Source organism: Chiloscyllium plagiosum, unplaced genomic scaffold (genome assembly GCF_037043375.1).
Source record: "Chiloscyllium plagiosum isolate Xiang-an unplaced genomic scaffold, Cpla_swu_hap1 HiC_scaffold_5, whole genome shotgun sequence".
Classification (NCBI taxonomy): domain Eukaryota; kingdom Metazoa; phylum Chordata; class Chondrichthyes; order Orectolobiformes; family Hemiscylliidae; genus Chiloscyllium; species Chiloscyllium plagiosum.
The window spans coordinates 75,889,098-76,177,455 of record NW_028270143.1 but is presented as its reverse complement, the minus strand read 5'-3'; the positions used below and the strand labels follow the sequence as shown (position 1 = coordinate 76,177,455).

Here is a 288,358-nt window from a genome sequence, read left to right as displayed (position 1 = left end):
GATCCTTTCTCACTGACTCCTTGATGTGGACAGGAGTAGCCCAGCTTTGGTAGCATTTACTGAGATAGTTAATCCAATTTCTACATCAGTAACCCAACCATGAGTAAGTCCATTCAGAGTTGGTCCTCATTCTTTGTCAAATCAGTAACTACACAGCATTAGAACATATGAATTTGGAGTAGTAATTCAATAAGATTGTGGTTGATCTTATTACTCCACATACCCCCAGGCTTATCAAGAATCTATCCGCTTCTTCCTTAAAAGTATTCAGACTGTTTCCACCACCTTTTGAGGAGAAAGTTCCAAAGACTCAAAACCCTTTGTGAAAAAAAATCCTCTTCATCTCTCTCGTTAATGGTTCTAACGCCTAATTTTAAACAGTAACCCCTAACCAATGGCTACTCATACTCTCCAATAGAACGTCTTTCCTCATCCAACATCCATTGTGATGTTTCACTCGACCAGAAGAACTGGATTCTTCCCCTTCCACGACATGTTTTCTCTCCAGCCCAGGGCAGATGTCCTGAATAGTCAGACACTGGACTGAACTGAGAGCCATCTCCTGGCTATAATCTCTCCTAGTACCATTCCATTCCTATTAACTCCACCCACTTGAATGGCTTCCAGTTTCATGGTTCCATGGTCAATTTCCTCATCTGAGCTGCAGTCTCAGTTTTTAAAAGCATGGGCCACAAGATCTTTGAACCGAACAATACTTAGAGAACTCAGCACTTCTCCAATTTCAGCTTCTTGTGGATCCCTGGTTTTAATCACCTCACAAACGAAGGTTCTCTCTGGATTCTGACAGGAGCCTCCTGAATAAACAGGGTCTTGTGATTTCTAAGCAGGTACGAACTAAAATCATTCCCATCACGGCTACCCATCTAAATAAAACTGTTGGGAAGCCAACCAGTCACAACAGAACAAAGTTCAAACATTTCTTCAGTGGATTTTAAAAGGAGCAGACCTAAGCAGGATAGTCTGAGCCTCTATATTCAAACTCTGCCACATCCCTGCTCCTTCCACACTGAAGCATTGAGACCCTCTCAGTTGGTCATGTCTTCCCTTCCTAAAGGCAACTGTCTCTCAGTGCTAGCAAACTGCTTTCAGCTTGGCTAATTGGCATCCCTGCCCACAAGGGAGTTGTTGCTTTTTCATTGCTGCTTCCTGTCTGACATGGGAGTAGCAGACCAGCAATTGCCAAAAGAGGGTCAATTGTGAAAACTTGTCAGTCTTTCAATTCAAACCCGTAAAAGCCAAGGTACCAAAGATATCAATTACCCAGAATGTTTGCTTATATAGATAATGTTGACAATTAAGCTTTGAGAAATATGAGAGAAATGTTAAATCAAAAACATGTAACTGTGAGCAACACGTATTTGGCAATGGTGCGTCAAAGCTTGAGATGAACCTGCAATAGTAAACAATTTTATGCTTCAGTATGTCAGGATGATATATTTTGCCATGCTGACTAATACAGGAAGAAAAAATTAGAATTTACATGATTAAAACAATCTCTTTGCAGTAAACTTGATACATGAAACATTAGGAATGGCAAACATTTGATATTGGATAAATGTATCAAGTGGTAAAGTTTCCATATAAACCACAAATCAAACAGGAGTCATCGTTTCTTGTTGGAGCACTGTGGTTACAAAAAGTGAAAATATTTTCACATGACCAACCTTTTTGTAGTTAAGGAGTGAGCAAGGAATTTCAGATAAAGGAACATCACAATGGGAAAGTTTACACTGAGAGAAACTGAGAGCTGAACAAACTTCCAAACAAAATAAAAGTTAACTTCATTTTGTAATTGTCTGTTTAGGGCTCATTGTAACTAAATCAAGAATGAGATTTCTGTAAACAGTTTTGGTTTCCTGATAGAGAAAAAATGAAGTTAATGTTTTCTCTTTGCACAATTTCATTGAGGCATACTTGATCCAATTCTGTTTCCCTTTGACAGTAATGAGACATGAACTTGTAATCACAGTCAGACCTTTGTTTAGCTTTCAGCACAGCCAGGAACATTGTGTGCAACCAGATACACTCAGATTACAAATAAGTAAAATGCTGGAAATTGGAAGCAAGAACAGGAAATGCTGGAGATATTCAGCAGGTCGCTCAAGAGCTATGGCGAGCTCTGTTTAAATGTTGAGAGGAAAATAGCCATAGATGTGTGAAATCTTAACTTGCCTGTTCTCTCCATGCATGTTGACTAGCCTGCAGTGTGTTTCAGGTACTTTCTTGTTATTATCCCAGAGCTGCTGTTAAGAGCTATTTGCACAATAGTAGGTATCCATTTCGGTTGACCTTTCTCATGACCACTGCTTAGCCAGAGATAGGCTGATGTGCATTTTCACTGGGCTGACAATCACATTTAATCCTGAAAACGAGAAGATTGTCAGATATTTTTAAAAAGCTTCGCTTCTGCCATGTCTCAGCCCATTCAGGCAAGATATTGGCCCAGTAACAATTGGAAATCATTCCACCAGTCAATGTCATGGCAAATGCTCACATGAAAAGAAAATTGGATACTCTACTTAGTGCCGAGAGAAATGTTTAATTTATTCCTGGAAAATATTAACTGTGATTCACATACATACAGACATACTGAATATTTGAACATTCATTAGAAAACAGAAAAAAATCAATTTGAAACAATAATTTATATTACATAAAAATTGGAGGAAGGTTGTCATTTAGACAAAGGATAAAAGACAGAAGAATTTAAATTTTGAGACAGTAATATTAAGCAACAGTGATGGAGATGATGCTTTTGTAACATTAGTGGCTTTATGTTTGGTAATAGAAGAAATTGCTGCTCCCAACTTCATAGGACTAACAGCAGGAAAGGCCTTTCATATGCAATAGAAACAGTAAAACTAATAAATATATAAGGGGCATACAGCTTGTTTCATATAATGCAAAGAGGAAATTTCTCAATATCTCCTCTAGTACCATGCACAGCAGGATGTTGACTATTTGTAATATATGATTTTTTTAATAAGTGAACCTACTTTGCTGGTGTGGTAATTAGCTGTTCCTGCTTACAAAGGGGTAACTTCCCAATCCAGAGCTCAGAATAAGAAACATTTTCTACTGTCAGTATATCTTGACAAAATCCATGATTTTCTGAGGAAAACTCCCTGTGATGCTTTTACCTATTGAAGGTGCCTGATAATTAAGTCGCTCTTTCTTGAAAGCTCAAAACAAGGAGATTTTTTCACATTTTATGAATGTGTTTTTACACAGTTGTAACTTACAATAAAGTGAAAATCTGTTTCTATCTGATGAAGACAAAAATAAGCCCCACAGATACATAAAACTTATCGACATTGAACCATATCAGCCATTCCTTTGACAAGCATTTTCTGTATTTTGCCAGAATTACAGAATCCCTATAGTGCAGAGAGATGCCATTCGGCCCATCAAGTGTGCATTGACCCTCAGAAAAATATCCCACCCTATTCCTGTAACTCCACATTTACCACAGTTAACCCATATAGCTGGACATGCCTGGACACTACAGGGCAATTGGGAAAGTGAGGACTGCAGATGTTGGAGGTCAGAGTCGAGAGTGGTGCTGTAAAAGCTCAGCAGGTCAGGCAGCATCTGAGAAGCAGGAGAATCAACATTTCGGACATAAGCCCTTCATCAGGAATTTAACATTGCCAATTCACCTAACCTGCACATCATTGGATTGTGAGAGGGAACTAGAGCACCCAAAGGATGGTCATGCAGACATGGAGAGAATGTGCAAACTCCACACAGGCAGTCGTGCAAAGGTGGAATGAAACCCGGATCCCTGGCACTGTGAGGCAGCAGTGCTAACCACTGTGTTGCCTCAAACATTGAGAGAAAAGACTACTATTCATTGAGATAAAATTGTTCATTTTTGATTGTCACAGCACCTGAATAATAGCAGTAAACTTCCTATTTGACGTGTTAGCATTTTGTTTGTTAGATTTAAGAAAAATCAGACCAGAATATTGGACATTAGGAGCTCAGTTAATGTTTCTGTTCCAAAGAAGTCACTGAAGTCACCATTGTTCTCTCGAATCTGCCATCTGTCTTTTTTTTACTGTCTTTATTCATATTTTGTTTGTATTTGTATTGAATGACAAAAACTCCCTCATGGAAAACAATCTGTCAAGAATGAATTGTACAGCTAGCACTGTACATTTTTAACAGGAAAGAACTGATGTTCTAATAGCATGGTTTCATTTTGTTATTCTGCTCTGTTCCAACTAGTAGCTATGTTATTATAATGATTAGCACAGCCTCGATGGAAACAGCTGCACTAACTGTGTTGCAAACATTTTCCTGAAAGACAGAAACTTCATGATTAAGCAACTTGTACAATAAATTGATTGTGTAACTGAAAAACTTCTGCTACGTACTGGCACATGTATCAAACTTGTGTAATCTGGGCATTCACTGAGTAGAAAAGGGAACTGCAATGTAAGCAAAAATTATTATTGTCCTTTAGAAGTAGCTTCTTAGCCCTGGTCAAATCAAGGTTAGCCCTAAATTTCTCTTTCAATTACAAATTGCACAGATCCAGAAACAATTTTCCCTTCAGATATTAATGATGCCCAATCATATTATGGTCTGCCTAGGAGAACCAAGGGCTGAACTTCATGGTAAGACAGAAGCTCCCAGTTGTGGTACCAGACGTCTATGCCATTCCTCCTTGGTTGCTTAGTGGCTGGTCATACACACTCTTGCCATAGCTGGATGATAACTCACTCAAAGTGTGGTGCTGTCTGATCCAGGATCCAAGGTAAGAACCCAGGCAGTGATGTCAGCATCAATTGATGAGACAGCAGGTGCTGGTGCCAACTTGCCCCATATTTACTGCCAACTGTACAGAGAGATCCTTCCTATTCCTGAGGATTCAACCCGCCTGCTGCTTCTTGACTGCTGCCTCCAAACAACTAAAGTGCTGTCCAGAAGACAACACTGACAACGGCTAAAAGAAAACCCAAGGTGTCCCAAGTGATGCCCTCCTCCTTACCGACAAAGCCAAGGAGTCAGCACTCTTTCCAAGATACAGGAGGATGAGAGGGCCCTGTCTGACTGTGCAGCCCTTGACAGAGGTTAGAGATGAAGTCAGCAGCCATAGGGCCACCTCACAGTTGGGTATGAGTGTAGTGGGAACTTCAACAACCTCCAACCCTCAGGCAAGGTAACTACTCCATATACCTTTTCCATTTAGCCCTTGTGTGAGATCACATGTTTGAATTATTAAAACTTTGGTATTCAATACACTCTCTTGAAAAAAAAATGTCTTTCTCAGCAAAAGAGTTCAAATATTCCTATATCCCTAAGTATAGATATGAATTTAATCATATCATTTGAGGAATAAGGAGTTATTCTTCATCTCTTTATGTCTCATCTACTTACTCACTTCTTCACTCACAGGAGTGTCTGCCTCCGTCTGTCAGTTGCAGATAAGGTACAATTTCCTGCCTTTCCCCAAAACACAGAGACAGGGCGTAAAAAGACAATTTCAACTTTACGAGGGAGCACTAGTGAGGCTGAACACTTTTGAGTTTACCAGCCTGGGTTTGAGCATGGTCTGACAGTCACAGTCAAAGAACTACCTTTTGTTGCCCACGTCTTGCAGGTAAAGACTGCCTTTTCTCTGACTTCTGTAAACCAGTTAAAAAGATAACAAGACAAAAAAAGGACTCTCACCATGAATGCTGGAATTAAATCACTGTGGAAGGCATCAGAAATATAGAATCTCACCCAGCCTGCAAAATTAGAGATTGTGAAGCCCATTACCAATATCAACATCTTCGTATCCTCCACTGCAATGTGACCAATTGATCTGATTCATAGATCTAGACTCACCATTTATTTTGAATCTGTGTGCATGTAGGTTACTTTAGAATGTTTTCCTACATGTAGTCATTCATAAACTTCTTGTTAGTTCAAGAAAGAGTGGTTAAATTGGATGCTTTTAAAACATAAGTTTGTTAGAGTTTGGGGGAAAGATATCTCCGAGAGAGGGCTCCTTTCAAATCCAACATTTTGCGATTTGCCAAGTGAGTGGGTAAATAAAGAAAGGAAACCAGTTCATCCCTTCTTCCCCAGAAGTTTAACAGTGTGGGGTATCCAATCCGGGACAGCAATGAATAGGGTATCTCTCTCTGGACCTGGTTGTACCAACTGCATCCAGCTCCTCAGTACATCACTCCAGGTGTTGGTCTGCACGTAGTCACTTCCATTTACTTCTCAGAGTTTTTTCAGAGGAACTCGTTTCCTCCTGGCCTCCTATGTACAATGGACTGTTTACCTCTGTTAATGGCTTCCAATGTTATATGGAGCTGTTTACTGCCATGTTGCATTATTCCTGTTATTTTTCCATGTTCTCATCCCCTTTGCAATGACTTTCATCAACTGCTCAAGTCAAAATGCACTTCATCTCAAGGAGATCCAAGCTTATTTGCCTCTGAGAGTTTTGTAGCCCTCTGTTCAGGCATGTAGCCACCCAACAGCACAGGCTGCACATTGCAATTGTTACACTGAGCAAGCAGCACAGAGTTTGTATGCTACTGCATTGCAAATAATTGGGGTGGATTAATTGCTTATTGCAATCATTGGGCACGTCCTTGGGTCTTATTCAATTCTTCTGAATCACATACCTCATGTGGCTGAAGAAATCCTTCCAGAGATAAAATGTGGCTTTCGACCTTCTGGAGGAGCTGATGACATGGTTTTTCTTACAGATCATAGAGTCATACAATATGGAAACAGGCCCTTCGGTCCAACAAACAATGGGTATCCCAGCACTGCTCCCTGCGGAAACCCACTTGTCACAGATTTCCAGTCAGAAAAACATTCTTCTACTGCTAGTCTGTCTTCTACAACCAAGCCATTCTGTATCCATCTTACCAGCTTACTGTGAATCCACGTGACTTCACCTTATGTATCAGTCTGCCATGAGGGACCTTGTCTAAGGTGTTGTTAAAGTCCATATACAACATCTACCGCTCTTACCTCATTAACCATCTTTGTCACTTTCTCAAAAAACTCAATCAAGCTTGTGACATGACCTTGTGGTCACAGAACCAAGCTGCCTATCACTAATCCAAACTTTTCCAAATGTGAGTAAATCCTGTCCCTAAGAACCTTCTCCAATAATGTCTCTACCACTGACATAAGGCTCACTGGTCTGCAATTTCCTGAATTATCCCTGTCACCCTTCTTAAACAAAGGATCAACATTGGCTATTCTCAACTCCTCTGAGGCTTCTCGTTTGACTAAAGAGGATACAAAGATTTCATACAAGGTCCCAGCAATTTCCCCATCCACCTCTCTCACTATTCTGGGATAGATCCCATCAGGTCCTGGGGATTTGTCAACCTTAATGCCTTTCAAAACACCCAGCACCTCATTTTACATCATAATACTGTAGAATACCAATTTACCCCTCCCAAAGCTCACCATCCACCATGTCCTTCTCCCTTGTGAATACTGATGCAAAGTATTCATTAAGGACCTCACCCATATCCTCCGGCTCCATACATACATTTGTGTCCTTGAGTAAACATACCCTTTCCCTAGCTACCCTCTTGCCCCTTATATACATATAAAATGTCTTGGGATTTTCAGGGACATTTCATGGCCCCATTTAGCCCTCCTAACTCCTTGTTTAAGTTCATTCCCACTTTCTTTCAATTATTCAAGGGATCGATCATTTTTCAATTTCTGAAAACTTATATATGCCTCCTTTTTCTTTTTAACTAACCTCCAATATCTCTTGTAACCTAAGATTCCATTCTTATACTTAATTTTCACAGAAACATGCTGGTCCTGAAATCTAATCAACTGACCTTTACAAGATTCCCACATGCCCGGTGTGGATTTACTCTCAAACTGCGGCCCCCCAATCTACATTCCTCAGTTTCTGCCTAATATTGTCATGGTTAGCCTTCACCCCATTTAGTAATTTCACTCAAGCGCTACTCTTATCTTTATCCATGAGTAACTTAAAACTTATGGTCCCTGTTCCAGAAATGCTCACCCACTGAAACTTTGATCACTTGGTTGGGCTCATTCCCCAATACCTCCCATTGTTGATCTATTTCCTTATTGCTTCAAGAAATCCTCCTGGATGCACCTAACAGATGCCTCCCTATTCAAGCCTCTGGCACTCAGGGGGTCCTAGTCATTATAGGGGAAGTTAAAATTACTGAAGAAGGGCTTATGCCCGAAACATTGATTCTCCTGCTCCTTAGATGCTGCCTGACCTGCTGCGCTTTTCCAGCAACACATTTTTCAGCTCTGATCTCCAGCATCTGCAGTCCTCACTTTCTCCAAGTTAAAATTACCCACTACAACCCTGTTGTTTTGCATTTTTCCATAATCTTTCACACATCTGTTCCTCTATCTCTTTCTGGCTGTTGGGAGGCCTGTAGTACAACCCCATCATAGTGATTGCACCTTTCTTATTCCTGAGCTCTACCCATATTGCTTTGCTGGATGAGCCCTCCAAGTGTCCTCACTCAGTATATCTGTGATATTCTGCCATATAGAGTCACAGGCAGATAGTCATATAGCATGGGAGCATCAGTCTAACCAGTCCATGCTGAACATAATCCCAAACTAAACTAGTCCTAACTGCCTGCTCTTGGCCCATATCCCTCCAAACCTTTCCTATTCACGTACTTATCCAAATGTCTTTTAAACTTTGCAATTGTACCGACATCCAGCACTTCCTCAGGAAGTTCATTCCTCCCTCTGTGAACCACCCTCTGTATAAATAAATTTGCCCCTCATGTCTTTTTAAAGTCTTTCTCCTCTCGCTTTAAGAATGTGCTCCATAGTCTTCAAACACCCCACTCTAGGGAAAAAACAACTACCATAAACTCTATCTGTACTCTCATTATTTTATAAACTGCCATAACCTCCTACGCTCCAGTGGAATAAAATCCCAGTCTATCCAGCCTTTCTTTATATCACAAATCTTCCAAACCCAGCAACATCCTGGTAAATCTCTTCTGAACCCTCCCCAGCTTAATAATATCCTTCCTATAACTGGGCGACCAGAACTGGACACAGTATTCTAGAAGAGGCCTCAGCATCATTTCTGAACTCCGATACTCAAAGCACTGAGCAACGAAGGCAAGCTTGCCAAACACCTTTCTAACCATCCTGTCTATATGTGACATAAACTTCCAAGAATTATGTACCTGCGCCTATGGGCGGCACGGTGGCACAGTGGTTAGCACTGCTGCCTCGCAGCGCCAGAGACCCGGGTTCAATTCCCGACTCAGGCGACTGACTGTGTGGAGTTTGCACGTTCTCCCCGTGTCTGCGTGGGTTTCCTCCGGGGGCTCCGGTTTCCTCCCACAGTCCAAAGATGTGCAAGTCAGGTGAATTGGCCATGCTAAATTGCCCGTAGTGTTAGGTAAAGGGGTAAATGTAGGGGTAGGGGTATGGGTGGGTTACGCTTCGGCGGGTCGGTGTGGACTTGTTGGGCCGAAGGGCCTGTTTCCACACTGAAATTAATCTAATCTAATCTAGTCCCTCTGTTCTACAACGTTACCCAAGGCTTGACCATTAATTCCTAATGAAGGGCTTTTGCCTGAAACGGCAATTCTCCTGCTCCTCAGATGCTGCCTGACCTGTTGCACTTTTCCAGCACCACACTCTCAACATTAATTGTATAAGCCCTATCCTTAGTTATTGTACCAAAATGCACTGCCTCACATTTATACAGATTGAGCTCCATCTACCTTTCTTCAGCCCATTGACCCATTTGATGAAGATCCCTTTGTAATCTTAGAAAACCTTCTTCACTGTCTACTGTGTCACCAATTTTGGTGTCATCCGCAAAAGTACTAACTGTGCCTTCTATATTCTTGTCCAAATCATTTATATAAATGACAAACAGAAGAAGAGCCAGAACCAAACCCCGTGAAACACCTCTGGTGTCAGGCCTCCAGCCCAGAAAGCAATCCTCCACCATTGCTCACTGTCTCCTGCTGTTAAGCCAATTATTTATCCAACTGGCAAGCTCACTCTGAATCCCACGTGACCTAACTTATCTAATTAGCCTACCATGTGGAACCTTGGCAAAGACTTTACTATAATCCAAGTAAACAAAATCTAGTGCTCTGCCATCATCAATCTTTTTGGTAACTTCCTCAAAAAACTCTATCAAATTTATGAGACACGATTTTCCTCACACAAATCTATGCTGACTATTCCTAACCAACGTTTGCCTCTCTAAATTACCATAAGTTCTATCTTTTGTAATCACATCCATCAATTTACCCACAAAAGAAGTCAGACTCATAGGTCTATTGTTCCTCAGTTTAGCCTTACAACCTTTCTTAAACAAATGTACAACATTAGCCACCCTCCAGTTATCAGGCACCTCACTCATTGTAATAGGTGATACAAATATTTCTGCAACATGTTAGGAGATCTCAGATATATATAAACATAACAAGGTTTTAATAATGGGGTTTTTAATTTTCCAAACATTGACTGGGGTACCATAGTATTAAAGGTTGGATTGTGAAGGATGTGTTAAATGTTCAAGAAAAGTTTCTTTATCAATATGTGGATGTTCCTACTAGAGAAGGAGCAAAACTAGACCTTCTTCTGGGCAATAAGGCAGGGCAAGTGACTTAGTAAAAGTGGGGGAACACTTTGGATCTAGCGTTCATAATTTTATTACTTCCAAAATGGTTATGGAAAAGGATAAACCTTACATAAATTTCAAAGTTTTAATTGGTGTAAGGCAAATTTTAATGAGACAAGAACTGGAGCAGACTGTAAGCAGGTAAACGGACAAGTGGGAGACTTTCAAGAGTCTGATGATGAGAGTTCAGAGACATTATGCTCCTGTTAGAGTGAAGGGAAAGGCTGGGAAGATTAAGGAACAATGGATGAATAAAGATATTGAGGCTCTAGTTAAAAATATTATGGAATCTTATTTTGGATAGAAACAACTTGGTTCAATTGAATCTCTTAATCAAAATAAAGAGTGTCGGGGCATTCTTAAGAAAGAAATTAGGAAGGCAAAGAGGGGATATAAGATAGCATTGGCAGATAATGTTAAGGATAATTCAAAGATATTCTACAAATATATTAAAAGCGAGAGGGTAACTAGAGAGAGGGTAGGGTCTCTTAAAGACCAAGGATGTCATCTTTGTGTTGAGCCCCAGGAGATGGGAAAAATATGAAATGAATATTTCACATCAGTCTTTGTGGTGGAGAAAGAAGTGGAGCCTAGAGAATGCAGAGAAATAAATGTTGATGTTTCAGAACACAGCATTACAGTCAAGGAAGTTCAGCAGGTCTTACACAATATAAAGGTGAATAAATCTCTGTGACCTGATCTAATGTATCCCAGAACATTGTGGGAAAGAAGGGAAGAAATTGCGAGACCTCTTATCAGTAATGCAAACTTCCCCACCACTTTTACATCCCTCTCTATCATGCCTGAAACATCTAAATCCTGGAACATTAAGCTGCAAATCTTGTCTCTTCAAACAAGTCTGTGTGCCATATAGAACATCATTGTTATAAGTATTAATCCAAGCTCTAAATTCAAGCCCTACCTGTCATACTCCTTGTGTTAAAACAAATACATCTCAGACTGCCAGTCCTGCCACGTTTAGTAACCTGTTGCTGTCTGTTCCTTTTCTTAGTCTTACTGACCTTAGTCTGTAATTCTTCCATGGTCAGTTTACTTTGCTGTCCCTACTCATGATACTCTATACGCTGTCTCTATCTCTACAATCTTCAAAGGCGCACCAAGGCCACAATGACTCTAATAACTGCATTCTCTAAGTGAATTTTGTCAGCAGATAATCCATGGGGAGTTTCAGAAAGGTAACACAAGGCACTCCTCAACTCTCCCATCCAGAGCAATAAAGCCTCAAGTTACACCTTTACAAACTGGTGCATAGAGTCGCCCCAAGAAGGTTACTGCCACGTCTCCATTAGAAGCTCTGAAGTATGTCATCTTATCCAAATATATGCTGCTCAACCAAAATTTTCATGCTACACAGTAAATAGAATTAAGCCATAAGCCATGATCACTCCACCACATTTCCACCGCACCCCCCCCCCCAACCGTCTTCCTCCAACCTCCTTTCTTGCCACCCCACACTCCCCCATGCACACACACGTGTACCTAGCTAAAAAGCTCCTTTCCATATCACAGACCATCTCGTTGCATACTTATGAATCTCGTGGCTATGAAGCATTATCTTCTGTTACAGGCCCTTGTTATAGAATGTGGTTAGCAAATCAGAACTGTTTTTAAATTCCTTAACTTGAGTTGAGTAGGACTATGTGCCTGTCTGACTGTGGCCCACCTCTATGGTGTATTTGTACGAGTCCCTGCATTGATTTTGACAGTGCCTCCTGAATGACTGCAGTCTCCCTGCTCCCTTTGACTTATACATGGCTATTTGCTTGAAGCATGTGCAGTGCTTTTGCTACGCAATTTGCTGGCACATGCTGCACCTATAAGATGGATGTAACATGGTGCCATACAGTGACAAATGCACCCTGTATCTAACAGATTAACTGTTCAGTGCTCCACACTGCCACTGTCTCTCCCTCGGTGTTAAAAAAATCAAGCTAAATCAGAGGCTGGCATAGCAATCATTAATTGAGCACTGAAGATCTTTTTACTTCTAAGAAAGCACTGAGACTCACACAAACGCTGGCAGCCTCAATGACAAAGTCAGTATAAACTAACAAAGCATATAAGCCAGACAGAGGCTGGTGATCTGAAGTGAGAGAATGCTAGAAAAGTAAGCTAACAACCAGTAGTTGCCAGTGCCAATTTCAGAATGAATACATCCTGTGTAGATGTAGGGCTGTCTCTGCTTACAATGTGGCCAAGCAGAAGCATACAAATTTGTAACTATCCGTCAGCTCCAAAATGAAGTGCTGAAGCTCTGATATACTCTGACAGCAGGAGAAAGTGAGGACTGCAGATGCTCTGACAGCAGGTACATTGACATGGTGAGACTTGTGGTTTGCCAACGCACAGTTGAGTGGATGAAAAGTCAAGAAGGATGGTGGCTTTGGAACGTGCAGAAATGTCAGGGGCACATTAATGCAGTTTATTGAGTCAAACAGAACAGATACCACAGAAACTAGGTTCTTCTTCAGAGAGATCCCTTGAAAGTTATTAACATGAATAATTAGTACCATTAAGACGCCTCAGACTTTTACAATAGGGTGGAATCTCCCAAGGTCCTGAATGACATGGGTTAGCATGAGAAATTGGGAAAATCAGAGGAGATGTTCAACAATGCCCTTCTCAGTGTTACGACCAAAAACTCACATTGGCCAACCAGATCCTAGGCATCAAGACAAGATTTGTGCTAGTGAGTGGCAACAGGTCAATATCATGGACTTGCTCCTTATGATCCTCACTGTTACTCAGTCAATCCTTATTAATATACATTTCTCATTCTAAAACCTGCTAGATAAAAACTAGCCACCGAGAATTCCTGAGCTAAAGGTTGGAGCAGAGATCTCGTGACTCCAGCTCACAACTCAGCACAACTATGACTTAATTAATGATGGAATTTCGCTATGATTCCAACCAACAGCGTCTGTCTCTGGAAGTGTCCAGGGTTCAATCCTTGTACAGAGTTGTTCTGCAAAGTTCTGCTGCTGAATTGTTCTGGTGTTGGATTCTTATACAGGTCTGTGATGTGATATTATTGATGATTCTTTGGATTCTTGCATCCAAAATATTGCAAGTAAGCAGCTTGCCTTCTTATCAGAAGTAACTTATTTGTTCATTGCTACATTTGGCATTGACTGTTTGAAAACACATCTTTCCTGTGATTAACTCAGTAAATTCTTCTGCAAGGCAATCAGTTATTGTGCCATAAAGCAGGCAGTTAATGAGCGGATGTCAAAATAGTTTTGTTCATGTAACTTCGACTTCCTCTTCACAGACATGGCTAATTGCTTTCAATCCCTATATACGTTTGGCCTTGTCCATTAACAGTTTATTTTCGGACAGAGTTATTACTGCTACTTTCTCTATGTAACCGTTTGACTTTGCTGATTCTTTCAATTTATTAACCGTTACAATAATTCTGAAGTTTATAATATTACATCATAAAGGAGTAGGCAGCCATTCTCTTCAAGAGATTGGCTTCTTCCAAGGAGACACTGGGAAGCTGTGTGGGATTTCTTAATCATCTCCCCACAAATATATAATTCTTCTTCTTAGAACACAGAACGTTTGTGGCATTTGTTTAATTTTTGCATTTAATTCCTGCGGTTTTTGTCATTGAAAAACATACGGATGAGGCTGGAGATGTTCATAAACAAATTATAAATTTCTCATGCAAAAATAAGAAAAAAAGAACAAAACTACATATATGGAGACCAGTTAGATCCTAACATAAACATCAAAACAATGTCACAACCTACTTCTCAACAAAATTTGCGACAGATTCTCAGTTCCAAAGAAACATCACTCCAATCTCAGATTTTAAACTTTACTTAACTGATGCTTTCCAATATTTTTCCCTTGGACTTGGTAAGACTTTGCTGTAATGATCCCTTCTAAACTCCACTAACACGAACCTCTCAGAATTCTGATGGTCTGAACTTTCCGAGTCCATTACCTCCAACCTACCTTGTCACTAGTAGAATATAAATGATAGGACTTGAGGGTCACCCTTAATTGTGCTAGGAGCAGCGTAAGGTTTAGAGTTCACTCTGTCTTAATTGTAAGGCATAGGTCCAATACAATTATAGACTGAATAAAGTTTTGGGAGAGGATATCTAAAAGATATTTCAGTCCTGATTAGTCACATGACCATTTCAGGTACGAATATAATTAAATTAATTTTACAAAATTTGTTATCATGATAAGTACAAAAGATTGATGCAGTGTTTCTGCAATCCATTTGGTGACACCTGCACATGACTTCTGGCTGACTAGGTATACATCTCTTGTTCTGTTCTATTGACTGAAGTCCTCCATCTTTTCTCCTCATTGTAGGCGTAACCGTAGTGATTGTTAACGAAGTCGGGTAGGGGACTTCATAGAATATGGGACATAGAGTCATAGAGATGTACAACATGGAAACAGACCCTTCAGTCCAACCCGTCCATGCCGACCAGATATCCCAACCCAATCTAGTCTCACCTGCCAGCAACCGGCCCATATCCCTCCAAACCCTTCCTATTCATATACCCATCCAAATGCCTCTTAAATGTTGCAATTGATCCAGCCTCCACCACTTCCTCTGGCAGCTCATTCCATACACGTACCACCCTCTGTGTGAAAAACTTGCCCCTTAGGTCTATTTTATATCTTTCCCCTCTCACCCTAAACCTATGCCCTCTAGTTCTGGGCTCCCCCAACCCAGGGAAAAGACTTTGTCTATTTATCCTGTCCATGCCCCTCATAATTTTGTAAACCTCTATAAGGTCACCCCTCAGCCTCTGACGCTCCAGGGAAAACAGCCCCAGCCTGTTCAGCCTCTCCCTTTAGCTCAGATCCTCCAACCCTGGCAACATCCTTGTCAATCTTTTCTGAAGCCTTTCAAGTTTCACAACATCTTTCCAATAGGAAGGAGACCAGAATTGCATGCAATATTCCAACAGTGGCTGAACCAATGTCCTGTACAGCCGCAACATGACCTCCCAACGCCTGTACTCAATACTCTGATCAATAGACAACAGCATACCAAATGCTTTCTTCACTATCCAATCTACCTGCAACTCCACTTTCAAGGAGCTATGAACCTGCACTCTCAGGTCTCTTTGTTCAGCAACACATCCTGGGACCTTACCATTAAGTGTTAAGGTCCTGCTCAGATTTGCTTTCTCAAAATGCAGCACCTCACATTCATCTAAATTAAACTCCACCTGGCACTTCTCAGCCCATTGGCCCATCTGGTCAAGATCCTGTTGTAATCTGAGGTAACCCTCTTCGCTGTCCACTACACCTCCAATTTTGGTGTCATCTGCAAACTTACTAACTGTACCTCCTATGCTCATCATTTATGTAAATGACAAATGCCTTGTCATTGTCGAACGCCTTAGTGAAGTCCATATAGATCACACCAACCACTCTACCCTCATCAATCCTCTTTGTTACTTCCCCAAAAAACTCAATCAAGTTTGTGAAACATGATTTCCCACACACAAAACCATGTTGACTATCTCTAATCAGTCCTTGCCTTTCCAAATACATGTATATCCTGTCCCTCAGGATTCCCTCCAACAATGTGCCCACCACCGACATCAGGCTCACTGGTCTACAGTTCCCTGGCTTCTCCTTACTACCCTTCTTAAACAGTGGCACCACGTTAGCCAACCTCCAGTCTTCCGGCACCTCACCTGTGACTATCGATGATACAAATATCTCAGCAAGTGGCCCAGCAATCACTTCTCTAGCTTCCCACAGAGTTCTAAGGTACACCTGATCAGGTCCTGGGAATTTATCTACCTTTATGTGTTTCAAGACATCTAGCACGTCCTCCTCTGTAAAATATGGACATTTTGCAAGGTGTCACCATCTATTTCCCTACAGTCTATATCTCCCATATCCTTTTCCACAGTAAATACTGATGCAAAATTCTCGTTTGGTATTGCCCCCATTTTCTGTGGCTCCACACAAAGACCACCTTGTTGATCTTTGACTGGGTCTATTCTCTCCCTAGTTACCCTTTTGTCCTTAATATATTTGTAAAAGCCCTTTGGATTCTCCTTAACTCTATTTGCCAAAGCTATCTCATGTCCCTTTTTGCCCTCCTGATTTCCCTCTTAAGTATACTCCTACTGCCTTTATACTCTTCTAAGGATTCACTCCTGTCTATACCTGACATATGCTTCCTTCCTTTTCTTAACCAAACTCTCAATTTCTTTAGTTATCTAGCATTCCCTATACCTACCAGCCTTTCCTTTCACCCTGACAGGAACATACTTTCTCTGGATTCTCGTTATCTCATTTCTGAAGGCTTCCCATTTTCTAGTCGTACCTTTACCTGTGAACATCTGCCCCCAATCAGCTTTCAAAAGTTCTTGCCTAATACTGTATAAATTGTCCTTTCTCCAATTTAGAACTTCAACTTTTAGATCTGGTCTATCCTTTTCCATCACTATTTTAAATCTAATAGAATTATGGTCGCCGGTCCCAAAGTGCTCCCCCACTGACACATCAGTCACCTGCCCTGCATTATTTCCCAAGAGAAGATCAAGTTTTGCACCTTCTCTAGTAGGTACATCCACATACCCTGTTTGGGGAGGTTAATCTGGACCGGTTAGGGAGCCCTGGCTGACAGATATGAACAGGATTGTCAGATGTCCTCACACAATGACAGCTAGCTCTGAGGGAGCTGGATCAGTATCAAGGACTTACCACATGTAAATAAAGGGTCATTCCTGAAGAAGGGCTTATGCCCGAAACGTCGATTCTCCTGTTCCCTGGATGCTGCCTGACCTGCTGCGCTTTTCCAGCAACACATTTTCAGCAGTAAATAAAGGGTGACTTGGTAATGATATACCAGCCTCTGTGGAGTTATTTCACTAACCATGAAGGATTATGGCGTGATCAACAATTGCTAGTCAGTACCGTTGTGTATCCAGAGGCACCATGAACTCTGATTGGCTTTCCAATGCATGAATTGATTGGTTAGGTGGCATGTACCCAACTTTCATTTGGTGTGTGAAGAGTAATTATCATTTTACTGATATTACTTCCTAGTTTTTTCTGACTTTACAAGGATATTGCCAGGGTTGGAGGATTTGAGCTATGGTGACAGGTTGAATAAGCTGGGGCTGTTTTCCCTGGAGCATTGGAGGCTGAGCAGTGGCCTTATAGAGGTTTATAAAATAAAATTGGGGTGGCACGGTGGCTCAGTGGCTAGTACTGCTGCCTCACAGCGCCAGGGACCCAGATTCGATTCCAGACTTGGGTGACTGTCGGTGTGGACAGTCTCCTTGTGTCTGCGTGAGTTTCCTCCAGGTGCTCTGGTGTCCTCCCGCAGTCCAAGATGTGCAGGTTAGGTGAATTGGCCATGCTAAGTTGCCCATAATGTTAGGTGCATTAGTTGGGGTAAATACAGATTAGGGGAATAGGTCTGGGTGGGTTTCTCTTCAGAGGGTCAGTGTGGAGATGTTGGGCCGAAGGGCCTGTTTCCATACTGCAGGGAATCTAATCATGAGGGGCGTGGATAGGATAAATTAACAAAGTCTCTTCTCTGGGGTGGGAGAGTCCAGAACTAGAAGACATAGGTTTAGGGTGAGAGGGGAAAGATATAAAGGAGACCTAAGGGGCAACATTTTCAAGGAGAAGGTGGTAAGTTTAAGGAATGAGCTGCCAGAGGAAGTGGTGGAGTATACAAGGGCTTGGAGGGATAAGGGCCAGGTGCTGGCAAGTGGAGCCAGATTGGGTTGGGATATCTGGTCAGCATGGTCGGGTTGGGCTGAAGGGCCTGTTTCCATGCTGTATATCTCTATGACTCTATGACTGCTTCCTTTCGCAGACCATTTTTTAAAATAAAAACATATTTTCAAGAATCTTTCCTTTGCTCACAATGGAGATTTGAGATATGGGTCACATACAAGCTACATCAGGTTATCAAACTTCCTAAACTATGTGGAAAAAATATTCTCCATTAATGCATAAACATCGAATAGCCAGAAAAACTATTTACAGAACCTCATTGCAAAGTGATAGATAAGACAGTTACATGCTTTAAGTTATAAAGCAAGACCAATCTAGGACAAAGGAGAAAGTGGGGATTGCAGATGCTGGAGATCAGAGCTGAAAAAAGTGTTGCTGGAAAAGCACAGCAGGTCAGGCAGCATCCAAGGAGCAGAATTGACGTTTCGGGCATGAGCCCTTCTTCAGGAATGAGGAAGGTGTGCCAAGCAGGCTAAGATAAAAGGTAGGGAGGAGGGACTTGGGGGAGGGGCATTGGGAATGCGATAGGTGCAAGGAGGTTAAGGTGTCCGTGTTGCCATGGACACCTGGAGGAAGAGCGCCTCATCTTCCACCTAGGAACCCTCCAACCACAAGGGATGAATGCAGATTTCTCCAGCTTCCTCATTTCCTCTCCCCCCACCTTATCTCAGTCCCAACCCTCGGACTCAGCACCGCCTTCTTGACCTGCAATCTTCTTCCCACCCCCTCTCCGGCCTATCACCCTCACCTTAACCTCCTTCCACCTATTGTATTCCCAATGCCCCTCCCCCAAGTCCCTCCACCCTACCTTTTATCTTAACCTGCTTGGCACACCTTCCCCATTCCTGAAGAAGGGCTTATGCCCGAAACGTCAATTCTCCTGCTCCTTGGATGCTGCCTGACCTGCTGCGCTTTTCCAGCAAGACATTTTTCAATCTAGGACAAAGCTTTGCCTTTGAAACCTAAAGTTTTTTTCAAGTCAAAGTGATTTAAACATTGTCTTATGATAACAAAGCCAGAAAAGTAGATTTCTTCCGATTGTTGTTTATTATAACTTATGGTTATAGTTCGCCTTTCACTTAATACACAACCATAAAACACAGTTAATAGCCAAATATTATGACAGTGCAGTATTTTCCTGACCACAACTGAACAAAATACATTTGGTTCCTCACTTGTTTGTCTAATACACATTACCAAACAATGACTACTTTTTGAAAAATAAGCTCAATCGCTCAGCAGCAAAGCCAAGCTGGACTTTGCCTATCATTGATTTAAGGAAAGTTGGAAAGTTCTCCAAAATGCACCTTCTATGCAAATATATGTCATACCATGTCTCCAAGCTTGCTGTGATCTTAAGAGCATTAAATTCCACCCTCAGAGCTTAAACTAGGAAATATAAATCAGGTTTAAGTCATGTGCAGAAAGCAAAATAAAAATTAGAAAAGAATGAGGGGAGTAAGAGGGAGAAGTAAAACAGACAGATCAAAAATAATATTTCATTACTTCTTAAATTTGCATCACTGACTAAATAGTGTAAGATTCTGATTCTACATTTATGAAATTAAATATTGTGAGCCAGAGTTTCCTTGGCAGTGAGCTTCAATTATCATGCTATTAAAAGTACATTGTTCCTGAGTGCACCATACACAATTTCTTGTGCCATCTTCAGTGGAAAGCTAGTGGACAAGTGCACAAGGTTCAAGATGTTGCATACCTTTCAATGCCAAGCCTACCATATCTGACTAAGTTATTAGAGTTCTTTGAGGAAGTTACAACCAGAGTGGATAGAGGGGGCCCAGTAGATGTGTTTTATTTGAACTTCCTGAAGGTATTCAACAAGGTACCTCACAAATGATTAATCTATAAAATAAGGGTCCATTCTGTTGTCGACAGTAAAAGAGTGAGTAGGGGTAAGGGATTCTTTTTCAGGCTAGCAACCTGTAACCAGTGGGGTTCCACAGGGATCAGTGCTGGGACCGCAACTGTTGACAATATCTATTAGTGACTTGGAAGAAGGAAGCAAATCTACGGTTGCAAAGTTTGCAGATGAGTCCAAAATAGAAAGAAAACCAAGTTGCGAGAAGGATATAAATAGTTAAAACAGAGATATTGATAAGTTAAATAAGTGAGCAAAAGCTAGGAAATTGAGAATAATGCGGGAAAATGTAAAGTTGTTCATTTTGAAAGGGAGAACAAAAGAACAGGGTATTATTTAAATGGAGAAATACTGTAGAAAGATGCAACACAAGGGACTTAGTGCAGTGGTAGACACAGAAAGCTAGCATACAGGTGCAGCAGGTAATCAGGAAGGCTGATGGAATGGTGGCCCTTATATCAAGGAGACTGGACTTTAAGAGTAGGGAAGACTTACTGTAAATGTACAAGATGCTGGTGAGATCACATCTGGAGGACAGAGAAAGTGAGGACTGCAGATGCTGGAGATCAGATCAAAACATGTGGCACTGGAAGAGCACAGCCGGTCAGGCAGCATCCTAGGTGCAGGACAGTCAACTTTTCAAGCATAAGCTCTTCATCAGGAAGGTGGGGGGGGTGGGGTGGAGGAGGAGTGCAAGGGGGCTGAGAGACAAATGGGAGGGAGGTGGGGCTGAGGGGAAGGTAGCTAGGTGTGCAATTGGCAGATGAAGGTGGTGGGTGATGTTGATAGATCAGAGAGGGGCTGGAGTTGATAGATGGGAAGAAGATGGACAGGCAGGACAGTTCAAGAGGGTGGTGCTGAGTTGGAGGGTTGGATCTGGGATACAGTGGGGGGAGGGGAGATGAGGAAACTTTGTAACACAGGCTAAACAATCCCACTGCCCTGTGGCCGAACATTCCAACTCCCCCTCTCACTCACCAGGGACATGCAAGTCCTGAGCCTCCTCCACTGCCAAATCCTACCCACCCGACAATTGGAGGAAGAATGCCTTATCTTTCAGCTTGGGACCCTCCAAACATAAAGGATCAATGTCGATTTCACCAGTTTCCTCATCTCCCCTCTCCCCACCTTGTCCCAGATCCAACCGTCCAACTCAGCACCCCCCTCTTGAACTGTCCTACCTGTCCATCTTCCTTGCCACCTATCCACTCCACCCTTCACTCCAACCTGTCACCATCACCCCTTACCTTCATTACCTATGACATTCCTAGCTACCTTCCCCCCAGCCCCACCCCCAAGGCATTTATCTCTTAGCCCCCTTACCACCCCGACCCCTACATTCCTGATGAAGAGCTTATGCTTGAAATGTCGACTCTCTTGGTCCTCAGATGCTGCCTGACCAGCTGTGTTTTTCCAGCACCACACCTTTTGACTAATATCTGGAGTACTGTGAGTAGTTTCGGTCCCCTTATTTAAGGAAAGGTATCATTTCATGGGGAGCAATTCAGAGAAGATTCACTAGGATGATCCTTGGCAGGGAGGGATTGTCTTATGAGCTAAGGCTAATCAGTCAGTGGGGTTTAGAAGAATTAGAGATGATCTCATTGAAACATATTGGATTCTTAAAGGGATTGACAGAGTAAATGCTAGGAGCATGTTTCCCATGGGAGAGGCTAGGACCAGACAGCATAGTCTCAAAATAGAGGGGCACTGATTTAAGATTGAGATGGGGAAGAATTTCTTCTGCCAGCGGCTTAAAACTGCACCACAGAGAGATGTGGGTGGCCGAATCCTTGTGTATACTTGCAGTTGAGATAGATAGAGCCTTGATCAGTAGAGGAATCAAAGGTTCTGGGAAAAGGACAGGGAAGTGGACATGAGGTATGTCAGATCAGCCATGATCCATTGAATGGCGAAGCAGGCTCAAGGGTCTACATGGCCTTCTCCTGTTCCTATTTCTCTGATCTTCAGGTGTGAGAGTGGTTACAGTACACTTCGTTGAAGAATGAAGTATTACTGACAGCAGCTTTTGGGTTTCAATGTTAAGGCACATGTATGTGGATCCCAAAATTTCTGTCCAGTTTTCAACATAATAATGATCAGCACCGATAGTTCTTCTCCATGGAACATCCAATCCAATACATTTCATAACAGTGCATCCAACCTATTAGTTGACACGCCAGTTCCAACTGCACCTAAACATGACATTTTGCCATCCAAAAAGAAGTGCTGCACCCCCATTTCTGTTGCTCCATGACATCAGGGCAGCATGATGTCTCAGTGGTTAGCACAGCTGCCTCACAGCTCCAGAGATCCGGGTTTGATTCCATCTTAGGTGACCGTCAGGGAGTTTGCACATTCTCCCTGCGTCTGCGCGGGTTTCCTCTGGGTGCTCCACAGTCCAAACATGTGCAGGTTAGATGTTTATGGGAAATTGCCTAGTGTCCAAGGATGTGCAGGCTAGGTGGGTTAACCATGGGAAGTGCAGAATTACAAAGGTGGTGTGGTTTTGGGTGGTATGCTGTTCGGAGGTTTGGTGTGGACTTGATGGGCTGAATGGTCTGCTATTCTATGATTATGACAGCCTTTGATTCTTTGTGCATCTTTTCGGCAACTCATTCATTACAAACTCATGGAAAGAAGGTAGCTAACACTAGATGGAATTCGAGGTTACTTCCAACTTTGACTGGGGATGAGATTAAAGAAGTATTGATTAAATTAAATTGAATAAAATATTGGTGTTTAACAAGATGCTACCCAGGAGATTGCTAAATAAGAGAAGAACCCATGGTCTTGGAGTAAGATACTAGATGAGAGAGGTTTGGTTGATTGGCAGAAAGCAGAGTGGATATAAAGGCGTCTTTTTCAGGTTGGCAGTTGGTAACTAGTGGAGTTCTGCAGAGGACAGTATTGGGACCACAACTATTCACATTCACAATCTGGACAAAGGCATCGTTGCTGTGTTTGCAAATGACACAAAGGTAGGTGGAGGAACAAGTTGTGTTGAGGAAGTGAGGAGATTGTAAAAGGACTTGTACAGGCTAAAAGAGTGGGAGAAGAAGTGGCAGATGACATACAATGTGTGAAAGTGTAAGGTTATGCACCTTGGTCGGTAAAGTACAGATATAGACTATTTTCTAAATGCGAAAATTCGGAAATCTGAAGCATAAACGGATTTAGGAGTACTAGTTCAGGATTCACATTAGGTTAACATGCAGGTTCGTTGGCAGGTAGGAAGGCAAATGCAATGTTAGCATTTGTTTTGAGAGGGTTAGAACACAAAAGCAGAGATGTACTGCTGAGGCTATATAAGGCTCTGGTCAGACTAGATTCGGAATATTATGAGCAGTTTTGGACCCTGTATCGAAGGAAGGATGTGTTGGCATTGGAGGGAGTCCAAAGGAGGTTTGCAAGAATGATCCCGGGGATAAAGGGCTTGTAATTTGAGAAGTGCTTGTGAACTCTGCATCTTACTGAATGGAGTCGAGAAGAATAAAGGGGGGGAATCGCATTGAAACTAACAAAATACTGAGAGGCTGAGATACAGTGGATATGGAGAAGATGTTTCCACTAGTAGGAGAGACTGCCTGAGAGTGAAGGGATGACCCTTTTGAACTGAGATGAGGAGGATTTTCTTCAGCCAGAAGGTGGGGAATCTGTGGAACGCATTGCTGCAGAAGGCTGTGGAGGTCAAGTGATTGAGTATATTTAAGACAGAGATAGGTTCTTGATGAGTGAGGGGATCACAGGTTATGGGGAGAAAGCAGGAGAATGGGTTGAGAAACTATCAGCCATGATCGAGTGGCTAAGCAGACTCAATAGGCCAAATAGCCTAATTATGAAAATTACCTTCAATAATCTAACTGCATTTGAATAGGTGATAACTCAGACTTTCACAGAATTTGAGGACCAAACTTATCCTAACATGGTTAAAGAACAACTGTTCCTAGTTTGTAAAAGTTACTACAAGCTCTCTACATCAAACCACAGTATTTATATTCAACTAATATCCTGTTTACAAGAATTCATCAGATTAGCAGTTTAAGAGGGTTATGCTCTTAAAACATTTCAGGGTCTTTGCAACCTTCAAGGAGCCAACAAGACATGTAACATAAATAAATGGGTCATTAATTTGTTAGTGTTGCAGTAAAGATTTTTAAGCTAATTAAAGTCAACTCATTGCCTTAACACTCCAGAGTCTGAAGCAGTTTAATGGGCAAAGAATGTGCGTTTTATTGGACCGAACATGTGGTTGGGATTTGCTTCCACTGAGCCACTGACATGAAAACATTCTGGCCTGCATTTTCCGATGGCCAGATCATCGTTTCTGAGGCTAGATAGGAGTTGTGTATCGGGACTGTGTGGAATCCTGATCATAACAGTATCCCAAAGGAATTGCCCAAGAAGTTAGATATTCCACTCCTGAATTCCCCTCTGCCTGGAACACTTGGAAATCATCCTCTTATCTTGGAGAATTCAGAGGGTTCTGCTGGAGCTAAGTAAATAGTTACTCAGGAAACTTTAGGCTATCTAATACCTAGAGCAACTCCTGAGTAAGTAGTCAGCTGGCAGCAATGTTCCTGACACAATGCCAACTACTCAAAATGCCAGGACACAGTAGGTGATGGACCAAGTGCAGTTTAATGGGATTAATGTAGTTTGGTGTTTGTTGGTTAGCATAGACATGGTGAGCTGAAGGGCTGTTTCTATGCTGTATGACTCCATGACTCTATAACTGCACCATCCAGGGTAGAATAGCTCAATTGGCTGGACAGCTGAAAAGTGATGATGAAGGGCTTTTGCCCGAAATATCGATTTTTCTTGCTCCTCTGATGCTGCCTGACCTGCTGTGCTTTTCCAGCACCACTCTAATCTTGACTCTAATCTCCAGCATCTGCAGTACCCACTCTGCCTAGCTGCAAAGTAATGCCAACAGCAGGGGTTCAAATCCTGCATCAGCTGAGGCTACCATGAAGGACTCTCCTTCTCAGCCTCTCCCTTCGCTTGAGATGTGATGAGACTCAGACTAAACCACCACTAATTGTCTCCCTCTAATGAGACTATGGTGACATTTTACCTCCCAGACATGACACTGCCTCCCCACTGAGACCCAACCCCTTGCCCCAGGGCTAGATGTCACTCTTACTGCTGAGACTGATCCAGCACTGACTTTCCTTGCTCCCCAAGATCGCCTGGGTCACAATTCCCACCCCTCACCCCAGAAATAACCCCCCTGCTGTCACTCTGCATCCCACCTCAAACCCTGCAACACAACTGGATTAAACAGTTGCACCTCCCCATATCCCCCCATTCCCCCACTCTGGAATCAACCCTGACTTATCAGCTTTGAATCTAACACCCAATTCCCCCATTCTGGATCCAAAAACCTCCTCCTCCCCACTCCAGAACTGACATCCCTTGCCACGCTTCCAGACAGACACCCTATTTCCCATCCTGTGGATCCAACATTCCTCCATGCCACTGGACCTGACATCAACTGCTGCACATCTGATAAATATCCCCCGCTCCCCTTAAGGATCTGACCTGACTCTCCCCACTGCTGGCCTCAATATTTCTATACCACCCTGACCTACCCTAAATACTTTCTCACTTTTTTTGCTGTCTTGCTACCTTGCACTCTGGCACCCTAACCACCTAATATCCAATGCTGTACCCACTTGGTCCCTTACTTACCTGGCAGCCGACCCTCTTGGCACCCTGCTTTGCCAACAACAAAATCTCTCACTTACCATGTGTACTTGCACTTTGAGAGTAGCTACTAAAGTGGCTGTCTAGAGATGCTGGGTTTTTTACATTTCATAATACTGCAGCAGACACTGTAAGAAAGAGGATGTGGTTTCTCTCCCTAACTGTTCTACATTATGCAAGTCTGTCAGAATAGAAGCTCAGCTCTGAATTCCTCTGTGAGCTCTGCTCAAACCTCTCATCATAGGTACGGAGCTATCATTGCAAGGCGGGAGCAGAATGGAAATCTGCGTGAGATTGTCATTCCTAGAAAATCTGATCCTTTATTTTAAACTATAAAAAGAAACTTACTATGATTAATGCAGTTTATTTAGAGAATGCATGTCAACCATTTGGCTGCCATTATACTGTCATTTTTGTTAGTGCAAAAACAATGTTGTTGTGAATGTATTGCTGAGAATTGGGTGCAATGATTAAGATTAGATTAAATTAGTTGTGATGATCCTTCCAGGGTGCTGCTAGATGTATTAATAAAACTTCAATCCCAGAAGCTGGTATCTTGGGATGAATCTTTGACCTCAAGACTGAGCCTAATGACTTCCCATCACTTTTGGTGTGGGAAGCCTTCAAGAAACAATTATTTAGGATAAAATTAGTTGTCACATGGTAAAAGTTGGGTTGATTAGGAAGAGCCAGGAAGGATTTCTAAAAGGAAATCATTTTTAAGTGGCTTGCTCAAGTTTTTTAAGAGGTCACAGAAAAGGTCTTGATAAGAACAATGCTGTCAGTATAGCATACATGGATTTCCACTAGGGATATGAAATAATGCAAAACAAGAAACGCGAGAAAATTTATAGGCCATGTTATAACAGAAACAACTGCAACATGGATACAAAATTCGCTGAATGAAAATTCTTACAATGTTCCTGCTTTCCAAATTGCTGGCATTTTTTTTCTGTTTAACTATAAATTATATTAAATGAAGGTGCTTTATAAACATAAGGACAACATTACAGCCTTTAAATTATGGACAATAATATGTCATGGAGCCCTTGCCAACTATTTCCCAACGTCACTTCACCTGAGGCCTACAGTTGGTCTTGACCTCTCACGTACAACCTGTTGAAAGATCAGCTTTTTTTGTGTAGTCTCATACTATCTGACAACATGATTGGATTGAACACTCTTTTCAGGAACAGAATGTACAATAAAATCCAGACACAAAGTTTGGTACAAATAATAACTAAATTTCCAACGTGTATTAAAAATCAAACAAAAATATTAATTTATTTAAATAAAACATCTATTACGTATATTGGCATTGATCATGGACTTCCTCTGCTTTCTATTAAGCTTTTTTTTTATCATATATGCTCTTTCAATAGCATTCTTGTGAGACCTCAGTTTTCCAATTTATTACACTGATATATGAGTCACTGCTCATTTAATCCCCTTTTCTGAATATCCAAGTTAAGGAGTAGTAATCTGCTGCTGATGTTTCATTATGATTGGCTGTAGTTAAGTATTAAAGCACTCCAATGATGGTTAGAGAGTCAGAGTCACACAGCACAGAAACAGGCCTTTCGTTCCAACTTGTCAATGTTGACCAGGTTTCCAAAGCTGAACTAGTTCCATTTGCCTGCATTTGGCCCATATCCCTTTAAACCTTTCCTAACCATGTACCTGTCCAAACATCTTTTAAATATTCTAACTGTACCTGCCTCTACCACTTCCTCTGGCAGCTTGTTCCATACACACACCACCCTCTAAATGAAAATGTTGTCCCTCATTCCTTTTAAATCTTCCTGTCTTACTTTAAGTCTATGCCCTTGAGTTTTGGACTCCCCAACACTGGGAAAAAGGCCTTGACAAATGACCTTATTTATGTCCCTCATGATTTTATAAACTACTTTATGATCTCCCTTCAAATTCCTTCACTCCAGAGGAAAGAGTCTCAGCCTATCCAACCTCTTCTTATAACTCAAACCTCCTTGTAAATATTTTTGTACCCTTTCCAGTTTAATAACATCCTTCGTGTGGCAGATTGACCAGAATGGTACACAGTACTCCAAATGTGGCCTTACGAATGTCTTGTACAGCCATAAAATAACATAGCTACTCCATAACTCAATGTTCTGGCTGTTGATGAAAAGCATGCCAAATACCTTCTTCTCCCTCCTGTGATGCCACTTCCTAAGAACTATGTACTTGCACCTCTAGGACTCTCTGTTCGACAACAATTCCCATGGCCTACCATTAGCTGTTATGTTCCCCTGGTTTGTCTTAACAAAACACAATACCTCATGTTTATCGGAATTAAACCCCATCTGCCATTCTTTGGTCCAGTTATAGAGTCATAGAGTCATGGAGATATACAGCATGCAAACAGACCCTTTGATCCAACTTGTCCATGTTGACCAGATATCCCAACCTAATCTAGTCGCATTTGCCAGCACTTGGCCCATATCCCTCCAAACCCTTCCTCTTCATACACCCATCCAGATTCCTTTTAAATGTTATATCTATACCAGCGTCCACCAATTCCTCTGGCAGCTCATACCATACACTCACCACCCTCTGCATGAAAAGATTGCCCATCAGGTCTCTTTTAAATATTTCCCCTCTCTTCTTAAACCTATGCCCTCTAGTTTTGACCTTCCCCACCCCAGAGAAAAGATCTTGTCTATTTACCCTATCCATGCCCCTCATGATTTTATAAACCTCTATAAGTTCTCCCCTCAACTTCCAATCCTCCAGGGAAAATAGCCACAGTCTATTCAGCCTCTCTCTATAGCTCAAATCCTCCACCCGTGGCAACATTCTTGTAAAGTTTTTCTGAACTCTTTCAAGTTTCACAACATCTTTCCTGTAGCTGGTAGACCAGAATTGAATACAATCTTCCAAAAGTAGTCTAACCAATGTCCAATACAACTGCAACATGACCTCCCAACTCTTATACTCAATGCATTGACAACTAAAGACAAGCATACCAAATGGTTTAATCACTATCCAATCCACCTGCAACTCCACCTTCAAGGAACTATGAACAAAGATCTCTTTATTCAGTAACACTCCCCAGGACCTTATCATTAAGTGTATAAGTCCTGAGTTGAAAAATGTGGTGCTGGAAAAACACAGCAGACCAGGCAGCATCCGAGGAGCAAGAGAATCGACGTTTCGGGCATAAGCCCTTCTTTAGGCCCTCACTCCGTCAAAACTAGAGGAGAACTTTTTTCAACTCTGGTACTCCAGCAGCTGCAGTCCTCACTTTCTCCTAGTTTATAAGTCCTGCCCTGATTTGCCTTTCCAAAATGCAGCACTTCACATTTATCTAAATTAAACTCCATCTGCCACTCTTCAGCCTATTGGTCTCCATCTGATCAAGATCCCATTGTAATCTGAGTTAACCTTCTGCGCTGTCCACTACACCACTAATTTTGCTGTCATTTGCAAACTTGCTAACTACATCTCCTATATTCACATCCAAATCATTTATATAAATGACATAAAATGGTGGACCCAGCACCAATCCTTGTAGCACAGTGCTGGTCACAGGCCTCCAGTCTGAACAATAACCCTGTTACCACCACCTTCTGCCTCCTACAGTGAAGGCAATTTTGTATCCAATTCGCTAGCTATCCCCAGATCCCATGTGATCTAACTTTACTAACCAGCCCACAATATGGAACCTTGTCCAAGGCCTTGCTGAAGTCTTTGAACTACAGTGTGAGAGACTGACCAGTGAGAGACAGAATCCACATGCACTTGGAAAGGCACTTAGGGATAGTCAGCATGGGTTTGTGCTTGGGAAATCTTGTCTCAAAAATTTGATTGAGTTCTTTGAAGAGATGACAAGAAGATGAAGTCAGAGCAATAGTCTTCAGGCTTCCAATTTTCTTGGCACCACCTGTCTCTCCTTTCCTTTGTGGGCGGCACGGTGGTCAGAAAAACTTTACAAGAATGTTGCCACGGGTGGAGGATTTGAGCTATAGAGAGAGGCTGAATAGACTGTGGCTATTTTCCCTGGAGGATTGGAAGTTGAGGGGAGAACTTATAGAGGTTTATAAAATCATGAGGGGCATGGATAGGGTAAATAGACAAGATCTTTTCTCTGGGGTGGGGAAGGTCAAAACTAGAGGGCATAGGTTTAAGAAGAGAGGGGAAATATTTAAAAGAGACCTGATGGGCAATCTTTTCATGCAGAGGGTGGTGAGTGTATGGTATGAGCTGCCAGAGGAATTGGTCGACGCTGGTTAGCACTGTTGCCTCACAGCGCCAGAGACCCGGGTTCAATTCCCGCCTCAGGCGACTGACTGTGTGGAGTTTGCACATTCTCCCTGTGTCTGCATGGGTTTCCTCCCACAGTCCAAAAAAGGTGCAGGTCTGGTGAATTGGCCATGCTAAATTACCCGTAGTGTTAGGTGTAGGGGAATGGGTCTGGGTGGGTTGCACTTCGGCAAGTCGGTGTGGACTTGTTGGGCCGAAGGGCCTGTTTCCACACTGTAAGTAATCTAATCCTCTCCGCACCTTCCATTACTTCCTCAATGCTTTATCGATACCATCAATGCAGCTACCACTGCCACTTGCCCGTCATTGTCATTTATAAAATGACACCAAACCATCCTAGCAGACCCTCCAATGATATTCAGTTAAGAAAGTCATTGCAGAACCAAGGTCATCACTGCAAATTTTACAAAGAGCTGAATTTTACCAGAGATTCGCTAAGTGTCATTTTCTTCATCTTTCACAGAGGGTGTCTCTCTGTGAAGCCTACCAGGTTGTTGTGCACAATCATCCTAAACATGGATTATTAATGACCTACTGTACCTGTCTTCTCCCATGCTCGCCCAAATCTCCCACTTGTTGGAAATACTCGCAACTGCCAACATATCCCAGGCATACCATCAGCCCAGGCATCAGTGCCAGGTTTAAATGTTCGTTGAACAGCTGGCCATGCTTTGGCACTCTTGAGATGCCTGCATTGCTCATGCCTTTTGCCTCAAACATGGCACACAAGGGGAATTTGGCAGCCCACCTTGCAGACAGAGATCCTGCTGGATGGATTGGACAACGACAGACTTCTTCTTCCCAGGACTAGCAGAGAGGAGAAGACATCACACCTTGCTAGCCTGCTCTGAGCTTTCTACCTGGCTCAATGCAGTGTCTAAGGTCTGGGAAAGTCAATGACCTTCTCTGCTCCACCAGGGTAAGTATGACCATCCTCTCTTTGCTACCTCACACTCACTATCTCTGTTACTGCACCCACTTCCCTCCCTCCGACCACTTTCTATATTGCATGTAATGTTGTGCCTCATTTGTTTTCACCCCTCCTAAATCCACCACACACCCCCACTAACCCTGCAGGCTCTCTGCACTGCCTGGGACACCTCACAACTTTGCCTCCACCTGCAGAATCATGAACATCTAAGCCAGGCATTTTCACCTCTCTTAATCTCCCCCATCTCTCATTACAGGAGAGAACAGCCCATAACTGGACTGAATGAACCATGTCAGACAGTGGTGAGGGCTGGATATTCATTCTCTACAAGGAGTGGATCTTAGCCATGCTATGTCTCTGCAGCTTGGCAAGGAAGGAAATCCCAGGTCACTGGTACTCAGAGACCAGCTGGAGACCAGGCACTTGCTCAGCTCCAAGCAGGAGAACACCTCATATCAAACTAGGTACGGAGCAGCAGTCAGGTTTGTCAGGGGCACTGGACACATTGACACTGAGGCAGTAGGAAAATCAACATTTTGGGCAAAAGCCCTTCATCAGGAATGCCCAAAATGTTGATTTTCCTGCTCTTCGGATGCAGCCTGACCTGCTGTGATTTTCCAGCACCACTCTAATCCTGATTGTAATCTCCAGCATCTGCAATACGCACTTTCGCCTCAGGCAGTAGGACTCCAGCAATGCTATTGAGTTCCTATTTTCTCAGGCGTACAAGATCCAGCTGTCTGCAGGGACAGGTTTGGCAGCTGCCATGGAGATCCCGGTCCAGCCCTCAGAGTCTGTGAGATATACACATAGTCTTCCACTCTATTGTTCTAGTCCTTGGTGCTCAGCACTAATAGCAAGGGGACCTTGAGCTCATCCGAATGCTCCTTCCTCACAAGGAGGCAGGGCAGTGGCAGTAGGCACCCAGCAAGAGGAGGATCCACAATACAGGTCTTCCAGAATCCCCTCTCAGGGTACTCATGTGTGACCAGGCCTTCCACTTCCACCCTGCCTGCTACTGTCAGCCTGTAGGAGTTCAAGCCAAGGAGGGTATACATGTCTCTGGACAGGATACACTAAGCTTGTCTGCACCCTCTAGAAAATCATCCCCTGGGGTCACCTGATCAAACCACCAAGGCCAATGGGCTTCAATGTAGGATAGTTTCCTCCCCCCCTCCATCCCAGCTGCAGGTCCCAGAACTGCACCGAGATATCATGGGAGGGAAAAAGAGAAATCTGTCTGAGTGCACAGTGTTGGCATGGCTGACACTTCATCACCGATAGGTTTTCACATTTGTTAATATATGTTCCTTTTCACCAGCAGCTGAACATGCAAGCACTTGTCTAGCTGCAGCTACAATATTAAAATACAGAGGCTGGCCGTTCTTAGTACTACAATGTTTGGTGGTTCAAGGTGTGAAGTGAGCAGCTCCTGCAGCATGTGCAGGCTATGGGGAAATGACAATGAAATGATATTTTGGGAAGAAGGGTGACTAAACCTCACTGGCTTTGAGCTTCCCCAAGTCCCCACCGAACCCAGCTGCCCGAGTCTTCATCTGCCTTCTTTACACCCCCAACTCTCAGGCATAGCTAATAAACATGCCAGATTTAGTAGCACACTGTCTCCCTAAGACAAGGAACTGTTGATGATAATCCCTGCTTGTATTACCCTTTCCCTTCATCTTTCCCATTATATATTGAGTTTCCCCCTTCAGTATTGCAATCCCTTGTGCATTCCAGTATTCTCACTTCAATTTCAACTATTCAGTTCCCCAGCCTCCCTCTCACCTCAGTGACCTCAGATAACCCTCCCTGAACTTTAGTGGAGAGACCCCTAGATCTGTTAGTGACCCACAAACCTGAGAGTATTAGCTGAACAATCTCGAACGATGAGTGACCAGAGCCCTGATTGATATACAAACAGCTCCCCAATTGGGTTTAGGTGACTCGTCAGACTGGTTGCACAGAACACACTCAGCTGACCATGAGTCACTCCCCAGACTGCAGGGAGGGACCCCATGACTGTAACCACACTGAGCAGTTGACTAACCCCTGGACTGATATGGAAGGCTGCCTTTAATCACTGTGCTGGGACCTTCTGTCTGGAGGGGATCTCCCTGGATTTTACTGAGGACGGCTTCCTATCGACTTTAGGATATAACCATTTGCTTGAAGTAAATGCAGAGTGTAGATGGTACAGGTGCAACCCTGACATCCCACAGAGCTGTTTAGTAACATGTCCACCCCATTGACTGATGCCCACTGACAATTATGACATGCAGCCTGGTTTTGTGACTATGATAAACAGCAAAACAACACAGAAGTACTGTCGGCCTTTAAGGTCTAGCTGAGGGCATAACATTTTCCTGTTCCCTCACAATGGTTCTTGGCTGTTTGGATTTAATAAAGAACAAAATCACACAGGGCTTGGCTCAGCTACAAAGCTGTTTATTAAAATAAACCTCCTGATTCCCTGATACAAAACATCTAAGCTGGTCAAGAAAACCTTGGTCAGTCCGATTTAAATCCTTCCACGATTGATCTTTGGCTCCCTACCAAAATACACAAAGTCAACGCAACTTATGAGGTCAAAAAAAAAAGACTTTACTGTAAAGCCAGATGCAAAGCTGCACGTTTCTGCACAACCTCACTGAGTTCAGACCTAAACCCCCTGGATTTGTTTATTACCCTTTAGTTGCTGTAATCTCTCATCCCAAGGACCACTCAGATTGGCTGATCATTTACAATCCTCCATGCTGTTATTCCCTCAGGTGAGAATTGTTGGGGCATGAGTCAATTCAACTGCTCCTGATCCTCCTTAATGACTGAAGACCCTTCCAGAACAAGATTACTACAATTTGGCCAGAACACGTACAATACCCAACATGCCTGGTCCATCCATTCATTGGAGACCTGAGTCAAGCAATCAACCCTGTACCTTCTTGTATCTGCCGAAAAGTTCTTTCAGTTTTGGAACCTTTTATAATGATGCATAACAAACAACTATATCTGACATTTTCTTGTTGGTCAGAATGCCTGAAAGCTAATCCTCCTCAAGGTAGTTCACATTCACAATCCAACTGAGTATGATCTGTGAAACAATGCCATATTTTTCCATGGAAAAACCAGCTCAGACATCTCGGTCAGTTCAAAATAGTTCTAACCATCTCTGCTACTGTTTGGAGTTGACACGGCAACAGCCCCCAACATCCAGCTGGACAAAGATTTGAATTATTAGTTTCTGTCCTCAATGGAAACTCAACATATTTATCATTGGAGGCAATGCCTAGTGGTATTATTGCTGAATTGTTAAGCCAGAAACCCAGGTAACATTCTGGGGACTCAAGTTTGAATCCTGCTATGGCAGATGATGATATCTGAATTCAACGAAAATCTCCAATTATGAGTCTAGTGATGACCATGAACCTGTTGTCAACTGTTAGGGAAAAGCCCACTTGGTTTACTAATGTCCTTTAGGGAAGGAAACTGCCATCCGCACCTAGTCCAGCCTAAATATGACCCAACAGCAATGTGGTTAACTCGTAACTGCCCCCTGGGCAATGAGGGATGGGCAATAAATACTGGCCTAGCTAATGACACTCTCTTCCTGTGAATGAATTTTTAAAAAGATGGATTCCAATACCATTGTGTGAGGTGATTGCATCAACCAATAGCAGGGACTTGCACTTCCTTGCCCCATTATCCATGCCAGCAGTCAGACAGTGTTGAATTCCTTATGCTGAGCTATTGCTTTTTTTTTCACTTAATGTCTGCATTTAATTCTTGCGTATTTGTGCTGAGGGTTGGCTTTTTCACAGCACTGAGTATCTGCATGTTAAGGGTTTTTTTCATATTTCATAAAGGCCAATTAGAGAGAAACTTCAACCAGGCCCTTTCTTGACTCGACAGCTGTCAGGAGGTCTTTGCTGTGGCTGTTCATTGACAAGTTCAGTGTTCAGCTTTATTCCCAGCTCCTGCCCTGGTGAAGGAGCACGTTCCAGCTTACAAGAAGGCTTGGAGAGCTTCCAGACTCAGGCTCACATGACTCAATAATGGCTCGCTCTTGTATTCTGCTTTTATAGAGCACAATAAAATGATATGAACCATTGTAAACCAAAGAACAATGTGTGAGGAAGGATGGCAAAAAGTTTTATCAGAGTTGAATTTTAAGCAGCTCTTAAATGAGAAGGTGAGTTGAAGAAGCAGAATCAATCAAAGCAGACACGGGGGGTGGGTGGGTGGGGCTGTAATTTTCAGAACAGGAGGCCTTGGTATATAAAGATTGAACACCTGATCAGACAGCTGCCAGGCTTGGGATGAGAAAAGGAGTGATGCACAATAGAGCAGAACTGAGGCAATGAGGTCTGTTTCCATCAATGCGGGATGGAATAGTGATTTTTTAAAAAAAATATTTGCTTTCTCCACTGTTTGCGCTAAAGCATTCTGTTTCCAAATAAATTTCTGTGCCAAACGAAATTTCCATTTGCCATTTTTGCAGTTCCCAACTTGACCACAAGAAAGAGTTCATGAATTCGAACATTTTCAAAGTGGTAATAAAATTTGGCTTGTTCATTTGAATGTAATATCTGGCCTCATTGTGGACTGACATGGTTGTATAAAGAAAGAAACACTGACTTAAAAGGGCAGCAATCATCTGATCACATGGATTAACTGAAATTACCATTTTATCTAAAAACTTTGGGTGGAATCTTGCAAGGGTCTGAGGAATATGGATTATGATGAGATCTGTGATAGAATCAGAGAAATCCATCAAGGCCTATCTGGGCATTATGAGCATCTCACTCCATCTTTTATATATTTCACAAATTGTAAGGCGAGTTTCTCAATAGGCAATGGCCACTTGCCATTTAAGGAGGTTTATTTTCTGTTGAATGCCTCATTAATATTCAACTTCCTATCTTATCACACCAAATTGGCTAGACATCGAAAAATGTTGACATGAAAATTAGAGCAAACTCAACTTTCTGCTTGTTCTGAAGGACCTCTAACATGGATGTTGGAGCAACGGCAACTGAAGGCATTCTCCATGGGCACCAGCCACATGCACCTATGGCTACAGACAAGGGCATCCAATATGTGCCAAACTCCAAGAACCCTGATTCCAGTAGTTAGCACAGGGCAGAGATGTTGCACTTTGGGGGTACAATAATCCGTTACAAGCTGTTTCCAACAGAGATTGCTGACTGCACTGGTTTTTGGCAACATCTGCCTGCTGCTTCTGATCTCAAACTCCCAGCTTATTATCTTCTGCTATACTGTTGTTTTGTTTACATTCGCAATGAATCCTTCTAGATTCTGCAAGATATAGGAGAATATTACATGTTGAGTATTCGTTGTCAACCTAAAGGTTGACCAATGCATAACCATTTTGAACTCAAAAAAATGACCATTTACTTGTAAAAGATCACAGGCATTTGAAGGAAAAAGGGTTAACAAAAGGTTAATTTCCTTATCTTCATGAACTAACATGAGAAAAAGTAATCAAGTCTCTATCATTGGCTGGGTAGTTTTTCCCATAAATGCATTACATAAAAGCGTAATTTATAAGAAACTTGGAAGATAAACAAAACTGTCACTGCTACCATGCAGCTTTTACATTTAATTAGATCGCTGTGATTATGAAACAATGTTCCTCTCATATTGAGTAATGGATAGCATTAATCTGTCTCCTGAAATGGTAGCTATGTGTTTACCAGCACATAACATTGTAGCAATTGTACTGAATGTTACGCCTACTCTCTTCTTTCGGCTGAACAAAACTTTTAACACTTGTTCCGTGCAATTTTCTTCTTTTAAAAATACTTGGCTTTGTTAGTAAGGTTGCAAACCAATGATGAAGAAGAAATTTACTTATTTATTGGCAGGATTGCACTGGAAAGCAGTACTTATTGCCCACATTTTATTGTTCTAGAGGTATGAACTATTGCAGGAGTCACAGGGACAAGGTTAGGCAGGGGAATTTGAGTGTTTTTCCTGGGGAACATTCCAAAAGAATCTCCTATTAGTATGAAGCCATTCACATAAGAAAAGTGCACAGGAGGATACTCAAATAAACATTGACATTGAATCAGGGAGGGAGATTTTAGGATGCTTGGCCATAAAGATGGTTTTTAGATTATCTTAAAAGAGGAAAAATGAAGAAGCAGACAAGCAAGACTTTGGGCAAAAATAGCTGAAGAAAAGCCACCATTAGTAGGATGAATAAAATGGGAATGCATGAGAACCCAGAACTAGAGTAACACAGAGCTCTTGTAGGTTTGGAGAATGCACCATAGATTAAGTGAGCCAAAGATGTGTCAAGCTTTACACAAGGATGGGGATTTTAAAATCAAGGGGGCCTGGTTGACAATGTAGGTTTGCCAGGTTCAGGAATGAGAAATGAATGGGGCTGAATGTAGATCAGGACAGCAGAACCAATCAATGTGAGGTCAGTTTTATGAATTGTAGAAGGTGGAAAGCCAATCAGGAGTGATTTGAATAGTTAAGCCTGCAGGTAACAAAGGCTTGGATGAAAACTGCAGGAACAAATAACTTGAGACTGGACCAAAGACAGGCACAATTATAGACATGGAAATTGGCAGTCTTGGTGATAGAGAGGCTCTATGCAGTCGGGAGCCCAGATCAAGGTCAATTTTTTAAAACTCATTCATGGGATGTGATTATCACTGATGAGACCAGCACTATTGCACAGTCATAATTACCCTTGCGAAGTTGTGGTACTAGGTAGTTCTCCTATAATGCGGTATTGGTGTCCCTGTTTTATAGAAAACCACGCAACATTAGTAATGTGGCCGATGGAAAAAATAAGGTTAGGGACAAACCACCAAAAATACCAGGAAAAATCGAAATTAAAATTGTAATTAGCCTAACACAAATGATAGCACACTCTAAGTAAATCTTTAAATCATATAGTTGAATGAAACGGTACAGTAAATGTAACACTTTAACACTACAGTCACTGACTATAGCACTGTAGCTCTTTCACGAAGCTCTTCACCAGAAACGCGCGGGCTGACTGATCATGTGATGCTGATGCGGAAGACCAGTCCTTCTCGGGATTCTTCCCCAGTTTGAAATAAGCTTCCTTCTAAATGTAAACCACAATTCCCAGCTTCAAGCTAAGTTTCAAGGCTTACAGAGCTGATTAAATCCCCGTTTTAGCTGAACACACTGAATTTGCATTTTGCAGACAGAGCATCCTGAGGCTGGGTTTTGCTGTTCAGCTAGAGATGGAATCGCATAACAGCAAATGGGAGTTTGCTTTATTTAAAAAAGGTCTACGATTCACAAATCACGTTACAACCAAATCACATTTAATAAATGCACATTATCAGAGAACTATCTGTATTAATATTGATTTCTATTACAGCGCATCCTAGGTACCATTGCACGAACTTTGTTTACTTTGTTCATTTAAAAAATAACAGAACTTGATGATAAGCTGCCTTCTTGAACTGCTGCAGTCCATGTAACACAGGTAATCCCAGAGTGGTGCTAGGGAGGGAGTTCCAGGATTTTGGCACAGCGGCAGTGAAGAAATCACAAAACAGATCAAATCAGGAAGGTGTACTCATGGAGGGAAACTCAGAGATATAGAACATCGAACATTTCAGTGCAGTACAGGCCCTTCGGCCCTCGATGTTGCGCCGCCCTGACATACTAATTTGAAGCCCATCTAACCTACACTATTCCATGTACGTCCATTTGCCTGTCCAATGACAACTTAAATGCACTTAAACTTGGCGAATCTACTACCGTTGCAGGCAAAGCATTCCATACCCTTACTACTCTCTGAGTAAAGAAACTACCTCTGACATCTATCTTATACGTATCTCCCCTCACTTTAAAGTTGTGTCTCTTCGTGTTTGCCGTCCCCATATTTGGAAAAAGGCTCTCCCTGTCCACCCTATCTAACCCTCTGATTATCTTATATGTCTCTATTAAGTCACGTCTCAAACTTCTTCTCTCTAACGAGAACAGCCTCAAGGCCCTCAGCCTTTCCCCATAAGACATTCCTTCCACACCAGGCAACATCCTAGTAAATCTCCTCTGCACCCTTTCCAAAGCTACCACATCCTTCTTATAATGCGGTGACCAGAACTGTACACAATACTCCAAGTGTGGCCGTACCAGAGCTTTGTACAGCTGCAGCATAACCTCCTGGTTCTGGAACTCAATCCCTCTATTAATAAAGGCCAAAACACTGTATGCCTTCTTAACAACCCTGTCAATCTGGGTGGCAACTTTCAGGGATCTGTGTACATGGACACCGAGATCTCTCTGCTCAGCTGCACTCCCAAGAATCTTACCATTAGCCCAGTACTTTGCATTCCGATTACTCCGTCCAAAGTGTATCACCTCACAGTTGTCCACATTAAACTCCATTTGTCACCTCTCAGCCCAGCTCTGCATCCTATCTATGTCTCTCTGCAACCTACTACATCCTTCGTCACTATCCACAACTCCACCGACCTTAGTGTTGTCCACAAATTTACTAACCCACCCTTCTACACCCTCATCCAGGTCATTTATAAAATTGACGAACAGCAGTGGACCCAATACCGACCCTTGCGGTACGCCGCTAGTAACTGGACACCAAGATGAACATGTTCCATCAACTACAACCCTCTGTTTTCTTTCAGTAAGCCAATTACTGATCCAAACTGCTATGTCTCCCACAATCCCATTCCTCTACATTTTGTATAATAGCCTACTGTGGGGAACCTTATCGAATGCCTTGCTGAAATCCATATACACCATATCAACCTGTTTACTCTCATCTACCTGTTTGGTCACTTTGTCAAAAAAGTCAATAAGATTTGTTAGGCACGACCTACCCTTCACAAAACCGTGCTGACTGTCCCTGATCAGATTAGGTTATAAATCCTATCTTTTATAACCTTTCCCAACACTTTACCAACAACTGAAGTGAGACTCACTGGTCTGTAATTACCAGGGTTGTCTCTACTACTCTTTTTGAATAAGGGAACTACATTTGCTATCCTCCGGTCCTCAGGCACTATTCCTGTAGACAATGATGATTTGAAGATCAATGCCAAAGGCTCGGCAATCTCTTCCCTTGTTTCCCAGAGGATCCTAGGATAGATCCCCTGCAGTTTCCTTTCCCATTCTACACTTGCTAAATGTTTCCTAATTGCATCGTAATTTCCCTTCCCCCAGCTGTAACTCTTGCTCGGTGGAGTACACCTATCCCTTTCCATCACTAAAGTAAACCTAACAGAATTGTGATCGCTGTCTCCAAAGTGCTCACCTACTTCCAAATCTAACACCTGGCCAGGCTCGCTACCCAGTACTAAATCTAAAGAGACTTCGCTCCTTATAGGCCTGTCTACATACTGTGTCAGGAAGCCCTCCTGCACACACTGGACAAAAACTGACCCTTCTTTAGTACTCGTACTGTAGTGATCCCAGTCAATATTTGGATAGTTGAAGTCCCCCATGACAACTACCCTACCTCTCTCACTCCTATCGAGAATCATCTCTGCTATCCTTTCCACTACATTAATGGGACTATTCCGAGGTCTATAGAAAACTCCCAGCATGGTGACCTCTCCTTTCCTGTTTCTAACCTCAACCCATACTACCTCAGTTAACGAGTCCCCAAACACCCTTTCTACAATGATTGTTTCCCATGCATTTGTTGCCTTTTCCATCAAGTGGTGAAGATTGTGGGTTTGGAAAGTGTTGGCAAAGTGTCCGTCTTATAGAACTGGGGTCCATAGATGTGGATTGTAACAATGGCTACCACAGAGCTTCAGCAAGAGTTTAACAACTGTGAGGCACCTTTAAATCCTTGTGTTTCTTTTCATAATCATAGTCTAACTGGTCAATCTTAAAGGCCTGACTACCACTCTCCACCTCTTCCTCCGCTACCACTCCCCACCCTCCGCTACATTGATGACTGCATTGGCGCCACCTCGTGCTCCCGCAAGGAGGTTGAGCAATTCATCAACTTCACCAACACATTCTGCCCTGACCTTAAATTTACCTGGACCATCTCTGATACCTCCCTCCCCTTCCTGGACCTCTCCATCTCCATTAATGACGACCAACTTGACACTGACATTTTTTATAAACCCACTGACTCCCACAGCTACCTGGATTACACCTCTTCCCACCCTACCTCTTGCAAAAATACCATCCCGTATTCCCAATCCCACCACTTCCACCATATCTGCTCCCAGGAGGACCAGTTCCACCACAGAACACACCAGATGGCCTCCTTCTTTAGATACCGCAATTTCCCTTCCCACGTGGTTAAAGATGCTCTCCAACGCATCTCGTCCACATCCCGCACCTCCGCCCTCAGACTCCACCCCTCCAACCGTAACAAGGACAGAATGCCCCTGGTGCTCACCTTCCACCCTACCAACCTTCGCATAAACCAAATCATCCGCTGACATTTCCGCCACCTCCAAACAGACCCTACCACCAGGGATATATTTCCCTCCCCACCCCTCTCCGCCTTCCGCAAAGCCCGTTCCCTCCGTGACTACCTGGTCAAGTCTACTCCCCCTACAACCCACCCTCCCATCCTGGCACCTTCCCCTGCCACCGCAGGAACTGCAAAACCTGCACCCACACCTCCTCCCTCACCTCCATCCAAGGTCCTGGTCCTTTTAACCAGCTAGACTAAAACAACAGGTTTTCAACACCCACCACTTAACCAGCCAACTGTATTATAGATATTTTCTAAACAGGGACGTTATTACATACCTCTGGAGCAGATGGGACTGGAACCCAAGCCTCCTAGTTCAGACGTAGCAACACTACCATTACATCACAAAAAAACATCCAACTGTGTTATGACAGTATGCAAATTAATTGGCTTGTTGACAAATTCAATTGCCCATTGAATTTTTCTTAACAATGGTAAGTGGGCTGCTAATTTTGATACCTGTCCTCCTAATGTTTTACATAGACCATGTCACAGATGGACAGAAAACCAGTTGGTTAGTCACCCAACCTATTTAACATAGTCTCCACCCAATGAATGAATGTGTTGGTATGGAGGGAGAGTGGGCTTTTTCAGGTATGATAAAGATGAGTGACAGGTCATGATGGTAGTTGTGAAGTAGAAGGACCCTCTCCTAAAGCTTTGATATACCCAGTAAAGAGGTTGGAAAGGGATCAGTAGTTCAATGAGAAATAGATCAAAGAAGCAGATGTTGGATTACATGGAGAAAATGCGTACACAAATGGCATTAGGGATAAAGGTAGCTCAGCTAGAGAAGAATACAGTTTTGGATCTACCTAAGGTTAACACCTCAGAGAAAGGATGGCTTGACTTGAGAAATAAATAAGAAGAAGCAAGAAGAACAGTAGAAACAACTGAATGAATGAGCTCAATTTTCCCAACCCTGGGCCAAATGCTTTAGATTCAAATCCCTTGCCAGGAATTTCTGGCCACAAATCATGTTTGTAACAAGAAATGTTGATTATTTACTCTGACCTAAAGGAAATATGTAAAATCTTTAGTAAAGAACAACAAGTATGAATTTATAGCCAAAATTCATTCTCTCCCATGTAATTCTTACCTCAGCTGGGTCAACATTGACAGTTAGGTTCACTTGAGGATACATGATCTGCTCTTATGTACAACCATAGAATGAATCACAAAATGTCATTGGCAGAGACCTGGGAACAGCTCATAAGAACATTACAGTCTTTTGTTAAGTTTATTGTTTTTTCGATTCATTCATGTGATCTAGGCATTGCTGGCAAGGTCAACATTCATTATCTATTCCGAGCTGACTTACAAAGGGAATAGTGAGTCATCTTTTTGAAAAGCTGCAGTCAATGTCGGTGTTAGATGCTGTTAGATGAGGAGATCTAGGACTTTGACCCAGCAAAGGAATGGCGACATATTTCTGAACCAGGATGGGTGTGTCACGGACATTAGTGTAAGATCCAAGTGCACTTTGAATCTTTGAATTTGGTGCTCCCAAATGCCAGATACCCACATCTTCTGGATTCTGCTTAAGTTTAAAGGTTTGAGAATTGCAATTGAAGAGTCCTTGGAGAGCTTGTACATTGCTCCATGAGATGGTGCACATCACAGCTAAGGTGCACCAGGAAGTGAATGCTTAAGGTGGCAGATGAATTGGCAGATGAATTTGACCTCAATGATATCGATCTTCCTGAGTGTTGTTAGAGTAATTATCATTCAGATAAGTGGAGAATATTCAATAGCACTCCTGATTGTAACTTGCAACTGCAGGAATGGCTCTGTGGAGTCAGGAGCTTTAATAGCTGCTGCAAAGTTTACAGGCTCACACTTGAGCTTGTGGACATAAAATTGATGTGACTACAGCATTTAGGTTTTTGATCAATTATAACATATTGAAGATAATTGCGCATGATTGAATCAAGGTAGTGCCATTGAATGTTAACTAGAACATAAAACATAGAACAGTACAGCAGAGTACAGGCCCTTTTATCCTCTTCTAAGATCAAACTAACCTAAGTATTGTTCATTTTACTATCATCTATGTGCATGTCCAAGAGTCGCTTAAATGTCCCTAATGTATCTGACTCCACTTCCACCACTGGTAGTGCATTCCACGCACCCACCACTCTCTGTGTAAAGAACCTACCTCTGACATCGCCCCTAAACCTTCTTCCAATTATATTAATATTATGCCCCCTTGTGATAGACATTTCTGCCATGGGAAAATGTCTCTGGCTATCCACTCTATCTATGCCTCTCATCATCTTGTACACCTCTATCAAGTCACCTCTCATCCTTCTTTGCTCCAATGAGAAAAGGCCTCGCTCCTTAAACCTTTCTTCATAAGGCGTGCCCTCCAGTCCAGGTAGCATCCTGGTAAATCTCCTCTGCACCCTATCTAAAGCTTCCACATCCTTGCTATAATGAGGTGACTAGAACTGAACACAATATTCCAAGTGTGGTCTAACCAGGACTCTATCGAGCTGCAACATAACCTCATAGTTCTTAAATTCAATCCCCCTCTAATGAAAGACAGCACACCATATGCCTTCTTAACAACCTTATAAACTTGGCTGGCAACTTTGAGGGATCTGTGGACATGGACCCCAAGATCCCTCTGTTCCTCCATATTCCCAAGAATCCTGCCTTTAACCCTGTATTCTCCATGCAAATTCAATCTTCCAAAATGAAGCACTTCACACTTTTCCAGGCTGAACTCCACTGCCACTTCTCAGCCAGTTCTGCATCTTGTCCCATTGCAACTTACAACAGCCATCCACACTACCCACAATGCCACCAACCTTCATGTCATCAGCATACTTACTAACCCACCCTTCCACTTCCTCACCCAAGTCATTTAGAAAAATCACAAAGAGCAGAGGTCCCAGAACAGATCCCTGAGGAACACCACTGGTCACCGAGCTCCAGGCCAATGTTTAAGGGGAGGTGTAAGACAATCCCTTATTGGAAATGGTTCATTGGTAGATACTGTTCTTTGTGCATATCTCGAACATCTCCTCAGTGAAAGAGAAGAGGGTTTAGGATGACCGTTATTGTCATCTACGTTGATACTAATGACATTGGTAGAACAAGAAGGAGGTTCTGCTGAAAGATTTTGAACAGTTGGTAGTTAAATTATAAAGGACAACCACAAAGGTAGTAATCTCTGGATTAGCACTCATACCACAAGCACACTGGCATAGGGTAACTAAATTCAAGGAATTCAATGCATGGTTTAACGAATGATGTGCGAGGAATGGGTTTCTGTTCATGGGCCATTAGATAGATGAGAAGTATGCCAGTTGGACAGGCTTCATTGGAACTGTGCTGGGATCAGTTTCCTTAGCAGTCAAATAATTAGAGATAACTTAAATATAAATAAAGGGAGGAGTGCTTATGTAGGCTTACAAAGTAAAGCAATATGGCAACACTATGGGGCAACTATTTGGATAATGTTACCCAGAGTGGTACAGAAAGGAACAGAATGTACAAATACAGGAAAACAGCAGCATATAGGGTCAAAGGGGGAGAAAAAGTGATAAAAAGTCAAAATATTTATTTGCACATAGTATTCAGATCAAAGTAAATGGATTCTTGGCACAAATAGAGGTTAATAGATATGATCCAGGGTGGAGGGGTCAATTACTAGGGGACACAGGTTCAAAGTGCGAGGGGGGAATTTTAAAAGAAATAAGTGAGGCAATTTTTTCGCACACACGGTGATGAGTGCATGGAGCACATTACCAGAGGAGGCGGTGGAAGCAGACACAATAGCAGCATTCAGGAAGCACCTGGACGAATACATGAATAGGAAGGGAATATAGAGATATGTGTCCTACAGGCGAAGACAGCATTAGTATGGAAAGGCAAAATGTGTCAGCATAGGCTGAGGGTGCCAAAGGGCTTGTTCTTGTGCTGTATTGTCCTATGTTCTATTATCTTAGTTATTAAAAAGACGCGATTAAACAAAGATAAAACTGGGGACTAAATAATCAGGACATGTGCCTTTTGAAAGAACTGGCAGGCAGGTAAGGTTGATAGGGTTTCTTTTTTAGTACAAGATGAAATGCATATGACAGCAAAAACTGAACTTGAATTGGAATTGTAGAATTCATATGGTGAAAGTATGAAACAACAATGGAAAGAAGACACTGGTGGTGTATTCTATATTCTCCCTAAGAGTAGCTATATTGGAGGATGCAAAATAAATTGAGAGATAATGAGGGTGTGTAAAAAAGGCAGTATTTTTGATTTTGCCAGCCAGCTCAGAGTCAGTCACCTGCACTGAGGGGATTCCAACTCTCCTGTTTATATATTTTTTTAACTTTCCTGGTTATATCCTTTTCTCTTCTTTTTTTTGTTAAACCCTTCTTTTTTCCCAATCTCCACACTACTGTCAAACATTGGTAGTGCTTATTTATTTCCCATGTGTGTACGGGTGCAGGACACAGTGAAGAACAACCAGTGCAGAAATCATTAAGGTAGTACTTTAATTGTAGGTATCTTTAATCTTTATATTGATTGAGAAAATCAATTGGCTGAAGTCGCCATGAAGGAAGAATTTGTTTTTAAATGAACAGACAAACCTCGATTATCCAAAAGACACAGGCGGGGAGTATTTTGTTCAGATAATTGAATGTACGGATATTCAAATGTTTGGATAACACAGTTTACCTAAGCATTGGGACCTTGAGATCTTGTTCGGATAATCTGAAATTCGGATAATCGATGTTCAGATAATTGAGGTTGCCCTGTATTTGTCATAATTTCTTTGAACAATATGTAATGTATCCAATTAGGGACCAGAGGCAAGTTTAATAAATGATCTGAGAGTAACATATCCCTGAGGAAACAGTGACCATGACATGATAGAATTTAGCCTTTAGTTTGAGAGTGAGAACGCCCGTGAGAAATAACTGTACTGAACATAAATAAGGAATGAGTTAGCAGAGTTGGCTGAAGTCAAATGGAAAAGGAGTTTGACAGAAAAGGCAGTTGATGAGCAATGGAAGATGTTTAAGAAAATAGTTCAGGACTTGCAACAATGATATATACTGAGGAAGAAGTATCCAATGGATGTGGGAAATCCACCTTGGTTAACCAAGGATGTTAAGGATAATATCAAATTAAAAGAAAAAACTTGCAATGTGGCAAAAATTAGTGGTAAGCTAGAGGATTGGGAAAGATTTAAAAGCCTTCAAAAGGAGAGAGATAAATTAATTATAATATTCGTTAACAAATAGAAGGTTAACTAGCAAGTATAATCAAAATGGATAGTAAGAGCTTCTTTAACTATATAAAAAGGAAATGAGAGGCCAAAGTGAACATAGGTCCCTCCGAGAAAGGCTGGGAAATTATAATGGTGAACCCAGGAAGTGACAGAAAAATTGAATAAGTACTTTGCATCAGGCATCATAAAAGAAGAAACTAAAAGTATTTTAAAATAAATAATCAAGAGAGAAAGAGAGAGAGGAAATAAATAGAATAACTATCATAAAGGAAGTATTACTATGAAAACTAATGGGGCTAAAGACCAATAGGTCCCCTGAACTAGCTGTGTTACATCCTTGGATATTAAAGGAAGCACCCACAGAGATAAGAAATGTTATGACAGTAATCTTCCAAGGATCGCTCAATTCTGGAAAAGTTCTGGAGAATTGGAAAACTGCCAATGTAACACCCATATTCAAAAAGGAGAAGGGAAAGCAAAATAGTTAACTGTACGCAAGTTAGTTTAAAATCTATCATTAGAAATACGTTAGACTCTATTACAAAGGTTGTAATAGTAGACTATTTAAAAATACATAAAATAATCAAACAGAGTCAACATGCTAAATAAAGGGTCAATCATTCCTGGCAAATCTGTTAGAATTGTTTGACAGGGTGAAAAAGAACAATGGATAAAGAGGAACCAACAGATTCAAAGTATTTGGATGACCAGATAAGTTTTGATAAAACATCAAATATTAGGCTGTTTAAAATATAAAAGCCCATAGTTGGCATGGATAGAGGATTGGCTATTTAATAAAAAATAATGAGTTGGAATAAGGAGGACATTTTCAGAGAGGTAATCTGTAACATGTGGAATGTCAGAGGTTTAGTGCCTGGGCCACAATTATTTACAGCATGTATTAATGACTTTTGCAAGGGAAGTTGGCAGATGACATAAAAATAGGAGGGATGTCAAGTGGAGAGGATGACACAAAAAGTCAACAGAAGGAAATAAGCATGTTGAGAGAATAGACAAAGGTTTAGCAGATGGAATATAATGTGACAAAATATTAAGTTATTCACTTTAACAGGAAGAACAGCATTCCTAGAATCCCTACAGTGTGGAAACAGGCCATTCCGAGAAACAGGCCATTCCAGACCCTGTAAACTTGCATTCTCATGACTAATCTAACTAACCGACACATCCCTAGACACTATGGCTAATTTAACATGTTGATCCACCTAACCTGCACATCTTCGGACTGCGGAAGGAAACCTACCTAGGAGGGAGAATGTGCAAACTCCACACAACAGTCGCCTGAGGCTGGAATCGAAACCGGGTCCCTGATAAGGCAGCAGTACTAATCATTGATCTACCATGCAACCCCCAGTGGAGGAACTGAATGTTAGTTAAATGGCAAAAAGACTCAGAAAACAGCAACATAGACGGTATCCAGCCTCCACATGCATGAATCTCAAATACTTCAGCAAGTAATAGGAAAGGCAAATGGAATGTTGGAGAAAGTGAGAACTGCAGGTTCTGGAGATCAGTGTCGAGAGTGTGGTGCTGGAAAAGCACAGCAGGTCAAGCAGGAGAATTGATGTTTCAGGAATAAGCCCTTCATTAGGAGAGTTTATGCCTGAAACGTCGATTCTCCTTCTCCTCGGATGCTGCCTGACTGCTGTGCTTTTCCAGCATCACACTCTCAAATACAATGTTGACCTTTATACCAAAGGTAACAGAATATAAAAATAGGGAAGTCATTGTAAAACTATACTAGGAGCGATGCAGACCACAGCTAGAATACTCTGAAGAGTTTTTGGGGTGCTTATCTAAGGAAATATGTATTGGCATTGGAGAAAGTGCAGAAAATAATCACTGGATCATGAGGAATGTTTGAGTAGATTGGGCCTGTACTCATTTGAGTTTAGAAGAATGAGAAGCGACCTTGTTGGAATATTTTTGACGTTTTGGGACTCAACGGTGTAGATGCTGAGAGATTATTTCCCCTAGTGGGACAGTTTAGGATCCGAGGGCATAATCTTAGAGTTATGGAATCACCCAGTTAAGACTGGGCTGAGAAGGAATTTCTTCTCTCAGAGGGTAGAGAATCTGTGGATTTATTTACAATAAAGGCTTTTGAGGCTGGGTCATCAAGTATATGCAAGGCTGAGATGGACAGCCTTCTAATCTATAAGGAAGTCAAGGACTATGGGAAGAAAACAAGAATATGGAGTTGAGAGCTATCACCTCAGACATGATCTTATTGAATGGAGAACAGGCTTGATTCGCCAAATGGCCTACTATGACTACCAAATTCTATGGTCTTTTGGTCTTACGGTTATTCCCTGTCAATTTGATCGCAAAAAATGTTATTCTTCTAACTTAGCAAGCCAAATCCTACAATTACAAACTCATTCCCCCTTTTGACCTGATGAAGGTGGGAAGATCACTGAAGAAGAAGCAGGTGGTGGAGCCTAGCCTGACAAACTCTTGTAGTGATATCCTGGGACAAGGATGATTGATCTCAAATACAACTATCTTCCTTTGTACTATCAGTGACTCCAATCATTGAAAATATTCCCATGCCTACTTTCCCACCACTCCCCAAACCTCTCACCGTTACCCAAGTCCTATTGACTTCAGATTTACTGAGGATCTTTGATCTCTCATTTGGTCAAATGATATCAAGATATAACATATCATATCAAAAGTAGTCATGGTCTGGACTTCAGATCCTTTGCCCAAGTATGGACCAAGGCTGTATTAATGTCCAGGGATAAGTGGTCATGGTGGAATGAAAACTTAAGCAGTAACACCTGCATCACAGCAATGTCGACTATACTTTCCAGCACTTCTCTGAACAGACAGGTGAGGCAATAATTGAACAGTTTGCATTTGTTTTACTCTATGTTAACAAGACAAATTAGTGTTCTGATTTTTTTTAATAGAATAATATTATTAAATTACCACTTAACCCTTATAGCTTGATTTTTCCACAAAATATGAGCAATTGATCCATTACGTTCTAGGCTGACTTAGTTAATCATAACAAGGCTGTTCCTAATCACTAGTTCAAATTCCAATACAACAAAGCTCTGTGCCATTTTCTTCCCTGAGTCAATGAATTGCTTATTCTCTTGTTGATCATTTGAATAAAACCTTTGCAAATTGGTGCATGAAGTGTGGTGAAAAACACCATCCAGTTCTACTTTCTATATTTGTGACAGAAAGTTTCTCTTATATAACTGAAATAAGGTTGCAAAAGCAATTGGCTGAATATATAACATTCAGAGTCATAGAGATATACAGCACGGAAACAGACCCTTTGGTTCAACTTGTCCGTGCAGACCGGATATCCGAACTTAATCTAGTCCCATTTGCCAGCACTTGGCCCATATTCCTCTAAGGCAAAAATGGGTGCTGCCGATGCTGGAGATTAGAGTCAAGATTAGAGTAGTGTCGAAAAGCACAGCAAGTCAGGCAGAATCCGAGGAGCAGAAAAATCGCGTTTTGGGCGATTCTTGATGAAGGGCTTTGGCCCAAAACGTCGATTTTCCTGCTCCTCGGATGCTGCCTAACCTGCTGTGCTTTTCCAGCACCACTCTAATCTTGACCATATTCCTCTAAACCCTTCCTATTCGTATATTCATCCAGATGCCTTTTAATGTTGTAATTGTACCAACTTCCACCACTTCCTCTGGCAGTTCATTCTATTCACACACCACCCTTTGCGTGAAACATTTGCCCCTTAGGTCCCTTTTAAATCTTTCCTCTCTCACCCTAAACCTATGACCTCTAGTTCTGAATTCCCCCACCTCAGGAAAAAGACTTTGTCTATTTATCCTATCCATGCCCCTCATGATTTTATAAACCTCTATGAGGTCACCCCTCAGCCTTTGACACTCCAGGGAAGAAAGCCCCAGCCTATTCCACTTCTCCCTATAGCTGAAACCCTCCAACCCTGGCAATATCCTTGGAAATCTTTTCTGAACCTTTTCAAGTTTCACAACATCTTTCCGATAGGAACCAGACCAGAATTGCACACAATATTCCAACAGTGGCCTAACCAATATCCTGTACAGCCACAAATGGCCTCCCAACTCCTGTACTCAATACTCTGACCAATAAAAGAAAGCATACCAAACGCCTTCTTCACTATCCTATCTACCTGCGACTCTACTTTCAAGGAACTATTTAACTTGCACTCCAAGGTCTCTGTATTCAACAACACTTCCAGGACCTTACCATTAAATATGTAAGTCCTGCCCTGATTGCCTTTCCAAAAAAAAGATTTTGGTAACTACTATAAACCTGAAATTTCACCTGGAATGACTTTCTTCCTCATGCACTCCTAGAGCTTTGATCATATCAGTGACTTTAGTCATCCTTTATCTGAGCTTGTTGTACCAGGTCAAACTCATTAGCCCTCTTTTTTCCAGCCAAAATGTTTCAATTCTCCTGATAATTCAAGAAGGTTTAGATATGTATGATTCTGGATAAGTACTTCACACACTTTGATGCACTGGGACTACCTTGGAAGAGCTACACTCATTGCCAGGGCTCACAGACAAATCTAAAACCCAGCATGGCTGTTTGAGATTAGGTGGGATGGCAAGCAGCAAAAGGTCTATATAGGGTCAGACGCCCAGCTCAAGGTCAAAAGGGAAACTACCTCGTTCAGCTTGAAGAAATAGGGAAAAACAATGACTGCAGATGCTGGAAACCAGAGTCTGGATTAGGGTGGTGCTGGAAAAGCACAGCAGGTCAGGCAGCATCCAAGGAGCAGGAAAATCGACGTTTCGGGCAAAAGCCATTCATCAGGAATAGAGGCACGGTATCTGCAGAGTGGAGAGATAAATGAGAGGGGGGTGGGGGTGGGGAGAAAGTAGCATAGAGTACAATAGGTGAATGGGGGTGAGGATGGAGGTGATAGGTCAGAGAGGAGGGTGGAGTGGATAGGTGGGAAGGGAGATTGGCAGGTAGGACAGATCATGAGGACAGAGGTGAGCTGGAAGGCTGGAGCTGGGGTGAGGTGGGGGAAGGGGAAATGAGGAAACTGGTGAAATCCACATTGATGTCATGGGGTTGAAGTATTCTGAGGCGGAAGATGAGGCGTTTTTCCCCAGGCGTCGGGTGGTGAGGGAGCGGCGGTGAAGGAGGCCCAGGACCTGCATGTCCTCAGCAGAGTGGGAGCGGGAGTTGAAATGTTGGGCCACAGGGCGGTGGGGTTGATTGGTGCGGGTGTCCCGGTGATGTTCCCTAAGCGCCAGAGAGCAGATGCAACTATTGTTGAGGAACAGAGTCCATGTGACCAATCAAAAGCAATGGCTTCAGTTTGAAATGTTTAATTGAAAGTCAGCTCCTGCAGGACTGGATGTCGGTAAGTGCTCTAACAACAAGGACTCAGAGACAAACAATTTGGGAGTGAGGTAGAGCTGGATGTTGACTTTTGTCCCATCTCTGAGAGACAGGATGCAGAAGAGAAATCAACGGACTAACTATCGATCTTTGGAAGATTAGAGAGGTAAAATTGTAAGGGAAGTAATAAAACCAGAGCAGGAAATTCTTTTGTTGTGACTCTGAAGAGGCGGGAGTGAAATAACACAAAGGTAGTCTGATATAATTGGGTAATGAATGGAGGTGCTACTAAACAAAGAACAAAGGTTCAAGAGGGGTCACAATGGAATAGGAGGGAGAGCGCACAGAAATGGCATTTGTAGCTGACTAAGGCTGTTTCAGTGCCTGGGCAGGAACAGAAGCAGCCATGAATTTCAAGCACTGAGTTGCAGGAATGTAGGACATTAATTTGGGAGGTGATATAACATGCAAGGACTTTGGATAATAAAGGGAGGTTGGAGGTTCAGTATAGGGAGTGACTGAGCAGGTAGTTGAGTAGTCAAATTGGCCGTGAGTAGAAGTGGCATTATCTGTGATTGAGATGATATAAAGGGAGCCAAAGGAACTACGTGCAACGGCAATGCTATAAAATAGTCAGTAGAACTTACAAGGAGGGTTAGGTTAACAGAAGACAGGAAGGTGAGCCAATTTGGCTTTTAAACTACCAGCATTTTCTGTCATTGTTTTCACTGCCAAATTTATGAAAGCAATTATCAGAATTTGTTACGGGGTTCAAATACACAACCTTTGAGTTAGTAGGCCAATTACAAAGCTACTGCATCCTCTGAAATATTCATTAATTAGCCTTAAATACAGGCAATGTGCCTAATCTTTAGTACAAAGCAATAAGTATGAGTTTAGAGCCAAAGTACGTTCATTCATATATATTTTTAGCTCCACTGGGACACCAAATGACAGCTGGTCTCCCATAAGGGGTTGAATGGTCTGCTCGTGTATACAGCCAAGAGATCAATCACAAACTGTCACTGCCAGAGGCCTGGGAACCCCTCGTAAGAATATCAGAATCTTTTGCTCATTTGCGTGTTTTTATTTTGCTTCCCTAGGATGGAGGTGACTATCGTTCATTGCCCTTAAGAAGGTGTAGCGACTCTCACCCTTCCTGGTCTAGTTAACCAGGGTGGTAAAGTCCAACCCACAGTTTATCAAGATGAATGCAATCACCCCTTCATCTTCATTACTCCATACTTCAACAGGTTTCTTTTATATCATGTGAAATTCTTGGTTAAATCAAGGAATTTTATGAGACAATAGATTTCGATTTCATAAACCTTTCATTTCTGTACAGATGCATATCTCCTGCCAGAATCACTACTATACATTATGTATTAATCTACACGTGTCCAGCATCAGAGTGTCTGACTAATTTTCAGTTTCCTATATTGAAGCTACATTACGTTTCTTCCCCAAAATGCCTAAACTTATCATTCCCACCCAGGCTGGGATTGTCCCACACAATACAGCACTTTTTCATAGGTTTATGAAAAACAGTTAGAATGATTTTTGATTTAGGTTTTATTGTCACATGTGTTGAAGGATGGAGATACAGGAGTGCAGCATAATGTTTACAATGTCACCAGGAGGAGCAGTTCCACCATAGAACACACCAGGATTCCTGAAGAAGGGCTTATGCCCGAAACGTCGATTCTTCTGTTCCTTGGATGCTGCCAGACCTGCTGCGCTTTTCCAGCAACACATTTTCAGCTCTGCAAAGGAGAAAAATCAGCCAACATTCTGCACGTAGCTATTATTCAGGAATTCTTGCGGAAGGCATTGCTAACTATATGTAGGGTAAGGACAGGATTGAGTAGCCTGCTGTGATTTCTGAATGGTTGACAGTACTCCTGGCATTGGGAAGACGCTGAAACTCAACACCCTATTGACAAACAAGATGTTCGAGAGGCTTAATGGAAAATACCTAGCAGGATACATGAGTTGTTGTGGAACCACGTCCCAGAGGAATCGGGGAAAGGAGGAATAGCGGTAAGGAAAACTGAAATAATTATCCACCATCTGAGATCATTGGGTGCATTTTTAAAAGGATTTTTCTGCATGTTCTCTGTAAGCTCACTTGGAAGAGCCACAAAAACATTGTGTTCCCAGAGTCTTCATGCCTTTCCAGCAAAGTCATAAGTAACAAGTGGGAACATTTCAAAGATACATCACATTTTGAGTTAAATAAATAAATAAATACAATAAAGTTGTGCATTTTGAACATCAGTATTTATTTATAAGATGTAGTTCATCACATAAGCAATAAAGTAGATATGTAATAAAAAATATTTACAGACTATCATTTTGATTTAGGTAAACAGAAATATGAATGGATACAACTCTGCATTCTCCTGTGATTTTTGTCCCATTGAATTACATTCCTCAGATCCAGAAGCTTACAGGAACTTTTGAAATAACTCAGATTGTTTATTCAACTGTTGGATTTCACATCCAAACAAAGAACAATGTTGACTTGGGTTTGGAAATAATTAAGTACATGAAGGTCATCTGATGTTCATGTGAATGTACTGCAACTGTTTCCTGTTAAAACCCCATGAAGAGCAGTGTGTCCAATGTCTGTAATATTTGTGAAAGTAAGCAAAACATTAGTGGATAAGTCTTGGAACGCTATTGCATTTCCTTCTGTTCTTACAATTTGAAGTATTTCATAATGTCAGTGGAAGAAGGAACAAGAATTTACAGCTCAAAGTTCTGTAGGAGATGTGTCCAAAAAGGAAAATCCAAGTCAATATTTTTCAACATACCCATCCTAACCTTTCTCATATCCTGCTGTATGAAGGATAAAATAGGAATATTAAAATCTCAGCCCATTAAGAGTCTCTAACATTTTGTTTGTCAAGGTCACTTTATCCTTTCAATTCTCATCCTATTTCGCTCACAACATTCTCCCCTGGGTTTCATTTAACTGCTTCATATGATTTTATTACCCTCCATTGTTGATTTACCAGATTTGCCTGTAACAAAAAATAGTCATTCTCTAAACAATTTGATCAATTCCCTTTGTTATTTTGAATGATTGAACTAGAGCGCTATTAAAGTTTTCTCTTGTTAACGGAGCTGAAAAATGTGTTGCTGGAAAAGCGCAGCAGGTCAGGCAGCATCCAAGGAGCAGGAGAATCGATGTTTCGGGCATGAGCCCTTCTTCAGGAGTGAGGAAAGTGTGCCAAGCAGGCTAAGATAAAAGGTAGGGAGGAGGGACTTGGGGGAGGGGCGTTGGAAATGCGATAGGTGGAAGGAGGTTACGGTGAGGGTGATAAGGTGAGGGCGATAGGCCGCAGTGGGGGTGGGGGCGGAGAGGTGAGGAAGAAGATTGCAGGTTAGGAAGGTGGTGCTGAGTTCGAAGGTAGATGGCCTCCTTCTTCAAAGACCGCAATTTCCCCCCAGACATGGTCGACGATGCTCTCCACTGCATCTCCTCCACTTCCCGCTCCTCCGCCCTTGAGCCCCGCCCCTCCAATCGCCACCAGGACAGAACCCCACTGGTCCTCACCGATCACCCCACCAACCTCCAAATACATCGTATCATCTGTCGCCATTTCCGCCACCTCCAAACGGACCCCACCACCAGGGATATATTTTCCTCCCCTCCCCTATCAGTGTTCCGAAAAGACCACTCCCTCCGTGACTCCCTCGTCAGGTCCACGCACCCCACCAACCCAACCTCCACTCCCGGCACCTTCCCCTGCAACCGCAGGAGGTGCAAGACTTGCGCCCACACCTCCCCTCTTACTTCCCTCCAAGGCCCAAAGGGATACTTCCATATCCGCCATAACTTCACTTGCACCTCCACACACATCATTTATTGCATCCGCTGCACCCGATGTGGCCTCCTCTATATTGGGAAGACAGGTCACCTACTTGCAGAACGTTTCAGAGAACACCCCGGGACACCCGGACCAACCAACCCAACCACCCCGTGGCTCAACACTTCAACTCCCCCTCCCTCTCCACCAGGGACATGCAGGTCCTTGGACTCCTCCATCGCCAGACCATAGCAACACGATGGCTGGAGGAAGAGCGCCTCATCTTCTGCCTAGGAACCCTCCAACCACAAGGGATGAACTCAGATTTCTCCAGTTTCCTCATTTCCCCTCCCCCACCTTGTGTCAGTCCCAACGCTCGAACTTAGCACCACCTTCCTAACCTGCAATCTTCTTCCTGACCTCTCTGCCCCCACCCCCACTCCGGCCTATCACCCTCACCTTAACCTCCTTCCACCTATCGCATTTCCAACGCCCCTCCCCCAATTCCCTCCTCCCTACCTTTTATCTTAGCCTGCTGGGTACACTTTCCTTATTCCTGAAGAAGGGCTCATGCCCGAAACGTCGATTCTCCTGCTCCTTGGATGCTGCCTGACCTACTGTGCTTTTCCAGCAACACATTTTCAGCTCTGATCTCCAGCATCTGTAGTCTTCACTTTCTCCTTCTTGTTAACAGAGGTTTGTAGTCAGGTAGCACAGAAAAAATATTCCAAGGCATTATACATACAATGACATGCGATTTCAATGCCAAAACAGAGAACGCAAATTTTTAGGGTAGCAAACATTTGGTCAGAGGTCAGTTTTAAGGATGGCCTTAAAGGAGGAACAGGACATCAAGGTTGAATTGAATTGAATTGAATTTATTGTCACGGTGTACTGAGGCACAGTAAAGAGCTTTGTCTTGCGAGCAATACAGGCCGAGCACCGAGTTAAGTAGCATGGATAAGTAAATAATAGGTAAACAGCAGCAAAAACAAAACACAGGTACAGGCGAATATTAAGAGTTTGTGAGTCCATTCAGTATTCTAACAGTGGGGTAAACTGTAACAAAACTGTCTGGTGCGTGTGTTCAGGCTTCTGTACCTTCTCCCCGGTGATAGAGGTGTAGAAAAACACTGTCAGGGTGGGATGGAATTTTGAGAATACTGTCAGCCTTTCCTTAACTGCGGACCTGGTAGCTGGATTCTATAGTTGGGTGGTTGACCTTTGTGATTGTCCGGGCTGAGTTCACCACTCCTTGTAACCATCTCTGATCTTAATGGTACAGTTGCCATACCAGGTAGTGATACATCCAGACAGATTGCTCTGGATGGCACACCTATAAAAGTTGGCAAGGGTTGAGAGGTGACAACTTCTCAAGAACTTTTGTTTAGATCAACAATTTAGAAATGATGGACTAGATTTTCTATTTATTATTAATAATGAATGATTGATTATTCATTTTTTAGAAATAATGAGCAGGATTGCTACTCCAATCTTTCTTTATTACAAAAGAAAATAGCTCTGTATTTCTGAGAGAAGATTCTGCTCAGGGTAAGTCCCACTTTAGTCTGAGGATCTATGAGCTTAAAGTCCAGGGACTGGGCCATGGTCTGTCAATCAGTCTGGAGATTAAAGGTAGGTGCTGTGGGGGGATCCAAGATGTCAACGATCTGAGAGGATCACGTTGCAGAGCTCCTCACCACAGCACAAGCAGGATGAACTATTAACCCGCCCATCCCAGACCATCACGATACCCTGAGACTCTAGAAAGGTCGTGGAGTCCCAGGAAACTGAAAAATTAACTAACCTGCATTTTTTGCCATCCAGAGATGCCAAAGAAGGGAGAGGGAGCATCTGAGGCCTGACCCGCGGCCCACCTGCAGGACCTCAGACTTGATTAGCTACCAGGCCCTTGTGAACGAGCTTGCGAAATCTCGTGAGGTGCTGGGTAAACAGATAGAGGAGAAGCTGGCTCCGATCTCTGTCATGCTGCAGAAGCATGAACAGCAGCCAGGATGAGGTTGAGCACAGAGTCACAGTGGTGGAAGCTGATGCCAGTTCCTCTAAGGATAGGAGCCAAGCCCTGGAGACGCAAGTCCGTACTTTCCACGACCAAGTGGGTGATCTTGAGAACAGAGGCAGGAGAAAAAATATTCGGATCATCAGTCTGCCTGAGGGTAAGGAAGGTGAGCGGCCTATGGAATTTATTGAGGACTGGTTGCCAAAATTCTTTAACTTGGAGGCTGGCATGAGAGGCTTGAAGAGCGAGAGGTTTGGGTCAACGTCCTTGTCCTCTCCTGGTGCGGTTTCATCACTATAGAGATAAGGAGAGAATTGTGGAAGCTTCCAGAATCTAGGGGAAGAATCCAAAGGCCCTAATTTACTCGAGCTGTAAGTTCATATTCTTCCAGCACGTGTCAGCAGCCATGATCCAGAAAAGAAATTCTTGTGACGGTGTCAAGAGAAGACTGAGGGAGTTTGGAATCCAGTAGTCTCTGAGGTATCTGGCGCTGCTTCGGATCGTCTTAGATGGAGCTGTACATCTCTTTGACATGTCAGAGAAGGCAAGAGACTTTGTGGACAAATTAACCTAATCTGAACAATAGTATGTACAAATAGTAGTGTTGTTTGGATATGTCTTTGTTGCTTCTTAAAAAAAAAACCAGAGGAAGTCCGGTTGGAGCTTTCTTTTCCTTTTTTTAACACTTGGTAATAATTTGGTTTAAACTATGTTTGGCAGCGGTTGAGATATGTACTTTCAATTTCTCAGTTAAGTCATACCAAAGGATGGGTGAGGTATTTATCCCCTTTCTTTTCTTTAAAAATAAATTATTTTCTTTCTTCATATTGACATTCTATTCTGCATTTACTTTTCTTTCTGTTTGTGTTTGCGGTGTGGCTCTAGCTCGGAGGAGGGAAAATGGTTGGGATGGCTAGATGCCTACTTATGGGGAGTTTGAGATGGGTAGTTGCCCCTTTTGAGCAGGGGGTGAGTTCCCCTATTCAGGACCGTTGGCGCTTTATTTGTTGGTTTGTTTTTTGGTTTTTATTGTTTTTAGTCTTTGATAGTTTTGTAGGTTTGTTAAATGTAGTGGTTTTACTTTATGTAGTTTATATGTTTGCTGGATTATGTGACACTAAGGCTGAGCGATTTGTGGTTCGAGTTCCTACTCTCTGGAATTTGAATGTTACTGCAAAAGGTTATGGCTAATAACTTGATTAAATGATGTACCTGGAATATCAAGGAAAGTCACTCACCAGTTAAGAGGAAGAAGGTAGTTTTGAGGCTTAGAAAGGAGAAGGTGGATGTTGCTTTATTACGGGAGACACACTTGGATGGCAGGGAGCATTTGAAACTACAGCAGAATAGCTTTGATCAGGTTTACTTTTCATCATTTATTACCAGAAGTAGGGGAGTGGCTATATTGGTTAGGAGGAATCTCCCATCTAAGTTATGAGAGTGTGTTAAAGACACTCACGGGAGATTTGTAATTCTTAAAGCCTTGATAAATGGGGAAGAATGCAGTGTTTTAAATGTTTATTGCCCACCAGCTCATCCCCTCAAATTTCTGGTAGATGTGTTCTCCAAATTGATCAGTCTTGAGTCCCGTATATTATTGTAGGGGGAGATTTTAACTGTCTCATGGATCCCACAGTAGACAGATTTCCCAAAGGCCCCTCAATACCCTCTGTTCAAACTAAACAATTAATGGATCTATGTGTAGAGTTAGGGTTGGTGAACATCTGGAGGCATCTCCACCCTACAGGCAGGGATTTTAGGTTTTTTTCCAATCCACACAGATGTCACACCAGGATTGATTTTTTTTCTGACCCCCGTGGCAACCCTGGATTTAGTGGCATCTTCTACGATTGGTAATGTTACCATCTCCAATCACCTGTTGGTTAAGATTAAGGATGTTACAGGAGGTTCGAGGCACTGGCAAATGGATCCCTTTATCCTCAAGGATAATAAGTATGTGGAGTAAGTCTCCAGGGAATTTCAGGCGTTCCTAGACATTAACTCAGGCTCGGTTAGGAGTCCATCTGTCCTTTGGGAAACTGCTAAAGTCTATGCTGGGGGTTAGTTATTTCCTACTCTGCCAGTAGGAAGCGGCAGAGAGTGAGCAGCAATGTCTCCTCGAAGCATGGTTGAAGGCAGCTGAGAAGGCTTACTTTGACAGGCCCTCGGTGGTCAAGCTGCAGAGGATTATGGTGCTGCGGTCTGCATTAAATTCCGTGCTCAGAAAGATGGCAAAGAAGGAGCTTACTTTCCCAAAACAAAGGTTATGTGAGCATGGTGACAAACCGGGCAAGTACCTAGCATATCTCACCAGGAAAAGGAGTGCCCCACAAGCCATTACATCGATTAGGAAAGGGTCTGGGAACTTAACATGTGACTCCAAAAACATTAATGTGGCATTTCAGAGACTTTACTCTAAGTTATATCAATCTGAGGGCTGTGAGGAGGGCGGGCTAAGATGGAATTTTTTTTAAGGATCTGGTGCTCCCGGGCATGACCCCCAAACAAGAGACCTTTCTCAAGAAGTGCAAGAGGCTGGAGGCAGCCTCAGAGTGGAAAGGTGCCTGGAACTAATGGACTTCCCAGCGAATGCTATAAGGAATTTATAAACACACTGTCAGGCCTGATGCTTAATATGTTTAATGACTCATAAAGCCATGATTGTCTCCCGTGATCTCTGAGAGAGGCCAATATTTCACTCATTCTTAAAAAAAAGAAGGTCCAAGAGGACTGTGCTTCGTACAGGCCCATTTCACTCTTAAATGTGGACTTTAAAATCCTCTCTGAGACTCCGCGTTAAGGCTGGAGACTGTGTTACCCACTCTTGTTAAAAAGGATCAGACGGGCTTCGTCAAGGACCGCAGATTCTCCAATAATGTGAGGAGGCTGCTTAATGTCATTCAAGCGTGTCAACAACAGTCAATACAGGGATTGATGATTTCTCTAGATGCAGAGAAGGCATTTGACTGAATTGAGTTGCCATACCTTTTCTATACTCTGGAGCTGTTTGGTTTGGGTGATTTTGTTGTATGCGGATAATGTCCTAATTTTTTTTGTCAAATCCAGCAGTTTCAGTGCCTCACCTGATACAATGCTTCTGCGCATTGGCGCCTTTTCGGGGTACAAGATTAATTTAGCTAAATCAGAGGCTATACCTATGGGTGGTCTTACAAAAGGTCTTGAGGGTGAATATCGATTCCCATTCAGGTGGGGATCACAGGGGGGTTTTATGTATTGGGGCATATTCATTACTCCAGTTCTGAATCTGCTGTTCAAAGCCAATTTTGTCCGATTACAGAGGAACCTCGGGTATCCAAATATCAATTATCCAAATATCGGATTATCCAAAGAAGATCTCAAGGTCCCAATAGAAACACTACATCAAAGATGTATCACGTCTTTTGTTTACAATGATTAAAAATGAACTCGGCTTGCTGAAGTGCTGCCGAGAACAGTCCTGGACATCAATGGAAGCCCAGGCACCGTCTCCAAATGACTGACCTCCCATGCTCTCTCTCTCCCCCTACACTTTCCCTGGAGTTCTACACAGGGGTGTAGCCTAAACCCCCTTCCCCTTCTCCAACATTGTCCTATACAGGGCAAAGGTGGAACCTGTCAAAAAAGTTTGTGTGCGTGTGATATTTGGAGACTCCCCCCCCCCCCCCCCCCACCACCAAATGCAGCAGCAGTCTTGTTGTTGGTGTCCAGTCCAGCTGCCCCGGAGGGGTGGGTGGGAACGGATGGGGGGGCATGGCAGCCGGGTCGGACTGGGGCAGAGGTGCAAACAGGGGTCGGACAGTGGGTGTCTTGCATGGGCGATTTATTTGAGGGAGACACAATGATGTCCTTTGATCAGTTAGCACCCAAATATGAACTATCTAACAGGATCTCTTTCTTTTTTTCAAGTGAGGGATTTTATTCAAAAAAAGACAACACTTTTGACTGATCCCTACAAATCTGACATAGACAGGATGGTGCTCAGGGCTAAGAGTACACTTTCTGTCAGCACTTTATATCATCATTTGGGGGATGCCCCCTCAGATGAGTTGTATGATTCTGCAGGGTGTGGGAGAGAGAGCTAGGCATTGAAGTCTCCTCAGAGATATTTGGGAAAACGCAAGGAAGATATCAATTTGCAATAGGACCCAGGCTTGACAGTTAAAGATTCTTCACAGGGTCCACTTGGCTCCGAATCATTTGTCAAAATTTAAACCAGGGGTATCTTCAACACGTCCCAAGTGCAAGGTTGGTGTGGGCACTGCTACCCATTGTCTCTGGTCTTGTGATAGGCTTCAAACATACTGGTGTGCTATGGCAGGTGTAATGGAGAGGATTTTGGGTGTAAGGGTGGAGAAGGACCCGATCTGTCTTCTTCTGGGCCTGCCCAGTATGTTCCTTGCAAGTGCGCATAAGAAAAAAACTTTTCAATATCCTCATTTTTTGCACAAGAAAGAATATCTTGCTAGGTTGGGTATCCGAAAACTCCCTGGGCCTGTCAGGTTGGAGCATGTTCCCTTGGATTTTCAAGGAGAAAGTGAGGACTGCAGATGCTGGAGATCAGAGCTGAAAATGTGTTGCTGGAAAAGCGCAGCAGGTCAGGCAGCATCCAAGGAACAGGAGAATCGACGTTTCGGGCATAAGCCCTTCTTCAGAAGAAGGGCTTATGCCCGAAACGTCGATTCTCCTGTTCCTTGGATGCTGCCTGACCTGCTGCGCTTTTCCAGCAACATATTTTCAGCCCTTGGATTTTCACACAAGTATGATACACCACAAAACTGAGAACTTTTATAAGACATGGCAGCCCTTTTTGGAATACCTGGACACAGATTTATCTGCCACACTAACAAGGGCTTTTATATAACCGTAACGATTGTGTTGTATGAGTTTGATATCCAGGGAGGAGGAACTGTGAATGTATGAGTGTCTTTTTTGGCTGAGTTGAGTTACTGCTGTTTATTAGTTTGCTGTTGGTTATTATTTATTTATTTAGTTAAATAGTTAATTGGTTTTTTAATTCTACATTTTTCTCTATATATTTATACATTTGTACATGAGGGTGGGTTGGGTTTTTTAACTTTTTTTTCTTGTGTTCCTTTTATACTGTTTTGAATTGTACTGTTTTGCATTTGTTGTAATGTTAAAATATCTATTTTTTCAATAGAAATATGTTTTAAAAAAAAGGATAGGTGCTGTGGAGATATCAGTCCAGGAGCTGGGTCAATGTTTCTTGCATTGAGGCAAAGGGGAGAGATTGAATATGATGCAGGAAGGGGGAAGAACAGTTAGTGGCGTTCAGAACAAGAGAGGTGGTGAGGTGTTTAAAGTGAGTTAGTAGGAAATGCAGAGAGCAGAAAGGGTTACTAGTTTGGTGGGGGAGGTGTGCGAGAGCCATTGAGCCATTGTACATAATGCATGGAACTTTTAAGGAATGGTCACCCAACCCGAAACGTTATCTGTAATTTCTCTCCACAGATATTGCCAGACCTGCTGAGCTTTTCCAGCCATTTCAAAAATTCTGTGATTGTCTACTTCACACAATTTTCAGACTCTTAGTTAAATTTATATCCTTCTGTCTATATCCACATAATCTCACTGGTTTAAATTCTGCTAATAAATTTAATATTTGGTAAGTTGTCAATTTTTGCTGAAAATTCATAGCCACAACATTAAATGTATCACCCTAAATGTTTTCCATTAACTCCCAAAATAATGCAATTGAGATTTTCAAACTTGATATTCTACAAATGCAGGATGACTTTCATTTATTATTACGTACATGCCAAGTTATCATCTCTAAATTTCCCCACCACTAATGTTAGCTTGTGATTACTTCCCTTTTTCTGATCTCGGGTATAATAGTTTGAATCCTCTAAACCTTTGACACTCTGTCCATAACTAATGAGGATTGGAGGACTGCAGCCAGAACTTTGGTATTTTCACCCTTTCTTTCCATCAGTAATTCAGAGCCCTCCTGCCCAGATTGCAAAATTAATCATTGAATCATAGAATACAGAAGATGCCCTGATAAAACTACAGGCACTTTAAATCTACACTAGTCCCACTTTGCCAAATCTGGCCCACAACCCTGAGTACATTAAGTACTGCTAAATTTTTATATACCTCTTCTTCATCGATCTTATCAATATTTCTGCTACACCTTTGCCTACTGCTGCATTGGAAACACTTTTATTCAGTGTAACTGAATGAGAAGACAATAAATACCTATTTTAAGTTGCCTAAACTTAGATGGTTCCACTTTAACATTAGTACGGGTGGCATGATGGCTCAGTGGTAAACACTGCTGCCTTTTAGTGTTGGGGGCCTGGGTTCAATTCTAGCCTTGGATGACTGTCTGTGTGGAGTTTGCACATTCGCCCCATGTTGGTGTGGGCTTCATCCCAGAGTTCAGAGATGTGCAGATTAGATGAATTATCCATGATAAATTGCCCACTGCTCAGGGATGTGTCAGCTAGATGCATTAGCTAGGGGGAAAATGTAGTGTAATGGGGGAGTGGGTCTGGGTGGGATACTCTTTGGAGAGTTGATGTGGATTCGTTGGGCCAAATGACCTGTTTCTACAATGTAGGGATTCTATGAAATTATATACATGTAGCATCAAGATCTCTGTTTTGGTTTTGTTTCATACTGGAGTTGGCATCGTGTCAAGTGAGCTGGCTGGTAATATTTTGGAGTTGCTTCTTCCATTCACAACTTCTTCTGCTCCCTGAGACTCCTGCCTCCTGGCTCTCCTACTCCACAATTCTGCCGCTCACCAACCATCCGGCTCCTTGACTTTCAAGCTCAATGCCCAATCCTGATTCTCGATTCTTCTGATCCCAGCCACAAATACCCCAACTGACCTGTTCTCCAAGCTCATTTTACAGCTCCCATTTACTCGCTACAGTGTGCAAGGGCTCAGTACAAGGACAGCATGATGAAGGAAGCAAGTGAGGGAATGTGAGGAGCTCTGAGATGAGCATTTAGGAATGGAACTGACAGACAGGAGAGGCAGCAATCTGGGGTGAGGGAGCAGACAGTGGAAGGCTCAGGAAACAGGAGGTACAGGGAGTGGGAGGATCAGAAAGGTGAAGAAAGACAGAATGGAAGGTTTGAGTGGTAAGAGGTTCAGAAATCAGGGAGCATCAATGAGCAGGAGGATTGGGGAAGGAGAACATCAGGAGATTGGAGGATTGACAGACAAGGAGGATCAAGGATCAGGAAGACAGGGTAGTGGGAGAATTGGTAAACAGCAGAATTGGAATGCAGGAGAATCAAGGGGATCAGTGAGTGGGAGGACCGCCATGCAACTGGATCAGGGAGGGAAAGAATCAGTGGCAAGTACAGAAGGATTGAGAAACAGTGATGAAGAAAGAGGAGAATGGAAAGGATTGTGAATGGGAAAATTAAGTAGCAGAAGGATCGGCAGATTTGGGGAGTAGGAGGAATATGAAGCAGGGAGGATTGGGAATTGGGAGGATCAGGGAGGTGTAAGATGGAGGAATGATTTTGAATTTATAGAATATAATGTTTTCATTTTTTTCTGCTGCAAAAGCTGTCACAGATGTAGTGATTGTAACAAAGTCAGCCAGGTGGACCTCATACAAAATGACTTCCCTGATTGCAGCTGTTAACCTGGTTCAATCAGGGAGCCCTGGGTGACAGATATGAACAGGAGTGTCAGCCAGATGATACATAGGGGCAGACAAAGAGCCAGAAGGCTGGTAGGCCGTCCTCAGCGCTGTCGCCCCAGGCAGGTACAATGGTGGGCTATCCTAGAGGTAACCGGAAGGTGCGAAGGGTGATTAGGAAAGCCAGAAGGTAGGTAGGCTGTTCTGACTGCTGTTGTCGTGGGGGTGGGGGTTGCTGCAAAAACAGGAGGGGCTGTCCTAGAGGTGGCCGGAAGGTGTGTCAGGGCGGACCAAGAACCGGAAGGGGCATGGTGCTGACCAAGAGCCGGAAGGAGTGTATGTGGGGGCTGCCTTAGAGTGGCCGGAAGGTAGGAGGGAGAAGGTAGGAGGGAGAAGAGGTTTGCTGGGTTGCTGGGCGGGGGTCTATATTCTATGCATTGATTTTTATCTAATTGGACTGTCTTGTATGTATTTGTTACTGTTACTGTTTTGTGATGACTAAAAGTGGGAATGAGTTTTGTCCTCATTTCCCTGAAACCTGATTGAACGGTGGGGTTTGGGGTCTGGCTTTGCCGACCCTCTCCCCTGTAAATTACTGTTTCTTGTAGATGGCTGTTCAAGTTAACTGTGTTTGTTTGTATTTTTTACTGGTTAATAAAATTTTAAAAAGTAAACAAGTGTGTCAGAGGTTCTATTCACTCTGAGAGCTGGCTCTGAGGGAGCTGGATCAGTGTCAAGGACTCGACATGTGTGAATAAATGGTGACTTGGTGACAGGGTACTGGCTGCTGTGGAGTTATTTCAACAGAAACTAACTATCCTCTTTATAATTCCATTTAAAGTTGCACTTTCAGGAATACAAATGCAGTTCATGTTCTCAGTATATAGGCATTTATTGCCAATTATCAATGAGTTTTAACAAGCTCTTTATGCGTTTTTGCTGTCAATGGAGATCTATTGGCACAATAATAATTTTAAAACAGTGTTGAACCATCATTCTAATTTAATGATTCAGTCCACACAAACACGCTGGAGTTAAACACCTATGTTGCCTGCTGGAACTGGCTCCTGATCACACCCATTTTCTTCCGTGGGTTTAATCTCTCCCCACACTGGCATATGCACTCCTCCCACAGTCTGCACTCCCCTCTTCCCTAAGGAAAATGCCCAAGAAGTGACTGCAGAGCCACCTAGTGTTCACTCCCAAAATGAACAGAAGGGTTTTCGATGGTGAGTGCCATCCAGTGGTCCTTTAAAGCAGGTAATGATTAAATAAATAAATTAAATTTTTTTAAAAAATTTATTGAAAAACTTTTCTTTACAAAATTAGAAAGTTACAAAAATATGAAAATATAGCATTATAACATCAAAAACAACATAAACAATAAACCAACTACTATACTACTTTACAAAAGAAATCAAAACTAGGGGTGGCACAGTGGATAGCACTGCTGCCTCACAGCGCCAGAGACCCGGGTTCAATTCCTGCCTCAGGCGACTGACTGTGTGGAGTTTACACATTCTCCCTGTGTCTGTGTGGGTTTCCTCCCACAATCCAAAAATGTGCAAGTTAGGTGAATTGGCCATGCTAAATTGCCTGTAGTGTTAGGTGAAGGGGTAAATGTAGGGTAATGGGTCTGGGTGGGTTGCGCTTCGGCGGGTTGGTGAGGACTTGTTGGGCCAAAGGCCGTGTTTCCACGCTGTAAGTAATCTAATCTACGCTTATTACAAATCAATAAATAACGCTGCTCCACACAACAAGACCTTAGCTCCAACCTTCGAGAGCATCAACTATTAAACCCACATTTGTTTGAAATTCTTCCTCTCATGGCATTAGATTTATCAGACCAAACCATCATGGCGAGACAAAAGCCCTAATCAAAATGGTGGACAGATCTGCTTCCAAATAATTCAAAAAGGGTGCCATGTCTTGTAAACATTGTCCATTTTCTGGTGCACCATGTTTGTCTGAAAGTCTAAAGGAATATGTTCCATAATTAACTTACACCACCCCAACAAATCAATTCAATTGTAACCAACTGAATGCTGAAGTTATTTGCAAATCCTGAAGCTATTACAACACCCATGACAAATCCCTTTAGACTTCTTGCCAATGGCTTTTAAACTGTAAACAAGAGTGTTTCAAGTTTATACAATAGCATTACTGCTTGAAAATGTAAGCTTGTAACTTGAGGAATGAATATGCCTGACTGAATCTCTCTTACATTTGAATTCCTAGACTGAACATTGGACTCACAACCCACAATTTCACACTAAAGTTTTTCTGATTTGAGAAGGAGTGAAGTCTAACAGTAAATTTTGAAACATCTCTCATGAAACAGCGAGACACGAGGAGGTTCACACCACAGAAACTATAGTTGCTATGTTGACTCAGATAGAAGAATATTATCAGATCAGCTTTCTGTTTGAACAGCTTTCCTGATTCACTGGAAATTAACCTGAATCACTCATTTCACTTTATGGTCCAAAGTCAGGATAATTCCCCTTGCCTAGTGGAAAAATGATCATGATAAGTGACTCCTGTTGGAGTCAGAAGGCTAAAATTTTGATCAGAAGAGTGTTATGGCCTCAGGTGAGAATCTGATATACTGGGTCTGTTATGTGACTACCAAGAGAAATCATAGAATATCACTCCAGGAAAGTATCAAGGAACTTTTTTTATTAATTCACAGGATGTGAGTGTTGCTGGCAGGAGCAGCATTTACTACCCACCCCTGATTGTCCTTGAGAAGGTGGTGATGAGCTATCTTCTTGAACCATCGCAATCATGTCCTGTACCTAGATCCATGTACTGTCTGGGGACAATACCAGGATTTTGACCCAGCAACATTGAAGGAACAGCTACACATTTCCAAGTCAGAATGGTGAGAGTATTGGAGGTGAACTTGGAAGTAGTGGTCTTCTCATGTACCTGCCAGATGAGATTGTTCGTGGGTTTGGAACTTCAGATAGAAACACTTCAACAGGAGAGATGCAAAACTGAACTGTATTTCATGTTTTTGCAGCGATAATAGAGGCCAATGACCAACTCATCAGAAACCACCCTCCAAGGGTTATATCCCTGAAAGTGGATGAGACATAAGAACAGTTCTGGATGAAAGGCATGTTTGCATTTTCCTCTTCCAGGACACAAGAAAACGAGTTAAAAATGACTTCAACCTGGGGTCTGTGAGTACTTGTCTGATGTTCTCATTTTTTTGGGCTGTTATGTACTGCTAAGACCAGAGCTAAAAAGCATACCCACCTGTTTCATCCCTTCCTTCCTTACCATCTAAGGACCCAGACATACCTTCCAGGTGAAGCAGCAATTTACCTGCACATCAATCAATCTAGTCTCCTGTATTCCCTGTTCACAATGTGGTCTGCTCTACATGCGGGGACAAAATGTAGACTGGGTGACTGCTTTTCAGAACTGTCTGTCCGGAGAAATGTTCCCAAGCTTCCAATTAGCTGCAGCTTCAACACACCACCATGTTCCCACGCCAACATTTCTGTCTCGGACTTGTTGCAGTATTCCAGCACACCTCAGCACAAGCTCAAAGAACAGCATCTCATCTTCTGCTTGGGGACCCTGCAAACCCCAGCACTCAACACAGAGCTCAATAATCTTTTAGCCTAATTCAATAATCTGATAGCCTGATTCCACACTTCCATGTTTTTTTACCCACCCCACATCCAGCCCTGTTATGACTTTGGTTGCTTTTAACATGGTCACACACTCTCACATATTCATAGGCCTATCATTACATTAAATAAGTTGCATTCAGTACAGCTCACCCATTTTCGTCTACTCTCAGGTCTTATTAACATTTATTTAGCTTTTCTTCTATCCCGGCCTGTTAACCATAATCTCTTTGTTGAACGACATCCATCATGTCTCCTTCTGGGCTCCATCTCCATCTATCTGCTCTCACCTCCTCTACCCCCACACACCAACACCCCACACCCACTTCCTCTTCAGCATAAATATCACTTTTTCTAGCTGCTAACAGTTCTGATGCAGAGCCACTGGACTTGAAATGTTAACTCATCTTTCTTTCCGAAGATGCTGCCCGACCTGCTGAGTTTCTCCAGCAATTTATATTTTTGTTGCACTAAGCGACTCTATGTTTTCAGATAACAAAGGAGTCTCTTTAACTTGCTGATGGTGAGTGGCTTGGAGGGGAACTTGCAGATGGTGGCGTTCCCATGTATCCACTGTCCTTGTCCTTCCAGATGGAAGGGGTCTGGATTTAGAAATTGTTAACTTAGAATTTTTGATGAATTTCTGCAGTTCATCTTGCAGGTTCATCACACTGCTGCTACTGAGCATCACTGGTGGAGGGAGTAAATATTTGTGGATGCGGTGCCAATCAAGCGGGCTGCTTTGTACTGGATGGTGTCAATCTTCTTGAGTGCTGTTGGAGCTACACCCATCCCAATAAGTCTTTTTCCGGTGGGCAGGGGAGATCAAAAATAGAGGGCATATTTTTTAAGTTGAGAGGAGAAAGACTTTAAAGGAACCTGAGGAACAACATTTTGACACAGAGGGTGGTCCAGGGGACCATCAGATGAAGTGGTAGATGCAGGTACAGTTATAACATTTAAAAAACATTTGGAACGGTACATGAATAGGAAAGGTTTAGAGTAATATGATTAGATTAGATTTGATTCCGTACAGTGGGGAAACAGGCCCTTCAGCCCAACAGGTCCACACTGACCTTCCAAAGAGTAACTCACCCAGACCCATTACCCTCTGACTAACGCACCTAACACTTTTTTTTTAGATGGGCTAACCACAGGCAAATGGGATGAGTTGAGTTTGGGAAATTTGGTCAGCATGGACGAATTGAACCAAATGGTCAGTTTCCATGCTGTATGACTCTATGACTATTTCCACAATTTTATCATTCTTGCTAAAGTATGATGTGTAAAACAAATGCAATTCTCTAGATGAGGCCTGACCTGTGATTTTTCCTCTATGACCTCGATTTGTCCCTTATGTTTCTATTAATTATGTTACTGATCTCCTATTTGTAAAATTGCCTTATAAAATAGGAAGTATGGTTAGAGAATTTGCAGATGACACCAACATTGGAAGTGTAGTGGACAGTGAAGAAGGTTTCCTCAGAGTGCAATAGGATCTTGATCAAATGGGCCAATAGGTCAGAGAGTGACATCTGGAGTTTAATTTAGATAATTTCAATAAATGTGAGGTGCTGCATTTTGGAAAAGCAAATCGGGGAGGACTTATACACTGAATGGTAAGGTCCTGGGGAGTGTTGCTGAACAAAAAGAGTGCAGGTTCATAGTTTCTTAAAAATGGAATCCCAGGTAGACAGAGTAGTGAAGAAGCTGTTTGGTACACTTGCCTTTATTGGTCAGTGCATTGAGTATAGGAGTTGTATGGTCATATTGTGGCTGTACAGTACATTGGTTAGGCCACTTTTGGAAAACTGCATTCAAGTCTGGTCTCCCTGCTATGGGAAGAATGTTGTGAAATTTGAAAGGGTTCAAAAAAGATTTACAAGAATTTTGCCAGGGTTGAAGGATTTGAGCTATAGGGAGAGGCTGAATAGGCTGGGACTGTTTTCCCTGGAGCGTCGGAGGCTGAGGGGTGAAATTTTAAGGGTTTATAAAATCATGAAGGACATGGATAGGGTGAATAGACAAGGCCTTTTCCCCAGGGTTGGGTAGTCCAAGACTAGAGGGCCGAGGTTTAGACGAAAGTGAGGACTGCGGCTGCTGGAGATTAGAGTCTAGATTAGAGTGGTGCTGGAAAAGCACAGCAGGTCAGGCAGCATCTGAAGCGCAGGAAAATTGGCGTTTTGGGCAGGAGCCCTTCATCAGGAAAGGTTTAGGGTGAGAGGGTAAAGATTTAAAAGGGACCTAAGGGGCAACATTTTCATGCAGAGAGTGGTACATGTTAGGAATGAACTACCAGAGGAAGTGGTGGAGGCTAGTACAATTACAGCATTTAAAAGGCATCTGGATGGGTATATGAATAAGAAGAGTTTAGAGGGATAGGGGCCAAGTGTTGGCAAATGGGACTAGATTTATTTAGGATATCAGACCAGCATGGACGTGTTGGACTGAAAGGTCTGTTTCCGTGCTATACAGCTCTATGACTGTATGACTCTATAAACTGTCTTGCCACCTTCAAATATTTGTGCATCAGAACCAGCAGGTTTGTCTGGCCATGTGCCTCTTTACAAAAGTATTATTTAGTCAATATTACCTCTCCTCATTGTGCCTTTAAACGTCATTACTTCACACTTCAACTGTCATGTGATTGCTAATTTCAATAGTCTATCTTCTCTTGAAGTCAATATTTCTCCTGTTTAGTACTTTTCTGAATTCCGTATCATGTGCACACTTTGAAATTATGACCCTTTTAACAACAGCCAGGCTAAAACATATCAAAAGGAGTTGTCCACTAATTCCAATTTCAGTGTTTAGATTAGATTAGATTACAGTGTGGAAACAGGCCCTTCGGCCCAACAAGTCCACACCGACCCGCCGAAGCGAAACCCACCCATACCCCTACATTTACCCCTTACCTAACACTACGGGCAATTTAGTATAGTCAATTCACCTGGCCCTGCACATCTTTGGACTGTGGGAGGAAACCGGAGCACCCGGAGGAAACCCACGCAGACACGGGGAGAACGTGCAAACTCCACACAGTCAGTCGCCTGAGGCGGGAATTGAACCCGGGTCTCTGGCGCTGTGAGGCAGCAGTGCTAACCACTGTGCCACCGTGCCGCCCACCTCAAGTTCTTGCCTCGAGTCTGAAAAACCTTGTTTGTCACTACTATGTTCTCTTGGTCTTCAGCCAGTTTTATATCCATAGTACCAATACCTCTTCGATCACTTCAATTCTGCCAGAGAATTTATTAAAATGCCCTTTGTCAAATGGCTTCTGAATGTTCAAAGAGACATCAACCACATGAACTTGATCAACCCTCTCAAAGGACTCAACCACGTTTATCAGAAATACTTACGTGTTTGAAGATGAAGAATAAAAGGAAATAAGGAACAAACCCAGTGACAATGAATGGTGATATTTTTCTGATCAGAATGCTATGTGGCATGGAGGGGAACATGGTGGGATCGCTATGCATATTCTGCCCTTGTTCCTCTGGGGCGTAGAGTTTGCATATTTGGAAGCTGTTGTTGAAGGACCTTTGGTGTGTTGTGACAATGCATCTTATACTTGCTATAAAACTGTGTCAGAGAGTGTGCCAGGGCTAATGTAAACGAATGTTCAGGTGTGTAAATCAAGTCGGCTGCTTTGTCCTGGTGGCGTCAAGCTCCTTGTGTGTTGTTGGAGTGGCATTTATTCAGACAAAATATATTCTACCACACTCCTGACCTGTGCATTTCGGATTGTGGACCAGCTTTCAAAATTCTGATCTCTATTACTTGCTGCTGAGTTCACAGTGTTTGACCTGCTTTGACAGCTATGGTACTTACAGGAATGTACCAGTTCCATATCTCATTCTTCACAAGATTAATGATGATGTTGAACAATGTAATGTCAAATTTCTGTTAGAAATGATCATTTTCTGGCATTTGTTTGGTGCAAGTATGCACTTAGCCCAGTTCTGAACATAGTGCAGGTTTTGTTGCATGGATAAAGTTGGAAGACATCTGATTATGTTTTTGCTTCTATGTAATGATGTAGATCGCACTAAAATTTTAAATTCCGATTTATTCTGAAAGCTTCACTCTCAATCTGTTATTGAGGATTTCAGTTTTGAAGGATTGTAGGAAAATGTATTTATTTCATGTTTTGTGGAGATTGCCTGGAATTCTTTTGTAAAAAGAACACTGCCAGACTTTTTTTTTAAACAGAGCACTTCTTGGAAAAAATATGATTTTTAGCTAATTGTTTGCTGGATGTCATCTGAGAGGATTTTATGGTCTTTCTGTTTGAAAAGTGCTTCAGGGTTGTTAGAAATTTTGACTTTCAGTTGAGGAGAAAGTTGCTGAAGAACAGGCTGCTCAGCAATCTTAGTTTTGAAGTAGCATTGTTGTGATTGCAATGTGCAAGCTAATTGTCGCCTTGAAAAGTGACTGTAAGACTTCTCGATAATGTGTTACCTGAGCAAGCTGTGTCTGCCAAGATTCCAGAGAGAAGTGTTATATCTAGGGACATGTTTCGGTGAGACAGAATACCAGGCTGATAATCATATGAACATTCCACATCTTACCCTTTTGTTTTTTTAAAGAAGTAACCAATATTGGCCAAAGTGCTTTTCTTCACCAAAGAGAGATTCTGCAAAGAAAAATCAGAACTTTTGCCACTTTATTTGGTGAGTGGTGCATGCTGGGTTAGTTAGGAAGGTAAAACTGCATGATTTCATATTATGAACAATGTGTTTTAACCAGTTCTGTATTTTCATTGAATAAGGTTTGTTTTATAATAAATCAATTATTTTGTTTATTAAAGAAACCTAATTGATAAGTGCTTTAATTCTAAGTATAGTTGAGAGAAAGAATATGACTAGCCACATCGGGAACTGGGTAAAATAATTAATTTTATGTTGTGACTGTGGAGTAGAGAAAAACAGGAGAGGAGAAAAGAAGAAGAAAGAGATAAAGAAAGCACTTCTGAGACAGGAAAAGGAAAAAGAAGGAATGTTTCAGTAGTTCGAGTCAGAATTTCAGGTGAGGGAGTAGAAAAGAGAAAAGCAATTAGAAAGGGAAAAGGAAGAGATGCAGGAGAATGAAAGTGACCAAGAAAGAAAATACCTGCTTCAAAAGCTGGACTGGAAAATGAAGACTGCCTCAGACTCTGAGGAAAATGGTCAGTGGAGAATGATTTGAATTCAATGCAAAGTCAAGTGGGAAAATGTTTAACTTTGTTGCAGCCATTCCAAAGTTTGATAAAGGGGAGGTAAGAGTGATTTTTAATTCTTTTGAAAAGAAAGCCAAAAGAAAACTGGGTATTGATTATGCACAGCAAGCTAATGGGCAGAAATCATAATGTTTAAGCCTCACTTTCTGAGGAGGTTTCTACAGACAATGAGGTGCCAATAACAGCTATCGTATGAGCAGAAATTTTGGAATATCCAGAAACAGCCCTGATAGACTTGTATAGAATTTAAGATGATCAAGCAAAGAATAAGGCATTTTGTGTGCTTTCCTTTTTGGTCAGTGCATTGAGTATAGGAGTTTGGAGGTCATATTGCGGTTTTACAGGACATTGGTTAAGCCAGCTTTAGAATACTGCATTCAATACTAGTTTCCCTGCTATAGGAAGGATGTTGTGAAACTTGAAAGCTTTCAGAAAAGATTTACAAGGGTGTTGCCAAGGTTGGAGGGTTTGAGGAAGATTCGAGGAGAAAGTGAGGTCTGCAGATGCTGGAGATCAGAGCTGAAAATGTGTTGCTGGAAAAGCGCAGCAGGTCAGGCAGCATCCAGGGAACAGGAGAATCGACGTTTCGGGCATAAGCCTGAAGAAGGGCATATGCCCGAAACGTCGATTCTCCTGTTCCCTGGATGCTGCCTGACCTGCTGTGCTTTTCCAGCAACACATCTTGAGGAAGATCCGATTGGGGCTATTTTCCCTGGAACATTGGATGCTGAGGGGTAACCTGACTGACTTTGCCACTTGATGTGTAGAATAAATTCTCCTCTGATTGTTGTCATGCCTTTCTAACAGGCTGTCCTTATTTTTCACTTTACACCCCACCCTCCCGGGTAGTTCCTGCTCAGGGGCTTGGACACCACTATTACAACTGACTTTTTGGCTCAATCATTTCTCATTTCTACCCAAATTGTTTCCACATCTTAGTTTCCTGAAGTTAGGTCATTCCTCTTTATTGTGCTTATATGATCATTACATAACAAAGAAACTCTTTCACAGCTTCCTAGCTTCCAGTTATTCTATAATGTCCTGTAATCTGCAAGATTGGGTCCCAATCCATATCATCCTGCAAGCCATGTTTCTGTAATGGCTATCAGATCATACTTATTCATTTCTATGAGAATTCTCACTTAATCTGTTTTGGTTTGAATGCTACATGCATTCAGATAAAGTCTTTAGTTTTATCATTACATTCTCATTGTAAATTCTAGTCTTACCTGTCAGTTGACTCTTAGTTTCATACTCTCTATATCGCCCTGCCATGGTCTGTTTATTATTGCCATATTAGTGCCTCTCTCCTCAGCCTTGACTTAACTCTTTGAGTTGCTACATCTTTCCGAAGTTGATGCCTTTTCCCACTATTTCAGTTCAAGATCTTCTCTATTCCCTAGTTTTGCATTTGGCTAGGAAACCAACAGCATGATTCTACTCTCCCTAGTGCTGCTGCCAGTGCCTCACAATCCTAAACCCATGTCTCCTACACTAGTCTCAGAGTACACCTTCATTTCACTAATCTGATTTGCTCAATGCCAATTACATATGGCTCATTTAATAATCCAAAGATTATCATTTCTGTGGTTTCTTAGTCTAGTGCCTAGTTCCTTATATTGACTATGCAGAGACCCCGTGTTTGTCTTGACTGTGTCGTTGGCAATTACATGGGCTATAGCAATTGGATCCCTATCTGTCCCTCCAGCCTTAAGATGGTATCCCAAACCTTGGCACTGGTCAGGCAATGCAGCCTTCTGGACTCAGGTATAGTGTCATTCCCCCTCACTATATTAACCCTTACCACCACCCCATTCCTTCATATTCGCCCCTCGAGTGGCTTTCTGTACCACAGAGCCATAATCAGTTAGCTCATACACCCTGCAGCTCTCACAGTCATCCAGACAAGCTGAAAGAATATCAAACCTGTCGGACAATTGCGAAGGCTGAGGTTCCTGTCCTTTTGGGCATTCTTACCTGCCTTACTCATAATCGCACACTCCTGTGACTCAACACTGACCAAATCAGAGCTGAAAAGGGGGGTTGATGCAAAAACACAGAAGGTCAGGCAGCATCTGAGGAGCAGGAGAGTCAAAATTTCGAGCAGAAACTCTTCATCCGGAATGTGACCAAATCAGACAATCCAACGCTAAGGGGTGTGACTGCCTTCTAAAACAAAGAATCCAAGTAAGTTTTTCCTTCTCTGATGCATCACAGTATCTGTGTTTCAGCTTCTGACTCGTAAAGTCTGAGCTAAAGCTGCTCAATCATCAAATGCTTCCTGCAGACATGCTTATGCTGAGCCAAAAAGAGATATCTATGAACTCCAACATGTTACATCTCTGACACATCTCTTGCCCTACAATTGTTTATGTGTTCTAAGGAACTACTTTACTATTTTCTTCAACATCTGTATTAAACTGATTTGGATTGACAGTCATACAGCCATACAGTACGGAAACAGTCCAACTTCTCCGCATTGACCAGACATCCCAATCTGACTGAGTGCCATTTGCCAGACTTTGGTCCATATTCCTCTAACCCTTCCTCTTCATGTCTCCATCTAGCTGCCTTTTAAATGTTGTAATTGTACCCGGCTCCAGCATTCCCTCTGGCAGCTTGTATCATAAACACAACATCCTCTGCATGAAATAATGTTGCCCCTCAGGTCCTTTTTAACTTTTTCCCTTCTCACCTCAAATCTATGCCCTCTAGTTTTGGACTCCCCTCCCCTGGGAAAACAAAAAGACCTTGGCTATTCACCCTATCCATGCCATTGTGATTTCATAAACTTTTATAAGATCACCCCTCACTCTCTGACACTCCAGGATATTATTGTATTCACTTATAGATAAATTATAAATAAAGTATATTTCTGAAATTAAACAAAAATCTGGGAAAAGATGTTTTGTTGAGAGCGTCAGAAAAATGATATTGGTGAGAGGAAGTATTTGATTGGGTGAGTATATTTCCAACTCAGGACAGTGAGTAGCTTGGAGGAGAACTTGCAGGTGGTGGTGTTCCCATGTATCTGCTCTCCTCAGCCTTCCAGATGGAAGTGGTTGAGGATTTGAAAGATGCTATCTAAGGATATTCGGTAAATTTCTGCAGTTCACATAGATAATACACATTGCTGCTACTGAGCATCAGTGGTGTAGGGACTAGGTGCTTCTGGATATAGTGCCAACAAGTGGGTTGCTTTGTCCTTGATGGTGTCAAGCTTCTTTAGTGTTGTTGGAGTTGTACCCATTTGAGCAAGTAGGGAGTATTCCATCACACTCCTGACTTGTGCATTTTGGGCTTTGGAGAGTCAGGAGGTAAGTTACTTGCCACAGTATTCCTAGTGTCTGAGTTGCTTTTGAATCCACTGTGTTTATGTGATGAGTCCAATTGAATTTCTGGTAATGGTAAGCCCTCAGGATGTTTATAGTGGGACATCATTGAATGTCAAGGAGGTGTGGTTAGACTGCCTCTTATTGGATATGGTCATTGCCTGGCAATTTTGTGCCATGAATGTTACTTGTCACCCCAAGCCCAAATATTGTCCGGATCTTGTTTCATCTGAATATGAACTTCTTCAATATCTGAGGAGTTGCAAATGGTTCTGAACATTGTGCAATCGGTCAACATCCCCACATCCGACCTTAGGATGGTGGGAAGATGATTGAAGAAGCCACTGAAGATAATTGGGCCTGTGACATTACCCTGAGGAACTCCTGCAGAGTTGTCCTGAAGCTGAGATGACTGACCTCCAACAAACACGACAATCTTCCTATGTGTCAGGTGTGGCTCCAACCATTGGAGAGTTTCTCCCCTGATACTCATTGATTCCAGTTTTGCAAGGGTTCCTTGATGCTATACTTAATCAAATGTGGCCTTGACATTAAGGGCTGTCACACTCACCTCACCTCTGGAATTCAACTCTTTTGTTTGAACCAAGGCTCTAAAGAGGCCAGGAGCTGAGTGGCCCTGGCAGAATCCAAACTGTGCATCACTGAACAGGTTATTGCTGAGCAGGTGCTTCTTGATAGTACCATTGAGGACACCTTCTTTCGCTTTACTGATGACTGAGAGTAGATCGATTGGGCAGTAATTGGCCAGGAAGGATTTATCCTGCTTTTTGTCTACAGGATATGCCTGGCCAACATTCCACTTTGTTGGGTAGATACTAGTGTTGTAACTGTATTGGAACAGTTTGGCTAGGGGAGCAGCAAGCTCTGAAGCACAAGTCTTTAGTACTATTGTCAAATGATGTTAGAGCCCATAGCTTTTGTATATCCAGTGCTTCCAACCATTTCTTGATAGCATTTGAAGTGAATCAAACTGGTTGAAGACTGGTCTCTCTAATGCTGGAAACCACTGGAGGAGGCCGAGATGGATTATCCATTTTGCATTTCTGGGTGAAGATTGTGCAAATACTTCAACCATATCTTTTGCACTGATGTGTTGGCCTCTTCCATCACTGAGGATGGAAATCTTCCTCCAATGAGTTGTTTAATTATCCATCACAATTCAAGAGTGAATGTGGCAGAACTATAGAGCTGAGATCGGTTCCTTCACTCAGCTCTGCCTATCACTTACTGTTTATGCTGGTAGCTTCACCATGCTTGGTACTGCCCCTGATATGCTCTCCTGCACTATCCATTGAACCAGTGTTGATCCCCTGGCTTGATATTAAAGGTTAAGTCAGGTATATGTTGGGTCATGAGGTTGCAGATTGCGCTGGAGTACAATTCTGCTGCTGTTGATGGCCCACAGTGCCTCATGGATGCCCTGTGTTCAGTTACTAGATCTGTTTGAAGTCCATCCCGTTTAGCATAGTGATAGTGCCACACAACACAATGGAGGTTATTCTTAATGTGAAGGCTGGACTTCATCTCCACAAGGACTGTGTGGTGGCCACTCATACTGATATTGTCATTGGTAGATGCATCTGCAGCCAGAAGATAGGTAAGGATGAGGTCAAGTATGTTTTTCCCTCTTGTTGGTTCCCTCACCACCTGCCACAGACCCAGTCTAGCAGCTATGCCCTTTAGGACCCGACCAGTTTGATGAGTAGTGCTGCTGCTGAGCCAGTCTTGGAGGTCGACATGGAACTCCCCGCCCAGAGTACATTTTGCACCCTTGCCACCTTCAGTGCTTTTTCCAAATGTTGTTCAACATGGAGGAGTACTGATTCAGCAGCCAAGGGAGGATGGCTTGTAGCAATCAGCAGGAGGTTTCCTTGCCCATGTTCAAGTTGAGCCACTAGACTTCATGAGGCCCTGAATCAAGGTTGAGGACTCCCAGGGCAACACCCTCCTGACTGTACACCACTGTGCTACACCTCTACTGGATATGTTCTCCAGGTAGGACAGGGATCCAGGGATGGTGATAGCAGTGTCTGGAACATAGTCATACACATTGAAACATATCAGACAGAAAATGTCCGGCTGTCACTTGACCGGTCTGTGAGACAGCTCTCCCAGTTTTGACACTAATAGATAAGGAGGGCTCTGCAGGATCAACAGGGCTGTTTCTGCCATTGTCTGTTCCAGTGAGTGGGTCAAAGCCAGGTGGTCTGTCTGGTTGTTTGTGAAGACAATAGTGCAAATATCCAGAGAAGAAGGGCTCTACACTAATTAACGTCATTTGATTTTAAGGGCAATCTAAAGATTTAATTTTAAGCATTAAAGAATGGAAGGAGGTCTCAATGTCATAGTGTGCTCCTCCTGCTCTATGTGGGAAGTCAGGCACAATTCCAGTGCCTGAAATCAAAGTTTGTGCAGGAAGTATCTCCGTCTACAGCTCTTGGAAGCCTAGATTTTGTAACTGGAGCAGTGGCTGGGAATGCTGTGCAGCATCCACAAGGCTGAGAGGATTGGGAACAGCACTTAGAGAGGTGGCGACACCCCAGTTTAAGATTCCATAGGCAGGGAGGGCAAGGATAACCATCAGGCAGAGTAAGGGGCATAGGCAGGCACTGCAGAAATCCCCTGTGGCCATTACCCTGCAAATCAAATATACTGTTCTGAATACAGTTGAGGGGGTTGTCTCTCAGAGGACAGGAGCAGCAGCCAAATTTATTGCATCATGGTTAGCTCTGTTGCATGGGAGAAGAGGAATAAGCATGGGATAGCTATAATAATAGGGGAATAAGTAGACATTTTTGTGACCCCCTCCCAACAAGACTTCAAGATTGTATGTTTCCTCCCAGCTATTAGAGTCAAAAATGTGGCTAAAGGACATTCTGAAGTGGGGATGGTGAACAGCCAGTGGTCGTGGTACACATCAGTACCAATGATATAGGTTAAAAAAAAAAGAGAGATGAGATCCTGAAAGGAGAATGAAAGGAGTTGACAAGGAACTTAAAAAATGGGAGCTCAAAGATCAATCTCATGATTGCTACCAGTGCCACATGCTAGTCATAGTAGAAATAGCAGAATATGTTGGATGAATAGGTGGCTGGAGAAATGGTGCAAAGTGGATAGGTTTGAGATTCCTGTGGCTTTAAGACCAGTTCTGGAACAATTGCGAACAGTATAAGCTGGATGGGATGATCCAAGAGCAAGTATTTGCTAATGTGGGGGGAGAGTTTAAACTAAAATGTCAGTGAATTGGGAATCTATACACAGAGACAAGAGAGAGGGGAACAAGGGGAAATATAAAAGCCAAGTGGGAAATAAGTAAAGTGAGATGCAGAGAATTCAAGGGCAAAAAACAAACAGGGCTACAGTGCAAAATAAAGCAACTGTAATAATAATCTTAAAAAGATAAGACTTAAGGCCTTGTGTCTTAATGCACAGAGCATTTGCATTAAAGTGGATGAATTGGTTGCACAAATAGATATAAATAGATGTGTTGTACTTTGCATTATGGGGACGTGGGAGCAGGGTGACCGGGAATAGGGTCTGAATATCCAGCAGTATTCAGTTTTTAGGAAAAAGAAAGAGGAATAGGAGATGGGTACCATTGCTAATTAAAGGGGATATTAATGCAATAGCGAAGAAAGATATTAGCTTTGGTAAAGTGGAATCAATATGGGTAGAACTTAAAAACACCAAGGTACAGAAAACGATAATGAGGACTGTATATAGACCCCCAAACTATGGTGGTCATGTTGGGGAAGACATCGAACAGGAAATTAGAGATGCAAGCAATGAAGTATAACTGCAATAATAATGCATTTTTAATCTGCATATAGATTGGACAAATCAAATCCGTAACAATACTGTGCAGGAGGAACCTCTGAAGTGTGTCCAAGATGGTTTTCTATATCAATACATTAAGGAACAAACTACATAATAGGTCATCCTGATTAGGTATTGCGCAATGAAAAAGGAATATTTGGCAATCTAGCTGTGCGAGGCCCCTTGAGGAGAGTGACCATAATATGATAGAATTCTTCATTATGATGGAGACTGTGATAGTTGATTCTCAGACAAGGATCCTGGTCTAAATAAAATAAACTATGATCTAGGAGGCACTAGCTAGCTATGCTAAATTGGGGAACACTACTTCAAGGGTTGATGGTGGATTAGCAATGACAAACATTTAAAGAGCACGTGGGGGAACTGCAACAATTATTTATTTCTGTTCTGCACAAAAATAAACAAGTGGACAGGTGGCCCAACCATGGCTAACTAGGGAAATTAATGAAAATATTAAATCTAAGGGAGGGGCATACAAAATGGCCCTAAAACGTAGCAGATTGAGGATTAGGAGCAGTTTTGATTTCAGCAGAGGAGAACAAAGCAATTGATTGACAGGGGAAACATAGAGTACAGGTCATTCTGCTATCATACACGTTTCGTTAATGCAAATTTGCTATACCATGACTGACGAATTGGGACACTGTTTCTAAAGCGCGAACTTTTAAAACTTGTTGGCTGTAACGAGATTACATCACCAGCACTTTAAGCACTGTGGCTAGAGCATGATTTTCCTATAATGCAGGGTTGCATAAGACGCAGCCATTGCATTATAGAAGAACTGACTGGACGAGAGTAAGTTTAGTGTGAACATACAAACTGATTGCGAAAGCTCTGGTTGGTATGTGAAGGGAAAAAGATTAGTGAAGTTAAATGTAGGTCCCTTACAGTGAGCAAGAGAGGAAGTTATAATGGGGGTACAAAGCGATGGCAGACCACTGAGATAAATATTTTGGTTCTGTCTTCACAAGGGATAACACAAATATGTCCCTAAAATATTGGAGATTGCAAAGTCTAGTGGAAAGAAGGAACAGTAGGAAATCAATATTAGTAGGGAAATGGTGTTGGGAAATTGATGGGATTAAATTCTCAAGACCTGATAATCTACATCGCAGAGTAGTCAAAAAGTAGCCCTAGAAATAGGGATGTATTGTTGGTCAAGATTCTGTAGACTGTGTCCTTGGATTGAGGGGTAGCTAATCTAACTCCACTACTTAAATTAAAGGGAATAACTGATCAGTTAACCTGACATCAATTGTAGAGAAAATATAGTTCACTATAAAAGAATTAATAGCGGAGCATTTGGCCAAATCTACAGAACTTTTTTGAGAATGCAAATAGTAGAGTTGATAAGGAGGAGCCAGTAGATATGGTTTACCTGGGCTTTCAGGTAAGGTAAGGTCCCACATGAGAGATTATCATATAAAATTAAAGTGTGTGGGATTGTGAGTTGTGTAGGAACAAAAGCAAGAACTAGTTTGTAGACAGGAAGCAAAGAACTAGAATAAAAAAAATATTTTTCAGAATGATTAGTGGGTTACTGCAAGGATCAGTGCTTGGATCGCAACTATGCCCAATAGTTAGTGCAACAAATATTTATGAGACTGCTGAGATGGCAGGGCTGGTATATCAAGACAGACTGGATCAGTTAGGACTTTATTCACTAGACCTCAAACGAATGAAAGAGATCTCATAGGAATCTATAAAATAAACATAGGAAAAATGTACCCTACGGCTAGGAATCCAGAATCGGAGTCACAGTCTAAACATATGGAGTAAACCATTTAGAACTGAGATGTAGAGAAATTTCTTCACCCAGAGAGTGGTAGAGCCTATGGAATTCTTTGTCACAACTGGGGCCAAAATATTGAACATTGTCAAGGAGTTAGATATATTCCTTAAGGCTAAAGGGCTAAAGGGATCAAAGGGTATAGGTGTAGCGGGAACAGGGTGCTCCGTTTGATAATTAGCCATGACCATATTGAATGGCAAAGCAGGCTCAGATGGCTGAATGACCTGCTCATCCTCCTACTCTCTATGTTTCAATTAAATCTCTACTCAATCTTCTCTTCTCTTACATCATATCTAATTTACATATATTTTTGGATTTTTGAATTTTGAACTAGTAGCAGATGGGTTTTCTGTGTGTTTGATGATGAACTGGTAGGAATTTCTGTAGCCAGAATGATTTTCAGTTTTATAATAGTCTGAGAGAGCTAGTTTAGAGAGTCTAATCAGAAATTGTTTATATTCGGGAGATTTATGAGTGAACAAATTAAACAATATAGAAGAAGACTCTATAATTTTTGAGGAGCTTAGGGGAAACATTCAGAAACTTCTTAGTTTCAGTTTGAGGCAATTGTTTAAAATCTTGGCTGAAATTGGATGTGTAAAACAATTGCTCCTGAAAAATGGAGGTTGTTTAGACATGTTAGTAAATAGGTTAACTTAGCAAAAGGCATTTTGCTGAATGTTCCAGACCAGAAGTGCTTGGTTATAACTCTAAAGGAGTTATTTTAGTTGAGAATATCTAAACTCAGTTGTATTAAGCTTCCAGGGAGAGGCTATCAGGTTTTTGAGTTAGGGAATTAATGGCAGAATTAAATTAAGCCCTATAGATATGAAAGTAAAATGGGATTAATGGATTGAACTCTACCATGCATTTTGAAATATTTAAAATCGTATTATAAGCAAACATATCTTTTCTGTGTTATCATAATTTCTTTTGCACAATGAACTTCTGTCTTATGGTTAAGCTGCAGCATTGTATGTTCATGTTTCAGTGAAAGGCCATCTTCTTAAAACAAAGCCAGACTTCGCTTTGGGATCAGACGTGTCAAGTGGGCTCCTAATAAGAAACTGGTCCCAACTTCTCCAAATCATCAACAGAACTGAAGTTCATCAGCCTTGGAAAGGTTCTCATGATTTTATTCTGCTCTCATTATTTAAGAAAGCTGACAAGGAAAAGCCAGGGAACTATAGGCCGGTGAGTCTGACATCGACAGAGGGCAAATAGTTGGAGGGAATCCGGAGGGACAGGATTTACATGCATTTGGAAAGGCAAGGACTGAGTGGGATAGTCAACATGGCTTTGTGAGTGGGAAATTATGTCTCATGAACTTTATTGAATTTTTTCAAGAAATAATGAAGAGGATTGATGAGGGCAAGGTGGTGGACGTGATCTATATGGACTTCAGTAAGGGGTTTGACAAGGTTCCTCATGGTAAACTGGTTAGCAAGGTTAGATCTCATGGAATACAGAGAGAACTAGCCATTTGGATACAGAACTGGCTCAAAGATAGAAGACAGAGGGTGATGGTGGAGGGTTGGTTTTCAGACTGGAGACCTGTGACCAGTAGAGTGCCACAAGGATCAGTGCAAGGTCCATTACTTTTTGTCATTTATATAAATGATTTGGATGTGAACATAGGAGGTATAGTTAGTAATTTTGCAGATGACACCAAAATTGGAGGTGCAGTGAACAGCGAAGAAGGTGACCTCAGATTAAAATGTGATCTTGATCAGATGGGCCAATGGGCTGAGGAGTGGCAGATGGAGTTTAATTTAGACAAATGTGAGGTGCTGCATTTTGGAAAGGCAAATCTTAGCAGGACTTATACACTTAATGGTAAGATTCTGGGGAGTATTGCTGAACAAAGAGACCGTGGAGTGTAAGTTCATAGTTCCTTTAAAGTGGAATCCCAGATAGATAGGATAGTGAAGAAAGCATTAGAAGAATGCTTTCCTTTATTGGACAGAGCATTAAGTGTAGGAGTTGAGAGGTCATGTTACAGCTGTACAGGACATTGGCCACCTTTGGAATATTACATGCAATTCCCATCTCCCTCCTATTGGAAGGATGCAATGAAACTTGAAAGGGTTCAGAAAAGATTTACAAGGGTATTGCCAGGGTTGGAGGATTTGACCTATAGGGAGAGGCTGAATAGGCTGGGGCTGTTTTCCCTGGAGTGTCAGAGGCTAAGGGGCGACCTTATTGAGGTTTCTAAAATCATGAGGGGCATGGATAGGATAAACAGACAAGGTTTTTTTTCCTGGGGTGGGTGAGTCCAGAACTTGAGGGCATAGGTTTAAAGTGAGAGGGGAAAAATTTAAAAAGGACCTAAGGGGCAACTTTTTTAGAGAGAGGGTGGTGCGTGTATGGAATGAGCTGCCAGAGGGAGTGGGGAGGGCTGATACAATTACAACATTTAAAGGCATCTGGATGGGTACATGAATAGGAAGGGTTGAGAGAGATATGGGCCAAGTGCTGGCAAATGGGACTAGATTAGGTTAGGATATCTGGTCGGCATGGACCGAAAGGTCTGTCTGTGCTATACATCTCTATGATTCTATGACTCTATCTAATGCCTTCACATTTTTCTGAAAGTGTACTGCCCACAACTGAACCCAAAAATTCAGTTAAGGGCAAGCCATTGCTTCATATGCAAGTTCAACGTAACCTTCTTGTTCCTGGTCACAATTTCCGAACTGATAAAGCCAAAAATACTCAGTGTTAGAATGTGCTTGTACATTTTTATTTATTTGTATTTTGCTACAAGGTGCCATCTTAAAGTACAGGAAAATAAACTGAAACAATAGAACACAAGGTCAGAAAAATAAAGAAGTGGTATTCAACTTTACAGTCCTTTTTGTGAAACGCTCCATCATGGTCCATGGGTCTGGTGGCCAGCCACAAGTTTCCTTTGGTGCGCCACTGCCACCTGAATACTGCAACTCTTCAGTGCCATTACGCCTCCACCAATGTCCCCACCACTGAGTCCTCACTGGATCTCCCTAATGCAGCTGCCACCTGGGTACCACACTGAGCCCAAATTTGACTCTGCTGCCACCATGAGTCTGCTCTGGGTCCACCTCGCTGGTGCAGCCATTGCCGCCAGGATACATGCTGGGCCCAAACTTGCCTACATGAATCTGCGTAGGGCACATGCCACCCAGAACCCAAATTTGCTGCTGCCACAGCAGCCATGAGTTGGCACTAGGACCACTTCGATGATGCAGACGAGTTGGGCTTACTTGCCAACTGCCACAAGTCCACACTGAACCCACTTGAATCAGCACTGGGCCCACTCATCACCAATGCCATTGTTGCGATCAAGTTCTTCAATAAGGTAAATACAGTCAGTTCTTCTGTAATGCAATTTTTGCATTCTTGTGTGTTCGTGCGTTATAGAAAAATCACAATTTAGAAAGAGGGGTTAAAGTATTGCTGATGTAATCGTGCGACAGTGAACACATATTTTAAAAGTTTGCAACTTAGAAATAGTGTCCCCAATTCATCAATCACATTACAGCAAATTCAGGTTGATGAAACACGTATTATAGCAAAATGACCTGTAAAAGACAAAAACCGAGAAAAGAGAAAAAAAATGGAAAGGAAGCGAAAAGCTGTCCCATCACCATCTTGGATGGTTCCAAGAATCACACAAAGTTAGTTTGCAGTGTAGAAAATGATTAGAAAGGCAAATAAGATGTTGTCATTTATTGCAAGGGAAATGGAACATAAAGATCAAACGAGAGGCTGTACCGGGTGTGATTGAGACCACATCTAGAATATTGTATCAGTTTTGTTCCCCTTTTTTGAAAAAAATACATAAATGGTTTAGGGGCAGTTCAGAGCATGTTCGTGCCTCGTTTCTGAGAAGAACCCTATCTAAGGGTTGATCAAATTAGGCTTATAGCCTACTGATTTTAGAGAAATGAGAGGCGATCTTGTTGAAACTTCTAAGATCTCAAGATATTGAATAGGATGGATACTGGGAGAACAATTGTACTTGTGCGGTGATTAAAACTAGGAGATATAGTTTAAGGTGAAGACATTGCCCTTTTAAAATAGAAATATGAGGTTCAAGGTGAGCGGCAAGACTTTTAGGGAGGATGTGAAGAAAATCATTTTTACCCAGACAGTGGTGACAATTTGGAATGTGCTCATAGAAGGATGGTCAAGGCAAATTGCCTAACATCCTTTAAAAAGTATCTGAATGAACTCTTGGCACGTCATAACATTCAAGGCTATGGGCTAAATGCTGGTGCAGGAAGTCCCCTATCTACGAACGGGTTCCATTCATAAGGCTGTTCGTAAGTTGAATTTGTATGTAAATTGGAACTGTTATGTACGGTGCACATCTAGCATCAATTAGTCAAATATTTGTCTTTATATATTGTATATATTTTACTTAAAACATTAAAGAAATATTTCTTAAATTGTTTAGATAGAAAAGAAAAAATAATGATGAAAGGTTAACGCTTACTGTCATTCCAATTGATGTCTTGCATACTGGAATTACCATTAGCAAATAAGATGACTATATTAATTGGGTGATGGGCGTGCTGTTGGAGAGGACGGGCCTAGTGTTGAATTCAATTTCTTAAAGTAAACAACAAGGGTGGCTTGGACAGAGCTTTTCTTTTTCTCATTATAAATGGCCTTTTGGCAGCTGAAGCTGTCGGTAACTATCCGGTAAACTTTGGTGAACCTCTCTGCATTAGGATCTTGCTCTTCTAGCTTTGCCATCCCTGTTTCAATGAGATGAAAGGCTTCAGCTAACTCCTTCATCAACAATTTCTTGGGTTCTGGGGTTTCTAGGTCCAGGCCTTCTTCCTCAAGTGTTATAATCTGTTGCTCCAGCTCTGAAAGGTCCTCATTGGTTAGTTAGATTACATTAGATTAGATTCCGTACAGTGTGGAAACAGGCCCTTCAGCCCAACCAGTCCACACTGACCCTCCGAAGTGTAGCCCAACTGGACTCATTTCCCTCTGACTAATTGAACTAACACTATGGGACAATTTAGCACGGCCAATTTACCTGATCTGCACATCTTTGGACTGTGGGAGGAAACCGGAGCACCCGGAGGAAATCCACACAGACACAGGGAGAATGTGCAAACTCCACACAGACAGTCACCCAAGGCTGGAATCGAACCTGGGACCTTGGTGCTGTGCGGCAGCAGTGCTAACCACTGAGCCACTGTGCTGCCTCTTCAGCATGGAATTCAAGCAAATCTAAGAAGGGGTAAGATTAAGGACAGCAGAGGACATTCTCATCAAAAGGAAGAAGACAGCTTATGTAGGGTGGAGGAAGCAAGGGTTTAGTACAGCTTTAGAGAATTACAGGTTTGCTAGAATGGAGCTCAGAAATGGACTGAGGAGAGCCAGGACGGGGTACGAGAAAGGCTTGGCAGGAAGGATTAGGGAGAACCCAAAGGCATTTTACTCATACGTGAAGAATAAGAGAATGATCAGGGATAGCGTTGGTAATTTTATCCTAGGCTGCTCTGGGAAGCGAGAAAGGAGGTTGCTAAGCCACTGGTGAAGATTTTTGCTTCCTCACTCTTCACAGGAGTCATACCGGAGGATTGGATTGAGGCGAATGTTGTTCCTCTTTTCAAGAAAGATAATAGGGAAATCCTCGGCAATTACAGACCATCAGTCTTACATCTGTGGTCAGCAAGGGTTTTGGAAAGAATTCTGAGGGATAGGATTTATGACCATTTGGAAAAGCACAGCGTGATTAAAGGCAGTCAGCATGGCTTTGTGAGGGGCAGGTTGTGCCTAACTAATATTATTGAGTTCTTTGAGGCGATGATAAGACAGGTCGATGAAGGTCGAGCAGGAGATGTGGTGTATATGGATTTCAGCAAGGCATTTGATAAGGTTCCCCACGGTAGGCTCATTCATAAAGTCAGGAAGAATGGGATACAGTGAGATTTGGCCATCTGGATTTAGAATTGGTTGGCTGATTGAAGGCAGAAAGTGGTTGTAGATGAAAAGTATTCTGCCTCGAGGTCAGTGGTGAGTGGGGCCCCGCAGGGCTCTGTTCTTGGGTCTCTGCTCTTTGTAGTTTTTATTAATGATGTGGATGAGGAGATTGAGGGGTGGGTTAGTAAATTTGCAGACGACACAAAGATTGGAGGTGCCGTTGATGGAATCAAGGGCTTTTGCAGGTTGCAGCGTGACATAGACAGGGTGCAGAGCTGGGCTGAGAAATGGATAAATGCAAAGTGATGCATTTTGGAAGGTTGAAATTGAATGTTGAATATAGGATTAAAGACAGGATTCTTGGCAGTGTGGAGGAACAGAGAGATCTTGGTGTTCAAGTACATAGATCCCTCAAAGTTGCCACCTAAGTAGATAGGGTTGTTAAGAAAGCATAAGGTGTTTTGGCTTTCATTAACAGGGGGATCAAGCTTAAGAGCTGCGAGGTTTTGCTACAGCTCTACAAATCCCAGGTGAGCTAAAAAATGAGTTGCTGAAAAGCGCAGCAGGTCAGGCAGCATCCAAGGAGCAGGAGAATCGACATTTAGGGCATAAGCCCGGAATCTGAAGAAGGGCTTATGCCCGAAACGTCGATTCTCCTGCTCCTTGGATGCTGCCTGACTTGCTGCGCTTTTCCAGCAACACATTTTTCAGCTCTGATCTCCAGCATCTGCAGTCCTCACTTTCTCCAAATCCGTGGTGAGACCACACTTGGAATATTGTGTCCAGTTCGGGTTGCCCTACTATAGGAAAGATACAGAGGCTTTGAAGTGGGTGCAAAGAAAGTTTACCAGGAGGCTGCCTGGACTGGAGAGCTTGTCTTATGAAGAGAGGTTGACTAAGGTCAGACTTTTATTCCTGGGGAGAAGGAGGAAGAGAAATGACCTGATTGAAGTATACAAGGTATTGAGAGGCATGGATATAGTCAATAGCCAGAGACCTTTCCCCAGGACTGCTGGACATGCTCATGGATAGCAGTGAATTGAGGGGTGCATATGTAAGGTTATTTTATTTTACATTAGGATTAATCCTCAGCACAACATCATAGGCTGAAGGGCCTGTTCTGTGCTGTACTTTTCTCTGTTCTATGTTCTAAAACATCATCTTTATTGATGTTTAACTGCAGTTGCTTGTTACCAATATCAACCACAGGTTGCCTGGCTTCGGTGATGTCCTTACCTCTAAACTCTGTAACACCACATGTGAATCGGGGGCACAATTTGTTCCTAACTCCTTTTATGTTGGTATTCTTCACTTTCTCCACTAAACTGTAATGTTTTGATGGCATTGTAGATGTTGTAAATCCTCCAGAACTCCTTTAAGGTCATTGCATCATCTTGGGTAGCCCTGACCGCTAGTGGGAAGGTTTGGCGCTAATAGTAAGTCTTAAAGGAGGTGATGATTCCCTGATCCATTGGCTGAAGTAGTGATGTGGTGTTGGCAGGTAAAAAGACAATCTTTACATTGGGGTGAAAGTCATTTAAAGTGCTTGGATGTCCAGGGGGCGTTGTCAAGCACAAGGAGAATTTTGAAAGGCGTTTGCTTGGCCAAGCAATAACATTAAGCAGCAGGAACAAAAAAGTTCAGGAACCAATCTTCGAAGAGAGCTTTTGTTACCCAAACCTTTGTGTTTGTCTTCCAAATATCAGGAAGAGATGCCTTGATGATTCGCCTAAGTGTCTTCGGACTTAGGGAGCAATACACAAGCATAGGCTTAAGCTTGCAATCCCCTGATGCGTTACCACCAAGCAATAACATCAGCCTATCCTTGGATGCCTTATGCCCTGGAGCGGTTTTATCTCCTCTTTTGAAATGGATGTCCTTACAGGCATTCTTTTCCAAAATAAGCCAATCAGGCACATAACTTCCCTCCTCAATAATTTTATTAAACATTTCTGGAAACTCTCTCACAGCACTTACAGTGGCACTTGCTGCTTCACCTTGCACTTTACTATTGTGTAAATTTACCCTCACTTTCAATCGGTTGAACCAACCCATATTCGCAACAAATTCTTCATCACAAGCACCTTCACTTGCTGCACGTGCGTTTAACTCACTGAAAAGGCTTCGAGCCTTTTCTTGCACTAAGCCAAGGCTAATAGGCAAATTACGGTGATTTTGATCCTCTAACTAAATTACCAATAGCCTTTCCATTTCAATAATTAAACCACTGCATTGTTTAGTGATAGTTGTCGCTTTCATCGGGACAGAGCCTTTTGCACACTCCATTACTCTCACCTTGTCCTTTATAATTGTCTTGATTGTTGACCGACTGTAGCCTAATGCTTTTCCAATGTTTGTTGGTGTTTCATCTCTATCTGATCACTTTACTGTTTCCACTCTCCTTTCAATCGTGACCATTTTCCTTTTCTTCCTTGCAGCACCGCTTGTATCAGATTTATGCTTTGAAGCCATGATTACAAGGGAAAACACATGACATTGTGCATGGGAAATCATGTCTCCCGAACTTGATTGAGTTTTTTGAGGAAGTAACAAAGAAGATTGATGAGGGCAGATCAGTAGATGTGATCTATATGAACTTCAGTAAGGCATTCAACAGGGTTCCCCATGGGACACTGGTTAGCAAGGTTAGATCTCATGGAGAGCTAGCCATTTGGATACAGAACCAGCTCAAAGGTAGAAGGCCGAGGCTGATGGAAGGTTGCTTTTCAGACTGGAGGCCAGAGGAGTGTCACAAGGATCGGTGCTGGGTCCACTAATTTTTGTCATTCATGTAAAAGATTTGGATGTGAGCATAAGAGGAATAGTTAGTAAGTTTGCAGATGACACCAAAATTGGAGGTGTAGTGGACAGCAAAGAAGGTTTCCTCAGATTACAATGGGACCTTGATCAGATGGGCCAATGGGCTGAGGAGTGGCAGATGGAGTTTAATTTAGATAAAGGCGAGGTGCATCATTTTGGGAAAGCAAATCTTAGCAGGATTTATCCACTTAATGGTAAGGTCCGAGGGAGTGTTGCTGAACAAAGAGACCTTGGAGTGCAGGTTCATAGCTCCTTGAAAGTGGAGTCACAGGTAGATAGGATAGTGAGGAAGGCGTTTGGTATGCTTTCCTTTATTGGTCAGAGTATTGAGTACAGGAGTTGGGATGTCATGTTGCAGCTATACAGGACATTGGTTAGGCCACTTTTGGAATATTGTGTGCAATTCTGGTCTCCCTCCTATCGGAAGGATGTTGTGAAACTTGAAAGGGTTCAGAAAACATTTACAAGGATGTTGCGAGGGTTGGAGGATTTGAACTAGAGGGGGAGGCTGAATAGGCTGGGGCTGTTTTCCCTGGAATGTCGGAGGCTGAGGGGTGAAGTTTATAAAAGTTTATAAGTTTATAAACTTATAGAAGTTTATAAAATCATGAGGGGCATGGACAGAACAAATAGATAAAGTCTATTCTCTGGGATGAGGGAGTCCAGACCTAGAGGGAATAGATTTGGGATGAGAGGTTTAGGGTGAGATTACCTACAGTGTGGAAACAGGCTCTTTGGCCCAACAAGTCCACACTGACCCTCCAAAGAGTAACCCACCCAGACCCATTCCCCTACGCTATATTTACCCCTGACTAATGCATCTAACACTATGGGCAATTTAGCATGGCCAATTCACCTGGCCTGCACATCTTTGGATTGTGGGAGGAAACCCACGCAGACACGGGGAGAATGTGCAAACTCCACACAGACAGTCACTCGAGGTGGGAATCGAACCTGGGTCCCTGGCGCTGTGAGGCAGCAGTGTTAACCACTAAGCCACCGTGCCGTCCTCTCTATATAAAAGAGACCTAAGGGGCAACTTCTTCATGCAGAGGGTGGTACATGTATGGAAAGAGCTGCCAGAGGAAGTGGTGAAGTCTAGTACGATTGCAACATTTAAAAGGCATCTGGATGGGTATATGAATCGGATTTGGAGGGATATGGGCTGGGTGCAGGCAGGTGTGACTAGATTGGGTTGGAATATCTGGTCGGCATGGACAAGTTGGACCAAACAGTCTGTTTCTGTGCTGTACATCTCTATGACTTAAAATGGTGACGATGGCATGGCAACAATGACGGGCCAATGACCCACTAAAAAGTGTTTTGAGTGCCACACACAGGTACGTACAGATACTGTACATCGTCTGCCTGTTCGTTAATACGAACCATTGTTTGTAACTGGGATAAAAGGTTTCATTGGGGTCGGTTCATAAGTACGGGCATTTGTAATCCGTGAACTTCCTGTACCTGTAAATGGAATTAGGTCAATGATCAGGTGCTTTTCACCTGTCAATGCAGACTTGATGGGCCTGAAGGGCTTCTTCTGCACTGTTGATATGTTAAGAGTGTGAAAAGGCAGAGACAGGTAAATAGGTCTGAAGTGATCAGCCCCTATCCAACTAAATACACATCAGGCTGGAGGGGCTGAGTAGCTTAAATTATTCCTATGTCCAGATAATGAAAGTACCAGCCCCAAGTGCACGTTTTATAGTGGACTGTCTTAGTTAATTAAAACTCAACAAAAAGCTAAACAGAAACTTAAAATGGAGAAATTCCAAGTAGAAAGAAACAGATGGAAGTACTCAGTCAACAGACAAGCTAACGCTTCAGGCATCTAGCCTCAAAACAGATGTAGATACAAACTATTCTGATCTAAGAGCGACAAAAAACATGTATTTGCTCTCCATCCCTCTACAAATATATCAACTATTTCCTGCATCTTTTTTTTCAAAAATTAAACATAAGCTGTTCCTGTGCAGCTGCCCAAATGAAACAGAACCAACATCTCACAACATGGGATGTGTCTCGAAGTTACTCCCTGAGACATGTTCACGTCCAAACCCCCCTCCCGTCCCGCTGGTCCCTCCGCTCCGTCCGAGAGTGGCTGAATGGGAAACCACACCCGATACATGGTGGGAGATACCAACTCCCGGAGTGGGGAGGTGGATGGGGAGAGGAGAAACCCCGCAGATGTTTTTAAAAAAGGACTTACTCAGATCGAGTAATCATGTTCTCAAAAATTCAAATACAATCAATCAAACGTAACGCTATGTAAAGACGAGAAATGTCCTGTGTGTGAAGGTTGTTTGGCTCTGAGGAGTTTCCTTCTCCCCCTCCCTCTGGGTGAGGGTGAGCCCGGTGACTGTTGCGAGTTGGGGAAGAGGAAGCGGAGCTGTCCCTGTCTGTCTCTATAGCGGAACCTGGTGCCTTACTCTCTGATAATGGCTTATCCTGGATATGGGGCGGTATGTATTCGGCACGATAGGGGTCTTAGTGCAAACGGAGTGGGGGGGGCTAAGCTGTAAGCACAAGAGACCGCCTGTAGTTGGACGTTCAGCCAGAAGTTAATGTAAATTTTCTCTGTGTTTTCCTCCTGGTGGCGGGGATTTTGGAGGCGCTGTTTTCAGCGCGTTTGCTTTCATTTTATTCGCGCTGTACAAGTTCATACCGTCCCTGCGTCGATTATTGTGCAGACGTTCACCGCATTGGGGACATTGTTTTCTGGTGTAAACTGAAGAAAGGGGGCACAGTATCTTCCGGTAATCCGGCCCGACTTACTGGCGTGTGGCTTTCTAATGTGTGAAGCAGTGGATCCGTCCTCAGCCCTGCTTCTCTCTGGTGAGGTTTCACCTGTGGAAGTCGTTGGTTGGGCAGCACTGCTGTGTTGTGCCTCCTGGATTTCCCCTGAATCTTTGTAACGAGATTTGCTTTCAATAAAAGGTCCTTTAGCCTTTCCCTCCATGTCAGCATTCCACAGGGACCGTTCCCTCTGCGACTCTCTGGTCTACTCCATCACCCCCAACATCTCTTCATTTTCATCTCTCTCTCTAGCGCGCCCCCCCCCCAGGAACAGTATCACTTCATGTCACTGCCCCTGCAACAGTATCACTTCATCTCTTCCTCCCCAACAGTATCACTTCATCTCCCCCCCCCTCCCCAACAGAATCACTTCATCTCCCCCCCCTCCCCAACAGTATCACTTCATCTCCCCCCCTCCCCAACAGTATCACTTCATCTCCCCCCCTCCCCAACAGTGTCACTTCATCTCCTCCCCCCCCCAACAGTGTCACTTCATCTCCTCCCCCCCAACAGTGTCACTTCATCTCCTCCCCCCCCAACAGTGTCACTTCATCTCCTCCCCCCCAACAGTGTCACTTCATCTCCTCCCCCCCCCCCAACAGTATCACTTCATCTCCTCCCTCCCAACAGTATCACTTCATCTCCCCCCCCCAACAGTATCACTTCATCTCCTCCCCCCCCCCCCAACAGTATCACTTCATCTCCTCCCCCCCCAACAGTATCACTTCATCACCCCCCCAACAGTATCACTTCATCTCCTCCCCCCCCAACAGTATCACTTCATCTCCTCCCCCCCCAACAGTGTCACTTCATCTCCTCCCCCCCAACAGTGTCACTTCATCTCCTCCCCCCCCAACAGTGTCACTTCATCTCCTCCCCCCCAACAGTGTCACTTCATCTCCTCCCCCCCCCCAACAGTATCACTTCATCTCCTCCCTCCCAACAGTATCACTTCATCTCCCCCCCCAACAGTATCACTTCATCTCCTCCCCCCCCCCCAACAGTATCACTTCATCTCCTCCCCCCCCAACAGTATCACTTCATCACCCCCCCAACAGTATCACTTCATCTCCTCCCCCCCCAACAGTATCACTTCATCTCCTCCCCCCCAACAGTATCACTTCTTCTCCTCCCCCCCAACAGTATCACTTCTTCTCCTTCCCCCCCACAGTATCACTTCTTCTCCTCCCCCCCCAACAGTATCACTTCATCTCTCCCCCCCCCAACAGTATCACTTCATCTCCCCCCCCCCAACAGTATCACTTCATCTCCCCCCCCAACAGTATCACTTCATCTCTCCCCGTGCAACAGTATCACTTCATCTTCCCCCCCTCCCCCGTCCAGCAAACAGTATCACTTCATCTCTTCCCCCCAGCAACATTATAACTTCATCCCTTCCCTCCACTGTAACAGTATCACTTCATCTCTTTCCCCCCTGCAACCATATCACTTCATGTCATTGCCCCTGCAACAGTATCACTTCATCTTTCCCCCTGCAACAGTATCACTTCAGCTCTCCCCCGCAACAGTATCACTTCATCTCTTCCACCCCAGCAACAATATCACTTCTTCTCTTCCACCCCAGCAACAGTATCACTTCATCTTCCCCCCCCCCCCGCCCAGCAACAGTATCACTTCATCACTTCCCTCCACTGCAACAGTATCACTTCATCTCCCCCCCCCCGAACAGTATCACTTCATCTCCCCCCCCCGAACAGTATCACTTCATCTCCCCCCCCCCCGAACAGTATCACTTCATCTCCCCCCCCGAACAGTATCACTTCATCTCCCCCCCGAACAGTATCACTTATCTCCCCCCCCCCCCCATGAACAGTATCACTTCATCTCTTCATCTCCCCCCAACAGTATCACTTCATCCCCCCCCCCCAACAGTATCACTTCATCCCCCCCCCCCCAACAGTATCACTTCATCCCCCCCCCCAACAGTATCACTTCATCTTCTCCCCCCCAACGGTATCACTTCATCTCTTCCCCCTGAAAGAGTATCACTTCATCTCCCCCCCCACCAACAGTATCACTTCATCTCACTCCCCCAAACAATATCACCATCTTCCTCCCCCTCCACATAATCACTTCATCTTTCCCATCCCTCACTGTATCACTTCACCTTCCCCACACCCCTTCACTTCACTCTCTTTCCCCCTCACAGTATCACTTCATTTTACCTACCCACAGCATCCTTCATCTGATCCTCCCCAGCATCACTTCATCTTCTCCCAACACCTCTTCATCTACCCCTTGCCCCATCCCCAACATCATTTCATCTTCCAGCCCCCAGACCCCAACATCTCTCCCAGTGATGTCTCTCCATTTGATTTTCCCCTTCATTAGGCATCCCTTTGCCCACACCTCACTCTGCAATGTCTCTTCGACCACCCCTTCAACCCTACAAGGCAGATTCCCGTGCAACCATGTGGTATGTGCACTGTTACCTCGACTCTCCTCGCTATTTAAAACCCCAAACACCCCTTCCAGGTAAACCAGAAATTTACTTGTAGTCTTTTTTTTTCCAGTCTGGTTATTTGGTGCTCATTTACATTAGCAGGCTGGGTGACAATTTTGCTCTGTAAGAATAACCGTTTCTCCAGACATTTTTAAAAATTCTTGATCTCCAATGCCCAAATTTTAGTTTTATTTGAGAGCGATCTAGTCCATCCCATTCACTAGCTTTATCCAATTAGCACTACAAGTTTATATATCTCTAGTGCTGAAAATGTGTTGCTGGAAAAGCGCAGCAGGTCAGGCAGCATCCAAGGAACAGGAGAATCGACGTTTCGGGCATAAGCCGTTCTCTCCTGTTCTTTGGATGCTGCCTGACCTGCTGCGCTTTTCCAGCAACACATTTTCAGCTCTGATCTCCAGCATCTGCAGTCCTCACTTTCTCCTCCTATATATCTCTAGTGCTCATCTACTTCCTTTTTATAATCTTGGACTTCCTCTGCTTCCACCATCCGTGGAGACAGTGAGTTCCTATCTTTGCCATTTGCTAGATTTATAAAAAAGTTCTGTCATCTCCCTCTAACTCTAGCCCAAAATGTCATCTGTGTCCCTTAACTATTGAACCATCAGTTTACTTTGTCTACAGTTTTTAAATCTGTCATAATCTTGTATGGTTCTATCAAATTCCTGTAGACCCACCTTTGCTCAAATAATCTCCGACCCAACTTTACTACTAAAATTCCTATTCCCTCAAGCCATTCTTGTAAGTGCCCTCTGCATCCTTTGAAGGGTATTCATAATATCTCTAAAGTGTAGTGTTGAGAACTGGACACATACTCTAGTTGTGGCCTAACTGGAGCTTTATTAAAGGTTCAGTGTAACTTCTCTGCTTTTATATTTAATACTTCCAATTTATAAAGCACAATTTATATATGACTTTTTACTGTCCATATAGAATGCCACTGTTGGAGATCTATACACCTGAACATAGGTTCCTCTGTTCCTATAAACTCTCTAGAATGGTGCTATAAAGTCGAAATTGTTGCTGCTTTTTTCATCTTCCAAAGTGCACCACTCCAATTTATTTAAGTTTCATCTGCAAATTGCAATAAGACAAAAAGAAACTGACAATCAGTTAGGATCAATTTTATTCTGTACCATTCTTCTTAGTTTGGTATTGTTGGCTGATATTGAAATTTGACTCCATTCCTGTATCCACATCATTTGTTTAAAAGAATATGAAAACAAGCGATGGTCCCACCATTGCCCATGTGAAACAGCACTGCCTACCATCCCTCAGTTAGTTGGGTAAACAATTTACAACAATTTGCTGTTTCCTGCGCTTATGTCATTTTTTTTCCCCAAGCTGATACTGACCCTCGTGTGACCATCAATTTTGTTAACCAGTATTTGTTCTGTGATATTCTGTCAAACTTCATGAAAACATCAACTGCTGTAAACCCCTCACAGTTTTCCCTAACACGTTATCAAAAAAACAATTAGTTTGTCAAAAATGATCTCTCTTTACCGATCTGTGCTGACTCTCCATAATTAAACCTTTTCTTTGCTTGCTTTCTAAAATCTTACCCACTATGATATAACCTGACTTCTCTGGTTGTTTTGAAACATGCTTTTTTTTGGATCGAATCCTCTGGCACCTCCATCATGTCTAGGGAAGTTTGGATGTTTATGGTGAGCCCTATTGTTACCTCCAGCCTCACTTCCTTTAGTAACCAGGGATGCAACCATTTGCATCAAGTGACTTTCCTATTCAAAGCACAGTCAGTCTTTCATGTAAGTCTTGTTTCTCACTTTTCACTCCATCTCCTTTTGATATTTCATTGACTCTTCCTTAACAAACCCTAAGACGAAGAATTCATTAAGTATTGTAGCCTTGACTTCTGTCTCTAAAACTCAGACATCCCGATCAGACCTAGTCCCATTTGCAAGCATTTGGTCCCTCAGCCCTTCCTATTCATTTTAAATAGTGTAATTGTACCTGCTTCCACCACTTCCTCTGGTAGCTTGTTCCATACACAAAAAAATTGAAACAACACAGTAAGGTGATTAATACATGTGCTTTAAACCCAAAATACTTTTCTTCCAAGCCCCATTTACACAAAAGACAGGCAGACAAAGACAGTTGAGATTTAAAAAAAAACAAACTGGCCACGTTGCTTAAAGGCTTTCATGATGCATTGCTTCAGACTCCTTGGCTGTTTTTCTGTAATGTTAATTTGGGTCACCTTCTTCGTTCAGCCAGGAAAAGACAGCAATATTTCTAAGGCAAAAGTGAGGACTGCAGATGCTGGAGATTAGAGTCGGGAGTGTGATGCTGGAAAAGCACAGCAAGTCAGGCAGCATCCGAGGAGCAGGAGAATCGACGTTTTGGGCAAAAGCCTTTCATCAGCAATATTTATAACTCAGCTCTCCTCTTTTTGGCTTTTGGAAGCTGATGTATGAGTTTAGACAGGGAGCTTTCAAATCTTCTTGCTGTGTCAGAAAATTTGGTTGAAAAAACCTTTAATTCTGGTTCTGTCCAGTTGACTGATGGGCTCTTCCCAATGCCTCAATTAGCAATCAACAACTGCCAGTTGAACATGGGTCATTATTTGGGAGAGACCCTAACTAATAGCCAACTTATGCTATCTGTTTAAACACAATGCTCTTCCTCTGGTCACTGTATTTGTTAAACCTTTTATCATTAAGACTTAGCCTGCAACTAGCCTCCAGGCCTGGCCCTACAAAGAAAGCATGTTTAATCTGTTCTTTTCCTTTTCCCACAATCTGTCCTAAAGTCCATCAGTTATTTCCAGCTCATAATTCAAATTTGATAAAAGAATAATACAGTGAGGTACTCAAATAGAATAGCAATTTGTCACGTGTATTTTTACAAAAAAAAACAGTGAAAAGTTTCATGAGTCGCTGTACCACTGTATTAATGACAGAAGAGAAAATGAGGTCTGCAGATGCTGGAGATCAGAGATGGAAATGTGTTGCTGGAGAAGCGCAGCAGGTCAGGCAGCATCTAGGGAACAGGAGAATCGACGTTTCGGGCATTAGCCCTTCTTCAGAATTCTTCAGGAGGCTAGTTCTGTCTATTAATGACAGAAGTCAAAGAAAATCTATTAAGATGATGAATGCTGAACTACCTGGCAGCCATCAACAAAGAAGACCTGCGCACCTACAAGGCCTCCTCTGCAGAAAGGTTTTGTTTCTCTGTGGTCCAAGAGCCATGACTCCTCATTAATATAGTGAACACAGAACAGCACAGCATGGGAACAGGCCCTTTGGCCCACCATGTCTATCTCAACCATGATGCCATTACAAACTCATCCCTTCTACATGCACATGGTTCTGTATCCCTTTATTTATATGGGTGCCTGTCATGTGGGAGACTGGGATTCAACTCCCTGACAAGGAAAATTCTAATATCTCTGTGACAGGCTGTGTATTGTTTGTAAATGTATGTGTAAATTAGGCCTTTTTTTAAGGTCCCTTGTGGTGCAGTGTGAGTGATCCTACTTCAGTCAGGAGGCCTGGGTTCAAGTCCCACCTGCTCCAGGGGTGTGTGATAACGTCTCTGAACAGGATGATTTAGAAAATATCTAAATGTTTCTGAAAGAGTTTCTTTTCTCTGAAATGTTGACATCTGATTTTCTTTTTATGGTTTTGTTTATTTTCCTATTTTCTTTTTTCACTTGGCTGTTCAAGGCTATGCATTATGATAAAAGAAATGCTCAAAAGAAAGAGGAAAAAAATATTTTGTAATGACTAGAGATGGTTGTGTTCACTACTATTATCCATCAAATTTCAAGATTCTTAGTGAACTTTGAAATGTGTGCTGGCCACACAATTATTGTAGTCCAGCTAATTCAACAACAAGCTACAGTCTGACTTCAGCTGTGCACTATAATCTAGCACAATCATGCATACTGAATTAGAAGTAGCATCAAGCTAAGCTGACCTCCGTGATTGTTTAGATGTTGATTCAAGTTTGGACAGATACTGACATGATGCTAAATACTGTCTACACACTTAGTTTCAGAGATCCTGGGAGTGAATGTGAAGAAGGAGAATGTTTTTCGTTTAAAATTTGTTCACTAATGTGAATAAAGAGGGCAGGAACTATTAAACTCATTGTAGGATACCCATGTTTTCCAGAAAAATTGTATCATTCCATTACTCTGCTATCTTGGATTAAATAAACAGCTTAACTGAGACAGTTCATCTCCTCAGGAATATCGATAAATATTTTCTCGTACTCCAGTGTATAAAACATCCTGGTACATTTGCGAGACTTGAACTATCACAAGAGTGTATAAATTAATCAGTCCATAGGCATGACAACATTTCCAATGGAGGACCATTGTTACATTCCAGCTCGCAGCAACAGCATCATCTGTTGGGCTCTGATAGCAGAGAATCTATGCATCTTGAAGTGTGTGGCATGTGCATTGCAACAGCTTGCATTTGTATAGTGTCTTTAATATCTTAAAATATTCCAAGAAGTTTCGCAAGAACGTGAACAAAACCCAGATACCCAGTTACAGAATTGGTCAAAAACAAATGTCATAGGTGCTACAAATCTGAGATGATAGTACAGAGACGTGACCTGACCTGCTAAGGACTTGACAGTGTTCCTTCAGATTCAGATCTTGGATGGGTGACTGAGAATACTAAGTGCAGGATGAGAGGGTTCTTGTGGTAGTGTCCACATCTCTTGAGTTAGAAGGCCTGGATTCAAGTCCCACCTGCTCCAGAAATGTGTGTTAACATCTCTGAGCAGGTTGATTAGAAAATATCCAAGACCAAGCAATTAGTAGATAAACAGAACCAGCAATGTGCAAGTAACAAGAATAGAAGGAGTCTGGAGATCTCAGGGGTAGAGGAGATTACTGAGGTAGGATAGTGGAGGCTGTACAGGAATTTTGAAGACCAGGATGAGAATCTTAAAATTCCAACATTGCCAGTTCTGGTCAGCAAGCACAGGCATTATGGGTAAACAGCGTGACACTAAAGCCAATGATTACCTTCCTAATTTGAATCCTCTGTGAAATGTGTGCCTCAGTAGAGATCCTCTGTGGTGAAGCTGTTTAGCAAATGTATCAGTTAATCTTTATTCCTCTTTGTACAGCATGATAATGTTCTGAAGTAGTCTCACCATTATTGAAGTAAAGTTCCAAAGGCATTAGGTGATCTTAAGTATCTCGTCTGACTGTCATTAATTCAGATGTGAGCATTTGTAAGCTACTGTCAGATGGGAAATCCAAAACTGAGCTCTTGTGCTGTTCCATCAGCTGGCCAAATATATACATATAGCTGGAATTTCTATATAATTATATTTCTATATAATTATCATAGACCCTGGGTGATCTTCCTTGCTACATGCTCTAGAAGTGGTGCAAGCTTTTGTGGACTTCCTATTTAAGCTTCGATTGCAAAGGCGAGGAATCAACAATGGAACCTTATCGGTGTATATTGCTAAGCTACTCATTAGACAGATTAGGTGGGTTACAGAGTTTCACCTATCAGGCTATTCTGTCAGAGCGTCTACCTCCTATTACTCCCATATTTGCAGCATTATTATGGTAAAATCTGAATGAGTTGTATTGTGGAGTGAACAGTAATCATTGACGGGACACAGACTAAAGTAGCTTCATTCTCTGAATCCCATCTAGAATCATTTCTTCTGGTTATAATTTTATAATTGTGCAAATACACCTGGGGCTACAGTCACTATAACTCCTCCGGTCACTGATAAATTTCCTGCCAACATAGCAGCTTTTCTATTTGATTTTTAATTAAGTGTTACTGGATAAGAGCAAGTGTATACTTTTTGTTGTGGAAAAAGATAATTAAATGATTAATCAAACAGTTCAGGTTAGGTGGTGACGTGGGCTTTATATTGCTGTTTGATCTTCGGAAGGTACATTTCAAATCAGTCATAACTGACTCAGTGGAAGTCGTCTTTGTTAGTTTTAACAGTAGTCATAGAAATAGTCAAATTCTGCTCAATGGAAAGTAAGTTTGAGCACAGATTGTCAAATGTTTAAAGTGCAATTTCACAAGTGAAAGCCTTGGAGTGGCTGCTAAAGGAAACAAAATGTGCAGTCTGTGGTTGCCATCCTGAAACACCAGCAACTACTGGAGTGCCACAGGGATCAGTGCTGGGGTCACAGTCATTTATAATAGATATTAATAACTTGGATGAGGAAAGTGAATGTATTATTGTCAAATTTGTGGATGACAAAAAGGTGGAAAGGCAAGCAGTGAGCATGACACAGAGGATATGGACAGGTTAATTGAATGGACAGAAGTTCAGCAGATGAAGTGTAATGTGAAAAATTGTGAGGTTTGCACTTCAATGGGAAGGATGGAGGAGCTGAACGTTATTTAAAACTGCAGAAAGCTGCAGCACAGAGGGATTTGAGAGTCCTTGTGTATAAACCACACAAGTTAGGATCCATGTTCGGGTAATAGAGCAAATGGAGTGTTAATCTTTAATTCAAAGGGAATGCAGTTAAAAATAGGGAAGTCTTGCTAAAACTATGCAGGACGCTGTTAGATCACACCTAGAATACTGTGAACAGTTGTGGTCCCATTTGTCTGAGGAAAGATGTGCTGGCATTGGAGGGAGCCCAGAGATGGTTCACTTGGTTGATCCCAGATATGAGGGATTTTCTTCTGAATAGATTGGTCTTGTACTCATTGGAGTTTAGAAGAATGAAAGGCTACCTTATTGAAGCATGAGATTTTTGGGGGGAAGATAGGTTAGATGCAGAGAAATTGTTTCCCCTGTGGAAGAGTCTAAGATCAGAGTGGGTAATCTGAGTATAGGGTCACTCACTTAAGATAGGAATTTCTTCTGAGGGTAGTGAATCTGTGAAGTTCTTTACTGCAGAGGGCTGTTAAGGCTAAGTCATTAAGTATATTCAAGACTGAGAAACATGTTTAATCATTAAGGGAATTGACTAATGGGGGCAAGGTGAGAAAGTGGAGTTGAGGATTATCAGATCAGTCATTAAAAGGTGAAGCACACTTGATGGGTGGAATGGCATACTTTTGCTCCTACATCTTGCCCTGTTTTGATATTGGGTTAGAAGACATGACACCTGAACTGGAAACACTTGGTTGCAACACTGCACGTAAGGACTGTACAGACATTTCTCAACCTGAGCCCTGATCGTCAAACTTGCACAATTGTCTTCAGGAATTAAAGACACTGCTGTTAACAACTCCAAAAGAAAAAAAATAAGAGCAGGAAGAAGTTTTTGCACCCCTATTCTTCAAGCTTTTTGTTCTTTATTGGTATACGTATTGGCAATGGGAGGGAAAAGGCTTTTTGATTTGATGCATTTGGGGTGACAGGTCACTGAATGAAAGCTCCAGGCATGTGTCTAAACATTATGTGACCTGTTGTTCTAAATGCTCCATGGCAAATCAAAAAGTCATTTCTGTCCCCAAGACAGTCCTTGAGGCTGAAACTCCAAGGAGTCTTTTTTTGAAAACGTCTGCATCTGTTTCAAATCTTTAATTCTTTAAGTTCAAAAGTACTGGACTTTCTATATTTACATTTGGTATATAATAATGAAAGCCTCACTACAAATTAAAACATCAATGCGGTAAACTCTGGTTTGCAAACATGAGATGCATAGTGACTTCAGTAAAGTTACACCCTTGTACACTCAGATTCTAAAACTTTTATGTAAAAGTTGCAAAGTTTCACATTTTAATTTATAAACAATGGGAGAGTTTTTTTATATTTTAACTTGTCATACTTTGTAGCATTTCTGAAATGCGCAGATTAGAACATATCTGAGATGCTTTAAAGTTTCCTGTTAATTACTGTAGGAGTCCTTCAGCCCGATGACATCTGGCTTCACTTGAAGAACTTGCGAATCAAAAGCTAGCTGAGAGTTTAGTGGTCATTGTAACCCAACCTGCCAGTTGAGAAACCCACAGAAACAAAATGGTGATTTTGCTCCTGGCCTGAGATTACTGCTCCTTGACAGTAGACAGTAATGATCAGAGAGGATGTAAATCCGGCATTATCACACTTCATCAGTTTCGCAATGGATAGGTTTAGTTAAAGTTATTTATTTTAAAAAATCCAATTAAATATCAAATGCCATGGAGAAAAATCTACATTCAAATGTGAATGTGTTATTTAATTTGTCACTCCTCTTTTCCATGTGACATCCAGGGTGGCCTCCCAAGTTTGAGCATATCTCTGGGATTTGCAGCAAGTACCTCCAGCCTAAATGTGCAGATTTGATGTAGAAAACCTCGAAATTAGCATGCAGTTACTTGCATGCATTCCTCTCTGTTTGACATGGGCACACCCTCTCGATCCCTTGGCATTAACATCCAAGAATTATAAATGATAGGCAAGAGGCAAAGGCCAAGTTTTGATGATTTTATGTCTGTCTCATTTTCTGGCTCACATTGGCAGGTGGAATATGTGTTGGGTGTAAAGTATAGCAAGCTTGCAAATCACCAATCTTTGAATGACTATAAGATCGGAGAAAGTGAGGACTGCAGTAGCTAACAATCCGAGCTGAAAAATGTGTTGCTGGAAAAGCGCAGCAGGTCAGGCAGCATCCAAGGAGCAGGAGAATCGACGTTTTGGGCATAAGCCCTTCTTCAGGAATGAGGAAGGTGTGCCAAGCAGGCTAAGATAAAAGGTAGGGAGGAGGGACTTGGGGGAGGGGTGTTGGGAATGCGATAGGTGGGAGGAGGTTAAGGTGTGGTTGAGGGGGCAGAGAGTTCGGGAAGAAGATTGCAGGTCAAGAAGGCGGTGCTAAGTCCGACGGTTGGGACTGAGATAAGGTGGGGGGAGGGGAAATGAGGAAGCTGGAGATATCTGCATTCATCCCTTGTGGTTGGAGGGTTCCTAGCCGGAAGATGAAGCGCTCTTCCTCCAGGCGTCGTGTGGTCAGGGTCTGGTGATGGAGGAGGCCAAGGACCTGCATGTTCTTGGTGGAGTGGGAGGGGGAGTTAAAGTGTTCAGTCATGGGGCGTTTGGGTTGGTTGGTGCGGGTGTCCCAGAGGTGTTCTCTGAAACGTTCCGCGAGTAGGCGGCCTGTCTCCCCAATGTGGAGGAGGCCACATCGGGTGCACGGATGCAGTAAATGATGTGTGTGGAGGTGCAGGTGAATTTGTCATGGATATGGAAGGATCCCTTGGGGCCTTGGAGGGAAGTGAGGGGGGAGGTGTGGGCGCAAGGTTTGCATTTCTTGCGGTAGCAGGGGAAGGTGGCAGGAGTGGAGGTTGGGTTGGTGGGGGGATGTGGACCTGACGAGGGGGTCGCAGAGGGAGTGGTCTTTCCGGCATGCTGATAGGGGAGGGGAGGGAAATATATCCTTGGTGATGGGGTCTGTTCGGAGGTAGTGGAAATGACGAAGGATGTGGAAGTTGGTGGGGTGGTAGGTGAGGACCAGTGGGATTCTGTCCTGGTGGCGATTGGAGGGCCGGGATTCAAGGGCGGAGGAGCGGGAAGTGGAGGAGATGCAGTGGAGAGCATCGTCAACCACGTCTGAGGGGAAATTGCAGTCTTTTGAAGAAGGAGGCCATCTGGGTTGTTCGGTATTGGAATTGGTCCTCCTGGGAGCAGATGCGGCGGAGGCAAAGGAATTGGGAATATGGGATTGCGTTTTTACAGGGGGCAGGGTGGGAGGAGGTGTAATCTAGGTAGCTGTGGGAGTCGGTCGGTTTATAGTAAATGTCCGTGTTGAGTTGGTCGCCAGATATAGAAATAGAGAGGTCTAGGAAGGGCAGGGAGGAGTCTGAGACGGTCCAGGTAAATTTGAGGTCGGGGTGGAAGGTGTTAGTAAAGTGAATGAATTGTGGATGAACCCCACTGGTCCTCACCTACCACCCCACCAACCTCCAGATACATCGTATCATCCTTCGTCATTTCCACCACCTCCAAACAGACCCCACCACCAAGGATATATTTCCCTCCCCTCCCCTATCAGCGTGCCGGAAAGACCACTCCCTCTGCGACCCCCTTGTCAGGTCCACACCCCCCACCAACCCAACCTCCACTCCCGGTACCTTCCCCTGCTACCGCAAGAAATGCAAACCTTGCGCCCACACCTCCCCCCTCACTTCCCTCCAAGGCCCCAAGGGATCCTTCCATATCCATCATAAATTCACCTGCACCTCCACACACATCATTTACTGCATCTGCTGCACCCGATGTGGCCTCCTCTACATTGGGGAGACAGGCCACCTACTTGCGGAACGTTTCAGAGAACACCTCTGGGTCTCCTGCATCAACCAACCCAACCACCCCGTGGCTGAACACTTTAACTCCCTTTCCCACTCCGCCAAGAACATGCAGGTCCTTGGCCTCCTCCATCGCCAGACCATGGCAACACGACGCCTGGAGGAAGAGCGCCTCATCTTCCGCCTAGGAATCCTCCAACCACAAGGGATGTATGCAGATATCTCCAGCTTCCTCATTTCCCCTCTCCCAACCTTATCTCAGTCAACCCTCGGACTCAGCACTGCCTTCTTGACCTGCAATCTTCTTCCCGACCTCTCCGCCCCCTCACCTTAACCTCCTCCCACCTATCGCATTCCCAACGCCCCTCCCCCAAGTCCCTCCTCCCTACCTTTTATCTTAGCCTGCTTGGCACACCTTCCTCATTCCTGCAGAAGGGCTTATGACCAAAACGCCGATTCTCCTGCTCCTTGGATGCTGCCTGACCTGCTGCGCTTTTACAGCAACACATTTTGCCTATCTTACAGTCATGAAATGTTGAAATGGGGAGTCTGGATAAAGAACAGTTGTCTCTTGTCAGTCTTCTGAAAAATGCATTTTGACAGGCTGTATTGGATAATGGAACAGTTTAGTGCGTGTAGAAAACTTGAAAATCTGACATTTATTTTCAAGATATGGGCATTTGTGGCAAGTACAGCATTTGTTACTCTTCACTCTCCAATCCTGACATAGTGGTGTAGAGGCATCGCCTCGATGTGCTGTAGGTACACATACCATGCTGAAAGAAAGGGAATTCCATGATTTTGACCTGGTGACGGTGAGAGGATGACGATGATATAGTTCCAAGACAAGACCATGTTGCTTGGAGAGGAATTTCAAGACGGTGGTGTTTCAGTGGATTGGCTTTCCTTTATCATAGGTGGTAAAAGTTGTGGGTTTGAAAGGTGCTGTCAAAATAGGTTTAGCAATTTAATGTGCATCTTGCCTGTGGTACCATTGCCACCATAGTGTGTAGGTTGTGGAGGAGTGAACTTGGGGGTGAGATGCTGATAAAGTGGCGACTTTGTCTTGGATACCTGGGCTTGTTTAGGCTGCATTGATCCAGGTCAGGGAAGAGTATTCTAACACACTTGTGCTTCGAAGATGGTGGACAGGCCCTAGTGAGTCAGGAAGTTAATTACTTGCCACAGAATTCCCAATCTCTGATCTGCTTTTGTCGCTACAGTTCTTATTTGACTGATCCAGTTACATTTGTGATGTTAGATAATAAAGAATTCAGCAATGGTAATGCCATTAAGCATTAAGGGAAAATGATTTATTTCTTGTTTGAGATGTTCATTGCCTGTTATTTGTGTGATGTGAATGTTACTTGTCACTTATCAGCCCAAGCCTGAGTGTGTTCTTAGGGCAAGTGACTCCATTGTGTCGATGTTTTAGATTCGATTCCCTATAGTGTAGAAACAGGCCCTTTGGCCTAACCAATCCACACCGACCCTCTAAAGAGTAACCCACCCAGACCCGTTTCCCTCTGACTACTGCACCTAACATCATGGACAATTTAGCATGGCCAATTCACCTGACCTGCACATCTTTGGACTGTGGGAGGAAACCGAAGCACCCGGAGGAAAACCCACACAGACACAGGGAGAATGTGCAAACTCCACACAGGCAGTTGCCTGAGGCTGGAATTGAACCTGAGACCCTGGTGCTGTGAGGCAGCAGTGCTAACCACTGAGGCACCATGCAGCCCTAACTGTTGTATTTGTTTAGGGAGGCTTTCAGGGTGTCCTGTAGCATAGCCTACGCCTTCCCAGTGATCCCTTACCATCACGGAGCTTGGAGTGGAGCACTTGTTTGGGGAGTTTCATGTTGTGTATGTGGACAGTGTGGACCATCTGCTGCAGCTGGTCATGTGACCAGTGCCTCTGCTGGAGATATTGTTCTGGGAGAAGATGTTCACATTGGTGCATTTATCCTACCAGATGACTTGCAGGATTTGTGAGGGCAGAGCTGGTGATAAGACTGCAGTAATTTGGGCTGTCTGTTGTACACGGTTCATGTTTCTGATGCACAGAGGAAGATGGGGATCACAGCTGCTCTGTAGACCATGAACGTAGTACTGGATTTGAGATTTCGGACTTTGAACACTCTATTCCTCAAGCATTGGAGGCTACACTGGCACTGGAATCGACGTTGGGTTTCAGTGTCAATGACTGCTCGCACAGGAGGTATGCGAAATGAGTGACGTCGTCCAGGGGCTCACTGATGTTTGTGGGATCGTTTTGTGTGGCAGGATGAGAGCTACTGGAGAATCTAAGTTTCCCATCTGTTTAGTGTGCGGCCCATTCTCTAATACACCTTGGTGAATGTGTCGACAGTGGTTTGTGGCTCGGTCTCGGTGTGTGCTCACAGGCATGGTCTGCGTCCTGCAGCTTGATGACAGTAGTTGGAGTGGTCTTTTGATTCTGGTCTAGAGGCATTGTAGATTGAACTGTTCCCTACTCGCCTTGTCAGTTGGCTCTACTCCAGTGAGGAGCTTTGTGGAGATGTTGCGGCAAGGTCTTAATCTTGTAAACCCAAGGATTTGGTCATGATTCTCCTTGGCCTTACACACAGATTTCAGGGCTTATCAGCTGAAAGGAAAATATTTTTCTTCTTAAGATTACTTACACAATCTGCTGTACCTGCTGTATTGCTACATTTGTGGTTGACTAGTCACATGGCAACATGATTAAATTCCTTTCTTGAAGAGAAATGGCAGTCTATTCATCTATATGTCGGCCCACAGCCAACGCCTTCATGCTACATGTGAAGCACACCACTACAAAACCCCTTGAGGGTCTGAGCTATTTGCTCCAAAACATAGCTGAAAACTGCCTCACAGTTTGCATGCTTTCAAAAAAAACTGAAGTGTTTCGCTTTTTTGCTGTTGATAGCCATATTTTTGGCCTGCAGAGTTCATGACTGTAACTTCTGGTCGCTAAATATTTACTTAGTTTCCAAGTAATCTATAGATTTGCATATTGCTGTATGGTGAATGATGGTATCTTGAATTTTGATTCGCGAAAGAGTTTTTGCATTTTGAGTGGCATTCTCCATTTTTAAATCTGCACAAGTAATGTTAGAAGCATAAACACATTAATTTCAAACAGATGTGGCGTTTACACAATTTATACTCTATTTAGATATGTGTTCAAAACCAGTAAGGCAGAACAAGCTGAAAATGTTTTTTTTATTTCAGAGATGTAACTTTTACAGGAAAAAAAATGCTCCTTTTATATATAAAAAAAAATTGGGCTGAAATTTTATCCACTTCAAAGGTGAGGAAAGCAACATTTTTTTAAATAGGAAATTAAGTGAGACTTGTAATCCCAAATTTATCAAAAAATGGATCTTGGGAATTAAGGGATTCAGGGTAGTAAAAGATCAGCCTTTATTTTTAAACAGCAGTGCAGGCTTGAGGGGGCCAGTGGCCTACCAGATCCTACTACAATGTTCTTCATTATACAACAATCTAACAGCAGCTAGAAATACAAGAGCTAGAAAACTAGACACATTTGCAACCAAGGGTTCTGCATTTCAATCACATTTTAAATTTAAATTTGAATGTTGAAATTGGAAGCAATTTTTGAGGCCTGGGAATATGACTTGTTACAAAATAGGGGCGGGGGGAAATTACTTTCCTATATGTTTTAAGAAACAATGGAATTTTCAAAAAAATTACAGTGTGTCTGTTTCCATACTAAATGTCTTTAAATACAAAATAACACACACACTTTTTAATTCACGTTCATTCTAGTACAGGCTTACTCTCCTAATAGCTGTCAAGAAAGAAAACTGGAATATAAGAGCACATTTTACACTTAACTTGTGGATCATGTTGTTTGAGGGAATTGCTTTTAGCCTGGATGAAGTCATCTAGTTGGTCCTGCAGGAAATTATTCAAGCAGTTAGTTTGTACTATGTCTATGGATCCGGACATTAAGTGTTGACTTGTGAATGGAGCCCAGATTGAGGAGCAGATTGTACAGTCACGGACGGTTAAAGTGGTGGTAGCCAAGGTGCTCTCAGTTGGTGGACACTGTAAGGTAACTTGCTATACGCTGGAGTGTAAAAGCTGATTAACTAGCTTTCTTTTAAAGTCAAAGCTGCTAAGTACTGCAGCCACAAAGCAAAAGTGAAACTGTTTTGTTTTAATGCTGTTGTTTATCTGCCCTCGCAGAATTACGCCACCTTTAAAGGTTGCATTACTGAAACCGGTTTAGTTCTAGCACTGTAACTGAGGAAGACACTTTTCTTAGAAAGTTTGCTATAGTAAACCTTCCGTTGCTGGATGTTCCAGAATCTGCAGGTTATTACAGGACTTCAGTGAGATAATGATGAAATTGGTGCTATCTGATTGTGTCCATGCACAATCAAATCGCCTGATCCTACTGTCATCATCCAGATTAAGCAATGCAGAGCAGTCACTTCATAAATGCACAACAAGATTGTCAGTATCGATAAGATTCTTTCAAACATAAAATAATATTTGGAGAGAACTTTACAACAAACAGAATCTTATAGCACAGAAACAGCTGGCTGTCAGCTCCGAGTACTTGTCACCTCTTTGCTACCATCTTGTTCACCCCACTCCACTAATTATCCATCAAGAGTTTATCTATTCTCCTTTTGAACATTGATATTAAATCTGCTACTTTTTGCCTTAGAGAATTTCTTTATAACCCACTGTCTTAAAAATAAAATCTCCAACGTGTTGCACCCAAGCCACTGTCAGTAAATTACAACCACCTTTGTATAGACAATAGGTGCAGGAATAGGCCATTCTGCCCTTCGAGCCTGCACCACCATTCAATATGATCATGGCTGATCATCCTTGATCAGTATCCTGTTCCTGCCTTATTTCCATAACCCTTGATTCCACAATCCTTGAGAGCTCTATCCAACTCTTTCTTAAATGAATCCAGAGACTGGGCCTCCACTGTCCTCTGGGGCAGAGCATTCCACACAGCCACCACTCTCTGGGTGAAGAAGTTTCTCCTCATCTCTGTCCTAAATGGTCTACCCCGTATTTTTAAGCTGTGTCCTCTGGTTCGGCACTCACCCATCAGCGGAAACATGTTTCCTGCCTCCAGAGTGTCCAATCCTTTAATAATCTTGTATGTCGCAATCAGAGCCCCTCTGTCTTCTAAACTCAAGGCTTTACAAGCCCAGTCGCTCCAGTCTTTCAGTGTAAGGTAATCCCGCCATCCCAGGAGTTGACCTCGTGAACCTACGCTGCACTCTCTCAATAGCCAGAATGTCTTTCCTCAAATTTGGAGACCAGAACTGCATAGGCATAGGGGTGAGGCTGGGGGAAAACAGCAGCTGTTTTCTTCTTGAGGAATCCATGTGGGAAATACGCCCCCTAGTACACGTTGGCAGCACCAAGAAAGGAAATGTGTGAACTGAAATGGTGAATCAGGAAGTAATGTTTGGGAGTTGCTCAATGTATTTTTCTTCAAAGGGTCTGGAACTTCGAGAAAATGGGAATGCTACATAAGCTAAGAAGAAATGAGGCAAATGATTCTATAGAAGATTAATAATAGTGACTAAAAGAAAGTAGTGTAACAGTTATTTAGAATTAAGCTATATAATTAAATACTCTCTCAATCTGTGTTTCAGTGCGGAGGGATCTGCGTGTCATAGAGTCATACAGCATGGAACCAGACCCTTCTGTCCAACTAATCCGTGCCAACCAGGTTTCCTAAACAGAACAAGTCTCATTTGCCTGTGCTTGGCTCATGTCCCTCTAAACCTTTCTGAGCTGTGTATCTGTCCAAGTGCCTTTCAAACGTTGTAAGTGTACCCGCCTCTACTGCTTCCTTTAGCAGCTCATTCCATACCCTCTGTGTGAAAATGTTGCTCCTCAAGTCCCTTTTTAAATCTTTTCCCTCTCACCTTTAAACCTGTGCCCTCTAGTTTTAGATTCCCATATCCTGGGTAAAAGACCTTTTTGCTTTTCAACTTATCTATGCCCCACATGATTTTATAAACTGCTATAAGGTCACCCCTCAATTTCCTACGCGCCAGTGAAAAATGTCCCAGCCTCTCCTTATAATTCAAACCATCCAGTCTCAGAAACCTCATTTTATAAATATTTTTTGCAATCTTTCCAATTTAAAAACCTCCTTCCTAAAGCAGGGTGATCAGAATTTTACACAGTACTCCACATATGGCCTTAGCAATCCTCGTGTATGAATCGCAGGAAACTGGTATGCAGGTACAGCAGGTGATAATGAAGGCAAATTGATTTTTGGCATTTATTGTTAAAGGAATAGAGTATGAAAAATCGGGAAATGTTGCTGCAGCTGTACAAGGCATTAGTGAGTCTGCATTTGGAATATTGCGAAAAAGTTTGGCCTGGTTGCATTGGAGGCATTTCAGCGGGGAGTGATGAGATTAATTCCAGAAGTTAAGGGCTTGTCTTATGAAGAAGGATTGAGGAGTTTGGGCCTCCACTGTCTGGAGGTTAGGAAAATGAGAGGAGATCTAGTTGAGATATGAAAGATGCTAAAACGGATTGACAAAGTGGATGTCGAAAGGATATTTCCTCTTGTGGGGCAATCTAGAATGAGAGGCCATAGTCTTAGGATAAGGGACAGCAGATTTAAAATGTAAGAAATTATGATAGTCACAGGTGAGCTGCTTGAAGACTGGAGGTTGGCTAACATGGTGCCAGTATTTAAGAAAGATGGTAAGGAAAAGCCAGGGAACTATAGCCCAGTGAGCCTGACATTGGTGATGGGCAAGTTGTTGGAGGGAATCCTGAGGGACAGGATGTACATGTATTTGGAAAGACAAGGACTGGTTAGGAATAGTCAACATGACTTTGTGCGTGGGAAATCATGTCTCACAAACTTGACTGAGGTTTTTGAAGAAGTAACAAAGAGGATTGATGAGGGCAGAGTGATGGATGTGGTCTATATGGACTTCAGTAAGGCGTTTGACAAGGTTCCTCATGATAGACTGGTTAGCAAGATTAGATCTCATGGAATATAGAGAGAACTAGCCATTTGGATACAGAATTGGCTCAAAGGCAGAAGATAGAGGATGGTGGTGGAGGGTTGCTTTTCGGACTGGAGGACTCTGACCAATGGAGTGCCACAAGGATTGGTGCTGGGTCCACTGCATTTCGTCATTTTATTTAAATAACTTGGACGTGAACATGGGAGTTATAGTTAGTAAGTTTGCAAATAACACCAAAATTGGAGATGTAGTGGACAGTAAAGAAAGTTACCTCAGATTACAAAGGGATCTTGATCAGATAGGCCAACAAGCTGAAGAGTGGCAGATGGAGTTTAATTTAGATAAATGCAAGGTGTTGCATTTTGGAAAGGCAAATCAGGGCAGGACTTGTACACTTATGGTGCTGGGGAATGTTGCTGAACAGAGACCTTGGAGCGCAGGTTCATCGTTCCTTGAAAGTGGAGTGATAGGTAGATAGGATAATGAAGAAGGCATTTGGTATGCTTTCATTTGTTGGTCAGAGCATTGAGTACAAAAGTACAAGACATTGGTTAGGCCAATTTTGAAATATTGCGTGCAGTTCTGGTCACCTTCCTATTGGAAGGATGTTGTGAAACTTGAAAGGGTTCAGAAAAGATTTACAAGGATGTTGCCAGGGATGGAGGATTTGAGCTATAGGGAGAAGTTGGACAAGTTGAGGTTGTTTTCTCTGGAACATCTGAGGCTGAGGAGTGACCTGAGAGGTTTATAAAATCATGAGGGACATGGATAGGATAAACAGAAGAGGTCTTTTTCTTGAGTGGGGGAGTCCAGAGCTAGAGGGCATAGGTTTAGGGTGAAAGATATAAAAGGAACCTTAGGGTGAGGGGGGAAGGATTTAAAAGGGACCTAAGGAGCAACATTTTCACACAGAAGGTGGTGTGTGTATGGAATGAGCTGCCAGAGGAAGTGGTGGAGGCTGGTACAATTGCAGCATTTAAAAAGCATCTGGATGGGTATATGGACAGGAAGGGTTTAGAGGAATATGGGCCAACTGCTGACAAATGGGACTAGATTAGGTTAGGATAACTGGTTGGCATGGATGAGTTAGCCCGAAGGGTCTGTTTCCATGCTGTACATCTCTATGACTTCCTTAAAAGAGTAATGAATCTGCGGGACTCACTACATCAGAGTGTGGTGGATGTCAGGATGTTGAGTAAATTTTGAGAAGGTAGACAGAGATTTTAATTAGTTGAAGGATCATGAAGCGTGGGCAAGAAGGTGGAGTTCAGGCTGAGTTGAGATCAGCCATGCTCATATTAAATGACAGAGCAGGCTTGAGGGAAATGAATTGCCCACTTCTGCTCCTTGTTACGTTATCCTATAAATCAAGGGGCCACACTGGAGACTAGAGCTGTCCAACAACTATAATCAATCAGTGCTCGTGCAATGGTGGTTGAGATTGCTGAAAGATTCCCCCGTCCTCCATCATATAAAATAGAGTCAATATAAGAAACAGTTAGTCGGATGAGCAATGTACTTAGTTATGACTGTTGAGTGACTCTCTCTTTCTTTATTTAATATTAAAATTATTAAGCTGCCTTTAGCTGTGAGCAGGTTCTAATGGGAAATCACAATATATTGTGAGAAAGTTGGTCAAAGAATTTAGAAACTTCCAATTGCATTGGAATTGTGGGTAGAGTTCCAGAAATGATCGTGATGAGATTGCTCATGGAACAGCTACACTTAAAATAGCTATATACAAATTTGGCCAGAATTTTTGAAGACAATAAGTAATTGAAGATTAACAGAAGCCTCCACATCCAGTTTTGAGAAGTGAATTTAGCTGGATTTCATTTTTTGTCTGGTTTTATTTCTTTTTGGTTATCACATTTTTTAAAAGAAAATACTTCTGCCATTTTGTTTTCTAATATAATTAAAAATTCTTCGCCCCAACATCTCATGGCTGAAAATAGCACCAATAATAACTTGTTTTTCTAAAAGATGTTTCACGCTATGCTACTTGTTTCTTTCAAACATTTGGACAGCCCAGCTCCAGGATTTCTATGATTACTCACCAAGAACCTCCCTGTGGATCCATTCAGGAAATGGGGCCTGAATGTAACAGTGGACCAATAGAATTATGGAACCAGGAAAATCTGATCTCCCTGGCATTTGCATGTGTATTTCCTTTAAAGATGCAACAACTTTAATATATAAGAAGTTTCTGACCCAACAATACTAAAAATGAGCGAACGTATCAAGCTTTAAGCTTGAAATGTTGGGGCAAAGATTTTGAGCAGTACCCAGTGATTGGGGTGGTATCCAAGTAACTGTCAGTGCTGCTTGGTACAAATTCTGAAAATGCAAGTAAACAGTCAGACATGCAACTAATTAACAACAGAGTTTCACAAGCCCTCAAAAACAGTGCTAACTTAAGCTCTGACAATCTGCACCATACACACTCTACAGCCATGAGTGAGTTGCACAAGTGAGCTTTTCTATTTTACTGACATGGTGTTTATTACAATAGCATCCCGTACATAAGCTGTAAATTGTTCACAACATATGATAGGCCACAGAATATGAGAAAAGTTTAACCACTTAACATGTCTCTTGGGAGTCCTTAGAGGTGTATGGCCTGTAGCCAGGGATGTTGATGAGCATGGAGAAACATTGCAAGATAAAGAATTTATTTTTACTTCCCTTTTAACTAAAGCCCTTTATAGGACTATAACATTCTTGAAAGTGATTGTAACTTCATCAGAAAGGATAATCTAAGTTGACAAAAAGCATTAAAATTCTCTTCAGAACCATTAGTTTGTGCTTGGCCACAAAATGTGGCATTTATTTTGTACTAAATTTGACTAACTGTGAAGTGTGGCCTTATTGAATCCTTTTTTGAATGTATTCTGATCAGTAGAGATATGCATCTTTAATGAGACTTTCAATTCTTCTCTCAATTAAGAAATCCCAAATTTCCTTTGCTCCCACGTTCACAAATTCAAGATCTTTTTTACAAGTCATGTGGTTTGTTTTTTTGATTTAGCAAAATGAATAACTGATACACACTCTGTAAAGACTAAACTGAGTGTCTAGAGCTAACAAGCTGGTGAGAACAGCAGAGTTGGTTTTGTATTGTATTGAATTGAATTGAATTTATTGTCACGTGTACCGAGGCACAGTGGAAAGCTTTGTCTTGCGAGCAATACAGGCTGATCACATAGTTAGGTAGCATTGATAAGAAAATAATAGGTAAACAACAGCAAAAAAAACACAGGTACAGGCGAATGTTAAAGAGTTTGAGTCCATTCAGTATTCTAACAACAGTAGGGTAGAAACTGTTTTGAAACCAGCTGGTGCGTGTGTTCAGGCTTCTGTACCTTCTCCCTGATGGTAGAGGTTGTGGGAAAGCATTGCCAGGGTGGGATGGACCTTTGAGAATGCTGGAGGCCTTTCCTTGACAGCAGGCCTGGTAGATGGATTCTATAGATGGGAGGTTGGCGTTTGTGATTGTCCAGACTGCATTTACCACTCTCTAACAGTCTCCAATCTTGAATGGTACAGTTGCTGTACCAGGTAGTGATACATCCAGACAGAATGCTCTCGATGGTGCACCTATAAAAGTTGGCAAGGGTATTCGCCGTCATGCCAAATTTCCTCAGCTGCCTGAGGAAGAAGAGATGTTGTTGGGCCTTTGTAACCAGTGCGTCCACAAGAAGAGTCCAAGAAAATTTGTTGTGGATGACCACTCCCAGAGCTTGATGTTCTCCACTCGTTCCACCTCTTGCTGTTGATGTATAAGGGGTCATGAGTAAAGTTCTGCCAAAAATCAACAATGAGTTCCTTGGTTTTGCCGGCATTGAGACCTAGGTTGTTCTCAGTGCATCATTTTTCTACGTCTTTCACCTCCCGTCTGTAGTCTGTTTCGTCACCATCTGAGATTCGACCGACAATGGTGGTGTCATCAGTGTTGAAACTTTATTGCTGGAACAGCACAGCAGGTCAGGCAGCATCCAGGGAACAGGAGATTCGACGTTTCGGGCACAGGCCCTTCTTCAGGAATGAAGAAGGGCCTGTGCCCGAAACGTCGAATCTCCTGTTCCCTGGATGCTGCCTGACCTGCTGTGCTGTTCCAGCAATAAAGTTTCAACTTTGATCTCCAGCATCTGCAGACCTCACTTTCTCCTCGATGGTGTCATCAGTGAACTTGTAAATGGCATTAGTCTGGTATTTGGCGATGCAATCATGGGTATACAGTGAGTACAGTAGGGGGCTGAATACGTACCCCTGGGGCTCCAGTGTTGAGTGTTACTGAGGATGAAATATTGTCCCCAGTCTTCACTGATTGTGGTTTGTGGGTCAGGAAACTTAGGATCCGGTTTCAGAGAGTGGGGCTTGGTCCGAGATCACTAAATTTAGTAATGAGTCTCAAGGGAATATTAGTGTTGAAGGCTGAACTGTAGTCAATGAATAGGATTCTTACATAGCTGTTCTTGGTGTCAAGATGTTCTGGGGAAGAGTGAAGGGCAAATGATATGGCATCTGTCATGGATCTGTTGGTCTGATAGGCAAATTGGAGTGGGTTAAGAGTAGTGGGGAGGCTGGAGTTGATTAATGCCATGACCAGCCTTTCAAAGCACTTCTTGACCACCAAAGTTAGGGCCACTGGGCGGTAGTCATTGAGACATGCTGCACGGCCCTTTTCAAACAGGTAGGGACAGTGGCCTGCTGCAGGGAGAGGTTGAAGATGTCCAAGAAGACCTCTGCCAGTTGATCTGCGCATGCTCTGAGTGCACAGCCTGGTACTCCATCTGGTCCCATCGTTTTCCTTGGATTCACACAAAGGAAAACTGATCTGACCTCTGATGCAGTGACTGTTGGGACATATTTGTCAGTACTTGTCAGAATAGGTGTTACCTCTCTGCTGACATTCTGCTCAAAACGAGCATAGAAGGCGTTAAGATGATCGAGGAGGGATGTGTCATCGTCTGCTATCTTGTACTGTCTCTTCTTTTAGAACCTGTGATGTCATTCAGTCCTTACCATAGTTGCTGGGTGTCTGTCTGGGTCTCTGGTTTGGATCGGTATTGGTCCTTGGAGAAAGTGAGGACTGCAGATGTTGGTATTGGTCCTTGTCTGCCGTAATGGCTCTGTGAAGGTCATTCTGGGATTCCTTATATTTGAGTGGGTCTCCTGATCTGAAGGCCTCACGCCTGGTTTTTAAGCAGGTTCTGTATGTCCTGATTCATCCAGGGTTTCCTGTTGGGGAACACCCTGATTGACTTCCTCGGTATGCAGTGTGTTGAAATTCCTAAAATTGGAGCGAATACATTAGACTTACAACTAATTAAACTATCAGAGGTACACACTGGTACTTAGTCCTCACATTACAGGACTGCAATATATTAATCATGTTTAATTTTAATGTTGAGTTCTTTTGACAACATTTGCTGATCTGTTAAGGCATATTATAATACTGTTTTTGTTCTCTTTAGCAATTTCCTCAGTATGGTGGTGCACCAGGAGCACCTGGTGGTGCAGGATATCCTGGAGCTGGGGGTCCAGGATATCCAGGAGCTCCCGGAGCTGGAGGTTATGGAGCATTCCCTGGTCAACAGCAGGACCCACTCTATGGATACTTTGCTGCAGTAGCTGGTCAAGTAAGTTTACTTTTACTAAATTAGGACTTGCAAGCTTTTGAAAGCCCAGGAACTGTTTACAGAAATGTTTTTGCATTTAATGTACCAGCTAGGTAGCTGTCGACATACAATCTCTTCCTCTGCTAAGGTTGCTTTCACTTTAGTTTGTAACATCCATTCAATGCATTTTATTTGAGGCATGCTGTCACAAGTGTGAAGGTGAGAGCAAGTGAATTTTCAGGGCAGTTAAGTACAAGAAGCAAATATTTAAACCACACACTACAACCTTGAATTGACTCAAAATAGCTGAATTTTCTACTGTGATGTTATGAAAAAGAAAGGGGTGACAGAGAATTGGAATTTGCTCTCGTCTCAGTGTAAAAGTTAAAATGGCCACAGATTAAAATAAGAAAGACTAAGCTAATATTAGTAGCAATCCTGTTAGCAGTGCAATGTAAATTAAACCACAAGCTGTATTGTATTCTAAATCTCAACAAGGAGCAGACAGACATTGGAAGGCTTTGAAGGTGCATGAATAAAAGATTCATTGCATTTAATGTTATCAATGAAGGGTATGCATTTCAACATTGGAGCTCAAGGAGAGGGGGACTATTGATCAGTATGTGAAGAAACAGTCACATCTAGCCAAATTCTAGAGTTTGACAACTGAAAGATGCTCAGTGATTGATTGTCTTAGGCATAAGAGATCCTGCTATGAAACCAAATCTACTGAGGAGATGGCTTTCTTCTAAAAACTAATGCATGCAGAAACTGAAGTCATCAGTCATTACCTAGGGCATATTCATGGAGGAGCAGATGAGGCTTTACTTTATGTTGAGACACATTCCAGGACTAATTAGAACATTTATATTGGTGTTGAAAAAGGAAGCAATACTCACACAAGGGGCAATAGAAATATCAAGGCTATAGGGAAGGATATAAATATTATAAAAGACATCACACAATAAGTATGGCCAGTCTGGGGAGTTGGTGGGTAAACTTCAAGAAGCTGAATCACTTTGATTCTGAACCTCATTTCTAAAAGGTTGGCGTTGTCAGGTGTCTTTTTTCACATGGGTTTGCTCTCAGCAAAGCTGACTTGTTTTCTACTACACAACATTTGTTTTCTGCTACTTACACTTGCTATTCACATCTTTTTTGCTTCTAGATATTTCCTTTACTACCATTAGCTCTCCCTTTGTCTTTTGTTCTCACCATCGATTCCGCTTGTTGCTGTTCCCCCTTTGTCAACAGCATAGCAGCCTTCGTTTTCCAGCATCTTTCAATTCCAATGAAGAAGTCTGTATTACTCTCCACCGATGCTGCCAGTCCTGAGTTTCTCCGGCACTTTTTTATTTCATCGGCTGTCTCAGTAGCCTCTTCTTGCAAGACATCTTTTTAAGGTGAATTCCATCAGGATCTGGGGTCTTTTCAACCCGCTATTCCAACAATTTATTCAGACTGCAGATGTTCTTTAACAACGGACAATAAGCTAATTCTGCAAAATAAAACAAAACAAAGCAATTTGTACATGTCGAAGACGGTTGGAAAATATTTAATACTAACATCAGAAGAAACTTACAACCTGTTTTCTCAACCCCATTTGTTAGAGAACCAAAACTAGAGAAATATCCCTCTGACCCCAGCATTTTAAAAATATCTTTCAGTACAGAAATAGGAGAAAAGGGCAGATAACTGCGTGGCTGGTGAGTTGGTGCAGCAGGGAGGGTTTTAGATTCCTGAAACACTGGGATCATGTCGTGGGGAAGCTGGGACCTGTGCGAGGGGCACAGTCTGCACTTGAACTAGAATCAACATCATTGCGATTGGGTTTACTAGTGATGTGAGGAAGAGTTTAAACTAATTTGACGGGTGGGACAGGGTCCTTGAGCTTTTGTTCATTAAGGGCACAGCAGATTTTAGTAAAGGAACAAAGAGAGAGGATACTTCAATGGAATAGGATAAGGCTGAATGATCTCTGCTTTATTCCTAGGAATATAATGAGTAAGTCAGAGCAGTTAAGGGTATGGAATTGTGATGTTGCCATCATGGAGATGTGTTTGAGGGAGGGACAGAACTGGTAGCTCTATTCTGGGTATAGTATCTTCAGGCAGGATAGGGGAGGGGTAAAAAGAGGAGGTGGTGTCAACTTTATTAATAATGAATGAGGGGCATGGACAGGGTGGATAGGAGGCAACTGTTTCCCATGAAGCATTAAAAAGGTAGCACAGTTTTAAGGTGAAAGTTAGGAGATTTGAGGAAAGATGATTTCACCTAGAGAGTGGTGGGAATCTGGAATGCACTGGCTGGGAGAGTAGTTGGAGCAGGAAACTTCAATCACAGTACTTGGATCAGCACTTGAATTATCATGTTGTAAGAACAAAGAAAATTACAGCACAGGAACAGGCCCTGCTGCCCTCTAAGCCTGCACTGATCCAGATCCTCTATCTAAACCTGCTGCCTATTTTCTAAGGATCTGTATCCCTTTGCTCTCTGCCCATTCATGTATCTGTCTAGATACATCTTAAATTACACTCATTCCCGTCCCTATCACCTCCGCTGACAACTCGTTCCAGGCATCCACCAACCTCTGCGTAAAGAACCTTCCACGTATATCTCCTCTAAACTTTCCCCTCTCACTTTGAACTCGTGACCCCTAGTAATTTTAAAAGGCATGTGGATGAGTATATGAATAGAAAGGGTTTAGAGTGATGTGGGCCAAATGCACATGGGACTAGGTCAGATTGGGAAGCCTTGTCAGCACTGACGAATTGGACCAATTCAGTCTGTTTCTGTGCTGTATAACTCTGGCATTATGTCCTGAGGAAAGAGGTTCACATCCCATCATGACAGATTGTGAAATTTTGAATTTAATTAAATATTGTAAAATTAAAATCTAGTCTAATGGTGAGGTTGGCAGATTTCCTTCCCTAAAGAAAAAAGTGAATCAGGTGGGCATTTATCACAGTTCGCCATAGGTTAGATTTTTAGTCCTGGATTTTTACTGAATTCAAATGTTTGCATTTGCCAAGGTGGGATGGACCCATGGTGCCATGACTTCAGAAAAACCTTGAGGTCTTGGATACAAGTTCAGTGACAATTACCACAAAACCACCTACCTTGATGGTCAACACTCTTTATATAATTTAGTTATCTGCCCAAAAGCTCTGGCCAAGTTACCTTACATCAAATACATCTCTGAAGTGACTTCCAGACTACTCAGACTCCTTGGCATCACGGTAGCCACAAATCTACCAACACAGTTAAACAGCAACTAATGAACGTAAAGGATCCAATTGAAACAACCAGCAAAACGAACATAATTTACAAAATACCTTGCAAGGCTATAACAAACACTACATTGGACAAACAGGCAGAAAACTAGCCACCAGGATAGATGAACACCAACAGCCACCAAAAGACATTACCCATTTTCACCACTATCCTTACGTACAGACACCACTTTGACTGGGACAACACATCCATCCTTGGACAAGCTAAACAGAGACACACACGAGAATTCCTCGAAGCCTGGCATTCTAACTGGAACTCCATCAATAAACATCTACCAGCCTCTGAGAAAAAGAACTGGAAGTGATATCACCCACCTTAAGAAACCAAGACACACAAATAGAAAGTGGGACATAACACCAGCACTTCACAGCAGGCTCACTGATGATGTTACCTAGTATGGTGGCGAAACATCTAAAAACGAATCTTCCAGTTCAGCAAGCAAACTTAGATCCAAAACCCCAACTTGAGCTACAAATTTTCTCAAAAATCGCGAGTTATCTGGCATTCTGATAAACAATGTTGGTCATTGGAAGCTTCAGATGTAAGTCTGTGTCCATTTCCCCATCTGACGGAATTGGAATTTCATACAACCTCATTTCAGGTTACCAACCTCGTATCAGTTGGTAACAAGCTTCTGTGGTAACTACTCACCTTTTTATTTCTGGGTTTAGCTGCTGTAATACACAGTATTTTGTGGTCATGCTGCCAGACATGCTGAGTTTCTCCAGCATTTTGTTTTGATTTCTGTGTAATATTGTTGCTTCAACATATTTCTCTTCCATTTCATTACTGATTTGTATTATGTCAACAAATGGTTCCGTTGTCAAGTCAACTTTTAAATTCTTAAGGTGCACTTTAAGTTTTTAATAAATTTTCCTATTCCAGATCAAATAATAACTTTTGCCCAGTACTACTAAAATTGAAAGGAACGGCTGGTGGGAGCAGGTTTGTCATGGAGAGATTGAGTGAACATGATTTGTGCATTAGCAATTAGTTGTAGTCCATAAGTATTGCCTTAGGGAGTGTTTGGTTATGTACGTTTTAAAAATTGGAGTATTTTATGCCACAGAAAACTTGACTAATAGCCTCTTCATGAGATGCAATCCAATTCTTTTGTCTATTCCCAATTTTAGAAATGATCAATTCTCCTCTGAACTTTTAATAAAGAGACAATAGATTCTTGAAATGTTTAATGAATTCTGCTTTAAGTACTGCCTCAAAGCGAAGCTGTCATGTTTTAACAAGCTTTCCTAAAGCTTCTTACTTTTCATTTTGTGTGCTGATCTTGTATTCATGCTGTCTGCTTACTGATTTTATGACCCAATGGAAAGATTTTTATTTAAATTGTTGAACTCTTCATTTTGAGACCCCCTTTCAGTTCTGCAACTTTTCTGTTATGAGCAAAAACTCCAGTCTTCCTCTCCTCTAGTAACTACATTCCTTCATTTTCCTGGTACCATCTGTGTCCCTTTTTGCACTGTCTGTATAGCCTTGACATCCTTCCTAAAGTTGGCTGCTCAAAACTGGCCATGCTATGATTGCAGCAGAAGTTTAGCATTGCTGCTTTGTTTTATCTTCATTACACCAACTTGTAAACCTTAGGATTTGTCATATTCCCAGTTCAGGATCTAGTTTGGAACCAATAACTTTTTTGTTTAAAAATGTTCAAAAGTCCAGGTTTTTAAAACTTTTTTAAATTCAATCACGGGATATGGGCAGCACTGGCTCGACCATCATTTATTGCCCATCTCTAATTTTCCAGAGGTCAGTCCAGAGTCCCTATTGCTGTGGGTCTGGAGTAACATGTCGGCCATACTGACTAAGGATGGCAGATTTTCTTCCCTAAAGGACATTAGTAAATCATATGGCTTTGTTTTCTAACAATCAACAATTGATTCATGGTCATTATTAGACTCTTAATTCCAGACTTGTATTCAATTCAAATTCCACCATCTGCTGTGGTGGGATTTGAATCTGGTCCCCAGGTCATGCTGAGTTTCTGTATTAATAATCTAGCCTCCCCTCGCTGAGTAAATCTACAAGATTCCAGTTTTAAACACCAAAAAAGAAATTTCATTGCACATTCAAAAGTAAAACAATCAACAATGCTTATCTTCTCTGACATGCAACATTAACACAACATAACTATGAATTAACAAGATAACTGTGACTGAGCGTGCACACTGCATAGTAATTGGGAAATGTGACCTAAGACAGATTCCATTGATATCTCGGTAACCCACACAGACGTTAATAATCCTTGAGATACATGATCTCGTGAACACAGTCTCCTCATGAAGAATTTCAACACTTTCAAAGATGTAGCTTCTGAACTCCCTTCAAGTTCAGTCCTTGCGCTGTCTCAGTGAGTGTGCTATCTGAAGGTGAGTAAGCTCCTTCCCTGAAATTGTTGTGCCACAGGATTCCTGAAGCTGTACTTCACCTGTTGATGGGTGTAGTTCAAGCTTTTTGCTTGAACTAGTTTCCCTGAGCTGCCACTATCCATGAGTTTCTCCAAACTCCCAGTTGCACCAGGCTATAAGTGGCTCCCAGAGTTTTTTCTGAGTCCTAACCATCGTTGGAGCCAGCAACAGCATCACCTTTATTGCCCTGGAGCATCGGTATCAACTCATGTCCAAGTGGTTCCATCCCTGCCCAGAAAAGTCTATTACAGTGCTCCAACAAAACACAACACAATCTGGAGGAGTAACACTTCACCTTTACAGCCTTTGGGACCCAATGTTGAATTCTACAACCTCAGCACAACCTCTATCTTCCACTTTTATTACATTCCTTCACCCCTACCCAGAGTCTGTCTTGTTGTCTTTACTCAGTAGAGCGGACCTATTTTCTTCATTTCTCATGTTCATGTACACTCTTTTAACAATAACAACCCCTTTGTCTTCTGGGCACCAACTCTAACATTAGCATAAGAGCCAACAATATCCAGGTGCTAACAGTTCCAGATAAAATATCTGATTCAATGTTAACTGTTTGTTTCTTTCTGTCCACACATGCTGCCAGACCTGCTGGGTTTCACCAGCACTTTCTGTTCTGAATTCTGTGTAATATTGTTTCAAAATATTTCTCTTCAGTTAGAACACTCTGCTAATGTTGGCACATAGTTCCCTTTGTCAAGTCAACTTCTAAAGATACTATTTACATTTTAAAAAGAGTTTACATATTCCAGTTCAAGTAACTTTTACCATATTCATAAATTGAAAGGAATGGTTGATAGAGGGGTGGTGTTTGTGCATGACACTGAGAAATTGAGTGGACGTATGTGTTTTAGTGATTAGTTATTCTCCAGAAAGTTTAGTGAGATGTGTGCAATGGTAAAGTTAGTATGTGTTGTTGCAAGAATGAGGAAGCAGAGAGAAGATGGTGGCACTTAGCTTTTGTGGAGTTCAGAAGATCATTGACCTCCTCCATGCATTGCTTTTAACCTGGGATGCTGCCCTGACCCAGGCTGCTATCTGGGTCCAGGCTGGCTGTGCCTGGTGACATGGCCTTCTGTAGTAGTCTGCTCGAAAAGGGACAGCCCACCTCTCCTCTGCCCTGCCACCAAGCTCTCCAGGTCCATGCGTTTGAAGCAGAGTGCTCCCACTGATTTGCTGTTTATTTTGGGCACATGAACAATTTCTTCCCATTGTTTATTCTAGTTCAGAATTTTGACTATTTTAATGGTGAACCTATTCATGAGGTTGATACTGAATGTAAGGAGTAAATTATTTTATGGTTCATTGTAAAATTGATCTAATGAACAAACTTTAATCCTGTCTGATTTTGTTACTGCATGATATTTTTAATGTTCACATGTACATTATTTACTGATTTTAGCTATCTACTGTATTCATGTAAGGCAATAAGTTATTCTTCCCATGTTCTACTTTTAATTTTTAATTCTATCTCTTTTAAAACAATAATCTTAAATCATTTTGGAGACTATTCAGCCCATTGACTCTGGAAAATATCAAAATCCCTATGATAAATTTGTATTAATCAGGACCTAATAGTAGGCCCAGGCCTTGTACCCCAATGGCATTGTTCATGTGGATGTGTGATTTGTCTCTTGTAGGATGGTCAGATAGATGCTGAGGAACTTCAGCGATGTCTTACTCAATCTGGCATCAGTGGCACCTACAAACGTGAGTTGTAAATGTTTCATAACATACACTGAATACTGAAATACAAATCTTAGTAAGATGACAGTCAAACCCAAAAAGCAAAAAATAAATTTGAAGCATGTCAGCTATTTTTATGTTTCTGATGTTCACTATTAGCCGACTGTGTCTGTTCCCTGTCTCTGAGACTTTGAAAAATCAGGTGTTGAATATTGTTAATGACTATGCAAAACTCTAATTTGCCTGTGGTCCTTCTGACAGAGGTTGTCTTTCAGGGCTGTTAGTAACGACAAGTGTTGTATTTTGATTAATATTTGCTCTTGTTCTAATTGAATCTTCCTGCCCTTTTGTATGTAATCTAATGTACAAAGGAAATCATGAATAATATGAAAACCTTTCAAAAACTGCCATTGCACTTTTTTTTTTGCAAATGGGCTAATTTCCTTTTTGAAATAAAACCTGACCCCAGTATACTCGGTTCAAATTTGTTAAACCAACATGTCTAAATTTACTTTGTCATTTTACTCATTTGGAAGCAAACCTATCACTGAGTCAGAAAGCAGTTTATGTCCCACTCTAGAATCCGAATGTGTTCTCGAGTGACCTTACATTCAATACTGAGGGAATGCTTCACTGCCAAGAGTTCTTCAACCAACACCGCCCAAAGGGTAGATTAACTAACAACTAATTGCTGTTTATGGGATCTTTCTGAAAACAAGATGTCACTGCCACCACCACCTACACATGCACTGAATTACTTTTTTTGAAAGGCACTGTGTGCAATACCTGTTTGAGACTTTTTGAGGCAACGTTTAATGTCTGTCTGCATCTACACTACATTGTACAATTAAAAAATCCACATAACTCACTCTCATTGACTTGTAATATTCCAATTTTTAAACAACTGATGAATCATCCTTAACATTTCTTAGTATCAAACAATTTATTTTGGATTTAAACTGTTGCAGCTGTTTTGTTTGTCATTTTGAGCTTCAATTCATAATTGTTAGAAGAAATGAATTATCATACAAGGCATGCAATTTTTGAAACCTATTCCAGCCATTCTACATTTAGGTGGTAAAAACATACACGAAGCCACTTCCTTACACATAATACTTTTAGTATGCTTTGGTTCCATTATGTTAATATTTGGCTTAGTAAAAGATGTGTATTATTCTTTTTGTGCAAAGTTTAGATTTCAAATTCATTACAAGTCCAAATTACAGTAACATTTGTAGTTTGTTGGCTTGTACAGTTCTTGCATTTTGTTTGTGTTTAACAACTGCTTCTCTCAAAATCCCTTCCATTGTTGGAGCCTCCAGGGTGGAGAGATAAATGGGACGGGGTTGGGGCTGGGGAGAAGGTAGCCAAGAGTACAATAGGTGGACGGAGGCGGGGATGAAGGTGATAGGTGAGAGAGGAGGGTGGAGTGAATAGGTGCGAAGGGAGATTGGTAGGTAGGATAGGTCAGGAGGATGGTGCTGAGCTGGAAGGTTGGAACTGGAGTAAGGAGGGGAAATGAGGAAACTGGTGAAGTCCACATTGATGCCCTGAGGTTGAAGTGTTCCTAGGTGGAAGATGAGGCATTCTTCCTCCAGGCATCAGGTGGTGAGGGAGTGGCGGTGGAGGAGGCCCAGGGCCTGCATGTCCTCGGCAGAGTGGGAGGGGGAGTTGAAATGTTGGGCCACGGGGCAGTGGGGTTGATTGGCATGGGTGTCCGGGAGATGTTCCCTAAAGCGCTCTGCCAGAAGCCGTCCAGTCTCCCCAATCTCCCTGTGGCTACCCTCTCCCCAGCCCCACCCCCCTCCCATTTATCTCTCCGCCCAGGAGGCTCCCTGCCTTCATTCCTGATTAAGGGCTTTTGCCCGAAACATCTATTTTCCTGTTCCTCGGATGCTCCTGACCTGCTGTGCTTTTCCAGTACCACACTAATCTAGACTCCGATCTCCAGCATCTGCAGTCCTCAATTTCATCACTCAGGATGAAAGGATTTCTTCCATCTCTATCCTAGAAGACCTATCAAGATTCCTTAGACTGTGACCCCCTGGATCTGGACTCCAAAGTCATCAAGAACATCTGCAATTACCTTTTCTAGACCTATTAGAATTTTATAGTTTTGAGATTTATTGCATTCCCTCCAAACCCAAAACATGGATAAGGAGACCAACACTGCACAATATTCTGGTGTGGTCTCACCAAGGCCCTGTACAATTGCAGCAAGACATCCTGCTGTTGGATTCAAATCCTCTCGCTATAAAGGTAGTCATATATTTGCCTCCTTCACACCTGCTGCAGCTGCATGCTTACTTTCAGCATCTGGTGTACCATGACACCCAGGTCTCAGTGAACTACCTCCTTTCCCAATCTGTAACCATTCAGAAGGATGATAATACCCTTTGCTATAAGTACTCTGGTTGCATATTTTAAAAATTCTCTACACATTCAAGAGCTAAATTTGGATCCTGTATACCTTGTTGGTGTCTGGAAAAATATTTTTCCCTCATCCAACATCATTAAAATAGATTATCTGAAAATCCTCTGATTGCTATTTTCACGGAATTTTCTTGCATCCAAATTCATTTCCACATTTCCTGCATTAAAATAGTGACTACATTTCAAAGGTACTGCATTGGTTGTTACAATATTTGGATTTACCCAAGGTGAAAGCCACTAGATGACAGGTTTTTAAAATAGTTAAAACTGAGCACTAGATTAAGGAATACTGTAAAATGCTCATTGAACACAGGAGAGCAAAGTAATAAATTTGATAAACACTGATCAACTAGTTTGTGGACAGTTATAGTCTTTACTCCACAATGTACATTCTGAAAACTGATTACATGGTGAATTCTATATGGTGTTCTCATAGTTGTTTCTCTGCAGCATTCAGCATGGAGACCTGCAGGCTAATGATTTCCATGTTAGATGTATCCTTGAAATACTAAAGTCTTCCACTAATGCAAAATGATACTGGTTTTAAAATATGAACAGTCATGTTTGCTGTGAGATTGATCAGTTTAATTTTCTAACATAAAGGAAAGCTGTTCCATTACTTGATTGTTTTATGTGCAGAAAATGGCAATAACTTTGCTTCCTTATACACAGGAGGTTCACAGGCAATCACAGAATTCGCAAAGAAATTGGATGGGCACTTTAAATAAACTTTTAGGGCTACAGAGATAGAGCATTGGTATAGGACTGGCTACATTGCCTAACAGAGAGCCAGCATGGAGTCAGTGGCCCAGATGACCCACTCCTGTGCTACAAAGAGCATCAGTGAACCTAAAGCCTTGGCATTTTCAATCAACCTGTTCAGATGTGTTATTGCACAATTCTGGAGCAGACGGAACTTGAGCCCAGGTTTCCTAACCCATGACATCATAGATGGGCATCTTGAGAATAAGACATGTCCCACAGGCAAGAAATCCCAACGGATCAAACGAAATCTATCCGGCTTCTCCGACCAATAAGGTCACTGAATTGGGATGCCTTGCCCTGTCTGAACTTGCCAACCAATTAGATGCTGGCAGTCACTGAGCAGCAGTGTCCCAATGAAGGCTTGGCTTCCCATCTGAATGGTGCAGAAGGTGAGGACCTGTGAAAAAATGAAGGATTTTTATGGGAGATGACTACAGGGTTGGGGGATGAAGAGTGGTCAGAGTTCTTCCCTTCCTTCCTCCACAGCCCCCAGCTGGATAGACCAGCCTGCTTTCCCAGTCAGGAAGGCAGCCTCTGTCCTTGCCTATCAAGGACAAGGTTTATTGGGCAGGTTGAGGCCTTTATAATTGGCTGTTAATTGTTCGAGGCTTTAAGTGGTCATGGTTGGGAAGATCAACCAAGGATCATTTTGCCCAGCAAACATTGGATGAGGTGACAGGAAGTGGGTGGTTATCTCTCCAGCGCAATCCTGTAAGATTTGCCCTTCCTGTTTGCTCCCCTGCCACTTCCAGTGTGCAATATTCTACCCCCCAGAGGTGGCTCACATAAACAGAATATAAAAGCAGGGGAGTTATGAAGTTCCAGCTCCCAGTTCCTGCACAAATTCACCGGTCAATATTAAATTATATCAGCTGTTTGTATGTAGTCTGTGTTCTGTTACATCTCCACTGTTTGCCACACTGCCTCTAAATTTTTTTTAATGCATTGGAATGGTGGCTGGATTAAAATGTATCTTTGCCATTAAATCAGCAGCAAGTAAGAAACATGTGCCTTCAGATTCACAACTGCGTAAAGGTGGTGTGCAACAGGCAAAGTATTGTTCTTGGTGGATTTAGAGGGACTAGGAACTGCTTTTCTTCCACAGGGAGCTTGGTTTATTGGAGGAGGCTGAACTATTACACTGAGCTCAGATTGTGGCTCTCCAGGAAGCTGATGATCTGGTTGTCCATGAGAAAGAGTTGGGTTGTAACTGGCCTAATAAAGACCAAAGGAACAGAGTGAACAAGAGAACAGAGAAAAAGTCATCTCACCTGAAGGCATCATAAGCAGGATATAGGAGAGATTAACTGAAGGCAAGTCAATGGTGAGACTGAGTGTCAAAGAACACCAAGGGCAGGCCAAGGCTGATGGATGGAGGGTCAAGAATGATTATTGGCAAGTTGAATGTTAATGTGAGGGGAAGGGTGGCTGCGCTGATAAATAGTCAGCGAGATTGATAGAGATGGTTTAAAAGTCACAACAGTCAGGACTGAGGGTGTTGGAGTGAAGCTCCAAGGTGAATCAATGCACAGGGTGATGGCTTGCAGCTGCAGGGTTCATTGTGGCAGCTATAGATTGAAAATTCTCTTTAGAAAAGCAGAGTGATGCTGCTGGCTTGCTAAAAGCTTTGCCCCTCTAGGTGTTGTTTAAGTAGGACGCTCACACCTTTGCCCAGGATGAGGTAACAGTGGAGTCAGCAAATTTGTACCTGACCCTCATCGCACAGCAAGCTGGGCTCCTCAATGGGCAACAGCAGTTGACAAGTCACGATGAGATTGCGTGTAGTCAGCAGTCCCACTCACTTCTGGGCCTGTTGCTGGGACACTTGCTGCAACAAGATTTTGCCCCATGTTTCAAAGACAAATTGGAGGATATACATGTTACCTGTACATTAACAAATTGAAGTTGTTTTGATAATTAGCTGAGAATGATGCTCAAAACTGTGTGTTGACACCATCTGAAAACATAACCACAATTTGATTTGTGTGCCATGGTATAAAAGTCAAATTAAATTGATTTATTTTCAAATGATTTATAATCTGGTGCAATCATTGCCAATGACTGGACAGTATAGTGCATAGTCATTTCATGGATCATTGGTTCCAACCAGTCTGTCTTGGTTTTTACATTACGCACATCCCTCTGGCCATCTAACTTTGTCTGATTCTGTTAACATATATTAAAGTTATTTTCTCATTCATATACTCAGTGCAGAGAAGACCTGACTCCAGGTTGGTTACACACTATACAACTTGTGCTTGGTAATGTTTTACTTTTTAATTTGCTACACACTGATTTTTCTTTTGCAGGTAACTTTTGTCAAGTTGCTTCTATAAGCTTTGCATTCATTGATTAGTACTATATTCCAGTTGTTAAGTAGTAAATGATCACTGTCAAAGGTTTTATTCCTTAATGGTAATTGCTAGCGAGATATGTCCGGTACAATGGGTTTTCCAGAATTCAAAGAGCTGTGGACAGTTTTGAGTAACTGGCGGCAGAACTTTTCTACATTTGACCGAGACAGGAGTGGAACTGTAGAGCCCCAGGAACTACAACAAGCTATTGGTGCCATGGGTAAGTGATAGATTGATGCAGTATGTTAGTCTATTCTGAGGAAGGGTCACTGGACCTGAAATGTTGACTCTGATTTCTCTTCACAGATGCTGCCAGACCTGCTGAGCTTTTCCAGCAATTTGTGTTTGTTGTTGATTTAGTATTTTTTTTAACTAACCTCCCCAGACAATGCAGAAACATAATGTGTTTGTCCCATGTGTGAGTGTCCCTTCAGGGCTTGAGTTAAGAAAAAATTCAATGTTGACACTCCAGTGAAATACTAAAGGAGTGCTCCATCATCAGAAGTGCCACACTTTAGATGAGATGTTAAAATGTGGCCCTATTTTCCTACTCTGATGAAATAAAAGATTTGCTACACTATTTCAGAGAAGAGTTATCTCCTGATCTATATTTAATATTCAATCAACAACAATTATTCAGAATAACTGGTATAATATGCCTGTATGTTAATTTGCCGTGTGCATATATTGCAACAATAAATATAGATTAGATTCCCTACAGTGTGGAAACAGACCCTTCAGCCCAACCAGTCCACACTGAGAAACCCAACCCAGACCCATTTCCCTCTGACTAATGCACCTAACACATGGGCAATTTAGCGTGGCCAATTCACCTGACCTGCACATCTTTGGACTGTGGGAGGAAACCCACGCAAACACTGGGAGAATGTGCAAACTCCACACAGACAGTCACCCAAGGTTGGAATTGAACCTGGGACCGTGGTGCTGTGAGGCAGCAGTGCTAGCCACTGTGCCGCTCTAATACTTTCGTATGAATAGCTGATGGTCATGAAAATTTCTGTGCAAATCCAAATCTTAATCTTAGCATGACATATTTAAAATAATTGTCATTGTACACAAACTTGGATCTAAAAATATCTTCATGCTTCAGATGACCTTAAATTCAGCATGTTCACAACTAATTTGTAACCATCTGTAGAGAAATTAATAACTGCTTCAATTTTGTAGTCTGCTTCCCTAACAGGAGGGAAGAAAATCTGAGAGTAATGACCCTCACTACTAAATGATGTACGAGTTGTAAATCTGGATAACTAATATAGGCAAGAATATTCCCTTTAAAGGCATGTAATTTAAACATTAAACAATAAAGAAAATGTTGGTCTTGCTTTGTTTAGAAACCGGAGCTTCATTTAAAAATGAAGTCAAATAGAAATTTTTGAAAAAGGAACTTTTTAACATTGAGAATGTAAAAAAAACTGAAAATACCCGGGACGACTGTCTGGCAGTATTGTTTATATATAGCAGAAAGCACCTCCGATCACAATCCTAACAGTACAGCTGCTTTAAAATATCCAAGAAATTGTAAATTGCTGGTATTTATAAAGTCTGTCCTATGTAGGCATAGATATAGCATGACATGTTTGCAGAATTTGTGTGTTTAAATCTTCCCTCCCCACAAGAATTCTAATCTCCAAAAAAACTAAATTATCCAATTATTTTGTAACTTCACTGTTCATACCAAAAGGGATGGACCTAGTGGTATCGATCCAGAGACCCCAGTAATGATCTGGGGGAACCAAGTTCCAATCCCACTGTGGCAGACGGTGGAATTTTGTTTCAGTTTAAAGATCTGCAACTATCAGTGTAATGATCGTGAAACTAGTGTCGAATGTCGGAAAACCCATCTGGTTCACTAATTTCCTTACAAGGAAAGACATCTACCATCCTTACCTGGTTTGACTTACATGTGATTCCAGACCCACAGCGAAGTGGTTGATTCTTAACTGCTCTCTGGGCAATTCAGGTTGGCAGTAAATGCCAAACCAGTGATGTCCTCATCCCATGAATGAATATAAAAAAAAGTTTTATTTTTTCAGAGATGTATAAAGATTATGTAAGGTCTGAAATGTTTTCTATCCATTTCATTGACTAGGGTACAGACTGTCTCCTCAAAGTTTGAATGGAATTGTAAAGCGATATAGCACCCATGGGAAGATCTCCTTTGATGATTATGTAGCCTGTTGTGTAAGACTCCGTGCTCTGACAGGTATGAATCTCCTCTGAGAATGGGATATGTGTACAGCACATTGAATACAGTATGTTGGAGATAACAGAACAGGAAAATGTGGAAAATACAGTAGTTGGTCTGGTAACATTTGTAAACTTATTGGGGTGATGACCCTTATTTTGCAGATGCTGCAAGGGTTATTGAGTATCATTTTCAATTAGTTTTGATTGCCAGCATTGGCATGACATACTTTGCCAATATCAAAATTGTTCAAACAAAATGTTTCCAAGCTGATTTTTTTTTTGATTATATAAAATGTCATCAAGACTTAGATTTTCAAAAAGATAGAGAGACATTTTAACCTAGCATCTGTAACTTCCACATGGTTTTAAACATTCCTGTTACTGCTGGCAATAGCAAATATTCACATCTAATTTGACTTTTAAAGATTTAATTTGCAAAGATAAAACTCTAAAGCAAAGCATAAAAATGCAAAATTGTATAAATTCAAATAAGATGACTTCTTTAGTCATGTTCACGTTAGTAATTTGGAAATGAGATATGATCATTATTGGCAAGGCTGTTATTTAATGTCATGCCTAATTGATCTGGAGATGCTGGAATTGGTGATGTAATTACATCTACAGTACAATTGGAGGAGGACTCCAATGATGTTGACTCAGCAACAGTGAAGGAACAGCAGTACAGTACCAGGTCAAAGGGTGTTTGACTTAGAAGTGATGTTCCCAAACATCTGTTGCCCTTCCAGATGATAATAGCTTTGGGATGCGATGGTGTTGTCAAAGGTGCTTTGGTGAGTTGCTACAATGCATCTTGTATGTGATATATATTGCTGCCACTGGTGTAAGGACTAAGAAACAAGGTGAGGTGCCAATCAAGCCAGTGGCTCTGTCCTGGATGGACTCCAGAAAAGGTTCTTCTTTAACTGTGGCCGAACACTTTAACTCCCCCTCCCATTCCACCAAGGACATGCAAGTCCTAGGCTGCCTCCACAACCAAAGTCTTGCCACCTAATGTCTGAAGGAAGAACACCTCATCTTCCACCTTGGAACCTTCCAATCACACGGCATCGATATAGATTTCATCAGTTTCTTCACTTCCCCTCCTCACACCTTATCCCAGATCAAATCTTCCAACTCGGCACTGTCCATCTTCCTTCCCATCTATCCACTCCACCTTCCTTTTTACCACCACCCCCATCTCCATCTATCTACCTGTCACATTGCCAGCTACCTTCCCCCAGCCCCATCCCCCTCCCATTTATCTCCTTGGGCCACTCCCTCATTTCTGATAAGGTTATGCTCGAAACATTGACTCTCCTGCTCCTCAGATGTTGCCTGACCGGCTGTGCTTTTCCAGCACCACACTTTTCAACTCTGATCTCCAACATTTGCAGTCCTCACTTTCGCCTTGTCCTGGATGGTGTCAAGCTTGAGTGTTGCATGATCAATGCTCATCCAGGCAAATGAACAACATTCCATCACACTCTGAACTCATGCCTTGAAGATGGAGAGGCTTTGCGGAGTTCGGAGAAGAGTAGCTCAGTGAAGATTTTCAATCTGCTCTTGTTGGTAGAAAATTTTAATGGCATGTTTAGTTAAGTTACTGGTCTAGTTTGTTAGTGACTAGGTATTTAGCAACGGTAATAATGTGGAGCATCAACTTTGTTTGCATCTCTCTTGTTGGACCTAGCACCTCTGTGGTGTAAATGTTACATCAACTTATTAGCCCAAACCTGAATGTTCCTGCCTGTGAGCTTAGACTGAGCTTTAGTTCTTGAGAGGTTGTTACAGACATTAATACTATGCCATCATCAGGAAATATCCCAACGTTTTGGTCTTCTGTCATTTAGTCAGACAAAACTAGAGTATTCTGAACGTAGACCCATTCTGTTGACTGTACATCTTTTGCCAATTAAGACTGCAAGATGAAAAGTGAAACAGCATTTTATGCGAAGAGAAGAGAATGCTGAATTTAGCAAGTGGACTCTGTTTGTTTGGAAGAGGCATTCCTGTGGATGCATGCACCAGTTAGAAAATGATTGAATGTTCTTACTATGTACACACTTAATACATGTTTTAATTCAACCAGAGAGGTATTATCCATTCTGTTTCATTTATCAGAGTCTTGACTAACCAGTCAGCCTACCTGATTTAATTTAAACAAATTTAAAATTTATTCTCACCTCTCCTCTTGAATTCAGCTGTCTGGTGAGATCTGTAGCTGAATGGTCCTGACAGAATTTTCTGTGCAGGGAATTATTTACATAGTCTGAGGTTAAGATTCATGTCGCCATGAATCAAAGCAAGTTAGATCATGCTGTGCCATGCCCCTTTTATGCATCTATATTTGTACATTAGCCACAACATACAAATTTAAAGGTTCCAAAGTGCAAAATCAGTTTGTAACTTAACTATTACGACCAACTGTTAGAATTTTCAGTTTTAATAAGATCACCTCATTCTTCCAATCTCTAGTGAATGCAGGTCAAGTCGATGCAATCTTTCCTCGTTTGACAAACGAGGGAATCAATCTGATGAACCTCTTTGTGTGCTGTAATTAGTTTCTACTCCTTAGATAATTACATTGTCATCTTTTTTAGGTTTGAGGCGCCTTCATGGTTTCTTGACTTGTGAAACAAAGCTTCATAGTCAAAACTGTTTCGCAAAGGCATAGTCATTTGAAATAGTAGACAAAGAAATCTTATTGCCAAACTCACTTATAACATACACGAAGAACTTTGTTTTTGAGAGTTCTTTCAGAACTCGAATCCTCCTCTTCTTGTACATAACATTGCTTGGCTATACCCTAGCATAGCATTTTCATGGTATTCCGGATAGTCCTCAAAGGGGAGGTGATGGCCTAGTGGTAATACTGCTAGCCTGTTAATTCTGGAGACCTGGATTTGAATCCTGCCATGGAAGATGGTGGAATTTGAATTCAATAAATCTGGAATAAAATGTCTAATGATAACCACTGAACCACGGTCCATTGTTGGGGAAAACCCTATCTAATTCACTAATGTCCTTTAGGGAAGGAAACTTCTGTCCTTACTTAGTTTGGGCCTACATGTGACTCCAGACCCACAACAATGTGGTTAATGCCGAACTAGCCTGTGGGCAATTAGAAATGGGTAATAAATGCTGGCCTAGCCAGTGATACCTACATCCCATGAATGAATAGTAGGGGTTCCATGCTATTTTTTTTTTATTTTTCACAAAATAAAACCCTTTTAGTCTCTCTCAAAGTGAGGGCGGTAGGGTAGAGTGCAGAGGACATAAAACACAATTTTAAGGGAGAGCTCTCTTTAAATTTGGAAAGCTCTATTCTCGGCTAAGCAATTGTATATGCGAGCATGTACATTGCTAAATTACGTACATCATAAATCATGAATTTTTGTTACTGATTGTGTGTTCTGTGTATGTTGTTTCCCGCCAGAGGCCTTCAGAAGAAGAGATGCTTCCCAACAAGGAGTTGTTAGTTTTGCATATGATGATGTGAGTACAAAAAATTGTATTTAGATTAAGATAACAATCAGGTGTTAAAATTAATGTAACTTGGGATTCTTGTTTGACTTCAATGCTATTTTCAGCTGGTTAAGGATTCTGCGATGTTTCTTGGGGACCCTTTACTCTCTACAAATGCAATTAATAAAAGGAGTTTTAGATCTGAGATGTATTGTATAATTATTTTCATTTATTTAAAGTTTATGGTTCAATATGCAATTATGCTCAATTTTTCAATGACTGCGCTTCAATGGAAAACAGCTTCCTTTTTAATTGCCATCTCAATCATGATTTAAATCTACATTTATACTTGCCAAACATGGAAAAGCAGGCAAACTGCAGTGTGACAGCTCTGCTGTCGAGCATATTTTCATTTGTGGTAACCACCATCTTGTCATCAGGCACCATCTCCTGTTTTGTCTATCTTATCAAGGAAGAAGCTGCTTCAGCCTCAGCTGCCACATGTTGTCTATCCTATATCTGACACTCCCTCTATTTCGTTCAGTTACTAATTAACTGCCCTCCCCATTAAACCTGTTGAATAGTTGTTAATAATTACTTAATGGCACTGTGGTTCAGTGGTTAGCACTGCTGCCTCACAGCGCCAGGGACGTGGGTTCAATTCCAACCTTGGGCGACTGTCTGTGTGCAGTTTGCACATTCTCCGCATGTCTGCGCAGGTTTCCTGTAGGTCCTCCAGTTTCCTCCCACAGTCCAAAGGTGTGCAAGTTGGGTGAATGACCATGCTAAATTGCCCATATGTAGGTCAGATGCATTAGTAAAGGGAAATGTAGAGTAATGGAATAGGGGAAAGGGTCTGGGTGGGATACTGTTTGCAGTGGACTTGTTGGGCCAAATGGCCTGTTTCCACACTGTAGAGATTCTATGATAGTTCATAACTGGCATTTGTGGAGGCTGGCACCCCTGAGAGACTCGATCACATGTTGCAGTTAATAATTCCTCCTGAAATATTCTAACAAGTCAATGAGTTCTTAGGATAAGAATAACTGGCTTTGATGGAGTCTCCCACAAGTTGCAAATGAAATTGAGGAATCCTTTTTTAATGCATAAATGTGATAAAAGATGTTTTCTAAACTATAAATATGAACAGAATATTTAGTGGACAATATTGAAATGTTATCCTATTTGAAAATGTTTGGAGACATTCATGGTAAAACTAATATCTAGATTTGCCATTTCACCAACATCAGTATTTTCTCCTCTTGGAGTATGATAAACTAGTGTAATTCTGCCCTTGGTGGTTTTGGGTAAATTCCAACCTTCAGCAGAGACACCAGTTCATGAGGTAATCTTTCACAATGACTAGTTTAAAATTTACTCTGTGAAAAGTGTATATAAGGAACAAATGCAAATTCAAAGTTGAATCTTGAAACTGCTAAACTATCTGATCTTCACCCAAGCAAGTGGAGCAATGCAATCAGCCATGATATTGGTTCCTGCTTGGCCTTTGCTTTGATCTCCTATGATTGCCTAGACTACCACCATCTGCTGTCAAGCGTTATAAATCATTAAGGTCCTGAAAGGCAATACAACATGAGTTAACCATAGAAGGAAAGATTTGTAGTTGTTTAATTTTATTTGATTTGCAATTGAGAAAGTTAATAAACATTTTACAATTTCTTTTTCAGTTCATCATGTGCACCATGACTATTTAACTGAAGCAGGATTGAAAAGAAAACTGTAGTTTCCAAAAGAACTTAACCTCTTTTTGAGTGCCCAGTCTAATAACCAGCTGCAAAGTTATGCAATGTTATACAATATATATGTAAAGAGAAGTGCATGATCTGGAATGAGAGTTTTTGGCTGATTATATAATGCTGCACTATACTGCTGTGAAATCAGTTAATTTTTTTTAATAATGATGGACATTGATTTTTGTACTGACTTCTGCCAAATAATGCTTGGTTTGACATTGAACATTTTGCAAGCTTATGAGCACAAAAGATGTAGCTTCCCTAATGAAGGTAATGAATTCAAATATATATATTGTACAAACCCAATTGTTGCACGTGTTTAGTCTACATTTGGTCTACAGTTGAAGAATGCATAATATCATTAGAATTCATCATAGAACAAAAGACATCCTGTTTTGCCAGATGACACTTAAATTAGGAAGATCATTGATGTAAGTGTGGACGTTTTAAATGCCTCACCTAGTACTTACTTGACTCTGGTTATCTGGCATTAAGTCAGACAATTTTAGGTTTGAGCATCCTCCTCTTCCAGAGCAGATTAAAGTTTCAGGCTAGATAACAGTATCAAGGAATGGCTGTATTGTCAGGTGTTATCTTTCAGCTGTGATTTTTAATTGAGATATTTGAGCTAAAAGTTTGAATTGTGCCATAAATCAGTTTCTGCTCCAGAAATCTAAGGAAGCATCACCCAAAATAGATCTCAACTTTTATAGCAGCCACAGTTCTTTTGGCTTTTTAATCAAACAAAAACAAAAATTGCGAGAAAGGTTCTAGCATCTGTGGAGAGAAATCAGAGTTAATGTTTTGGGTCAAGTGACCCTTTCTCAGAAGTCTGATCTCTAATCTAGTTGCAGTCACTCGTGTGGCTGTTAAATTCAGGGAGGGAAAGGGAGTCTCATTTGCATGTAAATGATATGTTCATCTAATGAAAAAACAGCTGAAGTAAAAAACTTTTCAACTTCGCTTTCAAGCAGCATTTTCATTTTCTCCCTTTTAGGAACCACTGTTTTGGTTACTGAGGACCTGAATAAACTAAATTTAAAAATTGATTTTGTATCTTGGACACTTCAGTGTAAAAACAGTGCAAAGTCGCTTTTTAAAAATTTGCTAACATTACATGATTTAGGCTTCCCACAGTCTTGAGGAACTCATGTTGATAAGTAGAACTTGAGAGGAAGTTGTTCTGCAGCTTCCAAACATCACTTAATATCAGGGTTGGATTGTAATTTGCTACTCCCCAATTTTGAGAATGTCCAATGGCAAGAATGACCTGCCAGTGTAAAACTGCTGCGCCAGATGCTTTGTTTGGTCCTTCCAAGCGGATTCAGCAATTTAATGATAACATGACAATAAACTGGTAACTCTCTTTCTCTATTTTAAGATATTAAAATTCAGTACAGAGGAAACCTCTATTATTCAGAGGACATAGGTGGGGAGTATTTCATTCGGTTAATCAAATTCTGCATAATTGAATGCTGGACAACATTGTTTAGCCAAGCATTGGGACCTTGTGATCTTGCTGGATAATCAAGGTTCCTCTGTACTTTGGTCAAAAGGTTAATAAGGTCGCTGCGTGGGGGACTGTTATGCCCATCACCTGAAGAATAGGTTTTATGACTCTAATTAGGCTTCAATAGTAATTATGATGATTCCATAACATGTGAAATAGGACAGACGTTGAACAAATCTAAATTTAAAAATTGAGCATCCACAAGATGGTGCATTGTACTCCAACTCAATCTGCAACCTCATAACCTTGCATATCCACAGTCTACCGTAGTCATCAAACCAGGATATTCACTCTGGTTCAATGAACAGTTCAGAACACCAGGATCAGCAACAAAAATAAGTAAGTATCAACCTGGTGAAGTTACAACACTGACCTACTTGCATGCTAAATAGCTAGTGGCAGACATAGCTAAGAGCTTCCACAACCAACAGATCAGATCTAAGTTCCACAGTGAAGGGTGTCAAACAATTGGGCAACTTGTATGTTCTTATTCTCATCCTATTGATTGGGAGAGCTGAATACATCAGTGCTAAGGATAAGGCTAAAGGATTTGCAATAACCTTCAGTGTTGAATGGATGATTCATCTCAACCTTCTCCAGCAGTCACTAGTGGCACAATTATATTCACATGATGCAAACAGCAGAAAGCACTGGCTACAGCAAAGGCGGTTGACTGTAATTATCAAATGATAGAAGGTTCTAAAGACTGGTCAATTTACAGATACCACCCTCTTAACATTGACTTTACGCATGGATACAGTTTGATTCCAGTATGGAATCCCAAGCTTCTATGATGTAATAGTTGTAAAGAATGTAAACAAAATTCTGCAGTGATTATTCTATATTCCAAAACTGATTCTGTTACTTCTGCAGAAGCAGAAATAAATATCTAGAGGAAATCTAAGAGATGAATGCCTGGAAAAATAAGCAAACCATTAATCATCAAATTCCACAATTCTTCAATGAAGTCCTAAGGTACTTGTGAAGGAGTAATATGGACACAAGAAGAATGCTCTTGAATCATTCCTATTCACAAACCAGGAGATTTCTGCATAAACAAGTTAAGGTGGGTTTTCTACCAATTTTGCTGAAGGAAACTAATAGTGCATTTGATTTATCAACACTGGTGATACACAGAGATCATCCCCCTGTGTCTGATCAAGAATTTAACTCTTCAAAGTTTCCAGATGACCACATTATCAGCAATATATATGAAGAAAGAGTATCTGCAAACTCATTGATATCGTCAGCTCATGCTGAAAGACATCCAACAAAGATGCTCCATGGTATAAGAACTTATGGACATTTAGAATGGTTCCATTATGAACTACCAGTGCCACTTTATCCCTCCTTCTGGGATGTTCTCACAAGCAAAGATATTCCTCGTTCCCCTGAACAAAGTTCTCCAGCAACAGAGATGAACATTAAAAGAAACAGTAACAACTGTATTTCAGGTCCTCCAATTTTAACAATTTCCACACCATACAAGTGTAACAGCATTGTTCAAGAAGCACAGAAGGCAACTTCATCCCCATTCCTCATAAATGACTACAAGTGTGTGAATTTTGAGCCACCCCTGACACCATACTGGAAGCAAGAGATCTTCATTCCACGCCCGCTCAAAGAAGCAAAATATAAAATTCAATGGATTGTGCAGTACAAAAAGGTTATAAAATAGCCATAAATACCAAGTAACTTATGAGCAGAATTCTGGAAACCAAATATGGAAAAAGAGCAATATCAATATTTATTAAAAATTTCCAAGAAAAATGTCGAGTATAGATTTTACAACAGGCCAATGTGTAAGACCCGATACGTTGTCACTAGTTGCCCATCCCCTCCGCTCCACAGTATATGCATTTTGTTTGAGTTTATAAATAATCATAATGTGAATTTAATTTTGAAGTTGTCAGGTAAAAGAGTAAAGTTTCTTGCAGCTTCTGCTGTTGGGCATAATTTTCACTTGTAGGAATTTGCTTTATGTTTAGGCAGGAAACTGAAATTAGGAGGAACTGGTCCCAACAGCATTTCACTAAAATCAAAGTAAAATACACAAGTCTTAGAATAAATTATGTACAAGTTACATTTATACTTTTAAAAATGAAAAATTTTAACCATCTTTTGCAAAATTATAATCCTGTAAAAAGTCAAATGGGAAACATTACAGTGCCATTGTTGAGACAACTAATTTTAAAACTTTGGCTAAGCAATATATTAGTTCACTTGAGTTCTATAATAAGCTTTCACATTTAGATCTAAACCAAAAATAACCTAAGCAAGGACTTTAAGTTGTCAAAGAGTCATTTTCAAAGAAAAGTAACCTATCAAGTCTTTAACATTTGAACAGCATCTTAGCTTACCTTATTTTGATCCAATCAGATACATTTTGACTAGCCATTAGAGTTTCCAAATAATCTCTACCTAAATAATAAGGAGGCCTTTCATTGATTTTCTGAGGTATACGTTCTAGAAGACCTATTGGAATATACCTGGAACAAAAGTAAATTATGAAAAAAATTGTTAGTATATTGTTGTTAATGACTTCAGTTGAAGCAAATTGGACATTTCTTCAACACTAGTCTGCAGACTTTTACCTGCACAAGAATGATAGCCACTCCAGGAGGAACTTTCTACTCTTCTCCACTCCCTGTGTATCAGATCCCCAGTGCTCTAGCCCATAATTCCTAAAATCCTGTAGAATTTCAAATCTCTCTCTCGAGGAAATATCCCAGTGTCGTTGCTCTTTTATCTCCGTGAATATCCAAGGTTTAATCAGTGCCCCTCTGTAGTTCAAAGTTAAATGACAAATGTAAATTTTATAACATTTGCTTCTTTGCATCTTATAAAAAGTCATTTCTGTAACAGAAAACAAATCTCATCAGCAAATACTTTAATCTTCATTCAAACATTTTTGAAGCCTGTATACTTATTTTCTAGATGAGATTAGATCATAGAATCTATCAAAACTGACATTAGCCTAAAAAACAACTTTGTATTTATAATCTATGTTAGATAATACCAAGCTTTATGTAAAAATGACATTGTTCGAAGTTTGATTTTTGTTTCTCATTCACCAAATTAAAATTCAGCCCAAAATACTGGATTTGGGGTTGAATTTTGACAGGTTGGAAATATTAGATATCAAAATAGTAAACTTCTGAATAAGTAAATAAAAATATTTTCAGCCAATTATACTAATACTCAAGGGTCTTCAATAAGTTTTTAGTGCTCGGGAGTAGTGAACCGGACATAAATCTGGTTTCACGCCATTTGCAACGTCTACAATTATGTGACACTTTACTGGAATGTATTCTGTGCTCAAAATTGAAATTAATAAATTGAAAAAATCCTCACTTATGGATTTTTCATTTAAAAAGTTATGTTTTATTTAGTAAGAGCTGCAGAGAATGGCTCAGGTACTCTGATTCGATTCCACCCTCAGGTGACTGTCAGTGTGGAGTTTGCATGTTCTCCCCTATCTCTACGTGGGTTTTCTCTGGGTGCTTCAGTTCCTTCATCCAGTCCAAACATGTGCAGGTTAGTTAGATTGGTCATGCTAAATTGCCCATAGTGTCCAGGGATGTGTAGGTGAGGTAGATTTCACTGGGGAAGTGCAATCTTATGGTGATAGGGCAGGGGTATAGGTTGGGTCTTACTGAGATGCTCTTCAGAAAATCAGTGTGGATTTGATAGGCCAAAGGGCCTGCTGCTGCATTACAGGGATTCTGTGTGACAGTGGATACATTGGGTGTAATCCTCCCAAAATCTCCTGGATTCCAGAATATCCCAGTGAATTGAAAAATAGGAAATGCAGGTGTTATTCGCAACAGAAAACAGCACTACACCCAGTTAGTATGACATCAGTTAATATGAAAATGGTCATATCCTGTCTTCTAAAGGATGAAGTAAGGTCAGCAGTAAGAAATAATTCACCAGCAGGAGATTAGGAAACGGAATGAGTATGGCTGGATATTAGGAATGGTAGGAAACACTGGTTGGAATTTTTTTTCAGCCCCAACCATAACAACAACAATACTGACACCACTGGACACAGCATTAAGGAAGATGCACGAAGAGTGTAACAATGACAATGTAATAATTGAGGGGTCTTTATATAGACTGGAACAACAAAATCATCAAATATGCTTTGGTGGCAATTTCCTAGAATACACTGTGTCTATGCTGTACAATGCTGATTCTCATTGACCAAGCAGTATTATTTGGATCTAAATGAGGATCAGCAAGAGCTCATGTTTTCACTTGCCATCTAAACTTGTATTAGACTTACAAGTTAGGGTAGAGGGATCACACTCAAAAGAAAACCACCTTAAAAAGTAACTTGGAGATAGTAAGGACTGCAGATGCTAGACATCACAGCTGATAAAATTTGGAGCTGGAAAGGATCAGCAGATCAGGCCGTATCGGAGGAGTAGGAAAGTTGTCATTTCGGGTTGGGACCCTTCATCAGGATTGCCTTTCCTGTTCCTCCAATGCCGCCAGATCTGCTGTGCCTTTCCAGCTCCACATTTTATCGACTTAAAGGAGTTATTCTTTTGGATTTCCTTGAAATCACATAACCAGAGGACAATAATTATCCTATCAGTTATGAGGCAAAAAGGAACCATTTCAGATAATGCCCAGCTTCTGATATCAAATCTTCAGCACCCAATACCGCCAAATCAGGGAAGATAGGCACCTTCATTTGGGGATGATTTTGAGGGGAAGTCATTCCTCTAATTTCAGAAATGTATTGTAATAATTTAAGCAAGACTGCACAAGTCTTTCATACAGCTCTCAACATGGCTAATCTTAGATATCCTCCTTCGTAATTTATTTGGTCATTACGATTAACAAAGTTTTATGATAATTTCAGCAGTTTTCCATGTCAGTGTTAGCTGTTAACAGCTTTCAAAATTATCCCCAGTGTACATAAACAATCATATAGCATGGAATTTCCTGGGTGTTCTACCAACAGAGATTTGATTCCAAGCCCACCAAATAAATAAGCATCGCTTCTATTATGCATGGGGTGTTAGGGTGGCATTTCAGGAAGTGTGGGAGAGTTAAAGAGTGAAGGGCTTCTCAGCTTTAGTTGAAGTTCTATTGCAGAACAACAACCCATTGTATCATTTTATAGATTACACACCTTGCAATCATAATTCCAGAGACACTAGTAGTTGCCTTCACTCTGTTGGCATCTTCAAATGACAGTATATCACCGTTTCCTGTAGAAGATGAAGATATTGGGTACATACTGAGCACAAATGATCTATAAATAAGTGAACTTTTAATTTGTTTGCACTGGCAAAATGCTACTGTATAGCCCATTACAACCATTATTACTACGTGTAAAAAAACTTAATGTTACAAGCAGATGTTTATAAACATAAAATACTTTCTCTGCCCCATTCACATAGAAAAGGTTCACATAGATACACTCGATGCTGAGTCAGTATCTTAAACAGTGGAATATATACACTACTGCATCAGTATTTTGTTTAGTTGTTAAGCCATAGCATTGACATTTACTGGACAGTGTTATCTCAAATCTACTTAATAAATCACATACTCCTATGCAGGACTGGATGACTACAAAGATTATAGCTCCCTGTATGAGATGTTCTTCATCAATCATTAAATCACACCGCTTCTCCTGAGAAAGAATTGTCTCTCTCAACTGCTCTTGTATTTGTCACTTCAAAGACAACTGCAATCTTGCTGCAGCTACTTTATAGTCAAATTTAAAGAAAAGGTTTAAACTTACCAAAGAGTGGCATTGGATTAGCCAATTGAGCACAATGATCAATGTACTCCCAATCTGATAATTTAGTGTAACGCTGCTCTCTGGATCTGCCATGGAGCTAAAGATAAATGAACCGGAAATGTTACAATAAGGAGTTCCACAATCATTTGATTCACCAGAGTACATAACCATGTTGGTTAAATTGTATATTAAAAAAAAGAGCATTCCAAATGCTCTTAAAGCTTCCAAGTCCACATGCTTCAAGGTAAACTGTTCAAAATGCCAAGCAGGGATCATTTGCATTAAAATTAACAGGTATTAGTCAACTGTATATCATAGCTCCTGTCCTTATTTTCAGTAGCTATCCGAGTTAACACAAACAGTTTGCTTCATAGTGAAAAAGGCAGCATCATTATAGATGATCCAACAATAACGATTCACTTCTCCTCACTAATTCTATCTTACCCTCTGTTATTCATGTAGGCATATTTTATTCATTTCATTTGTTCAAAATTAGCGTTCATAGGATTCCATGACAGTCCTTCAACTCATTTTCTGTTTGCACTGAATCAAAGTTTACCTCATAATTACAGTGCACAATTAAACAAAAGCTATTAAGTTTTAACTTACTTTAAATGTTGATTATATAGTTTCTCAAATAAAGTCAAAACTAAATTTACTTACTTTCTGGTTGTAATTTTTAAACTACATACAAATTACATAACAAATGTAATGTAGATGGTTTATTACAATATACACCTGGAAGAATTTCTATTCGGTCATTACAGCAGTTTACTAATCTGTTTCTTACTCAAATATATGTAATGTACTGGAAGTATCTGTTATTTGATTTGCTGTATTTTTCTGTAACAGACAGATGGACATAGTTACATCTGTTGTATTTTGTGGAACCAAGCACTTAAAGCATACAAGTTGTCTTGCTTTAACCTTGTTTAGGCCTGGAGTCTCCGGTCATGCACAACTGTCAAGTCATAATCTCCAAATTAAATTTATGTATCTCTCTGGGACTATAATTAAGAGTCTTGCCCCCTGCTTAGTTTTCAAATAAGTTACTCTTTAGCAAAATATTGGTTAGCATTATACTCAACAGAAAATTAATACCACTGGTCTTTCTCTGTCATATATTCCTTATTTGGCTTCCCACCAAGTAAAAAATTAATTTAATGCAAATGCCAGTGAGCAGAGTAAATGTTCACTGCAGGACTGACTGTTAGCTATATTAAGCCTGGAAGAAGTTAAGTAGAAAATGTTAATAATTTAAATAGGTTCCAGAATATTAATAAAATGTGAATGAATAGGAGGAACACACAAGATTCTTCCGATTTTTAGGCAAAATTAACCCAATATTACAAATTTGGACCACTCCAAATCTACACACAGATAAACTAAGAGAAAAACATTCTACATAAAACCTTGACTCCCAGAAGACTGGCAATACATATGCTTCTGAGCTGCAATTCAGAATTTGCATGAGAGATAACAAAACTAAATTTAAAAGAGTAACCTGAACTTTTGTTTATCTCCAATGAAAAATGCCAGAAGAATTCAACTAGGATCAGGGTTACCTTAAATTCCACACAACACATTAAAAAACTTTTCTTCTGAAAGAAAATAAGGACCCAACAGGTTTTATTGCAACCACCCACCTAGCCTTTTCTCTGTTTGAAAAAACTGCCCATACAGATATTGCAAACTTAAAACTCACTATGTGGATAAACTATATACAATAACTGCCTTCCATCACACATGGTGCAGCATTCTTCAGGACAGACCTCAACCAAATATTTGGTTAAGACAGTGATCTGCAATATTAATTTGGTAACAACACTCTTTGACAAAGGCTAAACATATCATTTCCAATCAGGTTTTTACAAAGTAATTGACTCCACAGCCTTAAACAGTAATTTGGCTAGACCCCAGTGGGAAATCAAGACATCTGGCGAGATCAACGGGTGCCAGAAGCAACAAATATTAAGATGTCTGCACTGTTAGCACTTTAAGAGCAAATCATAGATCCTGGTATACATACAAGTGATGTATTTGCCCAGGAAATTTAAACTTCCCGTATGATTTATATCATAATTTGCATTGTTCCAGAGCCTGTATGTATATCTCTTACACTGGATTCTGTGTCAGTGACTTGGGCTAAATATGCACTGCTTACCTAGACAGTTACCCAAAAACTGGAATACTACTTCATCCCTGATGTAACTTAGTGATTGACAGTAAAACCCAAATCCACCCACCTGCTAAAAGTCTTTGAGATTGAATATGGAACCTAATGCTGTAAAAAGGGGGCATTTCCCCTGCACTGGTCCTCTTTGCCAGCATGCCAAATGGATTCCTCCAATGAATCATTACTGCTGCAATTGGGACAGAAAGAGTTGCTGGGACAGATAGACTGCAAGGACATAAAAACTTTTGGTTTCAGTAATCTTCACAGTCAGTGGTAATTGTCCTAACATCGTGGCTGACCAGAAGATCTGGACCTTTATCTTGTGCACTTGATTTTCAATATTTAAAGTCTTACTGCTGATTAGTAAACAGAAGATACAAAATGACTCAAAGAACAGCAGAACCCTCAATAAAACTTACTGTAACAAGAGAAAGTCCACAATCCCGAAGGTTAGGTATTATTTTGTGCGCAATGTTTATTTTCTCATGTAAACCGGTCCTTAATTTTGCAGTCAGAGGAACATCCAACACCTACAGTAAGTTCAAGAACAATCAACTTCAGTTAACACGGAACAAATAAAGGCAGCACATTGGCATCAATAAACTGAGGATCTACAGAAGCTACTTACAGAAGTCATTCCTTTCACAATCTGTTCCAACTTGCTCAAACGATTCATTAAACCACATCCACCTCCCTGTGAATAGTGAAAGATTTGAAGAACTTTTTAAAAGTATGCATGTAGTCTTACAGTCACAAGCAAAGTGTAGCTATACTCTATAAAGCATGCTGCATGTTTCTTGGTTAGATTACAAAACAACAGAAATTGAAAACATTCTAAAACTCAAATGGACTGACACAGACAATCACTTAAAAGTTTAAATTGTATATATCTGTTGAAAAGATTTAAATTTCTTTTTTTTTAAAAAAAATTGCAGAAAATATTTTCAATACTCAAAGAATGATTTGTGTCTTTACTTTCAAAATTAGTAAATGAAACCTGGCTGTTCAGTTGTGAGCAGACATTCTGCTTTGCCAGATTACAAGTTACCTACATATTTTGTAAAACCAAGAAAATGAACAGATATACATCCTTTGTAAAAATCTCAATTTTAGACACGGTAGAACGAAACATCTCACCTTATGATATACTAGATCGATTGGGCAGCCCACATTAATATCAACAAAGTCTACATCGATGTTCTGGTTCAGAAGCTCAGCACATTTTGTCATGGTGTCAGGAAAAGCTCCCTCTAGCTGTAAAGAAGTAATATATCTTCTATTACATTTAAGCGTAACCAATTATTGCATTGTTCCAAAAGGCCTTGATTAGTTTAATTATTTATTTGCATCTTACAATAGATAAAACACAATTTTAAATAAAACAGCATCATCAATTGTCATTATTAATGAAATTTTTTAAAAGAAATGAATTATGTCATTAAGGTTTGGGGAGTTAATTAGCTGAGAAACTCCTGACTCACCAATTGACACTTTTCAGGAAAAGAGGACGAGAATAAACATTACAAACAGGTGCAGTCATTTCACACATTTGTGGAATTGCAGTGCAGTCTTTGCCTCAGATGATGCAGATGTAAGTCTGCACATCAGATGTTGAATTCTACATTAAAACTCTACTCTTAAGATGCTCCAAGATGAAGTAAATTGTGAGAACACAAACCTGCACTCCAAAGAGGTCTTCTGTGTAATGTCGTTTCAACAGTGCCCATTCTGAAGATTGTCCTTGCAAAAGTTTTATACACATTGCCATCTCCCCACAGGTGATGTCAGCTCCAAATCTTTTACATATTCGACGGAAAGGAAGATTTCCACACTGTAACAAAATACAAATTTGCATAATGCTTTTCACAACAGAGGGATGTCGCAAAGCACTCTGAAGCTAAAGTACTTCTAGAAGTTCAGTCAGTAATTATAATGCTACAAATGCAATGCAGCAGGGAATAACACAAAACACTAAAACATACACTTCTACTAATGAGCATAATCCGAAAATTAGAAAATTTCAACGCAGCTCTCAATTCAAAGTATTCCTTGGAACATTTATTACTTCATTGGAAGTGGGTGTTGCTGGCAAGGCCAACATTTTTTTGTTCATCCCCAACTGAATTTGAAGTTGTGGTGGTGAGCAACTTTCCTGAACCACTCTGTCCATATGATGCAAGTACAAGCAGTATATTGATCCTGCGGCAAGTTCCAAGTCAGGATGCTGTGTGGCTTGGAGGTAAGCTTGCAGGTGGTGATTCCTATGAATCTGCTAACTTTGGCCTTCGTTTTGGGGCTTACAAGGAGCTATTAAATATACCTTGGTGCAGTGCATCTTGTAGGTGTACGCTGTTGTCAGTGTGTGACTGTGGTGGAAAGCATGAACATTGAAGGTGCTGGTTTGAATGCCAATGAATTGGTTTGCTTTGACCTGGATATTGTCAGAGGTCATTCAGGCAATTGAACAGTATTCCATCACACTCTTGACTTGTGTCTCATAAATGGTAAGCAACTTTTGGATACAGGGGGCAAGTTAATCAAAGAATTCCCAAGATATGAACTGCTCGTTTAGATAACAGGTCTCGTTCCGTTTCTGGCTTATAATATCCCAAATACTGAAATCTCCTAAATCTGTGGCTTTCTGTTGGACTGAAGACCATTGATAAATCAAATGAAGATGTTGGGGCTTATGACATCACCCTGAGAAACTTTTGTAATAACGTCTTGGAGTTAAGTTGATTGGCCTCCAACAATTACAACTACCACTACCACTGTCTTTCATCCTAGTAGGTATGATCTATTCAGGGGAGAAAAAAAATTATACAAGGCACTAGCTGAACCACATCCACTATGTGAATAGTTTTGGTCCCCTCATCTAAGGAAAGATATACTGCCATTGGAGGCAGTCCAGAAAAGATTCACTACATCGATTTTGTTGTGGAGAGATTTTTTTTCTGTCAGGTAGCATAAGCTGGGCTTGTACTCACTGGAGTTTGGAAGAGTGAGAGGAGACCTTATTGAAATGTACAAGATTGTCAGGAGGCTTGACAGGGAAGATGCAGAGAGGTTGTTTCTCCTTGTGCAAGAATCTAAGACGAGGAGGCATAGCAACAGAATACGAGGTCACATATTTAAATCAGAGATGAGGAGATATTTCTCTCTGAGAGAATTCTTTATCCCAGACGGCAATCAAGACTCAATCATTAAGTATATTCAAGACTGAGACAGATTTTTAATCAGTAAGGAAATCAAGAGTTACAGGGAGAAAGTGAGGTTAAGCAATATCAGATCAGTTATGATCTCAGTTAGAGTAATAGAGAAGATGCAATGGGCTCAATCACCTACTTCTGCTCCTTTGTCTTAGGGTCATAAAAACTGAACCTTCAGGAAAGGAAATCTGCCAACATTACCTAGTCTATGTATGAGTCCAGGCCCCCAGAAGTATGATTGACTCTTGAATTATCCTCCAAAATGGCATAGCAAGCCACTGATCAAGGGCAATTAATGATGAGCAACAAATGCTCTAGGAACACCCACATTACATTAAAGATTGTCTTTTTTGAAAAAAACTACTCACTGTTGTTAGTGGAGCCAGATAAAGCTTATCTTTGAAGTTCAGCTGCAAAGTAAAAATAATTACTTATCACAACATACTTGGAAGTTTAAGTATATACAAAACAATAACAAAGTAATGCATAGCAGTACTACTACATTGCAAATTAAAAATTAACAAATGCAAAATTGTAACATTGTCAATATGTGTCAGTAGTTGTTTTCACTGTAATGATAGATATTGATCAAATGAAAATCTATTAAACCCTTCCCTGCCTACCTCCCCAGACAGCACATAAGGAGCAATATATTTACTTTTGTTAGTTATTTTATGGATTATATTGTACTGTCTGTAAACATACGCCCAGGTGAAAACAGATCAAGTGAAGATGGATAAACAATGGATCTGGACCACAATTTTGGTTTAGTCCCTGGACATAAATTGAGATTTGTTTTCAACATATATACCACAAGTTGTTATTTCCCAAGAATTTTCTCAACCACCCCATGACTTCACTTCATCCCCGCAACCACAGTTTCCAAGAAGTTAGATCTCAAGAGATATTTCCTTAGTTGGAATTTCTTTCCACATTATGATCCTCCCTCTCTTTATGCCTTTACACTCCAACATTACTTCTGATGTATCTCGTGTTAAGTAATATACCTCAAAGTTTCTTACTGAACTCATTTCCATTGTAATCTGTCTCAGACTGTCCCAAAGCATTCCTCAGACAGGAAAGGGAGAAGAAAGTATTGAGGAAGTGCAAGTGTATGGATTGCATTAGAGCAGATGGGAAACGACATACAGAGAACAAAGAGTTATACAACAAAGAGAATGAACAGGACAATTATCCACTGCATCAAATACTTCTATTTTCATATTTAGGCAAGAAAACCTATCACAACAATTTTATGCCATTAAGGATTATTTTCTACATTGTTAACAAAATTGGGTTTTCCTAAACAAATTAAAATGAAGGAGACTTACTTGTTTCTTTTCACAGGATCGTACTTTTATAATATCTTCATCAGTCACAACTCCCAAAGTTTTTGTAGAAATTATCCCTTCATTGTCATCTTTGATAGATTTGGCTATGTCTGTATCTGTTCCAGAAAAAGTGCTCATCTCATTTATTTCAACATTCACTTGGGTTGATTCCGGTTCTTGACCATTATTCAAAGTGTTTTCTGAATAAAATACACTCTGTAATTCTGCCTTTATACAGTCCAGTGATCCTACAGAAGAATCTTTTTCCTCAATAACTCTATCTGAAATGCCAATAGGCAACTTCATCTCTGTTGAATTACTAGTTATAACTTTCTCTTCAATACATTTTGATTGAGCAAACGTTTTCTTTGCTGCATTACTGTGATTTTCACATTTATTGCCTTTGTTCAACTGTTTCAAGTATTGCTCAGATTTGTCAAAGTGAAACTTTTTTTTGCGTAGGATCTGCTGCAGATCTTTACTTAGACTATTTTTCACAATCACTGTTCCCTCCCATGTCTTCGTAAGATCTTCATTAATCAAATTCTTGTTGTTTGGACCAATGTGGGATTTTGCATACCGGCAGGTAACACCATATTGACATCTCCCATAGGTGGCATATAAGTGGCAATGGTCACCAAGATCAGAAGGCTTGGATTCCAGATACTTCGACACATCATGCAAAAATCTGCATTTTTCACCAAAGTAACACTTCATTGGAGGTTCCTTGGTGGGATAAGCATGAGGAAGAGAAAGACAGAAATTATTGTGTGTCAGTAAACATGCTTAATAAAGATGCTAACAATATTAAGGGTTATAACACCATAACGAGAAGGAAATGCAAAAACTGACAGGATAGTAAGCAATTTCATGTTGAGGGGCTCTGGAGAGCAACATGGGATATGCCAGTTACGGACATTTATTTATTTCATAAGATAATAATGTGCAAAAAGTGATACGCCCACAGGGTTACTTGTGCTGCCTATATAAAGCCTTCCTATATTAGTTGATCAAATGAAAAATGTGAAGGTTGATTTTTGTTTCTTTTTGATATTGGCTTTCATAATTAAGGTGGAGCACCAGGTTCAGTGTCAACATTTCTGACTCAACAAAAACCATTGCTTTTTGCCCAATGATTAAATGGTTCCCAAGATGCATTTCACTCAAGGTGCATTTTCCTAATCAGTCTTGCAAACAATTCCATCTTCTCAACAGAATTTCTGCAAGTTTCAGTTCTTTCTACTATTTTACTCCTTTACCTTGGACTAAGTGTCTTTAATGTTAAAATGACCTGGTCTGCATATAAACCACTTTGTTAGATTATCAAACAACGAATGAATCTTAATTTTAGCTTCAAAGTTTTGGCAGTAGTTGACAGGTAGACGTCAGAAAGTAGCTCAATATTTTCAATATCTGCTGCCCATGTTTTCATTCACAGCAAATCATGGTCCCTCATCACTCCAATGTAATCTTGCAGACCTATATTGGCTCTCAGTTAAGCAACATCTCTGCATTAAAATCCATATCGTTTTCAAAGCCTTCCATAGCCATACAAAAAGCCCATATCTCTAATGTCCTTAAATTCCACAACCTTCTTTAAGATATTTGCACTCCTCTAATTTTAACCTCATTTTATGCACCCAATCACAATTGTATTACTTTTGATGATTTTTGCCTTTAGCTGTCTAGGCTCCCTACACTTTCTCCACCTTTCTACCACACTTTTCTCCTCAAGACATCCTTGATATTTACCCCCTTCATCAAGTTTCTGATCATCCCACCTATTATATCCTTTATGGCTTAGCCTCTAGGATGTTTCTAGAAAGTACTCTGTTATATTGAAGATGATATATAAAAGTTGTTACTATAGTTTGAATGTTCATTAAGTAAAATTTTGGGCACAATTTAACAGGTTTGTGAATCTTTCTAAGTCTCTATTCTGAAGCACTGTGGATGCTCCATTATGCATATATATTTAAAGCTGAAATTTGATCACTCACAGAAAATTGATAGACATGGGAAGCAGACAGAAACATTGACTTTTAAAAATTAGTTAATGGGATGTAAGCATCATAGCAAGACTAGTATTTTTGCTCATTTCTGCTGGCCCTGAAGGTTGTGGTAAACTTCCTTCTTGAGCAGCTGCAGCCAAGCTAGTACACCCACAATGCTCTCAGAAGGAAGTTCCAGGATTTTGGCCTAATGACAGTGAAGGAATTGCAAAACAGTTCCAGGTGAAATCACTGTGGCTTGGACAGACACTTGCAGGTGGATGTCTCTACTGCATCTGCTGCCTTTGTTTTTCAAGGTGGTGGTTAAGAATGTGTAAGATGCCATCAAAGGAGCACTAGTAAGTTACTGCAGTGCACTTATTGGCTGACAACTATTGCCACTATGCACTAGTGGTGAGGGACTGTGTGTTTAAGTTGGTGGATGGAGTGTTGATTAAACAGACTTTTTGACTTGACCAAACTGGAGTGTTGCTGGAGCTGCATTCACCCAGGAAAGTGTAGTGTATTCCATCAAACTCCTGATTTAAGCCTTGCAGGTAGTGAACAACAGGTTCTGGGCAAAGGGGTACATCAGAGTCCAATAAACAAAGCTGCCAAACTGGGGCTCGGAGCAGTGCGAGGGTGAGAACCAACACATGTTTTATGGTGGACAGAAATAAACAGCTTTGGGAAGTGAGAATTTGAGTTATTCGCTGTATGATTCCCAGCCTCTCAACTGCATTTTTAGCCAGTCAATGCATTTAAATGGCTAGTTCAGGCAAGTATCTGATTAATGGTAAGCTCCAGGTTTTTGATGGTGGAGAATTATGCCATGGAATATCAGTGAGGTTGTCAGATTCTCTCTTGTTGGAGATGGACATGGCCTGGCACTTATGTGGCACAAACATACCACTTAAGTACCATTTATCAGTCTTGCTGCATTTGTACACAGACTGCTTCAGTATCTAAATGGTGTTGAACATTGTACAATCATCAGTGAAAATCCCCACTTCTGACCTCATGATGCATGGAATAGGTTAAATGTAAACACATACCTGGCAAACTGAAGTGCACAACTTTTGATCATGTTCATAGTGTTTAGGCTTCATATGAGGTCTGTTTTTATTTTGGCCCCTTGCTTTCTTATTAATTTGTTTGTGTTCCTCTTCTTTCTGACGTGATTCACTATTATCCTTTTCAGATTCACTTTTAATATTTTCACTGTTTTCATCCAGTTTCATTCTTTTTGCTTTGTGCTCTGGAAGATCACAGTCTGCAGCACCTTCAGTAACTTCTCCATCATTTGGATGATCTTTATCAGCAAGTTTTAGGTTTTTATCCCTTTCACTATTAATGTATTCATGAAAATGATCTTTGGTAGTACGATATCTGGAAGAAGAAAATACTTACAGATTAAATGATTTAATAGTGGTCTTTAAAGTTATGAAAATATTTTGAAAAATAGAAGCAAAGCTTTTCCACTTGTGGGAAACAGCAAAACTAGAAGTCAATTCACAATGGTCATCAAGAAACCAAAACAGGAAATTATAAAAAGGTTTTTCACCCAGGAAGTTACGAAAATATGCAACTCACTTCCAAGGGGTTGAAACAAATAGCATAGCTACATTTAAGATGAAGCAAAACAATACATATGAGGGAAAATGGCATACAGTTCTGTGAATAGTTCAATGAGAAAGGATAGGAGATGAATAATCACCATTGCAGGCTGGATGTGCTGTAAGAACCTGTATACAGCACAGATAAAGGCCAGTCTCTTATCTGCCACTCTCTAGTCTGGAAATCTCTGTGGTCTACACCTGCAGTACCTTCTGGTCTGTCTTCTTCCCTATAGTAGAATTTTGAAATTCATTTTCATTTAAATTCCTGCTCAAAGGCAATTTTTTGATTTTCCAGGACTATTTTATAATTCTCACTAACTAATTTATTAAGTAACCCTGTCATATAATAACATTATCCTTTGTATTTGTGTTGATGCAAAGGATATTTGGACTCATAAAAAATTAGGAAATGTTTCGATTTCCTACAATAACCACACCTTTGCAGTTTTCCCATCTCTTTTCAATCCACAACACCCATCTACACCCACACACACTACCCTGTGGCCTCTCCATCTCCACACAGAGCATCCCCTGAACAATCTGCCACTCCCCCCAACCCCCCCCCCCCCCCCTCCCGCCCCCACTTTGCAGGCTTTCCGCATTGCCAACCAGCCTCCCCCAAGTTTCCCCAGTGAACCCAAAGCCTCCCTGACTCCTCTCTGCCTCTCCCCATTACGATCTACTCTTCCAATTACAAGTTGCTTCTCTCTCATGTTTGTTGTTGTTGGGCTCCCTAGTGGACCCATCAGGGAAGAGAAGCCTTTTCTTCCATTCGGCTTACAGATAACTTTTCTCTGATTGACAAAGTAATAATACTCAGACAGTTGATGCAGACATGATAGGCTGAACAGCCTCCATCTGCACCTGAACAATTGAGATTCTGGTCACCCTGTGAATGAATTTTCCTAGATGTTTTGTGGATGGATTTATCCATTGTCCCTATGCATTGTGAGTACTCTTTCACAAGTTGCATTCCAGATCATAACCATTCATTGTGTAAAATTGTTATCATGACACTTTTAATCATTTTCCAATCAATTTAAATCTATCCCCTCATTTTCCACCAGTGGGAACAATCAAACTTGCCATCCACTCTGTGATTTGGAGCACTGCCATCAAATTTCCTCTCAAAGAGAACAAAGTCATAGCAAGTGAGGACTGCAGATGCTGTGAAAGCACAGCAGGAGCTTTCATCATTCAAGGAGAAGGAAATTCGACACTTCGGACATAAGCCTTTCATCAGGAATGAAGCTTGCGGGCTGGGGCTGAGAGATAAATGGGACGGGGTGGGGCTGGGGGATAAGATAGCTGAGAATATAATGGGCAGTTGAAGGTGAGGGAGAAGATGATAGGTCGGAGAGGAGGTCTAGCTGGTCAGCATTTATTGCTGGTCCTTGGTTCCCCTACAAAGGTAATGGTGAGCCATCTTCTTGAACTGCTGCAGTCTATGTACTGTAGGTAGACTCACAATACTTTTAGGGAGGGAGTCCCAGGATTTTGACCCAGCAGAAGTGAAGGAACAACAATACATTTCCAAGTCAGGATGGTGAGTGACTTGGAGGGGACATCAGGATGATATTCCTTTGTACCTGCTGCCCTTGTCCTTCTGGACAGAAGTGGTCATGGATTTGGAAGGTACTGTCTAAGGATCTTTGTCCAAAAGTGTGTTTGGAGGTAGCAAGACCTGGACAATATCCAGGCTTGGGCTAAGTGGCAATAAACATACTTGCTACAGAATCAATGTTATGAGGATTCCCACCATGGCAGATGATAGAACTTGAACTCAACAAAACTCTGGAACTAAAAACAAACAGACAAATGATGACCATGAAACCACTGTAAATTCTTGCAAAATCCCATCTGAATGCCATTTAGTTGTATCAACTACGAGAAAGGGAAAGAAAAGGAAACCGGATGGACCACCTGGCATCGACTAAAGCACTGGAACCAAGAAGGGCAAACACAGCCCTGTCAAACAATGCAATTCCTTATTAAGATCTTTGGGTCTGTCATGTTTCATTTCTTTTTTTCCTTTCTAAGAATCAATACAATTGATAGGCCATTTCAGAAAACAATCCTCCTTACTAAAATTTGGAGACTAGCATGAAAGTTGGAAAAGCAGTCTCAAAAGCTAGTCAAGCAACAGCCTGATATATTCATACTGATGGAATCAAATTTTAAACACAACACCCTAGACAACACCATCAATATCCCTGGATACATCCTGTCCCACAGATAGGACAGCAGAGTTGAGGGCACAGTGGGAAGCAGTTAGGAGACAGTTGCGATAGGAATTTTCGACATGGACTCTGGAATCCATGAAGTCTCATGGCAAAGGTCAAATATAGGTGAAGAAACTTCCAGCTGACAACCTCCAGCATGTACCATGCTCCCTCGGCTAATGAGTCAGTGCCCTTTCATGTTGAAGCAGTGAGGGTGGCAGGTCCACCAGTGACAGCAGCACTACTGATCAAGCTTGTCAGGTCCTAAAGGGCATCGCTAGCAAACTGGATCTGCAGCAGGAGACGAGGGAACCAACATGAGGGAAAATCATACTTAACCTCATCCTCACCAATCTGCCTACTGCAGATGGATCCGTCCATGACAGTATCAGGAGTGACCATCGCACAGTCCCAGTAGAAGTCCTTCTTCAAAATGAATGTACCCTCCACTCTACTGTCTGAAAGTATAACTTTGCTAAATGTGATAGTCTTCGAACAAATCTAGCAATTCAAGACTGGGCACCTATAAGGTGCTGTGGGTCATCATCATCATCAGCAGCAGAATTATACTCCAACACAATCTGCAAACTCATGGACCAGTATGTTACCCACCCTACTGTAACCATCAAGCCAGGGGATCAACCCTAGTTCAACAAAGAGTACAGAAGGCCATGCAAGGCAAAATACCATATATAAGTAAAACTGCTTTCATTTTTTTTAAAACAGTTAAACTGTCTAAAATGTTATTGCACCATTCATTCAGCTACTAACTAATTTCTTTTTAAAAGTTATAAATTTCTACAAGGTCCAGAACACTGACTTTACAAATAACGGTCATTGGAAAGATGACACTGCATGGCACTCTGTCCAGGAAATCTGAACGCTGTGTGAACAGAGCAAGTGATGTATCTCTTCAATCAACCTGAATGATATTCAAAGATATTCATAGCTGAATTTTCATTCAGTGAAGGTGTCAAGTTCGAAGATAGGTATGCTGATGAAGTGGGGAGAGAATAGGGCCCCTCAAAGATCAGCAAGGCCCGCCTTTGTGTGGAGCCACAGAAAATGGGGGAGATACTAAATGAATATTTTGCATCAGTATTCACTGTGGAAAAGGATATGGAAGATGTAGGGAAATAGATGGTGACATCTTGCAAAATGTCCAGATTACAGAGGAGGAAGTGCTGGATGTCTTGAAACGGTTAAAGGTGGATAAATCCCCAGGACCTGATCAGGTGTACCCGAGAACTCTGTGGGAAACTAGAGAAGTGATTGCTGGGCCTCTTGCTGAGATATTTGTATCATTGATAGTCGCAGGTGAGGTGCCGGAAGACTGGAGGTTGGCTAACGTGGTGCCACTGTTTAAGAAGGGCGGTAAAGACAAGCCAGGGAACTATAGACCTACGAGCCTGACCTCAGTGGTGGGCAAGTTGTTGGAGGGAATCCTGAGGGACAGGATGTACATATATTTGGAAAGGCAAGGAGAACTAGCCATTTGGATACAGAACTGGCTCAAAGATAGAAGACAGAGGGTGGTGGTGGAGGGTTGTTTTTCAGACTGGAGGCCTATGACCAGTGGAGTCACAAGGATCGGTGCTGGGCCCTCTACTTTTTGTCATTCACATAAATGATTTAGATGCGAGCATAAGAGGTACAGTTAGTAAATTTGTAGATGACACCAAAATGGGAGGTGTAGTGGACAGCGAAAAGGGTTACCTCAGATTACAACAGAATCTGGAACAGATGGGCCAATGGGCTGAGAAGTGGCAGATGGAGTTTAATTCAGATAAATGCAAGATGCTGCATTTTGGGAAAGCAAATCTTAGCAGGACTTATACACTTAAATGGTAAAGTCCTAGGGAGTGTTGCTGAACAAAGAGACCTTGGAGTGCAGGTTCATAGCTCCTTGAAAGCGGAGTCGCAGGTAGATAGATAGTGAAGAAGCTATTTAGTATGCTTTCCTTTATTGGTCAGAGTATTGAGTACAGGAGTTGGGAGGTCATGTTGCGGCTGTACAAGACATTGGTTAGGCCACTGTTGGAATATTGCGTGCAATTCTGGTCTCCTTCCTATCAGAAAGATGTTGTGAAACTTGAAAGGGTTCAGAAAAGATTTACAAGGATGTTGCCAGGGTTGGAGGATTTGAGCTACAGGTAGAGGCTGAATAGGCTGGGGCTGTTTTCCCTGGAGCATCGGAGGCTGAGGGGTGACCTTATAGAGGTTTACAAAATTATGAGGGACGTGGATAGGATAAATAGACAAAGTCTTTTCCCTAGGGTCGGGGAGTCCAGAACTAGAGGGCATAGGTTTAGGGTGAGAGGGGAAAGATATAAAAGAGACCTAAGGGGCAACTTTTTCACACAGAGGTGGTACGTGTATGGAATGAGCTGCCAGAGGATGTTGCCAGGTGGTACAATTGCAACATTTAAGAGGCATTTAGATGGGTATATGAATAGGAAGGGTTTGGAGGGATATGGGCCGGAAGGTGGGACTTGATTGGGTTGGGGTATCTGGTCGGCATGGGCTGGTTGGACAGAAGAGTCTGTTTCCATGCTGTAAATCTCAATGACTCTAATAGCTATCAAATTAAACAGTCTATTAAAGGCACTTTTTACTCACCTGGAATTTTTCAACAATATCCCTGCCCTATGCCACAGGAGTAGCAGCAGGACAGATGATGCCACATTACCATCCACACTACTCGTTGTCCTCTCATCCAATCCTTCACTGCCCACAGCAGAAATATTGATCTGACAGTGTGGCCATATTTTACTTTCAAGCTTTCTGTAATCTTTCAGAAGGAACATATATTTCAAGTATTTTGGATTACTGGTGCTGGAAGAGCACAGCAGTTCAGGCAGCATCCGAGGAGCAGCAAAATAAACGTTTCAGGCAAAAGCCCTTCATCAAGAATGAAGGGCTTTTGCCCAAAACGTTGATTTTGCTGCTCCTCGGATGCTGCCTGAACTGCTGTGCTCTTCCAGCACCACTAATCCAAAATCTGGTTTCTAGCATCTGCAGTCATTGTTTTTACCTATATATTTCAAGTAACCCTCTCATCATCCCTTTTACAATTAGAAGCACCCACCTGACACTGCAACTGTTGCCTACACCTAGTCTCAGTTGCTCTAGATGTTTATCTAAGCTGTGGAGCCTGGTCATCATCCTTAATTCAAGGAGGGTCCAAGGGGAGGTCTCTTAATTGACCAGCTCCTTGGCAATCTCCGTCAGGCGGCTGGAGCAGGGTCTTAACCAGCACTGATCAGGACCCAGACATGAAAAGCTTGCACACAGAATCTGAAGTCAGAAGTGCAAATTGACATTAGTTCCATGTGAGATCAGAAGTTTAAAAAAATATAAAGGGGTGATTGAGAGATAGATGCAAAGCAAGACTGTGGACAAGTAAAAGAACCGTCAACATGTCCATCTCGTCAACATTTTTTGAAAATCTCGAATAAGTGCGACAAAATTTACACTATTAATACAAACTTCTCGGACTTACTGAAGCTTGATGGCTGCTACTCCTGGGTCGCTCACAGCCTCATTGGCAGAGTTGGTGGCATCTCCCGATTCGGCCATAGCTGAACTGGGTTGAGGGCGAAGGCTTGCAATTGCTGGTGGGAAAAACGAAGTGGTGATTAGCAGCCCTTCGCGATCGCACGGACATTTAATTCAAACTCACTACTGACCTGACAGCAGTTTGGCAGCGGACCCTGTCGCCAAAAACAACACATTACAAATTCATTTGGCAGCAACACTGGAGGCAGGATCGCCAAGAATTAACCTTTGCAATCAGCAGCAAAGGTGCATTAAACGAAGGTGCATCATTGGGTCGTTTGCTGCATCGATCGTCTCCGGGAGATGGAAAGGCTCCAACGCACCCTGACGGCCATGGGATCTACAATTTTCTGAAAACATTGAAGTACCACATTTCCAGAAACAAAAACCTTTTATCCTTCAGTACCACGCGGAGGTGCCGATTTTTTTAACAATTAAAACGTTTTAAATAATCTTGCATCATGATTAAAGCCTCCGCCGTTCCTAAAGGGGAGAGGGAGTCCAGTGTAAACCTCCCAGCGCGCGCCAATGAGCACTCGTCATTAGAAACCAGGGCCGGACATCGACCGAACCGCGTCAAATCAGACACAAACCTCCCGCCCGATACAAAAGCCGCCGCTTAAATATTGCACTGTCCGTATGTTTGAACTGAAGGCGATCAAAGACCGCAACTGCCGGTCCTCGAACCACGCTCCCAGAGCCGGACACGCTCGGCTGTCACCACGCTCTTCCGGGTGTGCAACCACCCAGACCCTTCCGCAGCAACTGGAGGCCGCTTCTGTGGGTCCGCGGCAACGCGTCGTCAGTGACCTCACACCCCAGTGCAGCTACTTCCCTTGTTCACTTGTGTTTTGGCTGGAGGTCCTGTTTTGTAGTTGAAATGTAGCCCACTTTTCGAAACAATGTGACTGATAGTCGCTCAGACAATGCTGTTGTTATTCAAAATAGAACGACTTAAGAAATATTGCCAGCTGTTCTATTTCGCACACCACATCTTTGTCATTCTCTGTTTCTTTCATCAAACAGCTCAGAGGTTTTATTGCACACCCGTAGAGCAGAATGGACTTGAACCCAGTCTCCTCGATCTAAAGATGGGGACACTACCACTGCATCCTTCCTAATGAAGGGCTTTTGCCCGAAACGTCGATTCTCCTGCTCCTCGGATGCTGCCTGACCTGCTGTGCTTTTCCAGCATCACACTTAACAGTACCACTGCACTGCAGGAAAACCCCTCCAGAAACGGAAAATATTCTGAATATTAACCTGTTTTAAGGCTTGTCTAATCACTTCATCACACATTCTCATATAATAAAACGCGAAACTCCAAGAATTTCATTGAATTTCAGGATGGGGTTGCTGCTACCATGCTCCACAAGGAGCACTAAGACAACTGACCAGCTCAACTCCTTTTTCTGATACAGTTAACTGTTGGTCAGGACATAAGGATTAACAACTTGCTATCCCACAAATAGTGACATAGAAATGTTTTTATTCTCCTCAGAATACAGGCATGGCTTTAGTTTAAAATCTTTTCCAAGACATCCCCACCTGGTTCAGGAATGTGATGATCATTGTGACAACCAACAGATATGTTTTGATTTTGAAGTAACAAAGAGAATTGATGAGGGCAGAGCAGTAAACATGATCTATATGGACTTCAGTAAGGTATTCGACAAAGTTCCCCATGGGACACTGGTTAGCAAGGTTAGATCTCATGGAATACACGGAGAACTAGCCATTTGGATACAGAACTGGCTCAAAGGTAGAAGACAGAGGGTGGTGGTGGAGGGTTGTTTTTCAGACTGGAGGCCTGTGATCAGTGGAATGCCACAAGGGTCAGTGCTGAGTCCACTACTTTTCATCATTTATATAAATGATTTGGATGTGAGCATAAGAGGTACAGTTAGTAAGTTTGCAAACAACACCAAAATTGGAGGTGCAGTGGACAGCAAAGAAGGTTACCTCAGGTTACAACGGGTTATTGATCAGATGGGCCAATAGGCTGAGAAGTGGCAGGTGGAGTTTAATTTAGATAAATGTGAGGTGCTGCATTTTGGGAAAGCAAATCTTAGCAGGACTTATACATTTAATGGTAAGGTTCTCGGGAGTGTTGCTGAACAAAGGGACCTTGGAGTGCAGGTTCGTAGCTCCTTGAAAGTGGAGTCGCAGGTAGATAGGATAGTGAAGAAGGCATTTGGTATGCTTTCCTTTATTGGTCAGAGTATTGAGTACAGGAGTTGGGAGGTCATGTTGCGGCTGTACAAGACATTGGTTAGGCCACTGTTGGAATATTGTGCGCAATTCTGGTCTTCCTATCGGAAAGATGTTGTGAAACCTAAAAGGGTTCAGAAAAGATTTCCAAGGATGTTGCCAATGTTGGAGGATTTAAGCGAAAGGGAGAGGTTGAATAGGCTGGGGCTGTTTTCCCTGGAGTGTCAGAGGCTGAGGGGTGAACTTATGGAGGCATTATACAAAAGTATGAGGGACATGGATAGGATAAATAGACAAAGTATTTTCCCTGGGGTGGGAGAGTCCAGAACTAGAGGGCATAGGTTTAGGGTGAGAGAGGAAAGATATAAAAGAGACCTGAGGAGCAATTTATTCACACAGAGGGTGGTATGTGTATGGAATGAGCTGCCATAGGAAGTGGTGGAGGCTAGTACAATTGCAACATTTAAAAGACCTCTGGATGGGTATATGAATGGAAGGGTTTTGAAGGGTATGGGCCAGGTGTTGGCAGGAGGGACTGGATTGGGTTGGGATATCTGGTCGGTATGGACAAGTTGGAATGAAGGGTCTGTTTCTGTGCTATACATCTCTATGACTCTATGATAAGTTTACTAATTCATAAACACCTAAATCTAATAAATGTTTTCATAAGTTTTAGTATGGAGACAATTGGTGTCAGTAACTGAAGTGAAATTCTGGACATTGTGTATTGTTTCTTCATATTAAGCCCAAGATTGTGCTTTTGAGGCCCACTTATTTCTGTATGACCAGGATTACAAATATAAAAGCAAATGGAACAATATGAATTTCCAAACTGTGGAAAACTGACTTTCATTGGTATTTCATTAATTATTTTTGTTAAAAACTGTGACTCAAATTACTACGTTCATAACAATGAAATCGAGTACCAAAAACAAACTATGTATAAATATGATGTGGAAGTGCCAGTGTTGGACTGGGGTGGATAAATTTAAAAATCACACAACACCAGGTTATAGTCCAACAGGTTTGTTTGCAAATACAAGCTTTCGGAGCACTGCTCCTTCATCGGTGGAGTAGGATCATAGGACACAGAATTTAGAGCAAAAGATCATAGTGTCATACATTGATATAGTGAACAAACCTAGATTGCTGATCTTTTGCTCTAAATTCTGTGTCCTATGATCCTACTTCACTAGCTACCTGACAAAGGAGTAGCAATCCGAAAGTGTGCACTTCCAAATAAACCTGTTGAACTATAACCTGGTATTGTGTGATTTTTAACTATGTGCAAATAGATGGTATTCTGATTGTTGCAGTAATATGTTATGCTGTGAGGTTACAATGATCTTGACATTAGTTTTACACAGTTACACATATTTTCATTTTTCTTTCGACACTGCTACTTACAAGCATTGGGTGTTATATCATAGTTTCCTGTTTCTGAGTCAACATCCTGCTGTTATTGCCATCTGCTAACTTTCCAGCTTCTTCAAATCGTTCTGCTTTTTCACATTCCTGTGTCAAGTTATAAATCAATGCAGGGTGTTAACCTGAAATAGCTACCAAACCATTAGTTGTGTTGTGACCAAATGAGAAGGAGTCATAACTCCCTCTTTCTTTGAACCCTCCTTCACTCGGTTGCAGCAACATTTTGTTTATTTTTCAGCATATAGCCATCACATGAATCGAAAATGAAAGAGAGCCAATTCCATTTTTGCTTGAGTTTTGAGACTAGGGGAGTGTCTAGAATGAAAGAGTCTTTGTGAAGCAGACTGGAGAGAGCTTCTGCATGAGAAGGGCAGCAGCAGAGGATATAAAAACTGGTGTTGAAAGCCCCTTCTACCAAAGTCCCACTGATTCTCTTACTTCCTAGGATCCTACCATGGATCTTACTTGCCTGGTTAGTGTTCCCAAAATTCATCACTTCATGTTTTGCTGAATTAGATTCCATTTGTCACATTCTACCCATATTATCCTATAGTCTAAGGTTTTCCTCTTTGCTAATTATTCTACCAACAATTTCCATAGCATTTGCAAATCTACTGATTAACCTGCTACATTCATATCGAAATCACTAATGTACACTACCAACGACTGGGGACCCTGCATCAAAACGTGCAACATGCCACTGGACACAGGCTTCCGGTCGCAAAAATAACTTTTGATTATTGCTCCCTGCTTCCTGCTACTCAGCCAATTTTGGATCTAATTAGTCAAATTGCTCTGGATCCCACAAGTTTGTCCCACTTGACCTTACCAAAGTTTATGTAGATTTCATTCACCGCATTACCTTCATACATTTTGTTACCTTCTCAAAAAACTTAATCAAACCTGTCAGACATGATCGCCCCCTGACAAAGTATGCTGACTATCCTTCAATAATATTAAATTTGGGAGGGTTCAGAAGAGATTTACAAGGATGTTGCCGGGACTGGAAGGTTTGGATTATTGCGAGAGGCTGAAAAGGCTGGGACTTATTTCCATGGAGTGTAGGAGTTGATCTTCCAGAGATTTATAAAATTATGAGGGGTATAGATAAGGTGAATAGCAAAGATCTTTTCCCTGAAGTAGGGGAGTTCAAAACTAGAGGGCATATTTTTAAGTAAGAGGAGAAAGATTTCATACTTTTGCACACAGTGGGTGATTCCTATTTGGAGTGAACTGACAGAGGAAGTGGTTGATGCAGATACAGTTATAACATTTAAAAGACATTTGGACAGGTTCACAAAGAGGAAAGGTTTAAAGGGATATGGGCTAAATGCAGGCAAGTGGGACTAATTTAATTTGGGAAAATTGTTCAGAATGGTCTGTTTCCCTGCTGTATGACTCTATGAACTTGCAGCGTGGGTTGGTACCTGGGACTTCGATGTTGTGGCTATTACGGAGACATGGCTAGAACAGGGACAGGATTGGCTGTTGCAGGTTCCAGGATTTAAATGTTTTAGTAGGGTCAGAGGTGGGGGTAAAAGAGGGGGAGGTGTGGCATTGCTTGTCAAAGATAGTATTACAGTGGTGGAAAGGACGATGGATGAGGACTTGCCATCTGAGATAGTTTGGGCTGAGGTTAGGAATAGGAAAGGTGAGGTCACCCTGTTAGGAGTCTTTTACAGGCCTCCTAATAGTCCTAGAATCATTGAAGAAAGGATAGGGAAGGTGATTCAGGAGATGAGTGACAGTAATAGGGTGGTTGTTATGGGGGACTTTAACTTTCCTGATATTGATTGGGAAAGCTATAGCTCAAGTTTGTTAGATGGGTCAGTGTTTGTTCAATGTGTGCAGGAGAGTTTCCTGACACAATATGTAGACAGGCCAACAAGAGGTGAGGCCATACTGGATTTGGTTTTGGGTAACGAACCAGGCCAGGTGTTAGAATTAGAGGTAGGTGAGCACTTTGGGGATAGTGACCATAATTCGGTGATTTTTACTCTCGTGATGGAGAGGGATAAGTGTGTACTACAGGGCAAGAGTTGTAGCTGGGGTCAGGGAAATTATGATGCGGTGAGGCATGACTTAGGATGTGTGGCTTGGAAAAGTAGACTCCAAGGCAAGAGTGTAAATGATATGTGGAGCTTGTTCAAGGAGCAACTATTGAGTGTCCTTGATAATTATGTACCTGTCAGGCAGGGAGGAAAGGGTCGTGCGAGGGAGCCATGGTTTAATAAGGAATTGGAATCCCTTGTTAAATGGAAGAGGGCGGCCTATCTCAAGATGAGACGTGAAGGTTCAATTGTGGCGATTGAGAGTTATAGGGTAGCCAGGAAGGACCTGAAGAGAGAGCTAAGAGCAGCAAGGAGGGGACATGAAAGGTCCTTAATCGGTAGGATTAGGGAAAACCCTAAGGCTTTCTATAGGTATGTTAGGAATAAAAGAATGACTAGGGTAGGAATAGGTCCAGTCAAGGATAGTAGTGGGAAGTTGCGTGTGGAGGCGGAAGAGATTGGGGAGACACTGAATGAATACTTTTCTTCAGTATTTACTCAGGAACAGGGCATTGTCGTCGATGTGAATACTGAGTCACAAATAAGTAGAATGGATGGCTTTGAGGTATGTAGAGAAGAGGTGTTGGAAATCCTGGAAAAGGTGAAAATAAATAAGTCCCCTGGGCCTGATGGCATTTATCCTAGGATTCTCTGGGAAGCAAGGGAGGAGATTGCAGAGCCATTGGCCTTGATTTTTATGTCCTCGTTGTCTACAGGTGTATTGCCAGAAGACTGGAGGATAGCAAATGTGGTTCCCTTGTTCAAAAAGGGGAGTAGGGATAACCCTAGTAACTATAGGCCGGTGAGTCTCACTTCTGTTGTGGGCAAAGTCTTAGAGAGAATTGTAAGGGATAGGATTTATGCACATCTGGATAGGAATAATGTGATCAAGGATAGTCAGCATGGTTTTGTGAAGGGCAGGTCGTGCCTCACAAACCTTATTGAATTCTTTGAAAAGGTGACGAAGGAGGTTGATGAGGGGAAAGCGGTAGATGTGGTATATATGGATTTTAGTAAGGCGTTTGATAAGGTTCCCCATGGTAGGCTACTGCAGAAAATACGGAGATATGGCATTGAGGGTGAGTTGGAGGTTTGGATTAGGAATTGGCTGGATGGAAGAAGACAGAGGGTAGTAGTTGATGGCAAAGTTTCTTCATGGAGTGCCGTCACTAGCGGTGTTCCGCAAGGATCTGTTTTGGGACCATTGCTGTTTGTCATTTTTATAAATGACCTGGAAGAGGGGTTAGAAGGTTGGGTGAGCAAGTTTGCGGATGATACGAAAGTAGGAGGAGTTGTTGACAGTGAGGAAGGATGTGGCAGGTTACAGCAGGATATAGAGAAGCTGCAGAGCTGGGCAGAAAGGTGGCAAATGGAATTCAATGTAGCTAAGTGTGAGGTGATTCACTTTGGGAAGAATAACAAAAAGATGGGGTACTGGGCTAATGGTCGGATACTTGGTAGTGTGGATGAGCAGAGGGATCTTGGTGTCCATGTACACAGATCTCTGAAAGTTGCCACCCAGGTAAATAGTGCGGCGAGGAAGGCATATGGCGTACTGGCTTTTATTGGTAGAGGAATTGAGTTCCGGAGTCCTGAGGTCATGATGCAGTTGTATAAGACTCTGGTGCGGCCGCATCTGGAATATTGTGTGCAGTTTTGGTCGCCATACTATAGGAAGGATGTGGAGGCACTGGAACGGGTGCAGAGGAGGTTTACCAGGATGTTGCCTGGTATGGAAGGAAGATCGTATGAGGAAAGACTGAGACACTTGGGGCTGTTTTCATTAGAGAAAAGAAGGTTTAGGGGTGACTTGATTGAGGTGTACAAGATGATTAGGGGGTTAGATAGGGTTGACAGTGTGAACCTTTTCCCGCGTATGGAATTGGGTATTACAAGGGGGCATAGCTTTAAATTAAGGGGGGGGTAGATATAGGACTGAAGTTAGGGGTAGGTTCTTCACTCAGCGAGTTGTAAGTTCATGGAATGCCCTGCCAGTAGCAGTGGTGGACTCTCCCTCTTTATGGGCATTTAAGCGGGCATTGGATAGGTATATGGAGGATAGTGGGTTAGTATAGGTTAGGTGGGCTTGGATCGGCGCAACATCGAGGGCCAAAGGGCCTATACTGCGCTGTATTGTTCTATGTTCTATGTTCTATGACTCTAATCACAATAATATGATGGGCAAAATACCAACTAGTGCTGTGAGACGTGTTTACAGTTCACATTCAATGTTTAAAGTAAGAGCACAAAACTGTGGATGCTAGTTATCTGCCATATCAACCTGAACATTAACGCTGTTTCTTGCCACAGATTAGGATCGACAATTGTGATTCAATTTATTCCTGGAGGTTTCATCACATCAGTAACTCCTCTATTTCTGTCATTAGTCACCCAAAACATCAAACCTTGCATTTTGTCTTTCTGCACCAATAAAAGAATCATCATCCAATTGGATGACTGTCAACCAAACGAGCATTTCCATCACTTTCCCTAATTTTCTGTATTTTTGTCCCTGGCAAAGAGAAATAATAAAAAAGGTAGCAAAAACAAAACTTTTTAATGTTCCTATTATTTTCTTCAAGGGTTAAACACAGTTACTAGCAAATCCTGGAGTATGATCTTCAATTTCTGGAGACTCAGAGCAGATCCTGGAGGGTTGACAACAATACTGTAGATATTACCTGCGGGAAGAAAGCAGAGTTGATGTTTCATGACTGGTGACTTTTCATGAGAGCCAGTTCTGATGAAGAGTCACTGGACTCTAAACGTTAGCTCTGCTTTCTTCCCACTGATGCTGCCAGACCTGCTGAGTTTCTCCAGCAATTTCTGTTTTCGTTTCAGATCTCCAGCAGCCCACAGTTCTTTTCATTGTATGCTATCGATATTGTCTGAGAAATATCCAGCATTTTGTTTTTGTTTTCAAAGCTTCGAGTTGGCTTTTTAGATCAGCGTACAAGCTGGAAATATAACTGGGTCCATTGAGACAGTTAGACACTCCTGCTTTCACATTCACCTTGAAATCTGAAGGAAGGTGATGGGTTAACTGTATTTCATTGTGTCCACAGGTAAGACCTGACCTGCTGAGTACTGTATCTGTAACACTTAGAGCTTTCACACTGGCACTTCAGGTTTCTGGGCAGATGGCACCATTGCACACACACATTATACAGTGATGAGTACAGTTTTGCTGCAGCAGCAGCAGCTCTAATGCTGACACCCTGGATGTGGGCTGGCGCCTGCGCACCGCTCTGCCTGGAGCGGGGTTTCCTGCCGCTCAGGAAGTGAAAGCGACAACATGGAGTTGGTGGAAATGAGGTCAATGTCTGTCCTCCTCTTTCTATTGTTTATGGTACCCGTTGGGAGCCAGGTCACTCTCGGACCGACCATGCGAGGTAAGAGCGCCGTCTTCTCCCGGCTTTTGGTCGTCAAATGTCATTCCGTGCCCGCGGAGAGCCTTCACCCCCCCCCCCCCAAGTGAGCGCCCAATATCAACCCCCCCCCCCCCTTCAATATTAGACATTGACGCACCCACCTTCTTGATGTCACCCACTCCCACCCCCCTCACTTTGCCTATTCCCATGACCTCACTTTTTTCTCCCATAACCCTGCATTTTTTCCATTGAAATAACTTTTAAATTCTCTCAAAGATTTATTTTGAAGATGTTTCTTCCATGTTTTCAGATAGTACATTCCACATACTGAGTGTTTATCATGTAAACATACTTCTTCACCATGTCAAGTGTTAGTCTTATGTTTGTCGTGTGCTTTCCACATGTGATAGTGTTTTCAGATCAGTAAGTTAACTTTGTTTTTTGTTAGGTGTACTATTTGTGAAGAAATTTCTAATTTGAGACAGAATTAGAAAAACAATATACCAGCAATGCTCTAATTTACTTAGATTGTAATAATTTAATTATAATGCTTGTTTGTGATGAACATAACAATTGCCATGTCTATTACTGTGGGAAGGTTGACAGGTTCAAGTAGAAGAATACAGATTTTAAGAATAACTTGATGAAGTTTTCACTTAAAAGGATAGAAAGGCCAATAACTGATAAAAGGGAGAGCTTCCAAAACCATGTCAGACACTGGTTTCAATTTACATTTCAGCAACTACAATGGAGACTAAACGCGTAGTTTCTTGGTCTAGTGTTGATTCGTTGAACCATTTGTTGAAATTCTTTGATTTGAAGATGTTTAAGCCCATTGTAGAATAACTGTGCAGTTGTTCCAGACAGGATAATCACAAGAGGAATTCTATCTCATAATAACACTTGTATGTTTTTGTTAATACAGGTCAAACCTGTGAATTTCCATTGATATTCCTAATCATCCAATCTTTTAGGAGTAGGTGTAGGAGGGAGGGCTTCAGATATGTAGGTAATTGGGATGCCTTCTGAGGAAGGTGGGACCTGTACAAGAAGGACGGGTTGCATCTGAACTGGAAGGGGACCAATGTCCTGTGTGGAAGGTTTGCTTGAGTAGTTTAAGAGGGTTTAAACTAGTATGGCAGGGGAGTGGGAACCTGAGCTGTATACTGGAGGTGAGAGTTGACGCAGATGTGGCAATAGCAAGAGGTAGACCAGCTAGTGGGAAGGATTTTCCTGGGAAGGAACCAAGGGATCAGTTAAAGTGTATTTGCTTTAACGCAAGGAGTATCAGGAATAAAAGTGATGAACTTAGAGCATGGATCAGTACCTGGTGCTATGATGTTGTGGCCATAACAGAGACATGGGTTTCTCGGGGGCAGGAATGGTTGCTGGATGATCCAGGGTGTAGAGCATTTAAAAAGAATAGGGAGGGGGATAAAAGAGGAGGGGGTGTAGCACTACTAATCAGAGAGGGTATCACAGCTACAGAAACTTCCATTGTCGAGGAAGATCTGCCTACCGAGTCAGTATGGGTGGAAATTAGGAACAGCAAGGGAGCAGTCACCTCGTTAGGGGTTTACTGCAGGCCCCCCAGTAGCAGCAGGGAGATTGAAGAAAGCATAGGTCGGCAGATTTTGGAAAAGTGTGGACGTAGGGTTGTTGTAATGGGTGACTTTAACTTTCCTAATATTGATTGGAACCTCCTTCGAGCAGAAGATTTGAACGGAGCTATTTTTGTAAGTTGTGTTCAGGAGGGTTTCCTAACTCAGTATGTTGACAGGCTGATGAGGGGAGAGGCCATTCTAGACTTGGTGCTCGGAAATGAGCCAGGGCAGGTATCAGATCTTGTGGTGATAGTGACCACAACTGTCTCACATTCTACATAGCTATGGAGAAGGAGAGGATTAGGCAAAATGGGAGGATATTTAATTGGGGAAGAGGAAACTATGATGCAATTAGACATGAGTTAGGAAGCATAGACTGGGAGCAATTGTTCCATGGTAAAGGCACTATGGACATGTGGAGACTATTTAAGGAACAGTTGTTGCGAGTGATGAATAAATATGTCCCTCTGAGACAGGCAAGAAGGGGTAAGATAAAGGAACCTTGGATGACGAGAGCGGTGGAGCTTCTCAAAAGGAAGAAGGTAGCTTACATAAGGTGGAGGAAGCTAGGGATCTTGGTGTGCAGGTACATAGATCCCTTAAAATGGCCACTCAAGTGGACAGGGTTGCTAAAAAAAAAAAGCATATGGTGTTTTGGCTTTCATTAGTAGGGGGATTGAGTTTAAGAGTCGTGAGATCTTGTTGCAGCTCTATAAAACTTTGGTTAGACTGCACTTGGAATACTGCGTCCAGTTCTGGTCGCCTTATTATAGGAAAGATGTGGATGCTTTGGAAAGGGTTCAGAGGAGGTTTACCAGGGTGCTGCTTGGACTGGAGGGCTTATCTTATAAAGAGAGGTTGACTGAGCTCGGACGTATTTCATTGGAGAAAAGGAGGAGGAGAGGTGACCTTATTGAGGTATACAAGATAATGAGAGGCACAGATAGAGTCGATAGCCAGAGACTATTTCCCAGGGCAGAAATGGCTAACTCTAGGGGTCATAGTTTTAAGCTGGTTGGAGGAAAGTATGGAGGGGATGTCAGAGACGGGTTCTTTACACAGAGAGTTGTGAGAGCATGGAATGCGTTGCCAGCAGCAGTTGTGGAAGCAAGGTCATTGGGGACACTTAAGAGACTGCTGGGCATGCATATGGTCACAGAAATCTTAGGGTGCATACATGAGGATCAATGGTCGGCACAACATTGTGGGCTGAAGGGCCTGTTCTGTGCTGTACTGTTCTATGTTCTATGTCTATTTTAGTAGGAATTATAATTTTCTTCTGATGTCATGTTCAAACAACTAATGAAAACAAAATTGTACCTTCTGCCACTAGTTTTTCTTTGCTTTTGTATAGATTGCTCAGATTTTACAAATACATCTTGTGAAGAGTGCTTGGAAAATGTCAGTGTAAGTATCACAATATTATCAATTTATAAATGAATATCCTGAAATTATACTTTGCGTCTTTATTCATCTGTGGGAGGGGTAAAATAATTTGGCTCTTTAGCAGTATGAAACTCATTAGCGTAGATGTCAAGAACAACTTGCTTATAAAGTTTCAATCACGATCATGTCCTTAAAATGGTCTGTAGTTAGCAACGTCATCAGTAACTGTAACATTCTTGTGCTGATCTCAAAAATTGATCTCCACAATCTGTCAGCCAAGGATTCTTACCTCATGAACATATCCCACATAACATTGTTTAATCAGTTGATTTCAATTTTGAAAATCTGAATCTGACAGATTCCATCTACTGCCATTGCAATTTGCATGATGCTCTTTGGTCTTCAAATGGAAAATATTTGCAGTTGGTATCTTATCAAATGTGTCATTTTAGTTTTAAAAGTCACAGGTTGACTTTCCCATAACAATAATTTGAAACAACAATTGTATTCACCTGCTTATTTGTTTACTTATTGATTTCTTCTGTAAGTGTTCTTTATTTCACACGGAGATTCCTTCATTACATTAGGAATATTTTGGAAAAAAGGAAATTACCTTTAATTGCAGTGACATTGATTTAATTGAACCTATCAAATAACCATTCATTTACTGTTTTGACAGATTAGTTTCATTGTCCTAGATGGTTGGTATCGGTTTACTTTTGATGCACATTGCTGAATGTAAACAGATAACACCCATCAAACTTAGAGAAGTCAGAATTCAAAGCCCAGTTAGGAGAATTTTATCTGCTTTCAAGGTACTTGCATTGTAAAGACAACATTGTAGCAGTACTCTTTATTTATTTCTGTTGATGTTTACAGGATGCATTTCATTCACTATAAATACAATTTATATTTAGAAATGTTTAGAAACAATTTTCTGCTCCTAACAAGAGAGACAGCTAATCCCATTCTTTCCTAACAAAAATACTTCTCTGCTAATTAAAACCCATTCTTGCAAAAGTCCTGTACTTTCAGTTGCCATCTCCTTTAGTAGCTGAAATGAACTTTCAATCTTAGTTGCAATGTAATGACAGAAAAATTTTGGACTGTGGATTTGCATTTATTAGTAATCTTGTCAGAATTATCCTGGATTACTCCATTTAGAATCTTTAAACATCTTGAAATACTTCAAGTTTTTTAGTAGATGTCAGATTTTTAAAAAAATAATTAAAAGCAAAATACTGCAGATGTTGGAAGTGCCATATCTGACTCAAAACATTAACTCTGTTTCTCCTTCCACAGTTGCTACTGGACCTGCTGAGTTTCTCCACTATCTGCTTTTATTATTTAAAGAAACTAAGTTTGATGCACCCTGCATCTTACAGGAGGACACACCTGTAGTCCTGGTCTTCAACTGAACTAGAATGGAATGGTCAAAAATGCACTCTTTGATTTTATTTAAAGGATTTACACTGTAAATTTAGTTGGAGTTTAGCATTAAAGATTACAAACAGTTCAGATATTGTAAAAAAAAAAGAACTTGAGAAAATAATTTAAAGTTTTCCATTAATTTTAACACTAGTTTTTGAGCTGTATAGTTCTCATTTTCCTGAGTAGTATTTGTAAATACTGCCTCGTAAAATTTCTGACCTTACCTGGAACGTTCTTTATATGTAAAGTGGATCATGCTATTATTTTTTAAAAATCTTTACATGTTTAACTGAAATGTGGTAGATCTTGTGTATTTAGTTTAGAAAAGTGATTCAAATTTAAGGCATGATAGGAGTGAGTATGGAATGGCACAGATTGCACTCATAAAAGTTCAGTTTACTTGGTCATGGACAGTTTTAACACACATTTTGAACTTTTGTCTTTCAGTGCCTCTGGTGTTTTGTTGATCAACGTTGCATGAAGTATCCTGTTGAAACTATAATTCCTCCCCGTTCAATATGTCCTTTAAACGAAGCTCGTTGGGGAGTTTGCTGGAGTAAGAATATAACATGCATTTTCACTTTATATATAAACATGTGGTAACATTTTAACATGAACACAATTCCTATTTAAAGGTGTGATGTTATACAAAAGACGGAATATTATCCTGAATTTAGATGCAACAATTCTTCTGATCACTGTCTAACACCATTTGAAGTATAATAAAACTAAGGATACCAATCTGAATTCATTATCAAGATCCAAGTTCATATGCCTTGATAAGGCTTTGTAGTTTTAACTGTTTTAGACTTGTTGCCTGAAGTTGGGGTCTTTAGCAAGTCTGGCATTCAGTATTCTTTCTAGCTGCCATTTCATGTGGTGAGGATGCCTTTCAAATAGAACTTGTTATGCTTTGTAGCAGATGTGGCTGAATAGCTTGCTAGACCTCTTCACAGATCTCAGTATGACTGAGAAGTTGCTTACAGATAATTCAATTCTCTAGATTAATGCAGGCAGCATCATTACTAATCGAGCCATGTGTTCAGATTATTAGTTTTAATTTATCCCTTTGAATCCGGAATTATAGGAGTGATTTTAACCTGGTTGGATGGCATTGAGTGGGTGGGAAGATAAATAGGCAATCTTCAAGCATGACAAGAAACCAGCTAAGTCTCATAAAGTTTTAGTGGGATGGGTCAAGGGGCAGACAACCATTTGAAAAATTGGTGCTTTTCATGAGATTGGAAGCCTCAATTTAACTTTTCAAAGTTTTACTGTAGCCAGCTGGGTGTCCCAGTCTTCAGGGAAACCTCAAAACTGTAGCAAGGTGAGAATAACCTTGGAACAAAACAAAGCATTTGAATTGCTCCTTGTTTTTCCAACCTTTCCATCCTCAGGATGGGATCAGACCTGAGGATTCAATCAACCAAATTGGACTACAGGAAGTTCTACTGTAATTTGATAATTCCGTTCTTGTGCAATCCTGCGTTTTAAGAAATTTACATAATAGCAGCATCATTTAATCTAATGGGCCAGAATCGTGATATAATCAGTACAATCTTTAAAAATCTGCGCATTAGAAACAGTGTCCCCAATTCATTAACTGTGTTATAGCAGATTTGCATTAATGAAGCGCACGTGATGGAAGCACGATCTGTACTTTGGAAAATACCAGGCATGATTGGAAGGCACCCTGTCACTCAGATCCAAAGATCATATGCTGTATAAACTCCATAATGGAGTGATCTCCTGGTATCCAGCACACACGAATGGCAAATTCCAGTTAGCTGAATTTCTCGATTATATGAGAAAGATTAGTAGACTTGGAGAACGCAACTTGTTGCTGCCACAGGATGAATGTACATTTTAAAAATGAGTGGTCAGAACCAAAGCCAGTAAACCTGGCCACAATAGGTCAATCTCCCTTTACTGATAGGGTCAATCTTGCATGAGCTTTAATAACGCATCTGATCCATTATCCCCTTCCAATTGCTAATAGCAGTAAATGCCTATTTTGAATTTCAATTGCCTGTTGCATGAGAATTCTGAATGCTTGGGATCTGGATAATGGGGACTTAACTGCATATGGGGAAACATGGGTTTCAGGGTTTACTGAAAATTAGTGCATGGCTCCACCCTATACCACTGCTCCCAACAATTTTTTCCCATAATGCCTACTGCATTTAATTATAATTCAGATACTGTGGAAGTTGAACTTGATCATTTTTGTAGAATTTCTTTTAATGTTATGCAACTGGATTAGGATTTTGAAGGTGTGCATCAGTTTAAGGGAGGAGGAATCATTGCAGTGAAGTTCTTTGGGCATTGGCTTTTCAATTTTGGAGTGATGCCCAGACTGTTAGATAACATTCATATGGTATAAAGGGTTCCAAATATTGTTCTTGTTTTGTAAATATATTTATTAGCAAGAAAAAAAATTGACTTTATAAAAATATAAAGTTATTGAAAATATAACAAATAATAAATACCAATATTATAAAAAAAATGCAAATTATAATACACCTACAGTCTACTAACTGCTAACCTATCCTATAATACAAAACAAAACCTATCACAAAACAACACCAATAAATAAGTAAGTGACTAATAAAACAAGAAAAAAAAACAAAAGAAGACACAAAAACACAAAATAGCAATGCTCGGCGCAAACCTCCCAAACATAAGAGCAGGAGTATTGTGTACATATACTTGTATTACCTCAGGAGTTCCCCCTCCAGGGACCAGGGCTCAGCAAACCTAACCATCCTGGTTAAACAGGAAGGCAAGAACGGGAAGGCAGATTACTACCTCAATGGAATCAATTTAGGTAAAGGGGCAGTACAGAGAGATCTGGGTGTTCTTGTAAACCAGTCAATGAAGGCAAGCATGCAGGTACAGCAGGTAGTGAAGAAGGCTAATAGCATGCTGGCCTTCATAACAAGAGGAATTGAGTATAGAAGCAAAGAGGTGCTTCTGCAGCTGGAAAGGGCCCTGGTGAGACCACACCTGGAGTACTGCGTGCAGTTCTGGTCTCCAAATTTGAGGAAAGACATTCTGGCTATTGAGGGAGTGCAGCATAGGTTCACGAGGTCAATTCCTGGAATGTCGGGATTACTTTACACTGAAGCAACTGGGCTTGTATACCGTTGAGTTTAGAAGACTGAGAGGGGATCTGATTGAGACGTATAAGATTATGAAAGGATTGGACACTCTGGCAGCAGGAAACATGTTTCCACTGATGGGTGAGTGCCGAACCAGAGGACATAGCTTAAATATACGGGGTAGACCATTTTGGACAGAGATGAGGAGAAACTTCTTCACCCAGAGAGTGGTGGCTGTGTGGAATGCTCTGCCACAGAGGGCAGTGGAGGCCCAGTCTCTGGATAGAGCTCTCAAAGATAGTGGAATCAAGGGTTATGGAGATAAGGCAGGAACAGGATACTGATTAGGAATGATCAGCCATGATCATATTGAATGGCGGTGCAGGCTCGAAGGGCTGAATGGCCTACTCCTGCACCTATTGTCGATTGTCTATTGTCTTAAACAAATGCCCTCGTTAAGATAGCAGACAAATCTGTATCCAACTAACTCAAAAGACAGCCATGTCTTCTAAAAAAAAGGTCTGTTGCGTGGTGCACCATGTTTGTAAAAAAAAATCCAAGAGAATGTGCTCCATACTTAATTTCCGCCATCCCAGCCAGCCCGGCGGGTTCTCAGGCACCCAATTCATCAGAATATTCTTCCGTGCACAGTAAGAATATTAAATAGTTTCTTCCCATGCCCGTCTAAAGATGATAAATTCAGTAGACCTAAGAGGAGAGATATTGGGTCTACTTTAACTTCAGTCCTCAAAACTCTCCCTATCTCTCCCGCCATGGAGCCTGTGCAGAAGCAATGGGTAAGAGTACGTACACTTATTTTGCATTTGGGGCACACTGAAGATGCCCCTTTTTTTAAACATTGCCGAACAGTCCAGTGCCAGATGAACCCTGTGCAGAACTTTTAACTGCGTAGGAAATAGCTAAACCCCTCGCAAAGGCCTTAGCAGTCTCCCATAGCATAGACAGATTACTAGCCATGTCTGAGTTGATAGTCAAGAACTCCTGAAACTCCTTGAAAAAGTATTCCACAAATTTGGAATCCTTAAGGAGAAAAGGATCCAGAAGCCACTGCCATAAACCTAGCCCCTCACTTTTGGCCTTAACCTCCAAATATACCGCTGTTTGATCAGAGATAACTATGTTCCCAATTTTACAACCCATAATCGAATCCAGAGGGCCGAGGTGGCCAGAAAAAGATCAATCTTCGTGTGACATTTATGTGACATTTGAAAAAAAGTCCCTGCCAGTAGGGTGGAGGCATGTCCAAATGTCCACCAGCCCCAACTCCTCACATAAATCAGTCACCTTCTTGACCTGTGAAGAAATAGTTGGGGGCCCACTAGGCATTCTGTCCACTGTTAGGTCCAAAAGGCAATTAAAATCCCCTCCATATAATAATGCACTCAACTTAGAAAAGGTGCTAACCAAAAATTTGAGGGGATGTGCAGGAGGACAGTAGACATTTAAAGTTCCATATTCCTCCTCATGTATCAGGGCCTTGAGTATCACAAACCGCCCTTGCTCATCTTTCACCTTCTCTAATAATGTGAATGGAAGGTTTTCCTGGATAAGTACCGCCACTTCCCTACTTTTAGTAGGAAAGGATGAAAAAAATACCTGGTCATAACCCCCCTGTTGTAACTTAAGGTGTTTCCCATCATCAAGATGGGTTTCCTGCAACAGAGCGATATTAACCTTTTCTCTATTGGCTAGAAAGCACTTTTTTCCTTTTAACAGGTGAATGACTTCCCTTGATGTTCCAGGTGCACCATTTAACAAGGCACTTAGCCATATTCCCTTTCAGAGACCCTTGAACCTCTGGAAGGGAGAACCCTGCTTACAATGCATCGAGCATAAGTAAATAAACATTCATAGAGCCGCAAAATTGTGTATACAAAAACTACTCTATCATAACTACAAACAACAATTGCTACCAAAAAACTACAAAGAAAAACAATTATAAAACCTTGAACAGGAGACTGTTTTCCGCCCCTCTTCCCATGGGGGCACTCCCCCTACCCATCCCCTCCGTCACAGCCTCTTCAAGCCCGGACTGTGCCTCAGCCTTAGGCAAAAAAAAACTAAACAAGGACATGATCCTTAAGTCAACAATAAAAGGCAAAGTCAGGATAAGCAATCCACCCATCCCTGGCTCCATGTCCCCCTACTAGTGACTAAAAATGAAAGAGAATAAAAAAAAGGGAGACAATAGAGGACACCCACAAAATTTCCCATGATAAAATCCAGTTATAAAAATATAATAGGAACAACAGAGGGAGTAGAGAAGAAAATAGATGGGCAATTGAAGTCGTCATAGTAAAAGCAAACCTAAAGATATCAGTACATCCCTCTGCTTCCCAAATCACTCCTTTTGCCTTCTCCAGAAATTTCTTCACTCAAGTCCCTCTGTCTGGCCTTGTCTTCACCCTCAGCAAACACAACACTAAATGGACAATAGGTGCAGGAGTAGGCCATTCTGCCCTTCGAGCCAGCACCACCATTCATTATGATCATGGCTGATCATCCACAATCAGTATCCTGTTCCTGCTTTATCCCCATAATCTTTGATTCCACTATCTTTAAGAGCTCTATCCATCTCTTTCTTGAAAGTATCCAGAAGGCCTCTGCTACCTTCTGGGCTACAGCATTCCATAGAGAACATCGAAACATAGAAAAATACAGCGCAGTACAGGCCCTTTGGCCCTCGATGTTGCGCCGATCCAAACCCACCTAACCTACACTAGCCCACTATCCTCCATATGCCTATCCAATGCCCATTTAAATGCCCATAAAGAGGGAGAATCCACCACTGCTACTGGCAGGGCATTCCATGAACTCACGACTCGCTGAGTAAAGAATCTACCCCTAACATCTGTCCTATACCTACCACCCCTTAATTTAAAGCTATGCCCCCTCGTAATAGCTGACTCCATACATGGAAAAAGGTTCTCATGGTCAACCCTATCTAAACCCCTAATCATCTTGTACACCTCTATCAAATCACCCCTACACCTTCTTTTCTCCAATGAAAACAGCCCCAAGTGCCTCAGCCTTTCCTCATACGATCTTCCTACCATACCAGGCAACATCCTGGTAAACCTCCTCTGCACCCATTCCAGTGCCTCCACATCCTTCCTATAGTATGGCGACCAAAACTGCACACAATACTCCAGATGCGGTCGCACCAGAGTCTTATACAACTGCAACATGACCTCAGGGTTCCGGAACTCAATTCCTCTACCAATAAAAGCCAGTACGCCATATGCCTTCTTCACCGCACTATTTATTTACCTGGGTGGCAACTTTCAGAGATCTGTGTACATGGACACCAAGATCCCTCTGCTCATCCACACTAACAAGTATCCGACCATTAGCCCAGTACCCCGTCTTTTTGTTACTCTTACCAAAGTGAACCACCTCACACTTAGCTACATTGAACTCCATTTGCCACCTTTCTGCCCAGCTTTGCAACTTATCTATATCCCGCTGTAACCTGACACATCCTTCCTCACTGTCAACAACTCCACCGACTTTCATATCATCCGCAAACTTGCTCACCCAACCTTCTAGCCCCTCCTCCAGGTCATTTATAAAAATGACAAACAGCAATGGTCCCAAAACAGATCCTTGCGGAACACCGCTAGTGACTGCACTTCAAGATGAACCTTTACCATCAACTACTACCCTCTGTCTTCTTCCAGCCAGCCAATTCCTAATCCAAACCTCCAACTCACCCTCAATGCCATACCTCCGTATTTTTTGCAGTAGCCTACCATGGGGAACCTTATCAAATGCCTTACTAAAATCCATATACACCACATCTACCGCTTTCCCCTCGTCTACCTCCTTAGTCACCTTCTCAAAGAATTCAATAAGGTTTGTGAGGCACGACCTGCCCTTCACAAAACCATGCTGACTATCCTTGATCACATTATTCCTATCCAGATGTTCATAAATCCTATCCCTTACAATTCTCTCTAAGACTTTGCCCACAACAGAAGTGAGACTCACCGGCCTATAGTTACTAGGGTTATCCCTACTCTCCTTGAACAAGGGAACCACATTTGCTATCCTCCAGTCTTCTGGCACTATTCCTGTAGACAACGAGGACATAAAAATCAAGGCCAATGGCTCTGCAATCTCCTCCCTTGCTTCCCAGAGAATCCTAGGATAAATGCCATTAGGCCCAGGGGACTTAACTATTTTCACCCTTTCCAGAATTTCCAACACCTCTTCCCTACATACCTCAAAGCCGTCCATTCTAATTAATTGTGACTCAATATTCACTTCGGCAACAATGTCCTGTTCCTGAGTGAATACTGACGAAAAGTATTCATTCAGTGTCTCCCCAATCTCTTCAGCCTCCACACGCAACTTCCCACTACTATCCTTGACTGGACCTATTCCTACCCTAGTCATTCTTTTATTCCTGACACCTATAGAAAGCCTTAGGGTTTTCCCTAATCCTACCAACTAAGGACTTTTCATGTCCCCTCCTTGCTGCTCTTAGCTCTCTCTTCAGATTCTTCCTGGCTACCTTGTAACTCTCAATCGCCTCATCTTTACATAGGCCGCCCTCTTCCATTTAACAAGGGATTCGAATTCCTTATTAAACCACGGCTCCCTCACACGACCCTTTCCTCCCTGCCTGACAGGTACATACTTATCAAGGACACTCAATAGTTGCTCCTTGACAAGCTCCACATATCAATTGTGCCCATGCCTTGAAGCCTACTTTTCCAAGCCACGCATCCTAGGTCGTGCCTCACCGCATCATAATTTCCTTGCCCCCAGCTATAACTCTTGCCCTGCAGTGCACACTTATCCATCTCCATCACTAGAGTAAAAGTCATTCTCTGGGTGAAGAAGTTTCTCCTCAACTCTGTTCTAAATGGCCTAACCCTTAATTTTAAACTGTGTCTTCTGGTTCCGGACTCACCGGTCAGCAGAAACATGCTTCCAACCCCAGAGTGTCCAATCCTTTCATAATCTTGTACGTCTCAGATCCTCTCTCATCCTTCTAAACTCAAGTGTATACAAGTCCAGTCGCTTCAATCTTTCAGCTTATGATAGTCCCACCATTCCAGGAATTGTCTTTGTCTTTATCTCTGTCTTTCTCCTCTCTCATGCATCTCTTCCATTGTCCTCTCATTTATGTGAAGCTCAGAGAGAGTGGGCTTATTGAACGAATAGCTGATGACTTGTATCACCTTTACAGTCAATTAAATTAGTCAGTTAGCATTTTACGTGTGCCATAGATCTGTAGTGACTAATCAGAGTGACAGCTTGAGCAGAATAAATTTAGGATGGCAAATTTTCTAACTTGAAAAAGCCTAGCAGAATATCAGATACCAAGGTCTGACAACATGCCTGCCCAAAGCCCAGGTTAAGACAATTGTTTTGAAGAGGGACACACTTCATAGTTCCTTTAGCCTGCTTAGGGTTTGTGGATTTGTCATTATCTTTACAAGAAGACTAATAGATACAGACATAAGCCCTTCATCAGGAATACCCGATGAAGGGCTTATGCCCGAAACTTCCACTCTCCTTGGGTGTAGCCTGACCTGCTGTGCTTTTCTAGCACCACACGTTTTGACTCTAATCTCCAGCAACTGTGGTCCTCACTTTCTCCTAACAGATACAGATCATTAGTGTGTATGCTAGAGATTATGTTGTCAACATTGATTAAATAATGTCCAGTACTGACAGTTAAAAATAGATCCAACTTATTCTTAAATTTTCTGAGACATGGCTGGATATATGTATCTCAAGGATTCACGTGAGATCTTATATTTAGTTGAATGTTGTGGATAACCTATTTATTTATTGGCCTATACTATACAGTACATAGCATTATAGACTATGTCAGTAGTCCAAGCCTGGCAAGCCCAGTGAGCTCATTTTGTAGTACGTTGAAGTAGGAGTGAAGTTAGAGGATTCAGAGATAATTTTTCATATGGGCAATATTAAATAGACTTCCTGGACTTAGGCATGCAGCATGATGTCAGCCCAGTACAGTAGCTTCAATAAAGTATCTGAACATGTTTCCTTTCTAAGTTTGTGCAAGGTAAAATCCAAGTTTTTTTTTCTTTCAATGCTATGTTAAAGTTTTAAATCTTGCCTCATAAAAGATATTCAGTTGATAAGTCCAACTAATCAACACTTTTCTGATTGGGTAATAATTCAGTTGAGAATGGAAGAAATGTGGAAGCATTCAGATTTATCCCGTATGACATAAAAGCCACCTGGGATTTGAGAGTAATGCTGCTTCCTGATGCATACAGCCTGTCCCTGAAGTGCTTTTAATATAATGTCTGGAATTTCTTCCACACAATGACCTTTTGGATTGGTCCAATTTCTTTTGTTTAGAATTTCAGTCTCTTCATATGTCTTGGAATTAGTACAGGGGCACGCATACTCACATGTATCTTGTCACTGAACTTAAAGGAAGATGAATGATCTACTCCTTCCCCAGCCATTTGTACATATGGAAGTTTCAGATATGGAAAAATTGTTCACATGGAAGTTTCAGATATTGTCTAGCCCAGTCTCTCATCTGGCGCCAGTAAGTTGCTTAAATATAGAAGAAATTGTTATTTCCAATGAGCAAGAGATTTTTTAAGTATACAAATGTACTTTTTTTTTGCTTTCAATTATCTGTTTAACTCAGTAATATGTAACACAGCAGAGTATGTCAGTGAAATAATTTTTGCTGACTGGTTTTGTTAATAAACAGAGAAAAAACACTAGGTGGCAGAACTGCATTTCAAACAAACCTGCAGTCTTGGAAAAGTTTCTGCTGTTACAATTTTACTGCTTTTAATCTCTCCAGAATTGGTTTCTGAGGCTTTTAATGATCTAGTGTCTTCCTCAATAGACTCAGTTGGATTCCTTTGGGTCTGAGCAGAGGGAATCCAAAAATGTCTATATTTTCCACTCAATGGGCATGTTTTGAGTTGTAGGAAAACTGGAGAAGTCTGTGGATGATTGAAAAGTTTTCCATGTTGACCTGACTTCGATTTTTAAAAAGTCAAATGAAATCATTCTTTGTTTTGAAATTTATGACTAAGTTAATAAATTTTACAATAATGTTCTTAGAGATTGGCCTTGTGTTTTTCTATAAGATTCTGTACCAAATAAAGGAACAAACATGACTAAATTCATTACAGTACCATCCACTGAATTATCAGATGGATCAGAAGAATGTGACTGACCTTCGAGTGCAGCACATATCATGACAAAAAAAATTTAAAACACATTACAAAATCGTTTATCTTAAACATTCAATAATGATCTTTGCGGCTATGTTTTCTTATCTTTATTTCAGATGTCCACAATTTGTGTTTTAATTTATCAATACTAAATGACAGCAGAGCAGGATAGAGCTTACATTGTCAGAATTTGAGACACCAGAGAATAATCAGATTCCCCTCCCTCCCCATTTTATCATATTCGCTTTGGGGATGTGGTGAGCACAACTCTATTATTTCTGACTGCAGAGTGAGGAAAAAAGTGAAAATGCATCACTTGGGGGTCATTTCTGTGCATCTTAGAGCCACACATTCTAGAATATGCTAAAGACCATTGCCTATCTACATCAATCCCACTTCCCAGCACTTGTCCCACGGCTTGAATGTTGTGATATTTCAAGTGCTCATCCACATACTACTTCATGGTTATGAGGTTTCCTGCCTCCATTACTCTCCCAGGCAGTGCATTACAGATGCCCATGGCCCTCTGGTGAAAAGAACTTACGTCAAATTCCCATTAAACTGCCTGCCCTTCAGCTTAAAGTGATGCATCCTCATTGTTGACCATCAACTAAGGGGAGCAGCTGTTTCATATCCATGCCACTCATAATCTTACACACCTCAATCAGGAATCTCTCAGTTTTCTCAGCTCTAAAGAAAACAACCCAAGTCTATCCTCTCTTCATACCTAAATTATTCCAACCAGGTAATGTCCTAGTGAATCTCCTCTTCACCTCTTCCAGTGCAGTCACATTCTTCCTCTAGTGTGGTGACCAGAACTGCATGCAGCATTGAATCTATGGCCTAACCAGATTTTTTTCATGGTTGCAAAATAACCTCCCTGCTCTTATGATCTTTGCAATAACTGATAAAGACATGTATGCCACCAGAGCCACCCTATTAATTGCCCTGCTGCATTCAGGGTTCTGTAGTCAAACACCTCTCGATCTCTCTGTTTCTCTGAGCTTCCGAGAGTCTTCTAGCAGTTGACTTGGAGGATTATTGGAAGCAATTGCAGAGTGGATTGAATTACCATTCTCAGAAGTAAAAAAAAGTGTAATTTTGAGCAATATTTTAAAAAAAGAACCCACCTCTTCTGAGGCACTGGCTTCAAATTTTTTTGTATTGTTGTAACTGCAAACAATTAAAGGAAACATATTGGTGCTCACACTCTAAACTCACTTGTGATCAGAGGATACTACGTGTTCTGCTTTTGGAGCCACTTCTGTGAATTGAGTAAGAGTTACAGATTCATGCCATGCTTTTGTGAATAAGATACAAACCTCTGTAGGAATATTCGAATAAATAAATCTCAGAACTTATTTTATACATTTAGGTTTTGATTTCCTCCTTCATCAGTTTTTTTTTTAATTGCAACAAAGCAGATTGAAGAACCTTGTCCTTTTTATCTTCTTTCTCCATGCAGATTCTGTAACCTGTGATACCACTTCTTTTATGTTGGGTCTCTTGTACTTGATTTCCTTCCTGTTTATAATGGAAAACTATGATAGAAAAACAGTATATTGGAAAGCCTGATCAAATAGTGAGAACAAATTGTTGGACTTAGTTGTTGAGGCATTTTGGTCATTTTGAAACATTTTTGATCACAGTGCTGAGTTATTCATCTTGAATTCTGTTAATGTTATTTTTCTGCAGTAAACTTTGAATGTTTGATCATTGCAATGTCTGTGGTTGGAGGACTCATTCTGCTGCCTTTGGTGTGTTGCTGTTGTTATTGCTGTTGCAAGAAGAACGTATGTCGTTGTTGTAAGAGAAAATCCCACAGGTAATTATCTTTTCATATGTATTCTGAGCATGCACTACAGTCTAGTCCCAGTCACTGACAGCTCGCAAAACCATAAGTTTCATTTAAAAACAGAATGCCACAGCAAAAATGGCCACATTACCAACAGATACACAAATATTTTGCCTCTGAATTTATATGTCAGCCTTGCAGATCTGACTTGCTGATATAATGTTGACAGACTATGCTAAGTGATAATAATTTTTTCTATAATAGGATTATGTCCAGACCATTTAATAAATCCTTGCCAGGCACAGACCTACTATTACAAAACAGAAATTGAGTTTATAAGTCTGTCCTTCAACATTTTTGAAGGATGCTTGCTGAAAAGTCTAATTTCATTAGAATAATAGAATCATAGAGCATGGAAACACGCTTCAGTCCAACTCATCCATGCCAACCAGATATCCTAAATTAATCTACTCCCATTTGTCAGCATTTGACCCGTTTCCCTCTTAAACTTTTCCTATTCATATACCAATCCAGATGTCTTTTAAATGTTGTAATTGTACCAGCCTCCATCACTTCCTCTGGCAGCTCATTCCTTGCATGCATAACCCTTTGCTTGAAAAAGTTGCCTCTTAGGTCCCTTTTTTAATCTTACCTCTCTCACCCTAAATCTATACCCTCTGGTTCTGGACTCCCCCCAAACCAGGGAAAAGACCTTGTCTATTTACTCTATCCATGCCCTTTGTGGTTTTATAAACCTCATTAGTTATGTCAAAGATGTACGATTCAATATGTTTGCTGTCTGATTGTTGTCAAGGCAGAAAATTCTGTGCATTTTTAAAAAAAAGTCAATAATATTTATGAGTGACCAGTTTTCACTTTGTTGAGCTGGTTAATTGCATGTTCATTGGAGCACTGACATAGCACAAATAAATACTATGAAGCTCCATAGAAGAAGCTGGTCTAGCACGCATTACTTAGATGTTGTTACACAAATTCTGTGTTCATAGCTTGGCTCAACACAAAATGAGCAGTTAAGTGGCCTTATAAGTTGCTTTATCAACAAATTGAAAATAAAAATGGGTGGTGAATCATCTAGGCCCTATTTGACTTCTTATGCAGTAATTCAAATGGGGAATAAGGGAACAAGTAACAGTGTGAGGAACAAACAGTGTAAAATTACACCCACTAGAACTGTGTTTCAGTGATTTTTGTAGATTTTAAATCACTATATTCCTTTTGCCACTTGCTAATGCTATAACTTGCTCTTTTTCTTTCTCCCTTCATTCAACTCTTTCCAGTTTCCCAGTTGGCTCAAATGTTATGAACGTAATTTCCTTAAATGCCATTTCCCCAAAATGTCTTGACAAAGATCTTGCATGCTTTCCACAGATTACTTTTAATATCAGCTTTTTAATTAAAGGAAACTAAGCAGATTCCAGTGCATTTAATTAACCACAGTAGTTTGAACTGGAGCAGAGCTATTATGAAAATTGTTTGCCTGTATTCCCTTTGCTGTTAAAATTCTATTCACTTTTTGTCACGTCTTGAGTCACTCCAATGAATGTTTTGCCAGCTTCCTACAATCTGCTTTTGCTGCAAATTGCATTTTATCAAAAACATCATCTTAGCCTATATCCTAAATTATCCTATCCTATTGTATCTTATCCTCTAAATCCTGCTCCTTGTCTTCACATTACTGACTTTCTGCCTTTCTGTTTCCCAGAGCAATGTTCAGAATATTTATTTTCATTTACAAATCTGATCATACTTTCTGCTCCCTATTTTTATAATCTATTTGCTCGTGACCCAGAACTCACATTTTATCTGTCTGAGTCTGACTTCCTTTGCATTCCATATGCATTCTGCCCAATATTTGGCAAAGCTTTTCCACCAATCCCTCTATTTTGGTACCCCAGGTGGAACTTGGATGGAAACTTGCTGGTGGTTGTGTTCCCACATGACTTCTGCCTTTGTTCTTTCAGGAGCTCAAGACCACAGATTTGAAGGATGCTTTTTGTAGATGACGCAAACTAAAGTGTCAGTTGTGGAGGGAGTGATTGTTTAAGATGGTCCCTGGGTGCAAATCAAGTATGCTGTTCTATCCCACATGGTATTAAACTTGTTGTAAAACTTTTGGAATCACTTTCATCTGGACCAGTGAAAAATGTTTCATCACACTTTTCAATCAGCACTTAAAATGTACAAGAGAGACCTGCAAAGTTTATGCCCAAACACGTTCAGGAGAATTAAAGCACTGGTGACCAATTAAAGCAGAAAACACTGGTGACCAATCTGAAAAAAGGTCACCAGTGAACCTATTAAATTTGGGAAAGAAACATCCTCTGCCAGGAACCTCTGCTAGTGCTGGCAATGAGCAAGTTCTGTGTTGCTTTTTGCTGTAGCTGGGAATTGTGCCTGTGGGTGGGAATACTGAGGAGATAGGCAAGCCTTGCGTCAAATCTGGTGTTACTGGGCCTGTTCTAAAGTTGTGAGGGGTCTTTTACCAAGGTTGGGGAATGATGGCGGGAGTGCTGTCTCCTGGCTCCTGGGGATGAATGTGTCTGCAAGAGGGATGAGGGAAAAAAGGGGCTTCACTAGAGAGAGGTTGGAGGGGGATGAGAGACACTCGGTGGTAGCAGGGGTTGGGGGGGGGGGTGAATCGAGAAAATGGAGGATGGTGATAAAGACTGTAGAGAAGAGAGAACCGTTTTAAACATGTCAGCAAAGCAAATATTCGACTAACTAGAAGTCAGAAATCGTGGTACCACTGAGGCTATTAATTCCTTGTAAATGTTTTTTGAAAAATGCATTTATAGGACATGGATGACACTAGCTGGACCAGCATTTATTATCCGTCCCTAGTTGCCTTGAGAAAGTGGTGGTGTGAGTCTTGCTTGAACCATCACAGATCTTTTGGTGTAGGTACACCATTATGGAGGTGTTCCAGAATTTTGATTCAGTAACACTGGTTCTGTCTGAGGGTCCTTCGTGAATTTCAGCTATACATTTTATAGATGGTACATATTTCAAGAGGGATGAGGGAAAAAAGGGGCTTCACTGAGCATTGATGGAGGGAACGATTGTGACTGCTGGAGGTCAGGAACTTTGTAACCCTGGTAAAACCCAAACTGAGTGTCAGTGAGTACTTTATTGCCAAGTCAGTGCGGCCTGCTAGTTCTCTTGATAGCTTCCATCATTTTATTGATGGTTGAGTGTAGATTGATGGGGCAGTAATTGGCTGGGTTGGATTTGTCCTGCTCTTGTGTCAGGAAATTCCTGCGCAATTTTCCACATTGTCTGTTAGGTGCCAGTGTTACAGCTGCACTTGTCCAGTTGTCAAGAGGTACAACTGGTTCTGGAGCTTACTACTTCAGTACTATTACTGGATTGTTGTCAGGACTCATAGCATTTCTAATATCTGGTGTCTTCAGCCCTTTCTTGATGTCATGTGGAGTGAATCAAGCGAATTACTGACCGCTATTCATAATTGGGTGCAGCAAGATTGCAGAGTCCACAAAGAGTAAAATCTGAAATAGGCTATTCATCCCATTGAGGCAAAAGTGGGGTCTTCAGATGCTAGAGATCAGAGTCAAAATTAGAGTGGTGCTGGAAAAGCGCAGCAGGTGAGGCAGCATCTGAGGAGCAGCAAAATCGATGTTTCGGTCAGAAGCCCAAAATCCTGATTCCTGATGAAGGGCTCCTGCCTGAAACATCGATTTTCCTGCTCAGATGCTGCCTGATCTGCTGTGCTTTTCTAGCACCACTCTAATCTTGACTATTCATCTCATCAAGTCTTCTCTGCCATTCAATGAGATGATGGTTGATCTGAAAATCCTCAACTCCACTTTTCTGCCTTTTCTCCATAACCCTTGATTCCCTTACTGATTTAAAAAATCATCAATTAGCCTTGAATATACTTAAACTGGCCACTAAAGCTCTCTGTGGTAAAAGAAATTCTACAGATTTCTCCTTTGAGAGAAGGAATTCCTTGTTATTCCTGTCCTTACTGGGTGATCCTTTTCTCTGAGAAGATCTGATCTTTTGTGCAATTGTTTAGCTCAGTGTATAGTGTGTGCGCTAAATAGTATAAGCAACAAGTGCTGCAGTGTTGAGGCTTCACTAAGTTGACATCTCCGTTTTAGTTATACTAGTACTGCTCCTCCTGTGCCAATGTGTACTCTTCGTTGAACCAGGGTTGATTCCCGTGGCATGATGGTAAAGCTAGAGAGGGAATATGCAAGGCTTTCAGGTTGGGAATCGTGTTGGAGTACATTTCTGGTGCTGATAGCCCAAACACGGATGCCCAGTCTTGAGTTGCTAATTTTGTTGGAAGTCTAGCCCATCTATCACATTGTTAAATTCAAATCTTTGAGATGGAGTAAAATGCATAATAACCATCTGGGTAAAATGTTCCAACTTTGTAATATAGATATGAATTAGCTGTGACCTTTCCAATCCATGTGAGTTGCAGTGGGTGAAGACTTCATGTGTGGAGAATCATTTTACCCCTGCTTCTGACTTGTGCCTGGTGATTGCTAGAAAGGCTCTGGGGAGTCAGGGGGTGAATTATTTGCTGCTGAAAACTCAGTTAATAATTGACTGGATTGACTTTGTTCTGCTTTTGATGTCAGGACATACCTTGACAATTCTGTACATTGTTGAATAGATAAATGTTGTTTCAGAACAATTAGGCCTGAGGGCAGCCAACTCTGGAGTGTAACTCTTCGTTGCTAGGGCCTTTGCTTTGTCACGCACACTGATCTGTTTTGAATAGCCCATGGGTTATTCAATTTGGCTGAAGATTAGCTTCGGTGATGATGGAGACTTCTGGAGGAGATGGACATCAACTTAATACTTTTAATTGAAGCTGATTGTAAACACATCAGCTTTGTCTTCCAAGGTTCATGTGCTGGGCTCTGCCACACTTGAAGATCATAATGTTCATGGAGCATCCTCCTTTTTTGTATAATTGTCCACTACCATTGATGATAGGGTGTGAAAGGATTGTAGCACTTTATGAAATCTTGTTTTGGGGATATTTAACTCTGTTGAAACATCCACTACTTGGCATGCATATAGTCGTGTATAATAGCTCTGCCATATTGGTGGAAACCCTTTCAAAACAGAATTGTATGAAGACTGAAAGGAGGAACATTGCAGAGCTTTGGGGAAACAACAAGAAGTTGGATCCAATTGGATAGCTCTTTCAAGAAAGCTGATTCCTCTATGTTGGTGCAAATGGCATCTTCCTGTGCTGTATGATTCCACAATATAAAGTTTGTAAACAGCTTGATCAAATCTTTTGATCCACTCCATCTTTTGTCATATTTCGGAAAAATCTTGTCATAACCAAAGATGAGAACAATGAGGAACGTTTCTATGAAAGTAGCTCATAGTTTAAACATTTAGTCAAAGTAAATTAGGTTACAGTTATGTCAATTTAAATAACAAAAATAAACATGTAATACTGAAACGAATTTCTCAAACGAATTTTGCTGATGATAAATGACCAGGAGCATAATTATTTATGAAGTAATTCACCATTTGTTTGTCACAGTTATGATGAAGAGGAGGAAATACTGGCCAAGCTGCAAGAGGAGAGAAAACAATACAGGAAGAAAAGGTAAGGGTTGGGGGGTTACAATTGAACATTAAATGGTTAATTTTGTTTATTCAGAGCATTGATTCTCTGATTCATTTGCATGCGCTGAATCTGAAAATTTTTGTGATATTTTTCTCTCCGTTGCCGTTGCTTACTCCACATCTCCTTCCATTTCTCCTCAATATAAAACAAAGACCTGCGGATGCTGGCAATCTGAAACTACAACAGATATTGCTGGAGAAACTCAGCAGGGCTGGCAGCATCTGTGGAAAGGAAGTAGAGTTAATGTTTCAGGTTCATTGTTCCTAGAAAGTGGAGTCACAGGGAGACAAAGTAGTGAAGGTGGTGTATGGTATGATTACTAGGTTACTTACAGTGTGGAAACAGGCCCTTTGGCCCAACAAGTCCACACCGACCGTCCGAAGACCAACCCACCCAGACACATTCCCCTACATTTACCCCTTCACCAAACACTATGGGCAATTTAGCATGGTCAATTCACCTAACTTGCACATCTTTGGACTGTGGGAGAAAACCGGAGCACTCGGAGGAAACCCATGCAGACACGGGGAGAATGTGCAAACTCCACACACACAGTTGCCTGGGGCGGGAATTGAACCCGGGTCCCTGGCGCTGAGGCAGCAGTGCTAACTACTGTGCCACTGTGCAGCCCATGCTTGCCTTTATTAGTCAGTGCATTGAGTATGGGAGTGGGGAGGTCATGTGACTGCACAGGACATTGGTTAGACCACTTTTGGAATACTGCATTCAGTTCTGGTCTCTTTCCTATAGGAAAAATGCTGTTAATCTTGAAAGGGGTTCAGAAAAGAGTTGCCAGGGTCGGAAGGTTTGAGCAATGGGGAGAGGCTGAATAGGCTGAGGGGGGATCTTATGGAGGTTTATAAAATCATGTGGGGCATGGATAGGGTGAATAGTCAAGATTATTTTCTCAGGCTAGGGATGTTCAGAACTAGAGGGCATAGGTTTAAAGTGAGAGGGGAAAGATTTAAAAGGGACCTAAAGGGCAACGTTTTCGAGCAGAGGGTGCTGCGTGTATGGAATGAACCGCCAGAGGAAGTGGTGGAGGCTGATACAATTACAACTTTTAAAAGGCATCTGAGTGGGTATATGAATAGGAAGGGTTTAGAGGTATTTGGGCCAAATGTTGGGAAATGGTACTAGATTAATTGAGGATATCTTGTCAGTATGGGCGAGTTGGACCAAAGAGACTGTTTCTGTGCTGATCTCTATGACTCCAATGAGTCTCCTTCAGGTATTCAGTTGAATTTTTCCAGTAATTTCTGTTTTTGTCCCACTTCCCTTTTCTCATTTTTATGGCCACTTAGGTGACCTGCTATCATTGAGAAAGAAGTAAATTTAGGCAGTTGTTAATAAAATCTTGCTCTTAATAGTACTTTCATTTCTGTCTCTTCCAGCTGCGCTTGCCTCACACTCCCCCACCCTGTCACTTACTCACCAGTCTACTTCTATTCTGTATCCTCCAACTTCACTTTCCCATTAACTTCAACCTTTCCTACCGTCTCTTAACTTTCCATCCGGCCACATCCATTTGCCCCTCAGGCTCCTCTGTTGCTTGCATTACCCTTAAATCTTTCATCATCATTACCCCTCAATCCCCAACCAACGGTAGGCAGTGAGAGAGAACTGTTCTTTACATGCTTTTCTTATCTATTTCTGTCAGGCTTGTTTGCTTTCAAAGTATAACTTGTTCGTTGTACGTTAAATGATAAGACATTCTGTCCCTCTCTTGTAACAAATAGGCCTTCTTTCACCCAATTTGACTGGGGGCTAAAATAGGGCCGCTTTCAATCTTCTGGAACTGTGGTTAACTTTCATTAACTTTCATGTCAGGAGGAGTATTCCTACATCTTCAAGCTCCACTTTTGGGTCAGAAAACATAATACCTTTGGTTGTAGATTGCAGGGAGTTCCAAGGCCTGACTTTAATGAACTCATCTGATACTGCTAGTGGCTCTAACTCTGGATTCCTCCAGAAAGCGAATGTTGAAATGGCAGCCATGGACAAAGTTTAGGCCTCTTACGTGTATTGCTAAGAGCCCAAGATCTGGGTAAAGAATACTTCCTTTATTTTCCTAAATATGGAACACTGCATAGCTCTGGGCAAGCATGTACTTACCTGTGGCCTAGTAAGTTATTTAACACGGTTGTTTAAAAAGCGCACGTAGTGTAACTGCAATCAAATTTTTGAATCTATTTTGATAAAAGCGTAGATAGATCTTGATCAGATTGGCCAATGGACCGAGGAGTAGCAGATGGAGCTTAACTTAGATAAATGTGAGGTGCTGCTTTTTGGAAAGGCACATCAGAGCAGGACTTAGCAGACTAAGGTTCTGGGGAGTATTGCTGAACAAAGAGACCTTGGAGTGCAGGTTCATAGTTCCTTGAAAGTGGAGTTACAGTAGAGATGATAGTGAAGAAGGTGATTGGTCTGCATTCCTTTATTGGATAGAGCATTCAGTATTGGATTTGAGTCGTCATGTTGCAGCTTTACAAGACATTGGTTAGGCCACTTTTGGAATATTGTGTGCAGTTCTGGCCTCTCTCCTATTAAGAATGTTGTGAAACTTGAAAGGGTTCAGAAAAGATTTACAAGGATGTTGCCCGGGCTGGAGGATTTGAGCTACAGGGAGAGGCTGAATAGGCTTGAGCTGTTTTCCCTGGAGCGTCGAAGGCTGAGGGGTGACTAATAAAATCATGAGGGGCATGGACAGGAAAAATAGACAAAGTCTTTTCTCTGTGGTGGGGGAGTCCAGAACTAGAGGGCATAGATTTAGGATGAGAAGGGAAGGATTTAAAAGGGACCTAAGGGAAACATTTTCACACAGAAGGTGGTGCGTATGTGAAATGAGCTGCCAGAGGAAGTGGTGGAGGCTGGTACAATTACAGCATTGAAAAGGCATCTGGATGGGTATATAAATAGGAAGGCTTTGGAGGGATATGGGCCGGGTGCTGGCAAATGGGATCAGATTAGGTTAGGATATCTGGTCGGCATGGATGAGTTGGACTGAAGGGTCTGTTTCGGTGCTGTACATGTGTATGACTCTATTTGAATTTTGAGTTAACGGTAAAGTTGCCATAATCCCAGAGATCCTGTTTTATTAGAGATGATGGTGAGTTTCACCTGAGGGTCACTATGCCTCAGGCGAGGGGAGAGGGCTGAGAATGAGAGTCCATCATGGTAACCCAGGAATTGAACCCATGATAGAACATAGAACATAGAACAATACAGCACAGAACAGGCCCTTCGGCCCACGATGTTGTGCCGAACATTTGTCCTAGCTTAAGCACCTATCCATGTACCTATCCAATTGCTGCTTAAAGGTCACCAAAGATTCTGACTCTACCACTCCCACAGGCAGCACATTCCATGCCCCCACCAAGAACCTACCCCTGACATCCCCCCCTATACCTTCCACCCTTCACCTTAAATTTATGTCCCCTTGTAACACTCTGTTGTACCTGGGGAAAAAGTCTCTGACTGTCTACTCTATCTATTCCCCTGATCATCTTATAAACCTCTATCAAGTCACCCCTCATACTTCGCCGTTCCAATGAGAAAAGGCCTAGCACTCTCAACCTATCCTCGTACGACCTATTCTCCATTCCAGACAACATCCTGGTAAATCTCCTCTGCACCCTCTCCAAAGCTTCCACCTCTTTCCTAAAGTGAGGTGACCAGAACTGCACACAGTACTCCAAATGTGGCCTTACCAAGGTCCTGTACAGCTGCAACATCACCTCACAACTCTTGAATTGTTGTTGAATGATGTTGGATAACACTGCATTGCAAACTAGCCATGCAGCCAACTGAGTTAACTGCCCCCAATTTTCAACACGCTGCTGTAAAATGGGAATTTGAGTGTGACGTAGCTGTGATGTTATGAATAGAGACTTCTTTCAGAGCACCATTTCCAGATATTACTAATGTTATTGTCATGACCAGTGTTGACATTGAAACTTTGCTGGAAACTCATGACTGGTGTCCCAATTTTAATATATAATATCCATTAGCCATTGTGCAAGAGATAGAGCTGGACGCTGAGTAAAACACTGTTTGTTTTGTTTTTGAGTATGTTGAAAAGATGACAGTAAAATTTATTTCATGTTTTATTAAAGGCTTCCTTTGAGAGTCTGGTATTCAGAAAACGCCATTTGTAATCACTGATCAAATTTCATAGAAGCACTAAATTAATAAAATTACTACCTTTTACAGTTGCTCATGTCTTAAAATTTGGTTAGCCCTCATGAAGAAAACTTTGGGCGGCACGGTGGCACAGTGGTTAGCACTGCTGCCTCACAGCGCCAGAGACTCAGGTTCAATTCCCGCCTCAGGCGACTGACTGTGTGGAGTTTGCACGTTCTCCCCGTGTCTGCGTGGGTTTCCTCCGGGTGCTCCGGTTTCCTCCCACAGTCCAAAGATGTGCAGGTCAGGTGAATTGGCCATGCTAAATTGCCCGTAGTGTTAGGTAAGAGGTAAATGTAGGGTTATGGGTGGGTTGCGCTTCGGCGGGTCGGTGTGGACTTGTTGGGCCGAAGGGCCTGTTTCCACACTGTAAGTAATCTAATCTAATCTTTCTAGGCCAGCTGGCTTTTTGATTTCATCTCTCCATCTTTGGACTTTTACATCCACACATATCTTCTTAAAGATACTGTTCGTAATACCCTTTCAGCACTTTCTCTTGAAGCTTTTTTGGAGGTAGGGGGGAGAGAACTGGCTCCTGAGGAAAGTTCTACATACAAAATATGGTTGTAGTATTAGAAGAGACATCTTAATTATTTCTAAGGACTTTTTACTTCTGTTTTTTTCTGTTAAAAACTTATATTTGTTGCTTCTCAAAGAATAAGGTCATTTTAAATTTCAACCATCACTCATTCTTTTGAAAGTAGCCTTTCATTAGCTGCATACAATGTTTTCAGATTAGCTGAGGCTAAATTGACGAAGGCATGGTTGCTTGAAGCATTTCTTTTCATTAAATTTGTGGCTATTGGGTTTGACTGACTGTTGTAAGATTCAGGCCATTTGAACAGAAGCATAATTTTTAAATTGTACAATGAACGTCAAAAGAAAGCTACTCACTGGAAACAATGTTTACAATTGCCCACAGGTGTTTTGTGGTCTTTTGCAAAGCAACTTAGAATTTGTAGAACTCCCTATCAATCCTTGTTCAGGGATTTGCAGTGTGAGTAAGACAAGCAAGAGTACGTCTCTAACTTGTTTTAACCAAGATTGGTGCTTCAAACCTCAAGGGATGTTATAATATCAAATTTTAAATCAACCGTTTTTGGTACCAATGGATGTTTCATCCTTTCAGCCACAATCTCTCTCAAACCTCACCTCTTCTATTGCCTCCACACCTGGTCTTTCCAATTTCACCCAACCTCTTCTGAAATGTCCAGTTGCTAACTCCAATCTGTCCCTCATGCTGACCTTTCTGACAATAATCGCTTCTCTGTCTCTGATTCTATTATTGCAGCTGCTTTTCAGGAAGAAGCTGACAATGTGCCCAAAATTTGGAGTCTTATGATTAATGAAGAAAATTTGAGAGTAGCATCTTTTTCTAAAGAACACAATTAGGCAGCTGGGACTTGCCATTGGTAACATATATTCGTAAAAATTTCTTGTGTTCCTCGAAGATGACATTCCAACAATAAAATTGTTAATCAGAAGAGAATAACTACATTTTGATCCACACATTTAAGAAAGAATAAGACCTCTTCAACTGTCTAAACAAGACCACCTGCAAACTGAAGGAAGAACACCTCATCTTCCACCTTGGAAACAACAACAAAGCCTCAACATTGAATTCACCAGTTTCCAAATCTCCCCTCCCTCCATCCCATACCAGATCCAACCCTCCAACTCGGCACTGCCCTCTTGATCTGACCTACCTAGCCATCTTTCTTCCCACCTATCTGCTCCACACTTCCCACCAACCTGTCGCAATCACCACCTATTTTTGTCCACCTATCACCATTCCACTATCGCTTTCCCCTAGCCTGACTCCAACCCTCCCTTCATCTCTTAGCCTTCTTGCCCCTCCCCAACCCTGATGAAGGGTTATGCCCGAAACATCAACTTTCTTGCTCTGCAGATGTTGCCTGACCTCCTGTGCTTTTTCCAGCACCATAATTTATCAAAACTGACTCTCCAACATCTGCAGTCCTCACTATCTCCTTGTCTTGGATGGTGTTAAGCTTCTTGAGTGTTGCATTCATCCATGTAATGGGGAGCATTCCATCACACTCCTGACTTGTGCCTATATTTACTGCATGTATTCCTAATGAGGATTTTCGTCCTTGGAGTAAAGCTTGAGGTGAAGACTTTAATATATTTGAAACAAGGGTCAAATAGAAAGAAATTGCTCTTGCATTGTGACAGGAGTCAATATCACAGAAAGACAGCTATCCAGAATGTCAGGTAGTGTGTACAAGTTCAGTCAGACCAAACAGGTGCTTTTAATTTATCCATCTCCAGAATGTCAGGGCTGGAGAAATAATCCTGAGTACATTAGAGGAATAGTCTAGAAACACAAAACTGATGGAAGCTAATCGAATGGAAAAACCATGCCTTTGCTCTAAAAGGGTTTAAAAGTCAACAAGAAGAAACTTCCAGAAACCAATTACAGCTAAAGCCAACTGAACCAAGAAGTTGAAAGTGGGAACATGATGACCCTTCTTTCAGGTTCAAGTATCTGAAACATTATTGTTGAGGGGAAAAGGGTTATCTATTTCTGAAGATGTAATAAGACCGTTTCACATAGTTGTTATAAAATGGTGTTTCTTTTTGAGTCATAACCTTAGTTCTTTTATTTTGGCAGCATCTTGTGAATATATTCAGTGATTGACCACAGTGAACAAATATTGGAAATAAAACTTGTGGTCTATTAAGCCAGGTTTCACTTTAGCCTCTGACTTGTCCGGAATTGCTATCAGCTGGGATCATAAAATGTCTAAGGTAGACCATTCCAACAATTCACAACCCTTTTATTGAGACAATTCTTCTGATCTCAGTCTAAAATGATCGACCCCTTTATTCTGGACAGTGCCTTCCTATTCTTAGATTTTTCAGCCATGGAAACAATTGTTTAATGTTTATCCTGTCAAATCTGTTCAATAATTAATATGATCCATTTAGATCATTTCTCATTGTTTTAAGGTCCAAAATACTTCTGCCTAACTTACTCAGTCTCCCTCCATGGAATCAACCCTCTCACCACACATATCCATATAGAGTCATAGAGATGTACAGCACGGAAACAGACCCTTCGGTCCAAGTCATCCATGCCGATCAGATATCCTAATCTAATCGAGTCCCATTTGCCAGCACTTGGCCCATATTCCTCTAAACCCTTCCCATTCATATACACATCCAAATGCCTTTTAAATGCTGTAATTGTACCAGCCTCCACCACTTTTTCTGGCAGCTCATTCCATACATGCATCACCCTCTGTGTGAAAAGGTTGCTCCTTAGGTTGTTATAGTGAGCCTTCAATATACTCTTCTCCAATGCAAGAATGTAGAAACCAAAACTACACACAGTACTCCAGGTATAATCTCTGCAAACCATGTAAAGTTACATTATTCGCCAAAAGATCAGCATGATCTTGTTCACTGTAACTCCAAGCTAACTTTGTATTCCTTGTACAAGCACTCCAAATTGTTCCAGACATTATTGAAATTTAAAGTCTTTTAAATGAAATTTCTGCTTTTTTTTTTAATTCTTGTTACTTTATACCTCTCTGTCTTATGTTCCATTTGCCATTGTGATACAGATATTTAAAAGCTTAACTCTTTGTAATGATAACAAAAAATATATGGATTCCAACTTCTGTAGCAATTTGCTCCTCTTTGTAATGATTACGTTTTTGTTTTTACCTTCCCTTTTATCATATGTATGTTGCTCAATGTTTGCTTTTTCCTTTTTTAATTAATTAAGTGTCATTTATCTTTCCGGTTTGTCCTGCTTTCCATCCAGAGAATTTTTCTATCTGTTTGGTTGAGGAGTTTTCTGCTGTTTGAACTGCTCCTGGTCACCTCATTACTGCCAAGTAGTGAATGGTGTACACAAAGTCATACATGTTGAATTACAAAAGACATTTCTTTGTTGCTCAGATCATAATCAGGACCATTGTCTTTTATTTAAACTTCTGATTAGTTCCTACCATGCACTTATATACCGTGTCTTGTTCTTCAAGTTGTCATATCTAATTATATTATCCCATATATTTGTTCATCTCCCTATTTTAAAAACTGCATCATCTGAATAAATTCCTGTTGGGTAAGAAAAGGAGAGAGCTGAAAGGACTTTTTTTTTAAATAATGCTATTCATGTTTTTTCGGGGCTTAATTAGGATACTTCAGTTTGTTAAATTGAAATTGTAAATTACTGCAATAAGTCTAATTTAGAATATCTTCTTTACAACTTTTCTATCTCCAAAAAGAAAGCAGATTCATTCACAAGGTTTTGTTCCAATTTATAGATGATTGCCAGCTATTAGCTAGAATGGGAATTGGTTTAGCTCATGGCTGGATTGTTGGTTTGCAGAGTAGTGTGATGCCAACAGTGTGAGTTCAGTTCCCATCACCAGTTTGAGGTTTCCATGAAGGACTCTCCTTCTCAACCTCTTCCCTCGCTTGAGATCTGGTGGCCCTCAGGTTAAATCACCACCAGTAGCTTCACTCTAATGAGAGAGTAGCTCTAATGAGAGAGTAGCCCCTATGGTCTGGCAAGACTATGGTGACACAACAACTAGCTAGAATAAAAGATTTACAGAGAGAAATTGATGGGTTAAGTGGGCAAAACTCCAGCAAATGGAGTATGATGTGGGAACATGTGAAGTTGTTCACTTTAGAAGGGAAAATAAAAGAGCAGTATTATTTAAATAAAGAAAACTGCAGAAAACTACAATACAAAGGAACTTCTTACTGTGCAAGAAGCACAAAGTTAGACACAGGTGCAACAGGTAATCAGGAAGGCTAATGTAGTGTTGGCCCTTATTTTAAGAGTTGGAGTATAAGAGTAGGGAAGTCTTGCTGCAACTGTAAAAGATGCTGGTGAGATGACATCTGGAGTACTGTAAGCAGTTTTGATTCCCTTATTTTAGGAAATAATCATTTCATTGGAAGCAGTTTAGAAAATGTTCACTCGGATGATCCCCAATATGGAGAGATTGTCTTAAGAGCAAAGGTTTAATAGGTTGGACTCTACTTATTGAAGTTTAGAAGACTCAGTGGTGATCTAATTGAAACATATTGGATTCTTGACAGGGTTAATACTGAGAGAATGTTTCCCCTTGTGGCAGAGTCTATGACCAGAATGTATAGTCTCAGAATTAAGAGGGGCCAATTAAAGACTGAGATGAAGAGGAATTACTTTTGAGGTTGAGTGTCTTTGGAACTCCTTGCAGCAGAGAACTGTGTGCAGAATCTTTTTGTGTATTTAATGCAATAGATAGATTTTTGATAAGTCAGGGGATCAAAGGTTATGAGGAAAGGGCAGGGAAGTGGATGTGAGGAGCGTCATATCAGTCATCATCCTATTGAATGGCAGAGCAGGCTCAAGGGACCATACAGCCTACTTCTTTACCTTTTTCCTGTGGTTTGATATAACTTTCATTGAGGCTTTAACTTACTGGTTTGAAAATCTAATTTCTCTTATTTTTATTTCTCAGGGATGCAGATACAAAAGCACGCTATAATGAAATTTGCAAGAAATATGGTATGTCAACATATCAAGTTACATTTATCACTTAGTGATGTTTAATATATTAGGTAAAATCTGTTGTACTGAATCATCGCATAGATGCAGCAGAAAAGGAGACCATTCAATTTGTATTGTCTCTCCAAAGGAGCAATTTATTTTGTATTGCTCCCCTGACATTTTATGTAAAGTCCTGTAAATGTTTCCTTTTAAATAGTGATCCAGATCATTCTTGAAAGTGATAATTGACCCTGCATCCACTATACATTTGGGTTTTGAATCTAATGCATTAAGTATTATAATTGTCAGTTAATTCAGAGTTGTTTAACAAATTTCATTATCTCAGACAAATTTAATTAGGATAGGGACAAAATGGTGGCACAGTGGTTAACACTGCTGCCTCACAGTGTCAGGGACCTAAGTTTTATTCCAGCCTTGAGTGACTGTGTGGAGTTTGCACGATCCCTCCTTGTCTGCATGAGCTTTCTCCCACAGTCCAATGATGTGCAGGTTAGGTGGATGGGCCATGCTAAATTGCCTCATACTGTCCAGAGATGTACAAGACAAATGGATTAACCTTGGTTTAAAAAATAAACCCTATGCGGGGTTCACGGGGATAGGGTGGTGGGAGGCCTGAGTGGGTTGCCCTTGGAGGGTCGATGCAGACTGGAGGGATTCTATGATTTTATAAGATTGCACATTAAAGCCGGTTGTTGGTGTGGTACCAAACTCAATTGGTTCTTGCTTCCAAGAGCAGGTGAATTCACCAGTTATAATCATACGCACGTCCATACATATCCTATCCCCCATGAATTGAAATCCATTTCTCCCAAACCAGGCTCCAGGCGCCAATCACACTGTATCCACACCACATTGACTTCAGTGTTTCAAGAAGGCAGCTTACCAAAACCTTCCTGAGCTTAATTAGGTTTAAGCAATGTCTACATCCTATGAACAAGTATAAAAGCAAATGATTTTAACAGAAAATCATACCATCTATCCCCATAACTATACTACTGCTTTTAATTACTAAATTCCTTCTTATAGTCCCAAATTGAAGAGTACCTTGGTACACCGGGTTATAGTCCAACGCGTTTATTTGGAAGCACTAGCTTTCGAAGCGCTGCTCCTTCAGGTATTTGTTGAGTGTAAGATCGTAAGACACAGAATTTATAGCAAAACTTTACAGTGTGATGCAACTGAATCCAGTATAACATTTCTGTTGCATCACACTTTAAACTTGTGCTATAAATTCTGTGTCTTACGATCTTATACCCCACAACGACCTGCTGAAGGAGCAGTGCTCCAAAAGCTAGTGCTTCCAAATAAACCTGTTGGACTATAACCTGGTGTTGTGTGATTCTTAACTTTGTACACTCCAGTCCAACACCACGCCTCCAAATCATCCCCTGTATAATAGCCTGTTGTAATCAGTTTGAGGGTGCTGTTAAGCCAGCTGGTATTCGCTGAACAGAAATGTTAGGTAAGGGGAGTATGGAGTAGCTTCAGTGTGTATATAGTTCCTTTCTAATCCAGTATATAGACAAAAAGGGGAGAGTCAGAATTGTATTTTGTAACAGGGAATGAACCAGAGCAAGTAAGACATGTGGGGAACAAAAAGGCAATAATGAGCATAATTTAATGTGCCTAAAGATAATAATTGAGAAGGACATAAAAAGCAAACCAGATGAAAGATTGGAGATAAAGAGATTTTTGGGGAGCTGAGAATAGAACTTGGGACAATGAAATGGGTAATTGCATGGATAATCATTGATCTTGAATAATAAGAAACATTTAAAACGGTGTTCAAAAGAATGCAGGAAAATGTGTTTTGCTATAAGAATGAATAGACGAAATAGATCAGTAATATTTTATTACAAAGACGTGGGGAGCATTTGTGAATTAGGACAAGGGGCAGATCTCCATTATGCAGACATCAGGAGACTGCATAAACAGAGAATATTAAGAAGTTAGGAGGTAACTCAAAAAAGCTCAGTGCCAAGAGGAAATTAGATTTTCATGGAACATAAAACAAATAATAAAACATTTCATAAGCACATCGACAAAAATGATAACAGGATGATTATGGGACAGACAAGATAATATCAAACTGATAATAGGTGGCAGAAATGTTTAAAAAAAAAAAGAACTATTTTGGTTCGATTTCTACCAGAGTGATCTAACAAGTAGATATGATAGCGAACGAGGGGGGGTTCATTTAAAATAAAAAAAAGAATATATTGAATAAACTAATCAAACCCAGAGTAAATTAAATTTTATTCATTATGGTGGGAAGAGAACTGAAATTAGATGCACTGAATTCCCTGGCCATATGATGAAGTATTTTAAAGAATAAAGACTGCATTGTGGCTTTGGTGTACATGGATCTATGAGAGTGGAAAGGTGGTGGTGTTTGCGGTCACCTGGCAGTAGGCTGATAGATAATTATGGTGCTAATTTGTCACTTCAAAGATGAGAAAATCTTCATATGTTTCTTTTAAACAATTTTCTAGCTTCTAAATGCATCTTGTGAAAAGATTAACTGTATATATAGCAGCAATGCAAATTTATCATTAACACATTTCTCAATTGTGCTTATGATGTATCTCACGTATGCTTACTGGAAGCTTTGTTTTTCCTATGCATGGAGCCATCCTGTGCAGGTTAAAATGACAAGTCGAGTTATTGTACCTCTTTTAAATTAAATAGAAATACCAAGAACAAAAGTTCACTGGAGAACTTTTCACAACAGCACCTTGACCAATCGGAATCAACTTGCAAACCAATCAGCACTTTTTGTATAAATTGTTGCTCCCTTTTGAAATTTGGCATTCCTGCATCTGTCTTGTTGAATGCAAGATTGAACACTTGAAATCATTTCTCTTTAATTAGTAAAATATTTCTCTTCATTTTATCAAAGTAATACTTCCTCTCAGATTATTCAGATATTTTAATCTTTTTTTTCTTTATAGTTTACTTCTATTTTATTTCGGTTGCATAATAATTTAGAATAAACTGAATGTGTGCAAAGTTTGTTCATAAGTCGGGCTTGTTTAGGTGCTGCTTCTCCATTTCTTCAGCCTTTTGTTGTCTGTAAAACTTTCAATATTGCTACTATATCCTCAACACAGTGAATAGTCAGCCGATACTAATGCATCTTCACAAAAATCCAGCATAAATGTACTTCTCAGCTCAGTTGATTAAGGTTTTCTTTAAATTAGACTTTATGGAACAAGTTTAAAATGATATGCAGAAACTGCAGATCAGCCACTCAGAAAGTATATCTTTGCGTCATGCAAATTTTAGAAAATCTGGCAACATAGCAATATGGTGCATTAATATTCTAAGTAGTAGGATGTGGTTTACCATAAAGATAAATTGTTTAAAAGAATAAGCTCAAACTCTAATAGCACTAACTCTAATGTGTTATCTGACTTGTTTCCTGTAATTTGCAAACCCTTTCCAGCAGAAATACACTACTTCCATACAGTCATTCTGTAGTGTTGTTGAAAATTCCAGATCTTCATTAGTGCAATTTCACATTTTTGAACCTTTAACAGTTTATTCATTTAAAATACCTTTCCCTTTGCTCAGTTAAGAGCTTGAGAAATAAAGGGTAATTTAGCCTCAATATCCTGCACTGTCACTCAACATTATGGCTGATCTAGCTCAGTGGAACCCATCCCCTAATGTTTTCAAATCTCTGAATTCCCTTATTGAATTCCACAAAAATCTATGGATCTTTCTTGAGCTGCAAAGTTCACACCCAGGACTAAATGACCAACTCTTTATTCTGAGACATTAACCCTTAGTTATTGATTCCTGATTCAGGAAAATTGTCTCTCAGTATTTGTCCTGCCTTGCTACTCGGAATTTTAAATGTTTCAACAGGATTACGTTATTTTCTTTTGAACAAGAAGAAATATTGGTCTTATCCTTGTCCTCACAAGACAATCCTCTATCCAGGAATGAGTGCAATGATGTTTGATTGTATTCTCTGTGAGCAAGTATATCCTTGGTAAGGGGACCAAAATTGTATACTGCACACCAGATGTGATGATTTGCCAGGCTTATAGACAAGGGCATTGCTATGGGCCTTTGATCCTATTTTTCACTGTTTTTACGAGGAAAGAAAGTGCTGCCAAAGGGGTAGTGAAAGGGAAGGTTGTTGATATACTTGGAGTAAAAATAGAGGAGATATGAGGAAGCTGATCGTAGTTAAAATTGATTATTCACCTGGACTGGATCAGATGTATCTTTCTATGTGAACTATAACTGCATTGACTATCACCACTTTGATGCTTCCCCTTAGATGCAGAGGCTGTGTCAAAGGAGCAGAAAAATGCAGATATTGCATCCTTGTTCCAAACATTATGTAGCAGTAAACCCTGTAAATGCTCCTCAATCAATATAACCTGTGTGAACAGAAACCTTTAGAAATGATAATCAGGAAAAAGTTAAGTCACATTGACGAATGTGGATTAATAAAGAAAAGCTAGCACAACTTTGTTCAAGGCAACTGTGTTGACCGAAATTCATTGAGGTTTTGATAAGGTAAAAGACAAATGAGGGTAATTGATGTAGTATAAATGAACTTTCAAAGGCATTAGAGCAAATGCCACGTAACAGGCTAATTAGCAACATTCACATAGAACAAGAGAGCAGTCACATCATGAAAATGAATCTGGCTGTATGATATAAAACTAAGGTTCTTTCATGTTGGAGGAATGTACATAGTGGTTGGTCCTTTCGATACAACTTTTCTTGACGTATATTTAATGGCATAGACTTGTCTGCTTGGGATCGAGTTTCAAAATTTGAAAGTACTGAGAACTGCAGCAGTTGGAATTTAATATAGAGAAGTGATGATTTGTTTGGAAGAAAGAGGAGAACTAATAAAACAAAAGTGGACACTATATAAAGGGGAGGCTCAGGAGTACAGAGATGTAGATATATACTGCACATATGCTTGAAGGTGCAGGACAAGTTGATAAATAGTTAATTAGGCATGTTGGATTTTGGACTTTATAAATACAACTGTGGAGGATAAAATCAAGGAAGTTATAATGATCTATCATTAAAAAAAAACTGCTTCTGTCTCACCTGTGGTATTACATCCAATCCTGGTGCCAGATTCATTGTGAAGGTATTAATGGTGATGCAGCAAAAGCTTATAAAAATAGTTCCAGAGATAAGCAAATTCAGTGGTGTCGATAGATTGCATAATCTGGGGATGTTTTCCTTGGAGAAGGGAAGCTTGAGAAAAGATTTGAATCTGAGGAAGATGGGATCTGTACAAGTAGTATGAGTTGCAAGCCAACAGTACCAATGTCCTTGCAGGGGTATTTGTTAGTACTGAGAAGTGGCTTTAAATTGCAATGGCCAGAGGAAAAGAATTGAAGTAGCAAGATGAGAGTGAGGGGAAATAAAGATGAAATATTGGAGAGGTAGAAAGCAAAAGTATAAAGCAGAGGAGTTGAGGAAACGAACAAATGGGACTGTTGTACAACAAAACTCGAAAAAGAGGAATAACACAAGTCTGAAGATACTTTGTCCAAACACATGAATCATTCGCAATAAATTTGATGAACTAACAGTGCAAATGGGCACAATATGACTGTGATTAAGGGGGCATGTCTGCAGCAAACCAAGCTGGGAACTGAACATCTGAGGAGATATAATATTAGGAAGGACATGAAAAAGAAGAAGGCGGTGAGGTAGCATTAATATGAAAGATGAAGTCATTGCAATCATGAGAGATAATATCGGTGTAGGAAATCTAATGTGGGTGGAGCAAAATAGCAACAAGGAGTGGAAAGTATTAGTAGGAGTTGTCTGTATCCAATCAAATGGTAAGTTAGGAAGTGACAGTAATCAGGAAATTAGAGATGCATGTGACAAGGGTTTTATAGTAATCTTGAGTAATTATAAATTGGACACTCCATATTAGCAATAATATTGTGGTGGATGCATTTCTGAAATGTGCATCAAGTTTTTTTTTAAATTAGTACATTGAAGAACCAATGAAGGAATGTGCTATCCTAGCTTTGGTTTAATGTAATGAGATGGGATTAATCAATAACTTTGCTAAGAAAGGTCCATTAGGAAAAAGTGACCATAATATAATAGTGTTCTTCAAAGGGTTTGAAAGTGAAGAAAGCTGATCCTAACCCTCAGCAAATGAAACATTAAAGACATGAGATGTAAATTGGCTATTTTAGAAGGACAATTTCACTGAAAGGCATGACAGTGGATCGGAAATGGTAATATTTAAGATCAAATGTGTGCATTGCAACAGTTTGTTTTTAGGGGTACAAGAAGCCAACACAAAAAATTAACTCAGTTAACAAAAAAAACTAATGATAGTATTCAATCCTAAGAGGTGTCATATAAAGTTGCCAGATAAAAAAGCAGATCTGAGAAATGGATGAAGTTTAGTTGAGAGCAAAGGAGGAACAAGGTGTTGTAAAAATGCAGTATTAGAGTATGAGTGAAGCTTGCAAGGGACATAAAAGTGGGTTGTAAGAGTTCTTTGAAGTATGTAAAGAAAGAAAAAGATTGGCATAGGTGAATGTAGCCCTCTTATAACCTGACATGTGAAAATAGATAATGGAGAACAAGAAAATGGCAAAGTAATTAAACAATTGTTTAATTCTGTGTTCACAGAAGTTGCAAATCGTTTCTCAGAAATGCTAGGCAAACAAGATTCTGTTTGGAACAAAGTATTGAAGGAAATTAGTATTACTTAAAAAAAAGCTGAAAAATCAATGGGCCTGAAAGCTGATTGGTCCGCAGATCCTGATATTTATATCTCAAGGTATGAAAGAAGGTGTCATGGAAAAAGTGATTTGGCTGCCGTTTTCTGAAATTCTGGGAGGCAAATGTATGTAACTTGACTATTTTTAAGAAAGGAGGAAGGAAGAAAATTGGGAATTTCAGTCTGGTTAGCCTAACATCAGTGGTAAGTAAATGCTGAAGTCTGTATATTAGTAATCAGCCTGTTCAGGCGTGTTATGACACAGCTGTGGAACAGGTGAGACTTGAACCAAGGCCTCATGGCTTAGAGGTTTAGACATGACTACTGCACTGCAAGGTGCCCAATAATGTTGGAGTCTATTTTGATAGACTCCACATCCTGGATGTGATAACAGGACACATGGTGAATGCCAATTGGGTTACATAACCAGCATGGATTTGTGAAAGGGAAGTAATTATTAACAGGCTTGCTGGAGTATTTTTCAGAATGTAACAAGTAGAATAGATGAAGGAAAACGAGTGAATCTGGTGTATTTGGATTTTCAGAAAGCTTTTGATAAAGTCTCCTAATAGAAGTTGTGCAAAAATCAGAGCATGTGGGATTGTGGTAATGTGCTGACATAATTTGAAAATTGATTAGCGGATAGGAAATAGTAGGAATAACTCAGGCTTCAGAGAGATTTCAACAATTTGTGAGTAAGCGCTTTAGTAGAAAAGTAGGAATGGAAGAGTATTATTTAAATAGTAATAGTTTGGAAAATGTTGAGTTACAAAGGGATTTGGATATCCTTGTGCTCTAGTCACTGAAAGCAAGTATGCAGGAGCAGCAAACACTGAAAAAGGATAATATGTTAGCCTTCATCATAGGATGGTTTGTGTATGGTAGCAAAGAGGTCTTATTTCATCTGTATATGGCCATGGTGAGAGCACACCTGGGACACTCTGTTTCTTTCCCTGTATGACAAGCAAAGATGACCAAAACTACACAAATGTTCACCAGACTGATTCCTGAGAGGGCAGGTTTGTTGTATAAGAAGAAATTGGGCCTGAATTCACTGGAACTTATAAGCACATGATTTTTCAGTGAAATACAAAGTTTTGATAGAGTTGAATATATTGGATGCAGACATGGTGTTTCTCCTGACCAGATGTGCCATAACAAGGGTCATGATATCAGGATATGCATTAGGAAATTTCTGACTGAGGTGATGAGAAATTTCTTCATTTAGTTGTGAATCTGAAGACTTCTGTACCATAGAAGGCTGTGGAAGCCAACTCACCGAGCATATTTAAGAAAGAAATAGAGGCAATACTGTTGAGGGCTATGAGGTGAGAATAGGAGAGAATGATATTCAAATAGATTTCAGCCATGACCATTTAGACTAACTAAGCTCAGTGGGCCAACTTGCATTCTATCCTATTTTTGTTTCTTGATAGAGGAATTCAGGATTTTGGGCTCTGGACATAATAGATGCAGAGAAATCATTCCCATTGATGAAAGGGTTGAGAACCAAGGAGATCTGATTTAAAATTATTATTCTATTTGAGTAAGAAATGCTTGGAGAATTCTGCTAAAATGAAAAGTGTTGATGAATTTTCTTCAAATTGGCTTACATGATACTGTGTAGATGTTTAGATGATCCATCCACTTATAATACAACTTTGCTGCAGGAGGAATAAAATTTCATATTTATTCCAACTTGACTACCAAAACATTAATTTTGACTTAAAAATATATCCTATAAATCTTGGAAAATAAATGTGTATCTTTATACATGACAGCTAGTGTTTGAAAGATGTGAAGTTTTGATGGTTTGTCAAGTGTTCCAATATAGCTTCATAAAAATTGAGGATTCAGTCTTGTTGATTTAGTTTGACAGTTACATTTCTAATCTTTCCATTGTTATTCTGTGCTGATCATAGTTCAGTATTGCAATCAAATGTTACTCAATACAGACATAATAAGGACTGATATGCAACATAGAAATCGTAGAAACCAACCCAACCGCCCCGTTGCTGAACACTTTAACTCCCCCTCCCACTCCGCCAAGAACATGCAGGTCCTTGGCCTCCTCCATCGCCAGATCATGGCAATATGATGCCTGGAGGAAGAGCGCCTCATCTTCCACCTAGGAACCCTCCAACCACAAGGGATGAATGCAGATTTCTCCAGCTTCCTCATTTCCCCTCCCCCCACCTTATCTCAGTCCCAACCCTCAGACTCAGCACAGTCTTTTTGACCTGCAATCTTCTTCCCGACCTCTCCGCCCCCCAACCCCTCTCTGGCCTATCACCCTCACCTTAACCTCCTTCCACCTATCGCATTCCCAACGCCCCTCCCCCAAGTCCCTCTTCCCTACCTTTTATCTTAGCCTGCTTGGCACACCCTCCTCATTCCTGAAGAAGGGCTTATGCCCGAAACGTCGATTCTACTGCTTCTTTGATGCTGCCTGACCTGCTGCGCTTTTCCAGCAACACATTTTTCAGCTAGAAATCTGTTTGCCATGTGTTTCTTTTGGGATGAGTATTTTAGAATACAATTCTAGAGCATCCACTAATTCAGTAATGTGAATGCAGAAAAACTTTTCAGGCATGTTGAATTCAATCCTTCACTTCACATTTATAGTATCTCTTCAGATTTACTTTCAGTGTAAGAATGAATAAACATGTAGGTTGGTCAGTCTACAAATAAGAATTTATAAATGGCTTTGACTTTGTCAATTGAGAGTGCTTAAGGGGTGTCCTCCTTAAGTTTTCTTTCCGTTAGAAATTTGTTACTGTCTTCTGTCTACACCATAATGACATGCAAGCTGCAGTCTTCACCAGTGGAATCACCATAAGCTGTTTATCTCAGTGAAAACAGGGTCAATCAAGGATGTGTAATTGCATTAACATTTCTCCCTTTTCCTCTCTTCATTACTGCACTTCATCTCTAACAACTTACTTGGAGGTGTGGAGGAAATGTACAAAACAAATGGGGAGCTGCATAGAGTTCAATCTCTAAAAGCAAGTAATGATGTGTGCACTCTCTAACTGAGTTCCAGAAGATTATTGACTTCTCTAAAGAATGAGAAAATGGGTCTTTTACATAATACCTGGAAACAAACCAGCTCCCACAGTATAATGCCTTCCCCATTTACAACCTCCTGTCAGTTAAGATCAGTGATGAAATTCTGGGAACCATGGACCACTTTCTGTAACTTGGGGATGACTTCTCAACGAGTGTGTTTAGGAGATTTGGACAAATTGACCCAGCAATCTCAAAGCAATGGAGAAATGCTATCAACGGTGCTGTTGCAGGATCCTTAATCCAATTGCAAGAAAGATGGTCCAAGGTCAGTGTCCTTTCCTGACCCAATATGCCAGCATTTCTGCAGTTATCATTCAACCAGCTCTAATTGGCTGAATTTTTTTTTGCCTAACACCAGACTTCTGAATCAATCTAGAATTTGATCATGGGAGGACATTCCCAGGAGGATATTCCCAGGAGAACATCAGAATCACTTTAGGAATGTTCTTGGAACAGCAGTGAAGAGGGCAAATATCCATGCTGACTCAGGTCTGACCAAAATGAGGAAAGGTCATTTCCCCAGATAGCACACATAACTCAAGATATTATGCAGAATGTGCAGAGATGAAGACAAGGGGCTGGATGAACTGCGCAAACCTAGGGGGGAAAAAGACCTCAACCCAACTCTTTAAGCACCGTTTGTGCTGAATGTGACAATGTCTGCAAATTATCCAGTGAACTTTGTGACAATCACAAAATCCATCAAGTCAGAATGGAAGCAAGTCCTCTTCAATCTTTAGGAATTGCCACAAGAGGATGAAAAGAGAAAGGCAGGCATTGCTGATTGCCCTACATAGGACTGTGATCTTTATTAGGTATTTGTGCCTTAATTTATCTTTGCAGTAAATTTGAGGACAAACCATGAAAGCACCATGAAATCTGGTCTGATAGAAATTATTAAGATGTTTTACAAATATTGAACATGACTCATCATAATTGTGCCCTGTTGAATTCAACCACTACAACTTATTATTGCCTGACAATAAGAAATAATAATCAAACTCTTCAGCGCTACAAAAGTAATTCATCACACTTAATTTTTTAATTTTAACTTACTTTTCTATCAACCTATTCAGACATGTTATTACACACCTCTGGAGCAGGTGGGACTTGAACCTGGGCTTCTCAGTCCAGGGGTAGGGACACTACCAAAAGAGTCTCTCTCACTTAAATAAAAGAAATCCTAACTACCTTTTTACCTTCTCCACCTGAACCTGATAGAACTCTTGACTGCGTTGTCTTTTTTTATACAATTTTTACAACTGGATAGAAAGGCCTTCCAGACCCATCCCTTCTAAGTGCTTGGGACCAAACACTTGCCAGCACAATTAGGTGTTAATTATTTATTGATTTTGAGGCAGGCTAATGGATTGCCAACGATTAGTAGTCTACAGGGAGACAACATCAAAAGTTAGCTCATTACACTTTAACCACCTATTGCTTTAGTGCTCTTACATTGTATGTATACTCTTTGCTTTAAAAGCCTAGCATTTGAAATGAGCTGATGTCTAATTCCTTTCTGTGAAAACATGCTAAAATTGAAAAATGAATTAAGGAGCAACAGTGGAATTGTCTTATATACTTTATGCAGCCAATCAAATTCTTGAATTGTTGCTATTTTACCAGTATTGGGTAATTAATTTATATTTTTGATATATCATTATTGAACTTATTGATGTAGCCAAGAAACTGTTAAGGCCAAATCCATTAATGTTTAAGTGAACTAAAGTGTAAAAAAAAAAAAATTTAAATCAGTCACTTATTTATTTGACATGATAGAAGAAGGTGCTAAATATAAACTGAAAGATCTGTGGATGCTAGAAATCAGAAACAAAAACAAAATATGCTGAAAAATCTCAGCAGGTCTGGCAGCATCTGTGGAAAGAAACAACTTAGTGTTTCGCGTCCATTGACCAGAAGGGAAGGGTCACTGGACCCAAAATGTTAACTGATTTCTCTCCACAGCTGCTGCCAGACCTGTTGAGCTTTTCCAGCAATTTTAGTTTTTGTTTGTGTATGTTGTGGAAGAAAGAGCAGGCCATTCTGTCACTTCGAGTTCCACCACTCTGTTAAATTATGATTGATCTTTACCTACATGTTCATATGTCTGGTCTCTGTTCAATATTAATGTGAATTTGTATAGGAATGGGATTGAAAAAAACGAATTTTGTATCGTTAGGTTTGATCTTGGCCTCAAATTTCAATATGTCTTGTGGCAGATTGCTGTTCATAAAGCTGAACTTGTGCATATCTTTGCATTGTATAGATCTTCTAAGTAAAATAACAATTTCAGAAATATATTGGATTTTTTGCCATCCTGGACTTTAGATTAAGACATTAACATTTTTAAAAATTGTCTAGGATTAAATGCAGAGCAGAAAAGGAGAGTAAATGAAGGAGTGGCAAGATGATAGTTGCCCTGCTACCGTGCCCACTGTCGGTTCAGTTGAAGATACTTAAAATGTCAAATCTCAGCTTTTTTTTAACCGTTCTATAGCTGTCTTCATTCCATTTAAATTATAATTGCATATTTGTTATACAGTACAGATGTTGGTTATTTTGCCCTTGGGGTATTCCATAGTTAGTTTGTAACTTGAGAATCTTCCTGTTAATGAGAAAAAAAATCCAAATTTGTACAACATTCTTTTGCACAAAGTAATGCCTCAGGAAATAGATTGTGTGTTGGCCTCATTACGTAGACTTTAAATAATTACAAGGGGCAGATATTTGCTATACTTGCATTAGGCACTCCCAACAGAATAATTGCATGACCAGAATGAAATGGAACAGTCAGTGTAAACAATTGTGAATTCTAGAACGGCAATGGAAAGTCTGAAAAATCACAATCTGGCTTACAGGTATTATTTATATCCCCAGTGTTATTCGCTGCTACCTGACTTCCTTTTATTTGACTGGTTTCCTGGTGACCAAAAGTTAATTGTTGACTTAGATTTAAATTTCTTCCCTAGAAGCTTCTTGTATTTAGTTCCTTTCCTAGCCCTGGTGCCCATTTGGATTTATTATTAACACATTTTGTTGATCTATTTTCTTTTTTATTCCTCATTCCATTTCAAACTTAAGACTGAGGATTTACTTCCCATGTTTAAAACATATTTGGTTCTACCTAACCGCAAGTCTGGGGAGCTTATGCAGTTCGAACTTCTTCCCCAATTACCTCTGCTTTTACTTGGTTAATTTGGAGAAGATCCCTGAATTCATTAGTCAATCAAATTTTCCCCTTATTAACTTAATTAGGACATTTGTATTAAACTGTATAAAACAAGTGATCCTCTAACTTATCACAAATAGCGCCATGAAAAAAAATTCCGGAATTCCTTCCTATTATAAAGTTCATCTCGTTCATTGTGGTATTAATCGATAATGTTAATTTTCCGTATCCAGATATTTGGATAGATGGTGGAAATCATGAAAATTGTGCTTATTTTTGGACAGTTGTGACAATTGCACCACAGCAGCTGAGACAAGCTGCAAAATTATAAAAGAACATCATCCCAGGGTCTAGATCCATGTCATTCCTCAACATGGCAGATAAGGAATAGTGCAGTACTGCAAGAACCCAAACTCTCGAAATTTGCAGTTGACACAAAGATGGGTGGGAGAGTGAGCTGTGAGGAGGATGTAGGGATGTTTCAGTGTGATTTGGACAAGCAGAGTGAATTAACAAATGCTTGTCAAATGCAGTATAATTTGGACAAGTTATTCACGTTGTTAGCAAAAACAGAAAGAAAGATTATTATGTTTATGACTATAAATTGAGAGAGAGGAACAGGCAATGAGACCTCGGTGTCCTTGTCCACCAGTCGCTGAAGGTAAGCATGCAGTGAAAAAAGCAAGTGATATGTTGGTCATCAAAGTGAGAAGATACAAGTAGGGGATTAGGGATATCTTGCTGCAATAATAAAGGGCCTTGGTAAGATCACAGAGAACATAGAACATTACAGCGCAGTCTAGACCCTTCAGCCCTCGATGTTGCACTGAGGAACGAATCTGAAGCATATCTATCTTACGTTATGCCAATTTCATCCATATGTTTATCCAATGATCATTTAACTGCCCTTAAAGTTGGCCTGTCAACTACTATTGCAGGCAGTGTGTTCCACACCCCTACTACTACTCTGAGTAATGAAACTACCTCTGACATCTATTCTGTATCTATCATCTCTCAACTTAAAGCAATGTCCATCGTGGTAGCTATCACCATCTGAGTAAAAAGGCTCTTACTGTCCACTCTATCTAACCCTCTGATTATCTTCTATGTCTCAATTAAGTCACCTCTCAATCATCTTCTCTCTAATGAAAACAGCCTCAAGTCTCTTAGCCTTTCCTCATAAGACCTTACCTCCGTACCAGTAACATCCTAGTGAAACCCCTTTGCATCCTTTCTAAAGCTTCCACATCCCTCCTATAATGCGGTGACCAGAACTGCACCCAATACTCCAAGTGCAACCACGCCAGAGTTTCGTACAGCTGCAGCATGACCTTGTGATTCTGAAATTCAATCCCTCTACCAATAAAAGCTAACACACCGTGGGTGGCAACTTTCAGGGATCTATGTATATGGATACCAAGAATCTTACCATTAGCCCAGTATCCTCTATTCCTGTTGCTCCTTCCAAAGTGAATCACCTCTCACTCTTCCACATTAAACTCCATTTGATTCCCCTCAGCCCAGCTCTTCAGCTTATCTATGTCCCTCTGTAACCTGCAACATCCTTCAGCACTATCCACAACTCCACCGACCTTAGTGACATCAGCAAATTTACTAACCCATCCTTCTATGCCCTCATCTAGGTTATTTATAAAAATGACCAACAGCAGTGGCCCCAAAACAGATCGTTGCAGTATACCACTAGTAACTGAACTCCAAAATGAACATTTTCCTCTGTCTCCTTTCAGCTAGCCAATTTATGATCCAAACCACTAAATCACCCTCAATCCCATGTGCAATAGCCTACATAGATTAGATTACATTACAGTGTGGAAACAGGCCCTTCGGCCCAACAAGTCCACACCGACGCGCCGAAGCGAAACCCACCCATACCCCTACATTTACCCCTTACCTAACACTACGGGCAATTTAGCATGGCCAATTCACCTGACCCTGCACATCTTTTGGACTGTGGGAGGAAACCGGAGCACCCGGAGGAAACCCACGCAGACACTGGGAGAACGTGCAAACTCCACACAGTCAGTCGCCTGAGGCAGGAATTGAACCCGGGTCTCAGGCGCTGTGAGGCAGCAGTGCTAACCACTGTGCCACCGTGCCGCCCGTGCCTACAGTGGGAGGAACCTTATCAAATGCCTTACTGCCTTACATATACCCCACATGAACTGCTTTACCCTCATCCACTTGTTTAGTCACCATCTCAAAGAACTCAATAAGGTTTGCGATGCACAACCTACCCTTCACAAAACCATGTTGACTATTCCTAATCAACTTATTCCTCTCTAGATGATTATAAATCCTATCTCTTATAACCTTTTCCAACACTTTACCCACAAACGAATAAAATATACTTACCATGGTTGCCTTTACTCCCCTTAGAACATAGAACAATACAGCACAGAACAGGCCCTTCGGCCCACGATGTTGTGCCGAACATTTGTCCTGCCTTAAGCACCCATCCATGTACCTATCCAATTGCCGCTTAAAGGTCCCCAAAGATTCTGACTCTACCACTCCCACAGGCAGCGCATTCCATGCCCCCACCACTCTCTGGGTAAAGAACCCACCCCTGACATCACCCCTATACCTTCCACCCTTCACCTTAAATTTATGTCCCCTTGTAACACTCTTTGGTACCCAGGGAAAAAGTTTCTGACTGTCTACTCTATCTATTCCTCTGATCATCTTATAAACTTCTATCAAGTCACCCCTCATCCTTCGCCGTTCCAACGAGAAAAGGCCTAGCACTCTCAACCTATCCTCGTACGACCTATTCTCCATTCCAGGCAACATCCTGGTAAATCTTCTCTGCACCCTCTCCAAAGCTTCCACATCTTTCCTAAAGTGAGGTGACCAGAACTGCACCCAGTACTCCAAATGTGGCCTAACCAAAGTCCTGTACAGTTGCAACATCACTTCACAACTCTTGAATTCAGTCCCTCTGCTAATGAATGCTAATACACCATAGGCCTTCTTACAAGCTCTATCCACCTGAGTGGCAACTTTCAAAGACCTATGAACATAGACCCCAAGATCCCTCTGTTCCTCCACCTCACTAAGAACCCTACCGTTAACCCTGTATTCCACATTCTTATTTGTCTTTCCAAAATGGACAACCTCACACTTGGCAGGGTTGAACTCCATCTGCCACTCCTCAGCCCAGCTCTGCATCATATCCAAGTCCCTTTGCAGCCGACAAGAGCCCTCCTCACTATCCACAACGCCACCAATCTTCGTATCATCTGCAAATTTACTGACCCACCCTTCGACTCCCTCATCCAAGTCATTAATAAAAATTACAAATAGAAGAGGACCCAGAACTGATCCCTGCGGAACTCCACTTGTAACTGGGCTCCAGGCTGAATATTTACCATCTACCACCACTCTCTGACTTCGACCGGTTAGCCAGTTTTCTATCCAATTGGCCAAATTTCCCTCTATCCCATGCCTCCTGACTTTCCGCATAAGCCTACCATGGGGAACCTTATCAAATGCCTTACTAAAATCCATGTATACTACATCCACTGCTCTACCCTCATCCACATGCTTGGTCACCTCCTCAAAGAATTCAATCAGACTTGTAAGGCAAGACCTACCCTTCACAAATCCGTGCTGGCTGTCCCTAATCAAGCAGTGCCTTTCCAGATACTCATAAATCCTATCCCTCAGTACCCTTTCCATTACTTTACCTACCACCGAAGTAAGACTAACTGGCCTGTAATTCCCGGGGTTATCCCTATTCCCTTTTTTGAACAGGGGCACAACATTCGCCACTCTCCAGTCCCCTGGTCCCACCCCCGTTGACAGTGAAAATGAAAAGATCATTGCCAACGGTACTGCAATTTCCTCTCTTGCTTCCCACATAATCCTAGGATATATCTCATCAGGCCCGGGGGACTTGTCTATCCTCAAGTTGTTAAAATATCCAACACATCTTCCTTCCTAACATGTATCTCCTCTAGCTTACCAGTCCGTTTCACACTCTCCTCTTCAACAATACGGTCCCTCTCGTTTGTAAATACTGAAGAAAAGTACTCATTCAAGACCTCTCCTATCTCTTCCGACTCAATACACAGTCTCCCACTACTGTCCTTGATCGGACCTACCCTCATTCTCATGTTTCTCACATACGCATAAAATGCCTTTGGGTTATCCTTGATCCTATCCGCCAGAGATTTTTCATGCCCTCTCTTGGCTCTCCTAATCCCTTTCTTCAGGTCCCTTCTGGCTATCCTGTATCCCTCCACTGCTCTGTCTGAACCCTGTTTCCTCAACCTTATGTAAGCCTCCTTCTTCCTCTTTACAAGACATTCAACCTCCCTCATCAACCAAGGTTCCCTCACACGACCATTTCTTTCCTGCCTGACCGGTACATACATATCAAGGACACGTCGTATCTGTTCCTTGAAAAAGTTCCACATTTCCACGACATCCTTCCCCGACAGCCTATGCTCCCAACTTATGCTCCTCAGATCCTGTCTTACAGCATCGTAATTACCCTTCCCCCAATTGTAAAACCTACCCTGTTGCACGCACCTATCTCTCTCCATAACCAAGGTGAAAGTCACAGAATTGTGGTCACCAATACCAAAATGTTCACCCACTAACAAGCCCATCACTTGTCCTGGTTCATTACCGAGTACCAAATCCAAAATGGCCTCCCCTCTGGTCGGACAATCTACATACTGTGTTAGAAAAGCTTCCTGGACACACTGCACAAACACCGCCCCATCCAATCTACTTGATCTAAAGAGCTTCCAATCAATATTTGGAAAGTTGAAATCGCCCATGACTACTACCCTGTGGCTTCTGCACCTTTCCAAAATCTGTTTCCCAATCTGTTTCTCCACATCTCTGCTGCTATTGGGGGGCCTATAGTAAACACCCAACAAGGTGACTGCACCTTTCCTATTTCTGACTTCAGCCCATACTACCTCTAAAGGCAGATCCCCCTCGAACTGCCTTTCAGTAGCTGTTATACCATTTCTAATTAGCAACGCCACCTCCCCCCCTCCTTTTTTACCACCCTCCCTAATCCTACTGAAACATCTGTAACCAGGAACCTCCAACAACCATTCCTGTCCCTCTTCTATCCACGTTTCCGTGATGGCCACAACATCGTAGTCCCAGGTACCTATCCACACCTTAAGTTCACCAACCTTATTTCTGATACTCCTTGCGTTGAAGTATACGCACTTGAACCCATCTCTGTGTCCGCAAGTATTCCCTGTCAGTGCTACCTTCTTCACAGCCTCCCCACACACTTGGACAAACAGCTAGCCTACTTGCTGGACTACAAGTCCGGATCTCATCCCCCTGCCAAATTAGTTTAAACCCCCCCGAAGATAGCTAGCAAACCTACCCCCCAGGATATTGGTGCCCTTCTGGTTCAGGTGCAACCCGTCCTGCTTGTACAGGTCCCACCTTCCCCAGAATGCAGTCCAATTGTCCAAATACCTGAAGCCCTCCCTCCTACACCATCCTTGCAGCCACGTGTTCAACTGCACTCTCTCCCTATTCCTTGCCTCACTGCCACGTGGCACCGGCAACAACCCAGAGATGACGACTGTCTGTCCGAGCTTTCAGCTTCCAGCGTAGCTCCCTGAGCTCCTGAATGACCTCCTCACCTCTCTTCCTACCTATGTCATTGGTGCCAACGTGCACCACGACTTCTGGCTGCACACCCTCCCCCTTAAGGATTCTGAAGACAAGGTCCGAGACGTCTCGGACCCTGGTACCCGGGTGGCAACAAACCATCCGAGAGTCTCGCCCATGCCCACAGAATCGCCTGTCTGTCCCTCTAACTAGAGAGTCTCCTATAACTAGCGCTCTCCTCCTCTCCCCCTTTCCCTTCTGAGTCTCAGAGCCAGACTTCACGCCACAGACCCGGTCACTGCAGCTTACCCCTGCTAGGCTGACCCCCCACCAGTATCCAAAGCGGTATACCTATTGTTTAGGGGAATGACAACAGGAGATCCCTGCACTTCCTGCTTCCTCCCCTTCCCACCTCTAACTGTTACCCAGCTACCTCTGTTCTCTGGCGTAACTATGTCCCTGTAGCTTCTATCTATCACCTTCTCAGCCTCTCGAATAATCCTCAGTTCATCCAACTCCAGTTCCAGTTCCCTAACTCGTTCTGTGAGGAGCAGAATCTGACTGCATTTCCTGCAGATGAAGTCGGCAGGAGTATCGGTGGTCACCCCTACCTCAAACATCCGGCAGGAGGAACATTCCACTGCCTGCGCTGCCATTACTCTACACTTCGTCTCCAAAGCAAGAACACTGAGTAGCTTACCTGTGAACTTTAAAGTTAGGTTAGAGGAGGAGGATGGGAGGGAGGTCCTACTATGTAGGGCCTGGGGTTTAGAACACACCCACTCAAATATCAATCACTTACCTTCCCGACCAGCTCTGCGCGCCAACCTCACTTCTGCCCAGCTCGCGCAGCTCTCTGCTGAGAAAAGACCGTTGGCATCGAGGTAAGTTCTTTATATATCACTTACCTTCCCGACCAGCTCTGCGCTCCAACCTCACTTCCGCCCAGCTCGCGCCGCTCTCTGCTGAGAAAAGACCTTCTTGAACAAGGGGACAACATTTGCCATTATCCAGTCTTCTGGCACTATTCCTGTAGAAAATGACGACATAAAGGTCAAAGCCAAAAACTCTGCAATATCCTCCGTGGCTTCCCAGAGAAATCTAGAATAAATCCCATTCGGCCCAGGGGACTTAGCTATTTTCACACTTTCAGAATTGCTAACACCTCCTCCTTGTGAACCTCAATCCATCTAGTCTAGTAGCCTGTATCTCAGTATCCTCCTCAACAACATTGTCTTTTTCCAGTGTGAATACCGATAAAAAATATTCGTTTAGCGCTTCCCCTATCTCCTCGGACTCCACGCACAGCTTCCCACTACTATCCTTGATTGGCCCTATTCATTCTTTTATTCCTGATCTAGCTATAGAACGCTTTAGGGTTTTCCTTGATCCTATCTGCCAACAACTTCTCCTAGCTCTTCTTAGCTCTTTCTTTAGGTCTTTTCTGGCTAATTTAAAACTTTAATGTGCCCTAACTAAGCCTTCATGTATCATCCAAACATAAGCTTTCTTCTTCCTCTTGACAAGAGATTCAACTTTCTTAGTAAATCACAGCTCCCTCGCTCGACCACTTCCTCCCTGCCTGACAGGTACATACTTGTCAAGGACACGCAGTAGCTGTTCCTTGAATAAGCTCCACATTTCAATTGTGCCCATCCCCTGCAGTTTCCTTCCCTATCCTATGCATCCTGTGCATCCTAAATCTTGCCTAAACACATCATAATTGCCTTTCCCCTAGCAATAACTCTTGGCCTGCGGTATATTCCTATCCCTTTCCATGACTAAAGTAAACATAATCGAATTATGGTCACTATCACCAAAGTGCTCACCTACCTCCAAATCTAACACCTGGCCAGGTTCATTACCCAGTACCAAATGCAATGTGACCTTGCCCCTTGTTGGCCTGTCTACATACGGTGTCAGGAAACCATTCTGCACACATTGGATAAAAACTGACCCATTTAATGTATTCAAACTATCGTATTTCCAGTCAATATTTGGAAAGTTAAAGTCCCCGTAACAACTATCTTGTTACTCTCGCTCCTATCCAGAATTATCTTTGCTATCCTATTCTCTGCATCTCTGGAACTATTCGGAGACCTATAGAAAACTCCCAACAGGGTGACCTCTCCTTTCCTGTTGCTAATCTCAGCCCATACCACCTCAGTAGATGAGTCCTCATAGTAATACTGTCCTTGACCAACAATGCCACACCTACCCCTGTTTTACCATCTTCTTACTGAAACATCTAAATCCCAGAACCTGCAACAACCATTCCTGTCCCTATTCTTTCCATATCTCCAAAATGGCCACAACATTGAAGTTCCAGATACCAACCCATGCTGCAGTTTCATCCACCTTATTCCTGATGTTCCTGGCATTGAAGTAGACACACTTCAAACTACCTTCTTGCTTGCCGGTGAACACTTGCGACCTTGAAACCTCATTTCTGACCTCACTGCTCTCAACCTCCTGGACACTGGAGCTACAATTTAGGTTCCGATCCTCCTGCTGAATTAGCTTAAATCCTCCTGAAGAGCATTAGTAGGGTGCAAATCCCACAGATGTAGTCAGCAGGGTCACTAGTGGTGATCTTTATCTCCTGCATTCTGCAGGAGGAACATTCAACTGCCCTAACCCCCATCCCCACTATTCTAAATTCCCAAAGCGACTATTGAAAAATAACGATTAAGAAAAAAACTAGTTATCTTTTCAATCTGACACACAACCTTCTTTTTTGGTTAGAAGAGATGGATGGATGGGTGATACTACCTAAGTAGGGTTTCGGGTAAAGCAACCACCCAAATAACCACCCACTTCACTTACTCAGCAGTCCCATGTCCGCTCCTGCTCAGCATGTGCTCTGCTTATTCATGAGGTAAGTTTTCAAATCAGTGATTCACCTTCCCATCAGCCCCCAGTCAACGCTCCTGCCCTTCCTGCTTCCAATCAGCCCCCTGGTCGACATTCCCGCTCTTCTTGCTGCTGAAACGAAACTTCTGAACATTTGGGATGTTGAGGGCAGTTTTGGTCTCCTTATTTGAAGAAGGATATTTTGGCTATGGAGGTAGTGCAACAAAGCTTTACCAAATGATTCCTACAATTGCAGGGCTAATGTGGAGACACTGGATCAGTTAGGATTATATTCAAGGGAGTTTAGAAGAATGAGGAGGATCTCAAAATTCTTAAAGCATGAGACAGGGGAGATGCACGAATCATGTTTCCGATGGTGGAGGGTGGGTGGACTACAGTACCAGTGGTTACAGTCCTCAGGGTACGGAGTTAAACCTTTTGGGACTGAGATTAGAAATGTCTTCACCTGCGGAATGATGAGCCTGTGGAATTCTCTGCCACAGAAAGCAGTATGATTTCAAGAAGGAGTTTACATTGCACTTAGGCTAAAGGAATCAAAGGATATTGGGGAGAAGTCGGGACATACTATTGAGTTGGATGATTAGCCATGCTTATAATGAATTGCAAAGAATGCTTGAAGGACCAGATCGTCTTCTCCTATTTGGTATGTTTCTATGCTTCTTGTCTTTGAAGGCTCGATTCCAGTAAAGTGAATTTCTGTTCTGTCAAAGCTGCAATATCTCCTTTATCTCCCAATTCTCCAACACACTCCCTCTCACTCATTATGTTTCTCATTGCACAGATCTGACAGCATCTGTAGAGAAAGAAAAAGTTAAAAAGGCTGTTCTAGCTTCCACCACCTGCAATGTTTGTCTAGAAGCTCAGAGAATATTGGAAGACAACTTATAGCAAAAAGAAAATCCCTGTGCAGATGTTTGTGTTTGATTCATTTTGTTCACAGTTTGGAGCTTTTGGAATTTTTCTGCTCCAAGCTAAGGCCACAGTAACTTCTGTATTCCTTTAAAAAATACCTAGTCACAAACATGATGAAAACCTTGGGACATAGCAGCTGATGTGAAATGTAGGTGCGCCCAATATGCTGATCATCACTGTATCTTTGTGGATTCCTGTGCAGATGTATTTCTGCTGGAGTACAGTTTTAAACGTCAGCCTGCTGAAACAAAAAAAAAGCATAGAACTAGGAGCAGGCAGAGTCCATTCAGCCCTTGGAGCATGCTGCACCATTCAATATGGCTGTCTGATCTGCTATCTCCATGTCATACTCCAGTTTTCTCTCTATATTCTCGATGCCTTGAATACTTTCTTAAAAATTCAAAATTTCGCAGGTTGACCACTCTGAGTTAAGAAATGTTTCCTCATTTGAGTCCTAAATAGCCTAGCTCATATCCTGAGACTGTGAACCCTGTTTCAAACTCACCAGCAACTGAAAATATCCTTCTGGCATCTAGTCTATAGCCCTATTTGAATTTTGTATGTTTCAATCAGATCCCCAGTCATTCTTCTAAACTCTGATTCGACTAGGCCTGTATTCACTGCTCTCTCGTTGCGACCTCGTGAAATGTTGTGCTCTCCATCTATTGTGAGTATATTCTGTTAAGTAGAGACACCAAAACTATACAGAATACTTCAGGTGCATCTCACTCAAGGCCCTGCATAACTACATTAAGACATCCCTGCTTCTGAACTCAAATGCTCTCACAACAAAGGCTATAATGTATTTATTTATAACTATTTGCCTTCTAATTGATGCTGCCTTTGCATGTTTATTTTCATTGACTGGGTGTACAAGAATACCCAGATCCCTTTGTATGTGGACATTCCCAATATATCATTATTTAATATGCAAGCAAGTGAACAGCTTTACCTTCTCAGTGTCAGATGCAACATGATCTCCCCCTCACCCCTTTCAAAGTTGAGAGGAAAGATGTGAGCTGTTATATTTTGGTACTGTGTTTATAACTTAGGGTAAGTGAAGGGGAATATGTGACTGGTACTGAAATCTGCATGGCAGTAACCCTCGGTGGTTTGACTGGTAGAGGTTGACTATGAGGTTAGATTAGCTTGCTAGGAAAAAGGCACAAGATAGTTATATTTGAAGACATTCACAGTTTCTTAAGTTCACAATGGGTAGACTGTAAGATTTTTGAATTCATTTCAACTTTTAATTCTAAGACCCAAGTGATTACTAATTATAGATTTTGGTTGTCTCAATCTATCAAATGTTTACTGACCTAATTAATTAGAAGACTTGTTCTAATTACAAGTGTCTTCACAAGTTTTACAGTATTTATTGAGTTCATCAAAGCAATCATAAAAGAAGTGATACTAATTAAGTCGTAATTTTCAATTGCTCCACTTCAAAATACTAGTTTGTGACATTGGTTGACTGGGCACAGGTGTCTTGTTTTATTTGCTGACTAAAATCTTTCCTCTGTTTTCAGTCTTCCTTTCTTAAATATCAAATTATTATAAATCACCACTAAACCTTTAGAAACATAGAAAATAGGGACAGGAGTATGCCATTCAGCTTTTTGTGCCTGCTCCACATTCAATATGGTCATGGCGAATCATTCCAACTGAGTACCCTGTTCCCGCTTTTGCCCCATACCCTTTGGTAACGTTAGCTCTGAGAACTATATCTATCTAATTCTTGAAAACATGCAATGTTTTGGCCTGAACTACCTTCTGTGGCAGTGAATTCCACTCTCTGTTTGAAAACATTTCTTCTCACCTTGTAGTTCCAAATGATCTATCTTGTATCCTTGGATTGTGACCCCTGGTTCTGCATACCCCAGTCATTGGAAACGTTCTTCCTGCATTTTCCCTGGTTTATCCCATTAGAATTTTCTGGGTTTCTATGAGATTCTCCCCCCACCAACTCCAATAAACATTGTCCTAACCGATTCAGTCTCTCTTCATATGTCAGTTCTGCCTTCCCAGGAATTGGTCTGGTAAACCTTTGTGGCACTCCCTCCATCATCAGAATAGTCTTCCTCAGAGTAGGAGACTAAAACTGCACACTGTACTCAAAGTGTTGTCTTGCCAAGGCTTTGTGCAATTGCAGTAATGCATCCTTGTTCCTCTACTCAAATCCTGTCGCTATGAAAGCCAACATAATATTTGCCTTCTACTCGATCTGCTGCAGCTGCAAGCATATTTTTAGCGACTGGTGTGCAAGGATAACAAGGTGTCGCTGCATCTCTCCCTTTCTCAATCTATCGCTACTCAGATGTTAATCAACCTTCCTGCTTTTTCTAGCAAAGTAGATAATTTCATATCAAAAGTATACATAATCAGTCATGCATTTTCCCACTCAACATGTCAAATCACATTGAAGCATCTCTGCATTCTCCTCAGAGTTTGGCTCCTCACCCAGTTTTGTGTCATCTACAAACCTGGAGATATTACATTTAATTTCCTCATATAAATCATTAGTATATAATGTGAATACCTGGGATCCAAACACTGATTCTTGTGGTATTCCATCGGTCATTTACAGTTCCTTAGAAAACAACCCATTTATTCCTACTCTCTCTTTCCTGTCTACCAGGTAGTTCTCTGTCCATTTCAGTGCATTATCCCCATTGTATATGTTAATCTCTTACGTTAAATCTTCTGGAATACCTTCTGCAATTCCCTAGTAAACCGCATCCACTGGTTTCCCCCTTACCAACTAGTTATATGCTCAAAAAAATCCAGTACATCTGTCCAGTTTATTTCCCTTAAGAAATCCATGCTGTCATCTGTCAATCTCATCATTGTTTTACAAGCGCTGTGCTATTAATCCTTTATAATAGACTCTATTTCGGATTTTTTCCATTGCTGATGTCAAGCTCAATGGTCCATAATTTGCTGTTTTCACTCTGTCTCCTTTTTAAATAATGCGGTTGCATTAGCTACAGTGCAATTCTTAGGAATTGTTCCAGAGTCAATGGAATCTTGAAAGATGACCACAAATGTATCCGCTATTTCTCGGGCCACTTGCTTTAAGTACTCTGGGGTGTATAGCCCTCCCTTAGTTCTAATATTATCACTAATATACCTACTTAGCCGTGGTTGGACCACCTTTCTCATTTTTGTACCAGGAAAGAATAAACAACTTTTGCAGTTCCTACGTGAACACTTCAACTATTTGGCATTGCCTATCCACTGTCATCCTTTTAAGTAATGCTCCCCAACTTATCATATCCAGCTCTTGCTTCATACAATCGCAGTTTCCTTTATTTAAATTCAGAATTCTAGTCTCAGAATCTACTATGTCACTCTCCATGTTTGTGAAGAATTCATTATATTATCATAATATACTATTATTTATATCAGAATTACAGCTGCATGTTTCTTGCATCTCTTAGTTCATGTTAATGCCTTCCCCAGCATTATCACGACATACTACCCCAGTATCGTTTTCTGCCCTCTGGTGTTTCTAAGTTCTACCCATACAGATTCCACTTCACCGGAGCTAATATCCTCCCTCAATATTGCATTAATGTCCTCTTTAACCAGCAATTCTATGCCACCTTCTTCTCCTCTTTGTCTGTCTTTCCTAAAACTGAATACTCACGGTTATTCAGTTCCCACCCCCGGTTACCTTGTAGCCACTTGTCTTTAATCCCACTTATGTCATATTCATTTGAATCTATTTGTGCGACTGATTAATTGACTTTATTGCAAATGCTCTGCACATTAAAACAAGGCCTTAAGTTTTGTCTTGTCTTAACTTTCTTAGTTATAATCATGTTAATTCGCACTGTAGGTTGAAATCTTTATCACTTTTCTTAATTCTGCATCTTTCATTTTCACCCATATTACACTTTCTGCTGTCTCCCTATGTAGATTCCCAGCCCCATGGTACTCCAGTTTAAACCCTCCCAAACTCCATTAGCATATAGTTTCCCTAGGTTATTGGTTTTGGGCCTGGACAGATCCAAGCTTGTACTGCTCCCACCTCACCTAAATTTCCAAAGCCTGAGAAATTTGGAGCTCCACCCACCCCCCCATCTCTCCAGCCATGTAATCATCTGATTTATCTACTCTTCTACACATGCTACTGGTAGCAATCCTGAGATAACAACTTTTGAAGTCCTTTTTAACTTGCTACCTAAATCTCTATATTCTACTTTTAGGACCTCATTCCTTTTGTTACTTATGTCATTGGTACTAATATGCATATACCATGCATATAATATGCATATTTCCTTCTTTTCATCTCCCACTCCAGAATATTCTCGGCTGCTCTGAGCCATACATTTGAGGTGAGTCAATATTCTTCTTAGAGAGTTGCTACCAAGTCCTGTTCTCCATTAATGCCTGTATTTGCTGAACTGCATTCTAACTTTTGTTCCTTTCTGAAGGCGCTCCTTGAAAACTGCATATTCTGCCATAATATTGCCTAATGTGTGTCAACGTCCCATTCTGTCTTATAATGCTCTTGTGCGATGTCTTGAGACATTAAAGGTGCTATATAAATGCATGTTTTGGTGGTAAGTATGCATACATTTCATTTTAAAGCAGGGAACATGGTACAAGTTATAATATACTTAGCTCCTCACTTGTGTACACTGGTGAATAGTTTCTGTTGCAGCGCATCTAAAAGATCCATGAGCAATCTGTTTGTCATAAAAGTTTTCTTTAAAGGTATGAGTACATCGGAGATTAGGCTGTAGTTAGTTGTAATTTATGGTATTACTACACAATGGGATAAATGCCATATAAAGAATTGAGGGAAGGGTGTCTAATATTTCCTTCTTGTTTGCTAACTTAAATGCGTATTAGGAGCTTCAGAAGCCATTAATAAGTCGATTAATTTACATAGGTCAAAGTTGCTGAAAGCATAGTTCTGATTTTATGATTTTTCAGCCACGGAGGCAACTGTGCTAACAATAACCCATCCCAATCTTCTTGGCCTTGGGATACAAAGGAGGACAACCAGCAATCCATTAATTAGAAATGGCAATAGATCAAGCTATCATTTCAGTCTTAGGCCAAATGTGGATCTTCCAGCGACAGTTTGAAAACAGTTTGATCTCATGGGATACTTAGTGTCTGACTTGTCTGCTAAAATACATGTTGACTGAATCAAACTTGTTACCCTTACTGATCATTCCTATTACCACCACCTTTTTAAAATGTCAGTCATAATTTTTTTTTAAAAACTCATTGCCTGCCCTTGTGTTAACTGTAAGTAATATTGTACTGAACTTTCTCACAATTTTTCCACCACTGGGTTATGCTGACTGATTTGCTATAATTTGATTTATTCCTTACTGCATTGTAAAACAACAGGATAGTGTTAACTGTTTTCTGATATCACATCTGTAATGTTAACAAAAATGTTCAGAGCTTTGCTGTTTTGTCCCTTGCTTCTCTTGACACTGAGATGCATTTCATCTGGTTCTGGTGATTGATCTACTTTCAAAGTTCACAAACCTTTAATGTTTATTACCTATGTTTGTCGCACCTATTATTTCAGTTTCTCTTTAACTATAAAGTTGGCAGCACCCCATCCTTTGTCAAACCAAGTGCAATGTTTTTGTTAACAACCATGACCATGTGTTCTTCCTCATCAAATAAATTACTTACATATTTAGGAAAAACTTTTTTGTTTTCTTTGATTTCTCCTTGGCAATTTTTTTTAATGCAACCTCTGATAACATATAGCAAATGGTAATACATCTGTAAGAATCCACTGCCAGTTTCTGCAGTACTACCAGAGGTAGATGCAGTACTGCAATGTAAATATGTGCAACAGCTCTAGAATAACCTTAGTTCTGGGTCCCAAAGGTGGTTTGTACTTCTGGCATGGAATCTTTCATTGCTGCCATGAAAGTTTATGATGATTTTTGTGGCTTTAAAATGTAAAAATAAACCAGAAGGAAAATGTACATCTAGCATCTTTTCAAACAATGAAAAATCTCAAATCATATTTCAGCATATGAAGTACTTGGTAGTGACTGGTATGGTTAAGGATACATGACAGCCAATTTGCATATAGCAAGATCCCAGAAACAGCAATGTAATAATGACAAGCTATCTGTTTTTGTTCATTTGCTGGTCGAAGGGAATGTTTTGGCCGGTAGAGAGATGTACAGCGCAGAAACAGACCTGTCAGTCCAACTCGTCCATGCTGACCAGATATCCTAAATTAATCTAGTCTCATTTGCCAGCACTTGGCCCGTATCCCTCTAAACCCTTATCATGTACCCATCCAGATGACTTAAATGTTCTCCCAGTCTCCAACACTTCCTCTAGCAGCTAATTCCATATACGCACCACCCTTTGTGAAAAAGCTGCCCCTTAGGTCCTTTTAAATCTTCTCCCTCTCACCTCTAGTTTTGGATTTCCCTACCCTACCCTGAGAAAAAGACCTTGCCTACTCACCATATCTATGCCCCTCATGATTTTATAAACCTCTATTTGGTTATCCCTCAGCCTCTGACGCTCCAGAGAAAATAGTCCATGCCTATTTAGCCTTTTCTGACAGCTCAAATCATCCAACTACCCAGAAAGCGCCACTGTTTTTCTTCAAATAGTACAGGAGCAGGAGTCAGCCATTCAGCTTACTGAACCTGCTCCACATTCAAATAGATCAAGATTGATCAGTGCCAACTTGGTATGCTGTTTCCATATCCCTTGATGTCATTAGTCTCCACAAATTGATCCATTACCATCTTGGACGCACTCAATGACTGAGTTTCCACAACCATCTGCAGTACAGAAATCCAAAGATTACCAAGTTCGAAGTGAGCTCAGTCCGACCTGGCTTGCCTTTTAGTCTGAGACTGTGTTCCTGTTTGTAGACATCACAGCCAGGGGAAATGTCCTTCCTGCAATTACTCCATCTAACCATTTTAAGAATTTCAGAAATTTCGACAAGATCATCTCTCATTCTTCTAAATACTGGTCCAATATTTATACTGTCAGACTAGCTCAGATATAAATAGTTGCTGGGCACTGACAACTACCAGAATCATCAGGGTATCTTAGCATGAGATAGAAATTCTGTCTCATTAGAAATGCACTCCAACCAAAGGATTACACAAAAATCTCAATTCATTAAATTTCACTGCTTGGTGTTTAAGCCACAGAATTAGCCTCTCAGTAGAGTGGCTTTGTATCTCAAAAGTTTATTTTCTTGTCCCTCAAAATTGAAGCAAAAAAGAATGGAAACTTAATTTAAGGCCAAAACTTAATATTTAGGAGTTTAATCAAAGTTTAACACTCAAAATAAGATTTCTAGTCTGCAGTGTTCCTAATATAGTTCAATATTATGTTGAATTATGTGTTCGAATTTTATATTGATTTATTCTGGGCCTAAAATCATATTTTTAAATTTCAGGTCTTCTTCAGAATTCTGATCACATCTATAGCAAGTTTGAAAATGAATAAAGGAACTCTGCTTTCAAGAGTGCCTGGATGTTTTTAATACTCTCACTATTGCAACCCACTATTCAATCAAATGAAGCAGTCTATCTTCACATTAACATATATTTTACATCAAAAATCATGTTATTTTCATATCATTGTATTTCAGTATGATTTCTGCATCTGTAATGTTAAAAGTCCTGCAATTCTGTTGAAATGACATGGTAAGAAACATGTTAAATTGTCTTTTCAAAGTTGATATATTCCATCAGATGTCCAACTGTCATGTGGCAAATTGCACTTTTGTATAGAAACTGACAATTTATATTTTCAGTAGTGACAATTATGATGAGAAATCCTCCAAGCTACTTACCTATGAGATTCCTTACTTGCACAGTATTGTTAAGATAATTAAAATGAATGCTGGATTCTTGGTTTTATTTTGATGTTGTATATTGTCTAATTTGACATTATACAAATACTAGCCCTACTATATTTCAAAAATGCTGGATTTGATTCAGATACTTTATTTCTAGTCTGATACAGATTACAATGAAGAGATTTTATTTTTGTTTCAAAGTCATATACTGTTGAGAAGAATTAATGCCCAGGCCATTTCAGTCTGCTGCATAAAATGAAAACAGAAAATGCTGGAAATACTCAGCAGGTCAGAAAGCATCAATGAGGAGTGAAATAATGAGAGTTTCAGGTTTAATAATATACATCAGAACTTAATCTGCATTATTATACCTTACTTTATATTATGCACATTGCTATACCTTGTTTCCAAAGAGATCACTAATAGATGCTGAAACTTAACTTGAACTAGTAGAAAGTTTTCTAAATCATAGTTTGTTCTGGTGTCAAATAATAAATTCAGTTGCATACTATATTGTTAAAAACAGAAGTTATTTGGGTGATATCATTTGCATCATGGGATAATTGTCACCTGCTTTAAAATACAAATCTAAAATGGCAAATCTTTATTACAAGTCTAAATTGTTTTGATGTTTATGTTAGGCAGATCTTTGCACATTAGCAGTTCACAGTCTGATATACTTTAAATCACTATAATATTCAATTACAAGAATGAGATATTGCTGTAATTTACGATTTTTCTTTGTACAAATGAAGTCTATAAACAGACTTGATTGCTTTCAGAATGGAGATGTCTCCCAATAAGTGCCAAAGGGAGTGAGAAATTTCATCTATTCCCTAACATTACATTTTCTAAATATTTTCAATGAATTGTAATTGTTTTGTGTATTTTTCCCACTCCGTTTAATAAATTTAACTTGTCAATGTACAATATGTATTGCAATGTCTAGTTCTAGCCTCCTACTGAAGGGACACCAAGACCTTGTCCATATTGAGTTGTAGCTGACTTTTGATGAATTGGCTCAGTTGCCTGCCATTCTATAAGGCAAACTTTGTGCATAGCTTCCCCCAAGTTGCATTAAAAGAAATAGTAGTAAGATCCAGAACTCCCTTTTCTGTTTCATTCATACTAATTCTGTGCTTGTATGAAAGTGCAGGCTCAGTTATAGCCCCTTAGCTGAGATATCTTGGGACAACATAAAGGCAAAAGAGAGCTAGCATTATAAGTCTTTACCAAATTTTTCTGAACTTTGCACCTGTGAAGTAGTTATTCTTCAGGAATAAGAGTCTTATGGATAGTTTGTTTCATTATTCTACAATGAACATTTTTTTTTACAAGGTTTGAAGGTGAAAATACCAGAAGTCTTCAAGACGTGTCCTTTCCTGTTAACTCCTAGCTCAAGCCTGATTTTCATCTGGAGTCATCCAAATAGTTTTTGGAAAATGATTACAAAAATAACATTTGTATATACTTTAATTAAAACAATCTTTTGGGCAGTTACAGCAACTCATCTGCTTTCAGCAGTGGAGGATTTTAAGCGGAAAGGACCCATGCAGTCTGAATTGTTTTGGTCGACTATAATTTTTCTGAAAAGTTTTGTGCCTATTAGTTTCAGTCTGAGCATTTGTGTTCCTGAAACTGAGTAGTAATTATTTGTTGGGTAAATTCTGAAAGAAATTTTAGTTGAGTTTTTAAAATGTTTCTTTTTGTTTATTAAGACATTTAGAGTCATAGAGATGTACAGCGCTTAAACAGATCATTCCGTCCAACCCGTCCATGCCAACCAGATATCCTAACCCAATCTAGTCCCACCTGCCAGCACCCGGCCCATATTCCTCCAAACCCTTCCTATTCATATACCCATCCAAATGCCTCTTAAATGTTGCAATTGTACCAGCCTCCTCCACTTCCTCTACCAGCTCATTCCATATACGTACCACCCTCTGCGTGAAAAAGTTGCCCCTTAGGTCTCTTTTATATCTTTCCCCTCTCACCCTAAACCTATGCCCTCTAGTTCTGGACACCCTGACCCCAGGGAAAAGACTTTGTCAATTTACCCTATCCATGCCCCTCATAATTTTGTAAACCTCTATAAGGTCACCCCTCAGCCTCCGACGTTCCAGGGAAAACAGCACCAGCCTGTTCAGCCTCTCTCTCTAGCTCAAATCCTCAAACCCTGGCAACATCCTTGTAAATCTTTTCTGAACCCTTTCAAGTTCCACAACATCTTTCCGATAGGAAGGAGACCAGAATTGCACGCAATATTCCAACGGTGGCCTAACCAATGTCCTGTACAGCCGCAACATGACCTCCCAACTCCTGTACTCAATACTCTGACCAATAAAGGAAAGCATACCAAATGTCATCTTCACTATCCTGTCTACCTGCGACTCCACTTTCAAGGAGCTGTGAACCTCCTTGGTTCTCTTTGTTCAGCAACACTCTCTAGGACCATACCATTAAGTATATAAGTCCTGCTAAGATTTGCTTTCCCAAAATGCAGCACCTCGCATTTATCTGAATTAAACTCCATCTGCTACTTCTCAGCCCATTGGCCCATCTGGTCCAGATCCGGTTGTAATCTGAGGTAACCCTCTTCACTGTCCACTACACCTCCAATTTTGCTGTCATCTGCAAACTTACTAACTGTACCTCTTATGCTCACATCCAGATCATTTATGTAAATGACAAAATATAGAGGGCCCATCATCAATCTTTGTGGCACTCCACTGGTCGCAGGCCTGCAGTCTGAAAAACAACCCTCCACCACCCTTTGTCTTCTACCTTTGAGCCAGTTTTGTATCCAAATGGCTAGTTCTCCCTATATTCCATGAGATCCAACCTTGTTAACCATGGGGAATCTTGTCGAATGCCTTAGTGAAGTCCATATAGATCACATCTACTGCTCTGCCCGCATCAATCTTCTTTGTTACTGCTTCAAAAAACTCAATCAAGTTTGTGAGACATGATTTCCCACACACAAAGCCATGTTGACTATCCCTAATCAGTCCTTGCCTTTCCAAATACATGTTCATCTTGGCCCTCAGGATTCCCTCCAACTTGCCCACCACTGAGGTCATGGTTCCCTGGCTTGTCCTTACTGCCCTTCTTAAACAGTGGCACCACATTTGCCAACCTCCAGTCTTCTGGCACCTCACCTATAACTATTGATGATACAAATATCTCAGCAAGAGGCCCAGCAATCACTTCTCTAGCTTCCCACAGAGTTCTCAGGTACACCTGATAAGATCCTGGAGATTTATCCACCTTAACCCTTTTCAAGACATCCAGCACTTCCTCCTCTGTAATCTGGACATTTTGCAAGATGTCACCATCTATTTCTCTACAGTCTGTCTTTCATTTCCTTTTCCAGAGTAAATACTGATGCAAAATACTCATTTAGTATCTCCCCCATTTTCTGCGGCTCCGCACAAAGGCCGCCTTGCTAATCTTTGAGGAGCCCTGTTCTCTCCCTCGTTACCCTTTTGTCCTTAATGTATTTGTAAAAACCCTTTGGATTCTCCTTAATTCTATTTGCCAAAGTTATCTCATGTCCCCTTTTTGCCCTCCTGATTTCCCTCTTAAGTAAAATCCTACTTACATTTGTTTTCCTTCAATTTATAGTTCATGCAATGACAACTGAACAATCTTATTATAGGGTAAAGGGAATGACCAAAGGTTATCTCTCCAAGAAGAGTGTATTTTCTCACTGGGCCTTTTCTTCTGTTACTTGAATGAAATTTTAATGACAGCCTCTCATGATTTAATTCTGACTGGTTGCATTCTGCAAATGCAATTCTTATGGTCTCAGTCTGGTCCAGGTCCATAATGCATCAGAATATCTGATTGTTGTGCCCATTGGAACATAGCAGTAGCTAGATGATAAAAAAATAAATGTTCGACTGCATTGTCATCTGCCATCCCTGTTATCTCATGACAGTAATGAGTTTAATGATGAAATCGCACAACAATATACAACGTATTTACATTTCTGACTAACGTTACAAGCAAAATGTTGTTAAATCCTTGTATTTCAGTTTAAATTTCCCGTGAAACTCTGTATCTAAGAAAATCAGTTACTAACAATTTTCAGCTACCTCTTTGAAGATTTGAAAACTTATTTCTTTGAAGCCAGTAAAGTTTCTAATCCTCATTACAAGATGTCAGAAAATATGTATCTGGATAAGCAGGTTCATTTTTTGTGTATACTCAAGGAATACACTAACGTTTCCCAGAGAAAATCACAGACATGAGTTCTTTTGCAAGAGGCCTTTGGTGTCATGAGAAAAAAAGTAGAGGATTCCAATGATTTTTTTTAATCTGCTGCAGGTCAAAAGTTTCACCTTGTTTCAACATGTCATTTTTTTAAAAAAGTATAAATGCGTTTCTTATATTGTTGAAGTCACTGGCCTCTTCAGTCCTTTTACTGCTGAAGCTTGAATAATGACACCATTTGTTCTGTGGCAGATATTCACTTTTCTTCCACACATGCACCCCATCCTCTGCACTGCGTGGAAAGCTAAAAATATTTGTCAAAAGTTTTCACTAGTTAGACACTTCAATTCTTTCTGAAAGCTCAAATCACTGGGTCTTTTTTGCATTGGAGTTGGTTGGCCAAGAGGTATTTCTTGGTCTCTTGTTCCTGCCACAGTTAAAATTCATAGCGCCATCTAGTGCAGCAAAATAGCCTGTCAGTTACCCTCTCATTATTGCCTTTAATCCAAACATAGTTTATGTACAATTCACTGAAAACACTTAGCAGGATTTTTAGAAAAACCAAGTCCCACTCCGTAATGGAGAACCCAGCCAGTTGCACCTTTCAAATTAAGTGTTAGGATTTACTGAATAAAGTGAAAAAATATTTTTGATCACTTAGGAAGCTAAAACTCTGGCACATTTCCAATGCAAAGTGATGAATGTAATGTGTACTCCAAATAAAAAGGGTTTGAGAAGGGGAAGAAAAGATTTTTATTCTAATGGCTTTGCGAAACCACAAGGAGCTTTGAAACTCCAATGTCTTCTGGATTGTAAACATTTTGGGGAAACTCATAAGTATGTTCACTCATTTCACCATGATTGTATTTTGAAGAAGAATTCAGAGCATTTCCGAGGAGGTTGGCCTGTTTCCATGTAATCTAGGTGAAAGTGAGGACTACAGATGCTGGAGATTAGAGTCAAGAGTGTGGTGCTGGAAAAGCATAGCAGGTCATGCAGCAGCTGAGGAGCAGGAGAGTCAACGTTTTGAGCAAAAGCCCTTCATCAGGAAGAATGATGAAGCATTCCTGATGAAGGGGTTTTGCCCGAAACGTCGACTCTCCTGCTCCTCAGATGCTACCTGACCTGCTTTGCTTTTCCAGCATCACACACTCGACTCCATGTAATCTGTACATACTTGCCTAGAACATTTGTCCACAAAAAGGAAAGTTTTGGGCAATTTATTTAGCAGAAAGAAGCCACTTGTCAAAATGCTGTCTTCATGAACATGCTGACAGTGGAAGTGAGACCAAGGTGCTTTTCTCTGACTGCAGCCACCTTAAGACTACATCCTTACAAACATACTACCATTAGTCTATTGCCCATTTAACTATATCTATAGTTAGCAAAGGCTACTGTTCAGCAACATGCCATTTGTTCAGAAGCCAGACTTAGTAGTTTATCTGGAGCAGGTATTTCCAAAGGTATTTAAGATAGTTCTAGTTACCTCACTAGGGCATTCCTATAAATTATCCATCAAACAATTCCAAACTTTTCAGCAAAATGTTATTTTTCGTCTAATGTTGAAAGTTAGATTCTCTCTTCTTGAGGATGGTCATTGCTTGGCACTTGTATGGCATGGGTTTTATTTGCAACGTACAATCCAACCCTGGATGTACAGAGCAGCGAGGGGAGAGAGAAACGAGGACTGCCAGGAAGCTTTTAAGTGGGTGAGCCCCAAGTTAGGCAACTGGAGCTGGATTAACTCCAGATCATCTGGGAGGCTGAGGGAGAAATTAAGAGGACATACCGAGAGGTGGTCACTCCTCAGATACAGGATAAGGACAGCTGGGTTACAGTCAGGGGGAGGAAAGGGAACCAACAGATAGAGCAGGGATCCCCTGTGGCCATTCCCCTTAGCAACAAGTGTACTGTTTTGGACACTGCTAGTGAGGATGGCCTACCAGGGGAAAGCCATAGTTGTCAGGTCTCTGGCACTGAGGCTCAGAGGGGAAGGAGGGAGAATAGAAAAACGCTAGTGGTTGGGGACTCAGGACTTAGACGGATTGACAGGAGATTTTGTGGTCAGGAACAGGACTCCCAGAATGTTTGTTGCCTCCCGGGTGCCAGGATCTGGGATATCGCTGATTGGGTTTACAGGATGCTGAGGAGGGAGGATGAGCAGCCAGAAATCGTGGTACATATTGACACCAATGACATAGCCAGGATCTGAAAAGTGACTATAGAGAGTTAGGTTGGAAGATGAAGAGCAGGACGAGTAGAGTCATGATCTCGAGTTTGCTACCGATGCCACGAGACAGTGAGGTGAGGAACAGTCAGTGAATGCAGCTTAACACATGGCTGTGAGGCTGGTGCAGGAGGGAGGGCTTCAGATACTTAGACCATTGGGATGCCTTCTGGGGAAGGTAGGACCTGTATATGAAGGACAGGTTACACCTGAACTAGAGGGGCACAAATGTCCTGGGTGGGAGATTTGTTGTGTGGCTCAGGAGGTTTTAAACTAGTTTGGCGAGGGGATGCGAACCAGACCTACATATCTGAGAGGGGGGGTAGTTGTAGATGGAACAGTGACAGGATGTAGTGAATCTATCGGGAAGGTGTTTCACATGACGAAACAAAGGGATCGGTTAAAGTGTGTCTGCTTTAACGCAAGGAGTGTCAGAAATAAAAGTGATGAACTTAGAGCATGGATCAGTACTTGGAACTACGATGTTGTGGCCATAACTGAGACGTGGGTTTCACAGGGGCAGGAATGGTTGCTTGATATTCCAGCATTTAGAATGTTTAAAAAGAACGGGGATGGGTGGAAAAAGAGGAGGAGGTGTAGCATTGCTAATCAGACAGTGCATCACAGCTACAGAAACGTAGGTTGTTGGGGAAGGTTTGTCTACTGAGTCAGTGTGGGTGGAGGTTAGGAACAGCAAGGGAACAGCCACCTCATTGGGGGGCTTTCTACAGACTCCCTAATAGCAGTAGGGAGATTGAAGAACTCATAGGCCGGCAGATTTTGGAAAAATGCAGATGTAGCAGAGTTGTTGTTATGGGTAACTTCAACTTTCCCAATATCGACTGGAACCTCCTTAGTGTAGATGGTTTGGATGGAGTTGTTTTTGTCAGGTGTGTTAGGAGGGTTTCCTTACTCAGTATGTAGACAGACTGACGAAGGGAGAGGCCATTTTGGATTTGGTGCTTGACAATGAGCCAGGACAGGTGTCAGATTTCGCAGGGGGAGAACACTTTGGTGGTGGTGACCACAACTGCCTCACATTTACTTGGAGAGGGAAAGGAGCAGTTACCAAGGGAAGATATTTAATTGGGGAAAACGAAAATATGACGCTATCAGACAAGGGTTGGGAAGTACAAATTGGGAGCAATTGTTCCACAGAAAGGGCACAACAAACATGTGGAGACTTTTTAAGGAGCAGTCGTTACGAGTGCTGCACAGATTTGTCCCTCTGAAACAGGCAAGATGGGGTAAGATTGAGGAGCCTTGGATGACGAGAACAGTGGAACTTCTCATCAAAAGGAAGAAGGCAGCTTACGTAAGTTGGAGGAAGCAAGGATCCAGCACAGCTTTAGAGGATTACAGGTTTGCTAGAAAGGAGCTCAGAAATAGACTGAGGAGAGCTAGGAGGGGGCACGAAAAAGTATTGGCAGAAAGGATCAGGGAGAACCCAAGGGCATTTTACTCATATATGAGGAATAAGAGAATGATCAGGGAGAAGGTATAGCCAGTCAGGGATAGAGTAGGGAACTTGTGCGTGGAGTTTGAGCAAATAGGGGAAACCCTAAATGAGTTTTTTCCTTTGGTCTTCACTAAGGAAAGGGACCTTGTTGTGAATGAGAACTTTGAGGAGCTGGGATACAGGCTTGAACAGATCAAGATTGATGAAGATGATGTGCTGGAAATTTTGGCAAACATTCAGATTGATAAGTCCCCAGGGCCCGACCAGATTTATCCTAGGTTGCTCTGGGAAGGGAGAATGGAGGTTGCTAAGCCGCTGGCAAAGATCTTTGCTTCCTCACCATGGGAGTCATACCAGAGGATTGGAAGGAGGTGAATGTTGTTCCTCTTTTCAAGAAAGGTAATAGGAAATCCCTGGCAATTACAGACCAGTCAGTCTTAAGTCTGTGGTCAGCAAGGTTCTGAGGGATAGGATTTGCGACTATTTGGAAAAGCATAGTGTGACTAAAGGCAGTCAGCATTGCTTTGTGTGGGGCAGATCATGCCTCACAAATCTTGAGTTCTTTGAGGAGGTGATGAGACAGGTCGATGAAGGTCAAGCAGGGTATGTGGTGTATATGGACTTCAGCAAGGCATTTGATAAGGTTCTCCATGATAGGTTCATTCATAAAGTCAGGAGGTATGGGATACAGGGAGATTTGGTGTCTGGTTCAGAATTGGTTGACTGGCGGAAGGCAGAGAATGGTTGTAGATGGAAAGTATTCTGCCTGGAGGTCAGTGGTGAGTGGTGTCCTGCAGGGCTCTGTTCTTGGGCCTCTGCTCTTTGTAGTTTTTATAAATGATTTGGATGAGGAGTGGGAGGGGTGGGTTAGTAAATTTGCCGATGACACAAAGGTTGGAGGTACCGTTGATAGCATTGTGGGCTATTTGCAGGCTGTAGTGTTCATAGACAGGATGCAGAGCTGGGCTGAGAAATGGCAGATGGAGTTGAACCTGGATAAATGCAAAGTGATACATTTTGGAAGGTCGAACTTGAAAGTTGCCACCCAAGTGGATAGGGTCGTTAAGAAAGTATATAGCGTTTTGACTTTCATTAATGGGGCGGGGGTCAAGTTTGAGAGCCGCAAGGTTTTGCTGCAGCTCTGCAAGACCCTGATGAGACCACACTTGGAATATTGTGTCCAGTTCTGTTTGCCCTACTATAGGAAAGATACAGAGGCTTTGGAGAGGGTACAAAGAATGTTTACTAGGATGCTGCCTGGACTGGAGGGCTTGTCTTATGAAGAGAGATTGACTAAGCTCGGACTTTTCTCACTGGAGAGAAGGAGGAAGAGAGGTGACCTGATCGAGGTATACGAGATAATGAGAGGCATGGATAGAGACAACAGCCAGAGACTTTTCCCCAGGGCTGGATTGACTGGTACAAAGGGTCATAGTTTCAAGATATTAGGAGGAAGATATAGAGGAGACATCAGAGGAAGGTTCTTTACGCAGAGAGTTGTGAATGCATGGAATGCGTTGCCAGTGGTGGTGGTGGAAGCAGAGTCATTAGGGACATTTAAGCATGGATAGCAGTGAATTGAGGGATGCGTAGGTTAGGTTATTTTAGATTAGGAATAATCCTCGCACAACATTCTGTGCTGTACATTTCTATGTTCTGGATGTTGTCCAAGTCTTATTTCATTTGTACATTGACTTCTTCAGCATCTGAAGGTTTTGTAAATGGTGCTAAAAATCAAGCAACCATCAGCAGACTTCCCACATCTGATCTTATGATACAGGAAAGGTCATTGGTGAAATAGTTGAACACTACCATGAGGATTTACTGCAATGATATTTCGAAGTTTAGATGATTGACTTCCAGCAGCCAGATGTCTGCCCCACTCTTAACTCAATATTACACTACAACATAACATTTACACACTTCTAATTAATTCTTTGTTCAATTAAAACACCAGTAGAATTTACAATGAGATTTTTAACTATTCCAGATGTCTCAAATATCGTGCAATGGCAGTGGCCTACATTTCTATGTTTATTTTTATACATATCCAATGATAATTTTGCCCCTCTTGGGATTAAGGACATCTACAAAAAAAAATCAAGTATTATACACTATCTGAATGCTGATCTTAAAACAGAAAATGTTTCTTGGTCAAAGGATTTCTGTGCAGCAAGCCTCCACAAAATCCATCTATTTGTTTTTTAGAGATCTTACCCACAAATGAAGAAACCAGGGTAAAACTGTTAATACTTACTACTTTTAAAAGGCTGAGGTAATACAGGATATTACTGCTGGCCTAAATTTTTATATTGTTTACAAACAAATAGGATGGAATCATAATCTTGTATCACTTTCAGTGACAAAGGAGAAGGAAACAATTAAGTTAACTTCACTGCTGTTCCTTCATTACAATTAGACAGCTCTTCCATGAAGCTATTCTATAAGGCTTGGTGCTCTATAACCATAAAGCTGGAAAAGGAAATATTTTATTGAAAGTGTTCAACTCGCTGAGGAGACTTCTGGTCAACCCACAGCTAATACAGCTGTGAAAATTCTTCTTATATTTTGGCAGTCATGCTAAGTTCCACCGTAGCAGCTGAGACAATCCACACACTTTTTAAAAGGAAAGGCCAATCTTCCATGTTTCCCAATATTAAGGGATCCTATTAAAAAAAAACAGGATCTGCATCTTTGCCACATCAGTTCTTCCTAGAGCCATATTCAATGTGTGCACTGTGTTGAAATCTGATACTTAATTTGAGGAGAACAGGATGAAGTTATTTTTAAAAGGCCCAAATGGGATGGCTCGTAATAAAATGCTTGCAATTCAATTTTGTAATACAGAAAAGTATAAGAAATAGGAGGAGAATACTCAGCCTCTCAAACCTTCTCCACCATCCTGTAAGATCTACCTGAGGCTTGAACTCTTCTTTCATGCTGACTCTGCATATCTCAATTCCTCGATATTTCAAAAATCTACCTGCCTCCTCTTTAAATACTATCAGTGATCTGGCCCATAAAACTCTCCAGGTAGAGAATTCTGGGCATTCACTGACATAGAAGTAATTCTTTTGTATCTCAGTAACAGAATAACAGGATTACATTTAAAATTTATTTCCCTAGTTTGAGACTCCCCATTAGTGGAAGCATCGCCTCAAAATCTACTGTATCAAACCCTTCAGAATTTTGCATGTTTCAATAAGATCATCCTTCATTTTTCTAAACTCTAATACATAAGGGTCTAAACCTGTTGAGTCTTGATAAATCAATCCTCTCATTCAAAGAATTAGTGGAGTGGATACCTTTTGAACTGCTTCTAATGCCAATATATCCTTTTCTTAACTATAGGGACCAAAACTTTCTAGATTGGATTTAGATCCCCGACAGTGTGGAAACAGGCCCTTCAGCCCAACCAGTCCACACCGACCTTCTGAAGACTAACCCACCCAGACCCATTTCCCTCTGACTAATGCACCTAACACTATGGGCAATTTAGCATAGCCAATTCACCTGGCCTGCACATCTTTGGACTGTGGGAGGAAACCGGAGCACCCGGAGGAAACCCATGCAGACACGGGGAGAACATGCAAACTCCACACAGACAGTCGCCCGAGGCTGGAATCGAACCTAGGTCCCTGGTGTATGTGAGGCAGCAGCGCTAACCACTGAGCCACCATGCTGTCCCACATTACATGAACACCAGGTATGGCCTCACCAACACCCTGTACAGTTGAAACAAGACTTCCTATTCTAAACACCAACTCCTCAGCAATAAAATCCAAAATGCTGTTTGTTCTCTTAATTACTTGCTGTACGTACTATCTGCAAGATGCACTGCAGAAATTCACCCAAGATCCTTAGGTAACACCTTCCAAACTCACTCTAGAAGGACAAAGACAGCAGATATATGGAAGCATCACCACTTGCAAGATCCCCTCCAAGCCACTCACCATCCTGAGTTGGAAATATATTGCAGTTCCTTCACAGGTCAGCATCCTGGAATTCCCTCGATAAAGGCATTGTTGGTCAACTTACAGCATGTGGACTGCAGAAGTTCAAGGAAGCAGCTTACCATCTTCTCAAGGGCAACGATGGACAAGTAATAAATGCTGGCCAACCAGCAACACTCATGTCCCATTAATGAATTTTTAAAACTTTGCATGTTAACTTGTTCTGTTTCATGCACAAAACACCTATATCCCTCTGTGTTGCAGTGTTTTAGAGAATTTCTGTATTTAAATAATAGCCTGCCTTTTGCTGCTTTCGACCAAAGTGCATGTCCTCCATTTTTCTACATTAAACTCCAAACCGCCAACTTTTTGCCCACTCACTGAACTTATCTATAATCCCTTAGAGATTCTTGATGTTCTCATCACATGCCCTCCTGCCTATTCTTGTGTCATCAGCAAATTGAAGACATTATACTCTATCCCTACTCCTAATTAATAATATATATGTAGTAAATAATCAAAACACTAGGTTTGATCCTTTTGGCGCTCCATTAGTTATTTCTTTCCATCTTCTCCTTTCCCTCTCTTTGAATTCCTTGTCCCATATCTTGCAACACCCTCCCCACCATTTTCCTTCACTCTCCACCGTCTGCACCTGCCCTCTGTTCTCCTTCCTATCTCACCTCTCTTCCAGACTCATCTCTTGACTCTACTTTCCTTCTTCCTCCATCTCTCCCACACTTATCTTCAATGTTGTGGTTCTGTTCGCCGAGCTGGGAATTTGTGTTGCAGACGTTTTGTCCCCTGTCTAGGTGACATCCTCAGTGCTTGGGAGCCTCCTGTGAAGCGCTTCTGTGATGTTTCCTCCGGCATTTATAGTGGTTTGAATCTGCCGCTTCCGGTTGTCAGTTCCAGCTGTCCGTTGCAGTGGTCGGTATATTGGGTCCAGGTCGATGTGCTTATTGATTGAATCTGTGCATGAGTGCTATGCCTCTAGGAATTCCCTGGCTGTTCTCTGTTTGGCTTGTCCTATAATAGTAGTGTTGTCCCAGTCGAATTCATGTTGCTTGTCATCTGCGTGTGTGGCTACTAAGGATAGCTGGTCGTGTCGTTTCGTGGCTAGTTGGTGTTCATGGATGCGGATCGTTAGCTGTCTTCCTGTTTGTCCCATGTAGTGTTTTGTGCCGTCCTTGCATGGGATTTTGTACACTACATTGGTTTTGCTCATGCTGGGTATTGGGTCCTTCGTTCTGGTGAGCCGTTGTCTGAGAGTGGCTGTTGGTTTGTGTGTTGTTATGAGTTCTAGTGGTTGCATTAATCTGGCTGTCAGTACTACAGCCAGACTACTGCGACCACGAGGACTCATAACATCACACAAACCAACGGCCACTCTCAGACAACAACTCACCAGAATGAAGGACCCAATACCCAGCATGAGCAAAACTAATGTAGTGTACAAAATCCCATGCAAGGACTGCACAAAACACTACATTGGACAAACAGGAAGACAGCTAACGATCCGCATCCATGAACACCAACTAGCCACGAAACGACACGACCAGCTATCCGTAGTAGCCACACACGCAGATGACAAGCAACATGAATTCGACTGGGACAACACTACTATTATAGGACAAGCCAAACAGAGAACAGTCAGGGAATTCCTAGAGGCATAACACTCATGCACAGATTCAATCAATAAGCACATCGACCTGGACCCAATATACCGACCACTGCAGCGGACAGCTGGAACTGACAACCGGAAGCGGAAGATTCAAACCACTACAAATGGCGGAGGAAACATCACAGAAGCGCTTCACAGGAGGCTCCCAAGCTCTGAGGATGTCACCTAGACAGGGGACAAAACATCTGCAACACAAATTCCCAGCTCGGCGAACAGAACCACAACAACGAGCACCCGAGCTACAAAGCTTCTCACAAACTTTGAACTCATCTTCAATTCTACACTTCCACTTAGTCCTAACTTGCTTTCCTCTCCTCTCCTCACCCAAATTCTATCACTCTCTTACATCTTCCTTCTTGTTTTCTCCAATCCTCTCACCTCTTTGCTTTTCATGCACTTCCAACTTCCCATCATTTTGTGCTATTGCATTTTCTGCTGGCCTGCACTTCTTTACCTTCTAGCTCCCCCCAACATCCCTCACTCAGCTGCATATACATCCATATCTCCATTCCTTTTGATCTCTTCTTTTTGTTCCTTTCCCTCTTTTCATGGTGTGTAAATTTATCAGATTATTTTGATTAGTCACTCTCACTAGCTGTCGTTTATGATCAGCAGTATGGCTAGATGATCTTCAATTTATTATTACAAAGGATAGCATGTTTCTCTTAACTGTCTGTTCTTTGCGGATATCATTCTGTCTTCACCTCATGTCCATATATGTACACTTTCAGATGAGGATACTGAATTGTAATCAGAAGTGAGAATTCTGAGCAGTTCTTCATTCCCAAGCCAACTTTCTTAGCCTAATCATAGCTCTTCCCAGACTTTAGATAGACACACTTCATCTGGTACTGACACTGTGGTAATAATTAATTAACAATTATAATTTTGGTGACATTCCTTAATTCCCTAATCTTTGACTACTTGGATATAGGACTGGGAATACTCAAAAAATAATCTACTGTGAACACTTACGAAGAAAATGTTTTAAAATTTCAGTTATAACTACTCCTTTTACGATTTTCCTGTATAGTTCAGTCATCCATGTCTAGGTTTTGATATTTTTCTACTTGCAATGTGTTGCATTTCTGCTCCTTCCATTTATTCTTCAGAAATTCTTACAATAATCTATCATTTACAAAAGAATTTTTAAAATGCCTAATCATTAACTTCCACATTCATGTCTCCTCTTTCATGAATTCCAGTAAGAAAATGCTCAATTATAATTAATAATTTGAATTCTGTAAGTGAATTGTTAAACTTTATGTTATGTAATACCTTCACTGATCAGCCAAATTGCTTAATCTATACACACTTCATAAATACATTGTTGTAGTTCCAGAATCAGGTGATAGACTAAGAGGTGCTAAGAAATGTGAAGCAGCAGAATTCAAATCACAAGCATTCCAAAATAAGCTCTAAATGAAACTGGAGGGTTATGTTTCCTAAGTCAATTTAAATTTAATAAAATATTTAATAACCAATGAGATTTCCCTTCAATTAATGTTTATTCAAAGTAAATTGTTTATATTTTTCAATACATTAATACTTTAAAGTATTGCATGCAGTATTTGTTACCATACCGTGGAGAAGGATAAACATGATGTCAAGTCTATGGTATCTGATACCTATTTATTTTGGTGCCTATAACAACGGGGGAAACAAAATAAGCATTGTTAATAAACACAGTAAGACAATGTTGTTGGAGGCATTAAGACTTGTTTTTAGAACATGTATCCTCAGATGTCTCAGAAGTCTGAATGCCAGAGATGTAAAATGTAACTGTGAGGCTTTGTTCACATTCGAGTCAGACATGCCATTTTGACAGACTGTGGAAGTGTGGGTTTCTTAGGCAGTAGCCAACAATGTAATTCTGTCAATTCCAGCTGTGAGGGCTACACCCAAAACCAGACCGAAATCTGCAGCCCCTCAGGAAAATGACAACATGGGATAATGCACTGACTGGATATGCATGGTATCTCCAATAGTTCCTCATAAATAGAAATAAAATTACAAATAATCTGCTTACTGATACAAAAATATGATATCATGGATACTGGAAACCTGAAAAAAACAGGAAAGGCAGGAACTACTCAATAGTTCTTCAGCACCTGCAGAGAGAGAAGCAGCATTAACATCTCAGGTCAGTGACCTTTCATCAGAATTAGCCTTAGATCTGTTCAATTCTCAATTTGGTTTTATTAGCTTCAACCACATGACCTTGATCCAGACACTATTGCAAAACCTACATGACAGAGGAAAGGTGAAATTAACTGCCCTCTGTGTCATAGTAACATCAAGTATAGCATTGTAACTGATGGTGTTCATGAAGCCAAAAGACAGTCATGTCAAAGAAATGGCTGCATTCAGGGAAGCAACCTCAATGCAATCATTTTTAGCTGCTTCTTAAAAGACTTCTCCTCTGCCTAAGCAGTGTGACTGATTACAGACAAGTCTATAATATTCAATTACATTCATAGCAATGAAATAATCCTTGAGAGCCTCTAACAAGCCCTTAGTAAAATGGAGGTTTTGGCTGATAAGTGGTGGGCAACATTCAGGAACACAAGAACATTCAGCCCATCCAACATGTCCTGCCATTCTAGATCATTGCTGATCATTTTCAACATTGTCTCCAGAACCCTTAATCTATCGATTTCCATATAGACATGTTCATGATTAAGCTTCGACAGTCCTCTGGGGTAGAAAATTCCAAAGACTGACCACCCTGAGAGTGAAGAAATTCCTACTCATCTGTTTTAAATGGCCTGCCCCTTATCAGTCAGGAGAAACACTTTCTTTGCAGCCACCCATCATACCCTGTTCAAATGTTGGAAATTTCCATGAGATCACCTCTCATTCTTCAAAATGCTAAACAATATGGACCAAGTTTCCTTAAAATAATTCCACTATTCCAAGAATTAATCCAGCAAACCTCTGTTGAACTCCCTCCACGACAAATATATCCTTCCTTACCTAAGGAGATCAAAACTGTAACAATGCTCCAGGCAGCATCCGAGGAGCAGGAAAATCGACGTTTTGGGCAAAAGCCCTTCATCAGGACTGAAGGCAGGGAGCCTCCGAGGTGGAGAGATAAATGGGAGAGGGGTGGGGCTGGGGAGAAGGTCACAAAGAGTACAATAGGTGGATGGGGGTGGGGATGAAGATGATAGGTCAGAGAGGAGGGTGGACACCCAATCTCCCAGATCATGCACAACCTCCTCACCTCAGGAGATCTTCCACCCACATCTTCCAACCTCATAGTCCGGGAACCCCGCACCACCCGATTCTACCTCCTTCCCAAGAGCCACAAGCCTGACCACCCTGGCCGACCCATTGTCTCAGTATGCTCCTACCGCACTAAACTCATCTCTACCTACCTCGACACTGTTCTTTCCCCCCGGTTCAGGCACTCCCCACATACGTTCGAGACACCGCCCACGGCCTCCACCTCCTCCAAGACTTCTGTTTCCCCGGCCCCCAAAGTCTCATCTTCACCATGGATATCCAATCCCTCTCCACCTCCATCTGCAACGACTAGTGCCTCCAAGCCCTCCGTTTCTTCCTCTCCCAACGTCCCCACAGTACCCTCCCACGACACTCTCATTCGTCTGGCCAAACTGGTCCTTACCCTTAACAATTTCTCCTTCGAATCCTCCCACTTCCTCCAGACCAAAGGGTAGCCATGGGCACCCGTATGGGCCCCAGCTATGCCTGTCTCTTTGTTGGCTACGTAGAATAGTCCATCTTCCGTAATTACACCGGCACCACTCCCCACCTCTTCCTCCACTACATTGATGACTGCATTGGCACCACCTCATGTTCCCGTGAGGAGGTTGAGCAGTTTATCAACTTCACCAACACATTCCACCCTGACCTTAAATTTACCTGGACCATCTCTGACACCTCCCTCCCCTTCCTGGACCTCTCCATCTCCATTAATGATGACTGACTTGACACTGACATTTTTTACAAACCCACCGCCTCCCACAGCTGCTTGGATTACAACTCTTCCCACCCTACCGCCTGCAAAAATGCTATCCCGTATTCCCAATTCCTCCGCCTTCGCCGTATCTGCTCCCAGAAGGACCAGTTCCACCATAGAACACACCAGATGGCCTCCTTCTTTAGAGACTGCAATTTCCCTTCCCATGTGGTTAAAGATGCCCTTCAACGCATCTCATCCACATCCTGCATCTCTGCCCTCAGACCCCATCCCTCCAACCGTAATAAGGACAGAATCCCTCTGGTGCTCACCTTCCACTCTACCAACCGCCACATAAACTGCATCATCCGCCGACATTTCCGCCACCTCCAAACGGACCCCACCACCAGGGATATATTTCCCTACCCACCCCTTTCTGCTTTCCACAAAGACCGTTCCCTCCGCGACTACCTGGTCAGGTTCACGCCCCCAACAACCCACCCTCCCATCCTGGCATCTTCCCCTGCCACCGCAGGAATTGCAAAACCTGTGCCCACACCTCCTCCCTCACCTCCCTCCAAGGCCCTAAAGGAGCCTTCCACATCCATCAAAGTTTCACCTGCACATCACCAATGTCATTTATTGTATCCGTTGCTCACGATGCGGTCTCCTCTACATTGGGGAGACTGGATGCCTCCTCGCAGAGCACTTCAGTGAACATCTCTGGGATACCTGCACCAATCAACCACACCACCCCATGGCCCAACATTTCAACTCCCCCTCCCACTCTACTGAGAACATGCAGGTTCTGGGCTTCCTCCACCGCCGCTCCCTCACCACCCGATGCCTGGATGAAGAACGCCTCATCTTCCCCCTCGGAACACTTCAACCCCAAGGCATCAATGTGGACTTCACCAGTTTCCTCATTTCCCCTCCCCCCACCTTACCTCAGTTCCAACCTTCCAGCTCAGCACTGTCCCCATGACCTGTCCTACCTGCCAATCTCCCTTCCCACCTATCCACTCCACCCTCCCCCTGACCTATCACCTCCATCCCCACCCCCATTCACCTATTGTACTCTTTGCTATCTTCTCCCCAGCCCCACCTCCCCCCTCCCCTCCCATTTATCTTTCCACCCTGGAGGCTCCCTGCCTTCAGTTTTGATGAAGGGTTCCTGTCCGAAATGTCGATTTTCCTGCTCCTCGGATGCTGCCTGACCTGCTGTGCTTTTCCAGGACCATTCTAATCTAGACTCTGATTTCCAACATCTGCAGTCCTCACTTTTGCCTGTAACAATGCTCCAGGTGAGGCCTCACAAAACTTCTACACAAACTGCAACAAAACGCCTTCTACACTCAACTCCCCCGGTGAGGAAGGCCAATATTATGTTTGCACAAGCTAAGTGTCAGGTAATGAGTACTTTCAACAAGAGAGACTCCATCTATCCTCTTCCTTTAATAGCATTATTATAGAGGCATCGACCTTTGACCAGAAGTTGAATCTAAGTGTAGATATCAGCAGTGTTGTTACGAAAGAAGGGTATATGATAATTGGCTTGTTTCCTGCCCTAATAAAGCTTCCTGACTGTTTTCAAGGCCCAAGGCGATTGAATACTTCCTGTTCACCTTTAATGGATGCATACACAATGTTCAAGAAGGTCCACATCATCCAGGATAAAGCAGCACCTTCTCATCTTTGTAATGACTTGGGCACAGATCACCAATTCTTTATCGTCACTGGAGGGGGTAGGGAAGAATTCTGAAAATGTCTACCTAATATGATGACACCTTCACCTGTAAGGTTAAGCAACAAGCCATGTTGGAATTTGGAGAAACAAAGATAAAGAAGTAGAATGTTTGCAGTTTTCGGAGTTTTTCAAACAATTCTCATTAAATTAGTTGACAACCTCAACCCGATCATAGTGATACAAAGAGCTTAGGTTGGCAACAAACTTCGTAATCCTGATTTGCAAGGTTTTCTGCAAGACTTGATGCATATTTCTGCCAGCAATGAAATGTGCTGTGCAGGAACATGGAGGTGCATGTGCCAAAGAAGCTGAACGGTTGCCCGAGTGCTTTGTGTGTTGTATCAATGAAGTGGTGCCGAGAGTGGAATCTTATTGACATTTGATTAAGGCGAGCTAGTGAAACTGGGAAATAATGGTACTTCACCATGGTAATATTTCGGAGTTCATAAAATTTCTTCTCCATTTGTTCTTGTAACCTACTGTAATGAGAACATTCACTCACCTGCCTTCACACAGGCAGTTTTCACAGTGATCCGGATTGATGAATGCAAACCAGCTCCGCAGAGGCTGCTCCTGAAGAGGAACACTGACAAGAGCAAATCAGTTCCTGCATAACACTTCCATTATTAACTATTCCATAAGTAAAACCTTTACATTTTTCAAGATAATTGCTGTTTAAGCAATTGCCCTAAAAAGATAAGACCTTTTATTCATGAAAAGAAAGAAGAATAACTTGCATTTATTTCGTACCTTACACATTAGCGAGTTTTGAGAAGATTTGTAGCTCAGGTTGAGCGAGCAAACCTACATCCAAAACCTTACACATTGTCAGGACATTTCAAAACACTTCTTAGTAAAGGAATTGCTTTTGAAGTCTGAATACTAACACTCTATGTGCAAACATGGCATTTAATTTAAGCAATAGATGTTAATGACAGCAAATTAGATGAGTACCAAAGTTAATCAGTCATGAATTGAAGGTTGTTAAGGAATAAATATTAGCCAGAATACTGGGAGACCTCTCCTGCTCTTCTTCAAACAATGTCAATGGATCTTGTATTCACTTGAGCAAATTTAATATCTCATAAAAAAAAAATCACCTTTTGCATCCAGGAGTCACTTAGTGTTGCATTGAAATGTCAATCTGGAGAGTGGCTTAAATGTAATGTCTGAGAAGGAAGTGAGTTTTTAAATGTTATCTGTTAGTCACCTGAACAGAAGAATTTGGTTGCACAAGGTACTTGTTATGACTGAATGGAAACACAACAATTTTCTGATACCAATACCATGATATAATTCATTATACTGAATCACAGCTCATTAATTCTCATCATATTTCCAGTCCATTAATCCAAAAGCAAGCCTTTATTTTCCCGAAGTATCAAAAAGCATTCAAAATTCCTGATGCAGGTGATGTTTGAATAAATTACATTTAAAATTTATCCAAAATCAAATATTTCCATTCCTTTTAATATCCTCCTGACTCCTACAAAGCATTCCTAATAATACACATTATCTAAATGCTACAAGTAGATTTGTGGACTATTTCAGGTGTTTTCAGCAATCTTGCTGCCCTCTTCTTTTCATTTATTTACGATGCTTTGAGCTTTATAAAACTGGATTAAAATTCATCCTATTGTGAGAACACTGAAAAGATCACCACTCTCCAGAGAGCTTTAAAGGTCAGAAATGAAATGAGTTCTGATATTCCCAAGGTGAGGTGTATAAAATGAAAATAGCTCTTGTTCTATGAAGGTGCATTTCTGTGGTTTTGGCTCATGCAATCGAAACTGTTTATTATGGAGTAATGTTGCAAACACTTAGCTTTAGATGCAGAGTCATAATCAGACTAATTCGGAAACAGCTAATTTGTCAGAAATAGCTACGTTATCCAGCCAAATACTGATTTCAAAATGTGTATTTTCTTCAGCTATTGTAGAAAATACAGCTGAAATATCTAAGTGTGAATTTTCACCAACCAATCAAGAAATCTTCCAATAATATAGAATTTCAGTTAACAGGATCCAACTGATCTGGAGTGGATGGTGGTTACCAAAAGTCTGAGTGTCAGAGGATAAATCACACTCAAGGAAGTGGTTTTACCTCAGTTGCAAAACAATTTTTGTACATCAAGCTTCATAGAAACCTCAAAGGGAGTGACTTTCTTGATGTCATCATTTACGGCCAACAACAGCAGAATTTGTTTACACATGATACCTACATTTCAAACAGAAAGTTGCCACTGAATCCAAATAAGATATTGCCTATATGGCAACAGATTGGAAAAGACTAAGATGTAATGAAACCTGGGTGTCCTTGTACACCAAACACTGAAAGTAAATATGCAGATTCAGCAGGAGGCAAAACAGGCAAATGGTACGTTGACCATCACAGGAAGAGGATTTGAGTACAGGGGTAGGGATGTCTTGCTGAAATTATATAAGGCCTTGGTGAGACCACACCTGGCATAGTTTATCCAAATCACCAACTCACCGTGGATTCCATGTGCCTTAACATTCTGGACCAACCTACCATGAGAGACCTTGTCAAATGCTTTAGTAAAGTCCATGTAGACAACATCCACTGCCCTACCCTCAATCACCTTCTTCACAAAACTCAAATTTGAGAGACATGACCTCCCCGGCACAAGGCGATGCTGACTATCCCTGAAAAGTCTATTATTTTCCAAATGCAAGTAAATCTTGTCCCAGTGAACCTTCTCCAATAATTTTCTTAACACTGACGTAAGGCTCACTGGCTTATAATTTCCTGCATTATCCCTGTTGCCCTTATTAAATAAAGGAACAACATTGGCTATTCTCCAGTGTTTTAGGATGTCTCTTGTGGCTAAAGAGGATATAAAGATCTGTCAATGCCCCAGCAATCTCCTCCCTTGTCTCCTTCACTGTCTTGAGATGAATCCAATCAGGACCTAGCAACTTAGCTACCTAAATGTTTTTTAAGACATCCAATACCTCTTTCTTCTTATTAAACCATATGCCCTAGAATACCAATATAGCCTAATCTTACCATCATCCATGTCCACTTTGGTGAATATTGATGCAAAATGCCCATTAACAATCTCACCCATTTTTTCTGGCTCCATGCATAAATTCCCTTTTTTGTCCTTGAATGGGCCTGCCCTCTCCCTAACTACCCTCTCGCTCCTAACATATGTATAAAATGCCTTGGGATTCTCCTTAATCCTATGTACCAGGGACATTTCATGGACTCTTTAATCCCTCCTAATTCCTTGTTTAAGTTCTTTCCTTCCTCTTTTATTCCTCAAGGGTTGTGTCTGATTTCAGTTTCCTAAAGCTTACTACCTAGCATTTCTGCCCTCTCATTTCATTGTGATTTTTTTAAACTTCCCTTCAATTGAACCTTCCTCTCCATGAATTATTTAAAGCTCTATTAATGACCTTAGTTGTATGATTTGCCAGGACCCTGGAGCCAGCATTGTTAAAATGAAGCCCACCTTAATAGAACAGCTGTCTCTTTCCCCAGTACTATTGTTAGTGCTCTCATGAATCTGAACTCATTTCTTCCACATCACTGTTTGAGCTATTTACCTCACAAATTTTATTTACTTTGAGTTAATTTGTATGTGGCTCAGGTCATAAACCAGAGATTATCACCTTTTCAATTCTGCTTTTAAATTAACCTTCCTGCTGGTGGGCCTTCAACAGAAGCTCTTTCCTGTTCCTACCTATGTTTTTGTATGCTAACTGCTATAAGAAGGATGTTATTAATTTGGATACAGTGCAGAAAAGATTTATCAGGATATTATCAGGATTGAAGAGTTTGAATGAAGAGGAGAGGCTGAATAAACTGTGACTTTTTTCACTGGAATATAGGAGGTTGAGGGATGACCTTACAGAAATTTATAAGATCATGAGGGGCATAGATAAGGTGAATAGCAAAGTTCTTTTCCAGAGGGTTGGCAAGTTCAAAACTAGAGGGCATAATTTTAAATTGAGAGAAGGAAGAATCAAAAAGTTCCTTTGGGGCAACGTTTTCACACAGTGTGGTTCGCACCTGGAATGAACTGCAAGAGGAAGTGATCAGTACAGGTATAATTACAACATTTAAAAGATGTTTGGACAGGTACATGAATAGGAAAGGTTTAGAGAATATGGGTCAAACGCAGGTAAATAGGACTAGTTTGGGAAACATGGTCAGCATGGATGAGTTGGACTGAAGGATCTGATTCCCTGCTGTATGACTCTATGACTCCCACTCCCACGTTTTTCCACAGCCTTATAAAGATGTCCTTAACCTTTGTAAGTAGGCAATATGGCCTTTGGACTTCTCTGTCTTTGGTGCAGAGAACAATATCTATTTCTCTATCTCTGCCATCCCCTGTTACTACGAAGTTTCTTTTTCCTCCTCCACTAGTGTGATGCTCTAGACCACAGTGCTGTGGCCAGTTCATTCACCTCCCTGCAATGTGCGCCCTCATCCATAACTGAAACATAGGAACACTGGCTAAGGCTCCTCCAAAGCTAAATTTTGGATCCCCACACCAGTTTTATGTATAGGCATATCTTATGGTCACTGGCCTTGGATCGATTCTGATGTAATTAATTTCAGGGGTGTAACAAGCTCCTGAATCAGTGCTTATGTAACTCTCCCCTTCCGTGATGCGTTGCACTGTCCAAAGCACAGGCTTCAGCTCAGCTTCACAAGCTACAGATGTGCTCATCTGGATTGCAATTGCATCCACCAACTCCCACATACTACACATGCAACACATCTCTATTCTATTTCATTAGCACAATGCCTCAGTAGTTAGCATTTCTGCCTCAGCACGAGGGACCCAGGTTTGATTCCAGCCTCGGGCTACTGTCTGTGTGGAGTTTGCACATTCTCCCTGTGTTTGCGTGGGTTTCATCCAGGTACTCCAGTTTCCTCCCACAGTTCAAAGATGTGCAGGTTAGGTGAATTGGCCATTCCTGATGAAGGGCTTATGTCCAAAACATCGATTTTCCTGCTCCTCGGATGGTGCCTGACCTGCTGTGCTTTTCCAGCACCACTCGAATCTAAACCATCCTAAATTGCCCATAGTGTTCAGGCATGTGTCGGAGCATTAGGTAGGGGTAAATGTAGAGTAATAGGTTCGGGGAATGTGTCTGGGTGGGTTATTCTTCACAGGGTTGGTGTGGACTTGTTGGGCCGAAGGGCCTGTTTCAACACTGTTTGGATTCTATGATTCTAAATTAATGTGGATGTTAAACATTTTAAGAGTGAATTTTCTAGGTCTGCTATTCATCTTTAATAACATATCATGATTAAAACCACTGGGCTATTCAAAAAACACATGGAAGAAATACTCACCAATCACCTCCCTGTTTTTCTGTGATGGTACACTTGGACTCTGACTATTTGAAACAGTTGGAAGGGACTCTCTGCTGCTAGTTTTTATCACCCCCATAGCTCCTTCGCCTACTCATGCAGGTCCACTCTGCTGAGGGATAGGAGTAAAAAGGGAAAGGAGCAAATCAAACAATGCTTTGCTGTATTATGCTTAAGAGGGGGAAAGCAATCCTAATTTAAATTTACCTCCATTTCCACTTTGAACACATCCACATCAGCAGAACAGAGGTTGAGAGGGTTGAGAACGTCAAGTTCCTAGGCGTGACAATAACCAATGACCTATCCTCAACTTCCTACGTAGATGCAATGGTCAAGAAGGCACAGCAATGCCCCTTCTGCCTCAGGTGGCTCAGGACACTTGGCATCTTCATAAGGTCCCTCACCAAACTTTACGGGTGCACTATAGAAGGCATATTGTTGGATGTAGGAGAAAGTGAGGACTGCAGATGCTAGAGATCAGAGCTGAAAAATGTGTTGCTGGAAAAGCGCAGCAGGTCAGGTAGCATCCAAGGAGCAGGAGAATCAACGTTTCGGGCATAAGTTTCCTGAAGAAGGGCTTATGCCCGAAACGTCAATTCTCCTGCTCCTTGGATGCTGCCTGACCTGCTGCGCTTTTCCAGCAACACATTTTTCATACTGTTGGATGTATAATGGCATGGTACAGCAACTGGTGAGCTCAGTGGTTAGCACTGCTGCCTTACACTGCCAGGGACCCAGGTTCAATTCCAGCCTCAGGCAACTGTCTGTTTGGAGTTTGTGCATGCTCCCCGTGTCTGCGTGGGTTTCCTCCAGGTGCTCCGGTTTCCTCCCACAATCCAAAGATGTGCAGGTTAGGTGAATTGGCTACTCGAAATTGCCCATAGTGTTCAGGGGTGTGTAGGTTAGGTGCATTAGTCAGGGGTAAATATAGGATAATAGGGGAATGGGTCTGGGTGGGTTATTCCTTGGAGGGTCGGTGTGTACTTGTTGGGCCGAAGGGCCTGTTTACACACTGTAGTGTTCCTATGACTCTATGATGAACTGCTCTGCTCAGGGCCATAAGAAAGTCCAGAAGGTTTTGTGCACAGTCCAGATCATCACAGAAGCCAACCTTCCATCCATGGACTCCATTTACACAGCTCATTGCCGCAGAAAGGCTGCCAACTTCACCAAAGAACCATCGCATCCCCAGAATGCTCTCCTACAATCTCTTCCGACAGGCAAAGATACAGAAGCTTGAACACATTCATCTACAAGTTCAAGAACCGCTTCTTCCCTGTTGTTATCAGACTGATGAATGGAGCCTCTAATTTCACATAATGCTGATCTTGTTCATGTGATCTTGCCTAGCGCATGGTGTAACCTGTATACCTTACTCTGTCCAAATTTTTTTCACCCTATGATCTGTATATCCTTGCTTACTATGATCTGCTTGTCCTGCTCATAAACAAAGCTTTTCACTGTACTTAAGCACACTTTACAATAAATCAAGTCAATCATAAATCAGTGATTGTGTAATTTGGTTCTTTTAGTAAACAACCTAAATCTGAGTCTTTGGATGCCAAGCCTTTAGCTAGTCAACATGCAGTTTTCCCTTATTTACTCTCTCAGAACTGTTCATAATTTGAACTCCCAGCCTGGCATTGCGGCCTTCTGGCATGGTATGGCAAACTACCAGCCTGGCATTGCGGCCTCCTGGCATGGTATGGTGAACTCCCAGCCTGGCATAGCTGCCTCCTTGCCTGTTGTAGTGGCCTTCCAGGAGGGCCTCCCAGCATGATGTCCTTGGCGCAGCGTAGTGGTCTGAAGTGATCTCCCAGCCTCATAATTCTCAAAGTGAAGCCTGGTGCAGTCTGGAGCCAGGGCCCGGAGTGGACTGAAGGCTAGGTGCCAGCATGGTCTGGGTTGGAAGACTGTTGTTCTGAACTTTTGTTTCCGCAATGCTAGACATTCTACGTCCCTATTTTCTAAGATCTTGTGACTAAAGAAACTGGACCTCAGTCCCTTTGTACCGAAGTGGTGCTGGAAATAGCAACGTATTAACTTTTCACTGTAGTCATAATTCAATTCAATTCAATTCAATTTTGATCATCTCTTTTAGAGCTCCCATTAAACTTCCATGTTCTTAGGAGAACAACCCCAGTTTGCCTAGTGTTATGGATGAGGCCAGACCACTCCAAACATTCTTAAGCAGGCAGTCTTCAACCTAACTTTGCAATTTGTTTTGGTACGTGTACAGTGAAAATTACTAGGTTGAGGTTTAGGGTGAGAGGGGAAAGATATAAAAGAGACCTAAGGGGCAACTTTATCACGCAGAGTGTGGTACGTGTATGGAATGAGCTGCCAGCGGAAGTGTTGAGGCTGGTACAATTGCAACATTTAAAAGGCCTTTGGATGGGTATATGAATAGGAAGGGTTTGGAGGTATATGGGCCAGGTGCTGGCAGGTGGGACTAGATTGAGTTGGGATGTCTGGTCAGCATAGACGGGTTGGACCGAAGGGTCTGTTTCCATGCTGTTCATCTCTATGACTCTATAACTACTAGATTTTAAAACAGACAAAAACTTTATTCTCAAAATTACACAATGAAAAACAAAGAACAGAATAAACAACCCCTACAGAACTCAACTTATCCAGCTAGACTTAATTATGCTGTTCCAAATACACACAACCATCCCAATAAGCAAACTCTCTTTAAAAACCAATATAAATGGAACACATGCGCACAGGTTCAAGTTGAAGGGCAGAAAAGAGAGAGAGTTTCCACACAGCTCCCTGTTGAGCTTGTCAGTTCAAGACTGAAGTAAACCTGCTCAGCCCAGCCAAAGAGCTGCCCATTCCCCTATCATTATACAGTTCACTTCAAAAGCATGACCATTTTGGCCTGAAGTTTCATCTGTTTACATATAAACAAAAGGCCTCTCAAAATCCTTTTCATCTCTGTACCAAACCAGACTGATCGGAGCCCGGCCTGGTTTACTGCCCTTCTGAAAAAATCCAAGGACAGAGTCTCCTTGAGCTAAGGAACAACTTTTAGGAAAGAAAAGGACTAGCTTTTGACACTAGGCTCTGAGAAGCTTTTTATCCCATATGCCATTTTAATAAATCTCCTCTGCAACCTCTATAAGACATGTGGGCAGCGTGGTGGCTCAGTGGTTAGCATTGTTGCCTCACAACATCAGGGATCCGAGTTCAATTCCACCCTCAGGTAAGTGTCTGTGTGGAGTTTGCACATTTTCCCCATATCTGTGTGGGTTTCCTCCTGTAGTACAAAGATGTGCAAGGTAGGTGGATTGGCTATGTTAAATTGCCCATAGCGTCCAGGGATGTGCAGGCTATGTGGGAAATGCAGGGAGATGGTAAGTCTAGGTGGGATAATCTTTGGTGTGAACTCATTGGGCCGAATGGCCTGCCTCCACAGGGTTGGTGAGGATTCGCCACTGCACAATTGCCACCGCTGATTAGCCACTGCCGGTTCGCCACCAGCGTTTCTCCACTGGGGTCGTTTGACCTCTGGAGACTATTCGCCACCGGAAAGATATATATGCACTGATTGTTTTCCCTCCCGCCTGTTCTTTCATATTTCTCAGTCCCCTTTATTTATACAACAACATAGTACATATTGATTAAAAAAAGAGGTGAAATAAATATCATTTTACTGATTTATACATAAAAATCAGTTACAAACACTTGCGCTGGCGAATCGTCCTCAGCGGCGAATGGGCGGTGGTGATGCGTCCTCGGCGGTGAAAGGGCAGTGGCTAATCGGCGGCTTCCCGGCTAATGGTCCCATCCCGGCCTCCACAGTGTAGGGATTCTATGATTAATACTTTTGTGCCCAAAGTTGACCCCAATTTTCCAGCTGTCCAGTCACAATGATTGTATTCCATGTCTTCATTTATACAGCCAAGGCTTCAGTGTGCCTTATTAACAGAATTCTCAACTTGTCTTGACACCATCAAAAACTTGTGAATGTACACCCTCAGGTGTCTCAGATACCGCGTTCTCTTTAAAATTGTACAATTTCTTTTACATTACTCTTCTCATTCTTACCAAAAAAATTAACAGCGTTTCGTACTCTGAAACAATGATTCTTTTACGAATGAGGTGAATTTATGTTGTGTGATATTTGTTTCCAATTAATGTGGAGATCTTTTATCTGCAATTTTAACAGAACCATTTAAAATAAATGTGTTAGCACTGCAATTAAAATGGCAGACAAAGGAACTTCATGGATATGAGATATTAGTGTTTGTGTGCTAAGAGTTACGTGCTTGCATGCTAATACTAGACCATAAGAGTTTAGCACATTCTTTTGTCATAAAGCTACAGCTAAATAATTAGGGTTCTGTGTTATGTTTACAGGAGTACAATTACAACAGAAATTGCACCATTTTATCTTAGCACATAATAATGCCGAGTCTAAATCACCTCAGTTACTCAGAGAAGCTAAAAGAATATGGTCTGTATATCTTAAAGAAGAGTAAACTAGGTGCATATGATTAAGGGCTATTGAATAATGACAGAACCAGATTGTGCACAAGCTAATTAATTTAAAAAGGCATGTTGAGGAGGACAAGGCAATAAAAGCAAGGGAAAAATCAATTGTCAGAGAGCTGATTTTAATGGGACAGAACAGAGCTGAGCAGGATTGATTGGAATAGGAAGTGGTGGGACATGCCAGAAGCTGAACAATGGGCCAACTTCAAACAGCAGATTGTTCCAGCATAGCTGAGGTATATTTCCTTTAATGGAAAAGGTAGTCCAAGAGACTGAGTATTTTGATTGTATGGTGCAAGATGACTGTATTTTAGACCATACAGAATAGAACCAAGTATCAGCTATCAAGCCTGTTTCACCATTCAGTAAGATTTTAATTCTGCTGTGCTCCCTGCCTTGCAAGACCCTTGATTCCCTTTAGAGCAAATTTTTGTCTAATTCAACCTTGAATATATTCAATGACCCAGCCTCCACTACTCTATATGGAAGAGAATTTCAAAAACTAATGACCTTTTAGGAGAAGCAATTCTTTATCAGTGTCTTTAAACAAAGATCCTTTAATTATAAATTATGACACCCCACCCCCAGAGTTCTAGATTCCCAAATATAGAGGAAACACAGCATCCTCCACAAGTCACATTTTGTCATAACAAAAAATGATTAATTCAGCTCTCACATTAAGAAATCAGAAGTACATTAGACTTTGCCATCGCAAAAACATATGTGATGGATTGAAATGTATAAGGGAAATGGCTGCAGAAATAGAGTGCATCCAAGCTATCCTGTGGGACAACATCTATGTGGGGGAAACATATGCCCTCAGCATCTATCCTGTCAAGACCTCTCTGAATCTTAAATATTTCAAAAAGATCACCTCTCATTCCCCTAAACGCCAGGTAGCAGAGATCCGACCTGTTCAGCTTTTCGTCAAAAGCCAACACATCATTCCAGGGACGTGCTTTGTAAATTTTCTCTAAACTGTTTCCAATGCAAATAATTCCCACCAAGGGGATCATAACAGTGTGTACTCCAGTTGTAGTCTCGTAAACGCCCTGTACAGTTGTAACATAAGTTCCTTATTTTTCTGCTTTCTCCTTCTTGCAATGAAGTCCAATATTCCATCTGCCTCCCAAATTACTTGGTAATTATAATTGCTGCATAATTTTTCGTGATTCATGTATGAGGCCACTTAGATCCTTCAGTTCTGCAGCGTATTGCAGTTTCCTTTTAGGTAATATCTTGCATGTCTGTTCTTCCTACCAAAGTGGACAACATCACATTTTTCTACACAATACTCCACTATATTTGCCCACTTGTTTATTCTGTCTGTATCCCTTTGCTGATGGTTTATATTCTCTTCACAGAATGCTGTACTAGCTCTCTTTGTATCATGTGCAGGTGTAACTACAGTACAATTGGCCATTCATCCAAGTCATTAAATGGATTTGCCATAACCAAAAATGATCAATTCAACTTGCACATCAAGGAACCAGGAACAGATTAGGCTTCATCACCATAGAAGCAAAGTTAGGACTCTTTCAATACTTTGAAATATTTAAGATTCAGAGAGGCCTTGACAGGATAGATGCTATGGGCATGTTTCCCCCACATAGAAGGATATATTAGTTATATGCTGATTCATAAATAGACGGTATCAAGCTATCCCTTGGAGAAATATCTATCCTGCTCAGATCATTGTTTGCTTTGTATCATGCAAATGTGCATATCTGCCAAAGGCCTGGTTGACATCAAATTTGCCTGGTGAGGCACAGTATTTAAAATATTTAAACAGCCGGTCTTTAATATTTTGCACTGTCTAACCAGGTGGTATTTTCCACTAACATGATCTTCTGGGGGAATCTGATTGAAACCCACAGAATACTGGATGAAGTGAACATTGAGAAGATGTTCCCACTAGTAGGAGAGATGAAGACTGGAGGGCACAACCTCAGAGTTGGAGGGATGACACTTTAGAACTGAGTTGAGGAAGAATTTCTTCAGTTAGCGGATGGTTAATCTGTGCATCAGAGGATTGTGGAGGCTAAGACATTGAGTGTTTTTTTAAAGACAGAGATAGATAGGTTCTTGATTAGTAATGGGATCAAGGCTTTCAGGGAGAAGGCAGGGGAATGGGGTCGAGAAACATATCAGCCATGGTCGAATGATGGAGCTGATTCAATTGGCCAAATGACTATATTCTGCTATGATATTGTCTAATGATCATAAAAGCTATTTTGCCTATCAGATAATTGAATAATGTCATGAGTGAATTTCAGTGCCTGGGCAACATCAGGTATCGAGGCTTTACGTCTCAACAGTTGTCTCATTAAATCAAACAATGTTTGATTCCTGTTCCTTTAGAAAATCTGGAAGAACAGCAGATACTTGAAATCAGAAACAAAAACAGAAATTTCTGGAAAAGCTCAGCAGATCTGGCAACATCTTTTGAGAGAAATCAGAGGTAATGTTTTGTAATCAGAGGTTCTGGTGACCCTCAGAACATGCCTTATAAAGGGCTCAGGTGATGAGTTCCATTTGTGTAGCCCAATGCCTGTTACCAAGAGAACACATACTCAATGAACTCCACAGGGAGATTAATTAGTGATTCCCCCTGGTCCTTGTAGGAGTCATCACAAAAACTGTTTACAAATCTCCAGGATCTCATTGTCAGTGAAGGGTGTTGCAGATGGGCTGTCTGTGAAATGAGTCACGATGTGATTAATTTCAGCTATCTTAGTGTCCTAGCTTCAATTAAAATTGTTTTCTTAAATTCAAAGTATGCATCCAGTGAATGAAATACAGATCAATTTTTGAAATGAGCACGTCTGTATGACGTTTCCAAATAATTTTCAAACTGATACTTGAAGCTGTCCATCTAGAGAATCCTGGGAAGATGATCAAATACTATCATGATGTCTCATAAATAGGGGCAAATGGAATTGATGCATGACAGCAGAGAGAGAAACATTGCCAGAGGACTTTTCTGTTCTTGAGTTTTCTCCATGCTTGGATGTAGGGTCTGAACATAAAAGATCACTTTTTTTCTCCTTTCAGACATGAATGCATTCTCTTATTTTATGTACAATCAGTTTTGATGGACAGTAATGCAGTGACTCACATCCCAAGCTGAAATTGGTGTCATCTTATTGGGAATTTTCAAAATTGATTGCTGACCCTTTTTACATTTGCTTCATGAGATATGATTCAGAAAGAGCTGGCATATCAAACTTACCCAATTCTGTAAGGTCTGAATAGTTGGCCCAAAGGCCTGAACACTTTGCCAACTGACTAAATTTACAAAAGAACTGCTGACTTTCTAAAGATATAACCACCCAAATCTGATTGAGGCAGCCAAGATGATTTGGAACTATACCATTCAGTATTGTAACTGAAACCTGGGTTGATGACATAAAGGCATGTGTGTCAACTTCATTTCTTTTCCACAGTATAACGACAATCTAAAAATCTACGTTTCTATGATCAGCGGCAAGTTCCGTTTTGTTTTACAAGATCATGCTTTATCATGCTGTTTAGACAAGGAAATGACTTGCATTTATGTAGGACCTTGCAGCTTTATAAGACTTTGGTTAGGCCACACTTAGAGTACTGCATTCAGTTCTGGTTGCAACATTACAGGGAGGATTTGGAGGCTTTGGAGAAGGTGCAGAAGAGGTTTACCAGGTTGCTGCCTGGATTAGAGGGTATGAGCTATAAGGAGAGGCTAGGAAACCTCGGGTTGTTTTCTCTGGAGTGGCAGAGACTAAGGGGAGACTTGATGGAACTTTATAAAATTATGAGATGCTTACTGTATATACTTGAGTAATAGTTGAATGTTTTTGACTTTTTAAGGTTAAATTTATAGGGTCGACTATTACATGGATACTACTTTTGAGTGGCTGAAATTCATGCCTGTCAAAATTCAAACTGTATCATTTGCAGAAGCTCAATTGATCTCTAAACAAATAAAACAACACAACGAATTACGGTAATTCTGAAAACCTGGAGCGGGTGTGACAGCCAGCAGATGGGAAGACCTGGAGCAGGACAACTGGCACACTGACTCATAAATGTTGATCTGTTATCTGTGAAGAGCTAGGGTCAACTTTTCCATGGAAAATTCCAGACTTTTTGGCCAAAAATAGAGGGTTATAGGGTTGACGGTCAGAATCCTTTTCCTGGAGTTGAAATGTCTGATACTAGGGGCATGCATTTGAGGTGAGAGTGAGGAAGTTTAAAGGAGATATGAGGGGCACATTTTTTAGGCAGAGAGTGATAGCAATCTAGATTGCGCTGCTGGGAGGTGGTGGTGGAGGCAGATACGATAGGAGCGTTTTTGAGACTTTTGGATAAATACATGAATATGCAAGGAATGGAGGGATATGGATCAAGGGCAGACAGAAGGGATTAGTTTAATTTGGCTTCATGTTCAACATAACATTGTGAGCCAAAGGGCCCATTTCTGTGCTGTACAGTTCTGTGCTCTATGTTTTATCTTTCACAACTCCAGGCCATACCAAATGCTTTATCGGCAGTCTTTGAATGACTATGTTGTGATGAAAAGTAAAAAGGCAGAAAATATATACACTGCAAAGTCTCAGAAACATAATGCGATTTGTGACTTATGTTGATTAATGATGATTGAGACTTGACAAGGATGCCACAAAGACTCCCCAACTCTTCGACAAATAATTTAATGGGTTTTTTTGTTTGTTTCACCTGACAGAGCAGAGAAGGCCTCTGTTAGTGCCTCACGCAAAAGGTGATGTCTTCAATAATGGAGCCCTTCCTGAGTGAAATGTCAAGCTTGATTATTTGCTCAAGTCTCTAGAGTGGGATTTGAACCCATGGCTTTGTTAATGATAGATGTGCATGCCACCGTTGAGCATTGCTGACACCTTTGGACTATAAGTATGTTAGCCAGAATGATTAGTATCACCTACTTTAAAGAGTGTTTCATGATGTAGTGGCAGCTAATTGTTATGGCAACACCAGCCTTCTTGTATTTTGCTGAACGTGAAGATTGTAATCAGACTTACAAAATAATGAGTTGAGCATGGTAAAAGAGCTAGACACTCTCTTATGTGCTGTGTCATGAATTTGATGTGTTTCAAGGCATGGTGTAGCTAAAAAGATATTGCTGTTCCGTTAACAAGTATTATTGCAAAAGTTTAATCTTAAAATAAATGACATCAAACTAAGTTACTAGAGTAGTGCAAAAAATGAATAAAAAGAAAGAATATGATTTATTCATCACTTCAGATGTCATGATGTAATCTCCTCGAAATAGCTCATAATTGTTGTAGATAATACTTGACAAGAGACAACACTGTGAAGAAATATTTAATATTAATGCCTCTTGAACAATTTCACAATCTGTCCAATTATTTAATGCATTTTTTTCATGAATAGCCCATTTACGTGACAAACACTGCGTGTGTGTACAGAGGGGCTTTGGATGCACTGTCAATCGGATGCTCATACAAAGGCACCACCGAAAGTTTCCTTAAGAGTGATTTTTTAAACTAAAACCATAAAATATAAATTGTAAATGCATAGGTTGTAGCTACCAGGCTTGAGTTGGCCCAATGGGGTCAATGCTATGCTATTGGTGTTGCTGATCTTCACTGTGTTACTGCATTATACATTGGCAACAGGGGTCAAAGTAATAATAATTTCTCAAAAGGATCTTGAGATTTACTTGAAAGCTACTTCTTGGTGTTCAGGAGCTCCTTTGTCATCCTAACACATGTATTAGGTGGTACAGACACGTAGTGACACTACCTTATGTCATTGTGTTGATATACAGAGTATTTGAATTAGCATGGAAACAAAATTAGAAGAATTCATCATTATTTTCAATTATCAGCACACTGTTAAACACAGTAATTTCCTTGAAGCACAATATTTAGATTAGTACCATGACAATAGACATAAGTTAACGACTGTTTTGAAAAATAATTCGCACATACTTCTACACAAAAAAAACTATCACCCTAAACACATCTTGTGCAAACTGATGATGTCAATGTTGATTAATTCCATAATTTAAGTTTTCCTGGCTCTGGGTTAGCTGAGTATTTCTTTGTTGACAGGGTTTAAATATATCTCTCTTTCGTTGAGCCTGCTCCCCACTCCACTATACCCCCACTCCCCACCCGTCTTTACACTTGCAGTTTCCTTCTTCTAACCTCTTGCACTGACAGCCTCTCTTATCCCTCCCCTCCACTCACAAGCCTAATCCTGCACAACCTTCTCTTCCATTCTCCCTTGCAGTCCATATCTCCTGTCCTCCCTTGCACACCTTTTTGCAAGCCCCTTCAGCCCATGGCAAAACCCATAAGACCCAGACACAGCCAACAATAAGCCTGGCAGCATACTCTCCCAGCCACTTGCTTTCCCAGCACACCTTCCAGACATAGCCTGCTTCTCACCTGCATTTGTTGGTGATTGGTTTATTCCCTGTCCCCAGAGGTCAGTCACTCACAGCTCCTGAATGGCCCATGCTCACCTCTACCATGCGTGACTCCCAATGCTCACAGACACTGCCCCTTCAAGCTCTGTCTTGACGTAGAGTCATACAGCACAGAAACAGACCCTTTGGTCCACCTCATCCATGCTGACCAAGTATCCTAAACTGAACTAGTCCCATTTGCCTGCATTTGGCCCATATCTCTCTAAACATTTCCTATTCACATACCCATCCAGCTGCCTTTTAAATGTTGTAATTGTATCAGCCTCCACCACTTCCCCTGGCAGCTTATTCTATACATGCAAGAGCCTCAGTGTGAAAAAGTTGCCCCTCAGGTCCCTTTTAAATCTTTTCCCTCTCACGTTAAACCCATGCTCTCCACTTTTGGACTTCCCTATTCTTGGAAAATGTCTTTGGCTATTTACCTTATCTATATCCCTCATGATTTTATAAAACTTTACAAGGTCACCTCTTGGCCTCCGACGCTCCAAGGAAAGTAGTCCCAGTATCTCCTTCTATCTGAACTGAAAGAAACCTTTGAAATTTACCTGATTAGCACTGTTCCTGCAGAACACTGAAGTGATGGAAATCTCCCAGTGCAGCCAATATTTCTCCCAGCTGATTAAATGTCCCCAGGGAGTGAGATGAACACAGAAATTAAGAAGTACAAAGAGAGAATAAGAATGAATGAAGTGATTCTGCTATCTATGCATAAGTGTTTGAGATTAATGCTGGCACAACAGGCTGCCCAGATGAACAACCACTGAAATAGCTACTCCCAACTTAAAATTCTGCACTGGGGGTAAAGCAACCTATGCGATAATTGGATAGTTCACATGTCTTCGTTCATGTGTAACAGAACCTCCAGCAGAAGGTAGTGACGATGAGGAAGAGCAGCTGGAGTAAACACGTGGACTGTCTCTGGAAAGAAAGAGTGTCTTTGGTGGAGAACAGTTCATGGGAAGGAGAAAGAAAAAAGAAATCTTTGGCTCAATACCCATATGGCCTTTCTGACTACTTTCTGTAAGTATATCCTTTTCTAATCTTGAATTTCCTTCGTGTTTGTAATGACCCTGATGCCAGTGGATAAAGAATCCCTGTTTCACAGTTTTTGGATTGTCTGTGGGTACAAACCTCATGTCAAAGGTAGGTGTTAAAAATCTGGCTGCATGAACTTGGAAGTCATTTTTCCTTGACCTTGGTTGTAACTGCAGTTGAATTCCACAATCAGGAAAATCATTAGGAGAAGGGAAAATGGTAAAGCTGAGGATTAAATCCTTTGAATTGGAACAGCCAGTCAGTTGCAGTGATGTAATGCTTTCTTCTGTTTCAGATAAAATGGTATCAGTAGTGCTGCTGCTGCTGAGCCACTTACCGTGGTAAATATTGAAGCTCCCCCATCCAGAGTAGATTCTGTATCCCTCCTCCAAGTGTTGTTCAACATGATGGACCACTGATTCTTCAGCCAAGTGCGGAAGATATGTGGTACTTAGCTGAAGGCTTCCTTCCCTATGTTTGACATGATGCCACTTCGTGGGGTCTGTAGTCAAAGTTGAAGACTCCCAGGGCAACTCCCCACTGACTGTACATCACTGTGCCAGCAGCTCTGTGGCTCTGTCCTGCCAGTGGGACCAGATGTACTCAGGAATGATGATGGTGGTGTCTCAGACATTGTCTGCAAGATATGATTCCATAAGCATGATTATGTTGCTTGACTAGTCTGTGAGACAACTCTCCCAGTTTTGGGAAGAGGCCCCAGGTATTGATGAGGACAACATTATAGAATCAACAGAGCTGTGCTTGTCAATGTTAGCTTCGGTGCCTTAGTCAATGTCAGGTCGTCTGTCCACTTTCATTCCTTATTGAGACTTTTTTAGTGGTCGATACAACTGAGTGGCTTACTAGGTCATTTCAGTGAGCAGTTAAGAGTTAACTGTGTTGCTGTGGGTCTGGAGTCACATGTAGGCCAGACCAGTTAAGGCTGGTAGATTTCCTCCCTGGAGGATATTAGCGAATAGAAGGATTTTTAAGGAAAGCGACAATGGTTTCATGGCCATCACTGGTCTTTTAATTCCAGACATTTATTGAATTCAAATTCAGCCATCTGCTGGGATTGTTTCAAACAAGGCTCCCCAGAATATTGTCTGGTTCTCTCAACTACACCCAGTGCCATATACAAGTGAGTACAGAAATAGTACGCAGTGATGTAATGGTACTGTCAATGGACTGGGTAATCCAGAGATTATAGCAATTGAGTTCCCGCATAGCTAAAACCTAGCTCCATACTGTCTGATTGCAGGACCACATCCCCCTTCCTACGTAAGCAATTAATTCCATTGTGCACCTTAGCCTCTGCATGTTCATCCTCCCATATAAAAATGTCATGCAGCCACTCTGCTGGACCCTAGCATCAGGGAGGCAACTCACCATCGTGTGGAGTTATATCTGTGGCCACAAAACTGCCTGTGCATAATGAATGCCCTCACCCTATTAAAATCATGATTGGTGCTAGTGCCCACCTCAGCCTAACTCCACTAATGGGTCATAAGACTCATCATCATCCAAGACACAGGTGAGCATGTTATCAGGAACTGCTGAATTATTGTGACAAATTTCACTCGGCAATACAATTTCTCCACTACCTTCCAGAGGCACTCAGTGCTGACTGTGTGAAGGCTGCACTCACATGAACAAACATCATGTGGATGCCATATTCAGTTCTTGGCATTTCTCTGGGAGCAGGATAGCTGCAAGCACTATATCAGTGGTTTCCCAACCTTTCTAAAACATGCTGATTTTTCAGCAGCAAATTCTCACTGAGATGTTGAACAAACTGATTCAGAAGGATTATGGCAAAGATTTTGTCAGTGATGGAGAAGGGATACGTTATTCTATGCTTGTTGAACGATGGCAAATTCATTTTTCTTTGTACTGGTAGACAATGGAGATTTCTTCCCATTAGTGGCTCTGTGTCATGATCATACAGTCACCACTCAACGAAACATCACCATAAGGAGAATGTCAGAAATATTTACTGTACTCACATCAAGTGGCTCCTGGTGAAGTCTCACATTGCCGTACTTGCCATTTGTTGTAATACTATCATGTTCTGTGGGATGGAAAGTATCATTAGCAATGCCATTCATGATGGTTTGAAACATCTACTGAAACATTATTTTGAATTAGACTAATCTTGAAAATAGCAGCTCCTATTCATGCAACTTGTATTATCCCACCACCTCAAAGCTGATTACATATGAATAGAATCGTAGTATCTGAGTGGCTCAATATTCAACATCACATGATTGCTGTCCCAGGAGACATCCTTGGCTTTGTTTTCCCTTAAAGATGATGGAGAAGCTTGAGCTGAAACAACCCAATACAATGTACCAAATGCTGTATTATTACAGAACAAGGGGCATAATTAGGGGCCTCTCAAGAGGCACATCAACCTGCCCAGTCAGCTCAGTTGTGGGATGTATCTCAGTAACAGGAGTGGTATGCTGGCCTTTGGATTTCCTTCTGATGAGTTAAAACCTCTGTGCCTCATTGATACCATGATTGGTGAGAAGGTCAGTTTCTCTGGTATAGGCATGATACAGCTGTCCTTTACCTTTACAAACATCCCCAAGGTATTGGAGCCCTAGGTCATCTGGGACGATAATTCTTTTACTGTGGAAGTTGCATTCCCAAGAGTTTACTGAAGATGGTCCCGCTTACACCTAAAAATGACAAAGACCCTTGTGTCCTTCAGTATAACCTCACGGGCTCTCTCAGCAAAGGGCTCCATCTTGGTTAGAGTGGTGCTGGAAAAGCACAGCAGGTCAGGCAGCATCCAAGGAGCAGGAAAATCGACATTTCGGGCATGATGAAGATCTGATGAAGGGCTTTTGCCCGAAACATTGATTTTCCTGATCCTCAGATGCTGCGTGACCTGCTGTGCTTTTCCAGCACCACTCTAATCCAGACTCGGGTTTCCAGCATCTGCAGTCCTCGTTTTTACCAAAGGGCTCCATCTTCCCTACCCTTTGGAAGGTCGCAGAGTCATGACTTACCTTAGTACACTATGCAGCAGAGGAAGCAGAACTGGCCAGTTTATAGCCAATAGAGAGTGTAGCTGCATGTATCCCATTGGCTGTGCAAATAGGCCAGTTCTACTTCCCCTGCAATGTCCTCATTGTGTTAAAATAAGCCAGACACTGCCCCTGCACACAAAGTGCCTCTCCAGAAAATCCTAAACCCTGGCCGCTAGGTGTCTGTACATGTAACTCCAATTACATTGGGAACACAATAGTAATATGTAAATGAAGGAGATCTGCATCCTGTGTGGTTTCTCTCTGTGCACTGGAGTACAGAATGTACTCACAGTACAAATGTGCCCCAGTAGAACTTTAGCCTCATAGTTTCAGATAGTGAGGGTCTAAAATGGAGACTGCAAACAAAGCTGAAGCTAGAAAACAGGCTGTCAGAGAAAGATAAAGGCCTTTTGTTCATAATTCAACTAAAATACAGCTTCTTTGATGGCTGCCAACAAGTTCAGACTGTTAAATAAAAAGCACCTTCGTGTCAGAGCTTCTGTCGTGGTCCAACAGGCATGCTTTTAATTCAAGCAAAACCAGTTGTAAAATCAATGTCAGAAGGTGGCTCTTTCTCAGAGAGAAGTGGTGCTGTGGAACAGGCTGCCAACTTGTGCAGCAAATGCTGATTTGCTGACTTTTTTCAAGCAAGAACTGGACCTGTTTTTAGCTGGGGTGCAGATCTGCCAATATGGATTGTAGGTCCAACATAATCTCCTGAACTCGTTTGATTGACAAATGGAGTTAGACAGGCCTTTCATTTTATTTTTCTCTAAATTAGGAAGGAGATCACATGGTTTTAGATGGAGTGCAGATTGTGATGTACAATTGTGTGGGCAGATCAGTCTTTTCCTGTTTATATGTTCACATGGCAATGTGGTATAATATGTGAGCTAATAAATATGAGCCATTATCCATTTTCTGAGAAGCCGAAAAGACTGATAGCATATTGTTTGCTAGATAGCTTCAAAAATGTGATTTTTCATCAATTAAAGTTAACGAACAAGTGTTCCAGGGCCAACTCTAGGTCTTTACCTCAGGCCGGTAATTCCAACTATCAGAGTACAACTTGTAATTTTACACCTTTTAATGTAATAAAAAGTTGCAAACTATCTCACAGGAGCATTGTAAAGCAAAATTGGATGCATCTTAAAGGATTTTGCAGTTTGAATATACAAACAGGAAAAGACCACTTGGCTTCATTTAGTCTTCCCACACAAATGTGATGTACTTGAGTAGATGAGCTAAGGGAAGATTAGATTACTTACAGTGTGGAAACAGGCCCTTCGGCCCAACAAGTCCACACCGACCCGCCGAAGCGCAACCCACCCATACCCCTACATTTACCCCTTTAACCTAACACTACGGGCAATTTAGCATGGCCAATTCACCTGACCTGCACATCTTTGGACTGTGGGAGGAAACCGGAGCACCCGGAGGAAACCCACGCAGACACGGGGAGAATGTGCAAACTCCACACAGTCAGTCGCCTGAGTCGGGAATTGAACCCGGGTCTCTGCCGCTGTGAGGCAGCAGTGTTAACCACTGTGCCACCGTGCCGCTCACGTCTACCTATCATCCAGCTTGGCCCCCTGGAAGGGCCAAGCTGGATGATAGGTAGATGTGTAAACAAGTAGGTTTAGTAATGTTGTGTATATGTGGTCAGAAGCTCATCTTCAGGTCAAATATAAACTCAAGATTGTGAACAGTGTGGTTTTAGCTGAGGTAAGTGAATAGAGTCAGCAGGTGATTGGACCAAAAACAATTTCTTAATATTCCCAGAATTTAATTGAAGTAAACTTTTGCTCACTTAGTACTGGATGTCAGATAACCAATCTGAAACTTTTGCAATAATAGTGGGATTAGAGAGGTTGTGGTGAGTTTGAACTAGGTTGTATAGTGCACATTTTCTTTTTATATTCATTCATGGAAAGCTGGACACACTGGCTCAGCCAGCATTTATTGCCAATTTCTACTTACCATGGAAACGCTGCTAGTGAACTGCCTTCCTAAACCGTTGCAGTTCTAGTAGTATTCAGAAGGGAATTCTGGTATTTTCACCCAGTGACAGTGAAGGAATGGCAATTTACTCCAAGTCAGAGTGGCATGTGGCTTGAAGGGATACATATGGTACTTATATCCACCTCTTGCCTTTGTCCTCTCTAGGTCACAAAGCTCAAGGGTTTGGAAGATGCTGTCAAACAGGCCTTGGTGAACTATTACTGTGTATTTTATAGATCGTACACACTGTTGCCACTGTGCATTGAGATGGGGCGAGTGGATGTTGAAAGTGTGGGGACATTGTGCCAATCAAGCTGGATGTTTTGTCTATGATGGTGTTAAGCTTCTTGAAAGTTGTTGGAGTAGCACTCATTCAGGCAAGTGAATAGCATTCAAAATACTCCTGACTTAGGCCTTGTAGATGGTGGACAGGAGAATAGAAACAGGAACGATTGTTAGATTTTATCTTTTTGGAGATGGTTATTGCCTAGTCTTTGTGTGGCATGAATGTCACTTACCATTTAAGAGCCCAGCCTGTCCAATTGTCTTCCTGCATATGGACATTGGCTGTTTCCATACCTGAGGGTGGGAGCAATAAGGCAGTGGATGGGGGGAGGGTATTGGGTGAGTTGGAGGGGCTGCCAAATGGGGGGACAGACAAATCTGGGGGAGGGTGTCGGAAATATTTGGGGCAAACTGAGGAACAGGGGGTAACAGATAAAGCCCATCCCTCAGTGTTTGGTAGGTGAGGGGGTAGAGAAAGAGGGTGCAACAGGGAACGGCTGGAGATGGGATCTTGCTGTGCCCCACTGCTGCCAGTCAAAAGGTCTGAGAGTGTCTGCACATGCTCACTGGGTGGGGCCATGGTGGGTTATAAGGGAGGAGTGGTCTCTAGTGAGACAGGAGTTCAACGAGGGGCTTTTTAGGGGTAAATCTTAAAGAGAGCACAGGGGGCAGGACAAGAGGCATCTAAAGGGGAGGGGGTGGATAGACACGATGGGCTGAATGTACTCCTGGGATTTTGGGCTGGGATCTTGCTGTGCAGCAAAAGGGGGAAATCCACATGGACTCAAGTATCCCTCCCTTCCCCAGCCTGGGGTGAGGGCAGAAGGTTCAGGGGAAGAAAGGGGTGTTGCACGGGGTTAAGGGGCAATCACACTGGAATTGAGCCATAAGGAGAGGTTGAACAGGCTGGGGCTGTTTTCCCTGGAGCATTGGAGGCTGAGGGCTGACTTTATAGAAGTTTATAAAATCATGAGGGGCATGGATAGGATAAATAGACAAATGATTTTCTCTGAGTTGTGGAGTCCAGAACTAGACAGCATAGGTTTAGGGTGAGAGGGGAAATATATAAAAGACACCTAAGGGGCAACTTTTTCACGCAGAGGGTGGTACATGAATGGAATGAGCTGCCAAAGGAAGTGGTGGAGGCTGGTTCAATTGCAACATTTAAAAGGCATCTGGATGGATATATGAATAGAAAGCGTTTGGAGGGATATGGCCCAGGTGCTGGAAAGTGGGACTACATTAGGTTGGGATATCTAGTCGGCATGTATGAGTTGGACTGAAGTGTTCTGTTTCCATGCTGTATATCTCTATGACTATGATTCCAAATCGTGAACAATGTGCAATCATCAGTGAATATCCCCACGTCTGACCTTATAATGGAGGGAAAGTCATCAATGAGTACGGTTGAGCCTAGGACACCATCCTGAGGAGCTCCTGCAGAAATATCTTGGAGCTGAGAGACTGACCTCCAACAACTATAACAACTAACAACAACTATAACCATCTTCCCATGTGCCAGGTATGACTCCAACCAGTGGAATGTTTACCCTATGATTCCAGTTTTGCTAGGGCTCCTTAATGTTATACATGTCAAATTCAGCCCCAATGTCAAGGATAAAGCCCATCCCTCAGCCATGCTTCTAGCTCTGGAATTCAGTTTTCTTACCTATCTTTGGACCAAGGCTAAAATAAGGTCAAGAGCTGAATGACACTGGCGGAAACCAAATTGAGCGCCAAAGAACAAAGAACAAAAAATGGTGCAGCATAGGTACAATCCCTTTGGTTGTCAAGTCTGTGTTGACACATGATGCCTTTCTAAACTAATAACTTCTTGCCTCTATATGGTCTGTATCCCTCCATTCCCTTCCTATTCATGTATCAAACAAGATGCCTCTTAAATGTCACTATTATATCCCACTCCACCACCTCCTCTGGCATCACATTCCAGGCAATTAACACCATCTGTATAAAAATCTTAACTCTCACACCTCCTTTAAACTTACCCTCTCACATTTCCTTTAATCGTACCCCCTTTTACCTTAAACCTATGTCCCCTCGTAATTGACTTTTCTATTTTGAGAAAAAGACTCAGGCTATCTGTCCTATCCATGCCTCTTATAATTTTGTAAACATCTATCAGGTCATCATTCATCCTTCGACATTCAAGTGATAATAAACCAGGTTTGTCTAATCTTCCCTCATAATGAATTGCCTCCAATCCGAGAACAGCCCGGTAAATCATTTTGGCACCCTTTCCTGAGCCTCCTCTCCTTCCAGTAGTATGGCAAACAAAACAATATTCCAAATGTGGTCTAACTAAAGTTCTGTACAACTGCAGCATGACTTGCAAATTTTTATACTCTATACCCAGACCTAGAAAGGCAAGCATGCCATATTTCTTCTTTACCACCTTAACTACTTGTGTTGTCAATTTCAATGAACTGTGGACCTTAACAACCAGCTTCCTCCGTATGCTGATGCTGTTAAGGGTTCTGCCATTTACTGTATACTTCCCTCCTGCTTTAGACCTTCCAAAATGCATCTGTTCGCATTTGTCCAGATTACACCCCATCTGCCATTTCTCTGTCCAAGTCGCCAGTCTAGCTATATCCTGCTGTATCCAATAGTAATCCTCCTCACTAACTGCAGCTTCCCCAATCTTTGTGTCATCCACAAACTGACTAATCAGGCTACCTGCATTCTCCTCAATAACATTTCTATATATTACAAACAACAGGGGTCCCAGCACTGATCCCTGTGGAACACCCCACTGGTCATAGATCTCCAATCAGAAAAACATGTTTCCACCGCTGCTCTCTGTCTTCGATGACTAAGTCAGGCTCTGTATTCACCTTACCAGCTCACTGCAAATCCCACATGACTTCACCTTTTTGATCAGTCTGCCATGAGGGGCCTTATCAAATACTTGCTAAAGTCCATATAGACACATCTATCACGCTACTCTCATCAATCGTATTTTTCACTTCCTCAAAAAGTCCAATCAATTTTGTAAGCATGACCTTCCCTACACAAAGTCATGCTGTCTATCACTATTAAGCCCATATTTTTCCAAATGTGAGTAAATCCTATCACTAAGAATCCTCTCCAATAGTTTCCCAGCCACTGATGTAGGGCTCACTGGCCTCCCATTTCTTGGATTATCCCTATTGCCCTTCTTAAAGAAAGGAACAATATTGGCTATTTTCCAGTCCGCTGGGACCTCTCTTGTGACTAAAGAGGATACAAGGATTTCATACAAGGCCCCAGCAATTTCCTCCCTTGCCTCCCTCAGCATTTTGGGATAGATCCTGTCAGGTCCTGAGGATTTGTTCATCTTAATACTTTTCAAAACACCCAATACTTTCTACTTTATTAGATTGACATGCCCTAAAATATCAACATATCCCTCTCAAGACTCACCATCCACCATATCATTCTTCATTATGAACACTGATGCAAAGTATTCATTAAGGACCTCACCCACTTCCTCAGTTTCAAACATACTTTGCCTCCTTTGTCCTTAGTGGATCCACCCTTTCCCTAGCTACCCTCTTTCTCCTTATATTTGTAAAAATTATTTTGGCATTAACTTTATTCCTGCTTGCCAAGGACATTTCTTGGCTCCTTTTAGTCTTCCTAATTCTTTATTTCAGTGCTATCCAATTGTCTTTGTATTCTTTGAGGTCTCCTCTTTCTTCAGTTTCCAAAATCTTACATTTGTCTCCTTTTTCATTTCGACTAATCTCACTATTTCCCTTGTCATCCAAGGTTCCCAAATCTTGCCATCCTTATCTTTCATTTTCAGAAGCCTAATCAACTTACCTTTAAAAGATTCCCACATCACCGCCACCCTCAAATTTACATTCCCCAGGTTCTGCCTAATATTGTGGTAGTTAGCCTTCCCCCAATTTAGCGCTTTTACTCGAGTACCACTCTTATCCATAAGTACCTTAAAACATACAGAATTGTGGTCACTGTTCCTGAAATGCTCCCTCACTGAAACACTGATCATGTGGTCAGGCTCATTTCCTATTACCGCCCCTTTCCTAGCCGGACTCTTTCAAAAACCATCCTTGATGCACCTAACAAATTCCCTCCATCCACACCCCTGCATGAGTTCCAATCAATTTGGGGAAGTTAAAATCACACACCACAACAACCCTATTGTTTCCACATTTTTCCATAATCTGTCCACATATCAATACCTCTATCACTGTTGGGAGGCCTGTAGTACAAACCCATCAAAGTAACTGCACTCTTCCTATTCCTGAGCTCTGCCCATATGATGTCGTTAGATGAGCCCTCAAATGTTCTCCCTCAGTGCAGCTATGATATTCTCTTTTATCAATTATGCAAATTTCATACATCTTTTCCATCCCTCTCTATCTCGTCTGAAACAACTACATTTTGGAATGTTAAGCTGCCAGTCTTTTAGTTGGTGCCTAGTGCACCGCAGGTGAAATTAAGCATGCCTTTAAGCAAATCAATGGTTGCAGAAATGCTGTGGCAGATAGAAGACCAAAAGGATTTTGAAAGGCCAATTGCAAATTAATTTTTCTTCTTCGGTATAACATCTAACAATGTTACAGGTCTAAGACAAGTTGGATAGTGATAGCACAGCACTGTATTCTATAAGGATTGCCTTAAATTCTGCTGCAAATTTTCATTGGTCACAGTCATTCAGAATGTGGTGAATTGTCTCATCCTGGTAATCACAGTTGCATTCTGGGCTATACTTGAGCTTTCATTTGTAATGGAGGCGTGATCTCCTTGCGTGATCGTGTTGCATATAGACCAGTCATTTTGAGGGAGGCAAAATCCTGTTGGCTCAATTGTGAATTCATTCTCCTGATCTAAAATGGCAATATTGGTGTCAGCTACGAAGTTGTGTTGTTGCCCTTTGCCCCTTGTACTTGTTATCAAGTCCTGCATCACTCAAAGCATTTGCAGAAATCCAGAAAGGTTTAGGTGATTTCAGACACTTATTAAGTAGGTTCTGAAGGCCTTTACGGATTGTCAGCTCTGGGTGGAATTAATTGCAGTCAAATGCTTTCAACATTTGTCTCTTCTAGATCATACCAGAAGGTGAGATATTGAACAAGACCCAGAACTATTGTACAAGTTGTCAATATCAGTGTATTTCAACTAATTATCCATGTGAATGTGGAGAGTACAACACCCAACAAGTTTATGTGGTTGGTCTTTTCCCACATTGAGGAGCAGTATTCTGCTGAGGAATATACAGGGGCAAAGCTAGTAGTATGAAGAGCCCGTACCATGGATCCCCTGCTAGTCTTTCATTGTGGTTTATTCTGGGCTTCACCTTCTCTGTGTCCCTTTTTGCAGATGATATAAGCAACTATGGTCAGGGTTAATTCTTGACTTGTTGACCACATAATGAGAACTGGAGTTCACTGTTAGCTAGTCAGTCGCTGAGAGAGCAAGGTGTTTGTTAAACTGAGTTTGAACAGAAATATCAGTAATTCAAACATTGTGCCGTAACTCCTAAGTCCTAAGACATGATTCTGTTGGCATCTTCAAAGTTTTTTGCTTTCAAACCAAAGAGTGGATTATCTGCAAAGGTCAAACTCCCCTGAAGATGGTGAAGAGCATGCTGTTTATGTAGATGTTGAAGAGGATTGGAATTAAACCATAATTTTGAAGAAGTCCATCATTTAGGGTCCTTATGGAACTTGTTTGGTTTCTCATTGAAACCCTGTTTAAGCATTAAAGAAAAGATACATGTTGTATCCTGCCATTGGAAAGGTCTGGTGTCTTTCAACACTAGACAATATCAAAATACAGTTTCAGTGCTGATGAAAGGTCAATGAGTCCAATATCTGACTGATTGTGTTGGTAGCTGGTCTCATTGTGTGTGGTATTTCTGAGTACTTAGTCAATAGAGCTCCTTCTCAATCTGAAACATTTGTGCTCCTTATGGAGGTGTGCTTCATCACTGAAGAAAGCTTGTAGTTGCTCTTACAGTTTGTAAGAGCCAGATACCACAGATATAGGTGAATAACTAACTGTTTTAGCAGTAGGTTTCCATGGCATGATTTTACATCTGCCTTCATGGATAGAATGAAACCAGTTACATTGATGCTAGTTGCAGGGGACAGAAAGTGGCAAGCTTCACACTGTGCACCCTGTTTTTAATAATTTCATGACTTTAACATATGAAATAGGTCTATTATTCACCTTGTAGTATAGGGAGAACTTGTGTTTACTGTGGAATTAAATGTGGAAGGAATTTCATAACCAAAGTAAGTGATTAAGGGATAGTTTATTCGAGAGATGGATACAGAAGGAGGTGTGATTGACAAGATGGTGACTGAATAAGGAAGTGATCTGAGATGGCCTTACGTGATAGGAGCAAGACCATGTGAGTTTTGAAAGTCATTGGATGCTGTAAATATGAATTGGGAAGCTTACATAAAGAGAAAGATTTAGGGAGTAGTTTTTTTCTTTTGTCTATATTTTTCTAATCCTGTACAATATTTCATTTATAAATAATCTAGATCAATGGCTTGAACTGTTTAAAGTTAAATATTATAAGATTTTCTATTATCTGGTAAGAAATATTGTAGGTCTCCTACATATTCTCAAGTATACTCCAAATAGCTTTGATTAATTATTGGACGTAGATTACATTACCATAATTATAAAAAGAAAATAAAGGGACAGATTTCAGTTTGTGGAAATTTTTGTATTTAGAGAGATTGTCAGCAAACTTCTTCTCAATGAAAACATACTTTTAAAAAATTGTAACAGACAGTGCATGAAACATCAATTCAGTCACTGCTGCTATGATTGTTCTTATGCTTGTCTTCATCTAAATTCAAAACTGTCTCCTACATCATGGTTAAAGTTACTTAGAAATGTCACAAACATGAAACAAGTGCATTATCCTCTCCGTATAAAAATATACAGCTTGACATGTCTAGGCAAACAAGCAAAATTATAGTTCAAGCAAAAGTATAAACTTTTATTATGGTGTTATATTGAAAAGGATCTGACAACACTGATCAACTGCATACTGTTTCTTTCTGAACCCTGTCATGTTAGTAAAATAAATGCCCTTTAATAATTTCTCAAATACAGTGATCTAACGATTGTTTCTTGCTGGTAGATTGGATTCAAGGAATAGTTCCTGCATCATAACAAAGAGGCTAAAACAATCTCAGTCTCCAGAATAGCCCACATTTGCGTGTGGGACCCAAAACAAATTGGTTTCTCTCACTTCTCCTGTGGCCTAATATAGGATTGCCAACTTGGCTTGGTCATTTTTCTGGTGGTTTCACAATGTGCTCTTGCAGCCTTTATCCTCAACTTCAGTACTTTTATAACTAATCAATAAAATAATTGAAAGAAATCAGAACTTTCTTTTCAAGGTCCTTTGAATTCTCTATTAGTTGATTCCCAGCAGGGTTCAGAAAATTCATTTTCAGATCCTTGAGATTCTAGGGAAATTGTGGACAATTGGAACACCTAACGTAATACCTGCTTCAGTACAGCATCCAGATATATTTTTGTTTTTATCAATATGTCAAGTGGTTCATTTCTTTTGTGTAAATCCAGCCAACATGTTGGCTATTTAAGCATCCATTAAATTCCTGAAAATCAGATGCAATGCTCTTTCATTTCTAATACTTTAAAAATAATATATATTTTTAAAATAGAAGTATAAGTGAACAGAATTAATGAAACAGAAATATCATCATAACAGAATGAGTTGGTGTGATCAGATATCTAAATTTCGATTATTCTCTTCTGTTTACATATCTATGAAAATCTGGCTGCTGAGTTTGGTATCAAGGTTCATAAGTGGACTGAAGAAAAGACTTATCGCAGTCAGCACCACAGATAATTAAAATTGACCTTTTTGATTCAGTGTTGTTGACAGCTGACACTTTCGACTTGCATATTTGATTCTTGTATTCAATTTAGTTTCACTAATTGATTTTAAATTGGGCAGAGTTAGAGTTGTGGAACCTGTCAGAAGGAATGTATCTGCTAGTTTACTTTTTAATGGCAACACTATGGTGATCAATGCTCATGTGTGTTAAATTACAAAAAAGAAATCATCCAGAAATGTACTGGTGGGAGGTGATATAGTGTAGTGGTAATGTCACTTGCCTTATGATTCAGATCCCCAGATTAATATTCTGGGGCGTGGGGATTGAATCCCATCATGACAGATAAAGAACTTTGAGTTCAAAAAAAAGGAATATGTTGAGAATGGTTCTTTTAGTGCAGTGATAGTGTGCCTACCTCGGAGCCTTGAGGCCTGGGTTTAAAATTGTGTAGTAATGATCCTATTTAGCTTGATTAGAATGTATCAGCAATATATTGGGAGGGGTAGAATAAGCTAGGGGACCCAGGTTCAGGTCCCATCTACTCCAGAGTTATGTAATCACATCACTGAATAGATTGGTTAGGAAATATATTGGGAGAAGAACAACATAAAGTCAAAGTTGTCTATTTTGATTTGAAATCCTTTGAAGACTGAAATACATGTGCAAAAAGTGGACATGAATAATAATGACTTATTTATTTATTCTCTAGAAATAAATGCAATTTAGCGAGAGGCAACTATGTAGGTTCATATTGCTATCACTGCTGGGAAAAATTTATATTTAAGCATGCCTGATGCAACTTGGCTGGAAGCACATATTGACAACAGCCAAAAAAAATCAAAAAGGTTGCCTCTATGATAAAAACCTTGCTGAATTAAAAAAAACAAAGAGTGTACCCCATATACTGCAGATTTGATAATCAACCTCTGTGTATAATTAAAGAAAATCTTATTAGCATTTCATTAGGTATGAACAATCAGATAACAAAGGATGACGAGATTCCCCAAAATATAAACAATGTGCAGAATCCTGGCCTTATAGATACATTCAGGGTGAGAAGCTTACCCATGTCAACTGAAAGGCTCTGATGCTCCGTGGCTTATTTAACCACTTTATGATTGAATTACGATGCTGATGAAGTAATTTGCAGCCTGGAGGAAATGCTGCCCTTGTGAACTTTCCCCTAGTCTTACCCTCCCATCAGTTCTGTAATGGGGACCAGGGGACCCAGAATGACAGAATACAATTAGTAAACATCCCTGTTCCATTGCATACTGGTCTCCACTTATAAAAAACAGTTTGGAGATTTTACAACTTTGAATACCTGTATTATCAGTGTATCTCTTTCCAAGACGAATGAATCAAACACGAAAGTTACTAGTTAAAAATCAGATGAAACCAAAATATCGCAGTCAGTGTGTGGAGATAAGCTTTCTTCAACAGACCCCTTCGTAACTGAAGAAACGTTAGCTTGTCAGGCAAGTGTGACTTGATGTAGCTTCTGTGTAAAACTGAATAAACTTAAATTTGGAATTGTTTGATTTGTTTTGAAATATTAGTTGAAATGCCCAAGGTGGTGGACTGGCCAACTTGAAAGAAAGAGTGAGCATGAGCAAGAAGAAAAAGTGCAGAGCGTGATTTCTTACCATTTGTGTTTATGCAGCTACGGGGAGCATCATTATCATTAGGTAAACAATTTAATTCTGTCCTATTTTAAGGATGTTGTTACTGTGTCGTTACCAGGCTGGCTTCGGGCTACTTTCTGATAGCTGTGATTTTTATTCAAGCACGAATGTCGATAGCCGTGATGTCATCCAGTTAATGAGGTTGGGCCATTCCCTAATCTAAAACAAATAAATAGGATATAATTTACAACCGAGTGCTTGACTCTGGGAGGTTTTCTGCACAGTTTATTATTAACACATTTTTAAATAAAATATAAACACACCATATCCAGTTTAAATACATCGTTTCCCATTTAATTAGGTAGTAATCCATATCGTTTTCAAAGGAACAATGTTCCTCCACTGTGCCAAACAGTTCAGCAAAAAAAATTGAGAAATATCTGGGTGGCAACCAACTCTTGGAGCCTGCATCCTCGGGGGCTGGCTGTAGAGTGATTGACATACTATCGAACCATAGAATGGGCAAAGGGCTACGGAGGAGAGCCAACCGGGAGAGAGGGGTGGGTTTTGGACCACCGGAGTGCATCTGACTTGTGGAGAAAATGACAGCCCAGCTCACTGAGGCTTTGAGAGGGTGACTGCTCACTGTTGGCTCAGTGCTGACAGTGGTTATCACTCAAAAGCAAACCTCCCCTTTCGCTCTTTCTTCCTCCTTTCTTCGAAATACAGAAGAATTGATTCCAGCGCCGCTTATCTGGATGAATTACTTTGTCTTAGTGGCGTGCCAAGAATTCAAGAGAGAGAGAGAGAGAGGAAGGGGGAAACTCTCCAGGATATAACTTTATAGAAAAAAAACGCCGAGGGGCTGTGAATATACTTCCTGTGTTTGACAGGAGGATGGAGGGAAGCCTTCAAACTTAAGCCCACTGTTTCGTCTTTCCCTTGTAGCTATTCGTTTTTAAGGGGGAGGGGAACCATATTTTGTTTTCCGGCCCCTTTTTGAGAGATTTACCGAGGATTCGGAAGAGGCACCAGTTTGGACCATTCTACCAAAGATGTGTGATATGATTTCAGAGCAGTCGACTGAGAAAATCGGCAGAATGAAAAAGTTGAGAAGAACTTTGTCTGAAAGTTTCAGTCGTTTGGGTGAGTTTATTGATTACTGAAGCTTTTGATCTTTTTAATCACTTTGTGAAATGTCACACTTAGTTTCGCTTTCTGAGAAGTGTTCATTATTAGGTTTTAAAATGTCCATTGACTGTTAGGTTTTTTTCTGTCTCCCTTTTAAAGAGGAACACTTTCACCAGGGTAAAGCTAGCTGGCGCAGTTAGCACAGTCTTCGCTTCTGTGCAGTACTGTACTGGTTGTACAAGGAAAGCTGCTGATGTACTTCAACATAGAAGAAACCTCAAATGCTCAGAACTGTTTTCTGTGTATACTCTAATCTTGCAGTATCGTTAATAAAATGGTTTTTATTAGATAAAACATTTGTGTAGAAGACCTTATTTTATTCTTGAATTAATCCGAATGGAGGTTTTCTAAAAGCTCTGCTTTGCCTATGTAGGTAATGGGGA

General features: G+C 41.3%; 4 protein-coding genes across 8 annotated transcripts in view; 3 read left to right on the top strand and 1 right to left on the bottom strand.

Annotated features, from left to right (window-relative positions):
- The first annotated feature begins 94,672 nt into the window (after nt 1–94,672).
- Nucleotides 94,673–141,175, top strand: LOC122549976 (sorcin). The gene is made up of 8 exons (XM_043690297.2): nt 94,673–94,815; nt 120,326–120,490; nt 127,842–127,911; nt 130,771–130,814; nt 133,512–133,659; nt 135,553–135,666; nt 139,087–139,145; nt 140,804–141,175. Exons 1-8 carry the CDS (start codon nt 94,792–94,794, stop codon nt 140,828–140,830), a joined length of 651 nt encoding a protein of 216 aa, XP_043546232.1. The 5' UTR covers nt 94,673–94,791; the 3' UTR covers nt 140,831–141,175.
- Nucleotides 118,976–165,011, bottom strand: dus3l (dihydrouridine synthase 3-like (S. cerevisiae)). 5 transcript variants are annotated; one of them, XR_015757223.1, is made up of 14 exons: nt 164,194–165,011; nt 157,906–158,239; nt 154,860–155,585; nt 153,897–153,938; nt 151,998–152,150; nt 151,457–151,573; nt 150,948–151,013; nt 150,739–150,849; nt 148,144–148,240; nt 147,526–147,604; nt 144,974–145,162; nt 144,740–144,868; nt 121,685–121,967; nt 118,976–120,141 (listed from the first exon to the last, which is right to left on the bottom strand). XR_015757223.1 is itself a non-coding variant. In XM_087987322.1 (14 exons), the coding sequence occupies exons 2-14, from the start codon at nt 163,854–163,856 to the stop codon at nt 144,339–144,341; spliced, it is 2,193 nt and encodes a 730-aa protein (XP_087843448.1). In that variant the 5' UTR covers nt 163,857–163,988; nt 164,194–165,008; the 3' UTR covers nt 144,104–144,338. The 5 variants fall into 5 exon arrangements, 4 of the variants coding, with proteins under 4 accessions (XP_087843449.1, XP_087843448.1, XP_043546229.2 ...); XM_087987322.1 differs by lacking the exons at nt 118,976–120,141; nt 121,685–121,967 and adding exons at nt 144,104–144,411; nt 163,780–163,988 and having other exon boundaries at nt 164,194–165,008; XM_043690294.2 differs by lacking the exons at nt 118,976–120,141; nt 121,685–121,967 and adding an exon at nt 144,104–144,411 and having other exon boundaries at nt 164,194–164,305; nt 164,381–165,004.
- An 8,180-nt stretch (nt 165,012–173,191) lies between these two features.
- On the top strand, nt 173,192–236,502 carry LOC122549974 (pituitary tumor-transforming gene 1 protein-interacting protein-like). The gene is made up of 7 exons (XM_043690289.2): nt 173,192–173,331; nt 176,269–176,321; nt 178,179–178,287; nt 189,739–189,868; nt 195,396–195,461; nt 205,154–205,200; nt 235,000–236,502. The coding sequence occupies exons 1-7, from the start codon at nt 173,235–173,237 to the stop codon at nt 235,047–235,049; spliced, it is 552 nt and encodes a 183-aa protein (XP_043546224.1). The 5' UTR covers nt 173,192–173,234; the 3' UTR covers nt 235,050–236,502.
- A 50,898-nt stretch (nt 236,503–287,400) lies between these two features.
- The window catches only part of cdk14 (cyclin dependent kinase 14), a 671,765-nt gene continuing 670,807 nt past the window's right edge, over nt 287,401–288,358 (top strand). The window contains exon 1 of the mRNA XM_043690284.2: nt 287,401–287,930. Coding sequence (XP_043546219.2) covers nt 287,840–287,930 — 91 coding nt within the window. The 5' untranslated portion in view covers nt 287,401–287,839. The remainder of the gene's footprint in view (nt 287,931–288,358) is intronic.

Coding starts and splice junctions, on each gene's coding strand:
- LOC122549976 (XM_043690297.2), top strand. CDS start 94,792: ATGGCTTATCCTGGATATGGGGCG. Junction 94,816..120,325: donor CTTATCCTGGATATGGGGCG/GTATGTATTCGG, acceptor TGTTCTCTTTAG/CAATTTCCTCAGTATGGTGG. Junction 120,491..127,841: donor TTGCTGCAGTAGCTGGTCAA/GTAAGTTTACTT, acceptor TGTCTCTTGTAG/GATGGTCAGATAGATGCTGA.
- dus3l (XM_087987322.1), bottom strand. CDS start 163,856: ATGATGACCAGGCTCCACAGCTTAGATAAACATCTAGAGCAACTGAGA. Junction 148,241..150,738: donor GTGGACTTTCTCTTGTTACA/GTAAGTTTTATT, acceptor ATTTATCTTTAG/CTCCATGGCAGATCCAGAGA. Junction 145,163..147,525: donor TCTGGAATTATGATTGCAAG/GTGTGTAATCTA, acceptor TTTGAACTACAG/AGGGGCACTGATTAAACCTT.
- LOC122549974 (XM_043690289.2), top strand. CDS start 173,235: ATGGAGTTGGTGGAAATGAGGTCAATGTCTGTCCTCCTCTTTCTATTG. Junction 176,322..178,178: donor AGTGCTTGGAAAATGTCAGT/GTAAGTATCACA, acceptor TTTGTCTTTCAG/TGCCTCTGGTGTTTTGTTGA. Junction 195,462..205,153: donor AAACAATACAGGAAGAAAAG/GTAAGGGTTGGG, acceptor TTTATTTCTCAG/GGATGCAGATACAAAAGCAC.